This window comes from Prinia subflava, chromosome 22 (genome assembly GCF_021018805.1).
Source record: "Prinia subflava isolate CZ2003 ecotype Zambia chromosome 22, Cam_Psub_1.2, whole genome shotgun sequence".
NCBI lineage: Eukaryota > Metazoa > Chordata > Aves > Passeriformes > Cisticolidae > Prinia > Prinia subflava.
The window spans coordinates 2255137-2534535 of NC_086268.1; the positions used below are offsets into that span (position 1 = coordinate 2255137).

Below are 279399 nucleotides of genomic sequence, written 5' to 3' on the forward strand. Positions count from 1 at the left end.
GGACTGGACCCACCACATCCCCCTGGGATTGTCCAGGGACTCACCACACCCCCTGGGATTGTCCCTGGGACTGATTCCGAGCCACCTTCTGCCCCAGGACCCACCCTGAGACCCTCCTGCCCCCGGGACTGATCCACAGAACAGCCCTGAGCCACCTCCTGTTCCCGGGGTCCGTTCTGGGACTGTCCATGGAGCCACCTCCTGCCCTGGACTGGACCCAGGAATGACCCCAGAGCTGCTGCCTGCCCCTGCGATCCACCCTGGAATTGTCCATGGAGCCACCTCCTGTCCCAGGGCCAGTCCTGGAGCCACCTCCCGTCCCCAGGGCGAGTCCTGGAGCCACCTCCTGTCCCAGGATTGATCCTGGAGCCTCCTCTTGTCCCCAGGATGAGTCCTGGAGCCTCCTCCTGTCCCCAGGTTCCACCCTGGCACTGCCCTGGAGCCACCTCCTGCCCCAGTATCCCAGCCTGGCCGGTGGCCCCCCTGCCCACTGCAGGGTTTGCCATGGGGTCACCTTCAGGCTCCAGCCCAACCCAAACCCTGCTGGTTCCGTGCTCCAGGCCCCACAAGGAGCTGTCACTGCTGCCTTCACTCTGAGCCACCCTGGGGTGTCACTGAGCCCTGTCCTGAGAGCCCCTTGGGGTGTCCCAGTGTCCCCTGCACCCCACATGGGCCAGGGAAACCCATCAGCCTTTTCCTTAGGGAACCATGGGATAATTGGGGTGGGAAGAGACCAAGAAAAGCTCATTTCATCCACCTCCCCGCATTAAAAATGTTAATTAAAATGTTCATTACTGCATTGCAGCCCTGCTCCCTGCTCAGGCCAGGAGCTCCATCCTCATTTCCTGGTGTCACTGAGCTCAGGAGTTCAGGAATTCTCGAAATTCTCTCCTCTCCTGCTCCAGTGGTGGAGCTGAGACGTTCTGCAGCAGTGCCAGGACAGGAAGAAAATTTCTCTTTGATTGCTTTTTAATCACAGTAATAACAGTAATGGAGGAATTGATGGGAAAGAGCTGAGCTCTCTCCTCTGTTAACTCCCTTGTGGGGTAAACAAGAAGGATTTACTGGTTCCTGCAGTGAACTGGGGGGATCCTGGCTCTCCAGGATGAGTGGTGCTGGTGTCTGGGGACAATAGCTGGTATTTAGTGCCTGGGAGCAGAAATATGCCAGGAATGCTCTGGAAATCTTCCCGTGAATAACCCTTGTCCACAGACACAGCACAACTGCTCCTTCAAGCAGCTTTCAGTGCTAAATCTCCTTGGGTTTGGCCTTGAATCTGCATCTTTAGCACCCCACGGGGGTTTGACCTCTCCCTCAGGAGAAGGAGAAGCTGTGATGGACACAGAACCTCCGAGCTGAGCAGAACCAGAGGTCCCCAGAAGGGCTGGGGTGGGTGGAGGGTCCCAGTGGTGCCCAGAACCGACCTCTGGGGAGATCCAGCTCCAGGCTGGGGTAAAATCATCTTATTTTGGCCAGTGGATCCAGGAACAAGCGTTTCCCTCCAGAGGGAACCACTGAGGTTTAACTCTGGCACAGGCTGAGGGGATTTTCAGAGATGCCCTTGCAGGGAGGGACTTTTGTGGCTCCAGTGCTTGGGAGCTGACCTGCCTGGGGATTTTCAGGGTGTCCCAATGCATCCATCAGCTTTTGACCCCCAAGGATGTGGGAATTTTTGACCCTGAAGGATGCAGGAATTTCCTCTGACCTTCAACATCCAAAAAAAAGCAGTGAAACAGCCTCTGAGAGCTGGCAAAAATCAGGCTCTCCAAGCCTGCTGCTGACGAGAAGGACAATTTGGAGAAACTCCAAATCACCGAGAGCACGGAAACGCCACAGACAGAGCTCAGCCCGTTGTTCTTTGGTCAGACACGGAGCTTTCTCCTTTATTTCTGCAGAGTGGTGCACACGGGAGGGGCCTCGTTCACATCACCAGCACAGCCCTGTCCTGCCTGAGGAGGAGGAGGAGGAGGAGGAGGAAGGGTCATGCCCGTATTTTGGAGGTGGTGGAAGGTTTTACTGGACCTGCTCAAGGGTAAAACATTGAGACCTGGAGGGGGCTGCTTTTATCCTTTCTCACACATCCTCAAAGCCCTCGGTGCTTTTTCCCAGGAATTCCATCCCTTTTTTCACATCCCTTTTGTCACATCCTGCCCTGCCACGCCAGCCCCTTCCCCCTCTGGTCTTTATGGGGAAAAAAAAAAAAAGTAAAAAATCATCATAAAGTGACATTTCAAGTGCTCTGGAGTGACCAACATTCAGCCCCAGGAGTTTTGGGTGAGCTGTTGGGTTAAAAAGCCGTGAGTATCTTTGTGAAGGGATGAGCCAGGAAGGAATTTTCAGGTGGGACCTCCCTCAGCAAGGTGCTGCAAGCAGGAAAAAGTGGGGGGAAGCCATTCCAAAACTGCCTGAATAGAGCAAACCGTGAAAAGGAGCTGTTAGGTCTCGGTTTTCACCATTTGAGGGCTCTTTTTTCCAATTTCTCCCCCTGCCTGACATGGTCTGAACCCCTCAGCTTGTCCAGGGAGAGGGAAAATCACCTCAGGGAGATCCTGGATGTGATTCATCTGTCCAGGGGACAAATACAAAAATATTATCCTGAGCAAAAAAGCTGTGGCAGTAATTCTCATTGCCCACTGCAGGGAAAAAATAAAATATAAAACACCTGAACTACAGTACATAAATCAATTTTGGTTTAGGGGAATTAAGAAAAAACCACCACAAACCCTAAAAGCACCCAGCACCTATGGCATCTAATCAATCTTGTGTTACTAGGATGGATTTGCTTTTTATTTCTTAATTTGAAAAGGTGGCTGGAGGGGCACTTTAATGGGCTGGAAAGCCTCCCTGCCCTCCTCCAGCAGCTCTGGAAAAATCCTGCTGGGTTTTTTTTTTGGTGAGGAGCAGAGCTGAGCTGATGGAAGACCCTGGGGACATGTGATGCCACCAGGGGAGCTGGGTGTCCCCAGGGTGGAGAGGCACAGGAGCAGCCCCAGCCTGGCACCTCTTGGTGCTTTGGGGACACCCAGCAGGACTGACCAGCCCTGGGGACAAGGGGACAGCTGCCTAGCAGGGGGTGCCACCCAAGCATCCACCACTCCCAGCAAGGGCAGAGCAGCTGGGGACAGCGAGGGGACAAGGAGGGGACAGCAGAGGGTGTCAAAAGGCCTGTGGAGCTCTGGAGGGCAGCGGGTGATGGGGGAAAAGTCCCGGTTTGCTCAGGGGAAGGCGAGGCCCTCCTGCGCCTCCCTGGCCCTGGCGGAGGGTGGGGCGGGGGGGTTCAGGAGTAGCAGGAGCATCCGTGGAGATCCGCGGCTGTCCCGGCTGCCAGCGCTCCCCACGCCCTCAGCAGCTCAGGGCGCCTCGTTGGAGGTGGCTCCGTTGCCTTTGTTGACGTAGAAGGGGCGGTAGTGTGACTGCAAGGAGAGATTGGGGCACGTCAGTGTGACCCCCCTCTGCCCCTGACCGCCCCCAGCCCGCCCATCCACACCCTGCAGGGAAACCCATCCGGAGGGAATCGTGGAATAACCCTGAGACACCTCCTGTCCCCAGGATCCACCCTGGCACTGCCCACAGAGCCACCTCCTGTCCTTGGGATCCACCCTGGAATTGTCCATGGATCCACCTCCTGTCCTTGGGATCCACCCTGGCGCTGTCCACAGAGCCACCTCCTGTCCTTGGGATCCACCCTGGCGCTGTCCACAGAGCCACCTCCTGCCCCAGGACCAATCCTGGAGCCACCTCCTGCCCCAGGATCCACCCTGGAATTGTCCATGGAGCCACCTCCTGTCCCCAGGACCAGCGTCAGAGCCACCTCCTGTCCTTGGGATCCACCCTGGAACTGTCCACAGAGCCATCTCCTGTCCTTGGGATCCATCCTGGCACTGTCCATGGAGCCACCTCCTGTCCCCAGGACCAGCCTCAGAGCTACCTCCTGTCCCCAGGCTCCACCCTGGCACTGCCCACGGAGCCACCTCCTGCTCCAGGACCAGTCCTGGAGCCACCTCCTGTCCTTGGGATCCATCCTGGCACTGTCCATGGAGCTACCTCCTGTCCCCAGGATCCACCCTGGAATTGTCTATGGAGCCACCTCCTGCCTGAAGAACAGCCTCAGAGCCACCTCCTGCCCCAGGACCAATCCTGGAGCCACCTCCTGTCCCCTGGCTCCACCCTGGCACTGTCCATGGAGACACCTCCTGCCCCAGGACCGGTCCTGGAGACACCTCCTGTCCCAGGATCAATCCTGAAGTCACCTCCTGTCCCCAGGCTCCACCCTGGCACTGCCCTGGAGCCACCTCCTGCCCCACTAACCCAGCCTGGCCGGTGGCCCCCCTGCCCACTGCAGGGTTTGCCATGGGGTCACCTTCAGGCTCCAGCCCAACCCAAACCCTGCTGGTTCCGTGCTCCAGGCCCCACAAGGAGCTGTCACTGCTGCCTTCACTCCGAGCCACCCTGGGGTGTCACTGAGCCCTGTCCTGAGAGCCCCTTGGGGTGTCCCAGTGTCCCCTGCACCCCACATGGGCCAGGGAAACCCATCAGCCTTTTCCTTAGGGAACCATGGGATAATTGGGGTGGGAAGAGACCAAGAAAAGCTCATTTCATCCACCTCCCCGCATTAAAAATGTTAATTATTGCACTGCAGCCCTGCTCCCTGCTCAGGCCAGGAGCTCCATCCTCATTTCCTGGTGTCACTGAGCTCAGGGGGTTCCTGCCTCAACACCTCCAGCTTTTCCAGCTGGCCAGCAGCACTGCCTCCTTCCCCTCCTGGAGGTGCTGGAGACATCAAATGCAAATAACTTGGCTTTTTTTTTAATTTGGTTTTTGATTTACACACGTGCTTTGCATGGCCCTCGCTGCCGAGCCAAATGATGCCTCATGTAAAACCTCAGACTGTGACTCACAGCTTGATGAGAGAGGGGTTTTTTTTAGGGAGAAGGGGAATGTCACCTTTATTTTTATGCCTCTATCAGTGTGTTTTAATTGCTCACTAAGCTGACAGCTCAGGGGAGCTGTCACACTCACGGTTATGCAAGTTTGGGGTTTATTTGTGCTCTCTGGCTGGCAAACCCCAAACTCGTGTGCGTGGGAATCCTCTGCAGCACCCCAGGTTTGTGTAAACAGAAACAGAAGTGGAGAGATGGGGCAGAACCAACAGGAATTGGCATTTTCTGCCTCTCCAGCTGGGTTTGCTGCAGTCCCTGAGTGAATCCCTTCCCACCAGGAGCTGCCCCTGGGATTTCACTCTGATCTGCCCCATTTCATTGCCTGCACAATCCCCAGCCTGGGTGGGAATATCCTCCCCCCCCCGAAGGAATAATCACGGAATTCAGGGGAAAAAAAAATGGACAGTCCAGTCTGTCCTAGGTTTGTTCTCAGAAGTTGGGAGAGACCCCACAGCTCCCTTTTAGTGCAGCCCTGTTTAATTTCAGGAACATGTAATTAATTAATATCAGCAACCCCAGCCCATCTCCCTGCCCAGTGCTCAGCACCTCCTGCTCAATGTTCCCTTTTGTTGAGATTCTTTTCATTTTATGGCTTTCATTTCCAGCAGAATTAAGATATGAAAGAGGGGGGGCTTCATTTAAAACAGCTCCCCGGGCGTGAAAAAGACCTTCCTCCTTAAACAGCACAGTCCTTTGTGAAAATTCATATTTACAGACCTTTTAGAGTGTATATTACTTAAATACACATTTAAGGATGTTTTAAAAGCCAGATTATTGGCCCAATAGACCATAAAAGCTCCTGCAGAGATACTGCAGCCTGGAGTATGTATTTCTATTTTGGTGCTTTTAAAATGCTTATATTTATCAGCTCAATTGTTGGGTTCAGGGCTGTGCGGTGAATATTGGCTATAAAAAGGAAATGGTCATTACAAATGTGTGCACGGGAGAGGAAGAGAGACAGGGAAGGGAGAAATTATCCAGATTTTCTCTGTGGGAATTAAGGAAAAAATCACTCAATGGGTGTGGGTGATGATGTTTGAGGGTCGAACCCAGGGCAGGAGGGATGGCAGAATTTTGCTGGTTTGCTGCAGCACCTTCAAAGGTTCAAGGCTGGATTTCCTGGAATAATCTGCCAAGGAACATCCCTTCCACAGGAATTCTCCTCCTGGGGAGCCTTGAGAACGGAGCAGATCCAGCTGCAGTCCTCAGGCAGCCACTTTCTACCTGTTCCCAGTGTGGGAATGCTCTCAGCTCCTGCCCCTCTGCTCCTCACAAGCCTCATTTCCACGGGACAATAAATCATCTCTCACAAATGTGCGATCAGAAATGACAAAAAAAAATCAAAATATTTCATTTGTGGTGGCAAAAGTCCGACAGCCCTAATTCAGACCTTAATGCAGCACAGTGTGAATAAAACCAGATTAACCTGCTGCTCCTGAGGCGCTGCATTACCTGGTTGTGTATTTGAGACTAAAGCCCCAAAACATCACTGCCCTGTGCTTTTTATCACAATCAGTGTGAGGAGGGTGGCTGGGAGAGGTAATTTCTGCTCCCAGCCTGACCCCTCAGCTTTGATCCTGCAGTGCAAATGCAGGACACGATCAGCCAGGCTCTTTTTTGGGATTGTCTGTGGTGTCACTGACACCTCGGGGATGTCACAGAGTGACACGGAGTGGGTGACACCCCTGCAGGCAGGAAGAGTCCTATCAGCATCACTTCTGAGCATTTGCACTGTTCCTATCTTCTGCATCAAATTTTAGACCAACACCTTTCAAAACATCATTTCTGCAGCGCTGATCAGAGCTGTGGGAGTTGGGGGGTTTAATCTGCATCCTGAACAGGAGCAGCAGGGTTGAAACTTTTATTTCCACATTCCAAAGGACCCATCCTTATCCCTGAACCCTTTCCTGAAACAGCCTGAAGTTCTCCCAAGGAAAAATTGTCATTTTTCTTACCAATACAGACTGCTTGGAGAAAAATTGTCATTTTTCTTACCAGTACAGACTGTCCCAAGAAAAATTTGTCACTTTTCTTACCAATACAGGCTATCCCAAGAAAAAAATTGTCATTTTTCTTACCAATACAGACTGTTCCAAGGTGAGACCTGGAGGGGGCTGGTTTTATCCTTTCACATCCTCAAACCCCTCAGTGCTTTTTCCCAGCAATTCCATCCCTTTTTTTGCATCCCTTTTGTCACATCCTGCCCTGCCACACCAAACCCTTTCCCCTCCGGTCTTTATGAGGGGAAAATAAATAAAAATCATCGTAAAGTGATGATGTAAAGGATAAAACCATAATTTTTCTTACCAATACAGACTGTCCCAAGAAAAACTGTCATTTTTCTTACCAATACAGACTGCTTGGAGAAAAATTGTCATTTTTCTTACCAATACAGACTGTCCCAAGAAAAAATTGTCATTTTTCTTACCAGTACAGACTGTCCCAAGAAAAATTGTCATTTTTCTTACCAATACAGACTGCTTGGAGAAAAATTGTCATTTTTCTTACCAATACAGACTGTCCCAAGAAAAAATTGTCATTTTTCTTACCAGTACAGGCTGTCCCAAGAAAAATTTGTCACTTTTCTTACCAATACAGGCTATCCCAAGAAAAAAATTGTCATTTTTCTTACCAATACAGACTGCTTGGAGGAGGATTTCCACGTCTGTGGCGTCACCTTTGCAGACTGGTGCCTCACTATGGAAGGGTAGGCTGTGACAACACAAAACACAACCGGTCACAGAGCAGCCCCTGCCACTGCCACCCCCGTGTCCCCTCCCTGGCCAGGGGACCAGCAGCAGGACTGGAAGTGCCACCTCGTTAGCATCGCATTGCTCAGCGTGGAAATGCAGCCATGCCCGGGGTGGGACAGGACAGACAGACAGACAGCCGTCAGACAGATGCCTCTTCCACCACCCCACCAGGCAGGAAAAGGCAGCAGAGGAGGCCTGGCTAATTAAAACGTCTGAGGAATGCAATCAGACCAATTAAATTGGGGCCGAGTCCCACAGTCAGCACTCTTGCAGGGAGCGCTGCAGGCTGGTTAATTAGCGCCAGGAGCTGAGCCCAGCGTTCCTGCAGCTCCTCTGGCAGCTTGCTGAGGCCTGACCCCCTCCCAGCACCCAAGGGTGCAGGGGGCACAGCCAGGGCATCACCCCATGGCCCTGCCCCACCGTGCCCAGCTCATCACACCTGGGCACGTCCTGGTGCTCTGGGTTCACCTTGGACAAGAGATGGTGAAGGGGGTTTGGTTCTGCTGGAGGAGGACGGGCAGATCCTGCATATTTTATTTTTTTTAAGGTTGTGCCGTTTGGTTTTTTTAGGGTTGTGCCATTTGGTTTTTTTAGGGTTGTGCCATTTTATTTTTCAGTGATGAAGCTAGAGGGGCAAATGGCCATGGGCGTCTCCCTCAGGAATCTACAGTTCATCCCTACCCGTTACAAACAAAATTTAAACAAAATTTAAGATCCTGTTTCCCTAGATAAAACTTTAATGTTTGTTAACACGTTGCCCTGCTGTGCAGGGGCACTCAGGCCGAGGTGAGGATGCTCCAGGGCAGGGTTGGGGGGTTTTTCAGCTCGGAGGGGCAGGAGGAGGGGAGGGCTCAGTTCCTAGTACCGGTCTTAGTGAAGAGGCTCCCGTCAGACTGTTTGCTGAAGTCACCGGGCGGATTCTGTCCCACCGAGGAGAACTGAAAAGGCAGCTTAGTGCCATTGCCTACTGGAAGACAGAAGAGCTCGTGTTATTCCGGGGGGCATTCCCATTTCAGGACACTGCCTGCAGCTGGCCCTTGGCTCCCTTTTGGGGACAAGAGAGCTGCTGTGTGTGGGTTGAGGCGATGCCAGCACTGCAGGCAGGGCTGAGCCTTTCTCCTGGGAGCCCCCGGTGTGGCAGCTCCAGAGGCAGCAGGGCTGACTCCAGCACTGCCCTCGCCTCCCGGGCTTCACTCAAACCCCGCTGCCATCAAAGCTTCATCCTCCTGGGCTCCCCGGGCTCAGGAGCTGAGTGCCAGAAGGAATCTGAGAGCAGGGAGAGGAGAGGGACACAGCCCTGCCCGTGCCCTGGCAGGCACAAGGGGCTCAGGTGTGGCTGGGAGTCACCAGAGCTCCCGGGCAGGGTGGCCCTGGCTGATTCCAGCAGGAAGGGAAAGGCTGGACCTCGTAGGAATGGAGCAAAGGAGGAAAATGTTGGGAAAGGAAGGCAGGGATCTGGGAAAAAAAAGGCATGAACGTGGGCCAGGCTGTGTCTTTGAGAACTCATTAACAAAAGGCATGATGGAAAAAGCCCCCTGTGCTTCTGAGACTGGCTGAGAGGATTTGGAGTCTCCTCCTGCTTCTGCCACAACCTCCACAGAGTTTTCTGCAAGCTCAGGACCTGGGGGTCTTTGCAAACTGCCTCCTGTGTTTTCCACCTCCTTTCTCCGAGATCAAGGAGAGCCAGGGGTGCCTTTCCCTGCTCGGAGCGCTGGGCCGGGCTGTGTGCACACAGGGCTGACAGGAGCTGGCTCTGGGGTTCTCAGGTGCCAGGGCAGCCAGGAGGGGCAGCAGGAGAGGTGGGTTAGTCAGGCAGGAAGCTGTGGCACGGGGGGTTAGATCCTCTCAAGGTGAAGGCGGAATTACCCGTACCAAGTGTTTCCTCAGTCGCTTGGAAGGAGGAAAATTCCCATGACCGTGGGCTGAAATTGGCTGTAAAACAAGAGCATCCAGTTCAGCAGTCAGCTCCTGACCAGCTGCCTCAGAGGCCTGTGCCTGGCATTGCTCTAGGAAAGGTCCCCACCGAGCTGGGAGCAGCCCCGAGACAGAAATGTGGGCCCAGGGAGCAGAGGAGAGCCCGGGGTTTTTCCTGGTGTTGGGAATGGGAACAGGCTTGTCCTGCAGGGAGCACAGCCCTCAGTGCCACAGAGCTGCCAGCTCAGGTTTGGGTTCTCAGGAGAGCTCTGCAGGCAGAGGTTTGGGTTCAGAGCTCCAAAGGCACCAGGACAGGGACATTCCCTGCCCTGTGCCCCAGGCCTGCACCAGGACACAGCTGGTGCTGCTGCAGCCCTTTTATTGGGCTCCCAGTAAAGCAAAAAGAAGGTGGATTCTTGGAGCTGCTCTGCTGCCATCCTGTGGGCTGCCTCTCTGTTTAAGATGTGTTTCTGTTCACACAATTCTCTCTCTGTGTGCCTGAGTCCCTTCTACTCTCCATTCGAAGGCTTTCAAGATGATTTTCCATCCTCCTCCTGGCTTTGGCCAAACTGTTTGACACATCAGGAGAAAAAAGCTCAGTGGGAGAGGACAGAGAGGAGTGTGGAGCAGTTGAACAGATTGTTCCTGTCTCTGAGGCAGTGTTTGAAATGTTTTATGCTCCTCTGTCATCCCTGCAAGCAAATATTGGATCATAGGATTGTTTGGGTTGGAAGAGACCTTAAAAATCATCTCATTCCAGCCCCTGCCATGGGCAGGGCACCTTCCACTATTTCAGGTTGCTCCAGCCTGGCCTTGGACACTTCCAGGGATCCAGGGACAGCCACAGCTTCTCTGTGCTAGGAAGAATTTCATCCTAATATCCCCTCTAAACCTCCTCTCTGTCCGTTTGAAGCCATTTATTATGAAGCTCAGGAGCAGTGGAAGTCTCCTTGACTTTAAGCAGGGCTTCAAACCAAGAGGCTCAGCTGGAATCCGAGCAGTTCCTCATTTTGGGGCTGCTGTAATTAGCACAGAGCATTCCTCAGTCCAGCAAACAGACTTTCCACTGTGGCCTGGGGCACAATCTGCAGCCTGGCCAGAAACAGGGTGTGTTAAAAAGCTGCCAGGAGCTGCTGAGGGATTACACAATGCAAAGGGTGGTCCTGGTGTTTTTCCTCCCGTTTTTGGGATTCTTTAGCAAGGATGCAATCAGCTGCACTGCTGCACTTTGGTGCCACAGGGCAGGGCACAGAGAGCTGCAGAGAGTGAAATGATGATGGGGATGTTGCATTATTCAGCGGGTAATCCTTGGCTAGCCAGCCTGCAGGCCAAGTGGGTCACTCTCCTGCTTTGCCTGCTGATTCACCCTCAAATCCCTCCCCAGCGTGGCTCCAGCAGCTTCCAGAACCTTCCTGTCACCCCTGAGCCCTGCTGGGGGCTGCTCAGTCCCTCTGTGTGCAGTCGTGGCCTTGCTTGTTTTGGTCACAGTCACTTCACTGAGAGAAAGCTCAGGGTGAGGAGCTGGGCAGGCAGCAGTGGCTGTGTTTCCATAGGGCTGTGGGGTGGAATAAAGCCTGCCCCAGAGCCTGGGCAGCCAGCAGGAAAGAGGGGGATTGCTGTGCAGCCCTCACTCTGCTCTGGGCACAAACCACCCCAGGGATCCGGAGATCCCTCCTGGATCTCCTCAGGCTGGAATGCTGCAGCCCGGGGGAGCCTCCTCTGCCAGCAGCTCCAGAGAGCAGCAGAGGGAAGCTCAGGCACTCCTGACAGCGCTGACCATGCTGTGCCATTGCCAAAATGGCTTTTTCCTTCTTTTTTCCCTTCCTTTTTGCCAGGCTGGGCAGTGTCCCTGTCCCAGACACACATGGGGTGACATTGTGGGGTGACATTGTCCCCCCCTGCCACACTCCTTAAATGCCTTTGGGGCTGTTCCCACCTGAAAGCTCCAGTTTGGGTAGAGATAAGCTCAGCCTGTGCAATGTTAGGGTTGATTTTCAAACTTCCCTCGGGGTAGGAAAGTTTTGGGTGCAGAGTTGAGTATGGTCTCAGCAGAATTTTCCTGGCAGCACAAGGGCATGGAAACCCTGAGGCAGCTGAGCAGGAGAGCAGCAAAACAACCCCAACCCTAAAAAATCTCCCCTGTGCCCCTGAACTTGGGAAGAGCCCTGCTCAAATCCTGCTGGCACTGGAATGGGAATGCTCCAAACAACATCCTCAGGGCTGCCAGGCGAGGGCTGAGGGCAGAGGAGAAGGGCAAAGTGGCAATCCAGACAAAGGGCTCAGTGTTGGGGTCTGGGTTATCCTCAGGAAACCCCTGCACAGGGCAGGAATGTGCCCTCAGGGAGTGTCCCTGCCCCTGTCTCTGTCCCTGTCCCTGCCCCTGCCCCTGCCCCTGTCCCTGTCCCTGTCCCTGCCCCTGTCCCTGCCCCTGTCCCTGCCCACCCTCTGTCTGCACAGCACAGCTGGAAACACCCAGCAAACCCGGGCAGAGCTGAATTTGGTCACTTGTTTGGTGCCACTCTTCCCGTTCTTTTGCTCCTCGCCTTGCCTGGGCTTTCAGCGCTCTCAGCTCCTGGCTCTGGACGCCAGTTTAGCCCTGCCAACTGTGATTTTTGAGCTGGGTGTGTTGGAAACATTGGTTCATTCCAAAAATGCAACAAATGGGACGTAAGCAGATCACCAGGGCTCTTGTCAGAGCTCAGAGAGGAACTCCAGGCTCCTGCCTTATTTTTTTTTTCCTTAGGACACATTCCTCACTTCTTCTGTCCTTTCCCTGTAAGGAACAATTATGTTTGGTGGTGAAAGCAAAATCTTAATGCTTAGTGCAGCTTTCACCTGATAGCACAGAGAGATAAGCTTTGGGTGGAGAAAAACACGGATTTTATCCTGGTAACCCCTGTCTAAACTCCCCTGTATTCACTCTTGGACAGAGTTCAGTCACTCCAGCTCTTCCCCATAAAACTGAGAACCTTTTCTGCCTGGTTTGAGGCAAAACCTTGCAAAGCTCTGTAAGCTGGAGAGAAAAAGTGCAGAGGGACGGACCTGGAACGTGAGGGAGAGCAAATTTTGGGACACAACATCAGTAAAGTTCCTTTCCTGAGCTGGGAGCCTGCCCGCCTCAGGGGTGCCGTACCTTTGGGAGACAGGAACATGGAAAATCTCTTCAGGTTGTCGGGCTGGTTCCACTCGTAGTTGTTCATCATGAACCGGTGGTCCCCTGGAGAGGCAGAGCAGGGCGTGAGCTCAGGGGTCTTTGGTGGGCTTTAATCCCCCTGGGGGATCTTTGCCTGGCAGCTCAAGCAGTTCTGGAGCTGCCCAGAGTCTAAAATAAAAGGTTCTGGAGCATTCAACCTCACAGCAGACACAGGATCTGCTAAAATCCATAGGGAGACCTGAGGGTTGAGGTATTTTTCTTACCAAAATGTTGTTGTGTGGCTGAAAATGACTCCAGGATTTGAGTCTGGCTCTTTGTGTGTTCAACCTGGGCACAGGGCTGGCTGATGCTGTCACTCTTTAAAGCTCCCCAGATCAGTTCTGGGAGGGTTAAATGGGTTGTTTTATTCACTTTTTAGAGACAGAGGCTGAAGCTGAGTTGCAGACAGCTCTGAACTCTTGGACAAGGGTGATTGGTTCAGGCTCCATGGATCAAACCTGCTCCCACACAGCCTGGGTTTGGATTTCTGACACCGACTCACAGGAAATGAGCCTTTATCACTACACTTGCTCATAAAAACATTCTTTGAAGGCCTCTATAAACCCATTGTTCTCTGCAAGGAAGTAAATTCAGTTTTCATGTTTAAATAGCTCAAATCACTGAACTAACTTTTATTCCTCCCATTTATTTCGCTGCTATTTAAGCTCCCTGATTATTTGTCTCCTCTCCACCTTGGTACCTGTTATGACAACTGAAAGGACGTGGATTCCCTTTGGAGTCTGCTATTAAGCAGCTTTCATTCCATTAATATAATATTTCTTCCTGGGAAGTTTTTTTTTTTTTTACAGTAGAAGATCAAGCCAGCTGCAAATGAATTTGTTGCAGTGACTCAGGGGGAGTCCGAGTTAATAACTCCACAGTTCCTTAATGGATTTAATTCCCTCGCAGCCGCTGGATGCAGAGGGAATCTTTCATCTGTAACCATGGCTTGGGGAAGGGAGAGCTCTGAAGCTCCTGGGACTCGCCATAAATAACATTTCCCGCCTGTTCCCAGGTTTTCATTAGGGCAGAATCCAGGCTGTGTCCCTGGTAAAGTCCTGGAAGCACCCAGGTTTCTGCCAGGAGTTAGAAATGGTTTTGGCACTTGAATTCCATGGATTTCAAATAACAACGAGGGCTTCTGGCATCAATGACATGGAGGGGACCCCAATTAAAATAATCAAGAAGTAATCAGGCTTTATCCTGAGCTGCCAGAACAGAGTAGCTGCAGAATCTTGTTGGGTTTTAAAAATGTCCAAGGAAAATGCTCCAGGAGTGGCAAAACCCAGCCCAGCAGATGGAAATTCTGCACAGCTCCAGGTGAACGAAGAAAGAAAAATGCACAGAAGTGATTTTTAGATCTGTCATCTGCTGATATCGAGTTATTGTCAAATTTCCCAGTGATTCTGGAGCGTGTGGAGTGTTGAGAATTTAAACAGGAGTGTTGCAATGCTGAAGGATAAGCAATGTGCAATTCCTGGTGCTCCTTGAAAGGCAGGGAGAGCTTTCCAACCTGCTGTGCATCCTGAGCACTTTGGGACCCCTGACCTTCCTGAAAGGCTGGTCCAGAAGGATCTGGTCCATTTAATTCGTGTCTGATGGAGAATGAGGGCTCTGGACAGAGTCATTATTAATACAGGAGGGGTAAATCCAGTAAATCCAGTGAATCTGAGTGAATTATCAGCCATTTTGCAGAGTTCCTCAGCTGCCTGTGTTGGACGAGTTGGCCTTGAAGTTACTCCTGCCAATTTTGGACTCCCACATCCTCCTGGAAGAGCAGGGTGCCATTTATCCTCCCCTAACCCTGCTGGCCTGGTATCTGGGGTTCCTCAATGACTGAGAGGTTGCATCCAGGTGAGATAACCACTGGTTCCCATCCCTGCTGTTCCTGGAGCAAGAGGTCATTCCCTGGGATTGGGCAACACTCCTGGGGTTACAGAGGCTGCAGACAGCACAGCCCCGTTGTGGTGCCCTGTCCTAACCTGAGGTGTGAGCCTGATGCAAGACAAGTCCTTTATTCACAGCTAATTGTGAGGAAGTGGATTATAAACTCAAAAGATTAATGTTGGTGCTGTGGTGTCAGGCTGTGACCTCTCTGTTCACCTCAAAGATCACCCCAACACCTCTGGAGTGGGGGGAACAGGGCAGGCAGGAAAACTGCCCCGAGTGGGACAGGGAGTGTGGTCAGAGTCATTCCAGCTCAAGTTGGAGCTGAACACACAAACAGAGCCCATTTTACTCGGAAAATTGGATTTTCAAGTATTTCTTTTTCAGTGACAGGTGCTTGCAGGGTATTTCCAGGCAAGCAGAGGCTGAAACCACACACTTGTGATATTTGATGTCACCCAGCACCCTACAAATGCTAACTGAGTGCACAAATAAGATTTGAGGCCCTTTGTGCCACCGCCTCCGCCCTTCACTGAGCTGCCTCATCAGATCTGGGGAGTTTCCCCTCCTGGAAAATGTCCTGCTCAACCTCCAGGGGCTCGCTGGAGCCTGGGGCAGGAGGGAAGGGTGGCTGCTCTCCACACAGGAGGCGGCTGAAACCTTTAAATCCTAAACATGAAACCCTAAAATGAACCAAGAATCAGGAAAGTGGGGCCAGTTTGGTGTCCTACACGAGACACCCTAAATCCCTGGCAGTTCAGCTGATTCCATCCCCACACAGGAGTGGCAGAATATTCCAGAATTCATGTTCTAATAACTCTCACACTCCAGAATCCATTCCAGCTACAGGAGCTGCTCCTCTCCCAGGTCTTTGCTTACTTTCTTCCTCATCAGGACTGCTCATCATCCTCACCACCCCTGACCCTGCACTCCAGGGAGGCAGGGAGGGAGGGCAGGGGGACATTTGGGACATTTTACCGTTCTCCATGTGGTTCCTCTCGATGAAGTTTCGGCCCAGGTCTGCCTTGCAGATCTTCTCCACGTGCCTCATGCAGACGTTGAGGAGGTCGTCCCTGAGCAGCCCCATGGAGGGGCTCATGCTCTCCCCCTCCAGCAGCACGCTGTAGGTTGGGAGGGATGGAGGGGGCACATAATTCCTCATCAGAGCCCCAAATTCCTGCCAAAAATAAAATTAAAGGGGGAGATCACAGTTAATGGGGAGCATAAAGGTGTGGAGGCTGAATCTGAGGGAACTGGTTGATGTCAGACTCCAAAAGTGCAGAGGAAAGCGGTGAAGGTGGGCAGGGAGATGTTCTGTCCATGGTCTGCAGCCATCCAGAAATGTCCAAGTCCATCCCTCCCCTCCCAGAGCACAGACAGCTCCAAATGTCCGGGTGGATCCCTGCAGGGATGTGCAGTGACCCAGGGAGGGCTCACACCTCTCACACCTCTTTGGGATTGTCACTGGGACTGATCCCACCCTCGGGTGCCCAAAGGGAGGGTGAAGGAGAAATGGGCTCTGGCACCTGCAGGAAGAGCACGGAGTCGCTGATCTGGTGGATCTGCTCCCTGTTCTCCTTGTCCTCCCGCAGCAGCTTCGCCCTCTCCTCCAGCTCATCCACGATCTCCTTCACGTTCTCCGAGGCGATCTTCTCCCTCTGGTCCAGGGCAGCCTTCACCTCATCCCTCTGCCTCTCCAGGTCCCGGATCAGCTCCTTGAAGTGCTGGTCCACCGTGGCCTTCTCGTTGGTGGTGTAATTCTGGGTGGGGAAGGGGCAGAGAGAGGAGGCAGCGGGAAAGAGGAGCAAGAAAATGTTAAAATTCCACGGAGTTCTTTGCTAACAGAGGGGGATAAATCCAAATATTCAGCATTTAGACTACGGAAACTCCAGCTATGCAAGTCTCAGCTGCAGGAAAGTTGTGCCAGGAGAAGCAATACCTGTTCCTGCAATAATCACATGGCTGCAACCCAAAAGGGCCACTGCTTTCCCAGGGGAAAGAGCCTGCCTCCTGTTTCAATCCAAGCACTCACAGGTGATGCTGGAAAACATTCTGGAACCTTCTAAATCAGGCTTCTGGCTCCTGGACAATTGGAGGACCCAATTCCCACCATTTCAAAGGATGAAAGGTGCTGAAACACTTTTTACAAGCCTGACCTCGAGGTGCCTCTGAAATATTCCTCAGAAGGACTGGGGATGTAACTATACTGAGAGTCAAAATTTCTAGGTCAGGTTTCCAATAATAATAATAATGCTAATAATAATAATAATAATAGTAATAATAAAGCAGATGAAAAGCAGAGCTGGTGAGCCAATGTGCTTGCACCACATAAAAGGGAGAAGAATGGCTTTGCCTGTTAATATCATGCAAATTTCCTGGGGTGTCTCCAACTTGTGCTTTCACTGCTTTATTCAGTTGGGCTATAAAAGAAAAAAAAAAACAACCCATGACTATTCCAACCTTTACCACGGTGCAAGAATTATAAAGGAGCCCTCTCTCAGCATGGAAATAAGCTGTTCCACCATAAATGAGATGTTTGTTGGGGTAAATTCATCTGCTCCTGCTGTCTTATCTCAGTTTGGGCAACCCAGAGCCCTTTGGCAGGTTATTTGTGGGGTTTGTTTCTAAATCTGCCTGGCTGCTGGTGATGGAAGGGCCATAAAGGACCTAAAAAAGGAGCCAGAGCAGGGAGGTGCCTTGGGTTGGTATCGGGGCTCGATCTCCACGCAGGGAATGTCGCAAGATGACTTCAGTGGGAGTTGTTGTTTCCAAGATTTGGCTTGGAGTTTGGGATAGGGACGGGACAGAGGCCGGGGAAGGGATGGAGTGAGGAAAGGCGAGGGATGTGGGAGAGGGGAGGAGGAGCTGGTGATTCCAGCAGGAAGAGGAGCTGCACATCTCCAACGCACCTTGATGCGGTCCCGCTCCTTCTGCCACTTGTCCACCTCATCCTCCACCTCGATGATCTTCAGCTGCAGCTGCTCCTTCTGCAGCGACAGCTCGGCCTGTGGGGAGGAGAGGAGAGGAGAGGGAGCCTGGTGAGCTGGGGTGGCCCTCTCCAGACATCCCCGAGGCTGCTCTGCTGCAGGGGAGCCCCGGGCACCGTCCCAGCACATTCAGCACCCTCAGCAGAGCTGCAGCACCCACCTCCCAGGCTGCCAGGGCGCTGCTCTTAATCACACGGGAGTCATGAGCTCCAGGGGAAGGGAGCTGTTTCAAAATTCAGCTGTGTGTGCAGAGCAGGGCCCGGCCCAGGGTGTGCCCGTGCAGCAATAACAGTTTTCATGTAATTACGGAATGACGTTTGACGGGTGTTGCAACAGGAGGATGATGCCTCCGGCAGGAATTCTGTTTAGACAGGATTGTGGATTAATTTGCTCTGAATTGAGAGCTTTCATGTAGCGATGGAGCTGGGGAATGCTTGGAAAAAAAAAAATTGAAAGGGAAAGAAAAAAAAAAGCCGCAAAAGGAGGAGGGGAGAGGTGTAGTCAACCTGCTTGGCTGAGATCAGCAACTTCGCTGGGGTTGGTTTGCATTTCGTTGTGCAGTGGCTCCCAGAGAAGCTCAGAGCTCAGGCTGGCACAGGGATTGGTGGCAGTGGAGACCATGCACTGTTTCCCTGGATTGTTTTTTCCCTGGATCGTTTTTTCCCTGGATCGTTTTTTCCCTGGATCAGCCCTGGACCTGGATGTTGGCAAAGCCTTGTCCCGTTAATTCCAGTGACCAAGAGCTCCATCTCTGCCCCACAGACCCAGCCCCAGCCTTTGCTGCTGCATTTCTGCATTTCTGCATTTTGTGTGTGTGCAGGTTGCTGTGGGACACCCAGCCCAGAGCTGCTGAGGAATTCCAGAGCTGGCAGAAATTCCCTGTATTCTGTCATGTCAGGAGAGCCCTGAGAAGCTGCTGCTCATGTGGGATCTCCTGGAAAATCCTTGGATTAACCCAAAACATTTAAATTCAGGCCAACAATTGGAGGCATGGATGGATAAATCCAGCCTCACACTCCAGCTGTCCATCCAAGAACGTAATGGAACGTGGAAATCTGGGTCTTTATCAATCAGAATTTAAAAGTTTTCAGTTCTCCACTGAAAATGAAGAGCAGGGAAGGAGCTGTGCACCAGCCCAGACAGGAGCTCTTGTCCTGATGCCAGTCCAGTGTCTGCACTCCCTCGGGAGCTGGAATCCACCAACCCCAGCTGCTCCCATCCAGAAAATCTCTGTGCATGGAGGGAGAATGATTTGTGCTTTTGTTGCCTTATAAAACACGAGAAAAGTGGGCAGAAAAAAGGGAAGAGTGCTCAGAGGTGTCTCAGTGCCACAAAAGCTGCATCCTCACACGGTTTTTAGGAGCTAGGAGAGCACTGGCTTTCTAAACATTATCCACAGCCCCTCAGGAGTGGCCTGAATGCTGCCAGGAGCTGATTCTCACCCTCTCCAGGGGTTCAGGGCACACAGGAAAGGATTTTGTGCCACAGGGAACCCACACTGGCTTCCAGATGAGAAAATCTGCTCTGCTACTGATGGAAAGAGCAAAGGGAGGAGTTTGATCCTGTAATTTTCCCATTTTCAAGACAGTGGCTTGGAGGGATTCCTGCTGGCTCCCATTCCCACGTGCAGTGGGAGATGTCCTGTGCATCGAGACTCTGCACAGCAGGGAAATGCAATGAGATGAAAATATTCCAGATCCTTTTATCCACTGCATTAACCAGTGTGAGGAATTACACCCAAATTCCAGTTTCCTTGAGCCACAGAGCCGCATCCAGGTGGCATCAATTGTTTGGCAAGTAAAAGCTCATCTCCAGAACATCCATTTCCCTCCTCATCCCCAAAAATCAGGACATCCTCATAAGAATGTGAGTGAAATCCTACAGAGAAAGACTGGAAGGAATTTTTGGGGAAGAGCAGAACTTTCACAGCCACCTAGACACTCCCAAACTCAAGGGATTTGCAGAGAAAATGACAGGGAAAAAAAAAATCAGGTGATGGCTGGAAGGTGATGATAACAATATTATGCTTTTATAGTCCTTTCTAATTAAGATGGGTCTCCAAGGAATTTTGGGAGCTATTATTTGTAAAAGTGATCCAGACTGTCAGCAGTTCAAACATCCCCCAGAAAGGTGGTGTGGGATGGAACAGCCATTTAAGAGCAGAGGCACACAACAATTTGGAGCGAGATTCATGACTTGCAAATGGAAATTACAGAGATGCTCCCCAGAGCCAGGATGCAAATCCCACACTCAGCAAGATTTGGCGAAGGGGAAACGCCAGCACAGACTCCAGCAAGGGCAGGGGAGGTGAAAAGAGGTGTGACTGTGGGCTACTGCAAACAATTAAATAAATACTGCAAAAAAAAACCACCATAAACACAGGAAAAATGGTAAATAGAGGTGCATGGAGACTCTGGAATAATGGAAAAACTGGTGATGTGGGCAGAGGGGTTCAGGGAGGGTGCTCTGGAGGTGGAGCACAATATCAGGGGTCCAGGAGGTGATTTCCTGATGGTTTTAAGGCTTTTTTTTTTGTCTGGAAGGTGCTTTGGCTGCCCATGTGTGTCACAGTTATACAGTCACAGTATGGGGGCCACAGGTATTAGGGACAGGCAGTGCCTCAGCCTCACTCCCTAAGAGAAAACTCCGATCTCTCTTCATAATTCTCAGATTTTACAGGGTCAAAAAATCCTTGATGGATCATCCAGAACAAATCCATTGCAAGATTTGTTGTTCAGAAGACCCTAATGAGAGAAAATACAGCAATGCCCCTATGGTGAAGGCCCCTCCAGAGCAGAAATAACAGGAACAGTGGGGGAAAAAAATCCAGATTTCACCAATTTCTGAGCACAGCAGGCTGAGAAATGAAGGCACTGAGAACCTTCAAGCTAAGATTGGATCCCTTATTAGAGCCTCAGTTAATTCAGTGAAAGTTCAGAGCGTGCATCCAAGCAGGCACAGCCCTGGTGCTGTGCAGGCCCTGCAGAGGGGGATTAGCAGCACTGCAGGGTGATGCAAGAGCAGCAGCACAAGCAGCATCATGCCCTGAACACCCTGGGAACAATCCCCAGCCTGGGAGAGATCTGCTAATTCACCTGCCAGAGCATCCAGAGGAAATCACAGAGCTGGACAAGAGCTGCTCCAACCCCCTGAAAAGTCAGGGAGTTGTTTGGGACAGGGTTTCTGCTGGGTAACAACTGCATTTTCTCATCTCTGGTAAGCACAGCTGGGTGTCAGAGGGATGAAACCTCTGGGGATTCTGCCACATTCCCATAAAATGCCTCTGGAGCAGCTGAGTCTCCCTGCACAGCTTGGAAGAGAATTCCTTGCTTGCACACAAGTGGATTTTCCCTGTATTCTGTACTAAGTGTAGAGGATTCAAACAGAACTTGGACAAATTTACTCTGATTTCCAGCTGGGAAGAGTTCCCTTCCTGCAGGAAACTCCGAGCAAAGAGCGTCTGTTTTGAGCTGTGTCCACAGAGCAACCACAGCTGGTGAAAATAAAATCTCACAGCCACGCTGCAGCACTGGGAAAGGCCCCCAAACCCTTCCAGGCTTTAATTTTATTTGTTCTCTGCTCAGTGAAAGTGATGCAGGGATGGAAATCCCTCTGTAACCATCCCCCGTGGATGGTTTTCTTCAAAGCCTGGCTCAGCTTTTGTGAAATCCCTCCCTTTTCAAAGCTGCTCTGTGGGAAGGAGGAACACCCGGCTCCCCTTCCTGCACAGCAGCTCCCTGCAGCCATGGGGAAACTTTGCTTTAAAAGATAAAGAATTACAGAAAAAAACCCCCAAAACAACAAAACAAAATAAAACAAACAAACAAAAAAAACCCCACAACAACAACAAAAACCAACAACAAAAAACCCCAAACCAAACCAAAAAAAAACCCACAAAAATCCCCAAAAAACCCAACAAAACAAAACAAAAGAAGAAAAAAAGAAGAAAAAAAAAGAAAAAAAAAGAAAAAAAAAAAAAAGAAAAAAAAAGAAAAATATCCAAAAAACCCCACACCACAACCAAAAAGAACCCCAAACCAAAGTGTTTTTCAGCAGAGCTGGCCTGGCCTGCTGAGCACCAAGGCTGGTGCTGGAAGGTGATGCCAGGTTATTTGCAGCTCTGGCACTGGCAGGCAGAGGTGAAGGTGTCTCCTTGGGAGAGCACCCTGTAAAACAGGTTTGGGATGAAGGATCCCTTTTGAGGGTGAAGGATGCTGGCTCCGAGGGGGTTCTGCTGATCAATCAGGGGTTTATTGGACTGTACAAGCTGCTGTGGAGTTCTCACTCTTCAAGTGTGAGTGGTTATTATTACCCAGCCTCTCAGAGCTTTTCCTGCCTGGTTTTTTGTGCTGGTTCTGGTGCAAACTGCTCTTTTTCCTTTAAATCCGCAGCAGGAAACGAATGCAAAGTGGAACTGGGGAGAGCATTAAAGGTTTGCTGGGTAAAATAGGCAAATAGCGCTGGGTGGGAAGTCAGGACAAGTGTCTGAGTCCCTGTGCCTCTCACTGTGGCTGCTCAGCAGGAACAGGGGGTGGGTGACTCTCACCCCAGGCTGTGAGAAGTGGAAGATGCTGCTGTGTTCTCTGTCTGAGACAGAGCTATCACACCTTGCACTAACTACAGGTGTCTGTGTTGTGCCTTGTTTGCATTCCTCTCCTCTGTCTGCAGCAGGAGCTTTCCCAGCTCTGAAGGGCAGCTCCTCTCCTCCCTAACAAAGACAGGCTGAAATCTGAATTAATTCTGCAGAGCTGAGGGGCAGAGGTACCTAAACCAGGCTTATTCTGTGACACTTTGGTGCTGAGCTGCCAGGCTGGCAGAGCAGCAAAACCAACACCGGTTCTGGAGTCACACAACAGCCAGGGACGAGGAAATCCTTGCAGATAAATCCTGCACATCCAGCACTGTGTGAAAGGCTCTGCCAGGACACAGCTTTATTCTTTATTTATTTTATATTTATTTGTTTATATTAATATATTAATATATATGTTATATTTATATATTTATATATTTATACATAAATACTAATATATTAATATATTGATATGTTAATATATTGATATATTGATATATTAATATATTGATATGTTAATATATTGATATGTTAATATATTGATATAATACCATAATGATATTAATATATTTATATTAATATAATTTATTTATTTATTTATTTATTTATTTATTTATTTATTTATATTCTTCTTTATTTATTTTATACCACTCCAGTGGCAGGATGGGTTTGGAGGCTCTAAAGCTTCTCTGGAGCTGCTGGGATTCACCAGGGGGTGACCTGGTGTGAGGTTGTTGCTTATCCCTTCCAAAAGAGCAGCACCAGCCCTCTCTCCCAATTTGTGGCCACATTCCATCCCCTCTGATAAGAGGAGCTGTTGCACACCAGAGCCTTGGAAATATTCATTGCTCCTTGTGGCTCCTGCTGAGGCTCCACCTCTGGTGAATAAATCAGGGGTGGGGACAAACATTTGTAGGCAACAGCGTTCGTGCTAATTGTTTTTGTCTGAGCGAATGCTCGCTCGAGTTCCAACACGATCAGACTCGCTGTGGGGAGAAACTCGCACATGTGCATGATTCATGTTGATAAATCCCAAATCCTTCAGGCTGAGCCAGAGCAGGAGCTAAAGGTGGCACAAGGACTCTGAGAGAGGAACCAAACAGCGTTTAAATCCCAGTTCTGTGCTCACCCGTGGCTGTGGCTTTAAAATCAGGGTGCTGGAGGTGTCTCCAGCCCCAGGAGGAAGGGTCTGAGCAGCTTTGCTTCCTCAGGAAGCAGCTGCTCACCTCGTCCCGGGCAGGACTTGGACAGACACCAGCCACAGCTCTGTGTTAGAGCTCAGGGCTGCCATCAAAACCACGAGGACAGGCAATTATGGAACAAACAGCAGGCTGGCAAGCCCGGCAGCAGTTTGGGAAAGGCTGGTTGAGACATGGAAAAGGCTTTGTCTGGTTTCAGCGAGGCTGCACGTGGAGGTGACACGGCAAGGAAAGGCCAGAGAAACCAGAGATAAGCTCTACACAAGATGCTCCTTCAGCCTGATGAGATAAATCTTCCCAGCTCCTTAGAAAGGGTAAAATTGTTCCTCCCATGAAGGGAACTCAAGGATTTCTCACAGCGGGTGCCTGTGTTTGCCTGGTCACCACATCACAGCACTGGTTTGGGGTTTAGGAGATCTTAGTGCCCTTCCAGGTTCTGACTGTGTGACTCCAGGCACGTTGTTTTGTATAATTATTATTTTACAGGGCTCCTTTTTGGCATCTCTCCTGTCTTAGAAGGTTTCTAGGCCAGCTCCTGCTTTTACCACGGGGATGTGCAGCAACAAGAGTGGCGAGACCCTGATTTTTAGCTAGAACAAGTGAAATCCTCCTCATCCGCCCAGAAAACAAACAACAGGAGGCTTTGAGCAAACAAAGGTGAAAGACATTTCATGAGTGAAATCTCCCTGGATGTCCATCCTCTGAACCTGTGGTAGTAACACCTCAGGGGAAATGATCAGGTTTTGTGCTTGCACCAGGGTTTGGGTTTTTTTCCATCTAAACTTCAAAAGATTTTTTTCATAGGTGTGGCTCAACAGAAAAGGAAAATATCCAAGACCTGATCTCACTGTAAGCAGCTGAGATAGCAATTTGTTCTTAGTCCCCCTGGGTAACTTTAGCAGCCACTGATTTGACAGTTTGTGTTCTGGAGGTGCTGACCCTGAGCAGAGCCTGCCTTTGTGTGGGTAACTCCAAACAAACACTGTCAAAACTCAAGAATATTTTTAAAAACCTTAAATTTAGGCTTAAAAAAACCCCTTAAAAACTAATCTAGAGCTTTGATTCAGCCTCTGCTGGAAGTCAGGTGTGCTGGCAATCAGTTTCTCCATCCCTAAATCCAGCCTGCAGCACAAGTGGGATCTGCAGCTGCTGGGAACAGGAGGAATGAAAGGAGGAATGAAAGGAGGAATGAAAGGAGGAACGAAAGGAGGAATGAAAGGAGGAATGAAAGGAGGAATAAAAGAAGGAATGAAAGGAGGAATGAAAGGAGGAATGAAAGGAGGAATGAAAGGAGGAACGAAAGGAGGAACGAAAGGAGGAATGAAAGGAGGAATGAAAGGAAGAATGAAAGAAGGAATGAAAGGAGGAATGAAAGGAGGAATGAAAGGAGGAATGAAAGGAGGAATACCAGGAGAACACAGTTACCTCTTTGCCCGCCTTCTCGATCTCCACTGTCACGGTGCTGTGGTTCTTGTGCTCCTGGAACATGCAGAGGTAGCAGATGCACATCTGGTCCGTCTGGCAGAACAGCTCCATGGTCTTGCCGTGCACGGGGCATTTCCTGGCCTCGAAGTCCCTGATGGGGTCCAGGAGCTGGTGGTCACGGAAGGCCGCTCCCTCCAGGTGGGGCTTGAGGTGCAGCTCGCAGAAGGACGCCTGGCACACCAGGCAGGACTTGACAGCCTTCTGCTTGTTGTCGATGCAGGAGTCGCAGAGAACGTCCTCGAGCTTCACGCGGGGCCGGGAGCCCGCGGCCCTGTCGGCCTTGTTGAAGGGTCTCCTCAGATCCCCCGTCTCCACCAGAGGCAGGGAAGATTTCTTCAGCTCCCCCATCTGCCCCGCGGAGAACAAGGACTTCCTCCCTTCCCCGTCGGCGGGCAGGAAGCTCTTTTTGGAATCCAAGGAGAACAGGGACTTCCTGAGGTCTCCTTTCTCCGGGAAGTTCAGGGCCGGTCTCCTCATGTCTCCGATCTGACCGCTGGCGAACTGCATCTTCTTGGAGTCTGCCGAGTCCATGCTGAAGTAGGTTGACCTCTTCTCGTCGGATGACTCCACAAACTGAATGATGGGCCTCTTCCAGTCACTCCCAGAGAAGAGGGAGCTCTTGATTTGCCCTGTCTCCAACGCAGCACCGCCCGTGCCTTTTATAGCCTCTTTCTCGCCTCCGCCAGGGCTCGTGGCCTTCTTGGCCTCCTCTTCTTTTTTGGGGCTAGTTGGGCTCTTCACATCCTCGGCCTTGCCGGCGGTGCCGTTGGTCCTGGCTGCGCTGCCCGTCTCCATGGTGGTCGGCGGTGTCTGTGCTGGCTGTCCCTGGCTCTCAGCCCCCTCCAAGGCAGGCAGGCCCTGGTCTCAGCGAGGAGTGGTTTGGAATTCGGGCTGCAGGGAGCCTTTCTGCCCCGGTGACGCACCCCGAGCTCCCCAGGAGCAGCAGCGCGCCCGGATCGCGCCCAGGTGGATGCAAGGGGGAGAGGAAGGAGGAAAGGAAGGAGCAGACGTGGAGGGATCAGAAGCTCCAGCTGTGCACTTAATTATACAAGGCAGTCCACACCCAGGAACATTCTTGTCTAACCAGGTTGGGGAGGAAGGGCTGTTTATATACATAGAAATGTCTCCTTAAAAAAAAAAAAAAAAAAAAAATTAAAACAAAAAATCCATTTTCATTAAGATGTAGCAACCAGTTCCACCGCTTGTTTCAAAAATAATTTGGCCAGCAGCTGAAGTTCCCTCCTTGCAGAGATGGGCAGGGTCGGGGAGACCACGAGATGCCCAGGGTGGGTTTGTTAACTGGGTCATAGCCGTGCACCAAAATAATTGGGGTTGTAATTAAAATGAACGCCTAGAATAAAGCATTCTTCGAGCAGGCTCCCCCCAGGGCTTGCTGCATTCAGGAGGGAGGAGAAATCCACGGTTAATACTGGGTTTAAACGGCCCCATTATCTTTATTTTGATTTTATTTTGGGGTTTGTGCAAGGTCTGTCCACTTAGACCTGGAAATAACCCAGCCACGGATCAGAACAGGTAAAAATTGGCTGGGCCTGCTTTTCCCACAGGCAGTCTCCAAAGGATGAGTGGTGAAATAAAACCCCCATTGTGTGCTCTGAGGTAAAGGTTCAGGTGCATCCTATGTAGCTCTTCCCATAAATGTCCCCGGAACTGGAACACATCTGGAACACACCTGGCAGAGGAACCATTTTGCAGCTTGGGTGCTCAAAATATCTCTTTGCAGAAAAAAGAAGTGAAAAAGGTTTAAAAGCCATCTGTCTCCAGCAGCTGAATTCCTGGGAAATGTTCACTTGTTGGAATCACAGATGATTTCAGGAGGAAAAAAAAGCTCTTTATGAGCACTGGTGGATTCCAGAGACTTCTAAAGGATGAGGTTGATCTTCCTTCCACATCCCTTCAGATTATACTCGGAATTTCAGTGAGGTTTTTCTGAGATGAATGCCCAGGGTGCAAATTAACCACGCCAGAGATTTGTGCTTAATTGAGTTTTCTCAGAGCGCCCTGGTGGCGCTGCTGAAGGTGGTTTTTAACCTGTAAAAAAACCTCCTTAAACACCCACCACGAACCCTCTGTTGGAAGGGATTTGAGTCAAAATCCAGCGTTTTCCAGCTTTTTTTGAGGTGTGGAGGAAACGGAGGAAAAGCAGGAACAGCATAAATTCTGGATCTGATAGGAGAAGGAAAGAACTTGTCTTAAAAATGCATTTTTTAAAGGTCTTGTCTGTGCAAAATGAGAGAAAATGAAAGTGAACTTCTTTTTCTGGGCCCCTGGCTCCTAGATCCAGCCCCTCTGGCTGCCTGCATGTCTTTACAACTCTCTCTTTATGAAAAATGCCTCGGCATTCTGCATTTTTTGGATAATAGTTGTTGGGAAAGGGCATTTCTTTCATTAATAATTTTTTATTAATAGGCCCACAGCCTTCCATGAGTCAGAATTCATTCCCTGGCACAGGAAAGGGCAATGCCATTTTTTAAGACCCGATTTCATAAAGGAAAAATTTGACTGACATCAATGCATTTCTTTCCCCCTGGCTTGCTGGGCTGAGCTGTTCTTTAGAACATCAACAGTCCTGTAAGTCTCCAAGTAATTAAAAATACTGCAGGGTGGAGGCTCCTGTTCTCACGTGTACTGAGGAGACTCAGCAGAGCTGTTCCAGCCAAGGTTAATCCCAAAAAACATCCCAAGGAAGAGCTCTGGCTTGGACAAAGGTGGCCTTGGTTTGTTTTGCTGATGCTGTGATAAGATTTTGGTGCAGGTAAGGCAGATAAAAGGTTAAGAATTGGGATTTTAGATCTTGGTTTTGCTATGTAAATGCAGAATAAATCCCAGAATCACGAGATGGGTTGGGAGGGACCTTAAAGCCCATGGGCAGAGAGCCCTGCCACTGTCCCAGGCTGCTCCAGCCTGGCCTTGGGCACTGCCGGGGATCCAGGGGCAGCCCCAGCTGCTCTGGCACCCTGTGCCAGGGTACAATTCCTTCCTAACAACCAGCCCAAATTTCCCCTCCTGCAGTCTGAACTCATTTCTCCTTTTCCAGTTCCTGATCCAGAGTCCCTCTCCAGCTTCCCTGTAGCCCCTTCAGATCCTGGAGGAGCTGTGAGCTCTGCACAGAACCTGCTCCTCTCCAGCCTGAACATTCCCCACTCTCAGCCTCTCTCCAGCCTCTTCATCAACCTCGTGGACCTGCTCCAAGACTTCCATGTCCTCCTCGTGTTGGGGACCTCATGGTCCAGGTGACAATTTTTGCACACACACGTTTTCCAGGCAATTCAGGAGCCAAAACACAACCCCAGCCTGGACATCTCCTTAACTCTGCCCCTCCCAGAGGCGGCTCCCGCTGCCTCCAGCACGAGTTCATTTTTGTAGGAGCATCCCCTGGGATTGTTGCTGTGGTCCCTGCACAGGACAAGTGTCCTGTCCCAGCACACAGGTCCCTGGCTGTGCCGGTGACTCAGAGCACACACCCACGGGTGGCATCTGCAGGCCCTTTCATCTCCACCACTCGGCAGAGCTTCTCAAAGGTTCGCAAATTAAACCTGACAACACCTTTGCAAAATAGGTCTGGGCTGGTAACCCCACGTAGCAATTAGGGAAACTGAGGCATGCAGTGGGGAACTGGCTTTTTTTTTTAGCAAAATGAAAGTTTCTTTCCCCCCCCTGAAATCGCTGTGCAGCTTTTTTGCTTTCTCCTAATTTTTAACTTCTGCGCTCTCTTATTTTTCATCTTTTGCTTCGTCTTATTTTTTCACAGTTGTGACCCCTCTAAATCCTTGCACTTTTTTAATGAATACATCATGCTGCTGCTGTTGTTGTTTAGAATTTCACTCTTTTATCTTTTATCAGAAAGTTTGGGTGTTTTATTGCTCGCACCGAAACATTTCCACTCTGCAGTATCGCTGCACACGGCTGGCGTTGGAAAACCAACCTCCCCAGGATGAAAAAGTGAAAGAAACTGGGCCCACTTCAAACTAAATAGACCAGAAACAGTTAAGCCAACCCCGGGGCACTCCTTTAGACAGGCTCCAGAGCAGGTTTTCAAACAGCAGCCAGTGATGAAGTCATGGGGAGTCAGGGAGAATTAGCTCAACCAGCCCATGATTCACTGGCCCTGCTTCTCACAACTCCGAGCCAAGCAGGAGCAGGGAACCCGCCTGGTAATTGCCTGCTCCGTGCTCTGCCCACTAATCCACGGTGCCTTGCACATCCTGCATATTTCCAGCCCTTTCTCATTTCTTCCACCTTCACATGAAACGAATCCCCGGCCCAGAGAACGTGACGCCAAGGTGCAGCCGGGGTGTTGCTGCTGCTGCAGAGCTGGGGGAGCAGTGCAGCAGCCCTGAGGGGACATTGGGCAATGGCAGGGCAGCAGAGCAGCTCCCAGGGTGGCAGCAGAGCTGGCAGAACGAGTTCGGGGCTCCGTGCTGCTCCCACGGGTGTCACATCCAGGTGGGTCACTGGGGCTCTCCTGGGAGAGAGGGCAGCTCTGCAGAGACTCCGGGCTGTGGTTTCACGATTTGGGGTGGAAGGGACCTGAAATCCCATCTCATTCCAGCCCTGCCATGTTCAGGGACACCTTCCACCATCCCAGGTCACGCCAGACTGGCCTTGGGCCCTTCCAGAGATGGGGCAGCCACGGCTGCTCTGTGCCAGGGCCTCACCTCCCTCTGAGTAAAGAATTTCTTCCAAACATCTGTTCCAACCCTGCCCTCTTTTCGTGTAAAACCACTGTCCTGTTGTTATCTACCCATCCAAAAAGTCCCTCTCCCCACTTTTTATAAACCTCCCTAATACTGGAAAGCCACGGTGAGCTCTCCCTGGAGCCTCCTCTCCCCCAAAAATGCAGAGTTCATGTGAGATGGACTCAATTTAGGTGAGATGGACTCAGTTTAAGTGAGATGGACTCAATTTAGGTGAGATGGACTCAATTTAAGTGAGATGGACTCAATTTAGGTGAGATGGATTCAATTTAAGTGAGATGGACTCAATTTAGGTGAGATGGACTCAATTTAGATGAGATGGACTCAATTTAGATGAGATGGACTCAATTTAGGTGAGATGGACTCAATTTAGGTGAGATGGACTCAATTTTTAGGGCACAAAGCTGAGCTCAGATGTTTGTGATGCTTTGACCTTCAGCTCTGTGTCTCACATTGGGGGATGAAGGGAAGGAAAGCTGAACCAAGAGGATTTGGTAATTTGGGGGATGAATTTGGTTCAGTTCTGCTCAAGCCCTGCTCAGGATTTGCCTTCCTACACCAAGACTTGGACTTTTAGGGTGCTTGGGGCATCCAAGGAGCTCCTCCACAGGCCCAACACCCTTCCAGGGTTTAAACCAGGCCTGCAGGCTATGAGCAGGACCATGGACAATCCTAATTACTGGCAGAAGTGGCGGGCAGGACTCGAGTGCCCCGTTGTGTAAGAGCGATACCGGGCGAGGCAGCACCAGGGGTGTGACAGCACCCGGGGTTTGTGCAGCCCCGGGGCCAACCCCTTCCCTGGGCTTGTGCTGAGTCTGGAAAGGCCAAAACGACAGCTCAGCATTAAATCAGGGCACGGGCAGAGGGGAGTCTGAGGGAAAGGCCAATGCCAGCTCAAACGGGGTGGATTTACTCATTGAAAATGCAGGCTGGGTGTTGTAATAAATGAGCAGGCAGGGCTCGGTTTTCCCAGGCAGCAAAGCCAGTTCTTCACTCACAGAGCTGATATTTGGAGGAAATATCAGAGGCACTGTGTTAAACCTCACTGGGCAGCAGTACAGTGACACTCAGATCATTGATCAGCAAGGGCTATTTTATATATATATATATATATATATAAATTTTTCTCTCTCTAGATATATTTATATATTTTCTTCATTGATTCTCATGGGACAGATTCATTGTTCATGCAGGTCCAAACTTTTCTCTCTGAGAATAGGTTGTTGTGTTCATTCTTATAATTTTTCTTTATGAGAACTTACAAACTCCTTCCAGCTTAGCTGGAGCAGCAGGGCCTAAACCATATTTTATAAGGCCTTTCTTTTCTGATATCTCTACCTGTCTGCAACAGCTGGGAATTGGGGGAGCACCACAGGGGCAGAGGCCGGGCTTTGGAGCAGCCTGGGGCCCCAGAACCCGGGATTCTGCAGCCATCAACACGTTGCATAACTGCAGAGGATCCTGCATGCCTGCACCGTGCTCACAGGGCTTGTTGCGCCACGTCCGTATTGTTTAGAATTAATTCATTAAGGCTGCGTCCCAAGGCTTCTGCTGGCTGCCTGCTGGGGCCGGGAAGGATCCCCACACACACATTTCGATGTTTAACTTGGTTTCTGTGTCACTGGGTTTGAGTTTTTGTTTTCTTTCCCACCTCCTTTTCACTGGAGATGGGCCCGGTGGAGAGGGAGAGTTGGCTGCACCTCCCAGGTGCCTGCTCAGCCCTCAAACACCAGCCCCAAATCTGGGGTCAGGAAGGGACACTCCTCAGCTGGACTGGAAAAGAAACCACTGGAGATTTCTTGCCCTCTGCCTTGGATTCTTGGTCACTGGCAGTTTTCAGGCTCCGTGGCTCTGGAGTGGGGTTTCATGGATGATTCCCTGTTCGAATTTGGGAGATGGAGATTCTGCTCTGCCCCAGCCTGCTTGAAGTGCTCTGGGATCTCTGGGAATCCAGGGAGAGAGAGATTATTTATGTGAAATTGATAGTTTAGAGAATCTTATGCTTTCAGGGGGCTGTAGAAGTCTTATACAACATTCTGCTCTTTTAATTATTTATTCTTTATTTATCCTGCAGCTGGCAGAACTGACTGTATTGAGATCTGGTGGCTGCAAGAGGTTTTATTTCCACAAGTATGTTTGGTCCTGGGCTGTAGCTGCCATCAAGGGTCTGTGGCCCCCAGATCTCCTTTGAGGATGCTCCTTTGAATCTGAAATCAGAACTTTCGGCACAATTTGCTGCTGCCCCCAGCAGCAGAAATCCCTTTGCTGGTTTAGTTCTCTCTGGATTTGCATCCCAGCAAGAAATTCCCTGCAAAGCTGGGGAATGCCACCTCCATCGTGTGCCTCAGGAAACTGCAGCCTGCCAAGGCTGGGAAACTCCCCAGAAACCCAGAGACTGAAATCCCCAAGCAGAGACCTGTGTGTCCCTGTCCCACAGCTTTAACACTTCATTTTCCCCCTGGAGTTCCTTTTCCTGCCTTGTGGGATGCACTGAAGTCCTGGAGCAGCGTCAGGAGATGGGAAAGGCTCCCAGGGCACACCTGGAGCAGGGCACAGGGAGAGCTTGGCTCCCTCTGAGCTGCTCCAGCTTGTTCTGCTGGGCTCCTAGACTGGGACAGAGGTGCTGTGGGACAGAGCCCAGGCTGGGAAAGGGTTGAGGGCACCACTTTGTGCAGATATCCAGGAGCTGTGTGATGCTGGAGCTGCAAAAAGCTCTAAGATAAAAGCCACTGATAGAAGGAACTTCACCTCTTGCTCCTCCTCAGTCTCTTTCTAAAAGTTCTCCCTCCCCTTCACGGTTCCCTGTGTGCCCCTCCAAGCCTCTCTGCTGCTCCCCAGTTCCTCCCAGTTTCCTCCCCAAGCTCCAGGTGCAGCTCCCTGGCGAGGGCAGGGAGTGCAGCTCCTGCCTGGGGATGGGATTTGTGACCCACAGAGCCCAGCCTGGGGACAAAGTGGGGAAACAGCAGGAGGGGGAGCAGCAGAACAAGGCCTGGCAGGGCAAGAGGCAAAGGGCAGCCAGGTGTTAATGAAGTGAAATGCTGTGAAATCCTCTGGATTTGGCAATCCCAAGCCAAGCATCGCTGCAGGCCGTGGTCCAAGGGAGCTGTGCACGGAGCACTCCCTGCCCTGGCCTGCCCTGGGGACAGAAACTGTGGCTCTGTCCCTCCTGAGCCACCCAGGGCAGCCTGGCAGGGTGCAGGGACAGGTGAGGATGAGGAAGGGGCAGCGCCTCCTCCCCTCCCTGTGCTGGTGAGGAGCTGGGGATGTTGGCAAACTCACGGATTTTGGGGTTTTGGCCGCTGCTCAGAGCACACCTGGTGTCCCTCCAAGTGTTCCCTCCCCTCTTGGAAAAGCCCCCAGTTGGATGGGACTCCTGAGAAGGCTCAGGGGGGTGGGAGGCATCGCCCAGCCAGGGCAGGGCTGAGCAATCCCACCCTGCTCCCGTGGCTGCTGCCCTGCACAGAAACCTCCCCCAGAGGCTTTAGAGCCACCTCAGCACCTGGGGAGCTCCAGCTGCCCTGCAGGGAGGCTTTGGGTGGGCTTTGGGTGGGCTTTGGGTGGGCTTTGGGTTCCTGGAAATCAGGAAAAGGAGGGGGAAATCCTGAGGAGCGAGGCCACCACTCAAAGGAGAGGGAGCTCAGCCCTGGCTGTGCAGAGGAATTCTGGCTCTGAAAAGCCCCTGGGAAGTGAAATGGGAAAACGTGTTGGAACAAGGACACTTATTCACCCTGTGACTGAGCAAGACAAATATCCAGCCCGTGTGTGTGCCTGCACGTGTGGATCTTGATTTACACCCCTCTCCCTTCCCACTGTAAATACAGAATGAAAAAATAGGGCAGCAAGAGAAATAGGAGACAGGGGGAGAGAGCAGGAAGAGGGGAAAACACTGGGGGAAGGATTGAAAAAATCAGAGCAATTCTGGGGGATAAACACAAATATAAACACAAACACAAACACAAGTACAAGTACAAATACAAATACAGATACAGATACAAATAAAAATACAAATACAAGTACAAATACAAATAAAAATACAAATACAAATAAAAACACAAATACAAATACAAATAGAAAATCTAGATAAGAGCATGAACTTGGGGCCCAAAGCTGCCTTACTCATGGCAATAAATTCAGGGTAACGTGGCAGGAGCCGAGGCAGGCGGAGGGTCAGGGCCAGACCTCGGGGAGGGTTTTGCATGCTCCACTCTTACTCAGCAGCAGCAGCACAGAGCTGCCTTGCCTGGGCTTGCAGGCCTGGGTCAGCATTATCCCTCTGCAGCCCAATCCCACCCTCTGGCTTTAGGGTGGTGGCAGCTGCCTGGGAAACAACTCTGCATGTGTGTGTGTGTGTCATGTCATCCCCTTTTCCAGGAACAACCAGCAGGAGCAGCAGGCTGCAGGCCAGGCCAGCTTTTCTGCAGGCAGCAGCACAGAGGGGAGGTTTTGGTGGCTGGAGTTTCGATGGAAATGGGATCGGGTAGTTCTTGACACAGCTCCTCTTCCCAGCTCCCTTATCTGCTCCTGCCAGGGCTGCTCCGTGGTGGAGCTTGGGAAGGGAGCAGGAATTCAGCAGGAGCATGTGGCCACCAGCCCTGGCTTGCAGGGATGGGAGGGAGGTTTGGCACGAGGGAAGCAGCGCTGGATGGAAAATGTCTGATGTTGTCCTTGGAAAGGGGCTGGGGAGGGCTGAGCACAGCGCTGACGTCAGGGCACTGAGCTCAGGGCCTTCCCTCAGCTCCTGTTTGTGTCTGCATGGCAGGGACTCGCCTCTCCCCCGGCTCCTGCCTCTCCCCAGGCTCCGTCCTGGGCAGTTCCCTGCACCCCAAAGTGCCCTCAGCAGCCTCCACCATCCTGCCTGCACTCTGAGCCCTCCTGGCCTCGCTCCTACCTGCTCTGGTGGCAGAAAATGCTCTGGTGGCAGAAAATGAAAACGCTCTGGTGGCAGAAAATGCTCTGGTGGCAGAAAATGCTCTGGTGGCAGAAAATGCTCTGGTGGCAGAAAATGCTCTTCCCAGCCAGCAAAACCAACCTCTGAACGCCCTTCAGAGCAAGGAGCATCCCCAGCAGCACCTGACTCAGAGCCAGGGCAGACAGTGAGGTTCTGGGTGGCACAGCAGTGACCACCTGCTGCACCCCTGTCTGTGCATCCCATCCCAGCCTGTCCATCCCATCCCTGCCTGTCCATCCTATCTCTGTCTGTCCATCCCTGCCTGTCCATCCCTGCCTGTCCATCCCATCCCAGCCTGTCCATCCCATCCCTGCCTGTCCATCCCATCCCTGTCTGTCCATCCCTGTCTGTCCATCCCTGTCTGTCCATCCCATCCCATCCCATCCCTGCCTGTCCATCCCATCCCTGTCTGTCCATCCCTGTCTGTCCATCCCTGTCTGTCCATCCCATCCCATCCCTGTCTGTCCATCCCTGTCTGTCCATCCCATCCCATCCCTGTCTGTCCATCCCATCCCTGTCTGTCCATCCCTGTCTTTCCCATCCCTGTCTTTCCCATCCATGTCTGTCCATCCCATCCCTGTCTGTCCATCCCATCCCTGTCCATCCCATCCCAGCCTGTCCACCCCACCCTGTCCAGCCTCTCCCAGTCCCTCCAGGGCAGGATTTGCCGTGTGCCAGCCCTCTCTGGCCTGGGTGGCAGCTCTGTCCCTGCAGCAGCAGCTCTGTGTGGGGCTGGGGTGCCCAGAGCAGAGTGCAGGGAGCAGCTGGCACTGCCAGCAGCAGCGGGGAGGGCACAGCCCGAATGTGGCACCTCACTGTCACCCTGCGCCCTGCCAGGGGCTGCAGAGCTGCACTGCAGCTGCACGGGAGCTCTGGGAAGTGCCCGCAGGGTGCAGAACTCCTGCATTCCTGCCTCCCCGGCGCGCAGAGCTGCTCCTCCAGCGGGCTCCCACCTCCTCGCAGGTTGTGAAAGAGGGGAAAATCGCGGGCGAGACTGGCAGGAGGGAGCGGGGAAGGGCTGTTGCTGTTGCTGCTGCTGCTGCTGCTGCTGCTGCTGCTGCTGCTGCTGCTGCTGCTGCTGCTGCTGCTGCTGCTGCTGCTGCTGCTGCTGCTGCTGTGCACGGGCAGGGCACACCTGGAGCCTGGGCAAGGAGCCCCGCTCCGCTGGGAGCCCGGCCGGCGCTCCTGCCCGCCCTTCATTACGTTAATTGCATCCACGCTGGAGGCTCCATCGAGTCCCAGCGCAGCCTGGTGTGGCGTCCCGGGGCTGGCTGGCACCCAGGGAGGGGAGCCAAGGGGTGGAGGGAGGTTGGGTGGTTGGGAGAGGAAGCTGCGGCTCCCTCCTGGAGCAGGGAAGGGGCTGGCCCCGCACCCCGGGGCTCCCTGGGCAGTGCCAGGGACAGGCTGGCACCCAGGGGTGGTGGCACTGCTGGAGGGGTCTCACCCCTCTCCCCCGAGGCGTTGGTGCTGGGATGTTCCTGCCCTCGGTGCTCACACCCTGCCCGTGCAGCGAGGGAAAGTCAACCACGAGTGGAGCTGTCCCTCCCAGGGCACTTTTAGTGTTGTTTTCCCTAGAGCAGGACCCTCTGAGCACCCAGCCAGCCCCCCAGGCTGCTTGTGCAGCCCTGCTGACCACCCAAATCCCTCCTGCCCTGCCCCAGGCTCCCCCAGCACCCTCTGGCCCATCCCAGCTCCCCTCATCCTGCCCATCCCCGTGCCCTGCACAGGCTGGGAGCACACGGGAGCTGCCCATCCCTCCCTCTGCCTGCATCCCTATTCCCACCCCAGGGAGCGTCCCAGGGATCCCCCATACATCCAGGGCTGGGCTGGAGAGGTGCTGAGCCCTTCCCCTTTCAGGCAGGGAACAAGGACAGTCATTGTCCCTGCCTGGAGGATTTCCCGGGATCTGGGGTTCTGTGGGAGCATGGGGGGTGGAGAGGGGACATGGGGATGGAAATGGAGAAAGGAGAGAGGAGGAAATGGAAATGGAAATGGAAATGGAAATGGAAATGGAAATGGAAATGGAAACGGAAACGGAAACGGAAATGGAAATGGAAATGGAAATGGAAATGGAAATGGAAATAGAGATGGAGGAGGAGATGGAGATGGAGAAATGGAGAGGGGAGATGAGCATGGAGAGGAAGGAAGGGCACAGAGAGGGGAGGGAGATGGAGAAAGGTCATGGAGAGATGTAGAAGATGAGGATGGAAAAGGGAGATGGGAGATGGGAGATGGGGAGCAGAAAAGACGCAGAGAGAGGAGATGAGGACGATGGGGAGGACGCAGAGGCTGGGGAGCTGTGCCCAGCAGAGGAGGTGCTGCGGGGCAGGACACCCCGCACGGGCTGCCAGCCACTAGGTGTCCTCCGTGGCCCACACACGGGTGTCAGGGGCCCCAAAAATCCGGGCGGGAGATGGGAAGAACCCTCCAGAACACGGCGGGTCAGTCCCTCTCCACCTTGGGATCGGAGCCGTGCCTGGAGCTGAGCCGGGGCAGGGGTGTTATCCCAATTCCATGGGTTTGGGAGGATGCCTGGACCTGGAGGCTCCATCCCTGGTGGATCCTACTGGATATGATCCTCCTGGAGTTCCCATGCTTTGGGAAAGGGGAAAAGCCACCGGGATTGCCATGTGGAGGATCCAGTGCGCTGGACCAGCTTCTCCATGTGCTGCTCCCTGCTCCGTGCCCACCCTGCAGGTCCCGGGCAGGGTCAGCACCCTCGGGATTCCCTTCCAGCAGTACCAGGGCTCCCCGGGGCTTTGGCAGCCCCCTTTCCTCTCCTCCTCCTCCCCGCTGGAATTCCCCGCACGCTGGGAAGCGATCCGTTGGGTTTACAGCGGGGTAAACACCCCAGATTCCATCCCGGGGGAGAAATCCTGGGAATCCCAGCTCTCCTCGTTCCGTTCTTCTGCCCTGCAAGGACCTTGTCCCTAAAGGGCCTGACAGAAGGGGCCGGGAGGGAGCGGTGCTGCCTCTGCAGGGTGCAGGAGGGCATTTCCCAAACACTCTGCAGAGCACACCCGGCAGTGTCCCATGCCCCTGTTCCCATTCCATTTTTCCCGTCCTCATGTTCCCATCCCTGCGTTCCCATCCCTGTGTTCCTTTCCCCTTTTCCCCATTCCCTTTTTCCCATTCCCATTCTCCCATTCCCATTCTCCCATTCCCATTCTCCCATTCCCTTTCTCCCAATCCCTTTTCCCCATTCCCTTTTCCCCGTTCCCTTTTCCCCGTTCCCTTTTTCCCATTCCCATTCTCCCATTCCCATTCTCCCATTCCCATTCTCCCATTCCCATTCTCCCATTCCCTTTTTCCCATTCCCTTTTTCCCATTCCCTTTTCCCATTCCCTTTCTCCCATTCCCTTTTCCCCAATCCCTTTTTCCCAGTCACTTTTCCCCATTCCCTTTTTCCCATCCCGGTGTTCCCATCCCCGTATTCCCATCCCCGTATTCCCATCCCCGTATTCCCATCCCCTTTTTCTCATCCCCTTTTTCTCATCCCCTTTTTCCCATCCCCTTTTTCTCGTCCCCTTTTCCCCAACCCCTTTTTCCCAACCCCTTTTTCCCATCCCGGTGTTCCCATCCCGGCGTTCCCTCCCGGTTGAAATCCCCGCCTGCCGCGTTATCTTATCAGCGCACCCATTCTCCCCTCTGAAGCACCGTGTAAACATCCCGCAGCAAAGCGCTCTGCAGGACAATTTCCTCTCGGAACAAAGCCCTTCCCGGCTCGAGTGATGCTCGAGAGGGAACGATCCCTGTACCTGCTGCTGTTTGAACAAGCCAGGAGCAAACAGAGCTCCCTTTTCTGCACCGTGCACCTGCTCGGCCGAGTTTCATCACAGAAAGGTCTGTGGGAACTGCTCATTAAAATCCTGGCAGCTCCTAACCTGGAATTTGGCTGAGGGAGGGAGATAACGCCGGCAGGAGCTGCCAAGGGAGGTTTTTTTTACACTGCAGGCTGTCAGGCAGTCGGGTTTGATGTCTTATTCCAGAGGATGGCACATGGGTGGCAGGGCTGAGTGGGGAAGGGCTTGATCACAGAATTTTGGAGCTGCTGCTGGGCACCAGTCAGAGAGCAGAGGAGGGATGACAGAACACTCATCATCCTCAGCCAGTTTATGTCATTTTTTCATTCTTTCATTCATTCCCTGCCACCGCTGTGGGATTTGGAGCAGTCCCTGGGCAGGTCCTGCTGGAGACAGCCCAGCCCCTCTTGGGGATTTCAAGGGCTTTTCTTCAGCCTTTCAGCCCAGCCTGAGGAGCCCTTCCAGCCCTCCCTGGTGTTTCCTCCTCCTCTGAGTGCCCCAGCCGGGCTGGAGCAGAGCCCTTGGCCGCCTTCCCCCCTCACTGAGAGACAGAAAGAGGGAGGATGGGGAGAAAGAGGCAAAGAACAGGAACCAAATTAGTCTCCCAGCTGGTGGCAGCGATTCCAGGAGCCTGTCCAAGTCCTCCTCCACCAGTGGTGCAGCCCCTCGCCTCCCTGCTGAGCTCTGTGCTGGCTCCTCCCGAGGGCTGCGCTGTCTGCTCGCAGCCCACCCCGCTCCCCCTGCCCTCCCAGCTCCTGTCTCACATTTTCCCTTCCTTTCCCCGTGTAAAAAACACCAGACCTGGCCCCAGACCGTGCCCCAGCCCGCCAGAGCTCAGCCAGAGCCGAGCCAGCAGCATCCCCCAGCAAAAAGCTTTGCAGCCCAGGGAGAAGCACCGGGAGGAGAAAGGGAAGAGTTTTAAACAGGAATTTAAACACAAAAGGGCAGAAAATCGCCCTGGGTGTCGTGCCCTGAGTGCTCTGGTTCCTCGCAGGGATGTGACGGTGCTGGAGGTGATTTCTGTGCCGCTCCACAAGCCCTGGCACACTTTAAACGAGGTGCTGGTGCACGGGATGCTTTGCACGCTCGCCCTGTGTCCACACCAGCTCTTTGCATTTATCCAGCAGCTGCTGAATGGTGACTGGGAGGAAAATTTAAATACCATCTTGGGGGTTAACTCTGGGGTGGTTTTTTTGGGTTTTTTGTTTGTTTGTTTGTGGGTTTTTTTGGTTTGGTTGGGTTTTTTTGTTTTTTTCTTTTTTGTGGGTGTTATTGTTGTGGTAGGGGTTTTTTGGTGGTTTTTTGTGGGGGTTTCTTTTGGGGTATTTTTTTGGGGGGGCGGTTTGTTTTTTGGTTTTGGTTTGGTGGGGGTTTTTTTTGGTTTTTTGGGGGTTTTTTTTTTGGTTTTTGTTTTTTTTTTTTTTTTTTTTTTTGTTTTTTTTTTGTTTTTTTTGAAGCTGGAGAGATTAGAAGTGAGAGGAAAGGTAAAGCCTTGTCCATTCAGGGCTGAGTCCTGGTTTCAGCAGCTCCCTAGCTCAGGGAAGTGCATTCCCTCTCCATTTGCAGCCTGCCCTGCTTGCAGAGGATGAGTTTCACCTCTCTGGTGGAGAGCAGGAACACTCTGAGGCCAGATCTGAAATAATTCCCATTCCCTGAAGGGATGAGCAATAAAAGGGGCAATACAGAGCTTTAGAGTGAGAATCCTCCAAGTCCTGACATGCTGTAAAAAGAACCTACAAGGCTAAAGATCAGCAGGGAAAGGAAGCTGGGCTGGTCCTGGCACTGTCAGGAGGGTTCTGAGCATCCCCAGGACGTGCAAAGAGAATTCTGCAAAATTATTCACCTGACACAGGCTGAGAAAATGCGTTCTTAGGAAGAGAGTCTCTTACTTATCCTGCAAATCAATGACATTAATAACAGCAGGGAAGCTGTTCTGGCGTGGGATGGAGATGAATTTCCTCGGCAGTGTCCACTGGAGCAGTGCCCTGTCCCGGGGTCAGTCAGACCTCGGCTGCAGGGGGGAGCTGCTGATGCCGTGAAAATGGAATGGAAAGGCAAACAAAGCCTGCAAACCTCCATTTCAGACAGGCAAATCCTCCCTGGTGCAGAGAAATCCACAGGAATGAAAACTGGGCTCAGGAGCTCAGAGGGGCGAGTGCAATTTTTCCTAAAATAAAAAAAAAAAAAAAAAAAAAGGCACCGAAAAATAAAAAGAAAAAACCAGGCAGAGTTCAAAACGTTTGAGAGGACACCTTCCAAAGGAGTTTTGCAGCTCCAGCTGGATGAATAACCACCTCAAAAGGATGCTAAGAGTCATCAGAATGCCTGCAAGGGATGGAGAAACAGGCGGGATCAGCAGGGAGAGCAGAGGTCGGAGCGTGGAGGAATCAGCTGTCAAAAGCCGGGCTGGGCAACCTCGAAAGAGGCGCTAAAATAACCGGCCCCGGGGTCTGTGGGTGCAGAACAAAAAGGGCAACGAGGACGGAGAATGGGCGACGTTTTGCAATCGGAAAAGGGGAGGGATGAGTCTCGGGATTGCCTGAAAAGGGTTTAATCATCAGTGGGAAAAGGGCTGAGAGCGGGGCAAGTGCAGGCAGAGGTCCCAGAGGGAAATTGCCAAGTTCCCGGCAGAGGTAAAACTCAGAGCTCGCTCTCTGGGGAGGAGGATTCAGGGAAAATCCTTCCTCCCTCTGGTTCTGGAGAGCAGGGGAAAACCAGGGGTCCCTCAGCGGGGTTTTCAATGTCTCACAGGGCCACAGCACCTAATTCAGGATCTGCAGCTGAAAGGGGATGGAGCTGGGAAAAATGAGTGCAGATTGACACAGAAATGCTGCTTCACTCCTCAGCAGGATGTCACAGAACCCCAGAGTGGTTTGGGTTGGAAAGGACCTTAAATCCCATCCCAAACCACCCCTGCCATGGGCAGGAACACCTCCCACCATCCCAGGTTGATCCTTGGACACTTCCAGGGATGGGGCAGCCCCAGCTGCTCTGTGCCAGGGCCTGCCCACCCTCCCAACCAGAGCAAATCTTTCGTGGGAGAAGAGCTGAGATTACAGATAAATGGAACACAAATTGAACTGTGGCCGCCCAGGTTCATTCTTCTACCTGGTTGTTTTTGTTTTCTAAAAGAATTCAGCTTGCAGATAGAGCCTGGGGGGAAGGAAAAGCCTCTGTGTTTTGAGGAAGGCAGCTGTGATATGATTTATCCTGAGGTCACTGCAGCAGATCCGAGCCCTGGCTCTGTGTCCTCCTCCCACGAGTGAACTGTGACCCCACTCTGAGAGGACAGAGCAGATTCCAGCGTCCTGCTGCTATTCCCAAACACAGCAAATCCAGGTCTGCTCTGCTTCCCCGCACAAAGCACCCAGAAACCCGAGCCCGTCCTTCCCCTTCTCCTCACTTGCCTCTCCTCCTGCTCGGGCACGTCCCTGAGGAGGCCAAAAGTCAGCGCTGCTCCAGGAGGGAGCCCCTGCAGTGACACGGGGGGAGCGGAGCCAGCTGGCAAGGGGATGGCTCTGGGAGAGGCGGCAGGAAAAGGGCAGAGAAGGCAGAAAAAGGTTGAGGATGGAGAAACCATTTTTTGGTCCAATTTGTGAGAAACCTCCCTGTTGTGCATTAGCAAAAAGTCTCCTTTTTTTTTTTTTTTTTTTTTTAATTTTTAAAATTTTTTTTCTGCAGCAGCTGCAGCCTCGAGCTCCAGCCTGGAAGCTGGGGGGGGATGAAAGCAAAGGAAGAGGTGGGAGAGGGCCCAAGCCTCGCTCAGGCAGCAGGATGCGGGATGCGGGATGTGGGATGTGGGATGTGGGATGCGGGATGCGGGATGTGGGATGTGGGATGTGGGATGCGGGATGCGGGATGTGGGATGCGGGATGCGGGATGCGGGATGCGGGATGTGGGATGTGGGATGTGGGATGCGGGATGTGGGATGTGGGATGTGGGAGCTGCAGCAGGGCCTGGGCTCTCAGCTGCTCCCCAGCACTGCCCTGGCTCCACATCTGAGCCTGCACAGTGGGAAGGGGCTGCAGGGAGGCAGGGATGGGGATGGGAAGGAGGGAGAGGGGGAATGGCAGGAGGGCTGTGCTGCCCAGAGGCTCCTCAGTGGCCACAGAGTGCCCAGGCCTCCCTCAGGGTCACTCTTTGCCTGCCAGGACCTTGTCCAGCGCTGCCTGCTCTGGATAAAAGCTCCTCTCATGCCCTGGCTGGCAGGCAGCAGTTCCACCCAGCACCAGCTCCCCTCCTGGCACTGCAGGAGGAGATGGGAAGATCTCCTCGCTCGGTTGGAAGGGCCTGTCCTGACTGTGGGGTTTTTATTCTTTATTTCAGACCACAGTTCCCGTCTGCAGCGCTGAGCTGTGCTGCTGGAACCCCCCCGATGCTGCTCTGAGCAGGTCTGCTCCTGCTCTGGCTCAGGGAGGGTTCAGAGAGCTCCTGCTCCGGCTCAGGGAGGGTTCAGAGAGCTCCTGCTCTGGCTCAGGGAGGGTTCAGAGAGCTCCTGCTCCGGCTCAGGGAGGGTTCAGAGAGCTCCTGCTCCGGCTCAGGGAGGGTTCAGAGAGCTCCTGCAGGGCAGGGGAGGGTTCAGAGAGCTCCTGCAGGGCAGGGGAGGGTTCAGAGAGCTCCTGCAGGGCAGGGGAGGGTTCAGAGAGCTCCTGCTCCGGCTCAGGGAGGGTTCAGAGAGCTCCTGCAGGGCAGGGAGGGCGTTGGCAGCTTCATCCTCCCTCTCCGAGCTCTGTTGTGACCCTGCAGCTCTGTTCTCCCTCCTGTCCACCCCTGCGTCCCTCCCGGGGGGGTTTGTGGGCAGAGCACCCCTGCCCCTCTCCAGGAGCTCCACTGGAACCTTGTCACCCTGCAGAGATGCCAGATGAGCGCAGGGCAGCGCCACCCATCCTCCGAGGGGCTGGGAACACCCTCCCCCAGCTCCCAGAGGGGAAGCAGCCCCCAAAGGGCACCAGAGAACCCAGCCCAGGACAGCAGCCAGGGTTAATCATGGCAACAAATGCAACAAATGCAACAAATGCAACAAATGCAACAAATGCAACAAATGCACCAAATGCAACAAATGCAACAAACCCGGGGGGCTGCAGGGCCAGGGGAGGGCTGTCCTGCCCTTCTGTGCCCTGCCCTCCTCTGTCCTGCCCTCCTCTGTCCTGCCTGGTGCCTTTAATGCCCACATGGCAGCGCTGCAGGAGCTGTGCAGGGGATGCAGCCTGGCATCCTCTGCTGCTCCTGTGCATGGCAGCACTGCAGGAGCTGTGCAGGGAATGCAGCCTGGCATCCTCTGCTGCTGCTGTGCAGGGGATGCAGCCTGGCACCCTCTGCTGCTGGGGCAGGCTCAGCTCCGAGGGAGCAGCTCCGGGGCTCTTTGGAGCTCGTGTTTGGAGCAGGGGCCTCTCTCTGCCCCCACCTCCTTCCCCCCCTCAGCTGGGAGCAGCGCTCTCCTGCCAGCCTGGCCAGCTTTAGCCGGAACAATTTCCTTTGAACTCGGCTTGAATGAACATCTCCATGGAGATGGGACCAGGGCTGTGTCTCTGCCTCCTGCCCTTGACCTTGGGCACGAGGTGGGCAGGGATGGGCAGGGATGGGCAGGGATGGGCAGGAATGGGCAGGGGTGGGCAGGGATGGCAGGGATGGGCAGGAATGGGCAGGGATGGGGAGGGATAGACAGGGATGGGCAGGGATGGGCAGGAATGGGCAGGGGTGGGCAGGGATGGCAGGGATGGGCAGGGATGGGCAGGGATGGGGAGGGATGGCAGGGATGGGCAGGAATGGGCAGGGATGGGGAGGGTTGGGCAGGGATGGGGAAGGATGGGGAAGGATGGGGAAGGATGGGCAGGGATGGCAGGGATAGGCAGGGATGGGCAGGGATGGGGAGGGATGGGCAGGGATGGGCAGGAATGGGCAGGGATGGGCAGGGATGGGCAGGGATGGGGAAGGATGGGCAGGGATGGCAGGGGTGGGCAGGGATAGGCAGGGATGGGCAGGGATGGGCAGGGATGGGCAGGGATGGCAGGGATGGACAGGGATGGGCAGGGATAGGCAGGAATGGGCAGGGGTGGGCAGGGCAGGGCTCCCGAGGGGGAGCAGGGCAGGTCCCCGCTCAGGCTGGAGGAGCTGAAGGGGTGGCTGTGGAATCCAGGTGGAACCGAAGCCACTGAGGTTGGAAAAGACCTTTGAGATCACCGAGTCCAGCGCTCAGCCTGGCACCACCATGGGCACATTTCCCTCTGCCACGGACAATCCCAAACAGTTTTTCCGTGGCTGGCTCTCTCTGGAGCAGTGAAAGGAAAGCTCCTGCTGTATCCAAACCTGGATTTTCCCCTCCTTTCCCCTCCTTTCCCCTCCTCTCTGCTCCTTCCCCTCAGCCTTGGCAATGTGCTGCTGCCCAAGGAGCTTCTCCCGTGCTCCCAGGGTCCATCTCCCCGTTTCCTGCTCAGATTCTCCTCCCTATTCCCCCTCCAGCTGCCCCAGAAGGAAAATCCCTCTCTTGGGGCTGTTCTGAAACTTGACCTTTCCAGCTCTGCTCCTGTGCATCGCCCCCAGCGCGGGCCAGCCCGGCCAGCACATAAAGAGCCACTTTATTCCCTCGCTGGCCCACTCCTGCTCCCAGCCCTGGCCCACGTGGGTCAGGCTGTTTGGCAGGAGTGGGCTCTCCCCAACAATATGGGTTGTTTTTTTTCCTCTTGTGCTGCTTTTGCAGCCAACTCCGTAGGTGGGGAGAAAAAAAAAGAAAAAAAAGAAGAAAAAAAAGGCCTTTTTCTTGGAATGTCGGGTAAATTCTTTGGGAGCTGCCTCAGGGGGGGTTCACAGTTCGGTTTCTTCTTTTTGGAGGTGATGTAAACAGTGCAGGGCTGCTCCTCTTCATCCTTTCCTCTGCTCCTAAACACCCTGGGCAGGCAGTGCCCTTCCTGCGTCCTGGGTTTCCAAGCCCCGGGTGGGTGTTTGGTGTGCAGAGAGGATTTTCTGGGGGTTCCACTGAAGTCAAGGCCGTTCCAGCTGTGATCCCCCAGGATTTGGGGAGCAGGACGTGCTGGGGCCAGGCTGGGTCCAGCACAGGGACACCAGGGCAAGGCTGAGAGCCCTGAGTGCCAGGCAGTTTCATTTCCTTTTCCACCTCTCTCTTCCCCCTGGGCGCTTTTCCTCCCTCCTCCCAGGGAGCTGCATCCCAGCAGGAACTTTTCATTCCCTGTTAATGAGAAACTCCTGCACTTTGTCCCTTGAAACGGAGCCACGTTCCCCACGTGGGAAGGGCTCTGGCACAGGGGAAGGGATGAAGTGGCTCCAGGTTCCAGGGCTGAGCTGGGGGAATCAGAGCCTGCCTGGAGCCAGGGAACGGGGATCCATCCCCTTCCCAGCTCCTCCCGGCCCCATCCTCGCTGTGATGGGCACGGCAGGCACAGAGCAGCCCCCACTGCCCAAATGCTGACCCAGGCACCGCTGGGTGCTGTCCTGCAGCTGGACAAGGGGCTCATTCCTTCCTCACCTCCTGGGAGGGGCTGCGCTTGGCGGGAGCAGCTTTTGGGAGTCCCAGGTGGTCCCAAAAGCAGATTCAGGAGGGTCCCTGGTAGGAGGGAAGGGCAGATTTCTCTTCCACGAGCCTCAGGAGTGTTTTCCCTCCTGGCTCTGCTCTGGGCAAGCAAAGCCCGGTGCCTCAGGCTCTGCCTCCCTCCCGCTGTGCCCAACACCTCTTATCTCCAGCAAAAAGTCTCTCTCTCCTTGACAGAGTGCCCTGACCCTTCCGTGGCTCCATCCAGCCGGGAATTGGTGCTCTCTGGCACTCCTGGCCCTGTGAAGGGAATTGGATGTGATTTCTCCTGCAGCCTGATTAATCCTGGGCTGCAGCGTTCCTCAGAGCCCGCAGGAAATTCCTCACCCGCCAGCAGCAGGAGGGATTCTCTCCAGCCCGGCACTTCCAGCTCCAAGTCTCCTCGTTTTTCCACACCAGTTTTTTCTCTGCAGCTCTTCCTGCACCCGTGGGGAGCTGCAGGCTGACCCCAGCTCCTGCTGCAGGCTCAGCTGCCCGTGCCCGCTGCAGGTTTGGTGATGCAGCTCCTGCTGCAGGCTCAGCTGCCCCTGCCTGCTGCAGGTTTGGTGATGCAGCTCCTGCTGCTGCCACCTCAGTGGCACGGGCAGCTCCAACTCCTTGGCACGTGAGAGCAGGCAGAGAATTGGGATGGCTTCCTCATCTTTTGGTGTGGAAATCCCTGGTTTTGAGGTGTGGGCAGGGGGAGAGGGTCCCACGTGAGGGACAGAGCCTGGCCTGGAAGCGCCTGGCAGGGCAGGCACAGGCAGGAGCGCCCTGCTCTGTCCTTGATCCATCCCTGAGCTCTGCCACGGTGCTTTGGGCACACAGACCTGGCTCCCACTGGCAGCTCGGTGTGATTCCAGCTCCTGAGCCCCCTCGCTCTCCCCTTTCATTCTTCTTCTGCTTCCCTGAGTCACCAGCTGATGGTGGAGCAGAAAGACACAGCCCAAACTGAGAGGCACAGCTGGAGCCAAACCTCCCCAGCCTCTGGGATATCCGAAATTCAGAGTTCAGGCCTTTCATGAGTGAGCTCTGGGGGTTTGAGTCTCCATTTTTTGGGGTGGCTTCTCAAAAGGTGCTGCTGATTTCTCTCGCCTGGAACAGAAAGGGAAGGCAGAAGCTGGGCTGGAGGGAAGAAAAATATTCCCAGCTCTGGAGGCTTCCCAGGTTTTGCATTCCTGCTTTCCCCACCTCCTGAAAGGGGGGAGGGCGAGTGAGGGGAACAGGAAACTCTCAGCCAGCTGTGATTTTTCACCAGACCCCGACAAAATGCCTGAGCTCGGCAGCTGCGCTTTGAGGTGGGTCATTAAAATGACAGAGCAGCTCTGGCTGGGCTGCAGGGGAGCAGGGAGGGTCTGGAGAGCAGGGCTGGGGGAAGGCTCTGCTCTGGAAGAACTGGGAGAGAGAAAAAAAATACAAAAAAACCCCAAACAAAACAAAACAAAAAACAAACCCAAAAATCAAACAAACAAAAACCCAAAAAAAATCCCCAAAACTTTGATAAGAAAAACATTTCTGTAAATTCTGATGCTGTTCCCAGCTGCAGCTGCTGTGTTTTTCCCCCACTGCTGTGGGAGCAGGGGAAAAGGTCACCTGGAAGAGTTTGGTTTCCTTTGCTGGCCTCGTGCTTCTCCTGCTTTATCAGAGGAGCCGAGGCCGGGCGAGGGAGGGATTTATTAATTTGGTTCAGCTTTGCTCCATCCCCCAAACGCCACATCAGCAGCAAACTGCAGGATGACCTCAATGAGGAACAGATTGTCCCTTGGCCTGCCTCCATCTCCCCGCCCGTGGGGACATCAGCCTTGGGAGATGAGGGAGGCTGGAGCGGCTCCAGGAGCCACGTGCTGGGAGAGTCAGCGGGGAGATGGAGACGGGGCTGGGAGCCCCGGGGGGATTTACAGAGGGGTTTGGGAATTACAGAGGGGTTTGGGAGCTGCAGGAGGGTTTGGGAATTACAGCAGGGTTTGGGAATTGCAGAAGGGTTTGAGAATTACAGAGGGGTTTGGGAATTACAGAGGGGTTTGGGAGGTGCAGGAGGGTTTGGGAATTACAGAGGGGTTTGGGATTTACAGAGAGGTTTGGGAGGTGCAGGAGGGTTTGGGAATTACAGAGAAGTCTGGGATTACAGCAGGGTTTGGGAATTACAGAGGGGTTTGGGAATTACAGAGGGGTTTGGTAGATGCAGGAGGGTTTGGGAATTACAGAGAGGTCTGGGATTACAGCAGGGTTTGGGAGCTGCAGAAGGGTTTGGGATTTACAGAGGGGTTTGGGAGTTAAGGCAGGTTTGGGAACAGCAGAAGGGTTTGGGGAGCTGTGGAAAAGTTTGGGAACAGGAGCAGGGTTTGGGAGCTTCAGCAGGGTTTGGGAACAGGAGCAGGGTTTGGGAGCTTCAGCAGGGTTTGGGAACAGGAGCAGGGTTTGGGAGCTTCAGCAGGGTTTGGGAGCAGCAGCAGAGTCTGGGAGAAGGAGCAGGGTTTGGGAGATGCAGGAGGGTTGGGGAGCTGAGGAAAGGTTTGGGAATGGGAACAGGGTTTGGAAGCTGGAGAGGGATTTGGGAAAAGGAGCAGGGTTTGGGAACAGGAGCAGGGTTTGGGAACAGGAGCAGGGTTTGGGAACAGGAGCAGGGTTTGGGAAAAGGAGCAGGGTTTGGGAATGGGTGCAGGGTTTGGGAATGGGTGCAGGGTTTGAGAATGGGTGCAGGGTTTGGGAATGGGTGCAGGGTTTGTGAGGTGCAGGAGGGTTTGGGAACTGCAGCAGGATTTGGGAATTACAGAAGGGTTTGGGAGTCACAGCAGGTTTGGGGACAGGAATAGGGTTTGGGAGCTGCAGCAGGGACTCCAGGAACAGGCACAGGAGGGATTTTATTCCACCACCTCAAATCTGCTCCCTGGCATCACCAGCCAAGCAGAGGGAGGGATGGGAAGAGCCTGGCTGGGAATTTCTGCCCATTCCCTGGGGTCTGCCCTGTGTGGATGCCCAGAGCCTTGCAGGGGTGGGGGCAGCTTCAGGGGACTTCTTTGGGTGGGTTTTCGTGGCATTCCTGCATTTCTGCAGCGTTTGGGAGCCACAGGGGCCAAGAGCTGAGTCCAGGAAAGGAAAATAAAAAATTATTCCAGAGACACATCCTGTCCCCTGTGCCCACAGGGACACCTGGGCTGAAGAGGTAAAACCTTCCTTTGGTGTAAAATCCAGAAGGACAATCCCAGGAGAATTTATTCCACAAAATCAGAGGCTTTTTGCTGTTCTCACATAACTGAGAGCCCAGGGAAAGCAGGAGGCTCTGCCGTGCCACTGGAACAGCTCAGTCACCTCCCAACTTCCCAATTTCCAGCTCTTTCCCAATTTCCAGCTCTTTCCCAATTTCCAGCTCACTCCTGCATTCCAGCAGTCCCATCTCATTCCTTCCAGCCTGAATCAGGCTGGGGTTTAGGGGATGCTGCTCTGCCACGTCCTCGATTCCAGGAATGGGTTCTGGGAGGTTTGGCTGGAGGAATTTAAATCAGAGATGAGATGCAAAAGTGGTGACTCTGTGCTGGTCATCTCCAGCTGTTTGCTTCAAGCTGATCTCAATGATTTAATGAAAAGAAAAAAAAAATAATTATTATATTATAATATATTACAATATAATATAAATATAATAAATATAATTTACAAAACTATTTCAATTACTTTTAAAACCCCATTGACACAAATGCTGTCCCCAGGTGTTCATCTGTCCATAAATAAATTAAATAGACATTTTGGTTAACTTGGGTGGGGTTTTTTGGGGTTTTTGGGTTGGGTTTTGGGGGTTTTTTGGTTTATTTTTTTAAAGCTATTTGACTCAGTGGCTGCTGAATTCTGCCTTAATGTTTCAGAAAAGCACAGGAAATATTTCCAGCTAAATCTGCCAGAAAAATATTTGCATTTTCCTCCAGGCTGATTTTTGAACATAAATTCTTGGGCTTGGGGGTTTGGGGAGGGGGTTGCTGCTTCCCAGCGAGTTTCCACAAAATAGATCTTTTCCTCTGCTCTGGAAAAAAAAAAAATGAAATTCAGGCCACTGCAGATGCTCAAATGCCAAATGACTTTCATGCACGAGAAAATGTTGGAATTACAAGAATAAAACATATGGCACTTCGGAGGGAGATTGGAAGGGAAAAGCACAATTGTACAGCTGAACTGAGGGTGTTTTATTATTCAGAATGAAAATACTTTCTTTTCGCTAAAGGCAGCCGGAATTTTAAGCAGACCTGGTTATTTTCTGAAATTGATTTTCTTTTTTTTTTCCCTCCCCCAAAGACAAACAGCATTATTGATTACGATTATTTGGATTGTGGCTGGATTAGGTCAATTATTGCATCACTAAAGTGAAAAGAAAAAAAAAAAAAAAAGACTTTTAGGAACTTATTTTATGTGCAAGTGGAGGAAAATGGAAACTACAAATGAGATTTTTTTCCAGTTTAAGGCAAAAATTGTCCCTGTCTGTGTCCGACAGCAGATTTGGGACAGTTCTGCTTTTAAATACAGGAGGTGAGGGCGGAGGAGAAAATCCCCAAATCCTTCATTTTCTTTTTGTTGTTTCACTGTACCCAGGACAGTTTGGGTTGGGAATTTGGGTGGGAAATGTCAGGGCTGTGCTGGCTGAGTTCTCCTGAGCTCCCACAAATTCCTGCTGGGCTGAGCCCCCCCAGAGCTCCTTGGCTGGAATATTCCATGATTCCCTGGCATTATTTCCACTCTTTATCCCACAAAACCATCCCCATTTCGCTGCCTTGCCCTGTGAAACGTGGGCCAGAATAAATTGGGATTCAGAGGAGCTTCCCTGACCCTTTCACAGCTCCTCATTAACCTTGGTTGATTCTTTGTGGTTTTTATTGCTCAAAAACCTCTCCTGGTCCCCCTCTCCAGCTCCTCTCCTCTTCTGTGGGCTGTGATTCTTCTCGAAATGTCCATTTTATAAATCACTTTAATTAGTTTTAGATCATCCTGCTTTATTTATAGCTCTTGATTTAGGGTGCAGATTGCTTCCGTTACATCTCCTATATTGCTTTGATTTTATTTATGGTGTTTCTGGTGCATTTGCATTGCTTTCCTTAGATGGATATCATTTTGGCTGGATTTACAGTGTATTTCTCCTGTTAGATTTATATCACTTTAATGAGATTTATATCCTTTTAGAATTTGAGGGCTTCACTGAGATTTATAATATCTCTCACACCACGCTTGCCTTGCGAAAAAATTCCCATCCTTTTTTATTTTTATTTTAAAGGATATTAACTCCACACTGGCATTGCTTTATCTGTTCTTTGGTCAGCCTCCCAATTAAAAATTCACCAATTCACCACTTGGAGGTGGTTTTTTGTGGGGATTTTTTTGTTGTTGTTTTGGGGGGGGGGGGGGGTGTTTTGGTTTTGGTTTTTTGGTGGGGTTTTTTTTTGTTTGGTTTGGTTTGGTTTGGTTTGGTTTGGTTTGGTTTGGGTTGGGTTAGGTTGGGTTGGGTTGGTTTGGTTTGGTTTGGTTTGGGTTGGGTTGGGTTGGGTTGGTTTGGGTTGGGTTGGGTTGGGCTTTTGGGGTTTTTTGGGGGGTTTTTTGGGGTTTTTTTTTTTGGTTCTTTTTGGGGTCTTGGGGGGGTTTTTGGTTTGTTTTTTTTTTGTGTGTGTGGGTGGGGTTTTTTTTTTTTTTTGCCTTTAATTCCCACAGGAATCATTCCAGCCTAAACTGAGCTGGTTTAAATTAACCTCTCCCAAGCCAGAGGCAGCAGGGGTGTGCTGGGGAGCATCTCCTGCCTGGATCCCTCAGGGGTGCAGGGACCCTCGGAGAGGCCCCGCGTTCATCCCTGGGCTGGTTTGGGTTGGAAGGGACACGAGAGCTCCTTCCCCCCTGGCCCTGGGGCTGTCCCTCCAGATGTTCCCAGCAGGATTTTGGGTTGTTTTCATGGGAACACGAGCTCCAGGGCTCAGGGCAGTTGCTGCTCCCAGCCCTTGCCTGTTTTTGGCTCCAAAAGCTCTGAGGGGCACGAGCTGATGGAGCTGGATTGATGCTGCCCCCCTGGATTGCTGCACTCCCCAGGCACAGCACGGAGCTCTCTGTGTGCCCAGGGAGCTCCCCTCGCCCAGCTGGGCACTGGGGGATGACTCCAGAGCATTCCTCACCCTTTCCATCCCTGGAAATAGCTGGAAGGTTTTCCCTCTGCCCGCTTTCACAGCACCCCAGAACAATTTGGGGATTAAAACTCATTAAAACTCATTTTGTCCCACAAGCAGGGACATTTCCACTGAATCAGGCTGCTCCAAACCCTGGCTTTGAACACTTCCAGGGATGGGGGCAGCTTTGCAAGGTTTGTTTCTGTGGGTTTTGATGGGATTCCTCTATTTCTGCAACATTTGAGAGCCACACAGGCCAAGAGCTGAGTCCAGGAAAGGAAAAGACAAAATAATTCCACCTCCCAACATCTTCATCATGCCCTGTCCTCCTTTTTCTCTCTCTCTGACCTCCCCCTCTTTGTGTTTTTCCCTCTGTGGACGGGACAGAGGCAGCAGGGAGGGGAGGAATGTGCCCAGAGATCCTGCTGGGGTAGTTGGATCCAGATGTTGAGGGAAGGAGCAGGGCTGTGTGAGCAGGACACAAAAGGGCTGCAGCAGGAAAATGAGGAGCACCAAGCCTGACTCAAAGGGAATGGGAATGGGAATTTGACTTTTCAGGTACAACTTCTGCCCTCAGGGACAGAGGACAGGAGCAAAAGGGGCGCCTGCCCCAATCTCCAGTGCCACAGGAGGCACCCACAGAGGAGCTTTCACTCCTGTAAGGGGCAGTGCTGATCATGAGGGAGATCTTTCCCGTAATTTCCTTGTACTTCCCAAATCCACATCACCTCTGGGAGTTTTGTAGTGTTTCCTGACAGGCCAGACCCTTCCACATCCAGTCTTCATGGCCTGCCGAATAAAGGGCAGCCCAGTTTGGCTGGGTGGTCTCCACCAGCTCCCACCACTCAGGATTTCTGTCTCGGGGCTTTGGGAGGGATCCTCACCTGGGTTGCAGAATTCTCATTTTGTGGCTCTCCCCTCTCCCACCTGAAGCAGGTAACACCAGGCTTGTGCTCTCGAGTCCCTTCCCATGAGTGATCCAGGAGAAAAGAGGCAGCACCCCCCCTGCACACCCCCAGAGCCTCCCCCACTGCTGCCCTCCCCCTCCTGCCCTTCCCCTCCCATCCTTCCCCTCCTGCCCTTCCCCTCCCATCCTTCCCCTCCTGCCCTTCCCCTCCCACCCTTCCCCTCCTGCCCTTCCCCTCCTGCCCTTCCCCTCCCGCCCTTCCCCTCCTGCCCTTCCCCTCCTGCCCTTCCCACCCTCCCTGCAGCTGCTGGAATCCCAATTAACGTGTGTCTAATCAGGACAGCATCCCTGGACAAGCATCTGCAGCAGCTTTAAAGCGCTCAACCAACTTCCCAGTGCTCTGCCACGGGGTCCTGCTCATTTAATTGCACCCAGGCTGCTGCACTGCTCAACCCGCTAATTGCCCAGGACAGAGAATGGGGAGGCAGCCAGGTCAGAGCCAGGAGATGCTGGGCATTGTTCTAAGCCACTAAAGCTGTTTTTCACCCCCATTCAGGGGCTGGGTTTATGTAATTGCCAAGGAAAGGAGGGCATTCAGGAGGGGCGGCAGGGAACGCTCCGGAGGGATGCGGAATCGCTTCTAATTAATGAGAAATGACTCCAAGCCCGGCTCCTTTCTGCTGCAGTGAGATCTCCACTGAAACACCACAACACAAATCCTTTCCCAGGGCTTCAGATCAAGCCATAGGTCCTTGGTAGCAATATTCCTGATAATAGCTGGGATTGAGTCTACAAGCTGAGGGACCAGGAGAGTGAAAAAAATATCCAATTAACTCTCCCTGAGCTCGTTTAGTTCTGCAGTGCTGGGAACAATGGCAAATGGCTGGGTTTTGTGTGTTCAGCTCCCCAAAATACTTGCCCTTATTGAATCCTTCTAAAAGCACTGATGGCTCTTTCGAGGAGCTTTAAAAGTGGTTTGGCAGGGAAAAATGAAGGATGGGAGATTAAAGAGCTCAGGGCAGAACGTTTGGGTCCGACCCCTGACCTCAGCTCCAGCAACCCGAGCTGGGATTAGCACCAGAGTAAACAAAACGAGAAACTCGGGCACTGGGCAGGCAGTAAAAGCTTGTTCTTGGTGGGTTTTAATTCGGGAGACTTCAGATCTTTCAGGCTGTCCTGGATGAGCGGGGTTTGCAGAGCACAACCAAAATTCTGGGCTTCCTCCCCATTCCTGCCCTGAACTCCATCCGTGCAGGGTGCTGGAAGGAGCTGAGCGTGCACAGAGCTCTCCTCAGAGCAGGCAGGGAAATAAACCTGCAGGGGACACAAATCCTGCTGATCCACGGGCAAAACCCCTCCGGGCAGCCCCACCCTGCAGGATTCTGCTCTTCCCCGGGTTTGTGGGCACTCCTGGTCTGCTCTGAGCTGGCAGGACCTGCTGTTGGACACCTGGCACTGACAAACCCGGTGGGTGCTGCTCCATCCCTCTCCTCCATGCCCTGGTGCTGTGCACAGCTCATTAGACACAGCCTAATTAATCAGCTGGCAGGGGCAGGGTTGGGGCTGGATGTTGTTGCTGCTCTTAGGGGATGGCACAGAGCTCCTGCCCGGCCGTGCCCCTTCCCTGAGGGCCAGGGGAGTTCCTGCACGGAGTTTCTGCCCACGGTGCCTGGGGCACAGGAGATTTGGGATGGCAAAGAGGCTTTCTGGAAGGGGCAGGGACAGCCTGGAGGACCTGGAGCTTCTCTGGGAAGTGCTGAGGCTGCGGATTCAGCGCTCCGAGGGGAGCCAGAGGGTGCAGCTCTTTCTGCAGCAGCAGAGCTGGGTGGGACTGAGACCAGCTGAGACCTGGCAGAGCTGTGGGGCTGCACCTGCCCCACATCCCCCTGCAGCCACCCCAAAAAAGGCAGGGAAAGGGTTTTTTGCCTTTTTCTTCCCCATTTTTCAGCCTCCCCCCAGCCCAGGGTCACCCAGATTTTTTCTCAGAACAAGCAGCTGGTTCCCAACAAACATCCTCCCTCTTTGATGTGTTGTTGTGGTGCTTGGGATGCTTTGGTTTCATGCTCATAATAAAACAAACTGGCCACAGAGCTTTACTGTAAGCTGTGAGAAAGTGGCCGTAATTATTCCTCTCCTCCTGGGAGGAGAAACTCTGGGTGTTCATGGCCTCTGGAGCATAGGCTGATTACTCACTTCGGGGTGAAACAGCAAAGGGAAAGGGCCTTCACTTTCTTTGCTCTTAGAAGCTCCTGTGCTCACGATGTTGGGCATTCTGACTACATAAAAGATATTTGGATTAAGAGGGGAAAGGATGAATTTATTTTATTTTATTTTATTTTATTTTATTTTATTTTATTTTATTTTATTTTATTTTATTTTATTTTATTTTATTATTTTATTTTATTTTATTTTATTTTTTATTTTATTTCAATTCATTTCAATTCATTTGATTTTATTGCATTGTATTTTATTTTACTGTATTTTATTGTATTGCATTGCATTGTATTGTATTACATTGTATTTTACTTTATTGTATTTTATTTTTTAGCTGTTCTATTCTATTCTATTCTATTCTATTCTATTCTATTCTATTCCATTCCATTCCATTCCATTCCATTCCATTCCATTCCATTTTCTGGAGGGGTACAACACCCCACGGCTCAGGGACATTCCTAGGATGGGTGAAGTCAGGGGTTTTTTTCCTTTTTTTTTCTTTATTTTTCTTTTTTAATTTAATAAATTAATAATTATGTTATTTGTTTAATAAATAATTTTTAATATTATTTTTAAGGTAATAGGAGGTAGAGATAAAGTAAAGGGTTAAACGGTTGGGTGCTTGGTATTTAGTTAAGGGTATACTCTATTATTTTTGGAGGTGTTTTTAAAATACTTTTCTTTTACATTAGCTGGTTGCGATTTTACAGATTATTATGCATATTTATATTTTTCTACAAATCAGTTTACAAATTCCAGGAACTATTTTGTGTGGCCCCTCTTTGGGTCTGATTTTTTAGAGTATGTCTGGTTTTTGGATGTGGTTTTGGTCTTCTTTCATTATCACTTTTAGTTTGGTCTTTGCTTTATATTTTTATAGATGGCAGATGCTGATAACATGTTAGTTAGCAAGGTTTTTATTAAATGTTTACTGGATGTCATCTTAATTAAGTAGACAGTTCAATTACAAGCATAACTGTATATTAGCCATCCTATTACTATTTTTAAGTTTTGTTAATAGCAGAAATAAAAGCTATATTTATATGGCAAAGTAATTCCAACATCCTACATCCAGCATTTATTGTAGTATTTGTGAACAGCCAGTAATAAATTATGTATTTATAATAAAAATCATCTGTCACAGCCCAGGATCCAGGGCTGAGGTAAAACCTGAGTTAGCCCCAGTGCCAGAGGGATGTGGGATGAGAAGATTTGGGATGAGAAGATTTGGGATTTGGGATGAGAAGATTTGGGATTTGGGATGAGAAGAACGCTTGGGACTGGAAAACCTCTGAGGCTTGTTTGACCTCGTGGCGCTCTTCCCTGCAGCCCCTGCTGGGATCCTCCAGGTTTTTAGCATAATCTCCTCTGAATAAATTCTCTGTGTGAGTGGGGCCTTCTCCTTTTGCAGCTTTTGTCCTGAGGATCTTTCTGTGCCTTCCTACCTTGTGGGCCCTCCCTCTCTTTTTGTGCCATTGCTTCCCTCCCCCGTTTGCACCTCTTAACTTTCCCTTTTCTTATTTTTAGCACTGCTATTGTCCTGAAAAACCTTTCAAGGAGCCAATTTTGCTTGAGGCGAGCTGTGAAAATTTAGGGTTAAAGCTTGTGTGAGGTCACACAAAAAGCGCTGTTGGGACAGGGGTGATCTCCCTGCCTGGAGCCGGGTTTTAAACGCTTTTTTCCATTTATTTCTGTGCTTCTTCTCCGAGACCCCGACCCTGCTGCCACAGTGACCTTTGTGTTTGCAGAGAGACCTCTGGAAATCAAAGGGGCCCTTCAGCAGCATCTGCCCATCTGGAAATGATCACAGGGAAGGTGAAGGGCGCATCGGGGGCGTTTGGAGAGCGAGCTCTGAACCGGCCCAGTCCCTCATTTCTGGGAGGGACACCTTGGAGGGGTCCCAGGTCCATCCTCAGGGGCAGGGATGCCTCCAGCGTGGCTCACACCAGGCCTGTGGCACTGTGAGCCTGAGGAATCACACCAATATCGTTTGATTCACTGCAAGAACATGCTCAGAAAATTCTTTGAGTGTATTTTATTGTGGCTGCCCCGTCCCTGGAGGTGTTCAAGGCTGGCTTGGATGGAGCTCTGAGCATCCTGGGCTGGTGGAAGGTGTCCCTGAGATGGGGGTGGAACTTTAGGTGATCTTTAAGGCCCCTCCCGACCCAAACCACTCCATGATTCCATGATCTGAGCTGGGCTTTGCCTGAACGCTGCCCTCCCTTCTCCCTTCCAGCTGCACTTTGCAGCCAGCTGGGGCAAAAACACAGCGGGAACGTGGGAATGCTGAGGAGCGGGCAGGAGCAGGACCTCTGTCCAGGCTGGGACTCAAATGATGGATCCGTGTGTGGGGTGGGGTTCTGGGTGGTGGAGCTGCACTTTGGGGGATTGTGGATGATGGATGTGCAGGGCTGGGGCTCTGGAGGATGGATCTGTGGGGCTGGGGCTGTAGAGGATGGATCCCTGCACACACCCAGAGCTCTGCAGGATGGATCCCTGCACACACCCAGAGCTCTGCAGGATGGATCCCTGCACACACCCAGAGCTCTGCAGGATGGATCCCTGCACACACCTTGGCTCTGGAGGATGGATCCCTGCACACACCCAGGGCCACGGAGGATGGATCTGTGGGATTTGGGCTCTGGAGGATGGATCCCTGCACACACCCTGTCTCTGGAGGATGGATCCGTGGACACCCCCAGGGCTCTGGAGGATGGATCCCTGCACACACCCAGGGCTCTGCAGGATGGATCCCTGGACACCCCCAGGGCTCTGGAGGATGGATCCCTGCACACCCCCAGGGCTCTGGAGGATGGATCCATGGGGCTGGGGCTCTGGATGATGGATCCCTGCACACACCCTGGCTCTGAAGGATGGATCCACGGGGTTGAGGCTCTGCAGGATGGATCCCTGCACACACCCCAGGGCTCTGGAGGGATCCATGGGGTTGGAACTGTGGAGGATGGATCCCTGCACACACCCTGGCTCTGCAGGATGGATCCATGGGGCTGGGGCTGTGGAGGATGGATCCCTGCACACACCCAGGTCTCGCCCGCCGCTCGCCGCTCCCCTGCCCGGCCCGGCGCTGTTCCTTTAACGACGGGGCGGGCGCTGCTCGGCGGGGCCGTCCCGGGTCCAGGGGGGAAGTGACGGGCGGGGGGCGCGGGCAGAGCCGCGCGGGGAGGGAGGGAAGCAGCGGGCGCTGAATGAGCCGGGCGAGCGAGCCACCCCCGCGGGGCGGCGGGGCCGCCTTCCCCGCCAGCGCCCCCCGCCCCGTGCGCGCCCTGCCCTGAGCCCGGGGCCGGGGGGATGCGCGGCCCGCGGCCGCGGCTGCCGGCGCTGCCCGCGCTGCTGTGGCTGGCGCTGGCCCCGCTGCCCGGCCCCGCGGCGCGGGCAGAGCTGCGGGTGCGGGTGCGGCTGCCCGGCGGGCAGGTGACGGAGGAGAGCCTGCAGGCCGACAGCGGCGCCGACTGCGTCAGCCTGGAGCTACGGGCGGCCGACGGCGCGCTCGTCACGCTCACGGCGGATTTCAGACAGGTACGGGGCGAGGGAGGGCATCCCCGGGGGGATCGGGCAGGGACCGAGCTGGGAGAGCGTCCCCGGGGGGATCGGGCAGGGACCGAGCTGGGAGAGCATCCCCGGGGGGATCGGGCAGGTACGGGGCAGAGGAGAGCATCGGCGGGGAGTTCAGATCGGTACGGAGCGGGGAGAGCATCCCCGGGTTTCGGATAAGAACGGATCGGGGAGCGCATCCCCGGGGGGTTCGGATAAGGACGGAGCTGGGAGCGCATCCCCGGTGGGTTCGGATAAGGACGGAACTGAGAGAGAGGGTTCCCGGGGGGTTTGGATAAGGACGGAACTGGGAGAGCATCCCCGGTGGGTTCGGGTAAGGACGGAGCTGGGAGAGAGGGTTCCCGGGGGGTTTGGATAAGGACGGAGCTGGGCGCGCATCCCCGGCTCCCGCGGTGCTTCCCGGCGGGGCTGGAGGGGGGTAAAGGCTGCGGGGTGGGAGCGCTGGCCCTTCGCGGAGGGTCTGGTCAGGGCTTTTTGTGAGCTCCGTGGGCGCTTTCTGTGGGATGAGCCCCGGGCATGGCGATCCTTCCCGTCCTCCCTCCGGATCCCAGCCCATCCCAGCTCGGAAGCTGGAGAATCCTGACTGGGGGTCCAGGAGCCAGAGCTGTTCCAGAGGCGTGGAAGGGCCCTCGGAATGCGCAGGGAAAACTCCATCCATCCTCTCGCAGCGTCGGGGGCTTTGTTTGAGCTCTCCCGCCCAGCTCCAGGACACTTAACCAGGCTCGCTGTCCCCAGCGGTGTCACAGCTGTGCCCGGGGCTGTCCCCACGCTGGGGACAGCTGGTGACAGACCCCAGTGGGGACGGCAGCAGTGTCCCAGCTCTGCTGCTCCTGCCTGAGCTGTGAGCAGCACGGTTTGGCACAGCTCCTCACAGCTTGGCGTGGCAGGCTCGGCACAGCCGGGCTCGGAGCGGGGTCAGGGCAGGAGAGGCCGGGCTGGGGAGATCTGGGGTTCCTGCTCTGCTCTGGGGGTGATGTCTCTCTCCGTGATGCCATGGGGTGCAGTCCATTCCCGAGGTGGGTTCCTGCTGTTTTGGGGGCTGTGTGTGCTGTGTTTGCCTGGCAGCTGGCAGAGGGGCTGGGCACAGCTCGCCCGTGCCCAGGGAAGAGCAGCCTGCCCGGGGTGGCAGGGCTGTGTTATCTCATTCCCACCCTCCCTGTGTTATCTCATTCCCACCCCCCATGCCGGCTGTTTGCCCAGGTGGACTTTGCTTTGCAGCAGGAGGAGCCCAGACCCACGAGAGAGGAAGGTGCTGTGTCCTCCCAGCCTGCTGTGAACCTTGCAGCCTTTTCGCCAGGGATTGTTCAAATGATTTTTCCACTCCTCTGACCTAAACTGGGTTTCACCAAAGTCAGGAGTTTATTTTATTAAATTATTATTGCTATTATTTTTCCTCTGCTGGCAGTTTGTGGTTTCCAGACCAGGGGCTGCCTCTTCCCCTTTCAGTCTCAGTCTCCCTGCAAGCCCCTCAGATGTCCCTTTTCCTCTCTGAGGTGCCAGCAGAAGCCGTGGTGATTTTGGAAGTGGTGGCATGTTTCAAACACTCCATCATGCGTGCAGGGAAGCAGCCCTGTGACTCCTATTAAAGAAAATAGTGAATAATTGCAAGCCATGGCACAGCAGGGAAGTTAGGAAGGGCACTGAAGCCTGTGGGTTGCAAACTTACACATTCCCAGGAGAGAGAAATCCAAACTAACTGCAGATCCTCTAGGCAGGGAATGTCTGGGATGTGACCTGTGTTGATCTGCTGATTTTTTCAGCGTTTTTCACTTGCTCCAGCTCTTCCTGAGAGCTCAGAGCTCACCCACAAACCCGACTGAGTGTGTGTTACGCCTTCTCTCCCTCCCATCCTTATTAGAGCTGAGTTTCTTCTGGGCTGGGGCTCTCTGGAGGTGTTTGGAGTCCATGGGTTAAACCCTGAGCTCCTGCTGGAATTGATGGTCCCCAGAGGGCTTTGCAAGCATCCAACTTGCAGCAGTGCATTCCTGACCCTCAGTTTTAGGACAGCTGGGGCCTGACCCTCTCTGCTCCATGGATTTGCTGGAAAAATAGCTGGGAAAAGCCAGGGAAGCATCAAGGGAGCAGGGAGCTGGCTTTGTGGTGAGGTGAGTAATGTGTGAGCAGGCAGCAGCGTGGCCGGGCTTCCCCCTCTGCCCTGCTCCAGCTGCAGTTCCCTGTTCTGCCCTGGAATTGCACAACTGCTCCCTGCACTGGAGCTCGTGGGGCTCTGCGTGTTCCCAAAAGCAGCTGGGGTTGTTGAGCCACTGCCCCTGAGCCTGATGATGTGGCCAGGATTGCTGGGGTTTTTCCACAAATGGTTTTTCCACTCCTCTGGCTCAAACTGCAGGGGGTTCGTCCAAAATCAGAGGTTTATTTGCTATTTTTTTATTATTTTTTTTCTCCTCTGCTGGCAATTTGTGGTTGCCAGACCCAGGGGCTGGAGAAGAAAGGAGCTAAATGAGATCATTGTTCCTTGCTTTGCTCTGACACTTGGTAGGGACTTGAGCAGTGCCTGGGGCTTCTACGGGGCTGGGATTTTCATCCTTCCCTGGGATTTTCATCCTTCCCTGGGGTTTTCATCCTTCCCTGGGATTTTCATCCTTCCCTGGGATTTTCATCCTTCCCTGGGGTTTTCTTCCATCCCTGCCTGCCCTCCAGGGCTGGAACCTGGGGGAGCTGTATCCTCACAGCACACCAGGTTATTTTCTTTATTTTCTCCGTGGTGCAGCACAAACTGGTCAGTGCCAGTTCAAACTGGGACTCGATGTTTTCTGGGCAGAGCAGGGGTGACCCTTTCTTTTCCTGCAGTTCAAAAGAAGGGACTGAAAACGCTCATTTTTCTGTGGTCAGGCATAAAATGTATTTAAAAAAAAAATGAAATAATGAGGGGGCTCAGGAGCCCTGAATGTGGTGTCTGATTGGAATGGAGTGATGTTGCCAGTTGTTAAACACGGCCTGAGAACAAAGTGGGTGGGTTTATTTCAAGGTCAGCACAAAGATACAGAGAAGTTTCTCCTCCCCTTTGATTGCTGGAAAAGTTGGGGTTGGAAAAACAACGGAGGAAGCCTGGGTAGTGTTTTAACCCTTGCACTGCCAGTCCTTCCAGTGTTGATAAAGCTGTTGTGGTGTGTCGAAGTGGCGGTGGCAGAATTTCCTCGTGCCAGGGGGGGCCACGTGTTAGGTGACAAATCACCAGGTGACACTGGAAAACATCTGACCACAGATTTTATCTGGGTGATTTGGAAAGGAGATTCTTCTCTGAACAGATACCAAAAGCAGGAAATGAGGGACGTTCAGGAGTCTTGAGAGGGTTCATTAAAATAACCTGGTGTTCATTACTCCGTAGAATCCTATTTCTTGCTCAGAAAATGTGCTTTTTATTCCCCCTCTCCCAGCACATCCTTGATTTGCCTCTACAGATACCTGGATATGAAGCAACACACCCAAACTCTCCCTTCCAGCCATTTCCAGAGGCAGAGGGGTTAAAAACCATAATCCCCACGCTCTCAGGGTGGCTCAGCTGGCTGGACCCTGGTGTGGATGCAGCACCGAGTTCCTGAGCTGTGCACACTCAGGGAATTGTGCTGCTTCCCTGGGGCACGGGCTGCTGACAGCGCTGCTGTCACCCCATGTCCCCTGCAGCACATTCCCCTTCGCCAAAAGGGGAATTTTGCCACTGCAAAGGCAAAACTGGGTCCCCACAGCAGCACTGATGCCCTCAGGGGAGAGAAATTTGGCAGCAGAGCTGAATGGGCTGCGGGGAGGGAGGCACTGAAGTGATTTATTTCCCTGGGAACTGGTTTGCTCCACTCCACGTGGGATCCTTGCTGGGCTGGACCACACAGGCTCGTAAATCCCTGCTGGAATAAACCCCAGGCAGGGGGGGCTGAGCTGCTCTCACCCCCCAGATGTGAAATGCAAAGTTTTGTTTCGTGTCAGGGAAATAAAAGGAATCTGTGTAATTGTAATTGTAGAACACGGCCATGGGACAGTTATAAAGATGAGTTCTAATAAACAACCGAGGAAAGCACGGAAGAAGGTTTTTTTTGCAGTTACCTATTATAAATCTCAAGCTATTCTTGAGATTTGTAATAGGTAATAAGAATAACTTTAGAAGCTTGTTTTGTATTAAAGAATTTTAAACTGTAGCTTTAGAATGTAAAAAGGCTTTCTCACAGACTGGTAGAAAAACATCCTGGATACAGAAAAAATACTTCAGCTCGCTGATTTAGGATTCCTGAAAAAGGGAAACTGAACATCACTGTCAAAGACTGATAGACCTGGGAAATGGAAGCTGGAGCCCACCATTCTAACCCAGGGGACAGCCCCTGGCTGAGGAGGAGAGGAGCTGGATGATTTCCCTGCTCCTGCTTGGAAGTGCCTTGGGTAGGGACAGGCAGCCCGGGGATTTTGGGAGCTGGGAGTGCTGCTTTCCGTGCTGCCTTGAGGAGCTGCCGTGGCCTTGCTGCAGGGCTGGCTGTCCCCTGCAGTGTTTGTCACCCAAAGCCAACCCCCAGCTGTCACTGCACCCACGCAGCGCCCAGGATTCCCCACGCCCCGAGTCCATCCGTGCTCTGCCCTGCTGGGGCTTGTTCCCTGCTGGGAAATTCTGCAGGAATCCAGGAAATTCTGCAGGAACCCAGAGCTCCTGGTGCTGTTTGCTGCCTTGGCTGGGTCCCCACCTTGGCGCTGGTTCACTGCTTTTCCTGCCGGGAAAGAGGTGAGGGGCAGGGGAAGGTGCCCTGCGAAAGATTTGGTGGCTCTTTCCCTGTGCAATCTTTTTTTAAGCAGCGTGGTTTGGTTCCTGCTCCACCTGGAGAGCTGGGTCAAAGCCAGGCAAGGATTTGGGACAGAGCAGGGAAAAGAAGAGGCTGGTTTAGCTCAGGACAGAGTGGTCACTGCAAAATCCACTTGGCTTTGCTGGGAGCCAGGTAAAGGTGGGATTTCTCCCCTCAGAACAACTCCAGGATCCAGATCCTTGAGAAAACAGCTTTTTTTAAAAGCTGTTTGAGTTCTGGCAACCCAGCCCATTGCTGCCTGTCCCAGTGCATCTCCCTTGGTGTCAACAAATGCTCTGGAAATCCCTGGCAGCCGGAGTTGGAGTCGTGAATTCCTCGTCTGCATCAGCCCTGAGGAGGAAGGAGCTGGCTGGCTGAAGGCTAATTCTTAAATAGATGGATCAGGAGGATTAATCAGCTGCTCAGCACGTTCTCATTTTACAGAAATTGCCTCCAACCTGGGAAGTGCTGCACTGTTTTTAATCTCCCCCTGCCTGTGGAGGTTTTCGGCCTGAATGCAAAACGTGGCTGTCCCTGCCTGCTTTTCCCAGACTGTTCAAAGGGAATTAGAATTAAATCCACAGCTGAGGAATATGCCAGAGTCAGCTCCTGGCTTTAGCCCGCTCATCCATGGGTCCTGCATGCTGTGGGAGCTCCCAGCTGGAAGCTGGAGGGCAGCTGGGCCAGATGTGGGTGGGGAATGTGGGTCCTTCCAGTGGTGCCAGTGCCTCAGTGGGACATCTCCCCGTTAAATCTCTTGGAAAAAAGTAATGATTCCACAGCAATTTCACAAGGATTTTTGGTATCTCTTGCTTCTCCAGCCTCCTCCATGCGCTGCTCTTTGTTTTGCAGTCAACAATTGCACCAGAAGATGATTTCTCCCATCCTGGGGGTGGGAATGCTGTCCTTGCAGCTGTCCAGATGTGCACTGGATGGCATTCCCCGTGCTCTTGTGGGCATGGAAGAGAGGTCAGGAAATAAACAGTGGGCTCTGTGAGCAGGACAGCTCAGCTGGGAAAGAGAAATGCTCCGTTCTGGGGCAGAGGGAGCTGGGGGAGCCAGGGCAGGGAGCAGAGGGGTTTGAGCAGCTCTGCTCCCCAGGATCTGCCCAGCTCCTGTGCAGGGGTTCTGCTGCAGGAGGTGCCAAAGGCAGGGATTGCTCTGCCAGTCCCAGTCGGGGAGGGATGGGCTGGCACCAAGGGCTGCCACACTCCCACAGGGGGCACCGATGCCCCTGAAGCCAGAGGCAGGGATTGATCCCTGCAGAGAATTCAGGGTTTGGTGCCAGAGCAGGACACAGGGAGGCTCTGCTGTTCACCCAGGAGTTCTGTGGCTCCACATGAAGGATTTCCAAGCGGGTTCTGGAAAGGACTGCAATCCATGTCATATAAAATGACAAAATCAGTGACCTGGGCAGAAAAGGAAGTCAGCTGCAGCTGCTCATAATGGCTCCTTCTGCCTTTAACAATTTCATTTTCACTTCTGTTCCACGCATTCAGGGATGAGTAACTTTTTCTCCAGGATGTCAAGAAGCAAGTGAGGGGAGGCAGCAGAGGAAATTTGGGGCTGTTTTCTCAGTAAGGCATGAAGATAATGGCTCTGTGATATTTGCACAACAAAACCAACCCAAAAGCTCCTTGGAGCTTTGCTTCCCTCCTTGGGAAGGCACAGGAACCCTCAGCTGATGGATGTGGGATGTGATGCCGCAGTGGGATTGTGAGAACCCTTCCTTCTCTGCAGACACCAGGGGTTCTGCTGCAGGCTTTGGGGTGGGACTGGAGCTGCGGGCACACCCCTGTGCTCAGGGCATGAGACCTTTGCCTTTGTTTTTGGGCTGGAGCCTTTCTCTTTGACCCCGACCTCTCAGTTCACCTCGCTGACGCCAAAGATTCGCACCTCTCACTCTTGTTACTCCTCTCTCTGTCAGGAAGTGAAGATTTTCCGTGCCTTAATCCTCGGGGAGCTGGAGAGGGGCCAGAGCCAGTTCCAGGCCCTGTGCTTTGTGACCCGGCTGCACCGCAACGAGATCATCCCCAGCGAGTCCATGGCGAAGCTGCGGCAGGTACGGCTCCAGCTCCCTCCAGCCTGGGATTCCCACAGCTCTCCTGCCTGCCTGCCCTTCCCAGGCCACTCAGCTCCTCCACCCTCCTCTGAGCACCCCTCCTGCCTCAGGGGTTTGGTTTTCTGCTGAGTTTGTCAGCGGGGTTGATGCTGGTCTAGTAAAGCACTTTTGTGATTGAATTGAGCCTCGTTTGTGTCAGGGGTGGGTGAGTGGCTGTGAAAATCCCTGCCTCAGTGAAGCCAGTGCTGATCTGGGACCATTTATTGAGACAAAACACAGAGAAGCCACCATAGGCAGTGGTAAAACTTGGTGGTTTCAGGATCTGCAGGTTATTTTGAAGCTCCTCTCACCCAGGCAGGGTGCAGGTGTTCTCACACTCAGTGCTGGCACCACACAAGGGAAATACAGGTTGGATATCAGGAAAAAGTTTTTCACGGAATGAGCGATAAAGTACTGGAATTGTCTACCTGGGGAGGTGGTGGAGTCAGCATCCCTGGATGTGTTTAAACAAAGATTGGATGTGGCACTGGTGCCATGGTTTAGTTGAGGTTAGGTTGGGTTGGACTCGATGATCCTGAAGGTCTCTTCCAACCTGGTGATACTGTGAGTGAGCTGCACCCAGGGCTGAAGCTCTGCTGCTTCCCCCTGCAGAAAAACCCCCGGACAGTGAGGCAGGCAGAGGAGGTGCGGGGCTTGGAGCACCTCAGCATGGACGTGGCTGTGAACTTCAGCAAGGCAGCGCAGCTGAGCTCCCACATCCACAACGTGTGCGCCGAGGCCAGGGAGGCCATCTACACCCGCGAGGAGGATGTCAAGTTCTGGCTGGAGAAAGGTGAGTTCCCGAGGAGCTGTTCCTGTCAGGGGGCTGGCACGGCGCCCTGGTGGCTCCTGCCAGCTTTCTGGGCATCAGCACGGATTGTTTTGGCTCTGGGGCACGTGTGTCACCCTGCAGCAGCCCGAGTGTTAGCAGATCTCACTCCTCCTGCTGGCGCTCCCCGAGTGAAGCTAATTTGGGATTTTAAAAGTAACCTTCCACCTGCTCCACCACCCGGAGGAAAGATGTTGGTCTGCGGTCTTTTGGCTTGCTGACCCCAGGGTCTTCTGTTCTCCTGTGGTTCCTATTCAGATTTAAGTCCCTGGAGATGCTCTGTCCAACCTCCTCCTGACCTGAGGACTGTGCAGATGCACCACAGCTGCTTTTGGTGGCTGTCTCCTTTGGCTTTATCCCATGGCAGCTCCCTGAGGGGTGTCTGTCCGAAGTGCTGTCATGGAGCTCAGGCCTGCCAGACCTTCCTTTCCTTGGGGTCCTTTGCTCTCCCGTGACTCCCATTCAGATTTAAGTTCCAACAGCCCCTAGAAATGCTCTGTCCAACCTCCTCCTCAGCCTGGGGGCTGTGTGGGCATGGCTTTGGTGGCTCTCCTCTCCACCCTGAGCTCTGTCTGTCCTTGCTCCCACAGGAGTGGGCAGCTCCACATTCCAGGTGCTGCTGCAGAGCTCGGACCTACTGGACCTTTCTTTCCTTGGGGTCTTTTATTTCCCCTGTGTTTCCTATTGAGATTTAAATCCCAACAGCCCCTAGAAACAGCCCCGTCCTCAGCCTGGGGGCCGTGTGAGGATGGCTTTGGTGGCTCTCCCCTCCCTCTTGAGCACTGTCTGTGCTTGCTCCCACAGGGGTGGACGGCTCCATGTTCCAGGTGCTCAGAGCTGCCGGACCTTGCTTTCCTCGGGGTCTTTTACTTCTCCTGTGTTTCCCATTTAGATTTAAATCTCAACAGCCCCCTCCTCAGCCTGGGGGCCGTGTGAGGATGGCTTTGGTGGCTCTCCCCTCCCTCCTGAGCGCTGTCTGTGTTTGCTCCCACAGGGATGGGCAGCTCCACGTTCAAGGTGCTCGGAGCTGCCAGACCTTTCTTTCCTTGGGGTCTTTTATTTCTCCTGTGTTTCCCACTGAGATTTAAATCCCAACTACCCCTTCCTCAGCCTGGGGGCCATGTGGGGATGGCTTTGGTGCCTCTGCCCTTCAGTTCCCCTCCCTCCTGAGCTCTGTCTGTGCTTGCTCCCCAGGCGTGGACGGCTCCATGTTTGAGGCGCTGCCGCTGGACTTGGACCTGCCAGACCTTGCTTTCCTTGGGGTCTTTTATTTCTCCTGTGTTTCCCATTCAGATTTAAATCTCAACAGCCCCGTCCTCAGCCTGGGGGCCGTGCAGGGATGGCTTTGGTGCCTCTCCCCTCTCCCCTGAGCTCTGTCTGTGTTTGCTCCCGCAGGGGTGGATGGCTCCATGTTCAAGGTGCTCGGACCTGCCAGCTCTTTCTTTCCTTGGGGTCTTTTATTTCTCCTGTGGTCCCCCTGAGATTTAAATCCCAACAGCCCTCTCCTCAGCCTGGGGGCTGTGTGAGGATGGCTTTGGTAGCTCTCTCCTCCTTTGGTGCCTCTGCCCTTCAGTTCCCCTCCCTCCTGAGCTCTGTCTGTGCTTGCTCTGCAGGCGTGGATGGCTCCATGTTCGAGGCGCTGCCGCAGAGCTTGGACCTACTGGACCTTTCTTTTCTTGGGGTCTTTTATTTCTCCTGTGGTCCCCTTGAGATTTAAACTCCAACAGCCCCTAGAAACAGCCCCGTCCTCAGCCTGGGGGCTGTGTGGGGATGGCTTTGGTGGCTCTCCCCTCCCTCCTGAGCGCTGTCTGTGCTTGCTCTGGTAGGGATGGGCAGCTCCACGTTCAAGGTGCTACTGCAGAGCTCGGACCTACTGGACCTTTGTTTCCTTGGGCTCTTTTATTTCTTCTGTGTTCCCTGTTCAAATTTAAATCCCAACAGCCCCTAGAAACAGCCCCGTCCTGAGCCTGGGGGCCGTGTGAGGATGGTTTTGGTGCCTCTCCCCTCCCTCCTGAGCTCTGTCTGTGCTTGCTCCCCAGGCGTGGACGGCTCCATGTTCGAGGCGCTGCCGCCGGGCTCGGAGCTGCCGGGGCTGCCGCGCTGCCGGCGCTGCCCGGGCCGCTGGCGGCCGTGCCTGTGCAGTTACTCTCTGAGCATCGAGTGGTACCCGTGCATGCTCAAGTACTGCCGCAGCCGCGACGCCGCGGGCAGGCTGTCCTCCTACAAGTGCGGCATCCGCAGCTGCCAGAAGGGATACACCTTCGACTACTACGTGCCTCAGAAGCAGCTCTGCCTCTGGGATGAGGAGACCTAGAGGCGGGCCGGCCTTCCCCCCGGCGAGGAGCCGGCTGCCCCGAGGGAGGGATGCTGTTCTCAGTGCTCTGGGTGTGCCTTTCCCGTGCCTCCCTCCCCGCCTGATGCTGCCCTGTGCTGTCACCACCAGGCTCGGCTGGCTGGGTGTGATGCTGCGGCTCCCTGGAGCAGGAGATGCAGGTTTTGGGGTGAAGCACGGGGAAAGGGCCGTGCTGCCCTGCTCTGGAGCTCCAAGAGGCAATTCCCAGCCTCCAGCTGATCTTGCTGAGCTGCGTTGCCAAACGTCTGTGCCACTGAAGAACCCCCCTGGCTGCCTTGGCCACCTCCTGGTGACACAGCTGGGTTTGGGACCACACCCTCTGAACAAGGATGCTTTGAAGCCCACCCAAAGCAAGAGCCTGCCTGCAGCTTTTCCCAGTGCCTGACTGGCTGTTACATCCCCCTGAGGATGGAAGAGACACCGGGGGGATGTAGCCCAGCATCTTGTGCCACTAAAGAGCTGGTAATTAGGGCTTTAATTAATCCCTAGCTAAGCTAGTGAAGGCCCAACTTTTTGTGTTGGTCTCGTGGCTGTTCCACTGAGAAAGAAACTTCTAGAGCCTCGTGATAACCCTGTGGTTGCAAGGGGAGAGGAGGGTCCCAGGTGGGTTTTGAAGAAGGCAGGATTCTACATCCACGTCCAGTTTTGTGTCCTGCTCTGCCAGCCATTCACAAGAAGCTCTTAAATAACTGTACTGCTTTGCTGTGCCTTGGTTTCCCCCATATGCTGAACAAGGGTGACACTGAAGTTGTCCTTGGCCCTGGAATGTTCCTGGAGGGATCAGACAAAAAGCACTGCAAGTGCTGCTTGGTTCTGTGTCCTTTCCACTCAAATTAGGACAAGCACAGAGGGGAGAGAAGCTCTTGGGGTCTCTAGGAGCCCCTGTGCCTTCACAATGTGCCTTTTTGCCTCAAATACAGGAATTTTTTGCAAAAGAAGAAGAATTTGGTCACAATTATTTTTGTATCGCTCGCTTAAGGGGGTGGGGGGAGAAGGGAAAGGTATTTTAATATTGGAACATGAAGTAAAACACACTTGAAATGACTTTTTTTAAAAAACAAAATTATTTATCATTTGTAAGGTAAAATAAACAATTTTTTTAAAGCATCTTTGGCCTAAAAGTTTCTCTGTGCATGAAACCCTGTGTGTGAATTCAGATTTGTTCCTTCGTGGGTAAATCTCAGACCTGCACCTGCTGAAGATCCAGGTGCAGAACCACCTGCACCTGGTGAAGAGCCGTGGATTGGGGGAGAACATCCAGGAATTTTTGACTCAGCAGCGTGATGCTGAGCCTCAAACACCTCATCCTTTCAGACCCTCCATGGGGAGGCAGGTTTGGCTCATCCCAAGGAGCTGTGGGAGCTTTTTGAGTTCGATCTGTGCTGGATAAATCCATCAGCACAGGCAGGTCCGGGGGCTGGGGCTGCTCCTCTCGCTCAGGGGTCCCTGAGGCTTCTCTGGGGGAGATTCCTGCTGAATTCCCTGCAGCTCCAGCGGCTGAGGGCGGCGCTTTGGGGCCAGCCCAGAGCCGCCGGTGGCTGCTGGAGGGAGAAACGCGGAGCTCTGATTCCCTCTAGTGTGGGGAATGCGGGGATGGGGCGGGCGCTTCCAGCCTTTCTCCGCCTCGCCCTCCAACAACCCGCCCTGTTCAGGGGAAGGGGGAGCAGGGATTTGTTCCCTGCTGCCTCGGCTCCCGCTCCAGGGGGACACCGGGTGGGTTTTCCCGGTTATTTGGGTTAAACTCAGCTCTGGGGCAGGCGGGCTGCCAGCGGGGTGGGCTTGGACTGCAGCGACCGCAGCGCACGGGGGGTCTGGGACTGGCTTTGGGACGGGCTCTGAGAGCTGCGGACACGTCCCAGGAGGCTCCGTGGGTTTGGGGTTGGAATTCCGAGGCTCTGGAGCGCCCGGCAGCCGCTGCAGTTCCCCGGCCTCCAGCAGTGGGTGCTGGCGGAGCGCGGCTGTGCCCGGCCCCGTCGGGATGTCGGGATGTCGGGACAGGGATGCTCGTGGTCCAGCCGGTCCCCCGGAACCCCCTGGGGATTTTTGTGGCGTCTCCCTGCGGTCTGAGCCCGTCCCAAGTCCGCCTCCCATAAATCAGGTGCTACCCGCAGAGTTTATCTCCCTCCGAGAGGGCAGCGAAGCTCGGCAGCAGGAGGGGAAGAACGCGGTGCCTGCAGTGAGGAGAGCGGGCAGGTTACGACCACAGGGGGAAAAAGAAAAGGAGCAGCCCGTTTGGTGGTGCCTGGGAGTGATTTTAGCAGTGGTCAGAGTAAAACCAATCCTGCCTTGCCCGATAATCTCATTTCCACAGCAGAAAGAATTGGTGATGCAGCGATCCATTCCCATTTTTCATCAGGAGGGTTTGATCTCTCCTGCACATCACCAAAGCTCCGGGTATCCAAGGGGATGGGCTTGGCTGCCGCTGCTAGCTGGGGAGAAAACCACCTAAATATTCAAATTTTCCCGCTGTTTGATTGAGCACAAAGCAACAGCCAGAAAAAAAAAAAGTCATTCCCAGCTGTGTCTGGGGCCAGGAGAGGGCACTGGTGCCCTGCCCGTGGCCGGGACAGCATCCCTGCCCAGAGGATGCCCGGGATTCCTGCCCGGCTGGAGATGCCGCCTTGCTGGTGGGCTCTGGAGTGCGGGAAAAGCGCCAGGAAGAGCAGAGAGAGAAGGGAAATTCCTGCTGGGTGAACAAAAGGTGCTGTGATGCCGGGAGAGGAGAGCTCCCGTGGTCGCCAGCCTTTCAAGCTGGCTGGGAGCCACCAGCAAATAAATTCCTGTTTGACGCAGTGAAGACACCCGATCACGTCAGCCTTCAGGATGGGGAAAACCCAGAGAAAAACACTCGAAAAGAGGGCGGCAGCTGCCCAGGAACGCCGCAGGGCTCAGTGGCCGGACGGGCTGGGGCTCGGTGGCAGGAGTCCAGCCCCGCCAGCAGCTCGGCGGGAGCTGCCCGTGCCAAGGAGCCGGTGCCACCTCGCTGCTTCCTGGAGGCTGAAATCTCCCCTGCCCTGGGAATAACCGGGAACCCCCAGCTCCCCTCGGCTTTTTCCCTGGTAGGGTTTGGTGGAGCTCCTCCGCCTGCCGGGGTGTCCTCTCTGGCCGTGCCGCGGGCCCCGCAGCGGGCTGGGGGTGAGGCTGGAGATCCTGCCCGCCCACCCATCCCTTCGGAGAAACCTGTCTTTCCAGGGAGGGAGGGCGGCATGTGGGAAAGCCGAGAGCCCTGGAACGCGAATTACCCAGCGAGAGATGAATGTGTGATAGCTCGTACCTGGCAGCTACTAATTGAGCGTTAACGCTTTCAGCGGGGCTCGGGGCAGCGCCCAGCTCGGCCCTGTCACACCGGTGTCCCCAGGGGTCACCGGGGTGGCACATGGCAGCGACAGGGAGCAGCTGCCTCGGTCCCTGTCACAGCACGTGGGCTCTGGCCTCTGGCTGCTTTCTGCAGAAGAAGCCAAAGTTCGGGGATTTTTCTTGCCTGGCTTCCCGGGAAGTTGGTGAATGCTGCAGCTGGGAGCAGCAGGGATGAGGAGGAGGAGGCTGGCTGCCACTTCTCAGGGGACAGAGACAGAGCACATGTCAGCAGAGCAGGCTCTCCATGTGCCAGCCCTGAAGCTGCTCTTTAATTCCAGCCCAGCCAGGTTTCTTTGGTGCTTTCACCTTTCTTTTCCGTGCTGGTTCCCTCAGCACCAGACCCGGAGGACACAGCCCCAGTGCCACACGAGCAGCCAGGAGTTACCAGAGTGACCAAAAAGCGCTGTCCCCCCCTCCAACACCTTCCCTGGGGGCGCTGCCCGGCCGGGGGTGCCCAAAGCGGGGCAGGAGGGCTTCGGGGCAGGTGCTGCCGGCCGAGGGCGGGCGGAGCTGAGCGCCCTCCCTTCGTGCCCTCCTTCCCACCCCACCCCGCAGCCTGGCAGCGCTGCAGGGACTCATCCATCCCCCAGTTACTAATATGCAAATGGCAGCGTTTGCATGGGCCTGACGCCAGGCTGCTGGGTGTCAGGGCACCCGAGGGAGCCGGAGGTGGGGCGAGGCGTGGCACCGCATGCTCACCTGGCCCTGCATGGCAACAGGCAATGGAGCTCTAGGTCCCTTCGGCAGCGGACCCACGGCCGGTTCGGGAGGCAGCGGGTGGCAGAGGAGGGAGGGCAAACTGGCAGCCCCTGGCAACCTGGGGCTGACGGCAGGAGGCTGGGCACACCGCGGATTTCCCCCCGCCGGCAGGATGGTGAACCTGGAGTCCGTGCACGCAGGTAAAGGGCCGGGGCTGTGGGCTCGGCTCGCTCTGATCGCCGTGACCTTTCCTCGCCCCTTTCCCTCCTCTTTCCTGCCGCTGGGGCGCCTGGTGAGGTGCCCGCGTTCCTGCCGGGGGATGGAGGCTGCCCTGATCGCTGGTTTGGGGGCTGCCAAGCCGTGCCCGCAGCGTGCGAGCGGCGCTGCCAGCCCCAGCGGGGTCAGGGAGCAGCGCAGGGGGCCCTGGGGTGCCTGGAAAAGGAGAATTGAGTGCCTGAGCCGTGCCTGTCACCGGGACAAAGCTGGGAGGAGGGAGAAGGGATAAACCCGCCGAGGGATGCGGCGAGGGTGGAGGGAGGCGTGTGAGAGGGAGCGGGACACGGGCTGGAAGGAGAAAAGTTCGCGGCAAAGAGGGAAAAGGAGTGAGCAAAAGTTCGTGGCAAAGAGAGAAATGAATGAGGAGTGAGCTGAGGGAGGCTGGGTTGAGCCAGGAATGAATGAACAGCGATAGCCGGGAACTCCTTCCAGGGGTCTGATCCGGAGGTGCAGCTCAGGCGCTCTCACATCCCCTCTGAGCAGCCCTGCAGCGAGCTGGGGACCGCAGCAACCCCTGCCGAGCCCCCCGGAGCTGCGCTGAGCCCCAGCTCGCCCTGCCAGAGCTGCCTCAGCTCGGCCCCGGGGGCAGCACCGCATCCCGGGGGCAGCACCGCATTCCGGGGGCAGCACCGCATTCCCGGGGGGCAGCACCGCATTCCCGGGGGGCAGCACCGCATTCCCGGGGGGCAGCACCGCATTCCGGGGGGCAGCACCGCATCCCCGGGGGGCAGCACCACATCCCCGAGGGCAGCACCGCATTCCGGGGGGCAGCTTCACATCCCGGGGGGCAGCACCGCATCCCCGGGCACACGGAGCTGGAACCAGACCCCGGCAGCCCCGTCCTGGCTGCGGCTGGCAGGGAGATTTTGGGATGCAGGAGCCGCGTGCCCCGTTAGTGCCTTCAGTGCTGGGCTGGGAGCAGCACAAAGCGCTGGGGAGGGGAGGATGCTCCACCAGGGTGTGCCGGGCTCATCCCCTGGCACAGCCCGGTGGGAGCTCTGCTGCTCGGGGCACACCCGGGGGGCTGTGCCCGGGCCTGGCAGCCCCTCCACAAGCCCGTGGGCTCGCAGACAGGCCTGCAGGGCGAGTGCAGCAATGCCACCACCTCAGCCAGGGCCAGTGACCAAAGCCTCTGCTGCACGCCCATGTCCCAACCCCTCCACGGCTCTGGGATGCCTCTGTGGCCATCCTGAGTGGGCTGGGAGCCCTCGCCACGAGCAGAGGCTGCCAGGGAGGGAGGCTCGTGGTCCTTGAGCCCGGCTGGTCGGAGCCCCTGCCCTGAGTGTGCCTGTGCTGGTGTCTCTGGGACCCCCGCAGGCTCCAACCCACCCACCCACCCATCCACCTCCTTGTGGGCGGCTCTTTCTCCACGGGGAGATTCCCAGATCCATTCTGTGCCCTCTGTCACAGCTCCCAGGCTGGATTTGGAGCTGTGGGTGCGTGCGGTGATTCCACCCCCTCCAAATCATCCCCTCCAAATCATTCCCCCATATCATCCCCTCCAAATCATCCCCCAAAGTCATCCCCCAAAATCATCCCCCCCAAAGTCATCCCCCTAAATCACCCCCCCAAATCATCCCCCCCAAATCACCCCCCCAAATCATCCCCTCCAAATCATCCCTCCAAATCCTCACCTCCAAATCCTCACCTCCAAATCATCCCCCCCAAATCATCCCCCCCAAATCATCACCTCCAAATCATCTCCCCCAAATCATCCCCCCCAAATCATCCCCCCAAATCATCCCCTCAAATCATCCCCCCAAATCATCCCCTCCAAATCATCCCCCCCAAATCATCCCCCCCAAACCCTCCCCTCCAAATCATCCCTCCAAATCATCCCCTCCAAATCATCTCCCCCAAATCATCCTCCCAAAATCATCCTCCCAAAATCATCCACCCAAAATCATCCCCCAAATCATCCCCCCGTGCTGTCAGAAAGTGGAGCTTGGAGGAGACTTTTTGCAGGGAAAGGAGCCCAGGGCAGGTGGGAGCGGGTTTTTCACCCCTGTACAAAAGCAGTTCGATTTTTTTTAAGCAGCTTTGAGGCCCCTCTGTAACGAGCTGCTGCAGAGCTGTGCTTGCTTTTAACCCCGATTTTTTTTTTATCTTGGAGGTCTTTTCCAACTTGAATGGTTTTAGGAGAAGACACAGCCCCCAGGGGGCTGCCCGGGCTCCACACGCCCTCCTCTGTGCTGAGACACTGCCCTGGGGGCTGCCACCACCCCCTCCCCGGGCACTGCGGATATTTCACCTCCCTGCAGCCTCCAGAGGGGCTCAGGCACCCAAATCCCAGAAAACTCCGGGAGATGCTCCCAGCCCAGCCCAGCTCCCCCCTCCTCCACGATCGGATTCCACATTTAAACCCATCGGGCTGGCTCAGCCCTCACCCATGCCCCAACAGCTACCGGGAACGAGGGCTTGGGAAAGGCTTTATTTGCTGACACCGTTTGTTTCGGCAAAAATAGAGATGCAGATCCATCCCCGGAGAAGTGTCTGCACTGGCAGAGCTGCTTTGGTCTGGCTGAACCACCCAGGCTGCCCCTGCCCCTGCTCACTTGGGGAGCTGGGGAAGAGCAGCACATTTTTAATATGGCCCAGGCCACAGTGGCGGCTCCTAATAGGGCTGTGGTTAAGAGTCAGGCAGTCCTAAGCTGGCTTATTTTTCCCAGAGAGGTTTTGGGTTTGGTTTATTTATTTCTTTTTTCCAAGCCTGATTATCCTGTGTGTATTGCTAAACTGGCAAAGCTGCATGGAAGAAGCTGGATTCACAGCCCTGTCTGAAAGTGGTTTTTTGGATGGAGAAGGGGTCAAAGATGGGTTTGCCTCACTCTGGTTGTAGTGGAAGGGTCTTGAGTCCCATAAAAATGTGTTGGGTACAATTAAATTAGAAAGGAATTGCTCTGAGTGTTTGCCCCTTGTTCCAAGGATTCTTTGGAAGGTGCTGGTGCTGCTCTGTTGTCCATAGGGATACAAAATCTCTCCTAAACCTCAAACCTCTCTGATCAGCAGAGTTTTCCTTTCCTTCCTGCTCATTTCTCCTTTTTCATTCAAACCCATAACTCGTGCACATTTACAGGGGAGATTGAATCTCACTGAAAATAAAATCCCTGCACACAGGAATCCCAGGGCATGTCCTTATCTCCCGCTGCAGGAGGAGGGGATTTACCTGGTGGATAAATGAGATGTGCAATCGAGTTGCAGCAGCAGCTCCTCCCTCCCTCCCACCCACCCCAGTTTTTAAGGGCAGAGGGGTGTGGGGGTCACTCCTGCAGGAGGGACGGAGCTTTTCACCCTCTGCTTCTGTCTCTGTCCTTCCTCACCTCTGAACTGGTCCAGCTCTCGCTCTCTTAGGAATTAGATATTTTCTTTCCCTGATTTGATTATTTTTTTACAAGTTTTCAAGCTTTCTCACCAAACCAAGCACCAAACTTCTGCAGGCTTTTTAGATTTTTTTTTCTTCCTCTATTTTATGAGAACTTGCCTCCTCTTTTTTTTTTTTTAATACTTTTTGGCAGCCAGCAAAACTTTGTGCTTTGTAGACTGCCTAAGTTAGGGTCCCTTGGCAGTGGTACAAGACAAGAAGATGTTTATAGCTAATGGTAATTACTCTTCCTGCAGTAGAAATGCTTAGAAGCCCCACTAAACGTTCATGTCTTAATTGCAGAGGGTTTATTTGAAGGGAAAAAAAATCCCACAACTCTTTTCTCCCTCCTTTCCCCCCTCCCTCACTCTTTAATATAATTTAAGGAAAGGAAGTTTCTGAAGTATGTGAAAGTTTCTGTGCTCTGATATAAAATCCTGATTTTTTTTTTCCTACCTTTATTCATTTGCTGGAGAAAGTTTCAGACTTTCAACTTGATCAAAGCTCTGAAATCTTGGCCAAAAAAGCAGATTATCTGCTGTTTGCACACGAGGGAAACTTTGAATGTGGGAAAAGAAAACCTGCAGATGCACAAAGCCCTGCCTGTGTGGTGTGAGGGAAACGGGGAGAAAAATCCAACGGGGCTGCTCTCATCCGTTTGGGAATAACAAAAGGTGGATACGGGGAAGAGGAAAAGGTTTGCATGATGCTTTTAGGTGGCTTCCACCTGCCTTCCCTACCCCAAAAAAACCACAGCAAACACCGGCCCGGCTTCCCCGCTGTTGTTATTCCCCGATGCAAATGGGAAGAGTCTGTGGCCGGGATTGGCTGCAGGAAGCACATGCAAATCACTCCAATAATAAAAATTTATCCCGTTTTTTACCTTTTTCTTTGCCTCCCCCCTCCCTCCCCACCGCAGCTAGCCTGGAAATAGTTAAAATTCCCGTGGAAAGGGTGGGAAGGGTGAGGGGTGTCCATCTGAATTTGAATAGATATCCCAAATTCTCCCACCTCGGTGGCCTTGGCCTCTTTTCAGGTGTGAATTTGACCATTCCCACCTTTTCTTGCAGCTGTCCCCGAAGGAGAAAGTGGCCCCGGCTGTGGTGGCAGTCATCACTTCAAGGGTAAATGACAAATTTCTTGGCGTGGGTGAGGGCTTGGGGACAACGCTTTGGGGCAAGGCAGACCTGGGGTGGCTTTTGGGGGCTGTGAACACCTGCAGGTGACAGAAAAGAGGAAAAATCGAGTGCAGGTGGAGGCAGTGGGGGAAAACGAGATGAGTTTGAGGCGTCTTGAAGGCCAGGGATAGGATTTGGGAGAAATCCAAAGGGATTTGGGAGAAATCCTGCAGGGATCCCCCCCTCTGCAGGTGTGGGAGGAGGGTGCCACAGCCAGACCACCACAGCACGTTTGGGAAGCCTGGCCAGGGCTGGGAGCTGAATCCAGCCCTAAATTCATCCGTGGGTGAGGAGGGGATGCCTAAAAAGAGATGTGGCCCTTTGGGAGATCACAGGGCTGGGGCCTTCTATTCAAATCTCACTCCAAAAAACACAAACTGGAATTTTTGGGGGTCTGTTGCACCTCGTGGTGGGCGAGGCTGGCAGAAATCAGTGCCCACAGCACCACGGGCACCTCCAGAGCAGAGTGAAAACCCCACAGCAAACCGGGGAGGGGGACACGAGTGAGGGGAGGGGGCTGCAAAGAGCAACAGGAGGGAAAGTGCATCCTCAGAGCTGATGAATATTCCAGCGCCTGGATGTTGAGGAATCAGAAATTTGAAAGTCTGATGGTTTATTATAATTACACACATTCATTTGTGCTGTTTAGTGGGAGCCACATGTGCCTGTTGCCTGGGACTGTGACCTGTTATTAAAATCAGTTTGTGCCTCCTTTTGCAGAGATCAAGATGAGCGGGGATGCAGCAGATTCCACAGACACCCGGCACGAACCTGACCAGGTGGAGCCAGGTGAGGAGGGTCTGGGGTGGCAGGGGCAGGGCAGGGAGGGGAAAGAAAAGAAAAATTAAAAAAAAAAAAAAAAAAAAAAAAAAAAGGAGCAGAATGTGGGTGCTGGAAGTTTCTCCCCGTGCTTTTATTTTTTTTTTTTTTTTCTGGGCTCCTGTTGCTGCTCTTGCAGCCTGGGAGTTGATCAGGAATGTGCTCCGGGCTAGGATTGCGTTCGGTATCTTGATCAGCGAGGCAGGATCCCTCCTGTGTGACAGCAGCGAGTCCCTGAGCGCCTCCCTGATGTCCTCAGCGGGTTTGACATGGAAATTCGCTCCCGCCTCTCAGCGATAATGGCTTTGGAACAGTCCCGGGGCACTCCTTGGGTTGTGCCAGGAGCTTTTCCTTAGGGAAAACTGCTTTTTTTTGGGTTGTGCGTGTGTGTAAAAATGGGAGGGACTTCGGGAATAATCAAATCCAATCCGGGAGTTCCAGCAAAAAAAAAAAAAAGGATGGAGAGGCAGGATTGGGTTCCCTGGAGGAGCCTCGACATTCCCTGGAGCTGGAAGGGCACGGGGAGAGGCTCTGGAGGTGCCCGCGGTGCTGTGGGCACTGATTTCTGCCAGCCTCGCCCACCACGAGGTGCAACAGGCCCCCCAAAAATCCGGTTTGTGTTTTTAGGAGTGAGATTTGAATAGAAGGCCCCAGCCCTGTGATCTCCCAAAGGGCCGTGGCCACATCTCTTTTTAGGCAAATGAGCAGCAATAAGAAATCGTTTTAGCACCCACTAGGCAGAGCAAATTAAGATTATTAAAAGCTGGGCTGTAGGCTTAGAAATCAACATTTTTAGAATACAAAAACTGGTGCAGGAAATGTAGAAGAATGTAAAATATTCTCTGAGTAATGGAGAGCCGTAAGCTTGGGCCAAGGGGATGTGTAAGAGCAGGTGAAAACTTTGATTTTCCTCTTATAAAATTCGAGATAATTTAGGGGAAAAAATGAGATTTTGGGGTAGCAAGAGAACTCCAGGTTTTAAGGGGACTAACCCCACCCTCGATTTAGAAATCCTCTGTGCTCTTGGCTGTTCAGATGGGTTATTTGACATAAATAGAGATAAAATCCAGTTCTCTTCACATCCATGAACTCTGATGGACTTTGGCCAGCTCAGCTCCTGCTCGGGGCTCTCAAATCACCCCAAGGTGGGGTTTGGGATAAACCAGCACCAAACACACCCCCAACTCCCCAGGTCCCTCCAAAAAACCCCGAGAGCTGTTACAGAGCTTAAATTGGGAACTGGAACCCCCTGAAATATCTGGTGCTCATTGGGCAGCAGGATTAATCAAGATTAAGGAAAATGGGGATTTAATTCCGGTATTGGCTGTTATTAAATGCAGTGGGAGGCTCTGCAGTTGGAGTCAGGAGTGTTAAAGCAGGAGCTGGCAGCACATTTGGTTGGATAAAATACGGGGAGGGTTTTTTTTGCAGTTTAAGCATCCCAGCCAGCCATTAGCGTGAGCTGCAGCGCCTCTTTTTAGTGGTAATCGAGAAAAGAAAGCAGAGCAGCGAAGTCGATTTGTTTGAAAATAACCAAAAAAAAAAAATATTCGGAGCCTTCAAATCAGGCAGGGAAATCAGGACGAGTAAATCGCCTTCATTTGCAAAGAGTGGCGCAAAGAACCTGCTTAAATCTGTTTATATATATATTAAAAAAAATTTAAAAATCTCTTTTTGTATATATATGAGAGATTTATATATATATATATATTTCCTTTTTTTCTTTTTTTTTCTTTTTTTTCCTTTTTTTTTCCTTTTTTTTTCCTTTTTTTTTCCTTTTTTTTTCTTTTTTTTTCCTTTTTTTTTCCTTTTTTTTCTTTTTTTTTTTCTTTTTTTTCCTTTTTTTTTTTTTTTTTTTTTTTCTGAGGTTGTCCCGGTGATTTTTTTTTTGTCTCTTCGGGTTCTTCTGGGAAAGGAGACACTGCAGAGGGTCGGGAGCTTCTTGAGGGGGGTCCCCAGCAGCGAGCAGAGCCCCTCCTGAGGGTGCCACCCTTGGGGACACCTTGCAGGACCCTCGGGGGGTGGCATCACCCCCTCCCTCACCTGCCCAAGGTGCAGCTCCGGGCGCTTCACCCAAACGCTCCCCGCGTTGTTTTCTCGCTTCTTTCAGCCCTTTCTGTTTATAAACAACAAAGCTCTCTTTGTGCCGAGCTTCCCGGGAAGTTTTCGTGCTCCTTTGCTCGCATTGTTAGGGGAATATTTACTGCAGCTCCTAATAGCGGCGTGTTTTGGTTCCCTGCTTCATGTGGGAAAAGGCTCCGCGTGTTTTCTGATGACTCATTAATTGAATTTCCCATTTCCTACGGAATTACGCCAATCCCGGGAACCTCGCTCCCCTCCCCAAAGGAGAGGTCTCGTACCAAATTAACAATATTAGACCTAAAAATCCTCCTTAGGTGCGGGTATCCAAAGGTTTTTCCATCGCCAAAAGATGCGGGCTGGCTCCAAGAACTTGAATTTAAATAAAATAAAAAAAAAAAGAAAAAGAAAAATGGGGGAATTAAGCACCAAAATGCTTTTGTAAACCAAGCCCTTGATCTAAAAGTGATGCCTAAAGATCTGATGGGAAGTGTCAGCAGCAGAAGCAAAATTTCATCCTTTCATATCCCCGCCAATTCCAGGCTTAGAAGGAGGGGAGGGGAGAAAAAGGGGTAATTTGGGGCATTGTTTTACTTTGAAAGTGTTTGAAATAATTGTGGGGGTTTTCTTTTCTGAGAAGATTGTTAAAATCGTTCGCCTTTCGTAGGAGGTTTGGAAGGCTCAGTGCCTTTTTTTTTTTTTTTTTCTTCCAATTTCATAGAAAATGTTTCAGGGCTTTTAAAAAAAGAGATATTCTCTGGAAAAAATGTGGATTTGTGATCCCAAACCTATTGGTGAAAGTGAATTTATGCCATTTTACCAACCATTATTTTAAAAATTATGATTTCCGAGCGTTCTCACTGTGAACACTGATCCTTTCCTTCAGCTCTGAATTGTTTGAACCCTGTGTGTGAGCGGGGACAGGCACCAGGTGTCCCCACGAGGGTGGCTTTGCCTTCCCATCCCCCTGGGGATGCGGGGCAGGGTGATCAGGGATTATCCCTCTGTTTTTTGGGGTCTTTTTCCCCTTTTCCTGCTCAATTCCAAGCCTTGGCATCAGGGCCGGGCTCCCAGGCGTGCCTCCATGGGGGGTAACGAAGAGCAGCGCGTTTTCTTCTTGGCTCGGAGCTCTTTTCATCTTTTTCAAACCCATGAAAGCCCTGCCAGCTGATTTTTTTTTTTCTTTTTTGATGGGAACTGTGGGGGCTTGGCAGTGCCGAGTGTCGCCCCTGGTCCTGCAGCCCCGGGGGCAGAGATCTCCCCCTTCTTGTGGTTTTATCTAAGCCCTCGCTATCTGATGCAACAGAACGCTGAGGTGGGACTTGCCCCTGTCTGTCTGTTTGTTTGTGTCAGACACTTGTTCCCCGCTTATCTCCTCCATCAAAACAGGTTACACCAAGCAGAGCTACTTCCCTTTGATTTCATCTGTTGAGGCTACGGGGGGGAAGCCAAAGCGTTTTACCAAAAAGGCGATAGGGAAGCGCTTCAAACGCAACCACGGGGAACAGAATAGCTGCAGGCACCGCCGGCATCTGCCCTCCCCACCCGGGGAGCCCAGCCCTGCCAGAGCCCGGGGTGGGGTGTGCTGGGCTCTGCGGGGCTCTGCGGGGCTGGGGGGGCCCGGGGGGACAGCCCTGCAGCCCTGCGGGAGGGCTGGGGTGGCTGCTGGGGTGGGGGATTGGATGTGCCGAGGGGAGCTCAGGTTGGATGTTAGGAGAAAGATTTGAGCAGAAAGAATGAAAAATTATTGGAACTGGGGAGGGCTGGGGTGGCTCCTGGCATGGGGGCATTGGTTCTGCCAAGGGGAGCTCAGGTTGGATGTTAGGAGAAAGATTTGAGCACAAAGAGTGAAAAATTCCTGTGATTGAGGAGGGCTGGGGTGGCTGCTGGGGTGGGGGATTGGATATGCCAAGGGGAGCTCAGGTTGGATATAAGGAAGAAGTTTTTTACAAAAAGAATGATAAATTATTGGAATTGAGGAGGGGTGGGGTGGCTGCTGGGGTGGGGGGTTGGATGTGCCAAGGGGAGCTCAGGATATTGGGATATTAGGAAAAAGATTTTAATAGAAAGGGTGATAAATTATTGGAATTGAGGAGGATTTGGGTGGCTGCTGGGGTGTGGGGCATTGGCTGTGCCAAGGGGAGCTCAGGTTGGATATCAGGAAAAAGATTTGAGCAGAAAGAGTGAAAAATTATTGGCATTGGGGAGGGCTGGGGTGGCTCCTGGCATGGGGGCATTGGTTGTGCCAAGGGGAGCTCAGGTTGGATGTTAGGAGAAAGATTTGTGCGGAAAGAGCGAAAAATTATTGTGATTGAGGAAGGGTTGGGTGGCTCCTGGCATGGAGGATTGGATCTGCCAGGGGGAGCTCAGGATACTGGGATATTAGGAAAAAGATTTTAATAGAAAGGGTGATAAATTATTGGAATGGAGGAGGATTTGGGTGGCTTCTGGTGTGGGGGATTGGCTGTGCCAAGGGGAGTTTAGGTTGGATATTGGGAAGAAGTTTTTTACAAAAAGGTTGATAAATTATTGGCATTGGGGAGGGTTTGGGTGGCTGCTGGGGTTGGGGATTGGATCTGCCAAGGGGAGCTCAGGTTGGATGTTAGGAAAAATATTTGTGCAGAAAGAGCGAAAAATTACTGTGATTGAGGAGGGTTTGGGTGGCTGCTGGAGTGGGGGATTGGCTGTGCCAAGGGAAGTTTAGGCTGGATGTTAGGAAGAACTTCTTTACAAAAACAGTGATAAATTATTGGGATTGAGGAGGGTTTGGGTGGCTCCTGGGGTGGGGGCATTGGCTGTGCCAAGGGGAGCTCAGGTCGGATATAAGGAAGAAGGTTTTTTACAAAAAGAATGTTGAAGTATTGGAATTGGGAAGGGTTTGGGTGGCTCCTGGGGTGGGGGGATTGGCTCTGCCGAGGGGAGTTCAGGTTGGATGTTAGGAAAAAGATTTGTGCAGAAAGGGTGATAAATTACTGGAACTGGGGAAGGTTTGGGTGGCTTCTTCGCTGTGTCAAGGGAAGTTCAGGTTGAAAATTAGGAAAATTATTTTTACTGAAAGGGTGATGAAGTATATTGGAATTGAGGAGGGTTTGAGTGGCTTCTGGCATGGAGGATTGGCTGCACCAAGGGAGGTTTAGGTTGGATATGAGGAAAAAGTTTTTCACTGAAGGAGTGATAAAGCACTGGAATGATCTGCTGGGGAGGTGGTGGAGTCACCACCCCTGGATGTGTTTTAGGAAAGCCTGGATGTGGCACTGGTGCCGTGGTTTAGTTGAGGTGTTGGGGCTGGGTTGGACTCGATGATCCTGGAGTTCTCTTCCAACCTGGTCATTCTGTGATTCTGTGATTCTGTGATTCTGTGATTGTGTGGCTGAGCCTGGGGGCTGGAGCTGGAGGGGATGGGAGCAGAAGGGTGGCTGGCACCGCGGAAGGGTGTCTGCCTGGGCTGGTGGAGCTCTGGGCTCCTGGTGGCCGTGGGCCCAGGGTTGTCTCCCCCTCGCAGCTCAGGTAACTGTTCTGAGAGCTTTAGGGCCACAGAGTGTCCTGAGTTGGGAGGGACCCGTGGGATCATCCAGTGCAACCACAGATCATCCTGGCCCTGCTCGGACACCCCAAAATCCCTGGGAGCGCTGTCCAGCCCCTCCTGGAGCTCTGGGGCTGTGCCCATTCCCTGGGGAGCCTGGGCAGTGCCAGCACCTCTGTGGGAAGATCCCTTCCCTGAGATCCACCCAACGCTGCCCTGACCTGGGTCACGGGGAGCAGAGGCTGGAGCTGCCCCTCAGACCCTGTGAGTGCCGCCCTGCAGGGAGCACCAGTGCAGGAATCCTCTCTGGGAGGGCCAAAGACCCTTCCCTCCACCCCTCAGGGCAATCGGGCACTGGGGGTGAGTGTCCCTTAGAGGGGGCCCTGCCGTGCCACCCGTCCTTGCTGTGACATTCACCCGTCCCTGCCGTGCCACCCGTCCCTGCCGTGCCACCCGTCCATCCCTGCTGTGCCACCCATCCATCCCTGCTGTGCCACCCGTCCCTGCAGTGCCACCCATCCGTCCCTGCCGTGCCACCCATCTGTCCCTGCTGTGCCACCCATCCTCTCCATGCCCACTCCAGCCCGTGCCAAGGTGTCAGCCCAGGACGTTCCCCTGCTGTGCCACAGGACACCGGGGCAGCTCTGGAACCGGACACCAGAACCCCCAGGCCAGCCCAGTCCCCTCCCAGGGCATTTTGCATTCAATCCTCGGCTCCTGGTGCCATTCCCATGGGGCAGAGTCCCTTTGGAAGGTGATGGATCATGCTGGGACAAGGTTTGGAGGTTCTGGCCTCTGTGTCAGCCCCTAACTCAGGTGAAAGGACCCAGCAGAGGTTAGGGCTGGCAGATTGGGCTGGGGGCTGCTCAGCCCATGCTGGCTCCCAGCTTATTTTATATTTTATTTTATATTTTATTTTATATTTTATTTTATATTTTATTTTATATTTTATTTTATATTTTATTTTATATTTTATTTTATATTTTATTTTATATTTTATTCTTGTTTTATTTGATTCTTGCTTTTATTTTTTATATTTTATGCTTGTTTTTATTCTTATATTTTATTTTTATATTTTTTTTATATTTTATTTTTATATTTTATTTTTTTTTGTATTTTATTTCTTATATTTTATATTTTATTTTATATTTTTGTTTTTATATATATTTTTTATTTTATATTTTATATTTTATATTTTATATTTTATATTTTATATTTTATATTTTATATTTTATATTTTATATTTTATATTTTATATTTTATATTTTATATTTTATATTTTACTTTATATATTTTTTTAAAAAAATTTTTTTTAATTTTTTATTTTTACTTTATTTTTCTGAGAGTTTTTTTCCTCCTGCCTTTTGTTGCTCCCTCCTCAGCCCGGGCTGGGAGCAGCTTGCCAGGCCAAAGTCTTTTGAGGAAACCTTTGGGCCTCTCCCAGCCCCACGCTGCGCCTTCGCTCCCCAGGGCTGCCTCTCCCCGCTGAAACTTTCCTCAAAGCCTCCAGGATTGCTCCGCTCTCTTCCCCCTGCAGCCACAGCCCCAGGCCAGGGCCCGGGAAATGCAGGCTGCAAACAGCGGGTTGCCATGGCACTGGGGCTGCGGGGATTTGCATAAGGCTGATGATTTTCATAGCACAGCCACATTTAAGGCAAGCAGGAGAAATTTCCATATTCCCAGCTCCGAGTCAGTTGGGGCGTGGGGGAGGCCAGGAGGGGGATATTTGAAATTCAAATGAAGGTGATTAGGGTTTGAGGTTGGGTTATTTTATTTCATTTTTTTTTTTTTTTTCTTAAACATCCCATTATGGAAGAGGATAAAAAAGGCTGGGGAGGGGAAAGGGGAACAAAAGGCTGGTTTGACTTGAATCGGAGGGGCAAAGGAAGAGCTGGTCTGATCTGCCTCTTGCCTCTGGTCTAGCACAAGAGACTTGCCCTCTCCCAGCACCTGCAGGTGAAATGTTTTCCGTGGGAACAACTGCTGCCCTCGGGTTTCCTCCTGGAAGGTGCCCAGGTCTGCCACAGCCCTGCTCTCCCCTCGCCCTGCCCGCAGCGAGGGGCTGCAGGGTTACCCGAGGGTTCCTCGCAGGCACTGCTGACAAGGGAGGGCATTTCTGTAACCCAGGGCTCAGTGAAAGCTTCCCCTGGTCTGGAGCTGTCTGAGTCAGCACAAGATTCACTTTTGCTCACCAGCCTCGGCTTCCCCATGGAGATGTTCCTGATGCTTTGGGGGTCTTTGTGTGTGATGCTTTCTGTGTCTTTGGAGCAAAGAGTTCAGATTAAACCTGCAGCCCTGCCTGGCTGCCTCAAAACCCCCCTAATCCTGCTTACACTTTAAAAAGCACTTTTTAGATGCCTAAAAAAGCACTTTTTAGGTGCTTTGGGAGCATTGAGCATCCCAGCAGGGCACGTGGGAGCCCAGGAAATGGAGCGGTGCCTGCTCAGCCGCAGTTCCTGCTGCCCCCTGTGCTGGTGGGAGCAGCTGGAGGGATCAGGAGTGGCAAATCCATGGGGAAAAGGTGGCTTGAGGGGGCTCCCGGCGTTCAGGGCCTGCTCTGGCTCTGGGGGAGTCGCTGGTTTGGCTGCTGGGAACGGCAGCAGGAAGGCTGTGCCTTGGTTTGTGCCTGAATTTCCAGAGTCAGTGGAAATGCTGAGGAGTACTCTGTGCTGAAATGTGTTATTTTGCTTATTCCTTCAGTGCAGGTGAGCATTTGGCTTCATTTATAGTTACAGAAATTGCCACTCTTTCTTCTAGCAGCACTTGGGCAATCTCTTAACTTCACACCTTGTTTGAGGTGAGGGATTTGAACGGGTGAATTTATCAGAAATGCCCCTTGAAATGCACCCGGCCTGCTCTGCCAGCCTCCTGTGGCACTGTGCTTCATCAGATGGAGTGCAAAAATCTCCGGGATAGGTGAGATTAATCTTAATTTTAGATACTCGATCCTCTGGGGCTGCAGCCTGACCTGCTCACCCCAGGCAGTCCCTGGTGCAAACAGGGATCTGCAGAGGGTGATTCATCCCTGTGCCGGGGGTGAGACAGAGGAATTGCCCTCTGGAAGCTCCTGCTTCCTCTGCATGGCTGCAAAGGGAGCCTGCAGCAATTGGCTCCCAGTGAGGCACCTACAAGTTTGAGACATCCCAGCGCAGGCAGCAGAACCCCCTGCCTGGTGTCTGCCTGGCACCATTCCCCGTTTCCCTCCCAAACTGATTCCCTGCAGGAATTCCCCGACACCTGCTGGGAGCTGGAGTCACCTCCTCGTCCCCCTGCCCCTCCAGAGCGTGGGGGGAGCTCGGGCTGGGGCTGGCTGGGAAGAGCCACCAGCCCTGCTGGTGTGGCCAGGTGAGAATTGTCCCTCCCCGCAGGTGCCACCCGCCCGTGGCTGCCCGTGTGAAGATGAAGGGCCACCCTGATTTGACTTTTCCCCCATTAGGGCTGCTTTTATCCTCCGGGGCTGGACTGGCTCTGCAGCTCTGCTCCCCGTGGATCCCTCGGGTTTTCCAGGGGGGAACAGCAGCGGGTTTGGGGGGAGCTGCCCGGAACTGCTGCGCTGCTCCCATCCCCAGAGAAACCTCCCCAGGCAAACTCGCACCAGATCTGATGCCAGGGCTATGCAAAACAGCTGCCAGGTGAACCCAGGAGAGCAGCACAACCCCGGCCTGCCGGGCTGGGGGAGCCAGCCGGGCTTATCTCTGCTTTTCCCAACGCCCGGGAGGAGCAGGGTGAAGCCTGAGTGATGGCAGAGCTGCTGGGGATTGAGAGCTCTCATTGACGTCCCAGGGCTTCCCCAGCCTCGTGGAATTTCAGGGAGGGGAGGGCTGATCTGGGAGATTCTGGGGGTTCTGGATCCCGTCGTGTCTGGCTCGTGCAGCAAAAATCAAGTTGTTGGCTGGGCTGAAGCTCCATTAAAATGAGCAGAGCTCTGGCAGTTTGCAGCAGCAGAGAGAATCTGCTGCCACTTACACTTTTCTTTTTATCTCCCCGAGCTAGAAAAGATTAAATCTTAAGTGCAGATTGTTTGAACAGCCCGTTCCTTTAAGGAGAGAAATGACTACTGCAGTGTGAGTCCTGATGTTGACAGAAACTGGGAGGAAACTGAGGCTGTTTTTGTAAAGAATTTGTAGGAAAGTTACAGTTCAACTGAAGGAGGAGAGCTGTTATCCCTATCACACCCAAACCTTGGCTCGCAGCTGCAATCACTTGAATTTTACATTTACTGGAAAAAAAAAAAGGGGGCCAGATTTGTTTGCAAATGAATCTGCCCAAACACTCGTTGGTCCTGCAGAGATTTGTGTATCCAGCTCCCATTTACATAACCACTGGGAGCAGGAATCGCCCCTCCCAGTTTTAAATCTCTCCCTCTTGGACATCTGAGGCTGAACTGGTTGCCCCTGGCTCCCTTTGGAGTCAGCGAGGAGGAATAGTCATCTCCAGAGGGCCATTCCTGCAGGAGATGGGCGGCTCAGAGAGGGCAGGAGTGGCCTCTGGAGGTGCCTCTTGCTCCTTCTGTCTGTCCGGGCAGCTCCTCAGACTTGGACACCCCTGTCAGTGTCAGGCTCCAGGAATATTTGCTCAGAATTCCCGGTTTGGGTGCCCCCAATCCCCCCTGTTGATCTGCAGGGATGTGGAGGATGCTGTGTGTGACTCTGCAGGGAGGAGGGGACACAGAGAAGGTCCCAGGTGGGGACAGGAGGGGCAGGGCTGTGCTGGAGGATGTGGGGCCATGCAGGGAAGCTCTGCTCCAGCTGTGCTTGTCGGGTTCCAAGTTTTTGGGGTGAATGGTGGTGACTCAGCCAACCCTCCCCGGGACCCAGGGATTCCCTGCAGCCCTTTGGGTCTTGCCTCATCTCCACGCTGTGCCCAAACACCAGCGCAGCTCCTGTCTCCAGGAAACCAGGAGTTACCTTTTCCTTCCTGTTCTATTTTAGCAGCTGGGAACTTTTCTTTCCTCCTTCCCTCCTGGCTTTGCTTTCCCTTCAGCTGCTGCCTCCAGATGGAATCAAACACCCCCCCCTGCACCCCGTGGGGGTTTCAAAGGCAGAAACTGCGGGCCTTGAAGATGCTCCCGGTCCTGCTCAGGTGTGTGGATGCTGATTGTGATCACCCATTAGCACTATCAGCATTCCCATCGCTGGATGTGCCCTCCTTGGCTTTGGGGGCTGGAAGGCAATGAATGAACCCCATTCCTGGGGAGGGAGCAGCTGGAGGGAGCTGGACAGGGAGCAGAGCGGGTTGGAGCCAGGGAATTACACGGGGGAAAGAGATAAAGGGCTGAGATTGGAGAGGGGAAAAGCTGGGAGAGAGCGGGCTGGGAGGAAGGCAGGAAGAGAAGGGCAGAAATGCAGCCAGGCTGGGGGAGAGGGCTCAGAGCTGGCTGGGAGACAGAGGGTGAGGAGATGGAGATCCCAAACTGGGGGAAAAACTCAGGGCTGGTTGAGGTATAAATGGTGAGGAGATCTCAAATTGAGGGGGAAGCTCGAGCTGGTTGAGGTGCAGGGGGCGAGGAGATGGAAATTTCAAATAGAGGGAAAAACTCAGGGCTGGTTGGGCAGAGGGTGAGGAGATGGAGATCTCAAATTGGGTGGAAAATTCAGGGCTGGTTGGGCTGCAGAGGGTGAGGAGATGGAGATTTTGAATTGAGGGGGAAGCTCGAGCTGGCTGAGGTATAAATGGTGAGGAGATCTCAGATTAGGGGGGAAGCTCAGAGCTGGTTGAGGTGCAGAGGGTGAGGAGATCTCAAATTAGGGTGAGGAGATCTGAGATTAGGGGGGAAGCTCAGAGCTGGTTAAGGTGCAGGGGGTGAGGAGATGTCAAGTTGAGCAGGCAGCAGCTCGTTCTGCCGTGGCCCTGCTCGGCAGCACAGTCCCACAGCTCAGTTTCCACAGTGAGTGCTCTTTAAATGTCACAGATTAAATCTCCAGGGCTGTTTCTAGACAGCAGAGAGCAGCCACACGGAGCTCTGTTATCCCTGACTCTCCAGTGTTTTGCCATCCGTGGATAATTGTACCAAGCACGCTCCCCCTCAGGATCCTGATCCACCTGGGAGCACTGTGTGCATGGAAAAATGGAAAAATCTGTGCTGGGAGAGCTGGATTTGCCCTCCTGCATTGCACAGCCTCTCCCAAGCACTTTCCAGCTCTTTGCAGGAGCCCTGAACTGCTGGAAAACACAATGATGTGTTGGAGCCTGATCAGCTCACAGGGAAAGTTATCCTGGAAAAAACAGCAGGAGCAGAGGCCTGGGGGCTTGTGCCAGTGGGATGTGAGCAATTCCAGGCTCTGGATCACAGAGCTCGGCTGGAGTGGCAGGGAATGGCTGGGGGAAGGTGTTGCAGAGGGATCGGGGTGTCTCGGGGTTGCCTCTGCAGCTCGGGAGCTTCGTGGAATCCCTCAGAGCGCTGGGATGTGCACAGAGCGCAGCCCGGGCTCTGTGATGTTCCTGATGAACTTGGCAGGTGTGATGGTGGAGGGGAGGGGGATGTTTATCATCAAAGGGGAATGAGTGAGGGCCTGTGCGGTACCTTCAGGCTGAAACCTGTCTGATTTCTCCCCCTGCGCCTGCCAATCTCTTTTGGAATCAAGGAGACGCCTCTTGAGCACAACCCCACGGCTCCCGCTGCTCCCCCAGGTACCCGGAATCACCTGAGGTTCCTGGGGGTCCCCAGGGGAGCAGCCCTGGCCCCTCTTGGCTGCCCTTTCCCACAGCCAGCCCTGAATTTCCCTGCAGATTGGTGATGTCCTCCAGCTCGCCCCCGCTGGAATCTCCCACCCTTGGCCAGGTATCTCCCGGCCAGGAACACTTTTATTATCCCTCAGCAAAGGCTGGCACCACCTGAACGCTGCAGGAAGCCTTCATCCTTCCACTTCTGCACCTTCCTCCTCCTCTCCTTGCTCTCCTAAGGCCAATTTATTTTTGGTCATGTGTGTTGCAAGTCCTGGGAAGCTCCCGCCAGTGCTGCCCTCAACACTGAGACGTTTTTCTCTTTGTTTCTTTGTAGGGAATGAGCAGAATGGGCTGGATTTTAACAGGCAGGTAAGATGCTCCCTGGCTTGCCAGGTGTTCTCCTCCTCTCTGGAAATTGCTGTTTTTCACCTGCTCCTCACGTTGCAGCTCCTGTGGAGAGATGAAAGCTGCGAGGTCAGAAGTGCCATTAACCAGACCACAGAACTTCTTCCCCTTGTGGGATGCAGTGACAGATTGCACCTCTGGTTTCCCTCTCCCTAATTCATGGAAGTTCAGCTAATTACAGAGTTCCTTTAAATGACCATTTGCTTGGGGGGGGGGGGGTTCTGGCTTTTATTTTTTATTTTTATTTTTATATCATCATTTATAAACAGAAATCACCTCAGTTCTGGTGGCAAGGGCACCAATGCCTCCCCAAGGGCCCAGTGCTGTGACACTGGCACTGGCAGCTCTGTGGTGTGCAGGGATAAAGGCACGGGGCTGACTCAGGAGTGTCAGCCAGCACTAAAAATGAGGTGGGTTGAGGTCTTGGACAGCTCAAATTCCTGGGAAAGGGACAGTAGGTAAAAATATGGGGCAAGCAAACCCCAGGAGGAGCAGGGCAGCTGAGGGGCCACATCCCTGCTGTGTGTGCTCCTCTCTCCCTGCTTTGTCCAGCTGGAAGCATTCCCTGGCTCGAGGGGTGGCTCTAAAAACCCCTGAGTGGCTCTAAAAACCCCCGAGTGTCACGTCAGGAGGTGACAGCCCCCTGGAGCCCCCGGGTGTGTGCAGACACAGCAGCTCTGCTGGCAGGCTGGGCAGGCACAGGGTGCCCAGAGCAGATCCCTGGCAGTGCCCAAGGCCAGGCTGGGGCACCCTGGGACAGTGGAAGGGGTCCCTGGAAGGTGGAATGGGATGAGCTGTAAGGGTCCAAACCATTCTGAGATTTTAGGAAAATGCTCTCTGAGCGCAGAGCTGAGGGCTCCTGTGGCCAGCAGAGCTGGGCTGAGCCCTGGATGGGAAAAAAGGAGCCTGGAGAGCCAAACCCTGCCCCGGGTGGGAGCTGCAGCCAGCAGTGCAGAGGGGGCTGTAACTCCACGGACAGACCTGAGGCCAGTGCTGGCACAGCAGCCCATCCACTTCCACCGTGCACTCCCCAAATCCAAGGGCTCCAACCCCTTCCAGAGGCTCCCAGTGAGCAGCAGGGGCAGCTGCACCTCCTGCACGTGGCTTTTTGTCCCTCCAGCCTCCCTCGGTGGCTCTCACCGTGACAAATGTCAGCCAGGCTGCTGCTGGGGTGTTTGCTTTGGCTGCTCCAGCTCTGGGTGGGTCTCCCTTGCCTTATCAAAGGTGTCCTGACACGCTCAGCCCTCTTCCAGGCTTCTGGAATCCCCGGCTGCACACAAAAAGCCCCGTGCCTCCAGCCCAGGCAGGGGCTCACTCTCCACAGCCCGGAGAAGGATCCAATCTGCTCACCAGGGGGAGGAAGGGAAATTCCTCGCAGATAGAAATGAGCAGGAGATCCAAACTTCTGCTGTGGCAGCACCACGGGGGTGTTGGAGCTGGGCTGGGGTTAGTGGGGGAGAGGTGGTGGAGCAGTGCTGATTTACACCCCTGCTCTGACCCACCATCCCCTGGACTCCTCTCACTGGTGCTGGGGAAGTTTTGGGGCAGCCAGGGAATAGAAATACCCTCCTCATAAAAAGAATTTTTTTTCCTTTGAGCAGCATTTCCTCTTTTATTTTCCTCCTTCTACCAAAACAGCATCACAAAATCCAATTCATTTATTCCAGCTTGACTGTGTAACTGAATAGCCAACTTAGCTGGGGGATTTAGCAAGGTTTAAAAAGCAAAAGGCTCTGAAGGAGATCGTTTTATTGTTTTATTTTATTTCTAATCTGCTCTGATTCCCCAGAGCCCACCAAAGGGGTTTGAGTGATGCCAGGGATGGGGATGTGAGTGGACACAGGCCTGTGCAAGTGGCTCTTTGTCTCCCTCTCTTGGCCCTCCCAAGGCCACGGGTAGAGTGATTTAAAATCATTATTATTTAAAATAATAATGACTATTTGAAAGTATTGTTATTTTAAATAATAATTATTATTTTCAATTATTCTCTCAAATGAGCAGGAGCCCGAACGCTCCACACTCACATTTAGGGTTGACCTCAGCTGTCGGTGAATTCATCCTCAATTCAGCAAATAAGTTTCAAATGACGAGAAAAAAGGAAGAGGGGAGGGCTGGAAATATCAAAGTGTTTTCATGTAAAATCAGGTGCTGCGCTCTTTCATTAGGGGTGGAGGTTGGTGGGTTTTTTAATTTGGTTTGGGGTTTGAGGTTGGTTTGGGGTGTCTTTTTTTTTTCCCCCCCTTTTTTTTTTTTCGTTAGCTTGCAATTCAAGTTCTCAAACCGAAGCCAGGGCAGGATGGTTTGAAACCCAACTCCAGCCCGACTGCGGGAGCTCTCTTTGCCTTTATTTGGAGCGCTGGGCTCTAATCACTTTGAAGATCATAAATCTCACCCGGTTGAAGCCTCTCCCCCAGCCTTTGTAGATGCCCTACATTTCAGGTCTGCTTCCCTCCCTCCTGTGCTGCGCTCCGGGCGGGCTGGGAAGGGTGGAGTGACCTGGTTAGACCCCTTCCCTGCCTCCCAGCGCCCTGCCGGGGCTGCTCTCACCCTGCAAACGGCGAGGGAGGGAAACTCCTGCGGAGTTTGAGGTTTTCTAGCAGTTTGTGGGTCAGCCCTGCGCTTTATGAGAAAGCTCCCTCTGATCCCTCAGCCTATTTGGCAAAGGTTTCTCCTCTCCCCCCCTTCCCCTCCCCTCTTAAAACTCTCCTCCCACCTGGATGCAGCGCTAATTTGTATGTGAATGAGAGGGAAAAGGGCGTGGATGGAAAAAGCAGCATCTTCAGCCTCACCTATCTGGTTTGGCTTTTTTTATTTAGCCAGTCTAACGCTGGTTGTTTCCTGTTTATGGCGAGGGAAATGCAAAGGCACAGTAATAAACTTTCACCTTCGGTGCTGGCAGACAGCATCAGCTGCCTCCTGATGGCTCGGGAGGGTGACAGGGACAGAGCTGAGTGTCTCTGCCTCTCCCTGGCACAATTCAAGCCCAGTTTTCCCCCAGTGGGAGCAGGAGAAGAGCTGGGAGTGCTGCAGTGGGAGCTTTTCCTGCCTGTTGTGTGCTGATCCTGCCCAGGTGCTGCGGTCTCCCAGCTCTGCTTGGGTTGAACTCCAAGGATCTAAATTTTCCTTTAGGAAATATTGGATTGTTTGTTTTTGTAGCTGCTCTGGAGAGCCAGGTGTCTGGAGCTGAGCCCTGGGATAATGCTGCCTGCTGGAATACACACACAGGGACGGAGGGCTGATGGTTTTGGGAGGTGCCAGGGCTTGTGTGAGCGGTGTGAGGGTTGAGCCCAGCTCACACAGAGGTGCATGCACAGCTGGAGGAGGAGAATGCATGGCTGCTGCAGCCAGGGGTGCTTTTCCAGCAGGGAAGTGATGGCAGGACCTTGCTGGTCCAGGATCAGCTCTCCAGCTTCCACAGCTCCTCTCCAAGCCCTCCCTGCTCTCCAGAGCTGGCAGGGAAATTGTCCCTCCTGAAATAAATCTGACAGGTTTTTGTGTGAGCAGAGCCGGGCAGGATCTGCCTCTGCTCCCTATCCAGATGTGCCCGGCACTTTTCATTCCAGCAAAGGCTGACCCTTGCAGGACAGGCTGTCATTTGTTTATCAGACCTGTCATTATCACCAATCACATCAATGTCAAGGTGATCTGGCTGGGAGATTTGGCAAGGTTTAAGACAGGCAGGCAGGCACTGAGCAGGGCCCAGTTTTACTGTTGGTTCTTTATTCCTGATCTTTGCTTTACACCAGGCAGGGGATGTGGTGAGGACACAGATTTCCCACAGGCTTCCTAGAAAACCTTTTCAGCTGGGTCTGCTGACAAATTCCTCCTTTCTAAAACCAGGTCAAGCATCCTGTGCGTTTGCCCTGCCCTCTTACAGGAGGTGCTGAAGGGGCTCCCTTCCCTCAGGACCTCCTTGTCTAACACCTCTCCTTGTTCATACCTGACAGTCCTTGCCCGGAGAAACTTTAATTTTTGAGCTCTGTGTGGGACTTCCAGCAGTTTCTTTGAGGTGCCAGGGTGAGTGACCTCAGGGCTGCACAGCTGATGTGAGAAATTCAAAGCAGGCAAGCTGCACCTGAGATGTGAAATCCCTGGTGGCTCCTTTTCCGTGCCATTAACCACCACCCTGACCTTGCTGGGCACCTTCCACCCACACGTCTGAGGGCTCTTTGCTGATGGGTTTTAGCATCCCTCGGTGCCCCTGGAAGGTGGGGAGGTGTCCTGCAGACACAGCCCGACTCCCTGGCTGTTCCCAAGGGTGCTGAGCTCTGTGAGTGCAGCTGGGAGCAGGGGATGCTCTGTGGACACTGGGCTGTCCCGAAATGCAGGGGCCTGCTCCCTGCCAGAGCTGGGCTATGGACTCCCATCCTCTGATTCATCGTCTTGTGCTCAACCACAGACGAGTTCTTCCTCCCCTCCGTCCTTTTGAAGGCGCAGAGAAGGGCCCAGCTCGCTGGGTAGTTTGTTATTAATATCTGGGATGCAAAACTCCCTGCACATTTAATTTCGCCCCACCAGGGCTTCCCTCCCCCACGGGGATCTCTCTCAGAGCTTTTCATTCCTGCCCGTGTTCCCACCTCCCCCTGATCTCATGTGCTCCTGGGTGTCATCGCTGTTCCTGCTCGCCTTTTCCCCGTGGGTAGCTCAGGTTTCAGTCTGCCCTCCAGATTTCCATCCCAGTCCTGTTCTGCCCTCCTCTCCAGGGGAGGTTCACATCCTGCTTCCTTCTCCCCTCTGGGGATCAATTCAGATTTCACTCTCTCTTCTCCCCGTTGCCCCAGGGGATCAGCCCGAGTCTTGCATCTGCTTTTCATCTCTTGAGCCTCCCCTGGCTGGAAATCAGGGCTGGCCTTGAACCTGACACTGGATCTAAGCTCAGCTCTGCCCTGGCCTTTCCCTTTTGAAGTCTCCCTGCTCTGTCCTAGGGACAGGCTGATTACATAAATTTGTTTGTGTGCTGGTTCCTCATTGAAATGCAGCCCTTTGGGAAAGCATCAGAGAAAGCCCTGGCTCCAGGGAAAGTCCTCTGTGCCTAAATCTGGCCCTGCTTTGCTTAGGACAGATATGCAGAGGAACCCCTTCTTCAGGCTGGGTTTGTTCTGGCTGAGCTTGCTGGGAATGAACCCCAAAACAGGCCAGGAGAACTTGTGAGGGAAGGGGGGATGCAATTAGGAGCAGGGATTTGGCATTTTTAATTGCTTTTCTTAAGAGGTGGACTGAAACCACTGAATTAATTTGTTGACAACAACCCCGAGTGGATTTTCTCTGTTCCTCAACACCCAGCTGCAGCCCATTCCCAAACTCCTGCTCTCCCTGCTTTTAAAGGGCAAACTTCATTTATAACACGATTCCTACACCTGTTTCCTTGGCAGAACACCTCCTACAGCTGTCTCAGCTCTGTCTGAGAGGGAGAGACAGATCTTTGTGCAAATTCCCTGCTCATCCTTCAGGAAACGTTTTCTGCGCTCGCAAGGGACGAGCTCCAGGTTCACAGACCTGTCTGAAGGGTCACAAAACTTGTTTTCCACCCCAGGAACTCGGCCCAAGGCAGGGCTGTCACTGGCCAGCCACAATCCAGTGGCCCAGCACCTTTTTGGAGGGCTGGGTGGCACGAGCTGCTGTGCCTGGCTGTGACTCTCAGGGAGTCACCACTAATGGGGAGAGGACTCCGAGTCCTTGATGGTTTCTCATGTGCTGAGCCCCAAGGATTCACCCCAAACCTGCATCACCCCGCCAGGGTGGGGCCCTGCACCCGTCCTGCACGAGGGTGAGTCCCAGCACAGGAGGGGAAGGTGATGGGTTTCAAGCAAGGTCTCTAATTTTGGACATCAGAGGGCACTTTCTCCCTCCCCAGAGGTGCTGAGCTGCTCCCTGTGGGTTTCACCCTCCTGCTGCTTCCCCAGCCTGTGGAGTTTGCAGGGGATGGGGCAGAGAGATGGCTCTGAGCTCCCCCAGCCCTTGGATTTCATCCCCCCACCCCAAATGAAACCCCAAATGAAACCCCAAATGTGTGATGCTCTCCAATCTTCCTCACTCTCCCTTTCTCTTTTAATGCTGTGTTCAGTGCAACCCCTCCAGCTGCTCCTCTCCTGTCCCAGCTCCCTGGGCTGGTGCCAGAAGTGCCAGGGACCAACAGGAGAGGCCCATGGAGCCAGCCCTGGTCTGATTCTGAGTCAATTCCTCCTAAAATCGGGATGTGGTGGCAAGTACATCCCTCCAAGGGCTACCTGGGCTGTGTGGACACTGTCCCCGTGGCTGACCAACCCAGGGATACCCAAACTGTGCCAGGTTTGTCACTGCCAGAAGGCACAGAGAGTCCTGAACAAACAGAGATTCCTCCCCAAGGCAAGGGATGCATGGAAAAAACAAACCAAACCAACAAACAAAACAAAAAAAAAAAGGACATTTTTCATGCAGGGCAGATTCTCAGCCCAGAAAATCCCAATAAGGCAACTTTGGAGTGGAACAGGAACGTGCTCGGGCTCCAGGGGACCTGTGTGAGCTTGCAGGAGGGCAGGGGAGAAGCCATGGAGTGGTGTGTGTGAAATCAGGGTGATAAGCAAAGGGGCAGGGATGCAGCCCAGGGTGGGAGCAGCGCAGATAAGCACGGGGGTGTGGGCAGAGGTGGAGTCCTGGAGAGGTTTGGGAGTTGGGCAAGTGAAATGGAGACAGAGAGAGGTGCAGGGAGCAGAGCTGCACCCCACGGCCAGGCTGGGCAGGGGGTGAGGAGGGGGCAGGGGGAGCCCTGGGAGGGAGACAGGGGAGAAATCACAGCCTTGATGGTGGGAAAATCATTTCCCGTGCTTTGAGGGGAGTCTTGGCCACTCTGAGCAAGAAAAGAACATCTCCCCCTGCCTGCTGTTAAACTGCTCCCGGTTTGGGATGCCCACGGGCCTTGGCAGGGAGGGTGCCACGTGCCCGGGTATCACTGGGAAAAGGGAAGGTGCTGCCAGCTGCCTTTTCTGTGTCTTTTCAACCCTTCTGTGCCCCCTAAGCACAGAGCAGCCCCTGGGGACCCTCAGCAGGCTCTGTGCCCCCCAGGCTGTGGGGACAGCCCTGGCAGGACCCTCAGCAGGCTCTGTGCCCCCCCAGGCTGTGGGGGGAGGACCCTCAGCAGGCTCTGTGCCCCCCAGGCTGTGGGGGGACCCTCAGCAGGCTCTGTGCCCCCCAGGCTGTGGGGGGAGCCCTGGCAGGACCCTCAGCAGGCTCTGTGTCCCCCAGGCTGTGGGGGGACCCTCAGCAGGCTCTGTGCCCCCCAGGCTGTGGGGGACCCTCAGCAGGCTCTGTGCCCCCCAGGCTGTGGGGGACCCTCAGCAGGCTCTGTGCCCCCCAGGCTGTGGGGGACCCTCAGCAGGCTCTGTGTCCCCCAGGCTGTGGGGGGAGCCCCTGGGGACCCTCAGCAGGCTCTGTGCCCCCCAGGCTGTGGGGGGACCCTCAGCAGGTTCTGTGCCCCCCAGGCTGTGGGGGGAGGACCCTCAGCAGGCTCTGTGCCCCCCAGGCTGTGGGGGAGCCCTGGCAGGGTCTGTGCCCCCCAGGCTGTGGGGGGACCCTCAGCAGGCTCTGTGCCCCCCAGGCTGTGGGGACAGCCCTGGCAGGACACTCCCCACCTGAGCTCAGGTGTCTCCCTGAGCGTGGCCAGCCAGGGCAGGTGCTCTTCCCACCTCTGCCTTTGCTCTCTTGTACCACAGGTGATCACCTGAGGTTCAGCACAGCAAGGCGGGGGTGACTCCTCTCTCTTCCCTGTTTGTTTAGAAGCAAAAATTCCAGGGAAAGGCTGTGCCAGAGAGCCCACAAAAGCTGCCTGTGGTTCTGGTTGTTTTCTCCTGCTGAGCTCCTGAAGTTTTGACTTCCCAGCCCTGCTTTGACTCCAGCACAAGAATTTACATCCCAAGCTGAAGCTGAGGATAAACCCCACCAGATCAGACCTCAATTAATAAACTCCAGGGCCTCGTGTAGGGTGATGCAGGTGTGCTGAGGTTTGGGATTGCATTTGAATTTTCCAGCGTGCTGCCACGGCTGAGCTTGAGGACAGAGCCTGTTTGGGAGCTAATCCCATGCTGAATGCCCTTCTGTCACGCTGACAGCTTCCAAAAATTCCCAGCCTTCAGTGGGACACAAATGTTACAGGGTGAATCTCGTGGCATTGACTTCAAGGATTTCTGCCTTCTTTCCAGGTGTCTGTTAAGCCCTGCTGCACATGCAGGATGGTACATGTGGAAATAGTAATTGCAGCCCCATTATTATTATTATTATTATTATTGCCATAATTTATTATTAGTGTGTTTTTTATTTTATTGGGCCCGCGTGTGCGGGTAATTCACGGTGTAACACTTACGCCATCGGAAGGTGGGAAGGCTCAGGGAGCTGCAGGAGCCTTGGATCCAGCTTAATGCCTCTTTCCAGCTTAAAACCTCCTCCCCGGGCTCCAGGCAAAGACTTTTGGGGCAGCTTGAGGTGCTGAGGAGCACCCTGGGGTGACTCAGAGTGTTTTGGGGTGACTCAGAGCTGCGTTGTTCCTTTTTACCCTGAGCCAGGTGTCCCAGACCCTCCGTGTGTGCACCTGATCCTCCTCTTCCCTCTGCTGTGCAGGGCTGGGAGTGAGTCAAACCCTTAAACTCGGTGAGATAAGGCAGATGTGGAGGCAGATAAATGCGTTTCAAAGAGGTCACTGGATTAATGGCAGCTTCACAACAAACGGGGTTGTCTCCCATCTCCCACTAATGTGGTTCCTGCCTGATAACCGGGGCTGCAGAGGGCTGGCAGGGCTCGGGTAGGAGAGATCCAGAGCGGGATTTGGAGCCTCTGAATTGGTGGCTGAGTGAGGGGGATGATGGAGCACGGCGTGTGCCACAGCAGAGGATTGTCAGTCCTCCTCTCCAAGGACGATTGACACTGAGATTATCCCCAAATTAACCCCTGCAGGGCTCCAGCCCAGCCACTGGGATCCATCAGCGCACGGAACCCAGTGCTGGTCAAGCTGAGGGGAACAGCAGCAAGCAGAGCTGCTCAGGAGGATCTTCCCAATTTCCCAGTTTTCCACAGCTCTCTGAGATGTCTGCAGGATGTTTTCAGAGCCGAGCGTTTGCCAGAATTTCACAGATCAGTTACAAAACAGATGTACCTTCTTTTTTTTCTTTTTTTTTTTTTTCCCTCTCCCCTTCTTCCTACTGGTAAGGAAGAGTTTGTGCAGTAATTGCAGGCAGGTTGGGAGATGTTTTCTTCATAATTCTCCTTCTTATGAAATGTTTATGAAACACCTTCCACAAATCAGTTACGCAAGCGGGCTCCGGAGCTTTGATCATTTTCCATCACCCTCAGTGTGTTTCTTAGTTTGTTTTGCTTTTTGTTTTCGTGTTTAGGCCAGAGATAGGTAAGAACCCATCCATCCTTGCAGCTGCTCGAGCCAACAGCGGAAGGGACTCTCTCTTTTCCATCCAGTCACCCTTCCTGTGTGTTTTTATTTTTTCCCTCGCCTTGCTCGGGGGCTGACCCTGTTTCGAGGCTGTGAAAACATCCAAACATCCACCTGAGATTTGCAAGTGTGATCGCTGCCCTGGCCCGGAGCAGCTCCCGTGCCTGTTCCCTGCTCCCAGCCCTGCCCTGGGCCTCCCCTGCGGGCCCCAGGTGAGGAAGGTGCTGCAGGTTCACAGCCAAGAGCCCCCACACCTCACCTCAGCCTTGGGGTGTTGCCCAGAACGCAAAATCAACAACACGGGGTCTTCAGTGAAAGCTGCTCCCCACCAAAAAAGGACCCAGCCTGTTTATTTCTTTTCCTTTTATAATTTTGTGGGTTTGGTAGCAGATTGGCTCCTGGGGTTGCCACCCCTTCACCCCACTGGCCAGACCAGCTGTCAACCAACATTATTTTCAGGCTGGAAATATGTAAGCAAAGGACAGTGAACAAAAACAAGAAAGGTTGTTTATGTTCCAAAGTGTGAGAAAGTGAAAAACTGACCCTTAATATTGCACAGTAACTAAAGAACTGACTCCATCTTATAAGCAAGTAGAAGGCTTTAAAAAAAATCTCAGAAAAATCAGGTCAACAGTGGGGGTTTGCAGGTCCTGCTCTTTGCCCTGCTCCTTTTTATTTTTCTCCATGGGATGGTTTGGGTTTGGATGATCATCCCATTCCGTGGGCAGTGAAACTTCCACCAGATTGGGTTGCTTTCCTTAAATATTGATATTTTTCTGACTAAAGTTCGGTGGGAGCAAAGTCTCTCCGTGACTTCTCGTTCCCCTTTCCCCATCCACAATCATCCTATAAAACCAAAATCCTGAGCAATCCCAGTGGGATCTGCTCCTGGTTTTACTCAAATCACTGTTTCTCACTTGCAATATTTCACCAAACATCCCCACGAGGTGATTGATTCTCTGAGGATTTCATCATTTCAACTTTTTGCTGGTGTTTTCTTTTTTTTTTTTTTTTGGTTCCTCAAGGAAAACTCTTCCCATGTTTGCAGGCATTTTCTGCAAATCCGAGGCAAATGCACTGGGAAAGGAGGAGGCAACTCCTCCCCTCGTTTTATTAATTCGAAATTTACATTATTTTAAGGGAGTCTCATGATATTGAACAGCCTCGCCCACAATGTGTGTGGTTTTTTGGGGTTTTTTTGGGTTTGAGGGGTTTTTTTTTATCTTAATGTACACTTGGCAATATTGCCGGTTTAGCCAGGGAAAAAAACACGAGGGAGCAGGATTTGCATAAACCATCCCCAAAGTTTTGGCTAGATCCCGAACTCCTGCTCCCCAACAATTAGCCAGCTGCAGGCCTGTCGGGGAGAGGAAGAGGAGGTAAATTTGAGCCTAAACCCGATGGAAATAGGTGCAAGGGGGGGAGAAGGATTTGTCAAGAGCAAACCCCAGGTTCCCGCCCACTGCGCAGGAGGGAGAATTCCAGGGCCGGGGGAAGGAGCAGTGGGAGATGTTGTTTTTAAATCGGGAACCGGTCCTTTGCCAAACCCACCTCCCGTTCTCACACCGTTCTCACATCGGGCCATGCCGGGATGCGGCTACACACCCCTTTCTCCCTGGAGCGCCGCCAGCTCGTCCCGCTTGGCAGCTGGAAAAATTGATTTCAGTTTGGAAATGGCTCGTGCCTCTTCAACACCCCACTCCCATCGGGATCACGGCTCAGGAGGGATCCAGAGCCCGGCTCTCTGAGACGCCAAAAAAACTTCGATTTCTTGGGACTGCTCAGCCTCGGACGAAGCAGACAAACGTTAATTTTTTTTTTCTTTTTTAATATTTTTTTAATTTTTTTTTTGCCTCTGATGGATTCTTTTTAACGCAAAGAACACCCACAAATCCATGTGCCTGGAGTGACTGGATGGCTCAGGAGTAACGGGCTGTCCTCCTGAGCCTTTTCCCTGACATTTGGTGACTTATCGCTGTCGATAGCGATCGAGAAGATCTTTCCACCCCATTTTTTTTTTTTCTTTTGTGCCCTGCCAGGCTAAGAGGGATGATCATGCCAACCTGAAAGGTAGGAAAGAGCTGGAATTCATAGCATGTCTACCTCTTGTTGCAAGGAGCTGGGATTATTGCAAAACGAGTTTCGGCGGTGTCCAGAGCTCGAGTTGTAATGAACGGGGGTGTTGTAATCGCCTTCCCTCCGAGCTGCACCTTCCAAAATGCAGAGGGGAACATTGCAGCTCCCTGTTCTGGAGCTGTTGAGCCTCTTGTGATCCCATTTTTCCCCTTTTCTCCTCCCATGGAGATCCACCAAAGCTTGCACTCGATGGCTGCAGATGTCTCTCCCAACCGGAATTATTCCGCGCATTTCTTTGCTTCGCTCAAATGGGCAGAAAAGCTCCCTCAGCCCCAAAATACTCACTCGGGGTGGTGTTTGTGGAGCTGGATTTCCTGTCCCCCTCTGCTGGCAGGAGGCTGCAGGGCCCCAAGGCCCCATCAGTGGGGCAAAGCCCCTGCTCATCCCTGGGGCTGTGGGGTTTCGAGGGGTCTGGTGGCACCTGGGGACGTCCAGTCCTGGCAGTCAGGGTGAATCCTCAGGAGTTCCAAGATTCTCCTGGTTTTTCCAGTTTTGGGGAATTAGAGGTTCTTCTTGCTGTGAGGAGGAATAATCTCTGTTCAGGGTGTTCTGAGAAAAAGGTTTGGGTCAATCTTTTCTAAGAGGAGAGTTCTGTATCTTTTAGCTGTCCCCTGTGCATGGACACTCCTCACTCACCTCTCAGGAATGAACCTAAAAACTTCCAAAATCCTCCCCTCCCTCCTGTCCCAGTCAGCACTACCAAAACCTTTCACCTACTACAATAATCTGAACAGATTTTTATTGTTATTATTTCTTAATAAAATAATTTTTAAAAATATGTTAGCAAAGTTAGAAGTGAACATGGAGATTGTGGAATAAACCAGAGGCAAGGATTCAGTTCTGGTCCCTGGGTGCATTTTTTTCTAAGAATGTGGATTTAAGAATCATTATTTCTTTGTGGACAAGATCTTAACTTGAACATTAAAGTAGCTCAAGAAGCCCACTGGACACCTGTGAAGTTTTCCAGTTATTTTTCCACAGCTTGTAACTGAGGAAGGAGATTTTCCTTGCAATTTCTTGTTGCTTTTTGGTAGAAATGGAACAAATTCATTTGGTGCTTACAGTGCTGCATTTTCAAGTGTGGGAGATTGCTCTGCTTTTTTGAGGTCTTTTACTCCATGACCTATCCCTTCCCATCCCCTTGTACCATTCTCTGTTTTGTGCAGGGAAATATGAGAGGTTTTCCATGCCCAGCCCTCCTATCGAGGCTGGAGTTGTGATCTGGAAAGAGGAATTGCTTCTTGTCTTCACTAAAACTCCACCAAAGGCTTTAAACTTCGAAGAGCTGCTTGAGATTGGTTGTTTCCTGTTTTAACTGAGCAATGTGCCACTTTTTGGGTTTGGCAGAGCAGGAAATCCATGGGATAGAGCAGAGAGCAGGAGCGTGGAATGACCCTGATCTTCAGCGATGGAAACAGCTGAAAATTCCCTGAGAGGAACCTCCTGGAGCCTCTTGGATCCCAGCTGCCCACTCCTCCTGCTCTCTCTGCTCCCTGATTCCACAATTCTTTTGCTTTTTTGCAGATCAAGACCGAGGACCTCAGCGACTCCTTGCAATCCGCCATCCCCCCTCGCTCGGGGCACCTGGTGCAGGGATCATCCATGATGCCAGGGAGCCAAATCGCAGGGGTGAGTGACCCTGGCTGCCAGGGAGCCAAATCGCAGGGGTGAGTGACCCTGGCTGCCAGGGAGCCAAATCGCAGGGGTGAGTGACCCTGGCTGCCAGGGAGCCAAATCGCAGGGGTGAGTGACCCTGGCTGCCCCCAGAGCCCAGGGAAAGGGGCTGCCCCTGACCCCCTCCCCAAATCCCTTTGGCAAAATGAGCCTGAGAGGGTGAGGACACACTGAGTGGGAAAAGCGAATCCTCCTCTTCCTCCTCGGCTTTTCCTCGTGGTTCAAGGGTAGGCTGGACACGTGCTGGGATGAGATCTCCTCCGAGGGTTTGCCAAGCAGGGAAACCACCCCTGGTCAGGAAATCCTGGGATTGGAAACAATCGGAGGCTGAGGCAGCACTGTGGGGAAGGGTTTGACAATGTTTGCCCTGCTCTTCCTCATTCATGAATGCCTGGTTAATGCCATTGTTGGAGATTCTAGACCAGATTAACTCCTAATCTGAGCCTGCTGTTGCCTCAGATTGATTAACACCAGGGAAGAAATTAATTCCTCAAGGGAATTTCTTTTTTTTTCCTAAGGTGTTCAAAAATGTGGAGTTCAGCACTTAACTCTTATTAAATTCTAGTGGGATTTGGATGCCAGGCAGCCACACAGAGGTTCAGGCATCCCTTCCCTTGTTCTTTCACAGGATATTCTGATCTATTCTACAATTTAGGGGTTTTTCAATTTCCCCCAATCTTTAAAACAGTCCTATGAGAAGCAGTGTTCATAGTTCAGGCAGTTCACTCTGGAAATTCTTTATCTGAATAACCTGAAATCCGAGAGGTTTCGCTGTTCTAACAACCAGAGTTTGATTGCCTCAAAAATGTCTTTATCAAGAGGTAACTTTTCCAGGGAAAAGCAGACAGCTCTCCACATGGATATCTCTGCATGACCCAAATCCTGATTCTATACTTGAAGCTTTTGGACCTGCAGCTCTCCAGCCCCAAAATTCCCCAAATTCAATGAGAATTCTTCTCCTACACCCAAAACCTTTGGATGTGCAGCTCAAAAATGTCATCAAGCATTAACTTTCCCAGGGAAAAGCAGACAGCTCTCCAATGGATGTCTCTGTATGCACAGAACCTTCTCCCACCCCTGAAACTTTTGCACCTCCAGCCCCCAAATTACACAAATTCAGCGTGGATTTGTGAGGAGCATAAATCCTTGAGTTTTACTGTTGCCTTTGCTCTTTTTTCTGTAGGACATGAGCTCTCTGCACACCCTGCAGCAGCTGGTGTTGCTCCCTGGGCACATGCAGTCAGTCCCCCAGTTCCTTCTGTCCCAGTCTCAGGCAGGACAACAAGGTAAGAGAAAGAAAATTTGAGGTGACGCCTTTTTCAGGCGTGACTAAAAACAGAGGTCAGGATTAAGACAAAATGAAGAGAATAAAAAGCAGTTCTGTTTATTGAAGGGCCTTCAGGTACATTTAGGACAGATAAAGCCCATCCAGGGGCTGCTTAGAACAGGTCATGAGTTTCACACTTTGATCAGTTTGGTCCATTTCTATATTGGGGGTTCATCTTCCAATTACAGCTTCTGGTAATGAAGTCATTGACCCCAAGTTTGCTGCCTCAACTCACTTTTGTTTCCATCTCTCAGGCCTGGGGCAGTGAGGTGTCCTTGACTGCCAGGCCTGGAGAGGAATTGTTGTGTCTGCCCAAAATGGGGAGGCAGCAGCAGCTCACACTGTGTGTGGAGTTTGGAGTCGCACATTAAACAATTGCAGGGCTATAAACAGATGAAAAATAGCAAAGCTAAAATCCCAAGGCATCCGAGATGGGTGAATATTCAGGGGAAGCCTCCCTTCTGGTGGCTGTGGTGTTCCCACCCCGCTGTTCCCACCCGATTATCCCGGGTCCGTGCGCGGGGGAGGCGCTGCCGGCGCCGTGCGCGCTCCTCCAGTGCCACCTTGGGGCCAGCGCGGATCCCAGCCCGGAATTCGGGACACAAACAGCCCAAAGCCAAGGGGCTGCTCCTGGGGACCTCCCTCCCGCTGCTCAATAACCCACAAAGCTCAGCAGAGCTCGGGCTGGCGGTTTGGAGTGAGGGTAAACGCAGGGAAGGAGCAGGGCAGGTCCGGCTCAGCCAGGAGCGGCTCCGGGATGAGAGCGGGAGGTTTGGATGTTCCAAAGGGCAGGAAAGGCCTCTCTGCTCCTGGAACACGGAGAAAGCAGCTGCAGGAAAAAGCTGAGAAAACCTCTGGAATTCTGGGTTTACCCCCAGTATTTTTCCAGCATTTCTCCCACCCCGGGGATGAGGGCGGGATGGAGGATGGATGAGGATGGATGAGGATGGACGAGGATGGATGAGGATGGATGAGGATGGATGAGGGTGGATGGAGGAAGGATGGAGGATGTATGAGGATGGATGAGGATGGATGAGGATGGATGAGGATGGATTGAGGATATTTCAGGCTTTAATTCACAACCTGGCAGATCCAAGGGGATCTTTTGGATCCTTTGCCTGTGCTCTTGATTGATCCCAGCACAGAGCTCCCTCCACACGAACTAAAACTCAGCATTATAACCTTAGATCTCTGCAGCTTGAACCCGCTGGTTCACACACTCCAAAGGCCAGCGGGGAATTTATTCCTTCCTGACAATTTATAAATTCTCCTCCCTGCCAAATGGTGCTGAGTGATGGATAAAGACCCTTGAGGTATATTTACAAATAATTTTGAATTTGTTTGTTTGAAATACGTTCAGAACAATCTATCCCTTGCTGCCTGCTTTTATTCATGAAAAATAAACATCTTCTACTGCAAAGCAGAACTTGCTGCCTTTGATAAATCAGCATGTATCTGTTCAGTGAATTTTTTTGGCTGCTGTATTTGGTTGTCTCCCCTTCCAGTTCCAGGCTTGACCAGGACTGGATATTCTGGCCAGGAGCTGGATTTTTGTGCAGGAAATTTCCACTTCCATGGGTGATTGCCAGGTTTTATGGATCCTTTTGCCACGTGCATGCACAGCCAGTGGGGAGTGGAAGTGAAGGCTCAGGTTGTCTTTGTGGAGTTTGGTTAAAGTGGAGTTTTCTTCCTCCTGAAGGAAATATTCCAGAATTGTCCCTGGGGCCATCAGGGAATGCCCTGAGTGCCTCCTGATTTTGGACTGTGGGTCCATAAATGGATTTTGTGGCCAAAGGGGCTTGGCTGGGGGCTGAACCTTCCCAGCAGGGGTGTGAATTTTAGTTTGGTTGTGTTTTGAAGCTGTCAGATGAATTCCCAGGTCTTATTCCTCACTCCCTGTGCAGCCCAACTCCTGACACACCTGAGCCAGGGGTGGGAGAGGTGTGTAAATTTGGGAGTGAACAGCCACGGAGATTTTGGGAATCCTGTCAGCCTAAAGATTGCTGCTGAAATCTTCATCTCAGCTGTCAGACCAGTGATTCCTGAACCCAGCCCTTCATTTCCCTCAGAGCTGAGGTGTTCAATCATGATTTTAGAGACTCTAAATGACAGAGCATCTGCCATGTCCCAAGGCAAAGCCACGGCAGTGATTAATTACCTGCACTGGTAAAAATGTGCACCTCATTACCAGGATTTGAAATTCTGAGTTGTTCCAGCGTTAGGGAAGGCTTATTGCAACCCCAGCCTTAGTAAATAAATGGGATTGTTCACATCAGATCTAAATTAAATAAGAAAAGGCGGAGAGAGCGGGGGTAGTGATTGATTCTGGAGATTATCTGTTTTCCCTTTTATTAGCAGAAGTCCATAAATTTCTATGGATTTCCCCGTAATTGTCAGTTATAATCAATTAAATATATTGACTGCTCTGAGCAAGGTTATAAATCCTCACTAAATTCTATAGGTTTCACTCACAATGGACTTGATACCAACTAAATTTCCAGGGAACTACACAACCTAATCCTGTAGGACATTCCCTCCAGGAGCTATAGGCTTGTACTTGGCAGTTTGTCAACTAAACAATCACACAGTCTCCATAAATCCCAGGTTTTGTTGGCTTTATGGATTTCCCTTCTTTTTTCCTTTCAGCATTTCGTGTCAGCTCCGACGTTCTGAAAGAAATTCAATTTATTTGAAATACAGTAGGGTAGGAAAGAAAGGGTCAGAAGGGCTTCCAAGTGACATTTGAAAATGAAATGTAGAATTGAGAGCAGAGTGGGAGGGCTCACGAGATTAACTGGAGGATCGGGGGTTTTTTTAACAAGATCAAGTGGCTGAAAGTTGGAGTCACAAGGGCTCATATTGGAAATAAGAGGTCCATTTTCCTAAGAGCTACAATGATTAAGCATTGAGAGAGATCCCCGTGAAGGATGTAGGAATTTCTCTGCTGCTTGGCACCTCAAATCAAGATTAGAGGTCTCTAAAATGCCTGAGCCTGATGAGTGACACGCAGGGATCAGCAAATGAGATATTTCACTTCTATCATTATTTTAATAATCCCTTGCAGGCTAAAAAGCCACGGGAAGAACCTTTTCTTTCTCATAATCCAGCTCCAAGCCAGACACGTTCCTAACACTGAAATTTTTATATTTTGGGTAAGAAATAACAAATGGAGCTTCCCACTCCGAGCGTTCCTGGAGGTGTTCACTGACCAGATTCTCTTTTTATTTTTCCCCTCAGCTTTGCAGCCAAACCTCCTCTCCTTCCCTCAGCAACAGGGCAGCCTCCTCCTCTCCCAGCCCGGGCCCAGCCTGGCCTCCCAGGTGAGCACACACAGGTGAATGGCACAGAAAATGAGTTTGTTTTTCTGTTTTCGTGGCTCTGAGCGTCTTTTTGGGGTGTTCTGGACAGGCTGTGGGGCGCTCTGGCCTCCCTGGCTCCTCGGTTGAACCTCACCTGGACGTCCCCCAGCACCTGCAGGTGGCCAAGCACCTGACCCCCGCGGGGGCTTCCGAGGAGCCCAGCGACCTGGAGGAGCTGGAGAAGTTCGCCAAGACCTTCAAACAAAGGAGGATCAAGCTGGGCTTCACACAGGTGAGAGCTTGGGGCAGAGGTGTGGATGAAGGAAAGGCTGGATTAGGTAAATTTGGGTTATTTTGCACCGCTCCCTTCCAAATACACGAAGAGACGAACCCTTGCTAACACCTCACTGCCACAGCCTCGATATCTGCACCTCCTCCAGCGTTCCTGGGGGGAAAAAATTCCCTTTCCCCGGCAGGCAGGTCATGGAAACAAAACTGAAGCTCTCCTGCAAGCAGCCTGAGGGGAAGTTTAGGAATAAATTCTTCACTGAAAGAGTGATTGGGCACTGGAATCGTCTGCCCAGGGAGGTGCTGGAGTCACTGTTTAAAAAAAACCCCTGGATTTGGCACTCAGTTGATGAGGAGGTGTTGGGTCTTAGGCTGGGCTTGATGACCTTAAAGGTCTTTTCCAGGCTGGTTAACTCTGGATTAAATACTCCAGAGATGGAGTTCGTGTTTGGAGTCAGATATTTATTAATTCTTATCCATAGCACAGTCTCACAAGCTGTGAGCTGTAGCTAACAAAGTGAAAATGGCTCTGTCTCTCTCTATCTACAAAGCCTTTAAGGATAAACTCTCCAGTTAAGAAATGACACCTAAATTATTTTTACGTTTAACCCAATAATCAACAACTCATGGCCCTCAATGTGGATTTTTCTATTCAGTTACAAAACACCACCCAGACCCATGAAGAAGAAGGTGAAAAAGAAGGAGTCAACCTATGCCCTAAATCTTCCATTTTGCTTTATTTATATTATTATATACTAAAGCCTGAAAATCTAAGTTTTTCCACTGTGAGATCACACACTTCTATTTAACTCCACACCCACAATCCCAGTGCTGTCACTCAATTTTGGAGCCTGTTCCACGGCCTCAGGTCAATGCAGTGTTTGCTTGGGGGTCAGCACAGAAAATCTGAATTTCTCAGTGCTCCAGCAGCGGCTCTGCCGGGGCTGTGACAGCTGGGAGGGGTCTCCCTGTGCCCACCCTGGCTTTGGGTGTCCCTGCAGGGGGACGTTGGCCTGGCCATGGGGAAGCTCTACGGGAATGACTTCAGCCAGACCACGATCTCGCGCTTCGAGGCGCTCAACCTCAGCTTCAAGAACATGTGCAAGCTCAAGCCCCTGCTGGAGAAGTGGCTCAGTGACGCAGGTAGGTGACACTCAGGCAGAAGTGCCACCAGCAGGAGAGTGTAATGTTTTGTCTTCTTTTATGCCAGGGTAAGGATTAAACCTGTGAGTTGGTATTTTGTGTTCAAACTCGGATGTTTATTAATTCTTATCCATAGTAAAGTCTCACAAACTGTGAGTTCTACAGCACTGCTAGCTAGCAAACTAAAAATTTAATAAAAATTTAATAAAAATTTAATAAAAATTTAATAAAAATTTAATAAAAATTAATAAAAAATTAATAAAAATTAATAAAAAATTAATAAAAAATTAATTAAAATTAATTAAATTAATTAAAAATTAATAAAATGTAATAAAAATGGCCCCCATCTCTCTCTCTACAAGGCCTTTTAAGGATAAACTGTCCAGTTAAGAAATGACACCTAAATTATTTTTACTTTTAACCCCATAACCATCTACCCATGGCCTGCAATGAGGACTTTTCTATCCAACACAAAACACCACCCAGACCCATGGAGAAGGTGAAAAAGAAGGACTGGCCTCTGCCCTAAAACCTCCATCTTCCTTTATATATATATTACTGTATTCTAAACCCTTAAACTGTGAGTTTTGCACCCTGTGATGTCACACACTTCTATTTAACTCCACACCCACAATCCCAGTGCTGTCACTCAATTTTTGGAGCTTGTTCCACAGTCTCAGGTCAATGCAGAGTTTGCTTGGGGGTCAGTGCCTGTGAGCACAGAAAATCTGGAATTTTCAGTGCCCAGGGCTCCAGCAGGAGAGAATCCATCCAGGAACCTCAAATCTGTTCCTGTGAGAGCTGGAAAAGAAGGGGAGGAGCTGCTGAGGTGCTCAGGGATCAGCCCAGGAGGTGCAGCTGGAACAGGAAGGGTTTCACTGAGAGGGGAATTCCCAGGGAATTTGGGGTGGTGTCCTGTGCTGACCTCACGTCAGCCTCGTGCTTCACCCAGCCCTGCAGGATGTCTGAGGCACGGGTCACATCCCAGCCACCCCGAGCTGAATGGTTTGGTCAACATCCTTTTCTGTGTGAAATGAAATTATTGGAACGATCCTGGGCTCTGTCAGAGCCTGGAAATCAGGAAAGGAAAACAAAGGGAAAACGGTGTGTGGGTTAAAACATTTTTCTTCTTTGATTTGGACAAGCTTGATGGGTTTGGAGCAATTTTAATCATGATCAGAGGCAGGATCCACAATGTAGGGACAATTTATCTATTTTAGAAGGCACCTTTGTTTCACAGAAATTGTCTGGGAATGAAAATAACTCATTCTCTCCTTGGATATCTCTTCCTCCCCTCCCTCCTCTCCCAGAATCTGCTCCTTTGGATTCCTCCATGAGCACCCCCAACTCCTACCCCTCAGTGAACGAGATGTTTGGACGGAAAAGGAAGAAGAGGACCAGCATCGAGACCAACATCCGCTCCACGCTGGAGAAGAGATTCCAAGATGTGAGGGGAAAATCTTTCCATTTTGGGGAACCCTCCCTGAGCCTGGCATTTCCCAGCCTGTAGCACTGAGTCCTCTCAAGAAAAGAGGATTTTTTGGGGAGGGGTATTTATTTGGCAGCAGGTTAGAAAACGCTTGAAGAAGCAACAGGAAAAGCGTTAAACCCAAAGAAATTCCCCACTATTTGACAGTAGGTTAAAAAGTGCTTGGAGGAGTTAACAGGTAAAGTGTTAAACCCAGAGGAATTCCCAGTTATTTCCTTGTTGAATGTTGATCTAAGGGAATTACGATTTTAGCACCACATTTCCCCATTATCACCCAATGGGCCAAAGCCATCTCTGCCCTCAGCTCTTTTCATTTTGAGTTGCAGATGTGGTCACAATACCCCATTCAGCAGCTCTTGTGAGACCCCAGAATTTGCTGCTCCAAAGATTTTTCCTGAACCCATTTAGAAGTGGAGCCCTTCTACATTTTAAGCTCCAAGAATTTCAAGAAAAATCACTGCAGACATCAAAGGGAGCTTTAATCAATGGGACTAAACCGTGCTTTGGAAATTGCTCAAATCAAAACTGTTCCTGAGCTTGTTTTTTCTTGGTTTCTCCCTCATATCAAAACTTGCTCAGTCATCATCAGATCATTTTAGCAGCTGCTTTTTAGCAGGTAGAAGGCATTGTCTGTAATGGGAATATTCTCTTGGCAGCTCTGTGCCAGGTATCTTTGACATTTCTGAGCTCCAACTCTGAGCACAGAGCTAAGAGGAATGAAAATAAATTACTCAAGGGGCAGGGTGGGCTCTGTTATTTCCCTTTCTAAATGAGGGCTGGATGAAAAGAGAGGATTTTCTGAGACCAGCACCCAGAGCTCCTTTCCCCTGGAGGTTTAGGTGACCCCAGCACTGATTTTGGTGCTGTTGAGGCCAAAGGGGTGTGATAAACGCCAATCACTCGCTTTTTGAAATTCATGAAAATTTAAAAAGAATAAAAATTGGTTACAAAAAAATTAATACAATAATAAAAGTTTAAAAAGTTTTCAGAGACAGGACAAATAATGAGACAAATAAGAGCAAAGAAGGTAGCCCGGGACTACCGTCCCCCCTCCCTCCCAGACAAAGGCTAGAGGGAGAAGGGCCCAGAACAAAGAGAATTTTTCCTTTTTAAGCCTTCGGTTTATGACTATTCATATCTTATGTAAAACAAGTAATTTTCAGCCATTTCTTGTCACAAAAGCTTTCTGTTAATTAAAAAAAACACATCAGAGTATACGTCTTTGAGAAAGTTCGGTTCTGTGGATAAGAGGCCATAAATTCTTCTTCACTAGAAGGTTTAAGGGCCTCTGTGAATGTTATCTCTGTGCTGAGGAATTTTTCTTCTTGATCAAAAAAAGTATCACACACATACACAGCTTCTATTGTACCACAACTTATTGTTAATTACAAAACTATTTTCACTACATCATTCTAATGTTAATACAGTATAACTTTTCTACTTAGCATATTACATATGGCAAATATCTGCGTAGAGCCACACAATATGACTTTTTCACAGGGGGAAGTGATTTTGTGCAGTGGCAGGGGCAGGAGCTGTGACTCATCCCCGCTGCCTCCGGGAGAGCTGATGTGGAACCAGAGGCACTCTGTGGTTCACAGAATTTAATCTCTCACCCAAATATTTACCCTCCACCTAAAACGGAGCTTTGGGCCCCTCCCCAGCTCGCAGCCAGCCCCACCCTTGTCCTCCCAGCAGCCCCCGATGCTCTTTGGGGCTTTTTAATCTCCTGCTTCTCTCAGCAGAACCCCAAGCCCAGTTCAGAGATCTCCTTGTGCTTTTGGGGGCTTTTTCAACCTCCAGCCTCTCTCAGCAAAACCCCAAGCCTGGAGGTCTCAGTTCAGAGATCCCAGTTCAGAGATCTCCTTGTGCTTTTTGGGGTTTTTTAACCTCCTGCCTCTGAGCAGAACCCCAAGCCAAGTTCAGGGATTCTTTTGGGCTTTTGGGGGCTTTTTAACCTCCTCTCTCTCTCTCTGCAGAACCCCAAGCCCAGAGATCTCTGTTGAGTGATCTCTGTTCAGAGATTTCAGTTCAGAGATCTCCTTGTGCTTTTTGGGGCTTTTTAACCTCCTGCCTCTTTCAGCAAAATCCCAAGCGAGTTCAGAGATTTCCTTTTGCTTTTTGGGGCTTTTAAACCTTCTACCTCTCTCTGCAGAATCCCAAGCCCAGAGGTCTCAGTTCAGAGATCTTCTTGTGCTTTTTAGGGCTTTTTTAAACCCGTTGCCTTTCTCAGCAGAACCCCAAGCCCAGAGATCTCTGTTCAGAGATCCCAGTTGAGATCTCCTTGTGCTCTTTGGGAAAGAGTTCTCTTTTCTTTGGGAAAAAAGTTCTACCTCTCTCACCAGAACCCCAAGCCCAGTTTAGAGATCTCCTTGTGCTTTTTAGGGCTTTTTAACCTCCTGACTCTCTCAGCAATACCCCAAGTCCAGAGATCTTTGTTCAGAGATCTCCTTGTGCTTTTTAGGGCTTTTTTAACCTCCTGTCTCTCTCTCTGCAGAACCCCAAGCCCAGAGATCTCTGTTGAGTGATCTCTGTTCAGAGATTTCAGTTCAGAGATCTCCTTGTGCTTTTTAGGGCTTTTTTAACCTCCTGCCTCTGAGCAGAACCCCAAGCCCAGTTCAGAAATTTCCTTGTGCTCTTTGGGTTTTTTTTAACCTCCTGCCTCTCTCTGCAGAACCCCAAGCCCAGTTCAGGGATTCTTTTGTGCCCTTTGGGGCTTTTTAACCTCCTGCCTCTCTCAGCAGAACCCCAAGCCCAGCTCAGAGGAGATCTCCTTGATAGCAGAGCAGCTCTCCATGGAGAAGGAGGTGGTTCGGGTCTGGTTCTGCAACCGGCGCCAGAAGGAGAAGCGGATCAGCTGCCCGATGCCATCCCCCATCAAATCTCCCATCTACAACTCCAGACTGGTGAGGGGCCTGAGCTTCACCCACCCCAGTGGAATCTGGTCCAGAACATTTATTATTATTCTATCCATTGAAAACTATCAGCTAAATTATAACAATTAATGAAGCGATGATTCTGTTTGTTGAAAATGATAGAAAGAAAAGACAAATTTCCTAGGAGGAATTGATTAGTTGGATTAGTTTAATTGTAGGATAATTTATTCAAATCACGGTGCTACCCCAAAGCTTTTCCCCTTGAGACTGATAAAGAAAATCTTTCCAGAATTAATGGGGTGTGGGGATTACATACCCTGATATCAACTTAGCTGCATTTCTGCTGCTTCATTTAAGAGTTGCTTGGTGACTCTGCCATTTAAAACTGCAGCACAGGAGTGGGGGGCAGAGTCTGAATTTTATCTTGAAATATCACAGTTTTAGGAATTATCCATCAGAAAGCAGGAAAACATCATGGGAAGTTTGGTTGCCCAACCTGACTGGTCCCCAGAATAAACATTTTGTTTCCCACAGCAGGAGCTGGGGTGAATAATTCCCCTGTGACTGCTGTCCAAAGTGCTCATCCGCCTCCCTGGACAAAGTGCTGCCTTCAGGAATAATTGCTCATTTGGATGGCAGCTCCCAAATTGCCAATTGTCACCTGAGAATTCGGCTCCCAGAAGGAGATTGGGATTTTTTTGTGCCCAAAACCAGAGGGAGCTGGGAAGTTTCAGGCTGGGAATGCCCAGTCTGACACATCCAAATCTTGATCATCAATCATAAGCTCCCTAAAGAAGATTGGGATTTTTTTGTGCCCAAACCCAGGGAAAGCTGAGAAGTTTCAGGCTAAAAATGCTGTCTGACACATCCATCTGTACCTTGAGACCTCCAGAAAATGTGACCATTTCACAGCTGATTTCGATGGATGTGGAGAGTGTCAGGCACGTGCAATATTAATTCTGATTTCTTCCCATGCCCTTGCATATGGGAATGGTGTTTCCACCCTGGAATATGAATGGAAATACCCCTGAGAGCCCCAGCTGTGGGTGAGGTGTCCTGGGAGCCAGCACAGGGCTGGGAAAGGAGTGGCAGGATGTGATTTATCCTCTCTCAGTGCCAAGTGCTCAGTGCCTGCCTCTGTTCCTGCCCAGGTCTCTACCTCAGGCTCCTTGGGGCCCCTCTCCGTCAATCCAGTGCACAGCACCATGCCTGGGACTGGTGAGCCTTGCCAAACCTCCCTTCCCTCCTTGCTCTGCCCCTTTGTCCCCAAATCCTCCATTTCTGGGTCACATTTGCAGCATGATCCTCACCAGATCCTTGGCTCTGGGATGAGAGCAGCCCCGTCTTGCTGTTGGGTGGGATAAAAACCATGGAAAACACTGGGAAAAAATAACATTTCCAGTGTAATCCTGGGCTGGGCTGTTCGGGTTTGGGAGCCAGATAAAAGGGTGGGTTAGGGTCAGACCTCTGTGGGGACCTGAGTATGGGAACAGGGGACATTCCTGGGGTCCCCCACCTTCCCCAGGGCAGGGAATCAGAGGGGGCTGGGATGGGCGCAGGGGCAGGGTGGGGATGTCTGGGCAGGAGGAGACCCCAGTCCCACTGTGCTCTGTCCCACAGTGACATCCCCGTGCTCCCCAGGGAACTCCAGCAGGCTTTGGAACCTCCTGCCTCTCTCAACAGAACCCCAAGCCCAGAAATCCCAGTTTAGAGTTTTCCTTGTGCTTTTTTGGGGCTTTTTGAACCTCCTGCCTCTCTCAGCACAGCCCCAAGCCCAATTTAGAGATCTCCTTGTGCTCTTTGGGGCTTTTTTTAAACTCCTGCCTCTCTCAGCAGAGCCCCAAGCCCAATTTAGAGATCTCCTTGTGCTCTTTGGGGCTTTTTGAACCTCCTGCCTCTCTCAGCAGAACCCCAAGCCCATAAATCCCAGTTTAGAGTTTTCCTTGTGCTTTTTGGGGGGCTTTTTGAACCTCCTGCCTCTCTCAGCAGAACCCCCAGGAATCAGAGGGGGCTGGGATGGGCACAGGGGCAGGGTGGGGATGTCTGGGCAGGAGGAGACCCCAGTCCCACTGTGCTCTGTCCCACAGTGACATCCCCGTGCTCCCCAGGGAACTCCAGCAGGCCCTCGTCCCCTGGCAGTGCCCTCCATGCCAGCAGCCCTGGCACAGCCCAGAGCAACTCCAAAGCTGCCATGAACTCTTCTGGCTTCAACTCTTCAGGGTAAGGCACAACTCATTAAAAAAAAACCCCAAAAAACACCCCAAACCAGCCCCTCAGGGGCTGGGGGAAAACACTGGGATCTCCAGGAAGGACAGGAAAGTTCTCAGAGATTCCCAGCACTGTGGAATGTTCCTGTGTGGAGCTTCGTGTGCTCTCAGGGGCAGGGTGGGATTGTTGGGGTCACAGAATTCGGATTGGGTGATCCTGGTGGGTCCCTTCCAGCTCAGGATATTCTGTGATTCTTGGGATGTGGCTCTTTTTCTGCTTGAAAATCAAAGTTTTGCTTGAACAACTGTGCTGGTTAAAAAAGAAAAATAAATTTAAAAAGGCCCAGAGTGATTAGAAACACTGTCCTCACCTGCCTGCTGTGTGAAGGAAGCAGAGGAAGGTTTATTTTGCTGTTCCTGCTTGGATAACTCCCTCCACTGCCAATTTTCTCTCCTGCAGTGCCACCCACAGAGCTCTGCTGTGAGCAGCTCTTCCGCAGTGGCAAAACAAAAGATTATTTTTTACCTCTGCCCTACCTTTAGAGGCTGCAAAAGCTTTAAACCAGGGCAGAGGGCTCAGAGCACTGCTGGTTATTTCCCTGGGGGCTCTCTGCCCTTGGGATTTCTGCTGCATCACCTCGAGGATGCTGAGTTAGGAGGGGTGACCCACCCTGTGCCACAAATCCCCCTCCCCTTATTTTGTCCCTGAAATAAAGAATTTGTTGCTTGGAGTGAGGTTTTGTTATAGAAGCAGGGACTGAAAAAGATCAAGGAACATTTCCTTTTTTTCTAATAGTAAAATAAGTTTTTTTCAAAATGTTATAACACCAAAAAATGGGGAGAAACGATTTCTGCTTTCTGGATTCCCCTACTCATCATTTACCTCTAACTGAAATGCTTTTATTATATTTGTTTTCGTGGAAACATTAAAATGAAATGAAACTTTTTTCCAACAAAATCTCTTGTGATTAAAAAAAAGAAAAAAAAAGCCCAGAAAAAAAAAAAGAAAAAAGAATAAAAAAGCCCAGGTAGAAGATTCTGTTTTGAAACAAGGGGAGTTGCTGTGACGCTACAATAATTCTGATTTCTTCCCGTGGCCATGTATATGGGAACGGTGCTTTTACACTGGAATATGAGTGGGAATACCCAGGAGAGCCCCCAGATGTGGCTGAGGTGTCCCTGGGAGCCCCAGGGGCTGTGATTGTTCCACTCCCAGTGCCAAACGCCCGGAGCAGCCTGCGGGATGAGCCAAAGCCGTGCTGAGATGGAAATCAGGACGGTTTTTGCTCTGTGGTGAAACTTTTGCTGTTCCCTGTCGCCAACAGCTCCTGGTACCGATGGAACCAACCCACCTACCTCCACTGAGACGTCCTGGCAGCGAGGGCGAGAGCAGCTCTGCCTCCAGGCCGTGCACCAGCCACGGTGCTCGGGGCCTTCCAGTGCCTTCCACCGCCGCCGGCGCAGCCCGGAGCCCCGGCAGCGGGGCTGTGCAGGGACTCAAACTGCAGCCCAGCCCTTCCCCGAGCCCCCACGGTGACAATCCCCCTGTCCCCCCAGCCCCACAGTGACATTGTCCCCTTCCCCGAGCCCCCACGGTGCCGCTGTTCCTCCGGCTGTCCTCGCATGGCTCCTCCGCTCGCAGCTCCGCATCCTCCCGGGCAGGGCTCCTGTGCCAGGACTCTCCTCTCTCCCTCTCTTTTTCTCTTTTTTTCTCTCTTCCCAAAGGGAAGGAGGGTCCCTCCTGCTGCTCCTGTCACGCACAGCCCCCAAACTGAGCCGAGGTTTGAGTTCATTTCACCGCAGCCCCGAGGCTGGGTGGGAGCCTTGGTTGTCCCCAGGCTCCCCATCCACCTGCTTTGCGCCTCCTGCTCCCTTTCTAAAGGTGCTTTATGTTGGTTTTTTTGTTGTTTTCTTCCTTTTTTTTTTTTAATTAAGTATTTTAGAGCCTTCTTATTTTTTCCTTTAAAAAAAACGACAAACAAACAACCAAAAAAAAAAATTGTCTTTTGCAAAACTTGTGTCCAGGTCTTGTTATTGCTGAAAACCTCGGGGGAAATTGTGATTTGTGTTGGTTTAGTGGGGTAAGGATGAGCCTTGACCTTCTCTTTTTTATATCTTTTCCTCTTTTTTGGGTTTTACCTGATACCAAATAATAACAAGCGATTATTGAGGTGCCTTCTGGTCTTTGAGCTGTAAGGAATTTATTTTCCATTTTCTGTTTATCTGTTCACGTAGTATTGCTTGAGATTTGTGTGTGCAAGTGTTTGGGAATTCCACGAGAGTCCAAAGGAAAAGTCAGTTTTCACAGCCCATCACCAGGAAAATTGTGGTTACAATTCCACTCTTACTTCTCCTTTATTTTTAATTCATTTTGGCTGCTGTGGATGTTTAAAGATTAGCAGATAAGAAGGACAAATTTCAACACCAATCTTTGGGCCACTCTGTCTTTATTTCCTGCATGACCTTGGAGAAAGGACTTGGTCCCTGCTAGGCAATTCTGGTGAAAATCCCATTTCCTTCTCCCAGTGCTCAATTTGTGCCAAACACCAGAATTTAGGGAATGATGAACATCAAGGCTGATTCTCCTGCCACCACCACCGAGGACCTTTATTAACCCAAACCTCAGCACAGCTGTAGTTCCCAGTTTGTTTCTACTGGGAAAATCTCAAATTATTTCACAGATTATCAGAAATTATTTCAACAGTGAGCACTGATTATCTCCATAATCTCGCCCTGCATGTTCTACCCAGGAGTTCCTGAATTAACTCCTGGGAGCTGAGCTGTAATTTGTATTTTGCCTTCAAAGTCAAATGACACTTGCTTGAGACTTCCAGAGGCTTTTGAGCCTCTTGGTCAAAAGGGACCAAAAATGAAATAAAATCAGCTATTTCCAGTAATCTATTTACAATTTACTGCACATCCATATGCTCTTAGAGCCTTGAGAAGATACATTGAGATCCAAATCTGGCTTCTAGTCCAAACTATTCCATTTAGTTCTCGGGAATTCCTCCAAGTGATTTGCTCCCACCTGCATGAATTTCGGAATAATGTTTCTAAAAACCGAGAGGGAAATCACCACGGTATTAAAAGCTGGATAAGGGCACCTGCACGAGGATATTTCTGCTGAGATGGAGGCCAGGCTGTGCCAGGTGTTGTGCAAATAAATCCTGAGGGTTCATCTCCCCCACAAAGTTTATAAACACTACGACAAATCCCTGGGATTTATTGATAACAAACAGCAAAAAGCTGCAGGTGGAAGGGAAAGGCCTTGGTTCCCCTGGCACCCAGGAACGCTTCCAGCCTGGAAGGAGAGCATCCGAGGGATTTCAAATCACCAGGGCAGGAAATTCCAGCTCTCCAGGAGCAGGAGTCACCTCCCACAGCCACGGGGACAATGCAGGCAGCGATTGCTCCCTGTGAGAACTCGGTGACCTCCTGAGCTGTCCCCTGAGCACCTCCTGTGCCCGAGCCCTCCCTGTGCCTGCCCTTCTCCCAGGAGAGCTGCTGTGGCAATTCCAGCAGCTGGGGTGCCTCAAAAATTGAAATTTAGCAGTGCCCGAGTTCAAGCAAGGCTGGGGAGGGATGGAAAATTAACGGATTGTTGCTGGTCTTTAATTTCTTTTATTGTTTATTCATTTCTTTCCTTCCACCTCGGAGGAGAGGGAGTGCAAACTGGGAGAATATTCCTTGTCCTTCCCAGGTTTCCCCGTGGCCTGCAGAGAGATTTTGAACATTTTTCAGTGTCCAAATGATGTTACCAAGTTCCCTCATCGTTCCTGATGTTCACAGCCTTGGGATTTCCAGCTCCCAATTAGCTGGAATGGGTAGAATTAGAATTAGCATGGATCCTAACAGTCCAATAAAACACTTTAGCTTAAATTTAGGCTCAGCTTTACAGATGCCAGCAGGGTTTAATACCCAAACTGCAGTGGGACCCCCTTGCTCTTTGCTGGGGGTCCCTGCCTGTTTCAAAATGCTAAGAAAGGAGACAAAAATCAGCAAGCTTTAGCTCAAATATAAGAGCAACCTATAATCTATGATCCAATTAAAAGAATATTTGAATGTATAACTCACAGGAGCATCCTGTGCAGTGCAGCACACACAGATCTCCCCGAGAAGGGCTCTTGTGCTCTCAGGGGCTTCACTTGCAGTGTAGAGCTCTGCCTGAAGAGGAAATTTGGGTTGTTTGGGGAACACAATCCCAGATTTTTCAAGTAAACTGAGTCAGGAATGAGGCGGTGCTGACACTGGGCTGGCTGGCAGGGCTGGAGGAAGCACAGCCCTGTGCTGGTTACTCACTCCCAGCCCTGAACTTGGCCCCAGCTCAGCCCGGGGCTCACCCATCCTGTTCTGCACCTTGTGTGTCACATCTCCCTGAGCACCCCGAGTCCAGCCCAGGCTGTCCCCAGCTCTCTGCATCCTGCCTCAGCCTCCCCTCCCTGAAATCATCCACCTGTACCCCCACCAGGGAGAAAGACTGAAAAAAGACTCCCGGATACTCAGCAAAACATTAGAAAATAAATTTAAAAAATAAATTATAAAAAGGAAAAAAATAAAAGGGAAGAAAGGACACCAGCACCTCCCCTTTTGCCCGATCCACCTTTACTCTCCATCACCAGAGAGGAAAACGCCCAACCAAAATAAAGCCCGGGCGCGCTCCGGGCCGGCTCCAGCCGGGCGAGCCGAGGCTGGGCGGGGGTTCCACACTCCTGCCCCGCTTCCCCCGGCCCGCTCCCCCTTCCCTGCCCCGGCCCCGGCCCTGCCCCGGGCTCGCAGCTCCGCTCCGCGCATCCCTGCGCTTCCCCGGGGCAGCCAAAGCGGGGCTGAGCGAGCGGGGATGCAGCGGAGCATCCTCGGGGGATGCCGCGGGGGCCGGGCCGGGCTGGGCAGGGCCGGGCCGGGCTGGGCAGGGCAGGGCCGGGCAGGGAAGGGCAGGGAAGGGACGATAAAAGGCTCCGGGAGCGGCGGCACCGCCTCCCCGCCCGGGCAGCCCCAGCCGGGCGCAGGTGCCGGGCGCGCAGAGCCGCAGCGGGGTGAGGATTTGGGGTCTCGGGCTCTCGGGTCCCGCCACCCCCGTGCCGAGCTGGGGATGGGCTCTGGTCCCCCCGGGCTGTCCCGGTCCCCGGGGGAGGAGGCGCTTTGGCAGCAGGGTTGGGGTTGTGGTTTCCCGTTCGGGTTTGTGCGCTGGACACGGCGCTGAGCGGGCTCGGGAGGGCGCGGTGCTCACGGCAGGGGGACAGCGTTTGGTTTGCTCCTTTCCAGTGTTTTGGGGGTTTTTATTTTTTTCTGTTTTGCTCCTTTCCGTTGTTTGTGGGGGGTTTATTTTTTTCTGTTTTGCTCGTTTCGGTTGTTCGTGGGGTTTTCCCCCGCCCTGTTCGGGATTTCCATGGATTTCCATGGATGTGCCGGGGTGGATAAGGGAGGATGGCCGGGATGAACGCGGCGCTCCGAGGGGCTGCTGCCCTCGTCACGCTGTCCCTGTGCGCCCAGCAGGATGGTTCCCATCGTCCTGGAGGTGACCTGCAGCTTTGTCACCTGGCTGTGCCTCTACGGCTGCCTCTGCCGCTGGAACAGGCAGCGCTCCTGCAAGTGGAGCTGTCGCCTGGTCACCCTCGTGCACGGGCTCATTGTCACCTGCCTCTCCGGCTATGTCGTGTTCGTGGATGGCCCCTGGCCTCTGACCCACGCAGGTATGTTTGGAATCTCACCTGGGCTCACCTGGCTCTGTCACAGTTGGAGGAAGGGGTTGAGTTCCTCTCCTCTCACAGGTGTGTGTTAGGGGCCAAATTTTGTTTAATTCTGCTGCTTTTCTTTCCATCACCTCTCACGTTCATCCTTTTGTTCTTTCAATATTTTATTTTTATTTATTTATATTTATTTTTATTTATTTATTTTATTTTTATTTTATTTTTATTTTATTTTTATTTTATTTTTATTTTTATTTTATTTATTATTTATTTAATTTTACTTTTATTTATTTTATTTATTATTTATTTTATTTTTACTTTTATTTATTTAATTTATTATTTATTTTATTTTTACTTTTATTTATTTTATTTTAATTTCTTTTAATTTATTTTGGCTTGCCCATGTGCAAACTGGAGGTTTTCAGGTTGGCAGCTCGAGTTTATAGCAGCATCAGCTGCAGCAACGTGTGGAGAACAAAGTGCTTCCACGTCTTGAAGGGTGCAATAACTCCTGACATTCGGCTGCAGGGTTTTGCTGGCTGATTTCTGTTGTTAAATCTCAGCCAGTGCTGCTGGTGGAGGTCTGGCTTGTCCAAAAGGCTGGAAGGAGAAGGGAGACAGGATGGGATGGGTCTGCTGGGCAGGGTGGGGTGTGAAGGAGAAGAAAACCCAAATATCCCTAATTCCTGGCACTCGGATAAGGCTGGAAATTCAGGAGGAGAGAACCACACAGGAGCTCTAATGGTCTGTAAAGCAAAAAAATACCTTAAACAAGAGCCCAGGCTTATGCTCCCCTTCATTCCAGGCTCACCAAACACCCCTCTGCAGATCCACGTGCTGTCCCTGACCTTGGGCTACTTCCTCTTCGACCTGGGCTGGTGCCTGTACTTCCAGACAGAGGGGGACCTGATGCTGCTGCACCACACCCTGAGCATCTGCGGCATGCTCCTGGTGCTGGGGCTGGGCAAATCCGGCACGGAGGTGAACGCCGTGGTGTTCGTCAGCGAAATCACCAACCCCCTGCTGCAGGCCCGCTGGTTCCTGAGGGAAACGGGCTCCTACCACACGGCCCTGGGAGCAGCCGTGGATTTTCTCTTCGTGCTCCTTTTCCTGGCGCTGCGCATCGGGGCGGGAGCGTGGATCATGTACGGCGTGGTGACGTCCCCCAAACCCAACTGGCTGCTCAAGGCTGGGGGTGTGGCCATGTATGTGGTGTCTTTGGGGTTCATGGTGGAAATTTGTCGCTTTGTGAAGAGGAAAATGTGGAAAAAAGGCCGTTCCCTGGACAAATAGTCTTTCCAGGAGTGCACCCGTGGAAATTTTGTGGCTGCTCGGTAATGGGTTGTAGAGGACGATCCTCTGGGTTTGGGCCTGGCTGCTGGAGCTTGTTCCTGTGAAAAGAACTCCTAAAATGACACGGAATTGACTTTCTGCTGCCCCTGGAGGAGATGGATCGGTGCTAGGAACGTGGAAAAGCTGGGAGAAGAGGGATTTGGGTGGAAACCTGAGGAGCCTGCCACTGATTCCCTGACTTCTCCAGCAGTGCTACAGTCCCAAGGAACCAGAAATGATCAGTCTGCAACCAGTATTTGCACAGTCCCTGTGTTCTGTCCTCATTTCCAACACAGAATTATTTAACAGTGTAGAGAAAATCAAATATGAAAAATCCCATTTTCCTGCCAGTGGGACTGGGTAAGGGGCGTGACCTGGCAAAGATTTCCTGAGCCTCACCCTCCTTAATAATCCTGGATTTGGACAACGTGCTTGGCTAAACACTCGAGTGAAAGACTCTGAACAAGACTGAAGTGCTTGCAGGGGTGTAGTGGAGTTGTCCTGTGGGAGTGTGAAGTGATGGCACTCAAGGTGAGGCGATGTTTTACCTCGTTGTTTTTAATGACACATTTCCTTCTCTGTTTTTTTAACACTTCCATTGGGGCAGGTGCTGATCTCAGAGCAGAGTGATGTCCCTGGGACTGACTCGGGCAAGCAAGAGGCAGGGATTAGATTTGTGCCAATAAACTCCATGAGCAGGTGTTGGCCTAGGCTAGGATTGCTTAAAAAGAATAATCAGTTTTTTTGTGGGAGAGGGAGGACAGTGAAGAACCCCGGGATGTTCTTTCTGTTCTGGGGTTGGCTCATTTGCAAGCCAGTTCAGCTGAATTCGTGGCTAATGAGTCAGAGATGTGAATTTTTCCAGGGGTGACAGTAAAGTTTAGGCAGATCTCAGTGTGACATCTGCTCCACACCAGCAGCCCTCAGCATGGAACAGTTCTCTCGTCTTCTTTACCTCTCAGAATGGTGTTCTGACATTTTCCCTGGGGTTTTAATGTGAATTTCCCCCTGTCCAAGGCCGCAGTTCAGATTTAGTCTCCTCTAAAAGCCTCACTGAGAGCTGAGAAGCAAAGGCAGAAGTGAGGAGGGGAGCAGCAGGGGTGCAGCTCCTCCACTGCTTTTATCTCGCTGAATTTGGCTCTGCTCAGGGCAGATATCAGCCTTTGGCTGGGGCTCCTCAAGCTGTCTGGAGAGATTAAAAATAACCTGAAATAACCTCACTTTGGACACGTCCACTGGAAGCATTGCAGCTGTGAACCCGGGAAAGCTCCTGGGCCAGTATTTTTAGCAAAGCAGGAGCCAGAGTGGCCTCCTGAGGTGTGGGCACCTGCCAGGCTCTCTGTGCTCTTCCAAAACCTCCTCTGAGTACTGGGACTTCCAATAAAATCATGTTCTCTTTTGAAAAAGAACCGGGTGCTGTGATCTTGTTTTGTTCTGGGTTTTGAGGAGGCAGCTGGAGCCAGGGCTGAGGCAGAGGGGTTTGAGGGAAGGCTGAGGATGCAGAGTCACTGTTCATGGCCTTTGTGCACTTCAGGAAGGAGAGAGGTGATCAGGAAAGGAGCCCAGGCTGAGCTCTGGAGCTCTCAGCCAGCTCCACTATCCCACTGCCTTTCTTATTTCAAAGAATGTGATTTTTCATGGCTGTGCCTGCTTTTTATCTGTCAAACATCCTTGAGGGCTTTTACAGCCACAAAATCTGAGTTTTAGTTGAACTCTCAGGCTGGAGCTGTGAAGGGCAGGTGAGGCTCAGCTGAAGCTCAGGTTTCTGAGCAATGCACCCACAATTTTAATTAATCAGTGCTGCAGAGAGCTCCAGAGCCACCAAACCGAGGGCTTTGCTCTTGCTGGACACAAGAATAACTTAAATTCTGGCCGTGGCCTCCTGCATCCCAGGGTGCTTTTGTTTTTCCTCGGCCTGGTGCTGGGTTTCACTGGGGCAATGCCCAGCTCAGGAGGGTTGCAGGTAACTTGTCTGTGGTTTTTTGGAGAGGCAATCAAAGCATGAGAACATCCCAGGGGTTATCAAATGTCCTAAGGCACCACTGAGTGGCTGTTTCTGGTTGGGAACCTGCTCCTGCTGGGCCAGGACTGCTGTCTGGAGTGCAGGAGAGCCTGGATTGGATTCCAGTGTGGAAAAACCTCTTCCTGCAGCTGAGGGACAGCACTGGGACAGTGTCCCAGGGCACCCAGATCGCTGTGTGCAGCCAGAGACACCTGGGGAGGTTTGATGCAAAGTGCCCTCAGGTTCTCATCTGCCAAATCTCACCCAAGGATAATTTTAGTGCTAAAGCCTTTATTGTGATGCTAGAAAATCAGCCAGCTCCACTATCCCGCTGCCTTTCTTATTTCAAAAAATATGATTTTTCATGGCTGTGCCTGCTTTTTATCTGTCAAACATCCTTGAGGGCTTTTACAGCCACAAAAACTGAATTTTAGTGATGGCCTGTTGAACTCCCAGGTTTCCAGTTCTTGCTTATTCCTGGTTTAATTGTAGACAAAGAAGTTTCCCAGCATGGGTAAGATAATAAACACATTCTGTGATGCTTTTCAGTGCTGTGAGCTCAGGTTAGAGCAGGTCCAGGAGGGCAGAGGAGAGGATGTGCAGCTGGGGGAGGCTGTGGCTGTACTAAATGAGGCAGCAGTGTGCAAACAACTCTTTGCAGAGGTTCCTGCCTGAGCTGTTTTGCTGAATTCTGAACGCTGGCCAAACGGGGCAGTGCAACGCAGCCCATTGAAATGGCTGACTGTGCACAAAGCAAACAGGAAAATTGGTGTACAAAGCTGCACCTCACTTCTGGTACAGTCCACGGGGAGATGATTTGGCTCGTTACCTCGCACCTCACCGTGCAAAGTTTGTGCTAGAAACAAAAAAACAACTCACCAATTCTCTGTGTCCCACCTGCTGCGTTAAATGATCTGTGCCTTGTTAGGATTCTGAGAGCTCTTGTGTGAACATCTCTGTTTTTCTTCCTGGCTGCTCACAGAAGCCCAGAATGGTTTGGGTTGAAAGGGACCTTAAAGATTATCTCACCTTATTCCAAAAATTCCCTGCTTCTATCCCAGGTTGCTCCAAGCCCTGTCCAACCTGACCTTGGACACTTCCAGGACAGGCACAGCTTCCCTGGGAATTCCATCCCAGCTCCTCCTCACCCTCATAGTCAAGAATTTTTTCCTAATATTCCATCTAACCACGCTCCTAATGTGAAAGCATCAGCCCTGTAATCCCTGTCTGTCCATGCTTTTCTTCATCCTAAGCTAAAAATCAACCCAGCTCCATCTCAGGCGTTCCTGAGGGCCAGCAGAGGTGGGGGGAAAGCAAGAGGAGACCTCAGATTTGTCAGAGGAGTAAATGCACTCTTAATGCTCAGGAGGATGTGCTGAAATAGCAGCAGGATGAGCATTTTATAGCAGTAGGAACCTGTCCCTGGCCTGAACTGGAAAAGTAGGATCTGTATCTGGTTGAAAACACTTATTAGGAGCGCTGTAAGAGGCAGGATGAGCCACTCCCACCGTCTGCATTCCAAAAGAGAAGGATGAAGGAAAAAACCGATCCCACGATTTTGGGTGTGAGAGGTTGCTTTGACTGTAACTTATGAAAGGTGGAGGAATTTTTGTGGCTGCTTTAGGCGACCTGTTTGAACCCTGAATTTGGGATGTGGAAGGCAGGAGAGAGGATGGGCAGTGCTGAATGCAGTGAGAAGAAATTGCTGAATTTTTGAGCTTCAGCACAGGCAGGGGCTGGATGGGATGTCCAGGGCAGGGCGGGAGCTCTCCCAGCCCGCTGCAGCCGCACCGCTCCGGTCCGGGTGACAAAACCCCTCGGGGGATGTCACCTTGGCCGCGCTGCTGCTCTGCCACAGCCCCGGAGCTCTGCAGAGGGCTCTGCTCTCCCCAGGGGTGAGGAGAGCGAGGCTGGGCGTGCTCCGTGCCCGGGATCGCTGCGGTACCCTCGGGGTGATTGCAGCGGGCGTGGGGCTCATTTCTGTGTCCCCGGGCCACTGCGGTGCCCTGCGGGGACAGGAGCTGGTCGCGATCGGGGTGAGGGGGCTGCAGGGGCCACACGGGCACTGGAGGGGGCACTTGGGCTCCTCAGAGGGGCAGCTCTGATCTCTGTGACCAGCAGCAGGACCCAGGGAAGGGCTGGAGCTGTGCCAGGGGAGGTTTAGGCTGGATATTAGGAAAAGAGGGTGCTGGGCACTGCCCAGGCTCCCCCGGGGAATTGGGGACCCGAGGAGCTTTGTGACAGCGCTCCGAGGCACAGGGTGGGACTGTCGGGGGGTCTGTGCAGGAACACGAGCCGGGCTCACGGTGCCGGTGGATCCCCTCCAGCTCAGAGCATCCCCCGGCGCAGCAGCGGGAGAGGGGCGGACTCCCAGGGTCGCCTTCCCGGCCACGCTGCCGCCCCTGTCCCCTCCTCCCGTCCCTCCTCCTCCTCCTCCTCCCCATCCCCATCGCTGCCGTCCCTCCTCCCGGCCGCCAGGTGCCCCTCGGCCGCCGCCGCTCGCTCCGTGATCCGGGGCGGCTCCGGCAGCGCGGCCCGGCAGGTGGGTGCTGGGGAAGGCTCCTGTCCCTGCCCCTGTCCTGTCCCTGTCCTGTCCTGTCCCCAGGGCTGCGGGAGGCTCGGAGGGACGCGGTCGGGGCCGCTGCATCCCGCGGGTGCGGAGGATGCGCTCCCGGTACGGAGCTCCTCCCGCCAGCTCCTCCATCTTCCGCTCGGACTGGGAAAAAACCGGGATAACGGGATAGCGGTGCTTTGCTGCAGGTGCCCGGATGGGGTTTTTTGATCGTTTTCGGGCTGTTCTGCACCGGGTTTTTAGGCTCGTGTGTTTGTTGTAGAGGCTGCTTTCGTCGCTACAAATCGATACAAATTATAATATCTATTATGTATAATAGATACATAATATATTCGATAATATAGAGAGAAATACCTAATTTTATATATGGTGACGTGTTACTTGTTTATTTATTGTTTATATCTATATTATATAGAGTTATTTGTTATTTATTGTTCTGTAATTGTTGCTGCTTTTTAAATTATATTGGCCTTTCCAGCGTGCAGATGCTAAAGGCAAATCAGAGGATGGTTTGGGCTGGAAGAGATTTAAAGATCATCTCATTCCACCTCCTGCTACAGACAGGGGTGCCTTCCACTAATTTAGGGTGCTCCAAGCTCCATCCAAGCTGGCCTTGGGCACTTCCAAGGATCCAGGGGCAGCCACAGCAGCTCTGGGCACCCTGTGCCAGGGCCTGCCCACCCTCACAGGGCAGAATTCCTTCCCAATATCTAATTCATATTTACTGTGTTTGAGTTAAAGCCACTGAGGGCTGATTTTTGATGTGCAGTTGGAAGAAAGCCCCTGCTTTCTTCCCAAGGGAGCGGCTGGAGCTGGGCCAGGGCAGGTCCAGGTTGGGGATCAGGGAAAGGTTCTTCCCCCAGAGGTGCTGGCACTGCCCCAGGGCTGCCAGAGCCCCAGGAGGGGTTGGACACTGCCCTGAGGCACAGGGGGGGATTTTTGGGGTGTCTGTGCAGGGCCAGGAGCTGCACTGGATGGTTCTTGTGGGTCCCAGCTCAGGATATTCTGTGTTTTTTTCCAGGGGATGGAGACATGTCTTTTTCACGAGTAGGTGTGGAAAAGACCTCAGGATTTTTACAACTCCTTCTTCTTTTCCCCAGCCTTCCCCAGCTGGCCAATCCCTTTTGTCACATCAGAATTCTCCCTCCCTGATCTGCTCCGAGGCTGGACCTCGAGCACCAGGGATGTGAATGGAAACGCCTGCTCAGTGCAGTCAATCCCATCCCTATTTCATCTCCCCGTGTTCCCAAGGCCCATTAAAACATAATGGTTTTGTTTACCCGGCCTCCAGTCATTCCTGGGAATGCTCCAACAGGCCAAACAGGAAGGTTGGGCTCTGCAGCTCTGACTCCTCGTCTCGTGAAGTCCCTCTGGTGCTCCCAGCCCTGGGAGTGAGGCCAGAGTTGGGCAGCAGGTACCAGTGGTGCTGTGCCTGTTGCACAACTGGGAACTCCTGTAGCCCAAAGCCTGACTCAGCTTCTTTTGCTGCACTTCCCTGAATGCTCAGGAGCAGTGAGACACTCATTTCCTGGGAAGGCACGAGGTGTAGAATAGACTAATGTGTATTTGGAGGGTTTCAGCAACATCCACAAGTGTTTATGTGCTTTAATTTTGTTCTGGCAATTTGTCTTTTGCTTGCTTGAGAGATTATTGCACAGTGTGTGAGGGAAGATATATAAAAGAAATACTGCTGAAAAAAAAATCTTAACGGACATAGATCCTTATATATTTTTGCATCCAAAAGATTTGGAGGTTTTAGTGCCAGTAAGGATGAAATGAAGTCTGCAGTGAGGAGAACAAAGTGATTTTCACACAGAAAACCTGTCAGGAGCAAGCAGCCCTGGGATGGTCGCAGAGCAAAGCCGTGCTGGGCTGTGCTGACCCTGCCACAGGCTCGGCCTCCTCCTGCTCACTTTGTCCTTCTGCTCCCTTGTCCCCAGGACAGGATGCTGTTCCTGCTGCCCCTGCGGGCAGCCTGCAGCCTGCTGGCCTGGTTCTGCCTCTACAAATGGTTCTGCCACCGCTACCGGCACCGCGGCATCGAGTGGAGCTGCCGGCTGGTCACCCTGACCCACGGCGTGCTGGCCACCTGCCTGTCCGCCTACATCGGCTTCATCGACGGCCCCTGGCCCCTCAGCCACCCGGGTGAGTGAGAAATCCCTGACCCCACCTTCCCCAGGGCTTCCCCCACCACTGAAGCCTCCAGCCAGCCTGAGAAATTATGACTGCAGTGACATCTCAGCCGCTTTGTGGTGGAGAGCCCCAGGGGAATGGGGAGCCTGGCACTGGGTTTTGCTGGTGTGACGCCCTCCCCAGCTGCACTTTTGGCAGAGCGTGTGACCTCCTGTGTGGCCGTGATGTGTGTGCAGCTGCTGGGCTAACAACTGTGGCATTGTGGCTCGGGGGACTTCTGTGGCCAGGCTGTCACCAGTGCGAGCCAGAGGTGGATACCCCGATGTCGTGGACAGGTAGAAGAATTATAAAAGAAAAACCTCATAAAATCATCATCCTGCTCTATTAAATTAATAGCTGGTCTGTCATCTAAGTGTAGTTAAGCAATTTTCAGTTCCCATGTGAAAGCAATCTCGGTATGAAAGGTTTGTTAACACAACAACCTATTCTGGGGTGACAAATAAATGCATGTGTGTAAACAATAAGATCTGTTCCATGAGAACCCATAAAGGAAAAATGTAAACAACCTGAATCTTAGCACACACACACAAATCACCTTTTGACCAATAAATGAAATAGGAAGAAAACTAGCAGGCAACAGGTGCTGCACACGAGGTGTGTGAAAACTGCATAAAATAAGGGATGTTGATGACTTAAGTTTTAGCTTAAGGTCAGGCTCTTGTCCTGCCCAAGGTGTATCCTAAAGGCCTTTCAATAAATACCTATTTTACTCTCTAGCTCTGTCCAGTCTCTGTTCCAGCTCAGCCTTCCTAAGGCATCAGTGTGAAATTGGCTTTTCCTGCATGAAGATGACGGAGTCAGGGCTGACTTATTACAACCCCCCTTCCCTCTCTCACATCCCGCCTGCTGCCTCTGTCACCCTGGTTTTGGAGACTTTTCTAAGCCTTCTGTAATCTTCTTCATATTAGAGTCAAAAATTTTAATTTATCACACTTTCTACTATAAACAATGGCCATGTTTTGCTGTCTTTCATTGTTTACATATTTCTAAGTGAGAAGAGAAAGTTAATTCACAGTTAACTTGACCAATGTGGATTGAGAGGTGGAATTCCATCCTCCAATCCACAAGCCCCATAGGAAATGTATAAAACTAAGTTTTGTAAATAAAAAAAACCCCTTTTTTTCACTAGCATGTCCTCGTGTAGTTCTTTCCGTGTCCTCTGTGACATGCCTCTGTTAGCATAGGAAAACATATAACCACACGAAGGTGATCACATGCGGTTCTTTATTGAAGTGTGCGGGGACACAGGGGCATACAGTGTCCAAATCTTGTGCCCCAGAATATAGAGTCAATTTGTGATTTTTATAGTTTCAAATTATACATGTGTTAACTAACTTCCACCCCTGGATACTGGCTATCCTATTTCTTGGTTACTATCTTAAATCACACCTATGCTCTACCCTGTGTTGTACTTGATTTGGTTAAAACAATGCTTCTCAATTATCTCCTGGGCTGGAGTCATACTTAAACAATAGAATGAGGCTGGTTGCAGAAGCTGACGCTTGTTCCAAAGCCAGCTGCGTAAAATTCAGGTCGTGCATCTTCTACCTTCCCCCAACTACCCACAGTTAGCTTAAACAGAAATTATTTTAACTCCCCACTATCACCTCTACGCAGTTAGCTTAAACAGAAATTATTTTAACTCTCCACTATCACCTCTACGCAGTTAGCTTAAACAGAAATTATTTTAACTCTCCACTATCACCTCTACGCAGTTAGCTTAAACAGAAATTATTTTAACTCTCCACTATCACCTCTACGCAGTTAGCTTAAACAGAAATTATTTTAACTCTCCACTATCACCTCTACACAGTTAGCTTAAATAGAAATTATTTTAACTCTCCACTATCACCTCCACGCCTTAAATCTCTTTTTTTTTTTTTATTTTAATGCTTCAGGCTCACCCAACACAACCCTCCAGGTGCACGGGCTGTGCCTTAGCTTGGGCTACTTCATCTTCGACCTGTGCTGGTGCGTGTACTTCCAGACGGAGGGTGCCCTGATGCTGGCCCACCACCTGGTGAGCATCGTGGGCATCTCCACCTCGCTGGCCCTGGGCGAGTCGGGCGCCGACGTCAACGCCGTCATCTTCGGCAGCGAGATCACCAACCCGCTGCTGCAGGCCCGCTGGTTCCTCAAGGAGCTGGGCCGCTACCACAGCTTCACGGGCGACCTGGTGGATTTTCTCTTCGTGGTGCTGTTCACCGGCGTGCGCATCGGCGTGGGCGCCTGGCTGATGTACTGCGAGCTGGCGTCGCCGCGGCCGCGCTGGTACATCAAGCTGGGAGGGGTGGTCATGTACGTGGTGTCCTGGGTGTTCATGGTCAGCATCTGCCGCTTCGCCCGCAGGAAGAGCATGAGGAAGTACCAGGCGTGGAGGAGCCGCAGGAGCCGCGAGCTGGGCTTGAAAACCAACGGGCATCTCAAAAGTCATTGAAGGGATGCCCAGCAGAGGGTTCCTGGAGCTTGCAGGCTGGAAAGGAGGGGGACTGGAATGCCACTGTCAGTTCTGGAGTTCTGAGCCAGGTTTATCCCTGGCGTATCTCCACCAAAATCCACGGAGCTGTGCCTGGCACAGGCTGGCTCGGTGTAGGCACAGCCTGAGCCACGAGTGAAAGAAGGGCTAATTCTACAGACTAAACATGACTAGTGCAGCAGTGCAGGTGTACATAGTGGTGTCCGTAGCCAACTCCTTCAGGATGTGGGAAGAGAGGAGGAGGCAGCGCCAGGTCTCCACGTGCAGTGTCCTGTGCAGTGTAGGCAGCTAGAGCGACTCTTCATGCTGCTAGGAAGAAGCATGTCCTAGAGTCACACCCAAGCTGGGATTCCTGGCTCTTCCACCACCTCGTTGTGTGACCTTGGGCAAGTCACACAACTCCAACTCTGTGCCTAATTCCCCCTCTGTGACTTGGGGGTGATGGAGCTGCTCCATCTGTTATGCACTTTTGGATTTTCACTTGAGAGGTGCTATATAAATGCAAAGTGATGGTTGTTATCTGCACTTGGTTCATTATGCTTCTGTTTCCCTTGGGAGAAACGAGTTTGGTGGTCGAGCTAGAGCGAGACTCTAGAAAAATCAGTATTTTAGGTAGGTTGTTGTTTCCTACTCTTTCTAACTCCTTTTAATAACTTATTTATTAACATATTGATAACTTATTTTCTGTAGTGTCCAGAAGCTCTAATCAGCACTGGCGCCGTACAGGACTAGGTGCTCTGTGAATACACCCAAAGACACAGGCCCAGAAGGGAAAATTCTTCCTGATTTTTCCCTTTTCTTCCCTGACTGTTAAAACTCCCCTACAAACACTGCTTTTCGCTCCTTGGGTAACCATTTTGAGAAGCCTCATCAGGATTCGCCAGTCAGGGGTTTTCTTGCTGATGAGCCAAGCCCTGATTTTCTCTCCAGAACACCAAAATTCCCTCTGCTGTGCCCCAAACCCAAATTAGGATTTCTGGTTGCCCAGAATTTGCCCTGTGGAAGCCACAGTCTGACCTTGGCTCTCTTTCATCTGAACTGATGCCTTCACCCCTGGGCTTTGATTTCCCTCTCACTGGCTCTGAGTCACCTTACAAAAGTGAACATTTAGAGGGTCAGAGAGATTTATTTTACAGCTTAGTAATTAAAGAAGTGAGAGGTCCAGAATCTGGTCTTTTTTAAGCAAAAACAAAAACCTGACTGGGAGAAAAATAAGCATTATTTATCTGGTCCCATTTGCAGGGAAAAGCCATGCCCAGTTGGCAGCTTCTGGAGTTTATTTTCACTGCATGTTCTTAAGCTGTTCATTCATTGCTGCTGTGATTTTGGGCATTTCCTTTGAGCCCCCAGTGCAGCTCAGGTGCCCCCTTTGCTTGAGCCTTGCCTGCTGCAGCCAAAGACCTGAAGAAAAAACCCCTTCAGATGAGCAGAGCTGACTGATGAGCTGGTCCTGGAAAGGAAACTTATCTCATTCAAGCCTTGAAATGACACCAGAAGGGCTGGTTGGGGCTTGCTGGTTCTTTTTCCCAGCTCTGCTGCTCTCCTGAGCACATCCAGGAGCCTTTTTGCCTCAACCTCACCCACTTTGGGGAGTGGGTCCAGTCTTACCTACCTCGTGGGGTGTTTCCATTTAGCACCACGCCACCTTTGATGAGTTCTCGGTGGTTTGTGTCACGCTGTGCTGTACAAAAGTTGCTTTGAGTGAAGCATTTCCTGCCGTGAGCCATCAGCAGCGCTTTGTCACCTGAACGTGGGCACGTCCCAGCATCCCAAAGCAGGAGTGAGGTGTTTTCCAAAGGGAATTAAGAGCAGGAGTCCCAGGGAGTGAGCTGGACGTGCACACAGAGGTCAGCTGTCTTCACAGGGAACCCCATGCTGAGGAAAAGGTGCCTGGTGGGTTCTCCCTGGTCAGGATCGCAGGAATCTGGAGCCAAAAGAGTCCCAGCCACCAGCCTGAGCAGGGAATGAGGGAATGAGGGAATGAGGGAATGAGGGAATGAGGGCTTTCAGCAGCAGCTCCTGGGGAAATGGGGAAGACAGGTCCTGCAGGTGAAAACAGGCAGGTCATTCCTGCTGGGCTGCTCACCTTGAAGAGTTTCCAGAGCAGCCCTGGTGGTCTGGGCTCTGACCTTTGCTGGGTGCAGATTTCTGGGGTTCCAGCCCTTCCCTGCCCGGGGAATGAGGATGGCAGTACCTGTGAATCGCCTCTTTGAAGATATTTTGAAATACAGTGGTTGAGTGATCCCCTTTTCTGAGCAGGGGGGACTTGGTTGGAAGAAGGAGAGCCCTGCTCCACTCTGAGGCTTTAGAAGGCAAACAAGAAAACAAAAAGACAATTAGGAACAGCTTTATGAGGCAGAGCAAGGCCTCACAGCCCATTTAGTGGGCTCCAGCCATCAATAGAATCCATAGAATCACAGACTAGAAGTACAAATTCCAAGGTGTGGAGCACAGGGTGGGACCTGTCCTCAGGCTAGTCCGTAGTGGCTTGAGCAAACTGTGAGAGGAAACTGCAGAACTAGTGTGAAATAATAACTCGTGTCTGAATTACTGTGTAATAGCAACTAATGTTGCACCAGTGAATGGTGTAGATGCTTTGTATTACGTTTTATAAAAATAAAGATTATTTAATTATATGAGGAATGGGTTTTCTCTGTTTGGGTGCTGCTCTTAAGTCACAGGCTGCACTTGATGGTTTCGGAGGGCTTCTCCAACCTCAAAGATTCAGCAGGATGGAGCAAAAGTTTGTTTTCCATGCCCTGGATACCACAGGAGAAGATTCTCCTGTGTTTCCACACGTGAACTCTTCTCAATCATAAATTAATAATATTATTATTAATTAATTTATTATTAATTATTAGGAAAGCCCTGCTGTGTTGGTAAGCAGCCACTCTGCTTGCTGATGGCCACAGCCAGAGATCCAGCATGCCAAAAGTTCTATAAATAGTTAAGCCAATTTAGTTGTTTGCATGTAACCCTTAAGTCCAGCTTAAAATCCTCCAGTGCCAGGGAGCAGCTGCTGAGCAGCCCTGAGCCCTCTGGAGAGGTTTTTCTGTTTACAGAGCCCAGCCTGGGGCTGGAGGGGTCTCAGGGCCTGCAGAAATTTGTTCTGGAATTTTGTTGAACTTCTGAGCCAGTTCCAGAAGCAGAGGAGAAAGAACAGCGGAGTTCTGAAGCTTTGCTTTGGAGCTGCAAGTGTCTCGTGTCTTCAGAAGTGACAAAATCTGGCATTGTCAGTGGTCAGATGGGCTTTGTCTGTCAAAAGTGAAATCTGCCCCTCTACACCCAATCAATTTCATTTTTTATCATTCTGTAATTTCTTTATAGGTGACCCCACGGCCTGCCTTTTGCTTCTCCTGCTGGCCCTGCAGTTGAGCTTTGTAAAATTATCCTCCTCCTTCAGTCCTCTGCCCTCTCTTTGTAGTTGAACTCCTTGTTTGTACTTGAAAAAAATTGCAATTTTTTGATATTCATGGCTTTATTCCCTTGCAGCAGTAGTCCAGGCACTGACGTAAAAGCAGCATTTTAAGTCTTTGAAATCTGCTATTACATTAATACCACGGGCTCTGCCATGTCCAAAGAAATCAGTGCCCTGTTTGCCTCAAGTTCCAAGGGCAATTTGGCAGCTGGTGAGTTGACAATGTAAAAGATCCTAAGAAAATTACTAAAAGAAGGAATAGAACAGATTAAGGCACATGGAAAAGCTTCTGTAAAGTAATAAATGTTCACAGGTAGATAATTTTTATGGGAAGAAGAAAGTTTCCTCTTCTGCAGCTCCTCAAATGTTACAAACCACAGGTTTTCAGTAGTGCTTGTGTTGTTTGCATTGTGTCTGTGCCAGAAGATGGAGATCTGTCCAGTGCCACAATCCTCAAACGTGAAGGGAAATTATAATCTCAATTTCTTTAGATTTTACCTCTTTCTTTTTAATGCCCCGAAGAGAAGGAAACTCAGGGCACAACGTGCAGCAGTTTCCTTACAGAGGTTGCTGCTTTCCTCATGCTGATATGGAAGGAAAGCTCAGTGCTCTAAAAATGCTGAGTGCCCCGTGGATTATCCAGGTTTAGGAACTGTAAGAAGCTGTCACTGCAGAAGCTCTGCTAGATTAGGCTCTCTGTGTCTCAAAATCAGTAAAATGCACCCCAAAACCAGCCCTGGGTGCATTTCCAGAGTGCAGGACAAGCTGCAGGGAGCAAATCTGGTGCCCATTTTAAGGTGGGAGATGAAAAAAGGCTTGGGGGTTGCACAGAAATTTATTTGTGTGTTCTGGGATTAGGGCCTCTGTTGTTTAGCAGTCACAAATTTCTAGGCACGTTTGGGAAATGAACTCAGGAATTGTTTCCTCTGTGCTTTTCTCCTCTGAGGTGTAAAGGTTTGGCAATTGCTTCCAAAAGCAGCAGAAAAACAGGAGCTGGCTGAGCAATTTGTGGTGAGTGTAAATAACAGTTCAAAATACCTGAGCGTTCTCTCGCAGGCTTTAAATTGATTTCTTGTCAGAAGCAAAAGAGTCTGTGCACTTGATTTTTGTGGTGGAGCTTGGTGAAATTCAGCTGATTATCCCATCTCAAGCACAAATTGAATTTTTTCTGAAAGAAAAATGCATCCAGGCACTGTTTATCCACACTGAAAATCTCAAAGCACCACTTTTTGCTGGGTTTTATCTCTGTTTATGCTGAGCTCACAGCGGTGCAAACACCCTCTGGAGCATTCCAGAGCTCCATGATCCCAAAGAGCCTGGAAATTCTCCTTTTCCCAAATTCCTCACCTTTCACCTGCCCGGGAGCTCAGGTTAGAGGAGCCATTCGAGGTTTTCCCAGCAGATGGCAACAGCTCCTCGGTGCGAGGCAGGAAAAGAGGATTTGGCCACAGGATCCCCGCTCAACACTTTCTCTATAAATTTGCTTTTACAGGAGCACCTATAAAGCACCTCCAAGGATCTGATCTTTGCTTTAAGGCAAAATAAGGAGTTTTACTCCATAGGAATTAAACTCTTCCACTTCAGGGTCCTACTTAGCTCTGCTCTGGACTAAAAACCAGTTTGAGGAGGTTAATTAGAGATTCACAAAATGGTTTTGTGTTGGAAGGGACCTCAAAGATCATCTTGATCCAACCCTCCTGCCATGGGATGGTTCTGTGTGTAAATTCAGGTCAGGTGACAACTTCAGAGCTACCAAAAAAAAAAAAATCTATTTTAATGGGCACAGTGTAATTGCTTATTGATTTCCCCACCCCATATTTCAGGATGGAAAACAGAATTATCATAAATAAGCATCTATCTTAATCTAAGTATGCAGCCAGCTCCCACCAAAAAAAAAATTAGCATTTGCAAAGAAGAGAAGCAGTTAGAGTTTCAGAATCTATGTCTTAGGATTTCCTCCAGCTAATTGTTCTCGTTACGTTGTCATGAACAATAAAATATAATTAAAGTAATAAAAAAGCATCGAGGCCTAATATGCAAATGCTGGGCCTGCCATGAATCAGCTCTCCCAGGAGCTTTCCCCTCTCCAGGCACAGTACTCGATGTTCCCAAAGTTAAAACAGGGAGGGATTTATTGCAGAGAAGATGCAATAAAGAGATATATAATAAATAAATACAGATATATGGAGGCATTCAGTCACTTCATCACCATCGATGACTGTATTGCACACAGCTGCAGAAGGAGAGGCAGACGTGGCCGCTTGTCTCGCACTCCCACACTTTTTTTTTCTTATTTTCCCTGAAAGGAAACCAAAAAAGGAAGTATAAACGTCCTGCATATATATGTGAAGTATCATGTAGAAAATGATTTCATCCCACGCTTCCCCTCTTTGCCCTGAACTTCACCAAAACAACAAATCCTCCAGGCTCTCAGACACTCTGCTGCCTTCCCGATCCGCGCTCCGAGCAGGACAAAGCTCCGAGTCCCAGAGCGGCAGCGGCCTGGATTTAACTTCGGGCAAGGTATGGTCCTGTGTGCCCAGCCAGGGATCTGCTCCCGACCTTCCAGAGCCTGTTTTCCAGCCTTTTTCCAAGCCCAGTGTCCCGGCTTTGAAGTCTATCCCGGCAAGATTAATTAAAGGGAAGAAGCGTGGTGTCCTAGATGATTGGGATTAGCTAATAAGGTTATTTTAGTCTGCTGGCGTTTGCTGGGGGAGACTGATGTTCCACAAGTTCCTTTGTGCAGAGGGGGCAGGAATTACTGGCAGTGGAGACATCCTGCTTTTCATTCCACATCTGTGATGCTCGCGAGCTTTAATTTCTGGAGGAGTAGCACGGAAGTTTCCTGAAGTTCTCAGGCATAGATGTGATTTCCAGGTGTTTGAGAACAAGCAGCTTGTAGGACCAGGACAAGGGGGAATGGCTTCACACCGACAGGGAGGAGGTTTAGGTGGGGTATTAGGAAAAAATAATTCCTTGTGAGGGTGGTGAGGTTGCCCAGAGGAGCTGTGGCTGCCCCTGGATCCCTGGAAGTGTCCAAGGTGTCCCTGCCCATGGCAGGGGTTGGAACAAAATCTTTAGGGTCCCTTTCAACCCAAACCATTCTGGGATCCTGTGTAGGTTCGAGATGCATTTCTCTCTCAGATTGTTGTGCATGGCACAAAGAGGGAGTTACAGCAAGGACGTGTCTGTGTTCAGGCTGGGGTTTTTTAAACCCCAAAAACCCTGCGTGGCTCATCTTTTCCTACTGGAGGTTTTGACAGGGAGCAGGGACAGGCCCTTGGCCGCCGTGTTTCTGGAATTTACATGAAGGGAGGGATCAATTCTCGGATTTATGTTGACCTTAACCTGTGAGAATTCCTGGTGAAATGTGCGTGGGAAATGCAGGGAATGAGGGACAACAGAGCACGAAAGGCCTGGGAGCAAACAGCACAGCCGGGTCTGCCCGAGGCTCTGCGCTGCTCAGGTCCTGGCACTTCTGCTCTTTTAATTCGCTATATTTGTTTTCTTTCTGCTCTAAGTTTCGCCGGTGTCATATTTTCCATGGAGATGGAGGCGCTCCCTGCTCTAAGGGCTGGTGACACAGCACAGCCGGGCACCGGGCGGGGAATGCGAAACAGGGGAAAGGGGAAGAGGGGAAAAGGGAAAACTCCTCGGGTTAGGGATCCAGGGGAGGGAAAGCTCCTCGGCAGGGACACAGGGGAAGCGAGGAGCGGCTGCGACCCAGCGGGGACGGGAAGAGAAGGAAACACCCCGCGGCTCTGGAAAAGGCTTCCCGAAGGGAAAAGGCCTCGGCAGGGACCGGGGGAAGGGCGGCGAGGGAGGAGGGAGGGGGAAGAGAAGGAGGAGGAGGAGAAGGAGGGGAAAGAGGAGAAGGAAAAGAGAGGGAGGAGGAAAAGAGAGGGAGGAGGAAAAGAGAGGGAGGAGGAAAAGAGGAGGAAGAGGAGGGCGCCCGGCGGAGGGATCCGGCGGCGGGGCGGGGCGGCCGGAGGTACGAGCCCCCCGGAGGCGCCGGGGAGGGGCGAGCCCGGCCCGGCTCGGCTCGGCGCAGGCTCCCCGGGACGCGCCGCTCCCGCCTCTCCGAGCAGCGCAGCGGGGCCGCACCGGGCCGGGAGAGCAGCGCGGCGGGGCCGGCACCGGGCCGGGAGAGCAGCGCGGCGGGGCCGGCACCGGGCCGGGAGAGCAGCGCGGCGGGGCCGGCAGCGGCAGCAGCAGCAGCAGCGGCGGGAGCGGCGGGGCTCGGCCCGCAGCGGAGCGCCCAGAGCGGAGCGCGGAGCGCAGGCAGCCCGCAGCGCCCCGCTGGGTCCCGGGCCGGAGCGAGAGGCGGAGCGGCGGCGGGGGATGGAGCCCCGGGCCTAGAGGCGGCCGCCCTGCCCGACCCCTGCGGGCGCAGCACGGGCGGGGGTCGGGGCGGGCGGGCAGCGGGGATGGGCCCGGCCGCGGGCGGGGAGCGCCGCCCGCCCCCCGAGCGCCCCTGAGCCCCGGCGGGACGGGCACGGCCCCGCTCTGCCCGCGCCGGGAGCATCCGCCGCGCCGGGAAAGGGTCTCTTTTTTTCCCTCCGAGCCCACCGAGGTTGTTTTTTGCTGTTTCTTTTTTTGTTGTTGTTGGAGGTTTTTTTTCTTGCTGGAGTTTTTTTCTTTATCCCCCACGCCCCACTTCCGTGGTTTGGATATTCCGGGTGACTGCAAGAAGAGTTTTGGAGTTGTTTTGGATTGGGTTTGGTTTTGTTGGTTTTTTTTCTTTTTTTTTTCTTTTTTGTTCGCTTCTCCTGCCCTTGAACTGAGTTTGTCCTCTGTGCATGCCTCTTCTGGAGCAAGGCTGGATCCTGAACCTCGGTGCATGTGAGGGGCAAAGCCTCGTTCATATTCCTGCAATAAGAGTAAAATGTAAATTGGATAATACGACTTCTTGCCAAAGGCTCCAATGAGTGGCACACAGTCCACAATCACGGACAGGTCAGTATGAAATGAGGTTCCTTCTTTTTTTTTTTTTCTTTTTTTGGAGTGTGAATATTCACAGAGCTCTTGTACTTTGTGTCCTGGCTTCAGTGACAGGCAGGATCAGAAAAGCAAGATTAAATCAGAGGTTCTGGGAACCAAGGGTGTCTTGCCTGTCAAAGTTAGCTGGGTTAACTTTGAAACCGGAGTATTTCAAGTCCAACAGCTTTCAGGCCTGCCAGGCTGACTTTGTAGGAACCAGGGGTGGTAATTCAGCTCCCAGCATGCGGGGAACACCGAAAGCAAATGTTCCTGCAAGGAGAAGCAGCAGAATTTAGGATGCAGCTCAAACCTGAGCCCAGAGACCGCGCTGAGGATGCCCCTGGGTGTGCTTGGGTCAGGCAGTGCAGGGAGGTCACTCCAGGTGAGGGCTGACAGGCAGGAATGTGCTGTGTCTCCCCTGGCAGGACCTGCCTTTACAGACCTGCTCGGGCCTCTGCGCTGCTCTGCAGGTGCCTCTGGTCGTGTTTGGAGTTCTCTGGTTTGTGCTGGGATGTTTCAGAGCAAGGCAAAAAAAAAAGACAAAAAAAGTCAAGTAGGAAACATCTTCCCATGCTTTTGAGGCGAGTGGAATTAGCATCTTCAGATTTTTTTTTTTGATGGAAAGATTCCTATTTTGACTCTCTAAGCTTCAAAAATCATTTAAAATGTATCTTATTATATCTTTATCGTGTCTGTTGGGTGGTTGAGGTGTGAGTGTGTGTGGCCAAGGCCTGGCTTTGGCCTTTCATGACCAAGCAGTTCTGGCACAGCGGCGGGGCTGGGGCTGGGACAGGGCAGTGATGCTCTGGGGTGCTTGAGCTCACCAATTTTAGGCTCCAGGTGTGGGCAGGAAAGATTCTGAGCTGCTCTCACTTAAACCCAGGCATTTCTGTGACTCCACAGATCCTCACGGACAGCTCAAACTTGTGTACAATCTGTGTTTACAACTGTTCACAGAGTATTAAATCTTGGCAATTAATTTTGTCCTTTGTACTGGCAGAATTTTCTCTTTTGCAGTGTGTGAATGATTCTGGAGTTGCAGGATGTTTTTCTCTGTACCAGGCAAGGCAATGACAGTAAAAAGGCATTTCAGTGGATTTGTGAGGATTTTGTTACGTACTTCAGGCCATATGTCTTGTGGCAGTTGCATGATATCAAAAAAGCACGACAGGATTTTCATACCAAGAAGCAGCTGAGTGATGCATGGAAAAGGAAAAGCACGAGAACAGGGAATTTAATTTACTTGTTAGTACAACAAAATACTTTCCATTATTGAATTGGAGCAGCCAAATTGAAAATGCAGCGGAGACAAAAAAAAAAAAGTCTCATTTCCTTTTGCTCTCAGTCATGTCAGGAGGATGTTTCTGTTTGGTGTTCCATTAAGGTTTTGGATCAAAAGGCTTTTAATGTCAGGTGAGGAGCTGTCTGCACAACCCTCGGGTTTCTGGGAATGTGGGGAAACTGGATCTGTTCTTGTCACTGTTTTTCACCTCTGGCCTGAAGCAGCCCCAGCTCTGGGGTACAAAGTCATGGTCATGGTTCTGCCACGAGAACTTTGGGGTGATCTAATTGTGGCCTGCCAGGACCTGAAGGAGCCTACAAGGATGATGGAGAGAGACTATTTTAGAAGGCCTGGAGTGACAGGGCAAGGGGGAATGGTTTCAAACTCCAGAGTAGGGTTGGATTGGTTATTAGGGCACAATTGTTCCCTGTGAGGGTGGTGACAGCGGGTCCAGAGAAGCCGTGGCTGTCCCTGGAAGTGTCCAAGGCCAGGCTGGAGCCCCCTGGGATGGTGGAAGGTGTCCCTGAGGGATGGAAATGAGCTGATTTTTAAGATCCCTCCCAGCCCAAACCCTTCTGAGATTCTCTGACGATTCTCTGATTTATTCCCTGGCTGAACCTTTCAGCAGAGCCCCGGACACGGTGGTGGTGTTTGTTCCATCATGTGGATTTCTGCCATTCCTCTTCATCCCCAGCGCTGTGCAGGGTTTGGAGGGGATGGGTTTGACCTCTCCTGTCCCTTCAGAACATTCCCCTTTCCCTCCAGGCCCGCGGAGTCTCTGTGGTGCCTCCTTCAATCTTGGAATGTAAAGCAGGTGCAATATAAATAATATTGATGCTCCCACTGTCATTAGATGTACTTGGTATAAATCATCTGACGTGTTCTATTCTCTTTGTGTTTGTCAATCACCTTCCTTGGTGGGACTGAGATGGGAATTGCCTTAAACCAGGAAAACCCAGCTTGCATCTGTGCCAGATGGTATTAGGAATATAATAGGGTAGCTTGGGCCTGGATTTTTCTCCATATTAGCTTTACATATTTGCATTTTGCATATATAGAGCTACCTAAATCCACATTACAGACAGCAGATATTTCCTTTGGTATCCCTTCAGTTTAAGGTGATTTGACAGCTGTCACATTTCCCTTGTCCAGGCTGCACTTGTCTCATCCGTGACATATTTTATATCTCTTGTTTTTGTTGCTGATGTCATGATTACCATTAAATATATAAATTAGGAGTGTATGAATGGCCATTTCTAGTGCTGCTCTGGAGCCAGGATGATAAATGATGTTTTTATTAAGACCCCTCCATTTTTTTCCTCCCTTCTTTTATTTTTGTTCTCTTTCCCAGGAAAGTTGAATGGATTTTGGTGTCTGGCACTGCTGAAACACAGTCAGGCCAGCTCATATCTGAGTGTGTCTGGGCTCATTCTCTCTGTGCACTAAACCTTACCCCAGTTAATTTTGGTAGTGGTTATGCTCAGATTCTGTTATCAGAATTCCCAAAGCAGCATCGTTTTCTGGTGTCTTTTTCTTAAGTGCCTTCAGTCTGGAGGGCAGTGAGTGCCTGGGGGAGTGGGGGAATACCAGGCATGAAACATAAAAAAAAGGCAGAGCAGATTTCAAGGCTCCTGAGAGTGTAATTTCTGTTCAGAGTTGGTGGAGGAGCTCCTGACACTCACTGCATTTGGGGGAGCACCTAAAGGGTGCAGGCAGACAGAAAATTATCTCCTGACATAGCACTTGAGGCTTAAAATCACATCAGCAAAACGCTCTCCAGGACAGCCGTGGTGCCTTGCACGGCTGCTGATGATTTGAGAGAGTCAAACACTGATTTAACTTCCCTTTCTTTCCCTCAGGATGTTCTTTTTACTTTGTCAGCTGCTTTTTTTTTTCATAATCCTGGTGCCCATTGGATCGTATCAAGCTCTTCATCTCCAGCCTTATTGCCCTGCTCCTTTATGTTTGTAAACATTTACACCCTCTTAATTTAATCCTCTCTTAGCTATGCTGTATTTGTTCAGAGGCCTCCTAAGGTGGCATTTATCTTGCTGAGCTCAGTAAGTCTTTGAGGTAGACATCCCTGAGCTGCTCATCTGGCTCGACTTGATCATTAGTGGAAGGAAATCTGCACATCCAGGGGACCTTTCTTATCCTAAAGGTATCTAAAATCAGTCAGGTGGCTGAGCTTCACCCAGCTCTGCATTTAGGTGAGATTTCCCCTATCTTAACCTGAAAAATAGTCTATTTTTCTAGCGCTGGCTTGGATTTTTCTTGCTGGATGCTGTTTGTGGTGGGGGGATAGCAGACCTGGAGGCCCATCAGACCAGCGGAGGGGTGCAGGGTTTATCAGAGGAGTTTCCCTGTTCCTGCTGGAGTGTGCCCACATTTTCTGCCTCTGGAGCTCTCCTGGCCAGCCCTGGGCGTTGCTGTGAGCTGTGCACGGCTGGCCACACATGGCCAGCTGAGATAAGGCCTTTATTCTTCCCAAGGCCACGCTGAAATCCTGAAATTCGGCCATTTCCAGCCTCTGCTTGGCCACCGAAGGCCGGCCCGAGCTCGGCTGTATCCTGTTATGACACTAAAGGAACATTTGTGTGCCATTAATTTTTTTTTTTTCTCGGAGTTAACTGTATTTTTCTTCCTGTCACCGTTCCAAACGCACTCCAGGGTTGAGCAACTGCACGGCTGCAGGATTTGCTTTATGTTTCTTTCTGTTTATTAAAGGCCAATAAAAGAAAAGGAGGCTCTTGCTTTCGCAGGACCTCGCTGAGGAACTGGTGACTCCTCTCTTGCAAATGAGTTTTATTTATAACCGTGCTGTAGTTTCTGTTGCTATGATTGGAAAACAGCAGAGGTAGAATTTACACATAATTACCCTTGAGAAGTTTTAATTGGTGATTTGCTCCTGACTTGGTATTAAAATAGACTCTAATTGTTTCTTATCTGCTTTAGATGCACTTTCCCTGTCTTTGGCTCTTTGGAAGTCCCTGTAGTAATTGGGAATTCTTTGACTGTATGGTGGGGAAAAAGGGTTTCATTTCTTCCAGCAGGGTAAGAACTGCACAGAAAGTCACACCTTAGTGTTACTGACTATTTAAATGTCATCATCATACATTTTTTTTCATTAGTAGAGTTTGTAAAATCCAATATTTATGGAAAATGGGCTTCAGCATGACATCTAAGGATTAAAAAGAATAGTAGTCTTCGAGTGGGGCCTTTCATCCTTGTGCCTTCACTATGTTTGGAAATGAGCAGTTGACAGAGTCTGTGCATAAATTCAGGTTTTATTTTGCTGTTCTTGGGGCGAGCAGAAGAGAGAACTGTCTGGGGTGTTTGCTGCTGGCTGGGACACAAATGCTGCCACTTCACGTTGCATAGTTTATTAGGGCTTTTACTGGAGACAGGAGCTGAGGTGAGCTTGATTTTCTAGTTTTGAGTTAGAGCTGTGGGCGTTGTGATTATTTGGGTGGAGGCAGGAATGATATTTCATCTGTGAGCCCAATTGTATAATTCTCCCTGCGCACAGAACTCCTGTTAATGGCATTTTAACATTTCAAATGGCTGGATTAGGGAAGGTACTGGCATGTTGGCTCCTTCAATTTTAGGTTTTCAAAATTCTGGTCCACATCTACAGGAGTTTAGCAGCAAAAGAATTGCTCAGTGCTGTCCTAGCTGGAGATGCTTGAGGAGGAAAGTGCAGCTTGGCCTTGGAGCAGGAGTTTGCTGAGGTCCTGGTGGGATTTGTGGGTGTTCCCTGGTGTCCTTTGACTTCCATGACCTGTGTGGGAGGAGAGTTCCTTGGTCCTGGAGGTGACAGCAGTGACCACAGTCCTGCTGGAAATCAAAGAATCCTCTGTTCACTCTCACAACTGCTCTGGACCTTGTTGTAAAAGTGCTGATTTTGTAGAAGGAACGATGGGTGTAGAAGTGATGTTCTGTTGTAGGAGCAGTGATTTAGGCACTGGAGATTTTGGCAGTTCATCCCGAGGCTGTACAGGGCATTGATGAATTTGCCTGGGGAAGGTGGTGCAGACACCTGTACCAGTTATTTTCCATATTTCATGGCTAGACACCAGGATTATTTGGTTATTTCCTGCGGTGAGGTCTCCCTGAATTTGTGTTTAAAGAATTCGAGTAGCTTCAGACTACTCAAGTAGTCTGAAGAATTTCAAATTAAAGAATTTGACTGCTTCTGTTTTCCCAAGAAGCTTTGGAGTATAACCATCAGGATTTTTGACATTAACTCTTTTTTTCCCATAGTATTTTGAGCAGCATCCTTTACCCTTCATGGTTTTAATTCTCACCCTGTGCTGTAGTTTGGAGTTCTGCAGAGGGTATTGGAATTCTCCACTCCACCCCAAGGTGGTCCTTTGGGATAAGCTCAGCCTCTTGCCTTGAGCCTTTTTATCTTCCACCTTTCTCCTGGAATACCTCTTCCTTCCCTCCGAAAATTAGCAGTTGGAGATTTATCAATGAATCCCATTTGTATTATCCTGGAGTTTCTAGTGGATGAGTTGCTGTAAAAATGCTTCTTGTAGCATTCCAGATATTCCTCTGCCTAAGCACTCCCCCTGATATTTTATCTGCTTTGAGATAAGCAGATCTTCCTGTGTAAGAGATGTCAATAGCACTAAGAAAAAATAGACTTAAATGCTTATTTTCAGGTAGGTGATGCCGTGTTCTGTGTCCCTGCTCTGGATAATTATTAGGTTTAAAGAATAAAAGTCTTAGTTCATGTCTCAGCTTGATTAAACTCAGGGTCAGGAGCCTGGATGTTGGTAATATCTCAACATCAGAAGAGAGGACTTAAAATAAGGACAGGAGAAGCAGCAGCAAGGGAATTAGTAATATGAAAAGGGATGTAAAAAGTGCAGTGTTTGATTTAGAATGCAAAAGGGATAAAATACAAGGCAGGATACATACAAAATAGTAACAGCAGACTTAGAAAAAGACAGGAAGAAGCAACGTTTACTCATTTTTCTTTGAAAAGAAAACACGTAAAAATAAATACATTAAAATGACAGGAAAAAACAGCGTCCTTATGTTTCAAATGTAAGCATAAGTATAAATAGTAAAAGCCAAACAAACTGTTCAGCCTGTGACATTCACAAATGGTCTGGATGTTTTGTTATCACCCTGCATCCTTTCCTTGAGGATTTTCAGTGTTGTGTCTGTTTGACTTCTGAGGCCCACGGGCAGGAACCCTTTCTTGCAGAGCCCGATGGTAAATAAGAAACATTGCTGTTTACATTTGTTGGCAAACACTTAAATGTGATCCTGTGGGGTTATTTTAAGCTCTGTTTTGACAAGGCTGAAAGGTCTGGGCAGGGATGTTCGGTGGCAAAAGCGTTTCATGGGATTGCTGTGGCACTGGGGAAGCAGATGAGAGGAGCCCTCTCCGAGGTGGAGATCACAGCACAGGTTTGTGTGCGTGGAATAATTCTGGTGTGACGTGGATCATTGTCCTGGCAGTCCCTGGGATGCTGTCAGAGGGTCACAAATGTGTGCTGGCCTGGACGTGGCACTCAGGGCTTGATTCTGTCAAAATATAAACCTTTTATGGGCAGGGAGCAGGGTTGGGTAAAAGTTGTGTGAATTAAGCAGCAGGGCCTCTCTTGGTGGCACAAAGAAATTGAAATGTCGATGCTAAAATACCCAAGAGAGAATCTCCATATTCTGGCAGCTCTTGGTTGCTCTCAGCTGGCACAAGAACTGTGGCTGGGGCAAAACTCAAACTGGTTTTCCTCCTGAGCTCTTGAAACATGTTTTGGAAATTTTCAGGGATATTGGTGGGAATCTGAATTTTATTCAGGTGCTGTTCTGTATTGAATCTGTGAGTAGCAGCACAATTTACTCTTGTTTGTATGAGAAGCTGGTCCTGAATTTATTTGCAGGCTGTGAATCCTGGTTTGTGGCATCACACGCAGTCCTGGGTGACTTCCCAAGAGCAATCAGTAACCTAAGAAGAGTTAAACACTTCTTTTCTAGAATCCTGAGTGAGCTGCAGTGCTGGAGAGGGGCTGGAAAACTTAGGTGGGACCTGGCTTGACCTGAGCAAGCATTTCCCAGTGTGGAGGAAAAGCCCCGTGTGTTTAATAAAGCACCAGACTGATGTGAGACAGGCAAAGGACTGCGAGTCCACCACTCCCATAAACATACAAGCTTCAACCTGCAGGCTCACCTGGAGCATCTGATGGCTGCTTGAAAGTCTTTTTTAGCCTGTTATGATAGTGGCTGTTGGTGCAGCTTCTTGGCAGCACTTCTGACAAGGCTTCTCCTCTCAGTGCTCCGTGCCACAGAGGCACCGCTGCCTCTCTGCTGTGCCCAGATGCAAAAGAGGCACCAAAGAGATCAAAGCTGCCAGAAAAGTGATGGAAAACGTGGAAGGGGAGAGAATGAAAGGAGGGAAGCCACAACGAGCGAGCAGAGAAAGGAAATAGGAAAAAGCTGCAGTGCAAGACAGGAGAGATCAATAGGAAGTGAGGGAGAGGGAGAGAAATGGGAGAGCTGGTGGCAGCTGCCAGATAGGAGAGAGGTTTCCTGCCTGCCCCGTGCTCTGGAGGCACATGGCAGCCTGCGGGGCCAGCAGGGCCCTGGCAGGGCAGGGCTGCAGCTCAGCAGCACTGCAGGAACACCTTGGGTGTCTGGGAGTGCTGCCCTGGGTGACAGCAGCTCCCATGTGACAGTGTTGGGGCTGTGTCGTGAGAATTCCTGTTCTTCTGCTAAGTGCCTTTTGGAGCACAGCGTTGTTTTCTGCTCTGCGTTGATAGGATTTTTTTTTTTTTCTTCCCTGCTTTTCAAAAATTATAATTATGTGATGTCCTAAATGAGGCAGTGACCTCAGCCAAAAGCGAGCTGCTGTTGTGGGGATTTAAAGGAGGGATTTTCCCTGCTGCTGCAGACTCTCTGCTGACTGAGGCGGCAACATCAGCTCTGGCAAACATCCAGGGGGAACTGCAGTAGAGGGCAGCGAATTTATATCATGTGGGCTTCCTAAATGTAAGATGGGAGGGAATCCTGTGTGCCAGGGATAAGAGGGATCTCCTGGTGCTGCAGTTTGCTCCTGCAGCCTGTCAGGAGGCACCGAGCCCTGGGCTGTGGTTTGCCCTGCGCAGGCCCTGCGGTTTGGGGAGCGGAAGCGGTTCCTGCGGGCACAGATCTGATCTCAGCAAACCCAACACCCTCTCCTGCTCTGGGGATCCTGCACTCAGCCCTCTGCAGCTGCTGTGTCTTGGAGTCTAGAACATCCCTCTGGCCTCCCTGGAGGATTTGGGACCTGTCCAGGGGGGTCTGGGGTCTGTCCAGGGGGGTCTGGGATCTGTCCAGGGGGGTCTGGGATCTGTCCAGGGGGCTCAGTCAGACCCACACAGATCCCAGGAGGACACTGACTCTGATCCCTGCCATGGCAGTGAACACTCACATGCAGGAAGAATCACAAATACTAAGAATTTAAAATAAGTAGTGGATGGTTTATTATAGAATATAAATATAGAAATTAGCATTCTTAGCATATGGGGCTGAAGAGACAGGATGGAGGAATTGGGGAGTGGTCCCTGTGCTCCTTGTTCTTGCTCTCGTCCCCCATCTTGTGCTGAGTTGGGTTTTAGAGATTGGTTTAGAGTAGAACTGACATGTTAGCATAGGCAGTAGGCATTGGTACAATTTTGTAAATAAAAAGTTCCTTGTGGACAGTGGTTGGGTCAGGGGTACTGTACATAAGGTGTGGGGCTCTCTGAGCCGCCCAGTCCCCCGCGTGTCCTGCTCTGCTGGGGACGCCCTGCAGAGCTGGACAAGAACTGAGGGATAATTAAGAATAAACAGCCTTGATAACACGAACTGCTGGACTCAACTTGTCATCTCTGGCTTTGGTGTGAAACACCCAGGGCAGAGAGAAGACTGGAAACCTGATTAACTCTGGGAACAGCAACCCAGGGGAAACTCCCAGGGAACAGCAACCCTGGGGGAACCCTGAGCACCTTGGGGAACAGCAACCCCAAGGAGAATCTCAGGGAATCAACAACCTTGAGAGCTGTGGGCTTGGCTGGGAGGGTGTTCCAAAGGCTGTGGAGCACCTGTGCAGGTGCTGCTCTGCCCTGAACCAGCAGCAGTAAAGGCAAAGGCCCTGCAGTAATTTGGAAATAATGATCTGAAAGAGCAGAGCTCTCTACATCATTATTCCCCAATCATATCTGGATTATCCTTCTAGATATCTCTGGAGCACAGGTTTAGATGCTTCAGTGCTGGGTGATTTGCTGTAGGAGTTTGATACTACCTGGAATTGGTAAATATTGTTTGCCCAGCACAGCAGCCCCTGTGAGTACAGCCAAAAGCTCCAAGTTTTACACTCAGGTCGCTCACAGTATGGAAATTGCTGTGAGAGTGAAATAGTGAGGGGAAAAAAGGGAAAAAAAAAGAGGCAAGCACATGGTTCTTGCAGTCTGGAAAGCTGTAGGAATGTTGGTGCTGGCTGTTGTTTATTTTGGATGTGAACCAGTGCAACTTCAGCTGGATGGGTGGCACAGCCAACCCTGACCTGCTCTCCCTTTCCCTTCTGGCTCATTTGCAGCTCCCACACTCACCAGCGACTCCAGCAGTGTTTTTTGGTGTCTGCACTGCTCTCCCCACGCCTTGGCCTCCCTTCTGTCACCAGGATAATTTAATTAAAATTTAATTTTTTTTTTAATTTAAAATTGGGCACAAGCCCCAGGACAGCCCTGGTGTCCTGGCAGGGTGGTGGCACTAAAGGGTGTCCGGGAGGAGGGGACAGTCCCTGGGTGCTGCTCAGGCATTCTGGAGGGGGCTCTTCCCTCTCCCACAGCCAGAGAATTAAACTTATTAAACTCAGAATAAAAAAGCTGGGAGGGGGAGAGGAAACAGCTGAGTTTTGAGCTGCCTGCAAAACTCAAAATCCTTTCCCTGGAATTCAGCCAGATGAAAAGGATCTGTCCCTTCCCACTCCCTCCTATTTTTTTTAATTTTTTTAAATTAATATCTGTTTTTCTGCTCCTGGGAGGTAGCTGTGCTGAGCCTCCTCACTGGCTGCAATGACAGGAATATCACAGCAATCAAAATGTGCTGAAAATTTTGCTCCATCTGTCGCTCTCCATCTCCAGAGAAAATGGCTCCTTCAGATTTCCAAACTGATTCCTGGAATACTGATGGCATTTGATCAGCAAAGGTCTCAAGAAACTTGAATTTTACTCTTGAAATAAGTTGGTTTCTCAATTGGTTTTTTTTTTTTAATTGGGGAATCTGGCTGTCTTCTGGTCCTGGTAATCCAGGCACAATCCCTGGGAATATATATATATAATTATATAATTTCAAGGAATATATTCCCCCCAAATAAATGTTGCTAAAGAGTGTATATAGGGATTTAGGATTTTCCTTCTTTTTTTTTTTTTTTTTTTTTTTAATTAAATGCCTTTTAGATCAAAAAGCTTTGCCCCAACAGAACATTTCAAAGAGAGAGAAAAATAACAAAGAACATGCAAATAACGAGGTGGGGTTTGTTTTGTTTTTGGTTTTCTTTTCTTTTTGTTAAATAAAAAAAGCTAGTTTGTAATTGGTTGTGGGGATGAGCACAAAGGGACTCTGGACACTTCAAACAAGGACTGTGAATAGTTTATTTAAACTGTAAATTTAAATGTGAAACCTCTTCATCTTCTCCTCCAAGTTGTATTTGGATCATTTTGCCATGGCGGTAAATGGATAAATAAATGAATATATTAATAGAATAAATGTGAAATACAACAATGAGCTGTATGGCAGTGAGGAGCCCTCTCAAATACCCGGGCAGCTCATTCCCTGTGGGATTTTAGGGAATATTCCCCCAGTTGTGCTGAGGTTGGTGGCAGCATTAAAAAAAAGTTAAATAAAAAAGGAAGTTTGTAATTGGTTGAGGGGATGAACACAAAGGAACTCTGGACACTTCAAACAAGGACTGTGAATAGTTTATTTAAACTGTAAATTTAAATGTGAAACCTCTTCATCTTCTCCTCCAAGCAGTATTTGTATCACTTTCTGTGGCACTTTCCGTGGCATATCCATAAATGGATAAATAAATGAATATATTAATAGAATAAATGAATATATTAATAGAATAAATGCAAAATACAACAATGAGCTGTATGTGAGGAGCCCTCTCAAACACCCTGGAAGCTCGTTCCCTGTGGATTTTAGGGAATATTCCCCAGTTGTGCTGAGGTTGGTGGCAGTTCTGGGTCTGTCTCCCAGTGCCCAATTCCATGAAAATGTGCAGGAAAAAATTCCCAGTAGCAAATGAGTTCTGTCCTGGAGGATCAGGGCTCTCCCCCTCTCCCTCTTTTCCATCACGTGGAGTTGTTTGCTTTAGATTAAAGCACTTCTCTGGCATCCTGGTGCTCTCCCTGCTGCACAAAATACCTGGGGAGGAGCTGCCTTACAGAACTGGGAGAAAACTGAATTTCCCTTTGCTCCAGTGCACTCAGCACTGACATTCTGCTGCTTCATTTTTACATTTCCAGGTTTGGTAGCTTGGACCATCTCAATTCCTTTACCTCAGCTGTTGGTTGTGGTGATAACACAACATTTTGTTAGCCCTGTGAGGTGTCTGACTGATGAATGCTGATACAGAGGGAATTGGAAAGGAAATTTTGGCATTTAAATTTTGCCAGGACAGCAGGGAGAGAGCTGTGGTTTCTTTCAGGCACGGGTGACTCTGATCTAGCTGATAACAGCATATTCCAATTTCTGTAGGTAAGCTGCATGCTCTGCTCAAACAGAAGAATAATATTTAATTTATTAAATTATTAAATAATAATATTTAATAACACTTCATGTTGTGATGTTGTCATCTGTTTGATGGTTCAATGTTACCTGGAAAGCAGTCACTGGGTTAAAATATTTGATTTCTGCCCTGCTGCCCCTCCAGAGGAGCAGGAAGTGACTGATATATCCAGCACAGTACAAATATATTATGAGTAAATAATAAAAAATTCAGGTGAATCAGCCGAGGAGGTGCAATGAGCTGTGTGAATGTTCCTGCTGTGGAATCTCAAAGCAGAGGCAGATGGATTTGAGTTAAACAATAAAACACCCTGGCAGGGTTTGAAACCTTCCTTTCCTCCCCCTGTGTGCTGGGCTTTAGGGGAAGGGGAGATGGAGAGGCCTGGAAAAGGCTGTGGGTTACCCATTGGAGGACAGAGGCAGAAATAAATGGAATTCTGGGGGGGATAAACTGATATTTGACACCTTAACAGTACCTGGAAACACCGGGAACTCGAAATTTGTGTGTTCTTTGTTGGGCTGAAGGAGTGGGAAAATGAAAGTGTGTTTTAATGCATTAAAAAATGTTTTAATGCATTAAAAAAATGTTTTAAATGGATTAAAAAATGGATTTCTGCCTTTTCAGAGTACAGGTATTGCTACCTTGCCTTTTTAATTGGGAATTTGGGGCTGTAAGGCTGCAGGTGTGGGGTAGAATAATGATGAAGCCAGTCCTGACTTGCTTCTGGGGTCAACATTTTGATGTTGATCCTGTCCTTGAGTCCGTTTACGTTTTGCACTGTAAAACTGGGCTGGGATGAAGTTTATGGTGAAATAAAAAAGGACCTGCAAAATTCTTTGGAAAGAATAAATGAAGTTCTGCCCCTCCCTCCGTGGTTCTTGACGAATAGTGAGCAGTTCATAGAGTTTTATAGGCCTGGAAGTATTTATTGCTGACAATTCCCAGCCCTGGAGTGAAGCAGAACAAGGTATTGAGTGCTAAATCCATGGAATCGGGCTTGGGTTTTTTATCTCTCTCTGAATTACGACACAGTTTGAACAACTGTGCTCAGTTTGCTGTGAATGAAATAGATTTTGTCTTAGCAAATGGAGTTCCCCAGCTCTCCCTGCTCTCTTTTCAAATTGGCAGCTATAGAATAATTACTTTTCTCTCATTTATGCTGTTTTGGCAAGGACTCAAGTTTGCATTTAGTGGCTGGCATAAATATTATATTTTGGAGCTGCTTTTGGGGGGGGGGCTTTTTTTTTTGTCAGACTTACTGGAATTGGTTGAACTTAATTCAATGACAGGATAAGCAAAAAATTGTTTAGATAGGCTGTTCTGAAACGTTTAATGCCTTCTAAAATTGTTCATGGTAAAAGATCAAGGAAGGAAACTCCGTGACCTTTTAATGCAGCTCCATAGAACCCATTTTCCTATGCCAGAAGTCAGCCCAGACAATGAAACTGAAAGAGGGTTCCCTTTCATAAAGGATCTTTCATGTTTGGCTTTTGCAGATTTATTTTTTTTTATCACAGATTCAGCAGACTTTACAGCTGTCTTTTAATCAGTTTCCATATTTGTACCAGAACTTTCTTATTTTAATTACTGTCTGTAGAAACCATTCAGCTGCTTGTTGTGTGACACAGTAGAAAACGATAATTTTCTGTAATTCTTTTCTTGGCTTAGATCACTCCAGTAATATCTATTAGCAGCAAATGCGCAGAATTTAATTTTTTGTGCTGAAAGTTTTAATGATTCAGTGTTCTCTGGTTTTTTGGTTTTTTTGAGGGCTGATTTTTACAGCCCTTTGCTGAGGGTTAATGCAGCCGTGCATTAAGAGCAGACAGCTGCAGTTCAGCCTTGTAATGATTGACTCTAAACTGGGTTGCCAGTCTAATCCTAACTTGTGCTGATCTGGGCTTTCTGCTCAGCTGCCTCAGCCCAGGTTTTGTCCAGAGCACAGGATTTGGGTGGTGAATCACCCTAAATAATAAATTAATCGAGTTCTATCTCCACAATAAAGTTGATTTTCCCACCCACTCACTTGATCGGTTTCTCCCCTGTCTAAATCACTTTTACTTTTTCCTTTGTGGGTAGTACTTCTGCATGTGATTTAATCTTTAATTTCTTCTGTGCCAGCTTTAATTTGAGTTTTCCCTGGCATGGTGCAGGTGCTGTCCTCAGGTTTCTCTCAGTGGGTGCTACAGCCCATGACAGTACTTGAAATATTGAGGGTTTTTCTTAAGGCATTCTCGTCTCCATCCTAAAAACATCTGCCTAACTCTTATTTAGCAAAATGCTCTTCTTAAAAATACTGAGGGTTTTTCTTAAGGCGTTCTCATCTCCATCCTAAAAACATCTGCTTAACTCTTATTTAGCAAAATGCTGTGAAAATCGAAAGTTTGCAGGAATTGCTTTCCCAAGAAGCTGAATGTGCCAAATATCTCTGATATTTTCTGTGCATCACAAGGTGCCACAGAGTTCTGCCTCTTATTTTTTAAAACAGGAATTCTGGTGCTGATGTAAGGTAGAATGGCTGATCTGGACAGCATTCCCACTTCAATTGTTGTTCTCCTTTTTCACTGCAAAAACAATTTCCTGTTTCTGTGCCTCGCTTTGCTGTTTTCCCAGCTAAGTTCCAGTAATTGAAGGAGCTGAAGTAATGAAGGGTTTGTCTGGGTGAAGCAGTGGCTTTGGAAAATGATTATTTTATCTGCTCTAAGCTGTCCTTGAGTCGTCTCCTCTGACTTGCAGAAATTGCTGAGAGGAACCTGCTGTGTCTCCTTTACCTTCCTCTGCCTCTTATGTAACCCAGCATAGCTGGGATGCTCAAAATGAAATATTAACTCATTTATTCATCAGGTTGTTTCCTGCTTTCCATAAGGCATATCCAGAGCAGCCTGAGAGAAAATTTCTTAGTCCTTTGCTGCTTGTGAGTGGCTGAGAGTAAGAAAAGATTTTGAGACAACACACAGGCTCTTTTTTCTTTTTCTTTTTTCTTTTTTTTTTCTTTTTTTATTTTCTTTTTTTTTTTTGACAGAGAAAAGAAAATATAAAATCCCCCACACTTGATTAAAGTGCAGTTCTGTGCCTCTAACGCCTTTGTGAGTTTTTGTGGGATGTCCTGACAGAGCAGGCTGTGATTTTCGTGTTGAAAACACTCAGGTGTTTCTCAGATGTGTCTAAAAGGTGTAGGGCATCGAGTGGACTCTGGTCCTTGCTGAAATATGTCAGATTTCTCACATTTCTTCTTGTCTGTACTTTTATATTTATATATTCTCTCAAAAAAAGAAAAAAAACCCACAGCAGTCTTCTGCTAGTTCCTGTTTATTCAGGATGTTTGGGATGGGTTTTGTTCCTTGACATAAAATAGGAGAAATGAACATTCTGAGCCCAAAGAAAAGGGAGAGGATGAGAGTCAGTGCTAATTTGAAGCTCTGTGGAGTATTTGGATATTCCAGTGAGGGAACTGGGCAGCCATTCCCTCTCTGATAATTTTTGGGGCTAATAAAATGTGCGAGCAAGCTTTTTATTCATTAAAAAAAAAGTTATTTATTTTATTTGTTTATTATTATTTATTACTTATTAATTATGTGATCATTATATGTTTATTATTTATGGATACAATACTTATTCAGGAAATATTTATTGATAAAATATTGATGTGTTACAATGTTAGGGATTCATTAAAGCACATTTTCGTGCTTAAAAATGCACGTGTCCATCCATTCCATATCCTGGTGGTGCCTGTATGGAATTCTTTGTCAGTAATGGATTTTTTCATTCATGTCTGTGTGAACTTCCCAAAAATTGGGAATTCTGCTGTGAATATCCCATCATGGAATCCCTGGGTTGGGTTTGGAAGGACCTAAAGGTGATTTTGTCCCATGGGCAGGGACAGCTGCCACTCTCCAGCCTTGGACACTTGCAGGGATGCAGGGAATGCAGGAATGCAGGGTATTCCTGCATCCCAGCCCCTGAGAGCTTGCTGGGCTGCAGGCTGAGGGTTCCCAGCAGGGTGGGATGGGATGGGATGGGATGGGATGGGATGGGATGCTGAGCTCTGAGGATTCCCAGCAGGATGGGATGGGATGGGATGCTGAGCTCTGAGGATTCCCAGCAGGATGGGATGGGATGCTGAGCTCTGAGGATTCCCAGCAGGATGGGATGGGATGCTGAGCTCTGAGGATTCCCAGCAGGATGGGATGCTGAGCTCTGAGTTATCCCAGCAGGATGGGATGGGATGCTGAGCTCTGAGTTATCCCAGCAGGATGGGATGGGATGCTGAGCTCTGAGGATTCCCAGCAGGATGGGATGGGATGCTGAGCTCTGAGGATTCCCCAGGATGGGATGGGATGCTGAGCTCTGAGGATTCCCCAGGATGGGATGCTGAGCTCTGAGGATTCCCAGCAGGATGGGATGGGATGCTGAGCTCTGAGGATTCCCAGCAGGATGGGATGGGATGCTGAGCTCTGAGGATTCCCAGCAGTGACGGGATGGGATGGGATGCTGAGCTCTGAGGATTCCCAGCAGGATGGGATGGGATGCTGAGCTCTGAGGATTCCCAGCAGGATGGGATGGGATGCTGAGCTCTGAGGATTCCCAGCAGTGACGGGATGGGATGGGATGCTGAGCTCTGAGGATTCCCCAGGATGGGATGGGATGCTGAGCTCTGAGGATTCCCCAGGATGGGTTGCTGAGCTCTGAGGATTCCCAGCAGGATGGGATGGGATGCTGAGCTCTGAGGATTCCCAGCAGGATGGGATGGGATGGGATGGGATGCTGAGCTCTGAGGTTCCCCAGCAGTGACAGGATGGGATGCTGAGCTCTGAGGATTCCCAGCAGGATGGGATGGGATGCTGAGCTCTGAGGATTCCCAGCAGGATGGGATGCTGAGCTCTGAGGATTCCCAGCAGGATGGGATGCTGAGCTCTGAGGATTCCCGATGGGATGGGATGGGATGGGATGGGATGGGATGGGATGGGATGGGATGGGATGGGATGCTGAGCTCTGAGGATTCCCAGCAGGATGGGATGGGATGCTGAGCTCTGAGGATTCCCAGCAGGATGGGATGGGATGCTGAGCTCTGAGGATTCCCAGCAGGATGGGATGGGATGCTGAGCTCTGAGGTTTTCCCCTGATCTCCCCTGGATTCCTCCCCCAGCCCCGTGGGCTCCGTCCCCTCCCGCCCTCCGGAGCTCTGGGAAGCTCTGCTGTTCCCAGGCCTGGCTCCTTGCTGGGGTAAAGGTCTGGAAATTCTCTGTAAATATTTACCACAGCCCAGCCTGACCGGCACAGAGCTGGGAATTGAACCAGGAGAGGAGCTCTGCAAGGAGGAAAGAATTCCTGGATCAATACAAATATTGGGACCAATGTTGCTGTTCCTTGCAAAGAGGGATGGAGCGCAGAGATTTCAAAATTCTGGAATGTGAAACCTGGGATATTCAGGCTTGGGACTTGTGGGATGTTTTAGAAGCACTTGTTGAACTTAATTTCCATGCATTTTATTATTCTTTATTCTAAATAGGCAACGACAACACTTTAAATGAGTTTTTCACTACTTATTCCTACCCCGTCTTTCCCATGTTCGTAGGAGACATTTCTTTTTTAATTATGTATTTTTCCAGACTTTTTCCTTATCCTCCTTTCCTGCTGTTGTCCAGGACTGTGGAAATCCCCGTGGATTTAAAACAGCGATATTCCATTTCCAGTCCTCTCCATTTCTTGGCTATCTCTAATTTCTCCTAAAAACCTGATTGCATCAGACTTTCTTGCTTTTTATGGTCATTTTTTTTCCCCTCCTCCAAACTGTTTTCTTATTATGTCCTGTGACTGAGTGTACTGGGGGAAGGAAATGTGGGAAATCAGAGTAGGAAGCAAGATAGAAGCTTCCATTCCTGAATCTTTCTTGTTTTTACACTGTTTCCTGGCAGCTGCGTTGGTTTGCACTTGAAAGGGGATGTATTGTGTTGCTTTCTCCCAAAAACTGCAGATAAAATAGAAAGAAAAATTAATTCTGTAGGGTTTTTAAGTTAATTATTTCCATAAGCAAAAAAAAAAAAAGTGCAGACAACATTTAAGTCTTACATGACTGCCCTAAAGTCCTTTTTTTTTAATACTAAATATTTTTCCTGATAGACTGAAATTTCATTTGGATTCTTCAAAGTCTGTTTGACTTTTTTATAACAAAGAGAAGCTGCAATATCCATTTCTGACCCTTTTAAGCTTGTTTTATGGTACAAATGCATTTCTTTTCCCAAGTGCTCACGCCAGTACCAGAATTGTTGTCCCAGGGAATTGAAAATGTCCTTTCTGAGTTAAAAGCCTTGAAGCATCTTCCTTTTGTATCCCTGGCTCCTCCTCACTGACTTTAATGACTTCAAGTTAAATATTTTGCGTGAAAATTTAAAATGGATGAATTTGAGGAGTTTTTTGTAAAGATATTTAATATATACATAAATACATATATATTTAAATATGTAAATATATATACGACACAAATACATATATATGTAAATATATATATGTCACAAATATAAAAGATATAAGTGAAATATATAAATATATATAATACCAAATATATAGAAAAATACATAATACTCTATAATGTTTTATGTATTTTTATGATTGTCAAGCAACCTTAAATTGGTGGTAAGGGGAGACCGAGGCAGGCAGCTGGGAAATGTGAATTTGCTGTGTACAGTGAAGGAAATGGGAAATATCAACGTTCTAACCAAAATATCATTTAGCAAATTAAGGTTTATTGGTCTGTCAGATTGTCCCATCTGTGTTTCACTTGATGATGAAGAGCATTAGGGAGAAAAATGTGCAAATGCTTGACTGGAGAACGTAACCCAAGTTTAAAAATATCTGTGTTTTGACACCCTCAGCAGAGGCTGTTTGGTGCATGTGATCCTCACTGAGATGTGAATAAAGTGGATTTACAGCCCCTTTTCCTCAACTTCCTTAACTCTGGGATTCCACATTGCTTAAAAAACCCAATATTGATCATTTTTTCCCTTTTTGCTCCCCGAGGATTGACAGGAAGGGCTGTTCTTGCCTTTCCCTCTGGTTACCATTTTCTTCTGGAAAATCTTCTGACATCTCCTGATTTGTGAAATTCCTAGAAAATTGAGGAGCTGGGCAAACGTTTCAAAATAGGAACCAATGAGACGGAGCCCTCTGCTATTTGGAAAATGATAATGCATGCCACTGGAAAAGGGAGAAGCATGGAAAATACAAGTTTTGGCTGGGAAATGATTGCATGGAGCAGGGAGATGGAAGGGTAGGAGTTGATTTTTTTGGCTTCCTGTCTTCTGGGTAATTGCAGCCTTTGCTGCAGTTGTGGCTTGGAGATGATGTTTGGTACCAGGCTGCAAAATTTCCTCATGAGAACTGAGGAAATGCAGAAAGAAAATAACTCTTATTAATATATTAAAGTGCTTTGCTGCAGTTTCATTTTTTAATAGGCCTCGTGATTTGGGAATGGGGGGGAAAGGAAGCAGAATTTAATGAGGAGTAGAGTAATTGAAGTCGAATCACCAGAAATGAGTTTGGTGGAGCTCTCTGGGGTTTATGGCAAGGACTAAAATAGAGATGTGGGTTTTTCCCTGCTCTGTCTGTACGTGGCACTTTGGCCGCTTGTTAATGGAGAGCCGGAGCCCGGGGCGCGCCGGGAGCCCCGGCAAGATTTACATTAATCAAACACAAACAGACAGTGTAGCGTGAAGAAATTTCTATCCCGCCAGCACCGCTCCCAAACTTCATTAGGTTATTGGGGCAGAAAAAGAAAACAGCCCCTTCACCCTGAAATCCTTCCCCGGGGCTTGACCACTCGGGAAGGCTGGAAAACCTCGCAGCCCCCCTGGTTTGAGCTGGGATTTTGATGGCAGAGAGGGGCAGTGCCTCGTTCTCCTTTATTCCCTGTCTCCCCACCAGCCCCTGGTTGTGTTTTGCTGCTGCTTTTCCAGGTGCAAAAGGCCCGGAAAGCCCAAGCGTGGCACAGCGTGACCCTGGCAAAGGCTGCCAGTGGATTGAGGGGAAAATCTCGGTGCCCTCTGCCAAGGCTTTGTTGCTGTGCCTCGTGATCCTTGGGTCAGTGTTGGGATTTCATGGTGGGAATGCACACAAATCCATATTATTTATATATATATATATTTTAATATCTTTTTATATATCTTTCTATATATAATTTTATATAATTTTTATATTTTTAATAAATTTTAATATATTTTTAATATATTTATATTTATTTATTTATATCTATATATATCTATATAGATATTTATATATATCTAGATATTTATATATATCTATATATTTATATATATCTCTATATATATCTATATATATCTATATATATCTATATATCTATATGTTTTTATATATTTCTATATAATTTTATATATATTCTCTATATAATTTATATATATTTTATACATATATTTATGCATATTTTTATATATCCATATATTTTTATATATTTATATATATTTATATATTTAGATATTTGTATATAATTATATTTATATTTTTTATATTTTTTATATTTTTATTTTTATATATTTTTATATATTTACATATATAGTTATATATTTTATATATATAAATATATTTTATATATTCATATATATTATATATTTAATTTTTTATATTTTTATATTTATTTATATATTTAGATATTTTAAATATATATACATGCATATAGATGCACACAGAACAAACATATCCATCCACCACATATACATATATATATATATATATATATGCATGCATATAGATGCACACAGAACAAACATATCCATCCACCACATATACATAAATATATATATATATATAAAACAATATATAAATATAGATACACATTTTTCTGCCCCCTCCAGGCCAGCTGGAAATGCTGAATTTTAAATTCCCAGCTCTCTCTCCCTGTTGCTGTGGGCTGGCTGTGGATGCTCTCCCCGTGCCCATGAGCAGCCCTGGCTGATGCTGCTCGGGAGGAGGTGGGAGAGAAGAGGTGGAGTTTCTCCCCTCGCTGAGTGGTCAGCGAACAATCGGGCACATTCCTCCCAAGGAGAAGGCAGAAAACCCCGGGAAGGTTGCAGGGAGAGCAGCTCAGGCTCCTTGGGGAGGATTTGGGATCCGAGCGCTCCCCTGGGATGGGCACTGGGATGTCCCTGCTCAGCTGACTCTGGCGTGTGGAACAGGTAACACTGAGCCTTTGTTCCTATTCCCTCAGCCTTCCTTGGATGCACAGCAGAGAAAAAGGATTTTGCCTTTAATATCTACTGGAAAAAAGGGTGGGAGGGGAGGTTTGGCTCCTTTTTTTTCCCCTTTTCCTCTTTTGTGTGAACCTGAGTTACTCCTTTGTATTTTCATTGCAAAAATGGCCATTTGAACGTGTTTGCTGTGAAAATCTGTGAATTGGTGTCTGAGCTCAAGAACAAAGGTTTTGACAGGCTGGAAAGATGCTTTAGATGTAGATGCTGGCAGCACTCCCTTCTTTCCATTTCCCAGTAATTCCATACCAGACCTTCCTCACCAGCCACAGGGAATGTGATTTTTGATAAGCTGATATTTTATGCATGTTGATGTTAAATTAGCTGTTGGTACTCAGGCAACCATCTCTGAGGATGTTTTGGGTGGGGTTTATTTTTCTGAATACATTTTTCAATTTGCTTTTATTATTTTATTTTATATTTATTTTAAAGTGTTGTATAATTTAAACAAATTGTAGCAGTCACAGTGATGGTATGGACAGATTGGAGGCAGCGTTGATAAAGTGACAGCCATCAGCATTGAGGGAAAATGCAGTGTTTTGCACTAATATGTGAGGCTGTGATGTAGAAAGGCTGTGAGATGCTGGGGGGATTTGTTGTTGTTTGTTTTTAATATAAATATCAATACAGCCAGCGAGGGCTGGCAGTTCTCATCATCCTCTGGTGAGGGGGAGGCACCAAGAGCTGAAGGTGTCACTGAACCCAGTAGGAAAACAGCTCCAATCTGGCATTGCTGTTTCTGCTTGGTTATTTCTATACCCCTTCCACATATCTTGAGGAATTTGCTGCAGTTTCAGCAGCTGGGAGCTTTCCTGAGTAAATTTTTTTTTTCTCCTTTTTCTTGTATTTTTATTTATTTTACAAGACCCAAGAGGCAAATACTAATACAAACACATCCAGAGGCCTATTAATAGCTCTGGGTTTGACTCACAGGCTGTTCTCAGGATCCTGAGCCATTTTACAAGGAGCTTCACTCCTGGGTTTTTATCTTCCATTTTACAGTCGGAGAAACAGGGCTTGATGTTGCTGAGAAATCCTGATCCTGTGTTCTGCTCCAGTCCTTCCCATTCCTCTTTCTGGATTTTTGTTGTAGTTTAGATGGAGGGAGATGAAATGGGAAGGAGCAGAGCATGCCACAGATGCCTGTGTACATTTTTTCCCTCCTCATGCAATGTGTGCTATGTGCATCTCTCCTCTTGTGTTTTATGGGCCAGAGCTGCTTTTCAGGGGAGAAATAATAGGTTTGCATATCCCAAAAACCTCTTTCTTTTTTCTTAGGCCATTTAAACAACTGAGATAGCTTCAACTCCAATATACAGCACTGCTGATCTCTTTATAGCTCAGCTGACATCACATTTTCTTTTTTTGGAAAACTGCAATGTATGGTGGAGAAACTTTCCGTGGATAATTCTCAAATCTGAGCGAGTGCTGGGACAGAAACCCTGCTGGGAGGTGTGGAAGGCAGCAAGGTGAAATGCTCATTTAGTTGCATACTTGGAATTTAGGCTCCAATGGTTTGGTTGCCCTTGGAGTTTGTATCTACAGGAGGAAAACTTCAGCAGAATTAGCTGTGAAGGACTAAGAGCTAAAAATACACGGGACAGGTTAAGCAACACTGTGGTAATGATTTCTTGATTCTCTCCGTGCTGCAGCTTCCATTTGTAAAATTGTGGATCCAATTTTTCCCTTGGTGTAAATTAAGCCACTGGGAGCACTTTGCCTTTGGGTGGTTTTAGACATATTAACTGTAAATTAGTTTATGGCAGCTGGGAAATATTTGGAAGCTTTGCAGAGGTCAGAGGGGTGGATGTTGTCTGCACATCCCATGCAGAATGGGTGTGATTTGGCCAAAGGTTCCTCGCTGAGTGGGAGAAGGGAAGGCAGGGCTGGAAGTGCTTTTGGGTTGAGTGTCTGCTTAGCTTTGAACTCATAAACTTCTATTTCTGATGAGCAGGCAAGTCTTGGCTTACATTTCCAGAGCACTAAATGAACCTTTAAACCAACCTGAGGAGGGCTGAAGGAAAATTTAAATTTAGACAAGGTGCCTGCTGACCTCGTTTGTCACAGGAGTACCTCAGTGAACCTTTTGGGTTGTGCAGTAGGTCAGACAAGCTGATAATGCCTTTGGAATGTGTAAATCCACAAGGGAAGGTGCTGCTGGGCTCTTGTGCTGCTGCTGCTGTTGTCAGGTCGTGGTGACATCTGTGTCAGGGGGAATCACAGGATTTCGGGATGTTTGGGTTGGAAGGGACCCTAAAGATGATCCAGTCCCATGGGCAGGGACACCTCTCACTGTCCCAGGGTGTTCCATCCTGGCCTTGGGCACTGCCAGGGATCCAGGGACAGCCCCAGCTGCTCTGGGCACCCTCCCAGGGAACAATTCCTGCCCAATATCCAATCTAGCCCTGCTCTCTGGCAGTTTGAAGCCATTCCCCCTCGCCCTGTCACCCCAGCCCTTGTAAAGAGTCTCTGTCCCTCTTCCCTGCAGCTCCTTCATCTCCTGGAGGACCACACTGAGCTCACCCCAAAAGGGTGGTTTGAGGTCACCCCAAAGCCTTTTCTTCTCCAGAACAATCCCAACTCTCCCATCCTTTCCTCTGCTCGCCTTAGTGGCCAGTGACACCTCAAACCAGGCAGAGCTGGTGATGCTGAGGAGCACAACAACAGCTCGGCCCTGTCAGCTCTTTAAAACATCTTTTGGAAGAGGATAGGAGGAATTGCAGGTTCTTATTGCAGGTTCCTAATGCAGGTTCCTAATGCAGGTTCCTGTTGTGGGTTCTTCTTGCAGGTTCTTATTGCAGGTTCTTAATGCAGGTTCCTAATGCAGGTTCTTAATGCAGGTTCCTGTTGTGGGTTCTTCTTGCAGGTTCTTACTGCAGGTTCTTATTTCAGGTTCTTAATGCAGGTTCTTATTTCAGGTTCTTATTGCAGGTTCTTGTTGCAGGTTCTTGTTGCAGGTTCTTGTTGCAGGTTCTTGTTGCAGGTTCTGGTTGCAGGTTCTTGTTGCAGGTTCTGGTTGCAGGTTCTGGTTGCAGGTTCTTGTTGCAGGTTCTTATTGCAGGTTCTTGTTGCAGGTTCTTATTGCAGGTTCTTATTTCAGGTTCTTGTTGCAGGTTCTTGTTGCAGGTTCTTAATGCAGGTTCTTGTTGCAGGTTCTTATTGCAGGTTCTTATTTCAGGTTCTTGTTGCAGGTTCTTGTTGCAGGTTCTTGTTGCAGGTTCTTATTGCAGGTTCTTGTTGCAGGTTCTTGTTGCAGGTTCTTGTTGCGGGTTCTTGTTGCAGGTTCTTGTTGCAGGTTCTTGTTGCAGGTTCTTGTTGCAGGTTCTTGTTGCAGGTTCCTTAGCACACTCTCACTAGTTCCAGGCCGTGGAGGTGTGGTGCTCCTGTGCCAGGCAGCTTTGCTCACTCCCCAGAAATGTGAACTCTGGGCCAAATACTCCTCAGTGCCTCTGAACCTTGTACATATATTTGCAAAACTTAAAGCTGCCTAATTGGAGGCAGCGTTAGGCTATTTTCAAAGCTACATTTCCAGTTGTATTACGTGCGTTGAGTGTTGGGGTTGTTTTTTTTTTATTCTGTTTTTTTCCTCTCCTCCCTTTCTAATTGCTGTCTTTTGCTGTTTTTAAGGACTGTTTCCACACCAGGCTCGTTGCTGGTTCATAACAACCACAAGCTGGGTATGGCATTAATAAGGAACTAGGCTTGGTGCCTAATGAAATGCAAAAACTGCTCCCCATGCTGGGGCAGCACGAGTGATCCCAGCCCTGGGGGTGTGTGTGTGTGTGTCAGGTGAAAGCAAATCCTGTGCCATCCACATCTTTGGGTCTCTCTGGAAATAAAATTATCTTATTCCTTTGATTTTTGGGGAAATTTTCACTGCAAAGCTGTTGCAGACGCCGTGGAGGAGGAGCAGTGCTGCTGCCACCGAGCCAGCTCGGCGTTGCAATTATTGGCAAGCAAAGCAAACATTTCATTTCCCTGTAATTAGCTGCAGTTTAGGGAGGGCAGGTTAATTTGGACTCCACGCCCTGTCTGCGCAAGAAACCCCTGTGCTTGGTTTGATTCTTTCGGGCTGTGGGCAAAGGGGTTTAAAAGGATTTTTCAGAAGTGAAAGCTGGAGGAGTGAATCACAACAAATGTGTTCTACCCCTCTTCCTTCCCTTCTTCCAAATGGCAAAGGCTCAGGATGCAAAGATGATGTGAAAATATGGAGAAAATTGGATATTTTGGGGCTCTTCTAGTATGGCCAAACTGTATATTTCAGTTTTTTCTTGCTTCAGGGAAGCTTGAGCTCTCTAGGTCTGGGAATATTTGTCTGTGGCCTACTTCAAAATAAATAAATGAGTGAGAAAACTGGGTTATAACTTCTGAAATCACGAGCTTGACCTTTCTCCTGTACCTGGTCACTTGTGTAAAATGGGTCATGCAGTAAAAGCAGGAAAAGGAACAAATCCTGAATGTTTCTGCTGTGCGCTCATTTTTAATGAATTTTTGTGATGATAACATTTTCTGGAAGTCTTTTTAGAAAAACACTTGACCTCTTTCAGCATTTGTGGTGTTTAATTTTTTCCGTTTCGAAGCTGTGAATTTTTTTCTTTCCCAGAGGTGAAAACTGAGAGATTCAGTAATTTGTAACCAGTAGGAAATTGCCCGGGATTTGGCAACCTCTGTTCCCCACCACTTTCAGAGCAGGGTTTGTGCTTGCTCTGAGCTACATTCAGTGGCCAAACCTTATCCCTATTACTCAAATCTTGCTTTTGGGCTGAATTTAAAGGCAGCATTATGAGCAACCTGGTTTATTTATGTTCCCTCCCGTGCCCCTTCCCCAGTTTTCATTTTATTTGGTTACTTCCAGGGATATCAAACAATAACTGGCCTTGTGTGACGACTTCAGGGCCTGCAGAGGGAAAGCTGCTCCTGCTCTGAGCCTTGGAAGTCAGTCAGGAGTGGAAGAACAGCACTGAAAATGTCTCAGTGCCCTCCCCTTTGCAGAGTTTCTGCGGGGACTCAAAGTTCTTGCAGGGTCCTGGCCCGAGCAGCAGAGCAGCACAAAGGCCACATTGAGAGTGGCTGCTGGGGAAGCCCTCCTTCCTTGCCTGCCCAGTAAATGCAGCTCTTTCTCCATGAAAAGCCCTGACATCAGCTCTTGGAAAAATCCAAGTGCTTGTGTCATGGAAAAAGGGCTGAGGCACTCGCTTGGGCCGGGACTGAATGACTGAACTGTGGGTGAAACTTCTCTGGAGATGCTTTTCTTCTTCCTTTTCCGAGGCTGAAACCCTTCCCCTCTCAGGGTTTGACAGGGAAGGACGCTGAGGAAAGAGCTGCAGCTGGCTGTAGTAAACTCAGAGTAGCCTGCTTGTCATTTTTACAGGACACAGTGTGGTGATGCATTCCTGTATCATCAGGAAATTCCATGTGTGGAGGCAAATCTCCAGATTCTTGCTGTTTGTTTTATGGAGAAGATTTATCTTTGCATTCTGTTTTTCTTTCATCATTTTAAGCTGGTTTCTTTTTCCTCTTTCCTTGCTCCCTTCTCATGCTGCCACCTTCTCTTCACCGCTCTTGATGAAGCCCTCACCCAGAGCCAACCACAAGAATGAAAGAGAAATCTCTACATAGATATTTAATGTTTTAAAGCTCAAAAAGGAAGCATCCTGTGAAGGCAAGGCAGCAGTAGAATTCTCCTTCCCTGTAGAAATTCCTCCCTCTTGGAGCCCTGACCCTCCCCATCCTACAGATGGAACTTGCCAGCCTTCCAGACTTTGATTTTTATCAAATTCATCTTAACCCAGTTGAAGTGTTTTGCTCAGCACGTTGGTTGCCATAGCACCAGTCCCTTGCATCGATCCATCCCCTGATCCATCAGGAAATATGCTGATGGGCTGGATTGGCTACTCTGCATTTTCTCTCCTGAAAGGAAAATTGAGTGGTGTACTCTGGTTATGGGTAGAGACATTAGTGGCCTGAAAAATGGTGTAATATTGAGTGGGAGGCATTTGCTGATGCTTTAGGAAGGCAAATGAGAGAAAATTTCTTAGTCCTGTGCTGCTTGTGAGTGGTGAGAGCAAGAAAAGGTTTTGAGACAACACCCAGGCTCCTTTTTGCCCCAGCACTGAGGCTGCTGGGGATGTTTAGAAGGTTTTGACACTGAATTTCTCATGTTCCTGCTCTGAAGGCAGCGACTGCTGTCCACAGAGCTGTCAGCAGTGCAGGGTTGATAATGCCAGGGAGGATTCCTCTGTGAGTCACTGCGTCAGCTGTGCTGCCTGCCTCGGACTCCCACAAAAATAACACTGAGCTGCAGTGCCTCCCTCCCTCCTGCTCCCTGCAAGCCCCTAAAATCCACCCCTAAAATCCACCCCTAAAATCCACCCCTAAAATCCACCCCTAAAATCCACCCCTAAAATCCACCCCTAAAATCCATCCCTAAAATCCACCCCTAAAATCCATCCCTAAAATCCACCCCTAAAATCCACCCCTAAAATCCATCCCTAAAATCCACCCCTAAAATCCACCCCTAAAATCCATCCCTAAAATCCGTCCCTAAAATCCGTCCCTAAAATCCATCCCTAAAATCCATCCCCAAAATCCATCCCCAAAACCCATCCCTAAAATCCATCCCTAAATTCCATCCCCAAAACCCATCCCCAAAACCCATCCCCAAAACCCACCCCTAAAATCCACCCCTAAAATCCATCCCTAAAATCCGTCCCTAAAATCCGTCCCTAAAATCCATCCCTAAAATCCATCCCCAAAATCCATCCCTAAAATCCACCCCTAAAATCCATCCCTAAAATCCACCCCTAAAATCCATCCCCAAAACCCATCCCCAAAATCCATCCCCAAAATCCATCCCTAGGCTCTGCCAGCTCCCAGGAATCCTCCCCATTTGGATCCCTGTTTCCCTGCTCCGTGTGTCCAGTCCGTATGCAGTGGGGTTTGGGGTTTTTTAGTTTTTATTTAGGGGAAAACCTCAGTGGTTTCCTGAGCTTCTGTGCTTTGATCCGTGGAAAAGATGATCCAGCAGAAAGCTGCTCTTGCCGTGGGTTGATGCCGAGGTGAATGGAGTGGATGTGTTGGATCAGTCCCAGCCTGGCTGCTGTGGTTCCTGCAGTTTTCTCCTGTTTGTCAAGAATTCCCTGCTTGCTGCATCCGTGTTTTCCCTGGATCTGCCTGTCAGTTCTTATCTGCTCAGCCCCTTTGGCTCTCCACTGCCCCGTGCCCTTTTCCTGGGGACACAAAAGTGCCTTCAGCTCCATGCAAAGGTCACGTTGGTGCTGCTTGGTGTCAGCACTCTCCCCTGAAACCTTTGTCAGGGCTTTTAAAAACCTGCTCTGGTGGATCTGTGCCTCTGCAACCCCGGAAAACAGATTGCCTTCCTTGTTTTTCTTTCATTCTGGCTCTTCCAAGATGAAATTCCGGGAGTTATTTTGCAGAATAGCGTTTATGTCAATGCTTACTGTGCTTTCAGGGCACTTAAAACCTCCTGGATTCAGACAGAAAATGCATCATTTTTGCAAGTGCTGTCAGTGAGGTCCAATCAGGGTGTTGAAAATGGAGTTTAATAGGTATTAAAGGAGCTGGATGCACCAGGAATAGTCCTGGAATTGTTCAGTGATTTTTGCCTGTCACCCAGGAACAGACTTTGATTTTTCCAGGGTCTGTTTGGGGATGTATGAACAAGAGGAGAGAACAAACCCGCTCAGCATTCCCAAAATCTTTGAACACCCATCCCTGGTGGTGTCCAGGGCCGGGTTGGATGGGGCTTGGAGCAGCCTGGGATAGTGGAAGGTGTCCCTGCCATGGTGGGATTAGACCCAAGGTCCTTCCAGCCCAAAGCATTCTGGAATTCTAAGTGAGTTAAAATCATTTTTCACCAAAATCCGTGGAGCTGATGGCAGCCAAAGGCTTCTCATTGACTCATGACTTGGTGGAAACGTCCTGAATTAGGATGAGATTTTAAAAATCCAGAGTTTGGGGTTTTTATTGGGGGTAATTTCAGATAACCTTTGGCTTTCCTCTTCTTCTAAATGTGTCCAAAAGACCAATGATCAACCCTGGACTGCTGCTCCTCCTGAACTTGGCATGATCAGTTGTGTTGGCTGCTTTTCTTTGAAATCCACAATTCATTCAGAGGGTTTTTCTGCAACAAGCAACATCTTATTTAAATGAACCTAATAAAGCACTGAAGCAGCTTCTATTGCAAGTGTTCATCTCCTAATTAAAGATTAGTTCTGTCAAGCAAGCAGTTTTTGGCTGTTCTCTTCTGCACGGGTTTCACAACATTTCTTACTCATCTGGGCACAAGTTGGAGTAATTTCTCCTTGCACGGTGCAAACACACACAAACTTCATTTCAGGCATGTGAGCAGCTCTGGAACTAAAGTTAGGCACATGAATAAATATTTCCAAGGTTGAGGCCCTTGTCTGAATCTAAATATTTTTCTCTTTGATCAGCTTTGGAGATAGCAGATACTTGAATTCTGGTAATATTTTAGTAAGGGAGGGAGAAAAAAAAACCCACCATGGTTATCTGGATGCTGTGCTATTTATGGTCAGCTATATTTTCAACCTCCCGGGCTGGAATGGAATGCTTTGTACTGCTGGAAGCTGGGAATCCTCCCTGCTCTCATGTTTTTGGACACATTAAATCTTCAAATTACCTTTTTCTGCTCGGCTTCAAGGTGGTTATTAGGCACTGGGGGTGCATATGTGTGAGCTAACCTGAAATACAATGTTTAATCCACAGTGTTAGTGCTTGTAGGTGTATTTTCCTCACTTAAATAGATTTTCCTAATGCAGCATGACTAAGAACACACACTTTCAGTCATTTGATGCATTTAAACGACTCAAATTATTCGGACCCAGCATTTTAAAAAAAACAAAATCTGACTTGGCTTTTAATTGGTGCTGGTATTTGGGAGAGTGGAACAACTCGTTTGAAAATGTGCTGATGTTCATCAGTTATCAGACAAAATGTCTACAGGGTTTTTATCGTGGAGCCTAAACTTGCCAGCTCCATTTGGAATTAAGGCTCCAGCTGTTCACCACACCCTGCTCTTGCTGCTGTTTACAGTAGGAGGTGAAATATATTTTAATTTGAATTATGTTGTGCTGGCTGCTGTAACACGGCGAGGGGATTTTCAGGGCTGCTTTTAAATTTAATGTTATTTCCAAGTGAAGATCAGCTGCACTGAAACACAGATAAACTCAGGGAGCTCCTCTGTGATATTTGATTGGGTTTTACCCGTTTTTACTCTGCTCCCTGCTGCAGTGACACAGTGTTTGGGAAATGAGGAATGTCCTCCAGGGGCTATTCGGGCAGGGAGATGGGAAAAGGGAGGAATGTGGTGCTGGATGCTCCCAGCAGGGATCAGTGCTGCAGCCTCAGCTCAGCTCACTCTTCCACCTAAAATTTCTGTGATTTCATAACTCGGTGCCCAGGAATGATTTCAGATCCAGGAGGGGAGGTTTGGGGAGGGCTGCAGAGCTTCACCTTCAGCCTGGCTGGACAAAGCCCATCCCTTCCCTACTCTGTCGATTTTTAGGGAATACTGTGAAGCAAGGGAAAGGCAGGAGAGGGTGTGGAGTGCTGCTTGTGCAGCACCCAGAGACTTTGCTGGGATGATCTGCTGCCTCCATTCCTGCTCCCCAGCCTGTCCCTGCCTCCATCCCTGCTCCCGTGGTGTCCCTGCTCCCGTGTGTTCCTGCTCCCGTGGTGTCCCTGCCTCCATCCCTGTCCCCATCCCTGCTCCCCAGCCTGTCCCTGCCTCCATCCCTGCTCCCGTGGTGTCCCTGCTCCCGTGTGTTCCTGCTCCCGTGGTGTCCCTGCCTCCATCCCTGTCCCCATCCCTGCTCCCCAGCCTGTCCCTGCCTCCATCCCTGCTCCCGTGGTGTCCCTGCCTCCATCCCTGTCCCCATCCGTGCTCCCCAACCTGTCCCTGCTCCTATGGTGTCCCTGCTCCCCAACTTTTCCCTGCTCCCCAACCTGTCACTGCCTCCTTCTCTGCTCCCATGGTGTCCCTGCCTCCATCCCTGTCCCCATCCCTGTCCCCATCCTGTCCCTGCCTCCATCCCTGTCCCCATCCCTGCTCCCCAGCCTGTCCCTGCCTCCTTCCCTGCTCCTATGGTGTCCCTTCTCCCCAGCCTGTCCCTGCTCCCCAACCTGTCCCTGCTCCTATGGTGTCCCTGCCTCCATCCCTGTCCCCATTCCTGCTCCCCAGCCTGTCCCTGCCTCCTTCTCTGCTCCCGTGGTGTCCCTGTCCCCATCCCTGTCCCCATCCCTGCTCCCCAGCCTGTCCCTGCCTCCTCCTTCTCCCCATCTCTTCTCCCAATCCTGTCCCTGCCTCCTTCCTTTCTCCCCAGCCTTTCCCTTCTCCCCAACCTTTCCCTTCTCCCCAACCTTTCCCTGCTCCCCAACCTTTCCCTGCTCCCCAGCCTTTCCCTGCTCCCCAACCTTTCCCTGTTCCCCACCTTTTCCTGCTCCCCAACCTTTCCCCTCTCCCCAACCTTTCCCTTCTCCCCAACCTTTCCCTGCTCCCCGACCTTTCCCTGCTCCCCTTCCCTGCTCCCCAACCTTTCCCTGCCTCCATCCCACCTTCCCTGGGCCAAGAAGGAGCCTCAGAAGCTGGTGGGTGGCCAAGGGGCTCCAGCGCTTCTGGATCTGCCCGGGATGGGGGACACAGCCCTGGGCTGGGGTCTCTTCCCAGGGAGAGAATTCCCCAGAGCCATTCTCAGATGCATTCTGCATCCTGACCCTTTGGAGCATCCAGCTGGGAGCATTAGGAACAGGGGATTTTTGGCTCCCACCCCACAGGAATTTCATACTCGCCAGCAGCGTCAAAGCACAGAAAAAATTCCAGCGTTTTCAGCGCTGCTTTATTTACAAAACCTTTAAAGTTCCTTCCTAAATAATTAATCACCAGCCTAGGTAGAATAAGCAGAAAGGTCTTACACAACTTCTGGACCTGGAAAATAGGACAAATTTGTGTTTGACAGGTAATAAAGAGCTCTGATCAGCCCCAGAGGTACAGCACTGAACTCGCTTGGTGTTGTCCACAGACTCCGCCTGTTGCTGCAGGAGCAGGGCCTGCAGTTGTGGGTGCTGCTAAGAACCTCTGTAGGATAAAGTTTGTCACTAAAATGCTTCATTAAAACACTTACCAGTGGTGGTAGGCTTTTTTATGCAGCTCAAAAGTTCAAATGCAGCAGATAAAAAAATGGGGTGTAATTCATCCTAAGCATCTTTTCCTGTCTCTCCCTGGATTCCTTTTTTTTTCCTCTTTTCTGCTTTTCAGTGAAACACTTGATTGCTGCTGCATCTGTTGGCTGCTCATGGTTAGATTGGCCTGAGATGACTTTGCTTTCCTTTGGGATTCAAGCTGTCTGTCTTGCCCTTCCTTCACTGGCTGGAATTTATAAATGAGAGGATGGGATGTTAAAGAGATGTGGCTTTGCAGGTAGAGCAGAACGAGGAGAGGATGTTTCTTATTTGAATCAGAGTGGATTTCCCGGACTTTTCAGATTAAAATAGAGCTTTTGGGGACAGGAGGAAGGAGGACTACCACCTCTTGCCTTCAATTAATTAACTTTTTGCTGTTCATGCAATCACAGGCCCCATCTACCCCGTTAATTTGGAAGCTGCTGTTGTAGTTCAGCTAAATCCGACGCTGTTATCTGAAAGATGGCAAAGTGTCTTGCTGTGGGTAATTATTTTCAGGAACAGGCAGACAACATTTTAATTTCCCTTGCCCAATGTGTCATCAGCTGCTGGCTCTGGAGTTCCATATTTGTGCATGTTGGCACAGGGGTGTGGGAGCTGCCCAGTTTGGGGTGGATCCACACTTGGTGGCACAGCAGGGTTAGGCTTGGCTCTGTGGGGTTTGGGACCGGGCTTTTCCTGCCTGGGCCACTCCAGGGGGAGTCATCGAGGAAAGGAGAGGGGAGGAGGTGACAACAGCAGCATCTGGGGCAGTTCTGTGCTGCCACTCTGGTTGTCACAGTCTGGAAAGCTCTGGGAGAATGGTTTGGAACAGCTCTGGGATGGAGCTCAGGATCCCAGAAATGGCACATCCTGCAGGGATGGGCACCCCAAACGTCCCTGGGCAGCTCCTCGAGGGTCTGACAGCCCTTCCCGTGGGGAAATCCTGCTGCTGCCCACCCTGAGCCTCCCCTGGCACTGCCTGAGCCTCCCCTGGCACAGCCTGAGCCTTCCCTTGCATCTTCCACTCCTCTGGGAGGAGATTCCTGTTGGAGTCCAGGATATCCCTCTGGCCACCCTGGAGGGTTTGAAGACTGTACAGGAGGGTCTGGGATCTGTACAGGAGGGTCTGGGATCTGTCCAGGGGGGTCTGGGATCTGTCCAGGGGGGTCTGGGATCTGTACAGGAGGGTCTGGGATCTGTCCAGGGGGCTCAGTCAGACCCACACAGATCCCAGGAGGACACTGACTCTGATCCCTGTCCATGGCAGTGAACACTCACACGCAGGAAGAATCACAAATCCTAAGAATTTAAAATAAGTAGTGGATGGTTTATTATAGAATATAAATATAGAAATTAGGATTCTTAGCATATGGGGCTGAAGAGACAGGATGGAGGAATTGGGGAGGGGCCCCTGTGCTCCTTGTTCTTGCTCTCGTCCCCCATCTTGTGCTGAGTTGGGTTTTAGAGATTGGTTTAGAGTAGAACTGACATGTTAGCATAGGTAGTAGGCATTGGTACAATTTTGTAAATAAAAAGTTCATTGTGGACAGTGGTTGGGTCAGGGGTACTGTACATAAGGTGTGGGGCTCTCTGAGCCGCCCAGTCCCCCGCGTGTCCTGCTCTGCTGGGGACGCCTCACAGAGCTGGGACAGAACTGAGATCAGGTTCCCTGCCAGGGAGGCCTGGCAGAGCTGGGACAGAACTGAGATAATGAAGAATAAACAACCTTGGAAATGTGCACTGGGGACTCAGCTTGTCGTCTCTGGCTCTGGTGTGAAACACCCAGGGCAGAGAGAAGCCTGAAAACCTGATTAACTCTGGGAACAGCAACCCAGGGGAAACTCCCAGGGAACAGCAACCCTGGGGGAACCCTGAGCACCTTGGGGAACACCAACCCCAAGGAGAATCTCAGGGAATCAACAACCCTGAGAGATTCCAACCTCCTTTCACCCTTGTCCCTCTCCTCTCGTCCTTTTCTAATCCAAATTTAACCATGGGAATTTTGGTCGTTACCAAACTGGTCTGTTTCGACTAAAAATGTAAAATAAAATGAAAAAATAAGTGGTAATTTGTTGGCCTGGTAAACCTCTGTGGTGATCAAATTCTTCCCTCTAGTCCCTCACCCCAGCCCTTCTTGAAAAATGTATATAAATAGGAAAAAATGCATTAAGAATAATTATTTTATATATAGGGGGAAATGATCTGCTCTGAACCATCTGCAGAGTCTTCATTTAGAACAAAAAAGTGATTTAAGTTACCTGTTCTTGCCTTGCACAGCTCTAAATGTGTGTTTTGCCTTCCTGAAGGATGTAAAACATAAATTGAGTAGGAACGGAGCTGAACTTGTAAGTCTGAGAGGGAAATAGTTTTTTATTTGAGAGTAGAAGTTTTGGCGCCTCGAGCTGGATGGCACCCACCTTGTTCTGTCAGGAATTCAAGGGAAAAAAGTCCTGGATTCATAAATCCCACGTTTTCCTCAGTTAAAAATACAGAGATACTTTTTTCTCCCTTCAACTTTGGATTTGTTGCTTTTGTTATCTATGTATAGTTCCACTTGGAATATGTAATTTAATTTCAATTTTGTTGCACTTCTCTCAAAGATGGCAAGTTCATGGAGTTCCATGAAAATACAGACTGGTTTTTTGTGGAGGTACCACAGAAGTGGAAAATAACTGTTTATATTTAAACACTAATGTTGATATCAAACCTAACATTGAAAAATAAAAGTTCATTAAACCTCTTTTTTCTTTTTTTTTTCAGGTTTCCTCTCAAAAAACCTTCGAGGTGAGTTCCTGAAATTTGCTTTTTTTATCTGTATGTAAATTACGCTGCTGCATTTTTGCAGGGGAATGCCTTAAAAAATTTAATATATATATATATATGAACACAGCTTGTCGTACCCATTACAGATGTGAGGAAATCAATGTCCAGATGGGGATAAGGTGCCAGAAATAGATTTATTGGTGCTTGGGGTGACCATTTGCATTTTGTGACACGCTGGGGGCTCACCTTACCTGAGATTGGAGATGCTCAGGGAAGGAAGGGGACACTTGGTACAGGATGTGCAGGTGCTTCCCTTCTGGGCATATTCTAAATCTTTAATTTTGGCATGCTGAGATATTTAAAGTTTGCTGGGAGAGTTCAGATTTCAGGAGGGTGGTTTGTTTTTTTTTTTTCCGTTAAATTTATTTGGCTTTTAAGATAAAATATGAGCTGATGCTGAGTGATAAAGAGAATGCACTTGCTGTTACCAATTCTGGAATTACCAAGACTGTTCCTGGAGCCTTGGATCCTCTCCCAGAGATTGCAAGGGAGATCATTTTCCCCTCTGAATTCAGCCTGGGAATAAATTTTTTAAGCAAACTCGATGCCTGCGTTTTAATCTGAATTTCTGGTGAGCAGGCAGAGCTGGGTGAGGGTTTTGTGAGCGCTCAGGGAGCTCCTGGGGGCTCTGGTGTGAGGATTTTTTATTTTCTGTGCCCCAGACACGGCAGCATTCTGAGCAGAGAGTCTCCAGCAGACAAGAAGCAGAAGGTTGAACGCTGCAGCAGCACCCACGACTTCGATCCCACAGGTAAAATCCTAAAATTCAAGCAAAAAACCAAAAAAAAAAAGCACTGAGAGGCAGAATAAAAATGATTTTAATGTGGTTTTTCAGAGCTGTGTTGTTCTGCAAAGGCACTGTGGGCATTGAAATGAATGTGGGCTTGATTTTAAACACCCTCATAATCAACCTGGATTAGTGTATCAGTAAATAATTACGACAACTTCCACTTGCAGCAAAGTCAGGAGGCAGAGGCTGTAATTAGGAGTTCTTTAGTGCACTCTGAAATTGTAGATGTGGTTGGCTCAGCCAGGGCTGGCTTTCCCTGCTGGGGTTTTAATTTTGGGGGGTTTGTTTTGCTCTTTAGCACATTTTGATCCCTCTCTGCCGCTTGCAAAGTGAATTTGTGCTTCCCAATTGAAGATAAACACCTCATTTTGAAGGATTTGCCATCCTTTTATTTTTAGCCTGCGTTTATTTTGGTTAAACTGGGGAAATGAGGGTGCACACAGGATTCTTGTTCTGAGCCTCCCGGCCCCATGCAAGGTGAATTTTTCCTGTCTGTGCATTCAGGCCTTTCCCTGGGGCTCGGGGAACACAGGGGAGGTGAATGGAAGGGGGGCACAACTTGTAGGATGTGGGGGTTTTTTTGTGCACAAAAAAATGTTTATAAACCACCCTGGTGATGGTTTCTGCCACTGCCTGCAGGAGTCCTTCTAGTGCACACAAAATGAAGGAAAATGGGCTTTAAATGCCAGTTAAAAACATCCTGTAAGGGAAAAAAAATGATTTAGTGCTCATCCTCTTTTCCTTTGTCCTTTGGGATAGGGAATGGAGAAGGATTTCAGGCTGGGGGAGGTCTCAGGCTGTGAACTCATTTTGTAGAAGGAATTTAATTTCTCCAGAAACAAGCTTCAGGAATCCTGTAATCTTAATTTGCAGAAAGTCACTCCAGTGTTGAGAGCTTGTGCTGTGATAGGGGAGCCCTGCAGAAAACCCTTTTCTTTGGAAGGGGTGAATTCAGGATGCTGAACTGCTGTGCCTGTGCTGATTATTGACTCTGGGGACAAACATTGCCAGAGTCTGCGTGCTTGGACTGGATTTGAGCTGCAGCTCCTGCAGGGAACTCCTCTGGTTGTGTCCTAGCCCCTGTAACAGATTCTGTGTGCTGTTACCTGTGTCTTGTGTATTATTCACCTTTATTCCAATGTTCCACCTGTGTTTTGTTCACATCTTATTTGTGTTTTGCACGATTTAACCCGATAAATCCGAGTCTGTGTTGTTTTTTTTTTTTCCATGAAGTTTTTTTTTTTTATTTTTTTCCTCATGTTTGGTCTCCACATTTTCTATATCTCTCTCTCCTTTTCTCCTGCTCTCGTGCAGATAGCTCCTCCAAGAAGACAAAGTCTAGTTCTGAGGAGAGTAAATCCGAGACGTATGGTAAGCCAAGGCTGCAGCCTCCCCCTGGGCAGCTCCTGCTTTTCCTGTCTGTGAATCCTCCCAGGCTTTTCCCCTGCCCTGGTCTGCATGGTTGGCTCTGCAGCAGGGGCTGCCCTTCCATCCTGCTTCAGCTCTCAGCTTGTAGCGTGCTCGTGGCTGGGAAATGTTGATTAACCTGGCACCTCTGGGTGCTGCTGGCAGGGAGGACACGGCTCCCAGAGGGGGAAGGCTGTGCCACGTCCTCACCGTGCAGGCTGGAGCAGGGAGTTCATCTTTTCATTATTTGTAGGTGTTCTCTGGTGGTGCCTTTGGACAGAGATGGAAAAATAATTTAAATTTAAATTAGTGTAAGGATGTGAGCTTCCCATTCTCTGTCTCAGACAGAGGGAGTGACTCTGCTCTCCTGGGCTTCTTGGCTGAATAAATGACACACAAATAACGAGTTTGGGATGGGAATATCCCCACACATCCTGCTGTCCTTACACCCTGTGGGGCTGTTTGCTCCCTCAGCTTTCCCAGCTGGGTCAGTCCTGGGCTGTGACACTCCCCCTGCTCTAATCTCTTATTCCACTTCCAGTCTCTGGGGTATTTGCATTCAGACCTTAGAATCTGGAAGGCAATAAGTATTCGCAAGTTGTTTTTTGAATCCTATCAGGATCTTCAGCCCTTTGGACTTGAGCTGCATTTCTTATTTCCAAGTGTGCATGTCTCGACTCCAGCCATGAGTTGCCTTTCTTTTCCTTTACTGTTTTGGGGTTTTTTTAATCCATGTTTAAAACAGTCTGTGACACTTTCTGATTTTAATCTGTTCAGAAAATCGCTGCTGCTAAATCTGCTGTGGTATTTGGGATGCAGTGACTCTTCCAGAATCATCAGCTTTATCATTCCACTGCAACAAAACTGCCAGGTGTGCATGGCTGTGCTCCAGCTTCTTAAGCCACCTCTGGGGTACAAAGTGATGCTGTCAGAGCAAGGAGCACTAAAAAATAACCAAACAACACCAGCCCTGAAGAGTTTAAACCAACACAGGCATGTTAGGAAAAGCTGGTGCAGTCTGGGGAGGTGTGTCCTGTTCTCTCTGTGAGATCTCTTCACTTCCCCTGGAATTCTGAATCACACACTTCTTTAAAAAAAAAATAAAGAAAGCCAAGTAATATGATAGTCACGTTCCTCAGGGTGTGAGAGTGTTCCTGCAGGAGCTGTAAACAGCTTTGGAGGGTGCCCTGATGCAAAGCTGTCTGTGGCTTGCTGCAGCTTGTCACTGCTGCTGCCACCCTGGCAGGGACGGGGCTGATCTGGAGGCAGCTCAGGCAGGAGAACAGAGCCTGTGCTGGTGTCCCAAACAGGAAACGTTTGCTGGGACATCTCTGTGTCTGTCCCTGTGGCCTGGCTTTGCCAGGACCAAACACAACTTCCCAACGTGGGCTGGGGCTTCCTGCAGGTGTCCAGGATCCCTGTGAGCAGCTCCCTCATCCTTTCCATGGCCTTGCCCTGCCTGTTGTCTGCTTTTCCCAGGTTTTTTCTGGAATGTGTGCGGAGCTGTTTGCTTTGGAAGGGACTGAGCTATTCCAAAGCCTCCAAGTAGAAATGTTGTATTGATATTTTCTTCCCTGCTGGCTGGATGGGGCTGGCCACTGGGAAGGGATAGTGCTGGAATGACAGCAGGAAAGGGAGGTGTGCCCTTGGTGGGTTCTCACCTCTTGAAATTTTTAATTTGTGAGCCAGAATTTCCTGAAGTGTGTGAGTGGCTTGGGGGAGCAGAATGAGATTGTTCTAATGCACAGAAATCATGAAGCTCTCAGATATTTTCATTCATAAACCCAACCATCTCATGTTCATCTTCAACAAAATTCAGATTAGCAGGAGAGAGAATGAGTGCAATTTATTATGCTGTAATTTGCTAATTAGTGCCGTGATCTCCCATGATATTTAATATTTTTTTCTCGAAGTAGCATTTTCATCTCTTAAATGAACTTACCTTCTGAATTAACTGAATTCACTGAGTTAACTGAACTAACTGAATTAACTGAAATTACCATCCAGGGTGGTAGGTGAGGTATGAGTTTCTCTTTCCTTTTCCTCACAACTTGGTTGCTCTCCAAAAATATCTTCCTTTAGATTTAGCAATCATCAATTTCTGGCCTAAATATTAATCTGGACTTGACAGGTTTTTCACATATTTTCTCCAGCTCTGTGGTAAGTTTTTGGGTTTCATTTTGGAACCCCAGATTTGGGATGTTTTTAAATTGAAATTTACTCTCCCTGGGGTTTTCTGCAGTCTTTACCAGCTTTGTGTCTTTATGTTGTGGGCATCATTTTTCCAGAGAAATTTGCCTTTATAGAAGTTCTGATTATCTTTGTGGAGCATTTCTGACAGTATTTTATAGACAGAAAGCTTCCCAAATGAAGTGAAACATTTGGCCACTCTCAGAACCCCAAGGAGGTTTTGTTATTATTTTTCCTTTATGGAATGATTCATTTCAAACCCCTCTATTAAACTGCATTTTCCTATGGTGGCCTCATGCCCCCAGGGGAGGTTTTAATTCCCAAATCTCAGCTCTTGGGCCGTGTCCTGCAGACTTGGGAGATGGAATTATTCACATCCCATGGGATCCCAGGCTGCTCTGGGTTGGAAGAAATCTTAAAAATTATTTTATTCCAGCCATTCCATGGGCAGGGACACCTTGGACAGCCCCCAGCCCTGTCCATCCCAGTCTCCCCATTCCCTCAGTCAGGATTTTAGAGTGAATCCCTGCTCTGTTTGTTGCCAAAGAAATTCCCTCTTTTGTTAAATAACTTCCAAATAGGATGTGGAGAAGAGAAAACTCAAAATGAGCTTCTCAGAGGAGCTGTTGGACAGCCCAGCTGGGTCTGCCCAGGCTGCTGGTGACAATTTTTTGGCCGTGGGGTGACAGTGACCTTGAGAAGTGCAGGCTTTGCCCTTCCACCGTCCCAAAGACGCTCTTGGAGCAGGGAGAGGGACGAGTGCCACCTACTGAAGCTCCTCTCAGCCTTCCTTGCAGATTTTCCCTCTGCTTTCACTTGTAATTTTAACCTCTTCAGCTCCAGCACACCTTTGGCTGCTTTGTTGTACTCCTGGCTTGAGGCTGCACCAGTGAGTTTGGGGGAGTTTTTATCTCCATGAAGACAAAAAAACACAAAAATGGATTATTTTTCCTCCAGAATTTTAGGAATCCACTCAAGACAAACAGAGACTCTGATTTTAAAGTATAGTTAAGTGATGTCTCCTCACTTCCAAGTATAATTAAATGATGTCTCCTCACTGCATGATATAAAGATACTGTTCAGGAAAGCAAAAATGGGAATATCATGATTACTGATTTAATTTTGAGTACTGTCAGTGATGAATTCAGTTGATTTTGTAATACTCACTGAGTTTCAGCTGGAAAAAGTGAAATATCGTGGTGAGATATTTCAGAATGAGCAGAGTAAAAGCACTTGAAGGGTGGTTCAGGCAGGGAGTGCTATCAGAGCTGATCTAGTTCTGCAGGTCACAGTGTTATCTCCAGGAAATTTCCAGATAACTTCATTAAAATCACTATAAAGTGTCTCACTCAAGCATGGTAACTCCTCTACCTCATTCCAGCCTTTTATATTGGATTAGGAGGAGGGTTAAGTGTCCCTTATCTGAAGGAAGCAAGTACAGGAAAAAGCAATTATGGACTAATTTCAGGTCAAGTTCTCCTAATTCCAGTTGTTTCTCCATTCTAGATTTATAAGGTGGTCTTGGGTGAAATTGAAGCTTGTGGAGTGAAAGAGTTTAACCTGAATTAACTTGAATTAAATTCAGTTATACTCTGCCAGCTCAGTTCATGTTGTGTGGGCACTGCTTTGGCTCATCCAAGGAGGGGCTCAGCAGCAGATCCAAGGATTTGGGGAATCAGGAATGCAGTGGCAGAGCAGACTGGGGGCTCTGGCTTTAAACAAGGCCAGTCCTGGTGAGCCCAGAGCTGCCTTTGGTGGGGCTGGCAGGGACTGCAGAGGAGCTGCTCCTCTGAGATGGCCCCAGCTCCCACACCCCAGCCCCGGGCATCATTCTTGGGAAGTGAGACTTGGAGAAGCTTGGTCATATAAAAGGAGGGGAGGTGCAGGAGGGAGAGGCTTTTCCCTCCCTCCTCCCTGTGCACAGGGGGTGAAAGGTGGGGGATTTTCCTCTCCATCCCCTCCCCAGCCCTGCAGGTGCCAGGTATCCCGTGCTTTGCTCCTGCTTTGTTGGCAGGAGGGGAATTCCTAGGATGTGATAGTGCTGCAGAAGTCCTGGAATGCTTTTTCTGCTGTTCCCACGGCTGTTTTCATGTGTGCCACGCTGGAGGAGAGCAGGGCTGGCTGGGCAGGCAGCGTTGGCTCTCCAGGCTCCTCATTTCCATGGGGAGTGAAAGGAGCCGTGGTGGTTTGGGAGCAGAGGGAGACAGGGGATGACTCCCTGCTCTGTTACCATCCATACCTTAATTCTCATTCCAGAAGAGCCAGTCTGGCTGGGACAGCATCTTCCCAATTCCCCGGGTTCCCTCCACACCAAACCAAACTGCTGCAGGTTTGGAATCAGATTTGGGAGCGCTCTGGTTGCTTCCTCAAGGTGACAGTGTAGGAATTTTGCCTGCTGTGCCTTCAGAAATGGAAAAGCAAAGCAAGCTGTTGGAAATAAAAGAACATTTGAGGGAGCATTTGCAGAGTTCCTGAAGTCACTTTTCAGGATGAGGGCTCTGTTATGGGAGGGTTTTTGCAGCTGCTCCTAGGAAAGTGCTTGGCAAGGAATATGCCAGGGCTGCTGCTTGCCTGTGCTTTGTCTTTCCCTGGTTTCATTTCCAGGTGAACAAAAGACATCCCCAGCATTCCACCTGGTCCAAATGCTGCACCTACGAAATGAAATTATCCCTGCAACAGCATTTGTGTTCACATTGTACTGAGTACACCAGGAAACAAAACAAGCTGCCTTTGATGTCTCACAGAAAATTAAAGGAGGGGCACATTCAAACCCATCTGGGATTTTGGCCCTGGACTGGTCTTTATTTCAGACCTTTTATTTCAGGTCTTTATTTAACTGTCCAGGACAGTTAAATGTGGCTTGTACTTCTTCACCTCTGCTGTTCTGGCTCTGCAGTATTTCACCTGGAGCAGAAGGTGCCCCAGGAGGAGATTCTGGCTGAGAATTGGGGCAACTTTTCCTGATCAATAAATCTGTTTTAGCCCACTCCCCTCCTATTACTCTGAGGGATTTAGAGCAGCTTGTAGAAGCTGTGAGGTCGTTTTGGTGGTGCAGCAGCACCTGACAGCTCTGTGAACTATTAATGCAGGCAGAGGGAAACCTTGCTCATTGGTGTGGGTGCTGCTGCTCTTCTTTAAAAGCTGCTTTTCCCTCAGGTTGTGTCTGATATGCCAGAGCTGTCTGCATCTCTGTTTTGTGTAGCTGGAGCAAGAAGCTTGACCTGTCTTGACACCCCTCTCCATTTCTGGACTGCTGCCCTGTTCCTGTCTCTCCTATATTTCCCCTGTGTTTTCCCCGTTCCTTTGTGATTCTCTGGGAGGACAAGGTTTTGGACTGATGCCTGGCTCGTGTCTCTTTGTGTCCCCTCGTGTGTGTGCTGCCTGTCCCCTGTGTCCCCAGGCCTGGTGCAGAGGTGCGTGGTGATCCAGCGGGATGAGAACGGCTTCGGGCTGACGGTCAGCGGGGACAACCCCGTCTTCGTGCAGTCTGTCAAGGAAGGTGAGAGCATCCCCCATCTCAGGGTTGTTGTTTCCCTGAGATTCTCCTTGGGGTTGGTGTTCCCCAAGGTGCTCAGGGTTCCCCCAGGGTTGCTGTTCCCTGGGAGTTTCCCCTGGGTTGCTGTTCCCAGAGTTAATCAGGTTTTCAGGCTTCTCTTTGCCCTGGGTGTTTCACACCAGAGGTAGAGACGACAAGCTGAGTCCCCAGTGCACATTTCCAAGGTTGTTTATTCTTCATTATCTCAGTTCTGTCCCAGCTCTGCCAGGCCTCCCTGGCAGGGAACCTGATCTCAGTTGTGTCCCAGCTCTGTGAGGCGTCCCCAGCAGAGCAGGACACGCGGGGGACTGGGCGGCTCAGAGAGCCCCACACCTTATGTACAGTACCCCTGACCCAACCACTGTCCACAAGGAACTTTTTATTTACAAAATTGTACCAATGCCTACTGCCTATGCTAACATGTCAGTTCTACTCTAAACCAATCTCTAAAACCCAACTCAGCACAAGATGGGGGACGAGAGCAAGAACAAGGAGCACAGGGGCCACTCCCCAATTCCTCCATCCTGTCTCTTCAGCCCCATATGCTGAGAATCCTAATTTCTATATTTATATTCTATAATAAACCATCCACTACTTATTTTAAATTCTTAGGATTTGTGATTCTTCCTGCGTGTGAGTGTTCACTGCCATGGACAGGGATCAGAGTCAGTGTCCTCCTGGGATCTGTGTGGGTCTAACTGAGCCCCCTGGACAGATCCCAGACCCCCCTGGACAGATCCCAGACCCCCCTGGACAGATCCCAGACCCCCCTGGACAGATCCCAGACCCCCTGGACAGATCCCAGACCCCCCTGAACAGACCCCAGACCCCCTGTCCGGTCTCCAAACCCTCCAGGGTGGCCACAGGGATGTTCTAGACTCCAACACCCCCAGACCTCCCACTCTCCGTGGGGATCCTGGGAATGTGTGTGAGCTGGAGCAGAAAACCCCCCAGCTCCTCCCAGGCAGGGTGGGGGCAGCTTGGGAAGGGATGTGCAAGGTCAGGGTTGAGCAGTGAATTTATTCCTCAGAATTTTCTGCCAGGCAGCCACTGACAGAAGGAGAGGGCACAGCCTGAAGCTGTGCCAGGGGAAGTTTAGGTTGGACATCAGGGAAGGATTCTTCACTGGAAGAGTGACTGGGCACTGGAATTGTCTGCCCAGGGAGGGGATGGAGTCACAATCCCTGGATGTGTTTAAAACAAGCCTGGACGTGGCACTGGTGCCGTGGTTTAATTGATGAGGAGATGTTGGGTCAAGGTTGGGCTTGATAATCTCAAAGGGCTTTTCCAGCCTGGAAATCCTGTGGTTCTGTGGTTCTGTGGGTTTGGAGCTGACCTCTTGCATCCCAAGGGGAGGAAAGGACTCCTGGGATGTGCTGGGATCATGTCCTGGTGTATCCAGTGCCAGGTGAAAGCAAAACTGCTCTGGACTCGAAACTCAGAGGTTTCACTGGCAGGGGAAGCTTGGCTGAGGGCAGGAGTATTTTGCATTTTTTACAGAAGTCTAAAAGCCATTTTTGCTATAAATGATAGCATTGAAACGGGAACTGAGTGATTTCTTGTCTCTGCAGATGGAGCAGCCATGCGGGCTGGAGTGCAGACAGGTGATAGAATTATCAAGGTAAGGCACTGAAATGGTGAGAGAAATGGGTTCTTTGTATTAAATTAGCTCTTCCTCTGAAAAAACGTCAAAAAATGTGTCTGCTGTAGTGTTTGCATTGGGAATGGTCTCAGCTCCAGTGTCCTGGGGATGACTCTGCTCCAAATCCTCATTTTAGAATTTTATGGACAAGTTCAGCGTCATGCCAGGTTCAAGTACCACAACTACAATAAAACCCGAAATAGCAGGGAAGAGAAGGAGAGCAGAGTTGTTAATAATGACCTGTAAATAAAAAGCCTGCCTGAATTGTTGTTTTTCCCCTAACTGCTCCCACATCCCTGTTCTTTCTTAGTCCCAAGCAAGTAAGAAATCAAGCCAGTAACTTAAAAGACTCTATAAACTATTGCTGCAAAATGCTGCAGCAGCTCCTGACACAGATGGAGCTGGGATTTCACCCAGGCATTGAAATTAATGAATTAAATTAGCTACCCTGTTGTTTTTCTGCCCAGGCAGAGATGGATTGCCTTTTTTTTTTGTTTGTCTGCCTGCTTGAGTTCTTTTGGTGCGTGCATGGTTTTCTTTCTGCAGAGCTCTGCTCACTGAGATAAACTGTTAGAAGGATAAATAATTTATCTGGTAATGGCTTGCAAGAGGCAGTAATGGAGATGGGGGAGAAGAAAACGCTGCTGTTCTTGTGCATTTTGTGGAATGTGTGGGATTGCTTGGAAATCAGGAGCCAAACACTGAATTTTCCCCCCTCCCTGCCCAGGTGAATGGGACTCTGGTGACACACTCGAACCATTTGGAAGTGGTCAAGCTGATCAAGTGTAAGTAAAGGCTCCTCTGTCACCTCTGAAGTGTGGCAGGGATCATTTCCAGGGCCCTGTCAAGTGACAAGGGTGAGGTCAGTGCTGAGAGATCAAGGGAGTGTGTGAAACAGGGAAGCGAAATTGAAATTATTTTGACGTCCTGACTTTAAGCTGATACATTCCCCTGTAGCTTCTCCTTAACTCAATGTTTGAGTTACCACCAAGCCTTGCCAATCTTTTGTTTTTACCTTAAATACCACAGCTGGGCAGGCACTTAATGTGCATTTCTGTGCACAACGCTGCAGGAAATTCATTCCTGGTGGCTTTTCTTGTATGAGGAAGGAGGTGGTGGTGGTTCCTTCCAGCCTGGTTTATTCTGTGTATGGAAATGGAACCTGCTGGGCTGGAAATTGCATTGCTTGCTTTTCTAAGGGCTGATCCCCCTGAATGTTTTTGGAATATGTGAAATTCTAAACAGATCTCTAAAGCAGGCAGCACTCTCAGGTTCATTGGAGGAGGGATGGGGTGAGCTCTGTCTCCAGGGAAATGAGGGCAGCGTGGCAGTGTCCCCGTGTGTCACCTGTGCCTGTCCTTGTGTCCCCACAGCGGGTTCCTATGTAGCTCTCACTGTCCAGGGGCGCCCTCCAGGGTCGCCCCAGATTCCCCTGGCGGATTCCGACGTGGATCTGGCAGCTTTTGGGCATATGTCTCCCATCATGGCATCCCCCCACTCGCCTGGCACGTCAGGGAGCGCCGAGAGGATCACCAGCCCAGTGCTCATGGGGGTAAGGCTCTCCTTTCCAAAAGCACAAATGCACTCAGGTGCTTTGGGCCTGATTTTTCTGATTTTTTTTATTATTATTTATGATTTTTTCATATTGGCATTGGGATATTTATCCTGTCAGTGGGTATTTATTCTTAAAAAAATATATTCTTATAAAAAATATCCAGTCCTATCTGAGGTAACAGAAATACAGGTTTTTATACTGTTGATAGCTGTTCAAAATTAAGACAGAATACGTAGGATGGGGTTGGAAATTTGAATTACCTCCCATAGGGCTTTTCAGAGCCTGTTTTTAGGAAGTAAAAACAGTAAGCAGTAAAAATTTTAGGAAGTGGGTGAAAAATGTGCCTTATCTGCGCAGCTCCCCCAACAAACCCAACCTTAATCTCTCTGTATTTCCTAGGAGGAGAATAACATTGTCCACAACCAGAAGGTGGAGATTCTGAGGAAGATGCTCCAGAAGGAGCAGGAGAGGCTGCAGGTACAGCAAAGAGGGGGAGTGATGCAAAGAGGGGCTGCTAAATCCCAATTTATGACCAGAGCTGTGCAAATCAGACTTTGTGCAGCAGCTCAGGTGTTCATTTAAAAGGGACAAACAATTCTTTTGCAGATCCTGCAGGAGGACTACAGCCGAACCCCCTCCACCCGCCTGCTCAAGGAGATCCAGGAGGCAAAGAAACACATTCCTCAGCTGCAGGAGCAGCTGTGCAAGGCCACGGGCTGCGCTCAGGTAACAGGGCTCCGTTTGCTCTGGTCCTGGGCGTTGTTGGTGTTCTGGGCAGGCTGCAGTTGTTGCACCCCCTACAGCTGAGATTTGGAGTTGGCTCTGTCATCCTCATCGGGATGTGGAGTTGATTTTCCAGTGGGCTCTCAGCTCAGCTTTGAAAATCCTGCTTTTAAGAACAATCATCTGTTTATTATCTGTCAGTGCAGCTTAAAATACACCCATGAAGTCATTCTTGGAAGCTTTAAACAATTTTGTTTTCACTTTCAGAAAAAAAAAAAAAGTAGGCTGTGTCATTTTTCTCTTTTCCCTGGTGTTAAAAGTGCTGAAAACTTGGTGTGGTTTTTCTTGTTTTCTCTTAGAAAGTCATTGCAGCCTTTTCTAGATAAATTAAGGTTTTGTGAATAATGTGAGCTAGCTGGCTTGGGAAAAATTGATGTTTAAGGATGGTCTCTTGTTTTCTCTTAGAAAGTCATTGCAGCCTTTTCTAGATAAATTAAGGTTTTGTGAGTAATGTGAGCTAGCTGGCTTGGGAAAGAGTTAATGTTTAAGGATGGTCTCTTGTTTCTTGCTGTCTCCCAACTCCCTTTGTCCTTGCAGGATGGAGTCCTGTCCTCCAGGGCAGTGTCGGAGGCGCTGCAGATCAGCGAGGGGGAGGCAGAGAGTGGGGACAGTGGCAGCAAACTGGACTTCAGTGGTGACAGCCCCTCCAGACCCAACAGTGACATTGCTGATGTGAGTGTGGGGCAGCCCCAGGGCTTTGCTTCTCTCCCGTTTGGCTTTCCCTGGCAGATTCTGTCCTGTGTAATTCTCTGTATTCCTGCAACAGGCTCCTCAATGCCCACCAAAACCTTTCCCCTGTGAGAACCTGTCCTGTTGGACTGATGTTAGAGGCTGGGAGGGAATAAATTGTGGGGTTTATCCAGGAAAAAGCCAGGCTGGACAGCAACAGCCTGGCTGGAAAAACCTTTGGATACACTGAAGATGAGCATTTGGCACGTGCCACGTGCTTGGTGTGCTCCTGGCTGCAGGTGATGCAGCTGCTTGTGATCCACCTGCTTTGATGTTTGGGAATGTTTGCATCCAACAGTGACATTTTTATCCAACAGTGACATTTTTATCCAACAGTGACATTGCTGATGTGAGTCTGGGGCAGCCCCAGGGCTTTGCTGCTCTCCCGTTTGGCTTTCCCTGGCAGATTTCGTCCTGGGTAATTCTCTGTATTCCTGCAACAGGCTCCTCAGTGCCCACCAAAACCTTTCCCCTGTGAGAACCTGTCCTGTTGGACTGGTGTTAGAGGCTGGGAGAGAATAAATTGTGGGGTTTTATCCAGGATTAGATTGTCCTGGCATTAATCCCTGTAACCAAAGATGGATGCCAGCATCCTGCTCCAAACTCGTTCTCCAATTAGAGCATCTTTGAAGGGAATATTCCAACTGCAGCACCGTGACTCAGATCCAGGCAGCTTGCCCTGAGAATGGGAAAGAGCCTCCCTTCTACCAAATCAGCTTCAATTCCTGCCACCAGCAAATTCTCTCAGTGTGTTCACTCATTAGTGATCAATCTGTGTGCTCCTGTGCTCTCCCTTGGTGCCTAATCCTTAATTAAGTCACTGTCTGATTAGTGCAGGGGAATTGAGACTCTCTGCTTGGATTTGGCCTCAGTTTGTTGATTAACTTAAGGATGTGGGAGCTAAATTTGTCCCAGCAGTTGGAAGTGAAAGGGAGGTGGGTGAGATGGGAGCATCCACGACTCTGTTTTCAAACATTCCAACTCCAAATCTGACCAGATCCCACTTGGTGTTTGTGTTTAATAAATGCACAACAAAATTCGTAGTTATCTTCCCAATAAAATCATCATCCTTGCATTGTTGGAGATGGTATTTGATCAGTGCACCAAACATTCCAGCTTCTCACTCCAGCTCTGAGAAAATTAAGGATCAGAGGTGAAAGGAACCTTTGGAAGTGGAAAGATTTCTGCAGCTGGGAAAAAGCCAGGCTGGAAAGCAGCAGCCTGGCTGGAAAAACCTTTGGACACACTGAAGATGAGCCAGCAGCACGTGGTTTTTGCAAATAAGGCTCTTCCTGAGCAAGGGGATTGCTGGGAGGTGGGAGCAGAGAGCTGAGCTGTGAGAAAAGGTGGAGAGAGCAAGGAGAAAGCCAAGGGCTGGGGATTTTCCAGCTCTGCTGTTGCTCACTGCCACCAGATTTCTGACCAAAACTTCTGCATTCTCTTGAGTTTTTGGGGTTTTTTTTGTTTAACTGTGCATGTAGGACACAGATTTTACTCTGGTTTTTCACACCTCCTTTTCCTGTGAGAAAGGAGAAGTTTTTGGCTGTTGTGGCTGACAAAGTGCACTGTGCAGTTCTCCCTTTCCTGGATTTGCTGGTTCTTACCAGAACTGAACTTCCCTCGTTCCCAGAGTCCTCGCAGTGGCCTGAAGGAGAGGATTTATCCAGATGAGAGCCCAGAAAAGGCTGAGCTTCAAGATACTGTGAGTACAAAAAACATCAAGTGTCACAACAGCATCCCCCTAACGAGCCCATTAAAATCTTGCTGCTTTCCCCCACTTTCCAAATGGAGCATGCCTGAACTTTGCTTTAGAAGATAAAACGCAATTAAAGTGGTGCAGGGAAAGTTAATTAGCTGAGTAAATGTTTATGGAGCTTAAGAGCAGGGCCATTTAGAGGCGAGAAGTGCCTAATCTGCAGTAAAACAGCTGGGCCTGGGATAAGGAGAGCAGTTTTATTCAGTGTTTTATTCCTGGAGTCCAGCCTTTTCTTAGGATGCTCACTCATTTGGGGGCTGGCATTTCCATGATCTGCCTGAGCACATCATCATCATCATCATCATCATCATCATCATCATCATCATCATCATCATCATCATCATCATCATCATCATCATCATCATCATCATCATCCTCGGGATGACCCCTGGATTCTCCTTCCCCTCATTTCCTCCCAAAGCCACATTTCCCCCTCTGTGCAGAGCTGGTGCTCTGTGTGCTCCTGGCTGCTCTTGGTCCCTCTGATTTGATATTTGGGAATGTTTGGATGCTGGGAGAAGCTTCTGGGATGGGGAGCTCCAAGGTGGAGTTGTTGAAGAATTAAAATAATCCGAATATCTGCAGGTTTTACTGGGAGGGGCAGTCACAGCGTTGTGCTTCTCCTCCTTCTCCTCCCCAGGATTCCCAGTCCAGTGTGGGCAGTCCCCTGTCCCGGGTGGGGACTCAGATCATTGGAGCAGAGGATGATGATTTTGACACCGAGCAGGAGCAGGTGGGAATGACTTTTTAGCCTTTTTTTTCCCCCCACCAAGCAGAATTCTCTTCCCCTCTCCCTCAACTGCCTTGTTTCTGCTCGGTGCTTCTTGTGTGGCGCAATAAAAATTTGGGAATGGGATTCCTGTTGTTGCTGATCTTTCCAAATAGAAACATTTGGGGAGTTTCTGACAATATCCATCTTTGACTCTGTTATTTTTCTTCCTTCTCCAAACTCCAAGCTTTCTAGGAATCAATTCATTTATTTCATTTTCTTTCATTTTTGTTAAATCCTGAATTCTGTGTCACACATATTTACTCTGCATTATTTTAGCTGTTCTTTTCTGTTATTCCTGAATAATTGAGATGCAATTCCCTGTGTCCCTGCAGATTAATGGGCAGTGCAGCTGCTTCCAGAACATCGAGCTCCTGAAATCCCGCCCGGCTCACCTGGCTGTCCTCCTGCACCACGTCGTGTCCCAGTTTGATCCTGCAGCACTGGTGAGAACCTCTGGAATTGTTTCCCTGCCTCACATTTGGGAATCTTCACCGGGATTTACCAGATCTTGTGTAGCACTCACTGCCAGGACCTGGCAAGGAGGGAAGTGCAGACCCTGAGGGTGGTAAATCCTCATTTATCTCCTCGGATAAATGGAGAAACACAAAAAGAATTGTTTCCTTTACGTTTGGCTGCTTACAAATAATTATTTATCTCCTGGAAGCCTCTCATTCCACCCCAAGGTGTGGGATTTATTTGTCTGCAGGGAAGGTTTGAGCTCTCTGTGCTCCTCTTCCAGCCCCTTTCCTCTTCCCCAGGGCACCTCCCTGAGGAGCTGGGAACGATTTCAACCCAGCACTGCTGAATTCTTTGAAATATTGGAAAGAAAACTTGGCATTTTCCTGGTTTTCACCTCATTTCTTGCCCTCCTGTTCCCCACAGCTGTGCTACCTTTACACAGACCTGTACAAACAGACCAATTCCAAAGAGACCCGCCGTGTTTTCCTGGAGTTTTACCAGTTTTTCCTGGACAGAGCTGCAGTAGGTTCCTCTTGTTTTCCTCATTTTCACACACACCCAGCAAGTTGACTTGAACCTTTCTCCACTCACCTGAACTGTGAAAAACTAAGGGGGTTAAAGACCTCCTAAAGAAATAGTTTTAAAAATCAAAATCAGAAGAATGTTTAATAAATAACTTCATAAAACGTAATAATGTAATAATAAAAGTTTTAAGTATTTTTGTGGAAATGTTAGCAGGGAAGTGAATGGCCTCAGATGCCTGGGTACAGAGTAAATAAATAAAAAAGGGGATTTGTTATTGATAGGAGAAATAATTTAGTGGTAGGTAGGCAGGTTCTGGCTCTTCTATATTATTTTGTGGTTAATAATTGCTGTGGGTATTGATGTGGATTGGGAAATTGTATTGTATGTTGGAAAACTGAGAAAATTCTTTGCTCTCACGAATTAAACTCCCAGAAACTGCAGCAGAGGTTTTTGTACCACAGACCTGAAATAATCTCTGTGAATTGTAATATATTCACAGGAATCTCCCCTTTCCAAATCAGCTCAGATTGGATGATTTTGGCTTTTGGGGGAATTTGCTGTGATTTGTGTAGGTTTTTTTGGGTGCTGCTTTCTCTGTTGGTTCTCCCAGCTTTTCTTTCCTTTTGCAGAACCTGAAAGTGCCAGTTCCAGATGAAATCTCCTTGGAATTAGGTAGGGTGCCGTGTTTGTGGCAGTGAAAGGCAGAGGGTGGGTTCATTCAGGGAAATGACTTTATTGGAGTCATTATTGAAGGTGGGGACTGTTCCCAGAGGAATAATTGATGATTTTTCTGCCTCACAGACAGGAGAAGGCCCGAGCTCCTCCCTGAAGAGCTCCACCGCCAGTTCATCCAAACCATGCAGGATAAAGTCTGTCCAGAGGTCCAGAGGAACCTGGAAGATTTCAGGTACCAAAAGCTCTTTTCATCATTTATTTTTCTTCATAATCTATTTCAATCAGTGTTCCAGCACAGGGAAACCTGAGGGGCACAAAATTCCCCTTGGATAGGAATATACCAGGAATATACCCTGTGACCAATCCCTAAATCATCAATTGCAGTCCTAGAGCTTGGATCCTTCATTCTGTGTGAGGAAATGTCTGTTTGCTTAGGTGTTGTTATATAAATCTCTCTTACTGATTGTGTTTATAATCAGCTTATATATATTTTTTTTTTCCTTTCTCTATTTTCCTCCCATTCCCCTTTGGGCAGGGAATAATCCCCTTTATGGAGCTGTCACAGGCGTGGAGTAGAAGTTGATAATTAATTTGCTTTTTCATGTGGAGTCCTAAGAGCTCCGTGCCAAGCTCAGTAATGAAGTATTCCACACTAAAAACTGCTCCCTTTTAGCAGCTGCTTTAAACACCCCCAAAGCCTCTCTGTGACTTCTGTGGGACACCCTGAGGTATCCAGCTGCAGGATATCCCTGTGCCCTTTTCTTTTGTACTAAGTTAGCTGAGATTCCGTTTTCTTCATGCAGAAAAAGCCAATTCTTTATTCACATCCCTTATTTTATACAGTTTTCACACACCTCATGTGCAGCACCTGTTGGCTGCTCGTTTCCCTCATATTTCATTTATTGGTCAGAAGGTGATTTGTGTGTATATGCTAAGATTCAGGTTATTTACATTTTTCCTTTAGAGGTTCTCATGGAACAGATCTTATTGTTTACACACATGCATTTATTTGTCACCCCAGAATAGATTTGTTGTGTTAACAAACCTTTCATACCGAGATTGCTTTCACATGGGAACTGAAAATTGCTTAACTACACTTAGATGACAGGCCAGCTATGAATTCAACAGAGCAGGATGATGATTTTATGAGGTTTTTCTTTTATAATTCTTCTACCTGTCCTGACCCTTTTGCAGGCAGAAGAGGAGCATGGGGCTGACCCTGGCCGAGGGGGAGCTGAGCAGGTTGGACGCGGAGCGGCTCCGCGACCGCAACGCCGTGGAGAGGGAGAGGAGCTGTGCAGAGCAGATCCTGGCCAAGATCGAGGAGGTTCTGTAAGTTACAGCAAAGGGAAAGATGGGATAAAATAATAATAATTATTATTATTATTATAATAATAAATGCCACAGAGGAGAGGAGCTGTGCAGAGCAGATCCTGGCCAAAATCGAGGAGGTTCTGTAAGTTACAGCAAAGGGAAAGATGGGATAAAATAATAATATAATAATAATAATAAAAATAAATGCTGTGGAGAGGAGCTGTGCAGAGCAGATCCTGGCCAAGATCGAGGAGGTTCTGTAAGTGACTGCAGAGAGAAAGATGGGGTAAAATAATAATATAATAATAATAATAAAAATAAATGCCACAGAGGAGAGGAGCTGTGCAGAACAGATCCTGGCCAAAATTGAGGAAATCCTGTAAGTGACAGCAAATAGAAAAGTGAGGTTAAAAAAATTTATAAATATATATATATATAAATAAATAAATAAATAATAATTATATATATATATATATATATATATATATATATATACTAAAGGTGCTGCCTCAGACAATGGGAAAGGCAGGCTGAAGGAATTGGGGAGTGGAGTTTGTGCCAAATCCCTGTGGGCTCCCCCATCCCTGTGGCTGTGCTCCCTCCTCTCGCACAGCGTGGGGGTCTCTGGTCACAGGAGCTGCTCGTTTCCATCAGCATTTCAGCTCCCTTTGAAATGTTCAGAGAGTTTCAAGCAGTTCTGCACTAACCATGGAGAGGTGAACGTGTGAAACCTTTCTGAAGGTTTGTGTCCTCTCCCCTGTGCAGCTTTAGAGGGAAATATTTATATTTCTGCCCTGAGTGTTTGTTGGACTGAGGCAGCAGGGGAGGGAAGGCTGTGTTGTCCAGGAGGCTGCTGTGAAATAGGGAATGTGCATTATTAGATCAGAGCCCTTTTCCTGCAGAAACAACAGCCTCACAACCCATTTTCTCCTTTTTAATGTGGGCTGAATCCAATTTCCACAGCTGAACCTTCAGTTTTGATTCTTGGTTTTGTTGTTTCCCCCTGCTGGGTCTGCTGCACATTCTAAAGGACACTTCAACAGCACTGCTGCTGCTCTGGGTGGATGGGACCGGGTGTTAATTGGGTTTTGAGCTTCATTTTAAAAGCCTTTCTTGTTTTTAGGATGACATCTCAGCCTCTGGAAGAAGACAAGAGGTAATGGGCGTTGTGGAGCCTGGGCTGTGCGGTGCTGATGGAACACGACAGCCCTCTCCCGGCTGTTCCCTGGCACTCCTCTCCTGACTCCCCTGGCGTTAATCACTGCAATTCAGAGCATCAACCCCTTCTTCACTGATCTTTGTCGCCCGTGTTTCACATCTTCAGAATTACTGTCACTGACAGTCGGTGTTTATTTTTGTTTTGTGTTGTAACTGCTTCAATCTGCTCCAACATTTATTTTCTGTGTGTGCCTTGTCCTGTTCAGTTTTTGTCTGAGCAGCTTTTCCTCCGCTTTTCGCAGTAACCTTTTACTGCTGCTTATTTTTGCCATCACTCAAAGCTATAATGTGACATCAAATATGGTTTTGGTGTAGAATTTTAGGACCTTCTGTGTAATTCTCAAAATTGTATTTTCACCTCCTGAGCTTCTGTGCTATTTATCATGGAATGATTTCGTTTGGAAGGGACTTTAGAGATGATTTAATTCCAACTCCTGCCACAGGCAGGGACACCTCCCACTGTCCCAGGTTGCTCCAAGCCTGGCCTGGGCCATTTCCAGGGATCCAGGGGCAGCCACAGCTTCTCTGGGCACCCTGTGCCAGAGCCTCCCCATCCATATATTCCATCTTTATTTACTCCATCATTTACAAAGGGATAAATTCTGATGTTGGCTGAGCCTTCCCATTGTCTGTGGGAATTTATTTCCCTTCATTTCATCACTTACATTAATTTAAAAACCAACTTCTCAACAGAACCTTGGCACTTGACCTTAATTTTACTGACTCAATTTATATTTACTGACTCAAATATATTTTCCCAATATATTTCTGTTAAAACCTCCCTGTTTTTCGTGTGTTTGGCAGCTCCACGATGCAATATGTGATCCTCACCTACATGAAACACCTGGGAGTCAAAGTGAAGGAGCCTCGGAACCTGGAGCAGAAGCGGGGCCGCATCGGTTTCCTGCCAAAGATCAAGGTAGTGCTGCCGTGGCCACAGGGGATTTGTGTGCAATTCAAACCCTGATTTCGCAGGAAAAAATTAAAAAATAGCTGTGATTTTTCCATGGTTGTGGGATTCCTGAGCTGCCCAGCAAACCTGAGAGCTGAGACTGGGTTCTGCATCTCTTGGCAGATGCGTGAATTGGAAATAATTGGGATTACTTCCCTTATCTCCACCCCTGAATTCAGCTTGCTTTTTCTCAGTTATTAAAACTCTGGGTGAGGAATATTTCACAGAACACAACCTTGAACCACAGGAGGGTCTCACTGAAGCTGTTGCCTTGTTTACATCAGTTTTTTCTGGACAAACTTGCCCAAACCCTCCTGGTTTGCCACGCAGGAGAGCTCTTCTCCCTGCCACCCCCACTCCTCCCGTTACATAATGAATATTTCCACCAAAACTTCATCCCTGTGGGTGTGATCCTTTGTCTCCCACAGCATGGGGGTGTATCTGGTCACAGTAGCTATTTATTTCCATCAGCATTTCAGCTTCCTTTGAAATATAAGGGAATTTCAAGCAGTTCTGCACTAACCATGGAGAGGTGAAAGTGTGAAACCTTTCTGAAGGTTTGTGTCCTCTCCCTTTCTGCAGTTTTAAAGAGTTCATTAAAATCTCAGTTAACAGCTGGATTTGAAGCAGTGAGCAATGATTTTGCTTTTCTTTACCTGCAGCAAAGCATCAAGAAAGAGAAAGAAGGAGAGGAGAAAGGGAAGAGGAGAGGATTCCCCAACATCCTGGGCCCCCCGAGGAGACCGAGCCGACACGACAGCAGTGCCAGTATGTCAGCCCAGGAGAGCCCTGCTGCCCTGAAAGCCACAGAAAATCCCTGCTGCCTTCAAAAATTCCTGCAGGAAGCCCTGTTCCCCCATCCCACCCCCCTCCAAACCTCATCCCACCCATCCTGCCTCACCCAGTCCTCCCAGTCTGGAATTCCCCCACTTCTCCCAGTTCCCTTCCCACTCTGTCTCACCCTGAGGGGCCATGAAATCAAATTTTGGGCTGGGATTGAGGCATTTTGGGGTGGGATTGAGTGTTTTTCAGCAGGATTGAGTGATTTTCAGCAAAATTGAGTGATTTTCAGCAGGATTGAATGATTTTCAGCAGGATTGAGTGATTTTCAGCAGGATTGAATGATTTTTATCAGGACTGAATGATTTTCATCAGGATTGAATGATTTTCATGAGATTGAATGATTTTCAGCAGGACTGAGTGATTTTCAGCAGGACTGAGTGATTTTTCAGCAGGACTGAGTGATTCTGACCGTTTTGTTAATAAAATCCCTTTTCAAAGACTCACACACCTCTTTTGTCCCCGAAGTGCTGCTCCTCTGGCCCCGTTCCAGCAGCGTGATTTTCTCCTGGTTCAGTTGGCAGGGCCATGGAGATGCAGAAGCCCAGGCACCCCAAGCACTCGCCCACAGCCTCCTCTGTGAGCCCAGAGCCCCCCGAGGCCACCAAGATGCGCCAGAGCGGCTCCTCCAGCGATGGCACAGATGTCCCCTACCCCCCTGCCAACCCCATGTCCCCCCTGGCCATGGGGCCCTTTGCCTCCCCGGAGGGCAGCAAGGACAGTGACACAGGTAGGGTGGAATGAGGGGTGGTTAAAGGTTGTGCTGTGAACAGGATGTGCTGATGCAACGAGCCGGGCCAATTAGGAAATGCTTTGATGTCATTAGAGCTGCTCTTGATGTCATTAGAGCTGCTCTTGCTCATGTTAATCAGCTTTCCTCAATTAGGGAATCTTGCCACGAGCAGCAGGGGTTGTTAGTGGGCTCTGCCACTGGATCATCCAAAACCCAACAGCCTGTGTCACCTGAAGCTTTTGTCACTGAGATTTGTTCTTACCAGCCTGGCAATCGAGTTCCTCCAGCTCTGGAATCAGGAGGCTCTGGAGAGGCTGGGAAGTTCTCTCATGTCCTCTAATTTGGTTCCTCACCTTTCCCATTTGTTCTTTGTGCAGGTTTGAAGCAGCCTGGGGAGGCCCCCCCTGCCAGTGACTCCATGGATGGCACCCCCCGCACGCCCAACAACACCTTTGAGTTCCCATCTCCTCTGGAAAACCTGCAGGAGGAGGAGGGAGAGTCAGAGAGGTAACTCTGGGAGCTGGAGGGAGACTCAGGAAATCTTGGAATGGGTTGGAAAAGGTCATTGTAGAGACTCCTTTGTCAACGTGACAGTGGTTCTGAAATTTAGATAAAATTATAGTGACAAATATTGTTGGTAGGATTAGGAAACTTTGGTCTGTGTCGCTGCTGTGATAGAAAATTGTCAGGAGAGGGGACAAAATCCTCTGGTTTGGAGCTCAGGCCACCATGCTGAGTGTCTGAGCAGGGAGAAATTCAGGCACAAGCCTCCCTGATGATTTCTTTCCTTCCTTGCAGGATGGTTGACATGGGAACACCAAAGCCTTTTCGCAAGTGAGTGTGCTCAGAAGTGTTTGAACTTGACTGAATTTGTTTGGATTTTAAGATTTATGAAGCAGAATGCAGCAGTGCTCATTGTTCTGAGCCAGCACAGTTGGCTGCATGCTCCTTTTTTCTTTAAGAACACTGAAATCAGACACTGGCAGCCATTTGTAGGGCAGGTGGGGTGAGTCAGATGCAAAAATACCCCTTTGATCTGTGAGTGAATGGAATGATTGCTGTATGCACTGATTTGAATGGATGGGAGTTGGGTTAGGGAGTACAGATATCCCTATTTTCCTTTTCAACCTGTGTTGCTGTTGGTTCTGTACCTGCAGATAGACGGAGGCAAGAAACTGTAACCTGCCCTTTTCACTGCCTTGATGTGTGACTGTAATTATTTGATCTGTGTCATTAAAAGGGGGTGATGAAAACACTGTCAGAACAGGCAGTCAGCCTGGAAAGGGCACAATCAGAGAATGTGCCCAGGTTCAGGCACCCAGCAGCCTCCAGCTGGCAGGGACAGTGTGTTCATAAAGCTGATTTCTGCCCTCAGCTTTCCCCTGGCATGGGAATATCTCACATTTTTTCTCCTCCTGTCAGGATGGACAGTGTTGGCTTTGCAGATGTGCAGAGTGAGGATGAGCTCTACGACTTTGACATGGACATGGACCCTCCCAACTGGCAGCAGCTCGTGAGCAGGGAGGTGCTGATGGGGCTCAAACCCTACGAAATCAAGCGTCAGGAGGTGATCAATGGTGAGATGGAGCTTCTGTCCTACCTGGCCAAGCTCAGAGTTGAAACCTTCCCCTGGAGCTTGGAAGTTCTTAAAATTGACAATTAGGCTTTTTTCTGAACTGGTTTTGTGAAGTAGTGGCTGGAGAATTGTAGAACTTTTGGTTTGATGAGTTCTTAGATGTGAATCCTTTGTTTGTTACTGGGAAATAACCTAAGGTGAGATTGAGTTCTTACAGGAGAAACAAACAATATCAAGTGGTTATTGAACAATATTAAGGCACTGAAAGGCCAGTTTTTCATATGTTCTCTGAAAGAAAACAAGAAAAGCTTGGTTTTTTTGAAAGCTACTCCCAAACTTGAGCAGCTTTGAGTTGCAGCTCCTGCAGAAGTCTCTGTGTGGATTTGTGAGCTCAGAGCTCGCTGTTGGTTTGGGGTGAACAATGGAACTTCACAAACAATTCCCACATGGAATTACAGCAGAGGACCAGGGAGGGAAATGCTGCTGAGGGCTCTGTCCTGAGCTCCCCTGTGGCTCCAGAGCTGCAATCCTGCTCTCCCTGTCCCCCCAGAGCTGTTCTACACGGAGCGAGCCCACGTGCGCACGCTGAAGGTCCTGCACAACGTCTTCTACCAGAGGGTCACCAGGGAGGGCATCCTCAGCTCCAGTGACAAGAGGAAAATCTTCTCCAACCTGGAGGACATCCTCGGCCTGCACGGTAGGAGCAGCTGGATGCTGCAGTTCTGGCTGAAAAATTGAATTAAAGGGACACAAGGCAGCTTCACCCAGCGCTTGAGATAGAGCAGAATTCTTCAGGACACTGCCCTGGGCCTGCTTTTGCTCACACTTGCTCCGTTTGTGACTCACAAAGATCTTTTGATAATTAATCACGTGTCCAGTGTTCCCTTTCCTTATCTCTGTTGATTCATGCTTGATAAAAGGAGCAGTGAGCTTTATGGGCCAGCAGTTGAGGTGGTACAGCTGTTCTTGAAGAGAGCAGAAAACAGATTTATAAAGATTAATGTATTTTTTGTTATGAAGGGTGGCCCTTCCTAATTCTTTAGGGAAAGGACTGCTCACAGTAGGAATTTCAGCCACTGAATAATCAGTTGTGTGGTTTTATGGCTTCTGCATTACTCCTGTTTATAGAAAAATGAGATTGAGCCTCAAAAAAGATAAATTTGGAATGTTTCTTAGGGGTCATTTGGAGACAGGTGAGACACAAGTGCAAAGCAGTTACATCACATTTAATGAGTTATTCTGAATTTATTAAGTTGCAGGATATTGTTTATTAGCTAATTAAAATAATTTCAAATCTAATCTTCTCCTAGAATAGCTTTTATGTTAAATGCTCAAAATTAAGCCAGCAATTTGACCACTATTAACAAAATTTACCTTTTTTTTTCTTCCTTGTTTTCAAGTTGCACTGAACGATCAGATGAAATCTGTCCGAAAAAGGAACGAGACTTCTGTCATTGGCCAGATTGGGGAAGATTTGCTCTCCTGGGTAAAATTCTTTTAATATTTCTTAGGCAGAGGTTGGGGGAGATAATTCCCAGCAATGGGAACTGGAGGTCTGGGAGTTCTGGAACCAAAACAGAGCTGGAGGGTGAGGGGGAAGGAAAGCAGGAGGAACTCTGAGGATTTTCATCTGACTGGAATTAAGAGTCATCTAAGGCACAGGAATAATTTCTTTGGGATGTGTGGGTAGGATAGAAAGGTACTTTTGGGTACATGAAGGTGAGAGTGGGATTTTGAAAAATATAGTGGCACGATTTATTTCAGTAACACTGAAATGTGAGCCTGGTGGTGCCTGTGGTGCAGTTAAAAGATGGGTAAAAATACTGATTTCTAATCTTAGAATGTATAAATTTGGAGTTTATAGTGCTGTTGTAGGCTTCACTTTTGAGCTCTTTGTGGAAAGATTTGGCTGCCCCATCCCTGGAAGTGTTCAAGGATGTTTTGGGATAGTGGAAGATGTCCCTGCCCGTGATGGGGATGAGCTTTAAAATCCCTTTCAACCCACACCAGTCTGGGATTCTGTGATGTGGGAGGGCTGGATTCAGGAGAACTGAAGAGTTTGAGATACAAAGGTCCCCTCTGGGAAGGCAAAGCCTTAAACCAGGGCAGAAATGACTCCTCATTCTTGCCAAGAATTCCTTTCTTCCCCGGTGAGCCCGGTGTGGCTCTGCCTGCTGAGCGTGGCTCGTGCTGAACTCCAACCTGTCTAAACTCATTTATTTTGGCTTTCTGGCACAGTTTAGTGGAGCAGCAGAGGAGAAGCTGAAACTTGCCACTGCCACCTTCTGCAGCAACCAGCCCTTTGCCCTGGAGGTCATCAAGTCCCGCCAGAAGAAGGACTCGCGCTTCCAGACCTTTGTGCAGGTGAGGTTCTGCCCCAGGCTCTGATTTTTCTGCCCCAGGCTCTGATTTTTCTGCCCCAGGCTCTGATTTTTCTGCCCCAGGCTCTGATTTTTCTCCCCCAGCCTTTTGAGTTTTCTCCCCCAGCCTTTTGAGTTTTCTCCCCCAGCCTTTTGAGTTTTCTCCCCCAGCCTTTTGAGTTTTCTCCCCCAGCCTTTTGAGGTTTTTTTTCCCACCAGGCTCTGAGTTCCACCAGCTTTTTGAGAATTCTCCACCAGGGTTTGAGTTGCCCCAGCACAGCCCAGTGAATCCTCCTAGATAAACCCCTGATAATTAATGACATGAATTAATGGCATCATGCCTAAGGCTGCTTTCAACTGGGGATCATTTCCAGCGCTGGATTTATCTCTCCTGATGGTTCCTGGAGGGAGGAGCCTTCAGTTCTGGGGAGCACAGGGTGTCCTGCTGGAATGCAGGACAGGCAGGAGATGCCACCTTGTTGGAGTCCAGGACATCCCTCTGGCCACCTTGGAGGGTCTGGGATCTGTCCAGGGGGGTCTGGGATCTGTCCAGGGGGGTCTGGGATCTGTCCAGGAGGGTCTGGGATCTGTCCAGGGGGCTCAGTTAGACCCACACAGATCCCAGGAGGACACTGACTCTGATCCCTGCCATGGCAGTGAACACTCACATGCAGGAAGAATCACAAACCCTAAGAATTTAAAATAAGTAGTGGATGGTTTATTATAGAATATAAATATAGAAATTAGGATTCTTAGCATATGGGGCTGAAGAGACAGGATGGAGGAATTGGGGAGTGGCCCCTGCGCTCCTTGTTCTTGCTCTCGTCCCCCATCTTGTGCTGAGTTGGGTTTTAGAGATTGGTTTAGAGTAGAACTGACATGTTAGCATAGGCAGTAGGCATTGGTACAATTTTGTAAATAAAAAGTTCATTGTGGACAGTGGTTGGGTCAGGGGTACTGTACATAAGGTGTGGGGCTCTCTGAGCCGCCCAGTCCCCCGCGTGTCCTGCTCTGCTGGGGACGCCTCACAGAGCTGGGACAGAACTGAGATCAGGTTCCCTGCCAGGGAGGCCTGGCAGAGCTGGGACAGAACTGAGATAATGAAGAATAAACAACCTTGGAAATGTGCACTGGGGACTCAGCTTGTCGTCTCTGCCTCTGGTGTGAAACACCCAGGGCAAAGAGAAGCCTGAAAACCTGATTAACTCTGGGAACAGCAACCCAGGGGAAACTCCCAGGGAACAGCAACCCTGGGGGAACCCTGAGCACCTTGGGGCCAGCAACCCCAAGGAGAATCTCAGGGAATCAACAACCCTGAGACCACCTCCCTCGAGGTGGCTGCTGCCCAAGGATGCCAAATTCTGTGGGGCAGAGAGCTCCGAGTGCCAGGGGCAGGGCACAGATGCTGCACAGCTGCTGTGCCTGCAGGAGCGGGGTTTGGGTCCACGTGGCTTTACAGGAGAACTTTATCTGCACCAGCACAGGCTGGGAGGAGCTCTGGGAGTGCAGGGGAGATTATCTTGACAAATATCCCGTGTTTGGTGCAGTGTGACAGCCCAGACTGATGCATTCCCTGACTGAGATGGATTGGGGATGGGCCCGTGCCCGTGGGGAGTAATGAGGGGAGGAAGGCACTGCTGCTGTGACGAGCATTTCCTCTGGGAATTGCAGATGGAGAGGGGATGTGTTGTCTGGGTGATAGATCTTGGCATCTCTTGTCTTGTATTTAATTACTGGAAAGTGAAGTAATAGATGTTTAAGTGATGAATAGATGTTGTGCATTCAGGTAATTATGGCCTTAATAAAAATGACAAATGCAGATCTTGTGCTGTTGAAATTTAGGATGCTGAGAGCAATCCCCTGTGCCGGCGGCTGCAGCTGAAGGATATCATCCCCACCGAGATGCAGAGGTTGACTAAATACCCCCTTCTGCTGGATAACATTGCTAAATACACAGGTAAAGCCTTCCCACTGGGCTTTGGGCACCCACCTCTGCAGGGTTTTTTAGGTAAATGTGTTAAATAACACTTTAATTTTATGTGCCTCTCTCTGTTTTCATTGCGACCTCGCTGCTGCCTTCTGCGCAGGAGGTGTAAATAATAATAATAATAATAAAAAGGAAAATCCAGTGTTTGCTGCTCCTCAGGAAAATAAAAAGGAAATTCAGTGTGAAATAAGTGAATCTGTCAAACCTCTAAAGCAGCACAGAACGTCCTCATGCTCTTGCAGAGGGTGGGGTTTAATTAGGATGTATTACACTGGAATATTCTTTCAGCACAACAGGTAAAAACGTGATAAATAATAGCACAAAACGCCTTCCCAGCTTTACTATCTGATACCTGCTGCAGAGCAATTCCATTACTCATAAAAATAGACTGCAGCTACAAGTTCCCTCTAATCCTAATTAGGAAAGCATGTGATACTCCATTATCTTTGATGTACTGGTTTATGTTCCTGTTAACTGAATTCTCAGTGTGGCTGCTGCTGCTGCTGAGGATTGATGGGTTCACCTGTGCTCTCAGTAAGGATTTGAGGTTTCTCAGATTATTGTGAATAGTTGTCACAAGGCCCTAAAAAAGGGAGAGTAACAACTGTATTATGTGTAATGATCTGCGGGTCGCAGTGAATTCTCTCCTGGCACAAATCTCATTTTGATCAATGTTGTGCTTTTGGTGATAGAATTTCCTGTGAGTTTAGCCCCTCTTTGTCCAGTTTGAGGTCAGCAGAGTGCCCTGGAGGGGTGAAAGCTTTGCTGGGAAGCCCTGTCCCACTTGGTTTTGTGCTTGCAGAGCTGCCTGAGGAGAAGGAGAAAGTCAAGAAAGCAGCAGATCACTGCCGCCAGATCCTCAACCACGTGAACCAGGCTGTGAAGGAGTCAGAGAACAAGCAGGTGGGGAGGCAGAGTGAACACTCAGGGCTGGGCACAGCAATAAACCTGCACTCTGGGGAGCTGTGCTGCTCCAAGTGACCATTCCCTTGCATTTCCTGCAGCATTTGGAGGATTATCAGCGGAGACTCGACCTCTCCTACCTGAAGCAGTCAGAGGATCCCATGATGGATGAGTTCAGGGTGAGTGGCAGCTTTAAAACCAGCCCTGTGTGAGTTGAGTTTGCAGCCCTGTCGTCCACTTGGTGCTTCTTCTGATGCACAGTCGAGTGGTCTTTGGAGATAAATATTTCTGTATGAAAATGAAAACAATTAGTCTCAGAAATGTGAGTTTTGCCACCCTCCTGAAGATTTCTGTGGCTCTAACAGCCCAGTTCTGCACATCGTGGTGCTGATGGAGCTTGTCAGCTCTGTGCAGCAAACCTTTATGGCCTGCAAGCTCAAGCACTGTGTCCCAGCAGAGATATCTGATGGATAATGAGATTATTGTGGATATTTATCTCATGTGAGTGCGTGTCTTAGTGATGCTGTTGGAACTGGAGAGGCCTTGGAGAGCCCTGAGGTGTAACAGTGGGCTTGGCTTTAAAAGGAGAACTTGTACAAAAACGTGGGAGAACCTCACAGCCAAATAAATAACACTGAAGTCCAGAATTAAAAACACTCTGTCTCAAGCTCCTGTAAATCCCTGCAGTTTCATTAGAAGCTGGTTACCTGCTGGTTGCTTCCCCATCTCCCTCAAAATCAGTGTGAATCAAAAAAAAGAAAATCTCTTCTATAAAAGTGTGTTGTGTATCCTTCCCCAAATCAACTTGCAAGGAAAGGAAGAACTTCCTGGCAGCTCTGAAATCTCTCTGTCATTGATTGCAGACTCTGAGACTTGGAAGGGATGAATTGTGAAAATTGTCACTTCTGCTTGCCTGCAGATCTAAATGTCACAAGCACTGAAGTGCCTGAAGATTCCATTGACATTACAAATCCTGTCAGATCGTCGGGATGATTTGTAAATAATTTGTAGGCACACTTGACTTGCAAATGGAGTGCTGCAGCATTAATCAGTTGTAATGCTGGAGCTGAATGTGGGGTGTTGGAAAAGCTCCTCCTAGGGAAACAGTGACATCCTAATGCCCCAGGAGCGTGATTTGGTGCGAGAATTCCCCACCCTGTGGCACTTGCATGTGGGAAAGAGCAGTGGAAAAGTGATGAACAGCACCTCTGACGAGATTTTGGGTTCCCTGCCCTGTTTCTTTTAGGGTTTAGCTGCTTTGCTTCAAGCTGGAGTCCCTCTGGCATTCCTGTGTTTTGTCATGACTTGCTCCCATAGAAATTTCATTTTTGTTTTCTTTCCCCTGGTGACAGAACCTGGATCTAACAAAGAGAAAAATGCTCCACGAAGGGCCCCTGACCTGGAAAGTGAATCGTGACAAAACCATCGGTGAGTCTGGGCCATCCCCTGGCTCTGGGTGAGTCTGCTGGGAAGGAGAGGAGGGAAAAGCTCTGCTGCAGCTCCCAATTATGTTCTCACTGCCACCTCTAATAACGCCTGTGTGCTCCTCTGAGCTGATTAAATTATTCCTGTCAATTCTGAGATGTGCTGGAGTATCATTAGGGCCACGCAGGGACACAGCAGTCAGTCAGGAGCTGATCCAGTTCCATCTGTAGCTTTCTGCTGGAGTTTTCACGAGGAAGATTTGCCTGGAATGGCACGGCTCTGATTGCTGCCTCTGCATGAGTAATCAGAAATGCAGCTTTCTGCTTTCTGCTGGGAATCTTTAACTCGTTCTGGGCTTTTTTTTTTTGCACTCTGGCAGATCTGTACACTCTGCTGCTGGAGGACATCCTGGTGCTGCTGCAGAAACAAGATGACAAACTGGTGCTGAAGTGCCACAGCAAGATCCTGGCATCCACGGCTGACAGCAAACACACCTTCAGCCCCATCATCAAACTCAACACCGTGCTGGTTCGCCAGGTGGCCACAGGTCAGTGCAGCCCACTGAGAAAGCAAAAAAGAGAAGCCAAAAATAAAGATTAGCTCAGTTGAGGAAGATGATTTTGTGTAGATTTGCAGAGCAGAACACGGAAAACTGCGTAGGCTTAATTCTTGGTTGTCCAACATCGTGCTTAGTATGGATGAGCTGTTTAACTTCTTTGCATCAGTAATAGGCATTGCTGGAGTTTTAAATAGACTTCTAAATGAAAGTACTCTGATTGTGTTAGAGGAAAAGCGCTCTGCAAATTATTAGAAGGGAAAAGAGGAGAAATGAAGCTTTTTCCAAATGGCTTGGAATGGGTTTTGTTCCTTTGAGGACACATTCCTTTGACAGGACAAGGTCAGTGTTTCTGTATTAGTGTTAGAGAGTTCTCTCCTGCACTTTCTCCTTGCTTTGGCCCGGGGTTGTGGCTCGCTGTAGGAATTTTTGGGAGGCTGTGAGGGGCCTGGCAGCTGTTTCAGTGCTCCCTTCCTGTGTTGGTGCAGATAACAAAGCTTTCTTCGTCATCTCCATGTCCGCGACGGGGGCTCACATCTACGAGCTGGTGGCACAGACTGTCTCCGAGAAGAATGTGTAAGTCCTGGGGGAAATTCCAGCTGGTTTGTTGGACCTGAGAGGTTCTTACCCCATGAATCCCCTGAGTTCCTTCTCCAAACTTAGCTGGAAACCTGCTGCTCTCTGTAGGAAGCGTCCACAGAGAGTCCCTCCCACCTGGCTCACTCCAGACCCTTTCCTGGCCTCCAAAATGCTTTTTTATTTACCCTGAAAATTCAGGATTTTTGGGCCTGACTGCCAGATCAGACAGAGAAATAATCCTGCATCTTCATGCAGCACCAGAGATCTTTGCAGATTTACATTCTGGCATCATAAACACCCCACTGCAGGAATTGGATTCCGTGGCTTTATTGAGAAAAACTCTTTTTTCCTAAAGATTCCACAGGGGTAGATGTGTTTATGGGATCCATGACTGCTGTTGCATTTGTTACACTTCAGTGAGGTGTGAAATAATGCTTTTTTAATGTATTTATATATAAATTAACTGCTTGATGTGACAAGTGCTGAGGTCCTGTCTATCATTTCTGTCTGCTGAAGAGAATCCAGGTGAGCTGAGCTTTATGCTGTGGTGACTTCAGGGTGTTCCTGGGGGGGACTGAATGTAACAGAACTTAAAAAAAAAGACATTTCATTTGGTAAGAAAAGCAGTAATAATATCAACTGGATTTAAGAGGATTAAACAGAGAAATGCTCATTCTGTTCCACTTGCTGCATGGTTTTATTTGCTGTTTCTGGCAAATAAAATGGTTTTATTTGCTGTTTCTGCTGCAGCTGGCAGGACCTTATAGCTCAGATGGCAGGGACTGTGAAGATGGGGAGCAGCAGGAGAGTGATCCCACTGCCTCAGTCAGGCCCTGGAGAGTAAGTCAAAGCTGCTGGAAGAAGAAAAGCTGATTTTTCTTTCTCCAGCACCCCTTTTCCTGCTCAAAAACTGCCCTCCAAAGCACGGATTCTCCTGCAGATCAGCGTGACTGAAAGGATGTGTTTGTTCTTCCCTCCCTGCAGAGAGGAGCGTGAGGAAGAGGAGCAGCAGAAGCTGAAGGAGCAGCATGACATTCCTGCCAGCAGCCTGCAAAGTCCAGGTCAGACTGGGGTTCAGGGAAATGGGAGCAGGAGGTTTCTGCACAGAGTGCAGATGTGCCCAGCCACATTCCCGGGGCCTTGGGGATCCTAGGGCAGCCTGGAGATAGAAAGGAATAATTTCTTTACCAGTCTTTCAGAGAAGTGATGCTGAACCTCTCGGAAATGCACTTTTTTACTATTTCCATCTGATTTATAAACTGCTGGGAGAGTCTTTTTTTAACCCTGGAAAAAACTGGCCTTTTACTAGAGCCACGCTCAAGAATTTTCCTGTTCCAGAGCAGAATTTTCTGCAGTTTCATCATCATTATTTCACCTGAATTTTTACTTTTCTGTCCTCTAGATAAAGACTTGGGCCTGGAGTCTCCGTTAATCCTGAACCCTCAGTCCTCCTCACCCATCCTGTCAGAGAAGGCTAAGGTGGAGGGGCTGCTGGGGGCCGAGGCGCAGTTTGAGAAGGTGCAGCAGGCAGAGCTGGCTCTGAAGGACTCCTGTGCCAGCAGCTCAGCCCCGGTGCCAGAGGGGCAGTGGGCACGGGATGCCCTGAGGAACTGTGAGTACCACGGGCAGGGCCCTGGGCTGGCATCTGCACGGGGAATTTCTTCTTTCTTTCCATTCATCACCCTCTGCCCTGGGCTGGATCTCACACAGAAATCATCTGACAGCGAGTTCTGAACCCAGGAACTGCCCCTTCCCTGGGCTTTGGGCATCTCCTGGTTTTTTGGGGGTTTGATGTAGCAGATGAGGGTGATAATGAATTTTTATTGTCCGTGGAGTGCTTTGATGGCAAAATTCTATTGCAGAACTTAGTGCACAGAGCCATTGCTGGTCAGCAGATTTTAAAGGCAAGGCAGTCAGGCCTGGACTTATTTCTGTGGCACTGGAGCAGAACTGGAGAGCTTGCTTGTGTTTGCAGAATACAACTTTCCTCCTTTTTTTTTCTTTTTTTTTCTTTTTTTTTTTCTTTTTTTTTCTTTTTTTTCTTTTTTTTCTCTTTTTTTCCCTATTTTTTTCTATTTTTTTTCTTTTTTTTCTTTTTTTTTCTTTTTTTTTCTTTTTTTTTCTTTTTTTTTCTTTTCTTTTTTTCTTTTTTTTCCCTTTTTTTTTTTTTTTTCTTTTCTTTTTTTTCTTTTTTTTTGGTAAAATCCTGCGCATTGTTAAGCTCACTTATATCCAAAACCAGGCTCAGATTTCCTGAGTATTTGGGAGATGGGTCTAATTAGATGAACACTTGTGTGTGTTGAGAGGTTTTCCTGATGGACAGATCATTGTTGGAAATTGTTTTTAAGGTTTTTAAGGTTTTTTAGTCACTTCCTCTGCTCTCCTTTCAGAGGAGGGATGCAGGGCTCTGCAACCTGCTGGATCAGCTCTGCCAGTGCAACTCCTAAATATAACTCCCTGAAATTTGAATGAATTCATTAATCCACAGATCCGTCCTTGGCAACTTTGGAAGGGACACAAAGTCCCTCAGTTGTACTTGGAGGGAAGAGCCTGTGGAATATTTGCTTTTTCCAAAATGCAGAACTCTCACATCCTTGGCCCCAATTGCCTCTTCCATCTCTCTGTCCAAGCAATGACAGTTCTCTGCAGTTATCTCAGGGCTTTAAATCCATTTATTCAACTTCTTAGAGGATTTAAAGTTCTTTTCTAGTCTGAATATTGGACAGATACTCTTGGTACTTGTTTTAAGAGAAACCATGGCTAAAATAAGCTTAGTCTGGGGGTGTGTAGGGACAGTTTTAGTGACCCCACAGCATCTCCTGAGTGTTGAGAGTTAAAAGAGCAGCTCTCCAACGTTGTGACAAGAGCCTGAGCTGAGTGACAGCTCTGCTGTTTGACATCACAGCTTTTTTTGGGGTGTTGCAAGAGCATTTTGTGGTGAGGAGGAACAATCTGAGGCTCTTGACAGCAGCACGTTTTTGTTTGGAACAATATGTCCCTATTATGAAGTGTTTGGTTGGGATAATTTGGGAACTCGAGGAATGTGGGTTGAAGTTCAACCAGGCATAAATTTACATCGAATTTTAGGGAAAAGCATTCCACAGATTTTTTTTTTCCTTTTTTTTTTTTTTTTCTGCTCTGTCATTTGAAACCTGAGTGGAATATTCCCAATTTCCTTGAGGTGGGAATCCCCTGCCATAACCACAGCTGTGAGCTCCTTTGCAGGGTAAAACCCAGGATAATTTCTGGAGACAATTTCCCTGTTTTTCTCCAAGGAGATGCAACTTGTCCTGACATACCGTGAGGTAAAACAGAGCAGTGAGGCCACAGCCTTTAATACATTTATTTTTATCCCTGTTCTTCCAACCAAGAGCAAGGAGAGGAGTCACACCTCTGTCAGAGGGTGACCTTTGTGTCTGCTTTAATCCCTGCCGTGCTCTGTGAGCGTTGCCTGGATTTGTCAGGTGCCATTAGAGCAGGATTTCCATTCCAACAGGATTGGGCGTAGAAACTGAGATTTTGGGCAAGCAGGAGGGGAGGTGACGAGCTCAGAGGATACCCTGAGCTGGAGAGGAGCCAGCAGCATTCACTGAGTGCCAGTCCCGGAGCTGTGGCTGACCCTTGCCTGTCCTTGCAGTGGGCCTGCTGAGGCAGCTCCTGGTGCAGCAGCTGGGCCTGGCCGAGAAGGGGCCCCTGGAGGAGCGACAGCGCCCGCCCAGGCTCAGGACCGTGTCCCAGGAGGCGCAGGCAGAGAGCAGGAAGGAGCTGCAGCCCCCTGGCAGCGCCCTGCAGCCGCCCGGGGAGCGCGGCAGCCTCGGCAGAACTGGAGAAGGGCACGGCCCCCGGACTGCAGCGCCGTGCCCGGCCCCGGGGGACGCCCCGGGGGACACCAGGGCCACCCTGCCCACGGACAGCATGAACCTGGAGGGCTCCAGCGAGGGGCTGGAGGGGCTGGGGGCTGAGGAGAGCGGGGAGCATTTCTTCGACGCTCGGGAGGCGCACAGCGACGAGAACCCCGGCGAGGGCGAGCTGCTGGGCACCAAGGACGAGGAGGAGGAGGAGGAGGAGGAGGAGGAGGTGCAGATTCGGATCTCAGGTGAGAACCTGGCCAGGTGCATCCCACACCTCACCTCCTGCTTGGCTGGGGTGGCACAGTCAGCTCCCAGCTCACAAGAATTCATTTTAACCCTGTGCAAACAAAGACCTGATTAATTCTTTGTGTGGTGGAGGAGAAGCTGGGCTGCTGGAATTGCAGAGGCACAAGCCAAGCCCTCCATTGTGCCTGTCCTGGACCACTTCATCTCCACTGCCCATAGGGACCTGGAGGGAAAAAGTGCTGCACCTCCTTTCCCTGGAGGCAAAGCACTTTTTAAAGCCCTTTTCCTGATCAAGCTTCAGGAAAGAAACTCAAGACTTTTAATTTTAGTGTCCTGTAACCTTACCATACTCTCAACCTCTTAGAAGTTTATTATTTCATTATTTTTATTGTTACTGCTGCACTAATTGACTATCTGACAGCTACCTGAGCACACCAAACGTAGCACAGAAGCTGAGGTTTATCTCCTGTGCATTTTGAAGCAGAAGCAGCTGCTCTCAGGTGGATTCAACACCCAACAGCCACACAGAAGTCTCTTATCCATAAATATGCTTTTATTTCAAAATTGGATTATATCCACGTGGATAAGCCAATTTGTGACTGCCCCAATGCTCCTTTCCAACTACATATTGCAAATAATTTTTCTCACTGAGACAGTCTAAATTATTAAAACTGAGCCAACAACTTGAGGCATCTAATTTATTTGTCACTCCTTCCACTGTTTACTTTTTTAACTGTATTGGGACATCAGAATGAGATTGATCTGTTTTTAGTCACTTCTGAGTCCCCTGTGCTGTCTTTGCTGTGGTATTATAGAGAAATTCATTAAATAGGCTCCTTTTGCTGGGTGCAGGGTGTGAAAGTATTTTCTGTCTGTAATTAATTTATCTTTTAGCATATCTGCAAGCTCTGTTTTAAACCTCACCCATCTAAAAGCATCCCCAGTGCCAGGGCTGGGAGTGGGGTTTGGGAATGCAGCAGCTTTGGATTTGTCAGGTGCCATTAGTGCCAGAGGATTTTCAGATATTATCACAGAAACAGAGATTTTGGGCAAGCAGGAAGGGAGCTGATGAGCTCAGAGAATATCCTGAGCTGGAGAGGAGCCAGAAGGATCAGAGTCCAGCTCCTGTCCATTTAATTATGTTTTTTTTTAATGTACAGCATAAAAACCATCCCTGATCTCTGAACCAGCTGGGTCTGATATCACCCCTAATTTTGGAGTTTTCAAATGATTTTTAATGATGACTTTTTTAATGATTTTTCTCATGAGATGTGCTGTGAGACACCCCCACTTCTGTCCCTGAAACTCTTCTCAAACCCCCCTGAGCCCCGAGGCTCCCTCGAGTGAACCCGCCTTGTCTCCTCAGGAAATTATTTGATCCTCGATGGATACGGAGCAGTGCAGGAGAGCTCCACGGACGAGGAGGTGTCAGCCCTGGTCCTGCAGTGCACCTCGCACAGCCAGCCCCCCCTGGACTGTCCCCAGCAGCAGCAGCAGCCCCTGTCCCCAAGGGACACCCGGTCGGACGGGGACAGCTCCCCGTTCCCCGAGGAGCTGCTGGGCTCGCGCTGGGCAGGGCTGGAGGAGCCCTGCCCCTTCCTGGGCAGCCCCCAGCTCCCTCTGGAGACCCGAGTGCAGCTCGTGCAGTACATCCAGAACATCCAGGATGCCCTGGAGAAGCTAAAGGTGCGTTGCTTTTCATGTTTTTAATTTTATTATCACTGCACGTACAAGGTTTGAGCGTCACCTGAGCGAGTGTTTGACCATTTCCAGACCCGTTAAGTTTCGGGTTAGGAAAAAGCTTTAAAACAATCTGGATGGGCAAGAACACAGCCACATTTCTCTTTATCTCAGGCTCTTACTCCTGGAAGCCTTTAATGCAGAATCTTTGCTTTTTTTTGCTGTTTTGTGTGCACTGAGTCACAACTCACCCGGAATATCGACAGGCCAATAGCTCTGCTGGAGTTGGAGGCTTTTTATTGCTTTGATTTTGATCTGGGGATGTTTCTGAGGGATGGGACAAGGCTGCACAAGGGGAATTTGCAGCAGGACACTGGCCTGAGGAATTCCTGACATAAAGATTAGGGAGAAGCTCTTCACAGAGAGCTGGGAGGGGCTGCCCAGGGCGGGCTGGAGTCCCCATCCCTGGAGGTGTTCAGGCACAGTCTGGATGTGGCACTTGGGGACAAGGTGGTTTAAGTCAGACTCAAAGGTCTTTTCCAGCCTTGGTAGATCTCTGAAATCTCTGTGTGCTGCTGCTCAGGGTGTCAGATGAAGATGCTGAGCTGCACCAAGGATGTCAGACCAATAATGAGGTTTTCAGGCTCTGTATATTCCAAATTATTTCTGCATGAGAAAATTTTTCTCTTTGTGGAATAACTATGGAAGGTTTGATGTGTGAAACATCCGTGGCCAGCCTTTAATTTCACTGACATCAGAATATTGCATGCAGATAAAGGAGCTGAGGGGGCTCGCTCCAACCTGGGTGTTTGCAGCACTGAAACTTCTCTTTTTCTGTTTGAACCCCTCTTTGTTTGCTTGGTAAATGGAGATCCAGCTGAGTTTTGGGGCTGTTGTTGCTGTTTTGCAGGAGGTGGAGGAGGATTACAGCGTTCTGCGACGCCAGGGGCTGGCTGGCTCAGCCTCCACAGGAGAGCACTCAGGTGAGCAGCACCAAACCCAGAGCACAGAGGGGAGTGTTTGAGTGATGCCTTTGGGGCTGCCTAAAAACAGAGCCCAGACAGAATTAAGAGAATAAAAAGCAGTTCTGTTTATGGAAGGGCCTTCAGGTTCATTTAGGGCAGACAAAGCTCCCCAGGGGCTGCACCCAAAAATTGACCACAGGTCATGAGTTTCACACTTGGATAAATTTGGTCCATTTGCAGATTGGGGGTTCATCTCCCAGTTACAGCTTCGGGTAATGAACTCACTTACCCCAAGTTTGCTGCCCCAACTCACTTTTGTTCCCATCTCTCAGGCCTGGGGCAGTGAGGTGTCCTTGACTGCCAGGCCTGGAGAGGAATTGCTGTGTCTGCCCAAAATGGGGAGGCAGCAGCAGCTCACACTGTGTGTGGAGTTTGGAGTTCCACACTAAAGAACTGCAGGGTCACAAACAGATGAAAAACAGAAAAGCTGAAATCCTAAAGCATCCGAGGTCCAAGTGGCCTTTGTCACATGCCCAGCAAAGGTTTCACCCCCCTGAGCAGCTCTGGCAGTGCTGCCTGCAGGAAGGGGCAGCTCCATCCCTGGAAAGTTCTGTTCCAGCTCATCCCCCTGCAGAGGGATGGGGATTCCCACAGGGACATTCCTGACAGGCTGGGCCTGGCTCTGCTGGCCCTGGGCCTGGCTCTGCTGGCCCTGGGGTGGCTCTGCTGGCCCTGGGACGGCTCTGCTGGCCCTGGGCCTGGCTCTGCTGGCCCTGGGACGGCTCTGCTGGCCCTGGGATGGCTCTGCTGGCCCTGGGATGGCTCTGCTGGCCCTGGGCCTGGCTCTGCTGGCCCTGGGATGGCTCTGCTGGCCCTGGGCCTGGCTCTGCTGGCCCTGGCACGGCTCTGCTGGCCCTGGGGTGGCTCTGCTGGCCCTGGGATGGCTCTGCTGGCCCTGGGATGGCTCTGCTGGCCCTAGGATGGCTCTGCTGGCCCTAGGATGGCTCTGCTGCCCCTGGGACGGCTCTGCTGGCCCTGGGGCGGCTCTGCTGCCCCTGGGGTGGCTCTGCTGGCCCTGGGACGGCTCTGCTGGCCCTGGGGTGGCTCTGCTGGCCCTGGCACGGCTCTGCTGGCCCTGGGACGGCTCTGCTGGCCCTGGGACGGCTCTGCTGCCCCTGGGACAGCTCTGCTGCCCCTGGGACAGCTCTGCTGGCCCCGGGATGGCTCTGCTGGCCCTGGGGTGGCTCTGCTGGCCCCGGGATGGCTCTGCTGGCCCTGGGGTGGCTCTGCTGGCCCCGGGATGGCTCTGCTGGCCCCGGGATGGCTCTGCTGGCCCTGGGATGGCTCTGGGTGCCTCAGGCAGCCTCCAGCTGGAATTGCTGAGCCCCTGCCAAGGTTTGGAGGTGAAATGGGTGTGGAGCTCTCATGTAGGATGGTCAGAAATGCCACACACCCATCTCTCAGTGCATCCCTCTCTCTCACCACCTTTTCCCTTTGTTTTTTCCCCTTTTTCCCCTCCCTCAGACAAAAGCTAGTCGTGTTTCCAGGAGTGGCTGAAGATTGGATGGAGAGAATCAGGACACAGCACCCGCTGTCTCCCCTCTGGACTCTGGGATGAGGGTTTGGAGCATCCAAACAGGAACCATTCTCTAGCAAAGTGGGCATGGGGTGCTTTTCCTGTGGGGCATCTGCACTATCTTGTCAGTGAGGGAGTCTATTCTATTCTGCTCCTCTCCTTGCTACCAGAAATTCTTTTTTTTTTTTTTTTGTTTTCAGAACAGGAAAAAAAAAAAACCAAACCAAATGTACAGAGCTTTGGGTGTAGGATATAAAAAAAAATGTATTTAGACATTTAAAAGAAAAAGAATCAATGTATTTATTTGACTTCATTCCGTGTATCAAAAGCACATTTTAATTTTTTAATCTGCCTTTTTTTTTTTGGTTCTATTTTTTGGGTAGTGACAGTTCTGGGCCCCTGCATGTGGCCCACCCTGCCTGGTGAGGGGACAGGGGGGACCCGTGTGCAGGAGTTTCCTCACTGGACTGGACTCTGCACTCCCTGCTGGCACTCAGACTACCAAGAGCTACTCATGAAGGTGTTAGGATGGAATTTATGGCTGGAATTTGTCTGTATCCAACCAGCTGCATGGGGATTGCTCATGTCACCACGTGTGGAACGGGAATTTTCCATGCACTAAACAGCCAGGCACTTGAGATGGGCAAATTTTCCTTTTCCCCTTTCCCATTCCTTCGCTGGGAGAGGAGAAAGAGGTTTAATTTTGGGTTTTTTTCTTGACTTTGTTGGCTTTGATCATTGTCTCCTTTGTAAAGTGATAAAAATACTTGGACCTGCAGCACTTTTGTAACTCTTCTCTGGATCAAAAAGAAAAAAAAAAAAAGAAAAAAAAGAGAAAAAATGCAAACCCAGAAGTGTTTCAAAGATGTGGGGCAGCTCTGCCCCTGATTCACTACTGAATGAAAAAGGGCTGCCGTGGAGTTAGCCACAGGTACTGCTGATTATAGGGCCAGTAAGTTTTAGTACCTGGAGTATGTCTTGCTGAGGGCTCGGGGTGGGCTTTGGGGTTGTTTTTTTGGGGGGTGGGGCTTGGTTTTGGTTGAATTTTTCTTTATTTTTGTTTTATTTTGTTTGGAAATCATTCGTGCCAACGTGTTCTTACCCAGAGATGGGCGAGCCGAGAGGGCTGAGGCAGCTCTTGGGCACTTCCTCAGGCCTGTCCTGCTGGGGTTTGCAGCTGGAATTCCTGCCAGGATGGGAACAGGGTGGGGATCAGGATGGGAACAGGGTGGGCATCAGGATGGGAACAGGGTGGGCATCAGGATGTCACCAGGCTGTCACCAGGCTGTCACCAGGCTGTCACAGGGCAGCCTGAGCTGTGCCTCTGCCCTCAGCCCATTCCCCTTCGTTATCCATTCCCCCCGTGCTGGATTTCTCACAAGGATCTGCCAGCAAGGAGCTCTGGATTCATGCACTGCCCCTTCCCTGGGCTTCAGGCACCTCCTTGTTTTTTGAGTTTTGTGTATCAGGTGAGGGTGGTGATGGATTTTTCGTGTCCTGCTGGGCACAGGGTGGCTCGGGCTGTCCCCAGTGTCACTGGGCTGGGCTGCTCCAGCCTCTTGCTGAGTTTTAAGCTCCTTAAGGCAGCCAAACTGAGCATCCTGCACATCCCATGGGTTGTCAAATCTGCCTTTGCTCAGCACCAGAGTCCTCCTGCTCCAAACGTTTTCCCTTGAGCTGCTGGCAAGGAGTCACCTCTGTCCCTTGTCAGGAAAATCCCAGCTCTTCTTCCTGTGGGGGATGAGCTCAGGTGACAGGAGGGGAGCAGAGGTGATTTTGGCCTGGGAGTTGGAGCCAGGAGCCCTTGGAGGGGAGGGAGGAATTCTCTTTGTTTGAAGAGCATCAGCACTGCCAGCACCAGCCAGAGCCTCCTGCAGGCTGCCAGGAGCTCCCTGGGTTTTTTGGGATGCCCCAAGGGCTGTCCTGTTGTGTGGGATCACTGTCAGTATTAACCCAGCACTCCCTCCTCACCCCAGCCTCACAATTCCCCGGCTTATAAAGATCCAAATTTCCTCTGAGAACCCCCAGCCTGCAGTGCTGCCAGCAGAACTGGCCAACAGCCAGACCTGGTTTAGGACCCCTTTTTCCCCCTCCCACTCCAGAACAGGAGCAGTTTTTGTGACCTCAGTGATCTAAAATCGTCCACGGTTGATGGGAGCTCATCCCTGATCTCCAGAGCAGAGGGAGCCCAGCCTGGCTTTAGGGGATGTGCTGGGGGAGCAGCAGAGCTGGGGCTTGTGGAGCCCTGGCTGCTTCCTGCCCTCTGCTCGTGGCTGAACACAAAACCCTCGCTTGGTTTTTTCAGGCTGGCAGAATTCCAGGGTCTGTGGTGGCTCCTGGTGTCACCTCTGGTGGTTGTGGCAGCAGTGGGAAGCTGGGAACGCAGCGGGTTTGGGAATTCACCTTTTTGCCTGCCTGATTTTCCCCCAAATCCCCGAATTCTGCCCTGGGGTAACGCCCAGGGGTGAGGGCAGCTGTGTCCCTGTCACCTCCAGGGTGGAGAAAGGGACAATCCCCTCTCAGTGCCGGGCTGAGGATGGCACAGCAGCCTCTGGAGCAGCTGGCAGGGCACGGCAGAGATTTGGGAGTGTTGGAGAAGCCCAGCTCGTCTGAGCCTGATTTTATGGGAGATAAATCCTGCTCTGGGCCTGTCCTGGCTGTGCTTCCAGCCCTGGATCAGCCTCACCAACACAAACCTCTCAGTTTGGGGCAGGGATCCTTCCCCTGCAGGGACAGGGAATTCCTTCCCCCCACAGACCTCGGGCTGGAGGGAGGAGCTGCAGCTCACATGCTTTATTCAGGAGTCCCACGGTTTTTTCCTCCTTTAAGCCATAAGATTCCCCTTATTTTAAAGTGAAATTCTCATTTTCGTTTACCCCTGGTTGGTGATGAGTTGGGCATTCCCTTATCCAAACAGTTCTCTGGAGTTTTTTTGTCCCAGCCCTTCATCCCAAAAATATTTTTTCCCCTTTCCCAAATAGAAGAACAAGGATTTCTTGTTTTGGGAACAAGGATGGGATATAAGAACATCTTCTGAGGGTCATTTCCCTTCTGCTGTCACACAAGCCAAAAGCTCAGGTGGAATTTTCTGGAATGGGAATTCCCTTTTCCTGCAGAAGGATGAGGAGTGCAAACCTCAGGAGCTCCGAGCTCTCAGGCAGCACTTGCCCTGTCCCGGTGTCCTCTTAAAATTGAATATTCTGATTTCTATCTCCTTCTCCTTCCAGCATTTTCTCCCTGTTCCCAGAGAAATCCCTGGATTCCCTCCCCTTCCCCCAAGGTGCCAACTGACAAGCAGATGTACTGCAAAAGGGATACTGCAGCCAAAACACTGCTGTTTTCTTTGGAATTAAGTCTTGTGGAGCTCTCTTCATACTAGAATATTTTTATTTTCTTTGTACAACATACAATCATGTACTCTTAACAGAGATTTACTTTAAAGAGAAGAAAAAAAATCTGGAAGTATTCTTTAAAAAAAAAAATACACAAAAATCTTTATTAATAATCCTGTATTTTTACTGATCATGTTTGAATGTCTAAAAAGACTTTATTGTTCTAATTATCCAGATGTATGTTTGTAAAATAGCTCTTTTATGACTTAGCTGATCGGGTTGTATGTTTCTGGAATTAAATATTGGTCACTTAAAAAAAAGAAAAAAAAAGAAATCTGTTTTCAGGACCTGGGAAATAGAAAATTTAAGCGTTTCAAATATCATTAAATAAGCTTAAAGGAAAATGAGCTTTGTCTGGTGGATTTTTTGGGGTGGTTTGGCCGTACCTGCCCGGAGTGTTTGAAGGACAAATGATGGCAAAGGGAATTTTCCGTGGGGCTGATGAGTTTTTGCAGAGATTGAAGGACCTTGGTCGTGTTTTTGCTGCTCCAGGTTAATGAATTATGACTTAATTAATGAATTGACAGGCACTAAGTGAGCTGATCCTTCAGGACATTCCCTGCAGGAGCTGAGTCCTGCACACCCAGGGCCCTCCTGGGCGCTTCTGCAGCTGCCAGGTGAGATTAGAAAGGGAATTTTTATTAAAAATAAAATTTTTAAGGAAAAATTCTTCCCTTTTTAAGGAATTTCTGCTTGCCCTGGTCACAGGCACCAACTTAATGAATTCTGGGAGAAGTTCAGAGGAGCTTGTTGCTCTGAGCACGTTGAATTTCAATCCCAAATCATTTTTGCTGCCTTTGTCCTTTTAAATCCAACCAGAACCATTATTCAGTTAAATTAATTAATTGATCCTATTAATTTATGGTTATTTTTAAAAGAGAATTAATTTTGAAGGTTGGGAGCTGTTACTGGTACAACCCTTCCATGTGATATTTCACCTCAGCATCTCGCAAATATTTCTTTGCATTCCCATTTTTCTGCTGGATCTTTTTCCCCTCCGCTGGGACAGACCCAGAAATGTAAAAATGTAGAAAAAGAGAAGTGAAATTAAAACTCAGCTGTGGAAGGAACCTGCGAATTCTTGCCCAGGGAACATCTGTGCTGAGAGCTTGGTGATTTCTGCTCTCCCTGGATCCCTGGCATTGGTGACATTCCTGTCTTTATCTTCCCTGGAAGGTGATGCTTCCTGACAGCCAAGCTGGCAAAAATAAATAAACCAAAAACAACACCAAAATACAAAACAAATCAGGTTTATTCCTGAAAAATTGGGAGTTTTTCCTTTTTTTTTCTTTTTTTTCCTTCCCTGTCTGCATTATGTACATGAAGCTCCTTGAGAGATTTCTTTATTACTTTATTATAATTGGTAATCTGAGCTCTATTACGCTTTCCTAATGATGCTCTTCGTGTTTTGCCTATTTAAATGTTATTTTATATATTCCCTCTACTGCCTTGCTGTAAATAAATGTTTCAAAAACTCAGCAGCTCCGAGAAATCCGAGCTCTGTGGCCCTGGAATCCCAGCTGGGGAGGGGGGAGGGCTGTGCTGCACTTTTGGAATTCAAAATCCAAAATCCTGGAATTTCACATCCACAATCCTGGAATTCATCTCTCCACAGGCAGGGAAGACACGAGGGGGGTTCAAGGAGTTATTGCAGGTGGGGTTTGGGTCATTTTGGGTCATTTTGAGTCATTTTTTTTCCTAATTTTGAAATATTTTTGGGTTCTAGGAGCTTTAAAGTCCCAACCCAAACTATTCCAGGGATTTCTGAGCAATTAGGGTGACATTCTATCCATCCACGTCCCTAAATGACAAAAACCAACTGTTTAATCCATTTATTTTCTCAGGAAAGATCCCTTTGCTATTTGCTGGAAAATATCCATAATTTCCCCCTCCCCTTTTTATTTTTGTCAACTCCTCAATGGATTTAACGTTTTTTTCAAAATATTGATGGGAGGTTGGTGTAGGATGGAAGTTGTCCAGTCCCTGGCAGGAATTCTTTGCCAGTTGGGCTGAAAAATTTGGGGGGAAATGTTTCCCATCAGAGCTGGGTCCAGCACTCCAGAATGGAAAAAAAAAACCAAAAAAACCTAAACTTGGATGTGTTTCCTTCAAATTCATCCCAAATGGAGCTGGAAGGAGCCTGGGGTTAACACTCAGCATATGCCTGGGTTAAAATGTTTGATTTAACAAATCTTCCAAAATTTTTAGACACCTGTTACTTAAAAAAGAGGCTCAGGGGAGTTTTTGGAAGGAGCCAAAATTTTGATGCCACTTTCAGCTCCACCCTGGCGAGGTCAGGCAGGGGCAGCAAAGCAGGAAAATGAAGCTTTGATTTGGGAGGGGGTTCAGAACCTTTCTGGTTTCCAGCCCTATTTACTGATTCCATCCCTCCCTGGAAAATAATCCTGGGAGAAGGGGATTGGGAATGAAATGGCCTTGAGTTATTCCAGGTGAGATTTAGGTTGGATATTTTGGTATTTCTCCATGGAAAGGGTGGCCAGGCATCGGGACAGGGAGTCAGCATCCCTGGAAATGTCCAAAAATCCGTGGATGTGGCACTTGGGGCAGTGCTTTGGTGATGACATTGTGGGTGATGGGTTAATATTATCATTTAATGATCTTAAAGGGCTTTTCCAGCCTTAGAAATTCCATCAATCCAAGTGCATTTCCTGCTTGAACCCTCCTGCATTTCTCCATATCCCAAACCAAAATTCCACCAGCATTTCCTTCAGTCAAGAAGCTGATTTTTGCTTTTTTTTTCCCTTTTTCCTCAGCAGCTGGGCGTTTACAGCTGCAAATCATCGAGTTGGGCTGTTGGCAGAATAAAACCCCCAAAATATCCCAGCCTCTTCCTTTTCTTGCAGCAGTTTGTTTGTTTCCAGATGTCTGCAGCTTATTCAGCATGGAGCATCTCCCCTGATCAATATTTTAACCTTCTTGTTGATATTTACTCAGTGCTGCTGAATAAACTCGCTGGAGTGGAGCTGCAGAGTGAATCTCCATTTCCCTCAGCTCTCCGGAGCTTTGGCAATAATTCACATTATCCGGGGTTATTGTTGTGCTGGGATATTAATGAGCACATCTCCCTTCCTTCTGTCTCTCCAAAATTCATTTCAGAGCCCACTTCTGGTGCTGGAACAACTTCTCAGCTCTGAATTAGCACAGAGAGGAGAGAGCTTTGTGCTTTTCTTTTGTCAGCTCGCTTTGAAAAAAAAACCCTTTTCTCTCGAGTTCTACAAAGATGGGTTTGATGCAACTCCAGCTGCTTGGGCCTTGTGATGAGGGGGAGATTAAACCCTTCTTGGTGGCGTTTTTAAATCCTTCTACCATCTTTGAAAACTCTGAAGTTTAATCTCATTTCTCTGGCAGTTCTGCTGTTTGCTCCAGAACTGTCCCACGTTCCTCTGTGCCTGCCCTTAACCTGTTCTTTCACCTCCAAATACTGATTTTTTTTTTTTTCACTTGTTTGGTTTTTTTGGGAACTTCTCTCCCGGATTAAATGGGTTCAGAACATTTCAGAAGGCCCCCTGAGCGATTCATCACCATCATTTTGGGGCGTGCATGCAGCACAAGTCAAATAGCCTCGATTGCAGCTTCTATTGAACTCATCTTTTCTCCTCTGCAATTTCTTTATTGTGCCATAATAAAGCTGCCCCTGTCACTGCTGAGCTCTGCCTCATCCGTCTCCCTCTGCGAGATGGGAGCTGAGAGAAAATGCTCTGCTGAAGCTGGACTGGATCAGGCCACCTCAGAAACTGGAAAAAATTCTCCCCAGGGTCATTTTTTCCTGCTGGGAATGCTGTGGCAGCCGTGGATGTCCCTGCTCAGGAGCAGCAAAGGAGCAGGGAATGACTCCAGTCTTGGCTTCTCCTTCTCAGCAAACCCAGTTCTCTGATTTAGGCCCAAATTCCTGCCCCAAAATCCACGTCAGCAGCGTGGTCTCTGCTCCAGCTGCTCCTCCAGGGCTCCGTGCTTGGGATTTCCTTACAAAACTCGAGGTTTGGGCTCTCAGCAGATCCAGATCTCCCTGTCCCTGCTCATTCCCCCAGGACTCCCCTTCACTGCCTTCCTTTCCTACTCTCCATGGAATTCCGAGAGCTTGAACTCTCCATGGAGTTATGAGAACTGGAATCACGAGAATTATGGAATTGTGAATTCTCCATGGATTTATGAGAGCTCCTCCAGGGCTCCATGCTTGGAATTTCCTTACAAAACTCAGGGTTTGGGCTCTCAGCACACCCAGATCTCCCTGTTCAGCTGCTCACCCCCCTAGGACTGAGTCTATCCTCCTTTTTCTTTTCCTTTTCCTTTTCCTTTTCCTTTTCCTTTTCCTTTTCCTTTTCCTTTTTGTCTTTCCTTTCCTTTCCTTTCCTTTCCTTTCCTTTCCTTTCCTTTCCTTTCCTTTCCTTTCCTTTCCTTTCCTTTCCTTTCCTTTCCTTTCCTTTCCTTTCCTTTCCTTTCCTTTCCTTCCCTTCCCTTCCCTTCCCTTCCCTTCCCTTCCCTTCCCTTCCCTTCCCTTCCCTTCCCTTCCCTTCCCTTCCCTTCCCTTCCCTTCCCTTCCCTTCCCTTCCCTTCCCTTCCCTTCCCTTCCCTTCCCTTCCCTTCCCTTCCCTTCCCTTCCCTTCCCTTCCCTTCCCTTCCCTTCCCTTCCCTTCCCTTCCCTTCCCTTCCCTTCCCTTCCCTTCCCTTCCCTTCCCTTCCCTTCCCTTCCCTTCCCTTCCCTTCCCTTCCCTTCCCTTCCCTTCCCTTCCCTTCCCTTCCCTTCCCTTCCCTTTTTCCCTCTTTTCCTCTTTTCCTCTTTTCCTCTTTTCCTCTTTTCCTCTCCTCTCCATGGATTTATGAGAGCTGGAAAATTCCCTGCACGGTGCTGATGGGGAAAGTCAGACCTGGAGTTCTGCAGGTCCTTGGGAGATTAAAAGCGTCTCTACACCTCTGACCTCTCTTTGCCTGCAGAAGGAAGGGTTTAAAACTGGTGAAATTGCCCCAAAATCACAGCCAGGGCTGGAATTCCCTGAACCTGTTCTGAAAATGAGAGGTCTCCTCCTGAGTCCTTGGCCCAACCTGCCCATGACTCATTTCATTCTCCCTTTTCCTCCCTTTTCTTAATCATTCCTCACTTTTGAAAGTCTCTTCATCTTTTGTCTCTTCATCTTTTGTTTTCCCCGCATTTCAAAGAGAGGCTGGGTTTTGGTTGGATTTTTTTTTTCTGCCTCTCTTAAATGACTGCTTTCCTCTCTCTTTGGGGTGTGAATGGGATGCACAGAGGAGAAAACATCCTTTGATGGCAGTAATTACGAGGAGGAGGAAATAAAAAAAACAATGAAAGGAGCAAGGAAAAGTGTGATGGAAGGAAAGAGAGGCTGGAAATGATCAGTCCAATATTTATGATATTGAGGGGATGGATCCTGTGACAGCTGAGATGTTCTGGTGACTTCCCTGAGATCTGTCACTGCTCCCACCCTCTGTTCCCCACCTAAAGTGGCAAAAATCCCCAAATCCTTAAATTTTGCACTTTCTTTAAGTGCTCTGATCCCCCAGGATTCTCTCCCTGCACCTGAGAGGGGGTGGGATCCATTTCTGGGAAGCTTCAGGCACTCAAATCCCCAATCCCAGGTGTATTTCTGGGATTAGATGGCATTTAAAGGCTTCCCAAATGGGGAATCGGGGTGTGGAGCAGCCTCTCCAGCTGGGACCAGGAATATCCTCCCAAATCCTGCATCAGGATTTGGCAGATGCCGCTCCCGACTCTCCAGCTCCTTGAAATTCACACACATTTTCCTTTTTGCATGGAAAAGAAGGCAAACAAACTGTTCCACAAAATGTTCCTTATTTATCTAACTCATCCTACCAACTTCTTGGAGCTATCTAAATATATATTTATAATTAGCTGGGCTTTTTTATATAACTACCACAGGCTACTTGCTCCTCTCACTGCTTCCTCCAGAGCAGCTCTTATCTATAAAATTATCTCATTTGGATGTCTTCTATTACCAATAAAAGCTTGTTATGAACCTGGGTGAAAAAAAATCACACCCATAATAGATTTATTCATTGTGTCTCAGTCAGATCTTGACTTTCAATGCCTTTTATCCCCTGAAATCTCTCAGCTCTGCCTGAATTTGACTCCTTTGTTTTTGCAGCGGGGCTGTTATTTACTGTTCTGCTGAAATACAGCCACCTATGAAGATAAATGTAGCAGTTTTTTGAAATGATTCACTGCTCACCTCCACGTCAGTTTGAGATCAGAGCCCCTCTCCGTGCAGCTGAGAGGGAAAAGGGAATTTAATTCCTTGGATAAAGAACCTGCTGGGGAGAGGGTCTGGGGCTGGACTGAGGCACCAAAAGGTGTTTGGGGCTGGATTGAGGCCCTGGGGCTGGACTGAGACTCTGAAGTGTATTCAGGTCTGGATTAAGCCCCCAAATTGTGTTTGGATCTGGACTGTGGCCTCAAAATGTGTTTGTGACTGATGGAGACCCCATAAAGTGTTTGGGTCTGGACTGAGACCCTTAAAAAGTGTTTGGGTCTATACTGAGGCCCCAAAACATTTTTAGGTCTGGGCTGAGACCCCATAAAGTGTATTTTGGTCTGGGTTGAGGCCCTGGGTCTGCATTGAGACCCTGAAGTGTATTTGGGTCTGGTTTGTGACCCCAAAAACTTTTTGAGTCTGGATTGACACCTCAAAACTTGTTTGGATCTGGATTGAGACCCATAAAGTTTTTGGATCTGGACTGACACCTCAAAACTTGTTTGGATCTGGATTGCGACCCCAGAAGTGTTTGGATCTGGATTAAGACCCCAAACAGGTTTGGATCTGGATTGAGACCCTTCCAAACAGGTTTGGATCTGGATTGGGACCCCAGAAGTGTTTGGGTCTGCCCTGAGCTGGACCTGCTCTGGCTCCACGGCTCCTGCTGCTGTTTGGGACAGTGACCTCCACTCCCAAGCCCTGCTGCTGTCCCCTGTGCCGTGGTGACCTCAGGGCACACCCAGGGCTGGCTGCTGGGGGCCGTGCCCTGCCCTGAGTGTCCCCAGGGCTTTTGGCAGCCTCAGCGTCCCCTCCCTGTGTCCCTGCCCCGATCCCAGGGGATCCCACCCACCCCTCCGTAACACTTGGAGCTGCAGCCTCGCACCGGCAGCAGCTCCTTCCCCAAACAGCCTTTTCTAGGTCAGCAAACCCTCCAGCTTTGGCAGGGAGCTGTGGCACATCACCTCATTCATAAAATGACCAAACTCTATTTAAATCCTCGCTGGGTGCCTTCCCTCCCCCTCCTCTCCCCACGTAACACTTCCCAGCAGAAGGCTCTTTGCAAACCTCTCTCTCGTGCTAGGAATCCTGGTTTTTTTCTCCCCCAAACCAAACCAGATTCCTTTGCAGGCAGTTCCTGGAGCTGTCTCCTCTGGATTCCTGCTTTCAGCTCGCCCTGTTGGCTGCCAGGCTGCTTCCACTTGTGATCCTGCTCTGCTTTATGCCGTGCAGATTTTGGAGAAATCTTGGTTCTCCCGGTCTTGAGTTGCCTTCTAAGTGTACAACAGCAGGGCTGAGGCTCCAAAAATTGCATGAAGGACTCAGGGCACAGCAGAGATGGATCTGAACCACACAAAAATCATCTAAAAGAGAGAGGGGTGCTGGCACGAGGCAGGAGCCGTGAGGAGGATGCAGAATCCACCTGGATCAAGCAGGATGGGGAGCCCTGCCTGGCCCAGGTGAGCTCAGAGCTGAGAGGTGGGATCTGTCCACCTCCCCCTCCTGGAGCTGGCACAGAGGCTGCTCTGGGTCCTGGAGGAATCCCAGCTCTGCCAGCCAAACCTCAGCTCACCCAGGCAGGGCTGAACCCGGACCTGCAGGGCCACAAGCGTTAATTAGAAGCAGATGCAGCCCAGATGAGGGGAATGCTCATCAATTCCAGGAATAATAAATGCTGGGCAGGGACACTGGGACAGAGGCCCAGGGATCTGTCACAAAGCCACTGCCTTGTAGCTGTTGTCCTGAGGGAAATGATGTGTAAAAGGGATGAGCTCAAACACCTCATGCCTCTTACCTGTGTATCTCATGAGTAATTTGTCTCTGAGGCAGAGGCGTTTTATTTTTCTCCTCTGAAGCTGATTCTTTTCCTCCAGCTTATTTCTTCTCAGCAGGAGGGGAAGATGAATTTCTGTCAAATAATAGTTCATTGCTCTTAATGCAAGAGTCCAATTAATTGATGGTTTAAAAGCTTTGCTTTCCTCGCCGTTACAAACAAACAAGAAGAGGAGGACACAACTGCAGCACTGCAGGCAAGGCTGGAGCATCTCAGGGACCAGGATCCCGCCTGGCATTTCCCAGCCTCACTCCGTGGGATGGCTCTGTCCCACCCCTGCTTCCCAGGGCTAGGTGATGCCTTTTCCCAGCCTGGGCACCAGGAGGAGATCAACCTTTCACATGAAGGTTTTAGCAGCAAAAATCTCTCACCTCCAGTCCTTCTCAGGGAGGGGAGGAGATGGGGGGAGACTCGGGGTGCTGGCAGGGAGTCCCAAAGCCGCTGAGGATTTGGGATTGGTGGGGAGCAAGCACAGCTTTCCCAAACCCAACTGCCCCAATCAGAGGCGTTTAGTCTGAGCTTAGGAAAGCTGGTCACTGCTGGAAGCAATAGTTCCAGTGCCACCCTGCTCCTTGTCCTCCCTCCTCAGTGCTTCTGCATCCTTAGAATCATCGAACCATAGAACAGGCTGAGCTGGAAGGAGCCCACCAGGAACATCCAGCCCAGCTCCTGTCCCTGCACAGACACCCCCAAACCCCACCCTGTGCACCCCTGGGAGAGCTGTCCAACCCCTCCTGGATCTCTGGCAGCCTCGGGGCTGTGCCCATTCCCTGGGGAGCCTGGGCAGTGCCAGCACCTCTGGGGGAAGAACCTTTCCCTGAGATCCAGCCCAAACCTCCCCTGACACAGCTTAGTGCCCTGCCCCGTCCTCTCTGCATCCCTCCAACCTGCCTGGTCCTCCTGCCATCCTCAGCCTCCTCTTCTCCCTGCATCCCCCGATCACCCCACTCCCCTGTTCTCCCCTCATCCCTCCCTCCATCCATCCCGGGTCCTCTGCTCTCCCTGCATCCCTCCATCCTTCCTGGTCCTTTTTCCATCCTTGTAGCCCCTTGTTCTCCTCTCATCCCTCCATCCATCCCGGGTCCTCTTTTCATCCTTGTAGCCCCTTCTCTCATCCCTCCATCCCTCCTGTTCCCCGTTCTCCCCTCATCCCTCCCTCCATCCATCCCGGCTCCTCTGCTCTCCCTGCATCTCCCCATCCTTCCTGGTCCTCTTTCCATCCCGCTCCCTCGCTCTCCTCTCACCCTCCATCCCTCCTGTTCCCCGTTCTCCCCGCACCCCCCGACCCACCCCTGTCCCCCGCTCTCCTCTCAGCCCCGATCCCCCCTCTCTGCCCGCCCCATCCCCGGTCTGCCCGTGCCCCCCCGGCGGTGGCGGTGCCCCCGCCGCCCCCCGCCCCCTGCAGTTCCCCCCGCCGCCGCCGGGGACCCGCGGCCGCCGCTGCCGGAGCGGGGCCGGAGCAGCCGCGGGCAGAGCCCAGCCCAGGTACGAGCCGCGGGCAGCCGTGGGGCGATGCGGGGCGCAGGGGGGATGGCGGCGGGGGCGGGGGGCGGGCGCGGCTCCCCCGGGACCCCCGCGGGACCCTCGGCAGAGCCGCCGGCCGCCGCCGCGGAGCCGCGGGGCCGGGAGCGCTCGGAGCCGCAGCCGCCGCCGCTCGCTGGCTGCCGGCGGTGCCCCTGGCTGGCACTCGGTGCCCCCTCCCCGGCCACATCCAGCCCTCCTCGGTCACATCCCGCCCTCCCCGGACACATCCAGCCCCCTCCCCGGACACAGCCGGAGCCCCCCGACCGCCTCCCGCACTCGCTGAAGGACTTTGGGACCAGCCCTTTGCGGTGTTTTAGCGCACCAAGAGTTGAAAAACGCCACGCTCGGGCTCTTAGCAGAGCTGAAGTTCAGCGAGCGCGGGGAGGGGAGCACCCGGGGCGGCTACAACTGGTGCGGATCCCCCGGGAGCGGTACCGGGGAGCGGGAGCGTGCGGCGGGCAGGGATGCTCCCCGCGGGGCCGGGGCTTGCCGTGCTCGCAGCCTGCTCGGCCAGGAAAACGCTCTTTAGCTCGCATTTGGCGCAGGCTTTGGATGGGGATGAGAAGGTTCATTGTTCTGGAGGGCGTTTTGCGGAGTTGTGCTGGCAATAATCGGCGTTAGGATCGCTGAGGCGCTCGCTGCGTGCGCAGACGTGCGGGGCTGATGCTGACGGACTCCTCTGCTGAACCGGCGGTGTGCGGGGAAAACTCCATGCAGAAACCTCGTCCTAGGCCCAACTTTATTCCGGCTGATTTATGCCCAAACTCCGGCTTAGCTGCGGCTCGGGCCGGGGCTCTGCGTAGGTGCGAGATGCTGCGAGCGCTGCTCGGCTCTCGCCATGCACCGGGCTGGATTCCTCCGCTCGATGGCATCGAGCCCCCGAGGCTGTGGCCCTGGGGGGGTTAATTGGAGCCCCGCGGCTCTGGCTTTGTCTCCACACGCGTGTCCTTCGTGGGGAGGAGCTGCCGGCCGGAGCATCCGTGCCCGCCTCCCCGGGGACCCGGACTAGCGAGGGATGCTGAGGGACAGCTCAGCTCGCTCTGCCGCCGCATCCCGGCCGCTCTGACGGGGCTCCGGCAGCCCCCGGAGCGCGGGAGATCCCCCCAGGAGGAGCCAGCCCCTTTGTCTCAGCCTTTCCTCCTCGGCAGCCACATCCCGGCTGGATGTGAGCGCTGCAGGCAGCGGGAGCAGAGCCCTTCCCGCCTCCCGGGCAGCGGCTCGGGAGCATCGGAGAGAGCCGGGAGCATCCCCCGGGAGCGGCTGAGCTGACAGAACGCGCAGCTCCGGGGTGCGGAGCCGTGTGGCGCAGGTAGGAGCGGGATGTGGCCGTGCCGGGGCTGCCCCGCCGCGCTCTGCTCGAGTCTCGTTCCACCGAGGGGGAGGAAGGATCCGCAGTGAGCTCCCACCGCGCCAAGGCGCGCTCAAAGTGTCTCGGTGCGAGCCGGCTTCGGTATCGATGTGTCTGAAGCCGGGGATGTGGAGGGAACCATCCGCGCCGGGAAATCGATGGTGAGAGGCAGAACCTTCCTTCCCCTCTCGGTTTCCATGTCAGGGCGGGCCTGGTGAGCAGGGACAGAAGTTGGGAAAGTTGCTGTGGCTCTCTGTGGTTCGCAGGTGGTGCTTTCCACTGCACCTGGCAGGAATTTACACCTCGGCAAGAGACACCTGGAATTTTGGGGAGGAGGGAGCTGCTGACAGGCTGTGCTGAGCAGAGTGGCAGCGCAGGGAAGGAGGATGCTCTTTTTTAAGTAAAAAATCCTTTAAATGGCCATTTCTCTTGGGCCTCTTGTGATGTGGCTCCTGTGTGGTGGGAACAGGCTGCCTGAGGAAGGTGAACCACAAAAGGAAGGGCTTTATCCCAAAATCTTGGGATAAAGACATGAACATCTCCTTGGAAAGATCGGTTCTAAGTGGCTGGAGAAGCTGCCTGCAGCTTCCAGAGGCACAGAGATTCTGCTGCTGCTGCTGCTGCGAGTTTCTTGCTGGAGGTTTCTTTTGCAAGCTGTGCAAGGAAAATCAGCCAAGGAATCATGTGGGCTGGAAAGGTCTGGGTACCTCGGTGCCAAAGGAGCTCTCAGCGATCTGGGGGTGAGTGGGGCAGGATTTGAGGGGCCTGGGCTTGTGAGAGCTCAAGGTAGGGGCAGTGCTGCCTCCAAACCATCCTGAAAGCTTCAGTGTGCCAGGAAAAATCATCTCCTGTGTGTGTGTGTGCTCACATCGATGTCTCAGCTTGATGGAAATGCTGAGAACAAACTTCAGACTCAGCCAGGAGCTGGGAGGATCCTCAGCCAAATCCTGGCTGATGGCACGGGAAATTCTGGAGGGAGAGTGCCTGGCTGTGGTGTGGGGTCGCTGTGTGGGATCAGATTCCTGCTCCTCCTGGGGGAACCTGCTGGTTTTCCACGAGGAACGGGGCCAGAGGAAGGGCTGGGCTGGAGGAGAGGCTGGGTGTTTTCACTGGGTGGGTGGGTGGAAGGGAAATCGGCTTTGGAGGCAGCAGAGGAAGGAGGAGGAGAAAAGGTGAAGGAGCAGACATCCCTAGGGTCAGACAGGCAGAGGAGAACGCTCTCCTCCAAGAAACTTCCTTTTTTTGACGGCAATTTAAGCTTTATTCTGGTTTTGCTCAGCACTCAGCGTGTGCAGACAGTCGATGTCCTGCCCTTTTGAAAAGCTTGCTGATGTTCCTGAGGTGTGGATATTGATTTTCAGTGACTTTGAGGAGAGATCTTCGTGGGCAGCGCTTGTTGGGGTCAGATTTTATTTATTTTTCATGTTTCTAGGCAGGCAGAAGGCAAGACAGAAGTTTTGCAATCCTCCTCAGAAATGCTTTTTGTTCTGGGGCAAGAGGTTTCTGAGGCAGCACATGAAAGGGGAGGAATCTGTTAAAACAAGGCACCTCTTGCTGTGTGTGAACAGGAGGAACAGCGAAATTGTGGCTGAGCAGGATGAGAACAGCTTGGAGGGTGTTGCTTAGACCTGAGGGAGGAATCAGTGGGGTATCAGCAGCTCCATGAGGAAAAATTTGTCCAGAAAGGAGATTGTGGGATCGCCGGTGCACAGGAGGCTGTAAACTCCACTTTATCACCTCTGGATAGACACTGACGCTGTCCTGGGGTCCCTGACAGGAAAAATGGGGAGTTGGAGAGATAAAAGAGGGTGTAAAACCTGTGAGGAGGTAATGGAGCAGTTTTAAGGATCCCCATCACAACTCCATTTACGGGGTGGGGTTTGCAAGGACAGGTTGTGCTGGTAACACGCGGGAATTTTTGTGTTTGCCTCTGCAAGATTTGGTTTGCTGCTGGATGTGGGACTTGGCCGTGATGGAGGAGGAGGAAAATGCAGTGAGGAGCAGATTGGAGAGCCCCAGAGTGGTGTGGGTTGGAAAGGAACCCTCCTCCCTGGCCATTCCCAGGGCAGGAGCCCCCAGAGGGACCTGAGGGATGCAGCAGGAATTTTTGCCGCGCTCTGCCTGCACAGAAACCAAACCTGAGGAAGAGCTGGGATATCAGGCAAGTGAGGTTTTTCTCCTGTGCCTGCTGGGAGGGCCTAATTATCCTTCAAATACTTGGATGCCTATTCCTGGCGGTCAAATCACCACAGTTTATCTGCAGACGATGGCTGCCCAGTAGGGAAGACTTCCCTCCTAAGGCTGAGGAAATAAGAGTTCAACATCTTCCAACGGGCCTAATTTATTTGGATATTTCATTAAATCCACCCAAAAGAGACTATTTTAGGAAATAAATAGCAGAATGTGGGCAATAAATAGCTGTGGGATAAGGGGCAGAGTTCAGTGCTGGCTTTCCTAGTTAAGCTGCAGAAAATAGAAGTGTAATGGCCGAGCGCTGATGGGAGCACAGATACGTGATTATGTGAGGGTTCCTCACACTGAGGCTGGGCTTATTTATGATCTTTAATGATTTGGAGGTGGAAACGGATCAGAGCTGGGTTAGGGAGAGTGAACATGCTAACGGGAAGGGGCTGCCTCTGCAAGAATGAAGAGGGAAAGCGTGCAGCAGTTCGGGCACTGCAGCAGCACTTGGTGTAACTCAGACTTGAGCATGGAAAAGAAGGGAAAACCTGAGTGAATCCTTCCCTAATAACAAATCCTGGGTGGTTCTGTGGGTTCAGGAGAACGTGCAGTGTTCTGAAGAGTTGGTGTGGTTTGTGTGCAGCTGAGGATGTCCTGGGCGAGCTGCAGGAGCTGGGCAGCCCCAGGAGATGCTGTGCTGGGGCAAACAGGGCTCTCTCCACCTCTGTGTGGCTCAGAGAGGGCTCTGCTCTCCCCAGAGCTCCCAGCTCGGGATTTGCTGCTGCTGGAGCAGGGGCTCTGGACAGTGCCAGCATCCCGCTGCATTTGCTGCCTTGGAATGGATCAAGGGGGGCTTTGCTGAGCCCTGAGCTCCTGGTGAGGCCATCCCAGGACTGTCCGAGGAGGATGATGATGTGTCAGGGATGAAGGAGCTGAGATGAGCTGTCCATCTCCAGGGGTGATTCCCCCCGGTCTGTGGTGCCTCCATCCCGGAGCCTTGGGGATGTTCTGTGTTTGAAGCGCAGCCTTTGAAGAGTCCGTGGTGTCAGGGCTGGGATTGGGATTGGAGAGCCCAGAGGGTTCTGCTGCTGCTGGATTTCCCCTCCCTGAGCCAGCTCTCATCCCCATAACAATATTTATTCCTGTACCAGCTGCACGTGAGCTGCTCTGTAACAAAATACCCACGCAGAGCCTCACCTGCTGAGCCAGCCAGCACTGGGGGATTTTCATCTCTGCTGAGACCTCCTGGCTTCAAAGTCTGCAGAATTTATTTGCATCCTTCATGAGGGAGACAGCCAGGCACAGCATTTATATGTATATATATATATATATATTATTTTTTTGCTGTTCCTCCTCCCCTCTTCCCCACTGGCTTTTCAGTTTGTTCATTTGGTGAGCTCAGCATCAGCACAATGATGTGGAAATAAAGCAAAGGAGCTTCCTCTTGGCCTCCCTGCGTATGCAAAAACGGGAGACATGGATCGTGCTGGCAATCCCCAGCCAGGCTGGGATTCATGGAAATTCTCCTGTGACCTTACAAACCCCTCCTTGCCAGGGTTTATAATGAGTCTGCAAAACTCCGTGCAGGGCACAAACAAGTCAGCTGAGGTCTCAGACCCCGTGAGCACAAAGCTGTAATAATAACACTCATTTCCCGCCCACTCAGGCGTGTGCTCGGCTCCTTAAAGAGTTTCCTGTTTTTAAAAAAGCAGTTTTTTCACCTTCTTGGGGACTGTTGCGATGGGGAACAGCTGTCCCTGGGCTGTGTGACACCACATCCCCCTGGGAGCATCCCTGGCTCCTGCTGGAGCAGTTTCACCCCGTGAACCTCGCAGCCTGGTGAGCTGCAGCTGCTGAAAATCAGCTTTTTTTCCCTTGCCTCTGCTCCCTCTGCCCCCTTCCCACAGCTGATTCTGATACCAGAGATCCTCCGTGCCCCTCTGGAGGGGCTGGATTCCCAAAACCCCCTCGTTCAGCCCTGACCTTTGTGTAAATTTGCTGCTCACAGTGCGGAGTTTTCGGCTCGGTGACAGGAGGTGATGTTTTTCTGAAGGAACGCGCGGTGCTGTGATGTTTGGAGGTTTGTTTGATGGCTCTCTGTCCCTGCTCAGAGCCACGGGGACTGCAGGGCTCCCTGGCACTGCTGCTGGAGGCTGTGGTGGAGCAGAGAATTGCTGGGAGAGTGCTCCAAACACGCCTTGCTTGGGGTGAAGTGGCTGAGCCAGGGGCTGCAAACTCAGTTCACTGCAACCCCTGCTGATCTGCCAACCCTTACATGCGCCAAAACTGCTTTTTTTCCACCCTAAAAAAGAGGTTAATCAAAGAATCTGTCCCTCTACCACAGAATCACCAGGCTGGAAGAGACCTCCAGGATCATCGAGTCCAACCCACCCCAACACCTCAACTAAACCACGGCACCAGTGCCACATCCAGGCTTTCCTTAAACACATCCAGGGATGGTGACTCCACCACCTCCCCAGCAGATCATTCCAGTGCTTTATCACTCTCTCTGTGAAAAACTTTTTCCTGATATCCAACCTGAATTTCCCTTGGTGCAGCTTGAGGCTGTGTCCTCTCCTGTCAGTGCTGCCTGGAGAAAGAGCCCAACCCCACCTGATAAAACCACCTTTCAGGGAGCTGTACAGAGTGATAAAATCACCCCTGAGTCTCCTTTTCTCCAGGCTGAACACCCCCAGCCATTCCTCACAGGGTTTGTGCTCTCAGCCCCTCTTCAGCCTCGCTGCCTCCTCAAGGTCCTTCCTAAACCGAGGGGCCAGAGCTGGACACACTCTCTGTTTGCCCTCGCTGTTTTCCTCGCTGTTTTCCTGTTTTCTCCCTGCTTATTTCCCATTTCTGCTGCCCCTCCTGCCCGCTGCTGAGCGCTGTGGTGCAGCTCTGGCTCTCACATCTCTCTCCAGCCCGAGAAGAGCCTGAGCTGCCGATGCTCCCCGAGCAGCTGGTCCTGCCCAGCTCCCATTCATCACTGTCTCGCACTTTGCATTATTGTTCACACCGAGGGAAAGCGGGTGTGAAGCTGGAATAACAAATGTTTCACACTTGCTTTGCGGTGGGTTTGATGCCCGACAGAATTTGGACCGACCACAAAAGGCCCCGGGCAGTGGAGGGGTTGGGAGCTGGAAGCTGACAAATAATGAGTTAATTATCTTCAGGGAGGAAATGTGCTCTGTGTTACATTTGGGATAAACTGGAAATCAAGATGGGATTTTTAAATTCTGGCTTAACAGGTTTGAAGGAACCTGCAGGTGAGGGCAGAGCTCGGTGTGATGGTTCCCCCAACCTCAACCTCCTTCTTTCAAATGGAATTCCAGCATGGATGGGCAGCAGGGAGATTTCCCTGAATCTGTAGAGCTCTGAAAAATTTCTCTTTAGTCCAACATGCCCTGCTCATTTCCAAGAGTTTGGGGGGTTAAATGATGGATATTGATGCAGTTGTTTTAATGACATAAACATGGAAAGAATTTAATGCTCCATGGAATATCAGGAGTTTGGAAATTGGAGTCTTTTGGCAGTTTTGGTGTTTGGGAATCAGGGTCTTTTGGCAGTTTTGGTGTTTGGGAATCGGGGTCTTTTGGCACCTCCCAAGGGTCTCTCAGTGGCTTTCAGTGATTTGGACTGACGTGCCTTTCGTTGTGTTCCTGCTGGGTGTTAAATAAGATTTAAGTCTCCTCAGTCACTATTCAGTTATTGAAGAACATCGCAGCCACCACCAGCGCAAACAGAACAGTCTGGATGTTTGTTTATGCAACAGATCATTAGAAAGTCTGTAGGAAAAAAATATTCTTGTCTGTTAGATAATTAATCTGCATTTTAAGAATTGTCTAAAGACATATTTGCAAGCCAGTCCATTGAGCTGCTGCTCATCTAGTCAATAATCCCATATTTAATAGTCCCTGAGAATGTATTTCCATAATGTGCTGTGAACAGTTGAGAAATCTGCATCTTTTTTTGTCTTAAGATGTCAGTGCTCACACATTTTCTATGACAATTTTCTTTTTATTTTTTATTTTTTTTTCTGACTGTGGGTGAGACAATCCAGACATGTGAACTCCCAGCTGGTGGGGCTGGGGGAGAGGGGAGGACGTTGGGATCGAGCTCCGGGTGCGGATCCTGGATGAGTTTGCGGTTTCCAGCTGGCATCTGTGAGCCTGCAACGTGCTGGCAGCGCTGCCCAAAACGCACCCCGGGGCTGGGGGAGTGGGGCTTGAGGCTTTCCCAGCTCCCCAAATCCCGCTGGGAGTCAGGGAAGTGGGGGATGGCTTGGGAAGGAGGGTCTGGCACTCACGGGAGATGCTCTGCTGTGGTCCTGGTGGGGTAGGATTGATCCTGGCAGGAGCAGGGATGTCCTGGCAGTGCTGGGATGGGGATGCTGGAGCTGCTTTGGATCCAGGATGGGGCTGTGCTGCAGGGGCACAGAGCCACGGGGACCCGTGGCTGTGTCTGGGCAATGCCTCCCCTCTTCCAGCCTGGAATTCGGATGGCAGCCCTTGGATTTCGGAAAGCCGGGTGTTTCCACGTTCCCACACGGCTGGATGTGAGGGTTTGGGGTTCAGCCAGCTCCCTGGGTTTGCAGAGGGAAAGGCTGAGCGCTGGGGCAGCCCCTGTGATAATTTACTAATCCACACTAATGAGAGCGGGGAGTAAAACCCACACCTGGCGAGAGGAACCCCCTGGAGCCGCCACATCAAGGTGAGAAGCAGGAGCTTAATTTCATTATCTTATCAATAACTGGCTGGGCTTGTGCTGTGCTGCAAATCCTCAGGAGTGCTAATGCTATCTCGGGCTGTCTAAGCAGAGAAATAATGAATACAAGCAGGAAGAGCATTGTGTGCAGCCCTGGTATCTATACCTTAAAAATGATGTTGGCAAACTGGAGGGAGATAAGGGCAGAGCCACGGGGATGATGTGAGGGCTGTAAAACAGGCTGGAGAGAGAGAGAGAGAGACTGAAGCCCAATCTTCTTCTCCTCACAGAAGGAAATGATTTGATTATTGTCCAGGAGTACTTAAGCAGGGGAAGAGACTTGTGCTAGGCAAAGGTTGGGAGGCAGGCCATGGTTCTGTGGCTGGGTGCTCAAGCTGGATAAATCCAGACAAGAAAAAGTCGTGTTTTATTTTTGTACAGCTTTATATTTAAGCACAGGAGCAAATTACCCAGGACTTGGTACATTTGCTGTTCTTTAAATTGAAATGATACATCTTGCCAGCGTTCTTTTAGGTCAACTGCAGGTTTGGAGTGGGAAAAACTCAGCATGAGTCAGTCACAACTCAAAACAAGATTTTCAAAACGGTCATTATTGCCCTTCAAATATTTCAGTTATGTTACGATTTTTTATTTTTTTTCTGATGTGGGGGAGAGCAGGGATGTAAAACCCAGCAGGGCTTTGGGCCGTGGTGTGGAAGGGATTGGGTTGCTGACAGCTGAGCCTGTGTGTAGGGCTTACCCAGCTAAAAAATCCCCTTTCCCTACAGCTTTTAGGACTGGACCAAGCCTGTTTGGATGTGTTCAGGGTGTCTGAAGGGTTCTGCTTCCCTCAGTCCCACTTTCCTCCTGCTGTCCCGTGAGATTCACCGACCCCCGAGCCTCCCGCACAGACACAGAGGATGCTGCAGCCACCAATCCCCCCTGGCACCTCCCGGAGGTGCTCAGCACACCCAGAACGAGAGATTAAGAGGCATCATTACCGCTCGGTGGGTGGCTGGCATGTTAATTAGGGCACGGGGCCGCTCGGGAAGGTTACTGTCACCTCTTACCTCACCAACCTTAAAGCTGCAGAGTGGGAAGGGAGCAGAGGCAGGAAAATGAAGCTGGAAACAAACCCAGCTCCACCAGGGATGGGGACGGGGAGGTTCGGCCAGTGCTGCCTCCCCTTTTCCACACGGAAAGTGATTCCAGGTGGGAATCCCACAGCTCTGCCCCGTCTCCATCCCCACTTTGACTCATCTCTTAGAAGAATTGAAGGATATTCCCTTTCTGAGGGTGGCTCCTCGTTCTTTTTCTTCCCATGCTTGATGCTGATGCGCTGAAGAAAATTAAATTAGGGCTGTATCGGTACAAGGGAGAGATTACCATTTGCAAAAACACGTTTTGCTTAAGTTAGTGATATTGTAAGTGTTAATTGAGTGTTCATTGATTGCCTGTCACCACCCTGATGTAATTCTGCTCTTCTCGGCCCTACCCCTGATTAAACAGAGCTGCTCTTGCACCAGGAACGGGCTCGGCTGTTCATTTCTTCCCCCCAGTGATTCCATTTTACCAGCTGGATAATTAGCATCATCTCCTCCTCTTCGGAGCCAGCTCAGCCTGCGCACCGTCCTTGTTCTCTCCCAAGTACCTTTAATGCTTGAATACTTCAGGGTTTTTAAGTGGCCCTAGACAAGAATTTAAGCAGGGGATGTGTTTGAACTCGGTCCAGGAGCTGTTGTCTGCCTGGATTTAGGGTCTGGGTTGCCCCAGCTATTGCTCTGTTCATTAGAGGTCTCTTTGTTGCTGGAGGTTCATTATGGGAGTGAACAGTGTTTTATGGGAATAGAGGGGGGAAGGGGAAGCCAAAAGCTCTCGGTGCTAATGGTGTCTGTTATGGAAATGGCTCTGTAATCAGGTAATCGTGCTGGTGACGGCACCGGTGTGATGCTTCCACCCGAGCCTTGGCAGAGCCTTTTTGTGCTCCGGGGGAGCTGCGGGGCTCCCTGCGGGCCGGGAGCGCTCAGGTGTGGGAGGTTCCCGTGCAGGACACACCAAGGAGAGCCGGAGCAGCGGGGCTGGACACAGCGTGGGATCCTTGGCTCCTCCAAATCCCCTCGGAGCCAGCCAGGAGCTGGCAGCACATCCCAGTGACCCCCAGCACCAAAGGAGGCTCCTCTCCCCCATCCCCGTGATCCAACGGCTTGGGGTTCAGCCATCCCCATGATCCAAAAATTTGGGGTTCAGCCATCCCTATGATCCAAGGGTTTGGGGTTCAGCCATCCCCCATGATCCAAGGGTTTGGGGTTCAGCCATCCCTATGATCCACGAATTTGGGGTTCAGCCATCCCTATGATCCAAGAATTTGGGGCTTAGCCACCCCCATGATCCAAAGGTTTGGGGCTTAGCCACCCCCATGATCCAAAGGTTTGGGGCTTAGCCACCCCCATGATCCAAAGGTTTGGGGTTCAGCCATCCCCATGATCCAAGAATTTGGGGTTCAGCCATCCCTATGATCCAAGGGTTTGGGGTTCAGCCATCCCTATGATCCAAGAGTTTGGGGTTCAGCCATCCCCCACGATCCAAAGATTTGGGGCTTAGCCACCCCCATGATCCAAAGGTTTGGGGTTCAGCCATCCCCTGTGATCCAAGGGTTTGGGGTTCAGCCATCCCTATGATCCAAGGGTTTGGGGTTCAGCCATCCCTATGATCCAAAGGTTTGGGGTTCAGCCATCCTCTGTGATCCAAGGGTTTGGGGTTCAGCCATCCCCCATGATCTAAGAGTCTGGGGTTCAGCCATCCCCCATGATCCAAGAGTTTGGGGTTCAGCCACCCCCATGATCCAAGGGTTTGGGGTTCAGCCATCCCTATGATCCAAGGGTTTGGGGTTCAGCTATCCCCTGTGATCCAAAGGTTTGGGGTTCAGCCATCCCTATGATCCAAGAGTTTGGGGTTCAGCCATCCTCTGTGATCCAAGGGTTTGGGGTTTAGCCACCCTCATGATCCAAGGGTTTGGGGTTCAGCCATTCCCCATGATCCAAGACTTTGGGGTTCAGCCATCCTCTGTGATCCAAGAGTTTGGGGTTCAGCCATCCCCCATGATCCAAGGGTTTGGGGTTCAGCCATCTCTATGATCCAAAGGTTTGGGGTTTAGCCACCCCCATAATCCAAGAGTTTGGGGTTCAGCCATCTCTATGATCCAAGGGTTTGGGGTTCAGCCATCCCCTGTGATCCAAGGTGTCCAGAATAATTGAGTTTTCCCTCCAAAGCACGAGGCTCGTGGTGCAGTTCTGCACATTCAATTATTCCTTCCCTGCCAGATCCTGCAGCAGAGCTCTGAGATTCGTGGTGGGGCTTTGCTGGTGTGAAGGATCTTCCTGGTGTGTTTGGTGGGCTGGAGCACCTTTGGAAAGATTAATTAACCTTAGGTGAGAAACTGTGACTTAACATTTATACGGGGGGAGGAGGGAAATTAATATTCCTTCTGCCATGCAGAATCTGTTTAAACTCCTGCCTTCAGCTTGTCTGACTGGGAATCTCCTCTAACTTGTACAAATGAAAGAACAATTTGTTTTAGATGATGAGTTATGAGAATATTGCTCATAGACCCAGAACACGACATTTTCAATCACATCTTTATTGCACTGGTAAGGAAAAAGAATGATTTTTAGGATCCTGACATGCTTATCCTTCAGAGACCAAGTCAATTATCATATTATGTAAGAATTTACTCCACTCTGGTCTCTGGGAATATCATCAAGTCAAGAGGAAAGTCCTGCAGGGTTTGTTGCAGCTGTTACAGATTTGAAAGGATTGCCCAAGTTTCTATCAACAGGTGGCCTTCAGGAATAGGAAAAATGGCTTAAGAAATGTGTGGTGGTAAATATATAAGTTCAAGTTGTTCTTGGCATTCATTTTTTGGCAAAGTGCAGCTTTAACCTTGTCTTGAGGGCCACAAGAACCAGGAACTCATTTTCCATCAGCCTGGGAAGGTGGAGGTGGAGATTTTCTTGCTGGGGACTTCGAGCAACAGGTCAGAAATCCTGTTTGAAGGACCAAATACTGAACTGAATGATCAAATCCTTCTTTACAGCCCTTAGCTGAGGCTGAGGATGGGGTTTGTGTGTTTTTAGCTGTGTGTTTGTGTGTTCATGCTGGGAATTACAGTGGTTGGAGTTGTTCTCCTCTCCAGGCTGGGTTTTTTGGTGAGGGACACTCTCACTCCTCATTTTCTCTGCCTGTAAAGCAGGGACAAGCCAGCGCTGCTGGAATGTGGCAGATTAGCACAGAATGATGCTCCAGGAGCTGGAAATGCTGCTCTGAAGGCAGAACTCGGAGCACTTTTCTCCTTGAGCAGATTTCCAGTCACAAAAATACCCGATTCCCATTTGCAGGCCCCGGTGTTAATGCAGTGCAGCTGCTCTGCTCCATTTGCTTGCATAAATGCAGCTTTTAGAGCTGTCACATATGCTTGATGGAGCCACTACCCCTCACCTGCTCCTTCCTGGAGTGGCAATTCCTGGCAGGGATTGCCAAGACGAGGGAGATGATGGTTGTCTCCGTGCATCAGTGCATATGCCAGGGCTAGGATCCCACCATTTCCAAGCTGCTCTGGATGGCTGGAATGCTCCAAACGCTCTTGTGCAGATGGAATTGCTGGGCTGTATTACCTTGGCTCGAGCCCTCCCTGGTTCTGTAGCTTTGTTTTCGTGGAGGTTTCGAGCTGGGTTTTGATCCTGCTGTTATTGAAGCTGTTATATTTTTATAGTGGTGCATTTCTCATTGGTGCCTTTTACTCCTTTCAAGTTCGCCAGCCGTGACTAATGAAGAGTTTCGCTGCAGTCTCTCGTGGAGTGGACACCCAAGATGCTTTAAAGGGATTTTTTAGTGTTTTATTTTTCCTTTCCCACAGTTTGATACTGCAGGGTCGGTGCTTTCAGTGGGAAGCTGGGAAGTTGTGCCTCCTTTTCTCTCCCAGCCCTGGAGGGGGTGATTTAAGAGCTTCAGGAGTTAAAGGAACGATTCAAAGTTTAAAGCTGGGGTGGTGTCTGCAGTTTGGAGGTGCCTCAAGGCCAGGCTGGATGTGCTTGGAGCTCACAGAACATATCCCAGCCTATGGGATGAGTTTGAAATCCCTTCCACCCCAAATCTTTTTTTTTTTCAGTGATCTTCTAATTAGTGCATCCTCTGTTGAAGTGCATCCCCCTGTTGTATCCTGGGAATCCTTGGCTGAGTGAGTCAAGGATTTTATGGGACCCCAAGTGTTTTTTGGGACCACCAGGACTCCTCAGGGACGAGCAGGGTGGGAGGAAACACGTTCCCTTTTCCTGGAGACGTGGCAGGAAGGTTTCCAGCTCCTTTCATTTCCATTTCTGGGCTGTTTGTGCTTTAATAAGCAGCTCCAGTGTGGTGAAGAAGTGAATCCTTTCTGGGGAAGGGATGAACTTTTGCTCAAGGGAAACTCTGAAGCCTTGAACTTGTCAGGGTCTGGGCTGGTGCCACAGTGGGAGGGTCATTGTCCCTTGGTGTCCCTGCTGTCCCTGCTCCCAGCAGGATGGGATGATCCCTGTCTGGGATAATTTCTATTTTCACTTTAGCCCTGAGTGTTTTCCCAAGGTCATGGGCAGGACCCACACCTGTGCTGGGGACACTCGAGTTATTTCTGGTGGCTTTTGTGTCTCTGCCTCTTGCACAAAGCTTTGTCTTCCACGCCGAGGAGCTCAGCAGTGAGCCAGGTCTGCTGTGCCATCTGTTTGGGCACACCCTGTGCCCCCAGTCCTGCCTGCCAGAGCTGGTTCTTCCCTGGCACTGAGGATTTCAGAAATCAGGCAACCCTGGGAACGCTCCTGGAGCGGGCAACAAAAGAACAAACCAGGATAGAAGCTAAGAATATTTAAAATAAATAATTCTCCCTGGCTCCCGAAACACAGCTGTGCAGCTTGCTGAGCTAAATTCAGCTTAAAAAACATCCGAGAAATTCAGGTTTAGAGTGGTGGACAAGCTGAGTTCACTGGGATATCCTTTGGGCTCTAGAGAGCGTTGGGAAGAGCAGGTGGATGTTTGACTCCCTTTTCCCTCCACTCCGCCCTCCAGGAACAGGGATCTGTGTATTCAGAAAGGTTGGGTGAGAATTTCGGTTCCTATGACTCTGTTTTTTGCCCTTTTTAACTGTGAAGAATTGGAGGTGTGGAAACAGGTAGTTTTGGACGAGCAGCTGTGAATTTCTATCAGAAATTTCAAATACCTTTCCTAAAAAGAAGAAAAAATAAAAAGACTGTGGAAACCAGATTGAGATGAATCTTTTTTTAATTAAAGGAAGCTGTTGTCTTGTGTACTTGGGTGTTCCCACGGAGATGATGAGCTGCTGAATTTTAATTCACTGCACATTTTTTTTGTTCACTTTCCTCCAGCTTCTCCTCCTGAACTTTGCCCCGTGGGTGGGACCGGTGCTCGCCTTGTTAGAGCATCTAAAACCTCTAATTATCAGGGAAAAGACTGAGAATTATCAAACCAGCTGCTGTGCACGTGCTGGGTTTTTGTTTTGTTACTCTTTTTCCTAGGTGTGGATGAAGCTCCTTAATTTAAACAACAGGGAGATGTGATTGGTGTCGTTTTGGTCTGGCAGAATGAGCTGCGCTGGGGTTTGTGTGTTTTCCTGTCATGTTTCTACTCCTGTCCAGGAGAATTGTTCTGTGTTTGGGGTATTGTTATTTTGCAACTGGAATCAAGTTACATGGATTTTATTTTTTTTTAATGTGGAGCCGCTGGGAGCAGTTACTCAGCGAATACAAAAAGGCACCAGCCCTAATGATGACAGGGAAAAGTTCTTTATGGGATCTGGGAGCAAAAGGCAGGGAACAAATGGGAACAGCCTGCAGAGGCTCAGCACAGAATCCATCAGGGGAGCAGGGCTTCCAAATAATTGCATCTGCTTTTGTTAATGTCTCGGGTGATTAGTTGGGAGCTGCTGCCCCATCCTTCCTGGGAAAAGCGCCTGCAAGGAGGGAAAAAAAGAGTTGAGTGGAGTAAAGAGAGATAAAGGAGAGACACCGGGGATGTGGAGGGGTCTGGAAGGATGAAAAAGGGGAGGGGGGGGTTCTGAGGGAGGCAATCCCTGGATCTCTGCAGCCCATGGCACTGGCAGGGAGCTCTGGGTGTGGGGAGGCACCTCTGGCACAGAGCAGGGAGGAGAAATCTCTGCACTGCTTCCTTCCCCACCTTCTGTGAGGGTGAGGAGCTCCTGAGTCCTGCGGTCCTCGTGGTGCTGGGCGTGGGGAATGAGGCAGGGCTGGCTGCTTTAGGGGCGGTGGGGGTGTCCCTGTCCCCAGGGGTGGCCCTGGGAGGCTGCAGGACAGGCAGGCAAGGGTAGAAATGTCATTAAGCAGGAGAAGGATGTAAGAGCTGAGGGCAGGGCACACAGCAAATCCAGGAGCAGGGCTTGGAGCAGAGCTGTCCCTCCCCACTCTGCAGGTGTGAGGCTGTGCCTCTCACTGGTCATGGTTACTGGGAGAGTTTTGCTCTTTTTCCATTTGCTTCCCAGCACGTTCCCAGTTTTTTCCCCATCCATTCCTCTGTTGAACAACTCATCTGTGTGGCCTTGGCCCTGGCTGGTGGTTGCCAGGTCCCAGCAGAGCTCTGCCAGGGCACTGCTTCCCTCTCCTCTCCTTTCCCAAGGCCACAAGCCAACGTTTCAAAGGTGGGAGCTCTCATCTGCAGTTTGGGCACAAAAATCACCTCTGAGCTATTGAACATCTGAAGGTAATTAACGTGTCTGAGACAGAAACTGCTGCTTTGGGTGCCCAGATCTGGGTGCTCTGTGTAGGGGAAAACCAGGGCTCCAGAGATTTGGCTTTTCCTGTCTAGTTTTGGTTGCCAGTTTGGGATTCTGACCCACAGAACTCCCGTCTGTGCTGGGCCATATGCAAAGGTCTGCCTGGCAATCCAGCAACAGCAAATTCCTGAGCTGGGCTTGCAGAGGGCAGCTCAGATAAGCTGGGCCATCAATTCTCTGCTGTAATGTTTGATTTATTAAGGCCTGGAAACCTGAACACAAGCCCCCAGGAATCAAAGAGAAACAATCTCCAAAGAAAAAGAGGGAATGAACTCTTCTCAACAGCAGAAATTGCAGCAAGAAAAATTGAGGCTGGACATCGGGAAACGTTGTTGAACAGTAAAAATAGTGAAGAGCTAAAATAGATTGCTAAGGGAGTTTGCAGAGGATCTGTCACTGGAGATTCTAAAGAACAGATTAGAGAAATGGCTTGGAAGGATTGAGTTTGTTGGATGGACGGGAGGACTAACAGAGCTCTTCATTTACTGCCTGCTTCCCACGGCTCCTCCGTCAGTGTCACAGCCTGCCCAGCCTCTGTCCCCACACAGAGAGCCCTCAACTCCTCCTCTGCCTGGTCCTGGGGCAGGCACAGCCCTGGGGACAGGGAATTTGGGGCGTCCTGGCTCTCTCTTGGTGCTCTGTCTCAGCCTTGTGGCCGCTGAGCCGCCTGTGCTGATATTGCCAATAATGCACAGATTTAGGTTTCATTCAGAACTCTGCCACCTGACCTCAGGAAAATCATCTGAACCTCCTGAACACAGGCCAGACTTCCAGCAACAAGGAGATGTGTCCTTGTTAGGGACTGAGATGAATCCTTTGGCCTTTTTCAGTCCGTGGTTGATTAGAGATCGTGGTAATTATTGAATAACAACAGGTTGGAAGGACCTCAGAGCTCAGTGCCACATGCAGGGACCCCTTCCACTACCCCAGGGTGCTCCAAGCCCTGTCCAGCCTGGCCTTGGACGCTTCCAGGGATGGGGCAGCCACAGCTTCTCTGGGAAATCCATTCCAGGCCCTCCCCAGCCTCACAGGGAAGGATTTTTTGAGCGTGGCTGTGCTCCCTGTGATGTGCAGTCCATCCATCCCGAGCAGATGTATGTAAATTGAGATGGGTGTTATGTGAAAACGTCATTATCTCAAGGCTTTCAGTGCTCTGGAAGGCAAAAAAAAAAAAAAGAGAGGGAGAAGAATTTTGGAAAATTAAATATTTCTGACTAGGGTATGCTAAATCTTTTTTCTGTTTAGGAAGGTGAGAAATTAAAATTGCAAAGCAGGCGGCGAGGGAGCGAGTCGCTGTGCGTGGCAGGGTTGGCTGGGTCTCCTGACTTCACAGAGGCTGTGAGAGGGAATCAGCAGAGAGACAGAGCTCCTTCATATGCAGAGAAGGCTCCAAACCCTGTGTGTGACAGGGCTGTGCCTTCGTTTGCGTGTGCAGGGGAACAGCAGCTCTCCCCACGCAGCGCTGAGCCTGTGTCTGGAGCTGTCTGGCTTGGCAGTGTTTTTCCCTGCCCTCTGTGATAGGAGAGTGCTGAGAAGTCGGGGGGGAGCCCCATATTTGTGTCTGTTTTTATCTGCAAAAACCTCTCCAAAAACGGGCTGGGGAGTGAGCTGAGTGGTGGATTACAGATGAAAACACCAATTTATAAATCTAGAAATGTGGGGAGAGGGAAAGGAGGGAGAAGCAGGGGTGGCCTGCAGAGCTCGGGGCTCAGCTGCAATGGGCAAACCTCAGCCTTGAAGCAGGAAAATCACTGAGGGTTTGATCTGACGTGCAGAGACTGCATTCTCTGTCTGACAGGGCTGGGTGTACAAAGCACAAATTATGTTCTCCCTGCAGAAGAAAACCACTTCTGTTCAGCCTCTGCTGGCTGCCCCGGGCCAGGTTTGGCCACTCCAGGCAGGAGGCACGGCTGGGGCTCGTGTCACACCACAGGGTGACACGGGGACCTGCCAAACCTCCCTGCTGTCCTCTCGCACATCCAGGGCCCTCAAATATGGGAAAACCTGTGGAAAAACCCTGGGTGACAGGCTGGGTGTGAGGCACAGACCCGTCAAAGGCTGGGCAGAGATGGGTCCAGAGGCTTGGGGCAAGGTGGCAAATTGGGATCCCAGTTTCACAAGGGATGCAGTGGCCAGCTCACAGCTGTTTGAGGCACCTCCAGAGGATGCCAGGGGTGATTCCACCTCTCCCTTTTCCCATTTGGAGCTCTGTGGGCCGGGCTGGCCCTGCAGGAGGACGCGGGGACCCTCCTGCGCGGTGCCCAGGGCGATGGCAGCGAGTGCCAGGCAGCAAGCCCTGCCCTCCCCTGAAGCACGGCCCTGGCAGCTCCAGTGCCTCGGTTACTCTGGCAACAAACTGCAGGCAGACAGCACCAAGCAGCTGAATTCAGCCCCTTGTTCCTGCAAAAAAAATGCTCTCATTGAAGGCGAGCCCCAGCAAAACCCTGCTGCTGAAGGGCCCTGACACCCACAGGAGCTGGGGAGTGTGGGACACCCCCAGAGCTGTGTCCCCGTCAGGGCCACCAGGGCACGTCCCTGGAGGTGTCTGAGCCCCAGGGATGTGGGGAAGAGAGGAAGATTTGGGGAGGTGACAGCTCAGGAGAGGCTGGGGATGGGTAGAGGGGGAGCTGCTGGCAGGGGTAGGGCAGGGAGAGCCACCAGCAGTGTGACGGTGACAGGGCCACACGTCACCGCGAGCTGGGAATTCTGCCCTCAGCCCAGCAGCAAAAAGCAGAGCTCCCCTCCCTCTCTGCTTGTTTGTCAGCTCACAAGGGTAACAAAAGCATCCGTGGCACCGGGGATGTGCTGCTTCCCCGGGATCCAGCGAGCTGCCCAGAATGATAATTGGCTGCTTTTTCTTTTTTTTTTTTTTTTTAAGGAGCTAACAGGCTACTGCACAAAGTAATTAACTGGACAGATGGATCCAGCAGAATTTGTAAACGTCGACAGCAACAATAAGGCTTTTTTTTTTTTTTTTTTTAAAGGCCTTGTGTCAGCAGAAGGGCTCCAGGTTGGGGTTGGGAAGCAGCTAAAATAAATGAGACTTGAAAAAATTAATAATCATCGTGGCTGCAGATGATGCAGGTGTCTGGTGGTGGCAGTGAGGACAGCCAAGAGATGGGGGAGCAAAAAGGCTGGGATTTTTGTGTAGCTGCTTGTGTATATATATTCATTTTGCCCATGCAGAACATCCCCTCTTTGTGCATATAAAGGGGAATTTACTCACCAAGAGTGTGAGAGGACTGAAATAAAAATTAGGTTGTTGCAGCAGCAAATCCAATCCAGGTGGTTTTTAGATTGTTACCTGCGTTCTGGGACTGTCAGATTTATTTCAACTTGTCTGCAATGGGTGATTCAAATGCTCCTTTTGCTGCAGCCTGACAGTGTTGGGTTCAAGATGTGTGGGGTTTTTTTTCTCACATTTTCTCACCGGTCCTTTCAAATGCCAGGTCTGTGCTGTGTAACCCATCAGCCTTTTCAGTCCTCTTTGCTGGTTTAATTGGGCAGGCTGTTCCTCCCTCTGCGTGCAGGGAGTGCTGCTCACTCCTCGCTGCAGTGCCCTGCCATGGACGGCCTCTCCACGAGGAGCCAAAGGCAGAGAAAATGCACAGCAGAGGGCAAGGGAAGCTGCTCACACAGAATTATGGAATAGTTTGGGTTGGAGGGACATTAAAATGACCCAGTGTCACCCCTGCCATGGGCAGGGACATCTGCCACCATCCCAGGCTGCTCCAGCCTGGCCTTGGGCGCTCCCAGGTATGGGGCAGCCCCAGCTCCTCTGGGAAATCCATCCCAAGGCCTCCCCACCCTCCCAGAGAACAGCTTTTTTCCTGGTATTTCATCTAAACCTCCCCTCTGCCAGCTTACAGCTGACATTTGTCCCCCTGTCCTGTCACCAGGTGCCCTTGTAAATACTTTCTCCCCCAGCCTGACTTGCCTGGGCCCCTCTGGGCCGTGCTGCATGGTGTAATTAGTGTGACTTCAGCAGGAGTGAAGTGCTGGTGTTGATTTATCTCGGTTTATTGGCTCGGGGCTGATATTGGTGTGCTCAGCAAGGCTTGGAGGATGTTGTCCTCCAGCATCAGCCTCCCAGGAGACATCTCCGGAGCGAGGCGAGCAGCCCGTTCTGCCTGTCAGCTCCAGTAAATCACCCCGACACCCATCCCTCACGGCAGCGCTGCACACACGGACAAGGACACTTGTTGCAGCCATGTCCCTGGGAGTGCAACAGGTTTCTGGGGCTGGTGGCAGCTCCAGCTCTGCTCCCACTCACCACCGCTGGTGGCTTGGTGCCATCCCAGGGATGGAGCATCCCGGTGCCAGAGGGGTCTTGCTTTAGACCCAGAGGAAATGGTTTGGTTTTCTGGGTGTTGTTTGCGTGTTTGTTTGGTTTTGGCAGCACATTTGTGCCCTCGTTAGGGCTGGGATGTGTTGGTTTGTGTCCCGGGGGCTCGGGAACATCACAGAGCGGCTGGGAGGGTTTTGAAGCTGCACCCAAGGAGAGCTTCCCTCTCATCGTCTCCAGGCTCTTGCTTTAATTAGCAGGCAGGAATTGGGACGAGCTGTACCGACTGCAGGAGTGGGGGCACACGGGCACGGGAGCTGCAGAAGAATTGGTGCTGTGTGTGTGTGGCAGAGTTGATTAGGGAGAGAGGGACAGGGGAAAGCGAGCGGCACCCCCGGAATCTGAAACGACCCTGCCTGGCTGGAGCAGCCTCCCCCTGGCACAGCCTCTGACAGATCCAGCCCTGTCAGGAAAACAGTGGGGGAACCATGCCTAAATCATGCTTGGCTTAATCAAGTTAACTGTTTTATGGGATTGTGATTAGGGCTTTCAATACATCGATGGCAGAGGCGCCTCCGCTGCGCTTTGCGCTTCTGGTTCCCTTCCCCTTCTCCTCGTGGCACTGCCCTGCTTTCCCTGCCCTGAGAGTGAATTTTTATTCATTCTTTTTGAGGTGTTGCAAGGGGAAAGGTTTGGGGTTCAATATTTTTAATAGGAGGAAAAAAAAATCTTTAAGAGAACAAGAGCAGCCTCATGATTTCCTTTGGATGCAGCAGTTTGAATTATTGGTGAAGCTTTGTTTTTTCCTCTGCCTTGCTGAGAACAGGAGAACCTTGCTCTGCTCTGAAATTGTGCTGTCTGCACTGGTTTTGGGGATGAATTGAGAGTTTTGCTTACTTTCCACTTTGCTTAGCTCGAGCTGCTGCTTGCAATGAGGGCTCCCAGGCTGATGTGGCAGGGATCACATCCCTGGAGCACTGCTAGGATTCCCCCTGGCCCTGCCACGGGCTTTTGGATGGGATTTCCTGGATGAGGGAATCCCTGCTGGGATCTCCTGGATGAGGGAATCTCTGTTGGGATCTCCTGGATGAGGGGGATCTCCTGGATTGAGGGAGTGTCTGCTGGGATCTCCTGGATGAGAGAATCTCTGCTGGGAACTCCTGGATGAGGGAATGTCTGTTGGGATCTCTGGATGAAGGGAATCTCTACTGGGATCTCCTGTATGAGAGAATCCCTGCTGGAATATCCTGGATGAGGGAATCTCTGTTGGGATCTCCTGGATGAAAGGAATCTGCTGGGACCTCCTGGATGAAGGAAATCTGTTGGGATCTCCCGGATAAGGAGGATCTCCTGGGTGAGGGAATGTCTTTTGGGATCTCCTGGGTGAGGGAATCTCTGCTGGGACCTCCTGGATGAAGGGAATCTCTGCTGGGATCTCCTGGAGGAAGAAAATCCCTGCTGGGATCTCCTAGATGAGGGAATCTCTGCTGGGACCTCCTGGATGAAGGAAATCTGTTGGGATCTCTTGGGTGAGGGAATGTCTGTGGGGATCTCTGGATGAAGGGAATCTCTGCTGGGATCTCCTGGCCCTCTGCTCTGCAGCTGAGCCTCCACGTGAGCCATGAATTCATCTTTTTTCCACGTAATGCAGCCTCTGCCTGCAGACCTGGCTGCTCCAAGATATCCTTGAGTTAAAAGTCATTCAGATTGGGCATTCTCAGGGACAATGGGAGAATCAAAACTGAGAAGTGAAATCATTATGCAGTCAGGATATTTTAAATTATTTTATTCTAGAGGACAGGAATGTTTCTGGTGCTGGAGATGGCAAAGGCATCACTCTCCCTCAAGGGAAGTTAATCTGTTTTTCCTTGCAACTCAGTCCAAATTTTTTGGTTTAGGACATCAGATCTAGGACAGACCACACCAGAATTTAATCTCGTGGAGCAATTATGGCCCACCAGAAGCAGGGAAGAGAAAGATCTTGAAATCTTTTGGTGGCTCTAAAACCAGCTTTAGAGCAGACTGTGTGCCTGGGTGAATTGCCTCCAATCAGACCAGCTGCTTGTTCTTTACAGGAAAAGCCTCCAGGCAATTTTTGGGGTGGTTTTGCTGGGAAACAAGCAAGATGTTGTGGCCAGATGAAGTCCTGTTTATCCATAGGCAGAGGGAGTGCTGGGAGCACAAACCCAGCGCTGGATCCCTGGGATTTGTCAGCTCCGTGGCGGAATGTTCAGGTCACTGGTTCGCCAGATAAAAGACTCCTGACTGGAGCAGAACAAGCTCTGCTACAAATCTCTTCAGTTCATTATGCTTGGGTAATTAACAGACGCTCTCCCAACCCTCCTGGAGCTGCGAGCTGCCAGGCAGGGGGAGCAGGGACAGGGTGGGAGCCTGTTTGCTGCCCACAGGAGACAAAGCCAGCACAGGGGGCTGCAGGCTCTGCCTCGCTCCTGGCACTGCCAGCCTGAGCTGAAACTGCTCCTGGAGCTGCAGGGAAGGAGCACCAGCCTGAGCTGTGCTCCTGGAGCAGGGAAAGGGCGACTGGCAGGGCAATATTTGGGCTGGAGGGGGGAAGCAGAGGTCAGGGACACACACACACCTCCCTCACTGCAAGGACAGGGCTTGTCCCTGCTGCTCTGTTCACTGCAGATAATGAAGGAATAGAAATATCCCACGGACTGATGCAGAAATCAGTGGGATAAACCTCTCTCTGAGTCCACTGACTCCTTTTTTTGGGTGTAAACGTGTCAGGGGTGCAGCCCAGCAGCCAGGAAGGGGCATCCAGGCAAGGAGGGAGGCCCCCAGCTGCTGTTACAGGAAACTCCTCTGGAGCACTGAAGTGGAAGGGAGAGCGGGGATGTTTTCCGTGTAAAAAGACATGAATGGCACAATCAGCTGGAGCATTTGCCTGTGCCAGCAGGGTGGGAGCACTGCTGAGCCCCTGAATCCTGGCACTTGCCTTGGAGGCCACGGCAACACCCGCCCTGGGGAGAGGAGGCAAAGGCAGAGATGTTCCTGCTGTTCCCTCCCTCACCTGGGCTCCTGACCCAGCCACAGCAACCTGGCTCATTCCCTCTGCCTCGGCCTCTCTGCAGGCTTAAATAAACCTGTGGGAGTTGGAGGAAGCTCCAAAATAGCAAAAATACACACATGGAGAAATAGTTGTGATTTTGGAGGTGAAAAAGCAAAACTCTCATTATTTCTTCGCACGGTCTCCTTTCCCTTCTGCTCTTTTTTTCTCCTTTCTTTTTTATTTTTTTTTCTTTGCCTTTGGTGAGAGCTGTTTTCTCCAGTAACCCTTAATAAAAGAGACAAGAAATTGAGTGCGTTACTTGAGGGGTTTGTGGGAAAAAATTGGAAACCTCTTGGTGAGGGGGCTGAATTGCAAAAATTACCAATTTTTGGAAGAGGGCCATTCGTTTGACAAAAACTATTTGAGAAATTCTCCCCAGCTCTCGCTCTAATGTGTTTTGGCCACCATCCTGTGCAATCACTGCTCATTATTTCTGAAGCACGGATGCTGTCTCATCTGAAATGCCCCTCATGTGAGGAATGATGATGCCTCAGGCAGCAGCACGGACCTGCTCCCTTCTGACCCTGCTGGCAGGGGAGCTGGGGACAATCCCATGGATGACACATGGCTTTTCCTCCTGGAGAGGCTTTGCAAGGTTCCAGGGTCACAGGAATGCTTCCAAACGCCCTTGGCCATGTCTGAGATTTGGTGTGGCAGGGCATGGGATGGCCAGAGCAGCTTCTGTGCCCTCCCCCTGTACCCCAGTCCCAGCTGGAAGTGTGGATTCCACCCCTGAGCAGGGCCAGAGCACGGGGAAAACGTAATTTCCTTTAACTCTGAGTGCTGGGTTGATTCTGCAGCTTAAACCTCCTGCTGTTCCTTCTCCTTGGAGGGGACAGGAGCATTTTGCAAATGTTCTGAGGTGCCAGTGAGAGCAGCATGATCCCAGCACGGCTCTGTTTGGTTCCTTACCTCTCCTGCCTCCCCCCTCCCCTCAGCCTCCTCTCCTCCCTGAGCACCTGCCTTTTATCCAATTTAATTTTCACACCTCCTCCTGCCGCTGCTGTCCTTGCCAGTTATCTCCGTGCTTCTGCAGTGGGAGTCTGTCCTTTATTGGAGTGAATATTGTCCTTTATTGCCTTGAAGGTTCCCATCCCAAACTGGCTTCCATCATCCTGGTGGATCTGGTCCCAGCTGGGGGAAAACACCTCAGATTCCCGCCAGGACAGGGCTGGAGCACAAGGTCAGCTGTGGATTTTGTTGGTTTGGATATGAATCAGTCCTTGGCTGTCTGTGTGGTATCACCACCCCAGCAGGGTGGAGAAGGTGCACTGCTCCTGCTCTGGGGTTTTCCTCAGGGCTGTCCTGTGATGTCTTGGGGAGGCTGAGCTGGAACAGAGACTGGACAGAGCCAGAGAATAAAGCAGGGATTTATTGAAAGGCCTTTAAGGGCACACCTTGGGCAGGACAAGAGTCTGGCCAGGGCTACACCCAAGGTGGACCCAAAATGGTCACAAAATGGACCCAAAATGGATAAACCATCACGAGGTCTCACACTTTGATAAGTTTTGGTCCATTTGCACATTGGGGTTGAATTGTCCAATTGCAGCTCCAGGCTGTGAGGTCCCATCCTTCCTGTTCCTCCCTCCAGCCACCCTTGTTTGTGCTTTTGGGCTGAAAGTTGTCCTTGGTGTGCAGCAGGAGAAGGATTTGTTTTGTGTCCCTGTGCAGAGCTGAGTGAGCCTGAGTGTGAGCTCAGAGCTGCACCCTGGGCAGCACAGAGTCTGAAATACATGAAAATAAAATTTAAGGCATCAGCTGGACGTGAGCATCTCCCCTTGGTGTCAGCTCCTGCCTCCCCTTTAGTGCCTAATTCTGCTTTTAGTCCTCCTGGCTCCTGCCAGCCCTGCAGAGCCGAAGCAGCAGCTGCAGGACAAAGTCGTCAGCAGCTCTGGCTCTGCCAGCACCACAGTGACCAAGTCTCAGCTGAAGGCTCAGGAAGTTGCAGCTCTCTGTCCCCAAATCCAGAGCCAGGATCTCCTGGGCTCGGTGCTCTCTGTGATGTTTGTGGCTCGTGGTGGCCCAGCAGAGCAGGGCCCAGCTGCCACCTGAGCCTGCAGGGTGGGCAGGACAGGAGGGACAGAGGGACAGAGGGACAGAGGGATGTGCTCCTGGTGAGAAATTGGGGCTCACAGGACACTTGTGCCACCCTGCTGGAAGTGCCCAGAAAAGCCTGAGGGGCTTTTGTTCAAAACTGCCACGAGCTTCCGAGGCCAAGCCTCCAGCAGAGGTGGGAGCACCTCTGGATAACAGAGAAAAAAAGCACCAGGGTGGAAAAAGGAAGAAGCTGGCAAAGCTGTTCTAATATTTGGGTTTATTTCTCACGATCTGGTTTGATTGGTATTAATTTCCTGAAGCTGAGCTTGTTTTGCCCATCCAGGAGCTGCTGAGTGTCTTGGGTTGAAAATGTAACCAAAAATGTGTATTCTACTTTCATCTGTTGAAGCTGGTAGGGAGATATTGTTCTTTATCTCTTGTAACTCTAGGGGTGGAAAGAGGGCGGAAAGAGGGGGATAATGGGACCCCTGATAACACCAGATAAGGCAGGGCCTCCTTATCTCTTCCTCCCCCCATCCTCCTCCGAGGGACATCCCCTGTGAATGGGCCATTGAAGGCTCTCACAGGACTGATAACATCACCTCATCCCACTGGGAGATGCTGCACCCAGCGGGAGGAGCCAAAGCCTTTCCACCGGGATAAAACAGCAATCCCAAACACCAAGGGAGCCGTTCCCACTGGATTCCCAGAGGATGACTGGGCCCTTTCTTGAGGATCATCTCTACTCCAATGGAGCCACATCTGTCACTCCAGGGGGACTTTGAACTGCTTCCAACACCCTGCCCAACAGGGTGTCAGGTTTGCATCCTGACTCTGCCAGTGCTCCTTTGTACTATTGCATTTACCTTATTTTATTTTATTTTTACCTTTCTTGTTGTTTGTTCCTCTCTCTCTATTAAATTGTATTTCTGACTTGGACTCTCACTGGTTTTGCTCTCAAACCAGTACACCCAGTTTTTATCCCGAGCCACCTCAGGAAGGCTCAGCTGCAGGCTGGCAGTGCCCAGGGCTCTCCCCACTGGATCTGGGATCTGTTCCCTTCTAATTGAGTGCTCAGTGCCACCCTAGATATGACCTAATAACGTGTACAGGGCTCTGCCTTGACTCCACAGAGGGTTTTTTCCAGCTCAGCTGGAATTGGAAGTGTTGGCACTGCAATGCAAAGTGCAGAGGCCTCATAACCACTGACCTCGAGTGTCAGATGTAGCATAGAGGAAGGCAAGACCCAAAATATGGGAATTATGGCCGGATATCATCATTTAAAACAAGTAACTGTGTTCCCCGGGTATTTATCTAATATCATTCTTGCTCTGTAGACAATATTTCGCTTTTACATGAGATAATGAGATCTGGCCATGAGCAGTAACACCAGGACAGGTCCCTGCTCAGCCCCAGCCTGTGTGTGAGTGTGTCTGCAGCCCTGTGCTGATTTATTCAAATCTGAGGTGATTATGAGGGACCTTCATCAAAAAGACAGAGATTTTCCTAACTGGGAGGAAGGAAAGATGTTCCCTGCACAGCTGGGCCTGCACTGGGAGCTGGCAATGCCCTTTCCAGCTGAGGAAGCTGGGAAAGGAGAAAATTGCCATCTTTGCTCTTTTTTTTTTCTTTTCATTTTTTTTTCTAGGATGAAAAGACAACAAAGTATGAATGGTCATAATTTAGTGGGCTCCTGGGTAAATTTGTATTTCATTCCGATTATTGAGTGCATTCCCTAATTGCAGCAATAAAAAGGAATAGTCCATCTTCTAAATGCAAGTGGTAGCGCTGATTGTTATTTAATTACTTGATTCCAGTGGTCGAGGGGTGAGCCTGGAATTACAATTGCAGCTTGTATTATTTCACTGAGATTGCCGAATTAATTAGGAGAACAATGGGATTCTTCGTTGTTGACATCTTAAGGACTCGTGACAATAACTTTAAAACCCAGCGAATAATAAAAAGCCACCGTGGGGTTTTCTCCTGGAGAAAAGAGAAATAAGGGAGCTGGAGTCCCCCCTCACCCCCTCTTTACTCCTCCACTGCCCTTCCCTGTCCTAAAATGTTTTCATTCGGGAAAGAAAAGGTAATTTCAAGTCAAACTCCAGTTGCTGATATGTGGGTTAATTCTTGAGTATTGTGGAAAAATTGCCTGTGGTGTTCATCGTCACCCCCTGAGCTGATATTTATGGGGCTTATCAGACTTTTTAGGGACTTGGGGGAGTGTAAGAGCATAAATGAATAGAAAGTTGAAAGTTCTTGTGCTTTAGACACGACCTAAGCTCTGCTTAATGAGACTGAGCAGAGATTTAAGCCCAGCATGAGCTCTCTCTTTTGCTTTTGCATTTCCCTCTCAAAAACTCGGTGCTGGCTGAGCCCGATGGAAAATCCCAGGGGAGCTTTGGGATGGGTTGTGCTCACCTCAGTGATCTCCTGGCCCTGCAAAGGAGGTGCTGCTTTTCCAGGCACCTCACTGGATGGTTTTGTACAAAGCTCAGGGAATTTCCATGCCCTGTTCTCGTTGCTCAAGGTGGTTTAATCCATGTGGGAGTGCAGGGCGAGAAAATGAGGTCCTGCCCTCTCCTGCCACCATCCAGACACTGGGAATGAAGGATGATGGAAAGGGCATTTTCTGTAGGGCTGAAAATGCCCCCTAAAATTGTTCCTGAGGGGAACAACACAAACATTTAAGAGCTGAAGGAGTTGTGGGTGGGTGATGCTGAGCAGAGGTGGAAAAAGGAAAATATTCAGATATTCAGGGTGGACATTTGTCTTGATCTCCTTAAAAACAAGCAGAAATCCATCTCCAGCACGCCTGAAAGTGGTGGGCAAGAGGCACTGATTGAGGTTTTGCTCTGAAAATGTTGGCTTTATTGTTTTTCTCTCTCTCTCTTTTTAAGTTTTATTGAAAATGTGTTCCATATAATGGCCTTTGTTGTGATGTGGCTTTTACTGTAGCTGACTGAGTGTTTGTGGGGTTATTACAGCCTTGCAGTGGAGGAAAGCACAAAACAGGTTCTCTCAAAAGCCTTGGGGGGAGGCATGATTATGTTAAAATAATCATCTTCCCTGACCAAGCTTGGCTTTCTCTTTCCTGGGTGCTCTGCAGAGAGTTGTTCCTTTTTTTGTCTACGTCTTTGTATTGTCAGGATTAATTTTTCAGAGGGAGAAATCTCCATAAGCTGAGTGGTGCCCACTCCTTCCTTTTTAGGAGCAGGAGGTTGGAAATTTTTTCCCCCCTCTTCTCTGCAGAAATTCTCTGGCTTGAATCTACTCCACTGCTCACTTTCCTCCCTTTCAACCTCTCATTTCCTCTCTTTTTGTGTGAGTTTTCTGAGCTGATTGGAAGCGCTTTGAGGTGCTTTTGAGGTTTTCCTCCCGGATTTGTGGGATCAGGTACATTTTGAGTCTTTTTCCCCCCAGATTTGTGGGATCAGGTACATTTTGAGGTTTTTTTCCTCCCAGATTTGTGGGATCAGGTACATTTTGAGGTTTTTTTCCTCCCAGATTTGTGGGATCAGGTACATTTGAGGTTTTTTCCCTCCCAGATTTGTGGGATCAGGTACATTTTGAGGCTTTTTTCCTCCCGGATTTGTGGGATCAGGTACATTTTGAGGTTTTTTTCCTCCCAGATTTGTGGGATCAGGTACATTTTGAGGTTTTTTTCCTCCCAGATTTGTGGGATCAGGTACATTTTGAGGTTTTTTTCCTCCCAGATTTGTGGGATCAGGTACATTTGAGGTTTTTTCCTCCCGGATTTGTGGGATCAGGTACATTTGAGGTTTTTTTCCTCCCAGATTTGTGGGATCAGGGACATTTTGAGGTATTTTCCTCCCAGATTTGTGGGATCAGGTACATTTGAGGTTTTTTTCCTCCCAGATTTGTGGGATCAGGGACATTTTGATGTATTTTCCTCCCAGATTTGTGGGATCAGGTACATTTGAGGTTTTTTTCCTCTCAGATTTGTGGGATCAGGTACATTTTGAGTCTTTTTCCCCCCAGATTTGTGGGATCAGGTACATTTTGAGGTTTTTTTCCTCCCAGATTTGTGGGATCAGGGACATTTTGAGGTTTTTTTCCTCCCAGATTTGTGGGATCAGGTACATTTTGAGGTATTTTCCTCCCAGATTTGTGGGATCAGGTACATTTGAGGTTTTTTTCCTCCCGGATTTGTGGGATCAGGTACATTTTGAGGTTTTTTTCCTCCCAGATTTGTGGGATCAGGTACATTTGAGGTTTTTTTCCTCCCGGATTTGTGGGATCAGGTACATTTGAGGTTTTTTTCCTCCCAGATTTGTGGGATCAGGTACATTTGAGGTTTTTTTCCTCCCGGATTTGTGGGATCAGGTACATTTTGAGGTCCTTTCGTCCTGGATTTGTGGGAATTTGCAGGGCTATCGTGGATGGAGGGGGGCTCATGAGAGGAGCTCAGGCAGAAATGCATCCCCCGCTTTCCCAACTCCCTCTCTCCATCTCCTGCATCCCTCCCTCCTCTCCTTAGGTCTGGCTTAGCTCTCCTGCTCCCAAATCATCCCAGGGGCTGTATTTCACCTGCCTGCAAAGACCTTTTGAGTCTGGCTGGGCTTCAGCTGAGCTTTTAGCCAGGCATGAGTAACTGCCTGTGCCTCAGCACAGCCAGGAGCTTAATGAGGGAGAGCTGTGCCAGGGCCTGAGCCCCGGGAATGGGGCAGAATCTGCAGGATTTGGGGGCTGGGGGGGTGAATCTGAGGCTGGGGAGGAGGGGATGATGTTGGAGGGTAGAAATCCACGGGTGGGTTTCTTGGGAGAGGGCTGAGGGTGAGACTTTGGAAGGGTGGGATGGAGAGGAGCTGGCTCCAGAGCCAGGGGTGGGTTGGGGCAGGTTTGGATGTTCAAATGCTCCCAGCTCTGTTTGCTGCAGCTGAAGGAAGAAGTTTTTGGCATCGATTTCTTCTCTTCACCCCAAATCAGCTGAGGTGCAGGGCAGGGGGGTTTGCAGGATCTGCTCTTTGCAGTCTGCCCTCCCCCTTCACTTCTCAACTCATTTTATTCCCTTTGCTTCCACTTGTGCCTGACAAGCAAATACTCCTGTCCCTCTCTGCGAGAACCTTTTCTTCCTCCCCTGCCTGATTTTTCCCTTCTCCAGAACATCTCTAATCTCTCCTCCCGCACTGATAACTGAAATGAGTTCTGTTCCCCAGCCAGCAGCAGCTCTGCTTGGACAGGCTGAAGGGCAGGCTCTGATTGACGGGAATCTCTGGGATTTTGTGGGCTCTGGTGATTTATTTCCCCTCTTTTCCTCTTTCCCTTCCCACTGGGAATTTGCCACCTGTAGGAGAAAGGGCAACCAGGCTCCGTTGCCAGAGTGCAGAGGGTGAGGAGGAGGAGGAGACAGGGAGCTGATGAAGGTGAGGGTGAGATCAGCCTGGCTGGGCTCTGGTGCTGGAGCTGTGCAGAGCAGGAAACCCCAGGGGAGAGCCAGGAGAACCAGAGAGGTGAAGGAAAGAGAGCACCAAGGAGGAAGGAAACAAAAAAAAAAAAAAGAAATAAAGAATGGCACCCTGGAGATCTGGAAAAGGGCCAGAAAGAACAGGGTACAAAATACCAGGGAACTGACAGTTAATTTACAGTCTCCAGGGAGAGAAAGGGAAAAGAAGAGGGGAAAAAATGTCTTTGTTGAGAAGAAGCAAATCGTAGGGAAGAGAGTGGATGGTGGTGTGGAAATCCTCCTGGCTCCTGGGGTTCCTGCTGCAGCACTCCTGAGTCAGTGCAAATTCCATCTTCTGGAGGATCTGAAGGAAAGCCTTGTCCTGGAGCTCTCCCCTGGCACCACGGGGAGGTTCTGAGTTAGACAAAGGCAATGGCAGAAATGCCAGAGCTGAGCAATGCTGCTCTCAGGGTCACATTTGGGGAATTTGGTTTTGTCACAGATGGGGTTTGAAGGACTCACATCCCCCCAGAGGTCACCTGGGAGCCAGACATGTCCAGGTGGGCAGTGGTCTCCTCTTTCTGCTTTTGCCCCAGGACAGGCAGCGCTGTGTCCTCTGCTCTGGCCTAAATTTGGTCCAGCAGAGCCCCTGGATTTGCTGAGCATCCCCAAAAGTCCCCCAGGCCCTGCTCCTCAAGGAAACACTGCTGGGTGTGCTTGATCCCTTCAGAGCTAAGCCTGGCTTTTTACCTGGGCATTGAGTGAGCTCGGGTTTGGAGGGATAAAGTGGATTTTTGTACCCAGGAATGGAAAACCTCATGTTCTTCCTGAAGGTGACACATCCTGAGGAGCAAGGAGTTTAAAGAAGGGGAAGAGGAGAGCAGCTATAAAAATTCCTGGAGGAAAGGATCTCAAAATGTTCCTCATTCCCACAAATCCAGGAGGAAAGGACCTCAAAATGTTCCTCATTCCCAGAAATCTGTGAGGAAAGGACCTCAAAATGTTCCTCATTCCCACAAATCCAGCCCCCAGCCCTTTGGGACCACCCCTGCTCTCCTGATGCCAACACCCAGGACCCTCCCAGGCCATCCTGTCCCCTTCCCTGTAATTGCCACCTGCTGAATAATTCACATTCCGTGTTCTTTTGGCTGAGCTGCAGAGTCCTTTCCTGGCAGAATCCTCATTTATTTAATGGGATGCTTGAAACTGGCTGAGGGAAGGAGCTGGAGGAAGGCTGGGGTGCAGCTCCAGCCTGCTCAGAGCTGAGATTTGGGGTTTGGGGAGCACAGGGGATGTGTCCAGAGTCTCCTCTGACAGCCATACAGATGCAATGGTTCTTTTTCACTCTGTCTGGAGTAGCTTTGTAATAACAGTAGCACTCGGAGAGGCATTTTTATTGATTAAACAATTGAGGCTATTTGTCTTTACCAAAGCAAAAATATTGAGGTGTCTCTCTCTTCCTACATACACATTATAAACATTTATTATGTGCAGCAGGCTCTGTAATCAAGCTGCTGTTTATGATGGGCTGGATTGAGATGGTGCAAAGGGAGCTGGAGTGCAAACCTGGTGTCAATATTCTGAATAAGCAGGGCTGGGGCAGAGGGGAGGGAGGCCAGGGACTGGATTTTTGCAGGAGGAGTGATGTGAACAAAGGATTTCTCTGGAATGCTGCTGCTATGCTCCCTCCCAGTCATTCCTAAGGCACTGCTTTGATCAGACTCCATCCCAGCTATTGGAAAATTTGTAATTTGAGGATCTGCAGCTGCACCTCTCTCTTTCCTGTGCTCCCTGAGGCTGGCAGAGCCCTCCATGTGCTGTGGCACGGGGACATCTCTGAGTCCCCCTGCTTGGGGGCTTCCCCTGCCCTCCCCAGGTTGCTTTTCTCCGTTTCCAGGTCCCAAAGATCTCCCCTCTTGGTTTGTGTGTTTGTACCAGCTGAAACTGAGCGCTCAGGGATTATCCCTCATTTTACTCTCACAGATTCCCTCCTCATTTCTTTTTTTCCCCTTTCTCCACGGGAGAGTTTCTCTGCAGACAGGAGCACACGTGTGGTGTGAGAGCTTTGGGCACGTGTGGGCTGTGAGAGGTCAGGCACTGAACGAGCTTTGTGTGACCTTTCCCAGCTGATAAATGAGAGCTCTCTCTGCCTCAGCCCAGGCTTCAGGCTGCCAAAAGGGGTTTATTTTTGCTGGTGTCCTCCAGGAGCTGAGTTTCCCCTCCATTTCCCATTTGCAAGCCCCCAAACTGCCTTCCCAAGACTCAGGAAGGAACCTGAGCCTTCCCAGGAGCCTTTCTGCAGGTGGAAGTGGAGCAGAATTATTAATTATTATTTGAATTTCAGCGCTGGGCTCTGCTGTTTGTTCTGGTTCTTTAGGAAGCTGGGGAGAACCCAGCTGAGCACAGGGAGCCTCTGTAGGTGTGTTTGTTGATGCAATTTCTTAGGTGCACAATATGTCTGTGGATGGCACAGCCACCTTCTCCTGGAAGGAGGGGAGGGCTTGGCTGGAAACGCTGCCTGTGGCACAGATGGACACGTTGCTCTGTTCCCCCCGTGTGATGTGTTGAAGGAATTTTGGATGTGAGCCTAGACAGGGGCCTCGGGAGGCCCTGCAGTCGCAGGTACCTGTCTTGGGAAGGCTCCACAAGCACCCACCTCCAGCCTGCTTTGGGGTTTTTTTCCCTTTTATTAATTTTTGGGAAGGCATTTCCAGCTCCTCGCTGCTCTAATGGCAGCCAGAATTAATTCCAGGGCTTGCTTAGCCCCACTGATTTTTGTTAAATCATCATCATCATCATCATTACTATTATTATAATCTCAATAAATATATATATAAATACTTTTTTTCTTGGGCAGTATTTTTTCCTCGGATCAATAATCACAGAGAGGAGGTGTCCACTGGATTTATCTCAGATTGGAATTGTACATCCCAGCGGGATGGATTGGGCTCCTTGAGTTGGGGGGTTTGCTTTAAAAGTCCCCTTCAGAACAGAATTAAAATGTGCCCTTGTCACTGCAGCTCTGTGGGGGGTGATTTACATTTCCTCCTTCAGATGAACTTGTCAAACTTGGTGATAATGAAGCAAAAAAAAAAAAAAAAAAAAAAGAAGATAAAAATTACAATGGGTAAGAATGAGGTGCCTTGTGAAAAACCTTCCTTAATGGAAAATGTCTTTTTTGATGCGAAAATCTCCCGTGTGTGAGAAGTGGTGTAGCACAGCTTTGATTTCTCCATGATTTAAAACCAATCAGCTTTGTCATGTCCTGGAAGGGAGGAAAGGAAACGAAGCCAGCAGAAATAAAGTGGAATATTCAGATGGAAGTTGCCTGACCTCTCAGAGGGGCTAAACACAGCCAGAAATGGACTTTTCCCTCGTTTTCTTCTGAGCTGAGCCACTCCTGGCACTGTTGTCCCACCTTTTGTGTGGTTTGGGTGGAGCACAGGAAAATGAGGATTCTTTAAGTGGCATCTGCGTGCTCAGGGCTCACTGAGTTGTCTCCATCCCGCCCCGGTGTTCCCTCCATTCCCTGCCTGCCTTAACTGGGTGCTGCAACACTTCTATACATTAAAATAAATGAACTTTTCACTACAAAAGAGGAAAAGAAGAGAGACAGATGATCCCTCAGCAACAGCTGTTTGGAGAAAGAATCCCACAGAAGCCGCTTTCTTGGCTAATTAGAAATCTGCTTTCCTTTAGGAAGGATAACGTTTACGTTCCTGACTCCTGTTCTTGCTTCTAATTACTTTTTGGAGAAATGAATAAAGACACTTTGGTATGTTTTACTCAGAGTTGCTGAGGCAGAGAGTGCTGGGTGGGAAATGGCTCCTGGAGATGGCAGAGGAGGCGAGGGGAGGAAATGGAGATGTGAGTTTGCACTTTGAGGGGAGGGGGTTCGTCCCAGCAGCAGAGGAGCTTCAGGTGGGATCTCCTGGGGTTTGGGGGAGGTCATTTATCCCTGAAAATTTCCCTTTTCCTGCTATTTCTCTGGTTAATTTATTGAAAAAGAGCAGGGGTTGTGTGCAGCAGGGATTGTGTCCACCCAGGGAAGCAGCAAAAGCAAAGCACAGCTCCCCCAAATCCTTCCAGCCCCACAAAAAAACCAGAGGACAGCCCAAATCCCTTCCCTCAGGGCCAGGCAGGATGCAAGTCAAGCTCACTCCTCACTGGAGAATTTCCATTTTCTCTGCCTGGGGCACTCAGAGCCTGAAGGAAAGCCCAGCATAGGAAGGGATGGAGGAGCAGCAACCAAATGCCCACCCTGTGCTGGGAGGGGGCTTTGGGCTCCCAGGGGTGTCCCTGGATCTGCAGGAGGGTGGGAGGAGGGAGGTGAGGCACAGACGGTGCCTTGGGAAGGCTGAGCTGGAACAGGGACTGGACAGAGCTGGAGAATAAAGTAGGGATTTATTGAAAGGGCTTTAAGGTACATCTTGGGCAGGACAAGAGCCTGGCCAGGGCTGCACCCAAGGTGGACCCAAAATGGGCACAAAATGGACCCAAAAATGGGCACAAAATGGACACAAAATGGATAAACCATCACGAGGTCTCACACTTTGATAAGTTTTGGTCCATTTGCACATTGGGGTTTAATTGTCCAATTCCAGCTCCAGGCTGTGAGGTCCCATCCTTCTTGTTCCTCCCTCCAGCCACCCTTGTTTGTGCTTTTGGGCTGAAAGTTGTCCTTGGTGTGCAGCAGGAGAAGGATTTGTTTTGTGTCCCTGTGCAGAGCTGAGTGACCCTGAGTGTGAGCTCAGAGCTGCACCCTGGGCAGCACAGAGTCTGAAATACATGAAAATAAAACTTCAGGCATCACAAAGGTACCCCAGCTTCTGCTGGGAAGGGTTCCCTGCTCCAGCTGGGGCTCAGCCTCCCCCATGGGGCACAGGGGATTTTGTCCAAGGAAGGAAAATCGTGGGGATAAGCCCGGCCAGCTCCATCCCCGTTCTCACTGCGTGCAGAGGGAATTGAAACCACTTTGGGGTTCTGTCCTGGGGATTACAAGACAGAGGGGATCCACTCGAGCTGTTTGATACCTGGGGAACCGAGCAGATTCTGTCAGGGGCTTTGGGTAAATTCATCACAAAACAAATGCACGGGAAAATGAAATGTTCAAGCTAAAATTGTAGAAAACAGCAAACGTGCTCGTTTGGCATCTGCTGAGAAACAAGCTTTGATTGTGTGCCATGAAGGGAGAATTTAGTTTTGAAATGTGTTTCATCTTTTTATTAAGGTTATAAATATTGAAATTGGAACAAAGCCTTTTACTCAGCCTGAAACAAAGAATTCTTTCTCTTTTTTTTTTCCTCCCAGTAGCCCCCTGGGAGTTCAGAGTGTCTCCTCCAGCTGGAAACTCCTCCTGCTGGGTTTTATTTTTTGGTGTGCAAGAGGTGGTGATTTAAACAAAACCTTTCTGTGCCTCTGCTGAACTTTTTAAAGCCTTGAGCAGGTGTTAGTTTGCAATCCAGCAATTCAATTACTGTGGGCAATAAATTTCAAGGTAAACGTTGGAAGCTCCATCACTTGAAGTACCAATGTTTTCCTTTTTTTCCTCCCAGTCTTCAGGGTAGTATCACCAGCAGTGGAAGTAATGAAGCCTGGGTTCCTATGGATTGCTTTCTCATGGTTGGATTCTTTGATAACTAAATAATTTCAGGCTTTGACTGAGTGCCCCAGCCACAGGAAAAGCTGGATGCTGTGTAAATTCTCTAATAAGGAGTGAGCTCTCCCTGCACCCTGCCTGTCCCTGAGGATGCTGAGAGCCCGGGCATTGCCTGGCCTCGATTTTTTGTGGAATTGGGAGGATTTGGGGGAGCTGCAGGTGGGTTTGTTTGTGGGTGGCTTTGCCTGTTTCCATAGGAAAGCAGGTTGGGAGGATAGGTGGGTAAAGGATATTTTTGGCAGCGGACCCGGTGGAGTCAGTGCCACCATTTGTGGACTCTGAGAGGAGGGAGGAGGATGTTTTTTCCGGGGAATGTGTGAATAAACACGTCCATTAACACGGTGACAAACAGGACTTGACATGCAGGGTGGTGCTTAAATTAAAACCGCTCGTTTACCATGACCAGGGGATGGGATTTCAATGCTTTGGCTCCTGTGCTTGGTACCAGAGCTGCTCTTACCACAGGGCTACTTCCATTGCATGCAGTATTAAAAAAAAAATAAAATAAAATTCCATTTTTCCCCTGGAGACGCAATTTTCCTAAATTCCCTTTACCTTGTTTTTTTTTTTTAATTTTATTTGTTTTTAGGAGTGTGATTAAACAAAAGCAGCGATGCAAAGTGCGAGTGGCTGGGCAGTAAGGAGGGAACGGAGTGAAAGGATTTTTTTGGGAAGAGTTCATTTCTCCTGTCCCTCAGCCTGGATCCATCCCCTTACCTTCCCTGAGGTGTTTCATCCCTTTCCTGGGAGCTCCACAGACTGAACTCCCTCACTCCTGGTGGGATGAGGATGCTGCCCTCCACCTCCAATTAAAAAAAAATCCAATAAAGAAGTCCAGGGACAAAATCAGTAGGGGACAGTGACAAATCTTTCTGTACTGATAATAATGATAAGCTGATAAGTGGTACCCCAGACAGGCAATTAACACAAGGGGTTAATGAAGTGAGAGCAGAGCTCTCCCCTGGGCTGGGTCTTGCAGCCCTTTCTGGAGGGAACAGCCCTGCAGGGATGGATGGACAGCTCCAGGAATCAGCAGTGACTCCGGAGCTGATTAATGAGGATTTATTTTGTTTATTTATCACCCAGCTGATGGACAAACCGAGCAGCTCTGCTGTTCCTGGGAGTGGTGCTCAGCTTTCCTCCCGCTCAAACTTTTCTAGGAACAATCAGAGGGAAGGAGAGGAGGGAAGAAGTGGCCCCCTCTCGCCTTGATTTATGACCCAGCCCTTTTGTAACAAGATTTCCAGTGTTGTAAAATATTAAATACATCCTTATATTCAATATCACATTTTGATACATTTCATGCCTCATTTGCTTCTGGAGTCAAGGACAACTTCACATTTTTCATGGCACCGGGCCCAGATTTGTCTATTTATTTATTTTTATTTATTTTTAATCACTGCATTTTTCTCTTTTTTATACCTGTATCGTTCTGGATTAGATCTTGGGAACCATAGCAACCTATTCCACTGGGTGGATTCGGGTCTCCAGCACGTGGCAACTTTTTTGGCTTGTCTGATTCCCCCCGGGGCTGCTGTGCAGGTGCCATCCGCGGGGGAATTGTGGTTTTTAGGAAATTTTGGGCTGGATTTGAGGCTGAGGCAGCAGCTCTGTCCCCAGTGGTGTCACTTTTACACAAAAGGCAGTTTGATGGAACAGCTCACGTGCTGGGATGAGGGGCAGTGAGTGGGATTGAAGGGGGATGCACACAGCTCTCGGGAGTTAGGGAGGGGCTGGGATTTGTCGGTGTGGGAGGTTTTTGTTTATTTTTTCTCTCACTTTGGGGAAGAGGAGCTGATTCCTGGTGAGTAGAGTCAGCAGCACAGGGACAGGTGGAGGTGTTTATGCTGAGTTTTTGTGACCAGAGCAGGGCTCTGTCCTATCTCAGCTCTGGAACCTTGGCTGAATCCTTTTAAATCCCATTTTTGACCAAGGGCTGCTGTGGAGGCAGTGGGGATGTGTTTTCCTTGGCTGGAGGTTGGGTTTTTTTGGGAAGAGCTCATTTCTCCTGTCCCTCAGCCTGGATCCATCCCCTTTACCTTCACTGTCTCATCTCTTTAAGCCAACAGAGAGCGACTGGCCTGTGTTCCCTCCGAGGTGACGTCTCAGATGTGACTCATCCTCTGGGCTCAGGATGTCTTTCCCTTTTTACAAAATCCCTTTTTTTTTCCTACTGCCAAGGTGACTGCATTTATTTTATTTTATTTTATTTTATTTTATTTTATTTTATTTTATTTTATTTTATTTTATTTTATTTTATTTTATTTTATTTTAATTTTATTTTTTATTTTAATTTAATTTAATTTAATTTAAATTTTATTTTATTTTCATTTTTTATTTTATTTATTTATTTTATTTTATTAATTTTAATTGTATTTAATTTTAATTTTATTTTTTAATTTATGGTATGATTTTATGATTTTATGATTTTACGATTTTATGATTTTATTATCCTATTTTATTATTTTGTTTTATTATTTCATTTTATTTTATTTTTTAAAAATAATAATTTTATTTATTTATTTTTATTTTATATATTTATTTTATATACTGTATAATTTGTAATTTATATTTTATCAAAGAAAGTTTAGCAAGAACCACTTGCAAGAAGCAGGAGCTGCAGAAGCTCTGCCTTAGAACCAAGACAGACGGTCCTGAGGAGTGAGAGTAATTAAAAACTGTAATACCTCCCCTAAGGCTTGTGGTCAATTATCCATGAATGGCAACTTCAGCTGGTGCCTGGATGCTTTTCCTGGAGGATAAAGCTGGAATGAGCTCAGGAGGGCCCAGGGCTGGGTGTTTTGGAAGGGGGCCTGGACAGCCACAGGAGGCCTGACTGATCCGTCTGAGGGAGCTGCTTTAGAGAAGTGTGATAAACGCCAATCACTCGCTTTTTGAAATTTATGAAAATTTAATAAAGAATAAAAATTGGTTACAAAAAAATGAATACAATAATAAAAGTTCAAAAAGTTTTCAGAGACAGGACAAATAATGAGACAATAAGAGCAAAGAAGGTAGCCCGGGACTACCGTCCCCTCTCCTCTCCAGACAAAGGCTGCGAAGGAGAAGGGCCCCGTTAGGGAGAAACCTCTCTATTTTTGAGGACAAACTTTAATGATTATGCATACTTTATCTAAGAAAAACCCATTTGCCAAGAGCCTTCTGCTAAACCCTTGGTGTCATGGAGTCTGGCTTGACCAGGGTGGTTTCTGTGGATTCAAGGAGATCTGCATCTTTCCCTCTGAAAAATCCAAGAGGGGTTTTAGTCTGGCTTGTTGTAATTGTTCTCTCTGTGCAGAAACCTCCGGGTTATCTTCTCTTTTCTCTTGAGCTAAGGAAAAATACCTTACACACAATTTTTACTTAGATTCAATGTTAAAAACTACATTTACTATATTATTAAAATGTTAATGCTACATAACTTTTCTACTTAGCGTATTACATATAGTAAATATCTGCGTAGAGCCACACACACACAATATGCCTTTTTCACAGAAGGAACCCAGCTTTTTTTCCAGATTTCTTTTCCGACTCTTTTGAGCTTCTCTGGCTTTGTCACCAAAGCCAAATTCCTGTGAGAGTGGCCACAGGACTTGGAGGAGTTTGGCTGCAGGGAAAAGCTCCCAGCTCATCTCTTGGTGGTGCTGCCCTTTGAGCCCTTAAGATCTCCCAGAAGTGGTCAGCACCCAGAAACGGAATAATTTCAGTGATAACATCTCTGAAAACAGCACTGAGCTGCTTTTGGGGACAGGTCAAGTGTCCTAACAAGTGACTTTGAACCCTTTGGCAAAGGAGCCCGTGAAAGATGAGTCTCAAACGAGAAACAAACAGCTTTTCTCTGTAGGAGAGCTCGTAGCTAACTGGAAAACTTCTGAGACTTGGGATCAAAAAACCCTTCAAAGCCTTTTCTTATAAATGAAAGTATCAACAGGAGTCAGGGGCCGTGGTTGAGGGGCTCTCACAAATCCCACGAGGTGCTTCTCTGCCTGTTTTGGTGGCTGATAGCCTTTGAAAATCTGTCCCAACACACTTGAATCACTCCTGGAAATGGAATTTACACTTCTAAATTACCTGCCTGCCTGCGAGCACAGCCGGAGCCCTGCCTCTTCCTAATTGCCACATCAATTAAAATGGATGCATTTTAAAATCCCTGCGTCCTGCTGCCCCTGGTGGATGCTGGGAAGTGCAGGAGCTTCACCCAGGCTGCTCTTTATGGTCCCCACTCTTTGGGAAACGCAGCAGAATTTAGTGAGGGAACCCGTCTTGGTTCCCTCCTTCCCATCCAGCAAACTAATTGAAAACAACATGAATGTTAATGATGCATTTCGCGTTTGGAAGTTGGAGGGGTGATTAATACGTTGTACATTGTATATTAACACCTTCTCAGGGGCATAATGAAGACAAAATATATGCTCTGAGACGAGGCTGTTTATTTCTCCATGTGTTCCCTGTGTTCCACCAGCCCTGCCCACGGTGAAATACAAGCTTTCCTAGCCAGAGGGTTTTGTTTCAGAGCATAATTTTAAATCAATCGATAAACTTTTATGTCTTAATCCTTTTTTTTTTTTTTTTTTTTTTTAATTTCACCCCCCCTCTATTGATGGGGTGGCTGGAGCAAAAGGCACAAAGGGAGTGGGATTTGAGGAGGGCAGGGTCAGTGATGTGCCAGGTTCCTGGAGATGCCCCTCGTGGTGCTGGCGGGAATGATCTCTTGGTAGGAGGAAAGCTGGAAAAAAAAAATCCAGGGAAAGCTTTTTTCCCCTCTTTTCTGCTCCTTGACTGATGGCTCCAGAATCCTTGTAGTGCTGCCTTTTTAAAATTTTTTTTTCTTTAATTATTGTGATAAATGGCTGCTGTGGCTGGGGCTTGGCTGGAGGCCGGGGCTTTGATTAATCTGTGAGGCTGTGAGTGCATCCCTGTGACAGGCACAGATCAGTCTGCTCTGTCCCTGCCTGGGGCTGGGCCAGCAGGGGCTGCCTTAACTGGGCTGCTGTGGCCTCAAACTGGGCCACCTCTGCCTCTGTGACCCCAGCCTGGGCCACCTCTGTGACCCCAAACTGGGCCACCTCTGTGACCCCAACCTGGGCCACCTCTGCCTCTGTGACCCCAGCCTGGGCCACCTGTGTGACCCCAGCCTGGGTCACCTCTGTGACCCCAACCTGGGCCACCTCTGTGACCCCAACCTGGGTCACCTCTGCCTCTGTGACCCCAGCCTGGGCCACCTCTGCCTCTGTGACCCCAAACTGGGCCACCCCTGCCTCTTCTTCCTTGGGGATGCTCCTCACCCTCCCAAGGGTTGTCACCCTCTGGATTTGGGCGCTGCTCTGGCCCCAGCCTCGCTGTTGGTTTATCCCAGTTCTTGTCTGTGCCACATTCCCAGAGCTCTGCTTCCAGGAGGGGTTTGGGCAGGGATCACATCCAGGCAGGGCTTTGGGGAGCAGCGACATCCTAATCAATGCCAAAAGGGTTAATTCTGCATCTTTGCACTCCAGAAGAGGTCAAAAATCACCCAGAAATTGGTTTTGTTGCAGATGTTTGAACGGGCTCATGGTTTTCCAAGGAATTCGCAGCTCCTGCTGCCCTGCATCTCCCCTGTACCTTCTGCTGTCCCTCTCTTAACCAGGTCCAGTCTCTCGTTTGCCAAACAAACCTTTGGCCCAGCAAACGTGGTCAGAACCGGGGAGGAAATGAACAATTCCACTGAATTAGTTGGATTAATAATTCCAGTTAATTCCAGCACGTCGTGACGGGAGAAGGGGAAATGATTTCGAACTGAGGGTGGGGTTAGATGGGATATTAGTTAAAAATTCTTTCCTATTAGGGCCTGGCACAGTTTTCCCAGAGCAGCTGTGGCTGCCCCTGGAGGTGTCCAAGGGCAGGCTGGAGCAGCCTGGGACAGTGGGAGGTGAGGATGGGATGGGATGGGATGGGATGGGATGGGATGGGATGGGATGGGATGGGATGGGATGGGATGGGATGGGATGGGATGGGATGGGATGGGATGGGATGGGATGGGATGGGATGGGATGGGATGGGATGGGATGGGATGGGATGGGATGGGATGGGATGGGATGCGATGGGATGGGATGCGATGGGATGGGATGGGATGGGATGGGATGGGATGGGATGGGATGGGATGGGATGGGATGGGATGGGATGGGATGGGATGGGATGGGATGGGATGGGATGGGATGGGATGGGATGGGATGGGATGGGATGGGATGGGATGGGATGGGATGGGATGGGGTGGGATGGGATCAGTGGGATGGGATGGAATCAGTGGCATGGGATGGGATCACTGGGATGGGATCAATGGGATGGGATCAGTGGGATGCGATGGGATCAGTGGGATGGGATCAATGGGATGGGATGGGATGGGATGGGATGGGATGACCTTTAAGCTCCATTCCAGCCCATTCAGTGATTCCACACCATTGGTATTCACCCGGTGCTCTGTGTGTGTTGGAGATTTATTATTTTCAGTGTGACTTTGCGTGGTGACATTGGAATTGTTCCCTCAGCTTGGGATTTTGGCTGTTTATGATGGACAGTGTGTGATTTTTTCTTTTTTTTTTTTTTTTTTTGTAATGAAGAATATCTGGTTCAATGCCTAGATGTGCTCATGGGGGAGCGTGGGATCTGTCAAAATTCTCATAAATCCCATAAATCACCAGGGACAGTGAAGCTGTAACCTGGAAAAGCCCTTCAGGTGGGAAGGCAGGACAGTGATGCTCCAAACCTTGAGCCTCAGCTGTTCCAGGAGGAGGGAGCAGACCCACAACCACGTGGATAAAACCTCAGCACAGGGCTGGAAATTTGGTTTATTCCCAGCTGTGACAGAAACCTCTGAGCCTTTCTGGCCACCCCAGCTCACCCCAGCCCCTCTCCACGGGCAGCGAGGCTGATGAGCATCCTCAGTTTTGCCTCTCTGAGTAGAAAACTCCGGGAAACGACTCCTTGGGAATGTTGTGGTGGGTGGGAGCTGTGCTGATTATGTAACTGCAGGAAGGGGAGGGCGGGCACGGGAGCTGCAACACGTCTATAATTAAGCACAACAAACAGCCACAAAACAACAAACACTTCTTAAACCCCCTCCTTGGCCACAGCTGAATGATTATTCCCCTTCTTTGGCAAACTCATTAGAGGGGAAAGCGGCAGGCGGAGAAGCATCTACTTGTTAATTCATTAAGTGTGTTTGAAACCTTTTTCTGGCGGGGGGGTGGGGTTTTTTGGGGGGTTTTGTGTCTTTAATGAATGAAAATTAAATCTGAGAATGGGTAGAGAGCACTGGTGAGAGGGGCAGAGCTCCCTCAGGCTGTAGGCAGCTCCTATTAATAGCACCTGGCACTGCTGTTCCCACCAGTTGGGTGGAAAAGAGCCCCAGTTCTGGAGTGTTTTTCCAAACAGGGAGGGGAGGATCCAACCTGGAGTAATTCCTGCTCTGCAGGCTGAGTGTTTATCCACTTTCTGAATGAGTGGCGATGTGCTTTATTTATTAAAACGAGCAAAATGCCTTTTTCCTTCAGGACTTGGCATATTTTCGCTGTCCTCCTCTCCCTTTTTATCTGCCTTTAAGCCATGTATTTGCATGAAATCAGCACAAAACTCTGTTTTATCTGGATGATAGTGGGCTCGAATGAAGGCTCTTGGGTTTTTTGGCTGTGTCCCTGCCCTCAGAGCAGAATCCTGTGTCTGTGGACAAGATCTTACCCTGCTGCATCTCAGCCTCCTTCCTTGCTTGCCTCTAATTAATCTCCCGTTAATAACCCAGCCCAAAAGAGCTCCAGATCGGAGGAGTCACAGGCAGAAAGAGCTGAGATTTAGAGCGATGTCACCAGGGAATCTTTCAGGTTGGTGGAGCAGGATTTTCTCCTTCTCCTGCCGTTCCCAGCCGTGGTGGTGGGCAGGATTTACTGCTGCTCTTCCCTGACCTCCTGCTCCACCAGGAATTCCAGCCTGGCCATAAATCCGGGGGCTGCTGCTCCCCCCAGCCCTGCTGGTGAGCTCAGAGCAGCCTCGTGCTCGCTGTTCCATGTCTGTCTGTCTGTCTGTCTGTCTGCTGCCTCTCCCGGGCTCACATCCTGAATTTTTGGGGGTCACCAGGCTGTGTCCTTGCTTATCCACAGCTTGCCTGGTGCTGGAGAGAGGTGGGTGAGGATTGTCCTCTCCCAGTTTGGGCAGCTCAAACTCGAGCAAAACTCACTGGGTGTGGGGATGTGGGTGAGGAAGGACAGGCTGGAAAACGGGGATGGCTCAGGGAATTCCAGGAGCTCTCAAGGCTTGGGTACCACCCATGGGTTTGATTATTTACTATAAAGGAAACCTCCTTTACCTCCTTTAAATGGAGGGGTTGGAAGGTCCTTTTTCCTCATGGATAAGGATTTTAAAGGAGGGGTTGGAAGGTCCTTTTTCTTCATGGATAAGGATTTTAAGGGAGGGGTTGGAAGGTCCTTTTTGCCCATGGAGAAAGATTTTAAATTGAGGGGTTGGAAGGTCCTTTTTGTTCATGGATAAGGAGTTTAAAGGAGGGGTTGGAAGGTCCTTTTTGCTCATGGATAAGGAGTTTAAAGGAGGGGTTGGAAGGTCCTTTTTCCTCATGGATAAGGATCTCCCAATCCTCCAGAGATCCTTCTGTGCTCTGGAATTCTCAGGGTTGTGCCCCTGGAGATCTGAAGGGGTGATCCCAGGGGTGTTCAGCAATTCCACTGCCCTGGAATGGTTCAGGCAGGATCCAGAGGTGGCTGCCCTTAGCACCATTCCCACCATTCCCACCGGGAATTTTCCCTTTCACACCTCGAGGCAGAGTAAATCCAAACCATCCCCATCCATCAGCGTGAGCCCTGCTGCACAGGGCTCCAGCAGATTGCAGGAGCTGCTTCCAGGAGAATAATTCAGGGGATAAGGAGTCCCCAGGCCTGAGTTAGGAACGGCTTGTAATGACTCCCAGGGAGCAATTCCAGCATCCATAATCCTGGGATTCCTGGGAGGAGCCACCCCTGTGGTGGTGGAGGGGAGCAAAGGCTCAAACCTGGCGCAGTCTGTGGGGTTTTTCCGTGGAGTTGGAGTGTGGGGAGCAGCACTGGGGCAAGGAGGAGTAAAGGAGCTGCTTAAAAAGATAAAGGCACAGACCCGAATGTCATTTTAGAAACCTTGATCAGGGAAAAAAACCCGAAAAAATCCAACTCGGAGGCTGTTAAGAGCAGAATGAAGGCTCAGATCAATAGGCTTTGAATGAATTCCTATAAAAAGGAAGAATTTGGGTTTGACTTTGTAGGCACACTGCAGGAGAATGGAATGCATTGTCCCCAGAGGAGCTGTTCCAGCCCTCCTCTCGTCGAGATACTCGGGGATTTTAACACCTGCCAGCTTTTAGTGGTGTTGGGGAAGGAAAAAAGAAAAAAAAAAAAAAGGTAGAGGAGAGGTGGAAATTAAACCACAAATGTTCACAATAAAATAGTGATAGAAATGGGGGTGGACAGGGAAGAAGAGAGGATCTGGATTCAGTGGCAGGGGAGCAGTAACTCAGCCTGGTGTTTGGGCTGCTCTCAGGTACTGCTGCACAGGCTGAAATCAACCCACAGTTGGCGTTTTTGTGCATTTTGGTGTCAAAAATGTGATTCCCATCCATGAAACTGCTTGGGTGCCCCCCACCTTTTGAAATAAGCCCAAAATCTGGGCACAGAAGTGTTTCCCAAGCACACACCTGAATGTCTGTGCCTGGCCTCTCGTCAAATCCCCAAACTTGTGCTCTGCACACAGATTTTCCACCTTAAATCTGAGTTCTCCTTGTGGGTATATGGCAAACTCACATTTTATTCGGGCACGGATTTTTGGAGAAGGCCACTCCAGCTCCTCTCCAAAGCCCATCAGGAGCGTGTGGGGCCAGCAGGCAGCTCCAGAGGCTCCGCTGGCAGCTTTGATTCTCCCTTTGCCCATGACAGCTTCGTTACCGCGTCGTTAATTACCTTCATCCCCACGCTGCTCTGAGGCTCAGCGCTGACCTGATGCTGCCAGAGCTGTGTTGCTTGTCCTGAGCTGTCAGGGGGAGAATGATGAGGATTCTGGTGAATCACTGCTCTGGTCTGGGGTGAGGGAAGGGATTTTGAGAGGGAGTTCACCTCGCATGACCCGCCGGGTTTGTGTCTGCAGGCAGCTCCTGGAGTGGCTTTTCAATGCCCTGGCTCGCTGTGGGGATGAGCTGCTGCACCCCAGGGCTAAAATCCCTGCGGGAATGTTGTTAAAAGCCATCATTTCCCCATTTTGCTGAATATTAGGCTTTTCTGCCACTGCTGTGACTTCGGGTGTGAAATAATGGCAGCATCTTCCAGTTCTGTTTTGGGATTTTGGGGCATGGGGTGGAATTGTTGGGGATGTGCTGTGCAGGGACTCAGATGATCCTTGTGGGTCCCTTCCAGCTGAGGATAGTCCATGATTCTTTGGGGGTTTTTTTTGGTTTTTTGAGTTTTTTTGCTGTGCAGAGCAGCACTTGATTTGACTGACATTCTTGACATCATTTTTGGGGACGAGGAGCCGTGATTATTTCATTTGGGCTGCTTCTGTGGTGCAAATAAATGGCAGCTAGACAGAAGGAGAAGGGCTGGAAGGAGGAAAACACATTCCAAGTGCAGCTGGAAAAACGCTGCTCCGGGTTCCCAGCGCCTGGGTTATTCCTGGCCAGAGCTAATGATGATGTATGAGCCTTGCAGAACACTCTTCATCCTGACACCTCTGCTGGAGAGGTCTGGGGCATTATTCTCACTAGGTACAGGTGGTAAAATTAATGCACGGGGAGAGAAAGTTTGGCCAAGCAGCAGAGCTGGGGAGGAAATCTTGGTGTCCTGCAGCAGTGCCAGGATTTGCCCCACAGGAGCCTTTCCCTCCTCCTGGAATTTTGTTTTTCTCCCGGTTTGCTGTGATTACTAAATCAAGCCCTGCTGTTTTGGAAGGTCAGCAAGCTTTATTCCCATTGTTCCTGATTTATTCCTTTTCTGGTGGCTTCCATGGGGTGGCACAAAGGGCTCTGAACCCCATGTCCCAGCGTCTGCCAGCGAGAAAATCAAACTCCAGTTTATCATCATCATCACCACCTCCCTTCTGCCAAGCAGCTGCTGGCAGTGCCACATGCCAGTGCTTTGACTCTCACAGGCTGCTCACACAGCTTGTTGCAGCATTTTTCAGGGTTTTTTGGGAGATGTCAGAGCTTCCACAGCTCCCTAAAATGCCTTGGGAAAGAGCGAGGCCCGTGGCTGGTTTGGGGTGTTGCCCATGGATGGGGTCAGACCCGTGTGTGCGGGGCTGCCCAGTCCCAGGGACACTGGCACCCCTTTTCTGATCCTGGTTTGGGGGCAGAATCCTCATTTCAGCATGGACAAACTAATTTTAAGCACTGAATTACACCAGGACACATTACCTGGTCCCGAAATGCATCCTTATCCCCTTGTCCTGCTCTGGTTTCTCTCTCAGGGTGCAGAACTCTGCATCCCTCTGTCTTGTCCCTGTTTCCTGCCCTGTGGCTCTGTTATTAGCAGCTAAAACGTTTCTTGCACTTTTGAGCTTTTTTTCCTTATTTTTCCTTGCACGGATCCATCGGAGCCATTCTGCAGCAACCCAGGGATCTGCCAAGACCTGACCCTCATTTCTTTTTTATCTCCTTTATATAACACCACTTCTCCTACCCTTGCTCCAGGGAAAATGTGCTGGCCAGGAGACACCCAACGAGGAAGAGTGGGTCACACCAGTGGGAGCAGGGATAAATCCGTGAAAAGCCTCAAAAATCAGGGAAATCCTCTGTTGGACAGGAGCATGTGCCTTCCCTGCTGCTCTGCTCTTTTCCTTGGCTTCCCCTTGGTTCCAAGCTCAGCTTCTCCATCACCCTGGAAGAGCTGGATCAGGACAAGGTGGGGAGAAGAGGGCCCTGCATGCCCTCCCTGCCCTCCCTGTTTGCAGTGCTGCTGAGCAGCCTGGGGAGCAGATTCTCTTAATTTGTGTAAAGCCAAACAGGCTTTGGAAGTGCCTGAACTGCTACAACAAGAGTGATGGGGAAAATCGGGGGTTTTTTGGGAGTTTTTATCAGGTTTGGTTCCTACAGCTGCAGCCAGAGGTGGTGGCACACCCAGGGGGATTCTCTGCCCTGGGGACATCCTGAGCTGTGGCCTGTGGCACAGACCTGCCCAGCATCTCCCAGCTAGCACTGGGGAGCTGATGTTGGCTCTCTTTTTGGGAAACTTCTCCCTCATTAAGGGGTTTATCCCCTGGAGGAGTCACCGGGGTGGAAAGAGCCATTTCTGCCTGATGGAAATCCCTGGGGAAAGGGAAAACCCATAAAAGTCAGGCTGGCAATCTCCCCTGCTTAGATAAAATAAAAATAAAATCTCCTTTCTCTGCTGCCAGGACTTGCTGGAACACTTTTTGTTACCCCAGCATTCCTGTGGGAGGGAGCAATGGTCTGGGGAGATTCTGGTGCTGGTTCCTTGCTCACTCAGAGGCTTCACTCACGTCCCCACCCCACGCTCAGAAATTGCTGCTGCCCACCAGGAGCTGATTAAAAGTTAAGGAGAGCTCGAGGTTCCCACTGCAGCTGTGCAGGATGTGGCACAGCCCGAGATTCCAGTCAGGCTAAAATCAAATTAAAGTTTCCCAGCGTGATGTTTTAGGAGGTGGAGTAGGGAAAAAATAATAATAATAAAAAAAAGAGATGGGATAAAAGAAAAAACCCCAAACAAAAAGAGCCCCCTGCAGAGTTCATCTGGTGGATGGAGTTACATTAAGTGAATGGAAATTAAAGGCTTTTCATAGAGATCTTCAGTATAATTTGATGGAAGACTTTAATTATTTCAAAGTGCCTAAGAAAAGGAGCTTGGAATGATTTCGGGAAGGTGGTGGGGGGGGAGCTTTCATAAAAATATCTCTCTTCAGCAGCATTTCGAGCCGCTGTTGGGCTGAAAGGCTGCTGTCAGCTCCAAGGGAGGGATCTGAAAATCCTGTGCCCCCCATCCCTCCCCAGAGAGCAATTCCTGCCTGAGTGGCAGCAGCCTGGGGAGAGAGGGACAGGGAGGCTGCAGGAGGGGCAGAGGCTGCAGGGCTGCTCCTTTATCAGCCCTTCCCAAGGCTCCTGGCTGGGAGCGGGAGGAGGGCGGGATGCGGGAATTGGGATCTCTCCTGGAGCCTCAGACAGAGCCAGCATCCTCCCCTGGGCACCCCGGGGACGTGGGGTGTTGTAGGCTTTGTGCTCAAGTTGTCACTCATCCAATTCTTGCTTGGACAGCTCAGGAATTAATGGCTCCTGGTCTAGTCTGCAGGTT

At 50.0% G+C, this 279399-nt stretch overlaps 6 protein-coding genes across 15 annotated transcripts; 5 read left to right on the top strand and 1 right to left on the bottom strand.

Moving 5' to 3' along the window:
- Positions 1-1396: 1396 nt before the first annotated feature.
- TRIM29 (tripartite motif containing 29) lies at positions 1397-26537 on the bottom strand. Of its 5 annotated transcripts, none has more exons than XM_063417965.1 (9): positions 24869-26530; positions 17597-17692; positions 16214-16447; positions 15666-15864; positions 12741-12824; positions 9566-9625; positions 8559-8657; positions 7573-7652; positions 1402-3413 (listed from the first exon to the last, which is right to left on the bottom strand). In XM_063417965.1, the coding sequence occupies exons 1-9, from the start codon at positions 25721-25723 to the stop codon at positions 3351-3353; spliced, it is 1770 nt and encodes a 589-aa protein (XP_063274035.1). In that variant the 5' UTR covers positions 25724-26530; the 3' UTR covers positions 1402-3350. The 5 variants fall into 5 exon arrangements, with proteins under 5 accessions (XP_063274038.1, XP_063274037.1, XP_063274036.1 ...); XM_063417964.1 differs by having other exon boundaries at positions 1403-3413; positions 8559-8660; positions 24869-26528; XM_063417968.1 differs by lacking the exon at positions 8559-8657 and having other exon boundaries at positions 1397-3413; positions 24869-26537.
- Positions 26538-58323: 31786 nt separating this feature from the next.
- On the top strand, positions 58324-69740 carry OAF (out at first homolog). Of its 2 annotated transcripts, none has more exons than XM_063417752.1 (4): positions 58324-58699; positions 65441-65575; positions 66227-66407; positions 67638-68072. In XM_063417752.1, exons 1-4 carry the CDS (start codon positions 58472-58474, stop codon positions 67811-67813), a joined length of 720 nt encoding a protein of 239 aa, XP_063273822.1. In that variant the 5' UTR covers positions 58324-58471; the 3' UTR covers positions 67814-68072. The 2 variants fall into 2 exon arrangements, with proteins under 2 accessions (XP_063273822.1, XP_063273821.1); XM_063417751.1 differs by lacking the exon at positions 67638-68072 and adding an exon at positions 68483-69740 and having other exon boundaries at positions 58329-58699.
- A 3031-nt stretch (positions 69741-72771) lies between these two features.
- On the top strand, positions 72772-118721 carry POU2F3 (POU class 2 homeobox 3). Its single transcript, XM_063417992.1, is given in 15 exon segments — positions 72772-72842; positions 72844-73052; positions 77560-77613; positions 78388-78456; positions 91089-91123; positions 104232-104336; positions 105565-105667; positions 108946-109028; positions 109117-109299; positions 110297-110438; positions 111749-111885; positions 114672-114833; positions 115955-116021; positions 116891-117023; positions 118336-118721. Coding segments are annotated over 15 exon segments (1593 nt in total). The 3' UTR covers positions 118376-118721.
- Positions 118722-121127: 2406 nt separating this feature from the next.
- LOC134561188 (TLC domain-containing protein 5-like) lies at positions 121128-123994 on the top strand. The gene is made up of 3 exons (XM_063417953.1): positions 121128-122043; positions 122504-122700; positions 123503-123994. Exons 1-3 carry the CDS (start codon positions 121871-121873, stop codon positions 123988-123990), a joined length of 858 nt encoding a protein of 285 aa, XP_063274023.1. The 5' UTR covers positions 121128-121870; the 3' UTR covers positions 123991-123994.
- Positions 123995-124422: 428 nt separating this feature from the next.
- LOC134561189 (TLC domain-containing protein 5-like) lies at positions 124423-135907 on the top strand. Of its 4 annotated transcripts, none has more exons than XM_063417955.1 (3): positions 124423-124560; positions 130544-130748; positions 132695-135907. In XM_063417955.1, exons 1-3 carry the CDS (start codon positions 124549-124551, stop codon positions 133231-133233), a joined length of 756 nt encoding a protein of 251 aa, XP_063274025.1. In that variant the 5' UTR covers positions 124423-124548; the 3' UTR covers positions 133234-135907. The 4 variants fall into 4 exon arrangements, with proteins under 4 accessions (XP_063274025.1, XP_063274028.1, XP_063274027.1 ...); XM_063417958.1 differs by lacking the exon at positions 124423-124560 and adding an exon at positions 128458-128573; XM_063417957.1 differs by lacking the exon at positions 124423-124560 and adding an exon at positions 128586-128791.
- A 4799-nt stretch (positions 135908-140706) lies between these two features.
- On the top strand, positions 140707-220317 carry ARHGEF12 (Rho guanine nucleotide exchange factor 12). Of its 2 annotated transcripts, XM_063417986.1 has the most exons (41): positions 140707-141646; positions 176940-176963; positions 177665-177753; positions 179107-179163; positions 184790-184888; positions 186496-186545; positions 187294-187351; positions 187940-188118; positions 188521-188598; positions 188728-188847; positions 189442-189576; positions 191264-191335; positions 192030-192122; positions 192494-192604; positions 193044-193142; positions 193775-193817; positions 193947-194052; positions 195015-195152; positions 196258-196290; positions 197157-197271; positions 197967-198072; positions 198662-198874; positions 199255-199384; positions 199676-199711; positions 200300-200454; positions 201004-201150; positions 201854-201939; positions 202692-202817; positions 204656-204770; positions 205603-205703; positions 205805-205882; positions 207056-207131; positions 207508-207675; positions 208173-208260; positions 209014-209103; positions 209248-209324; positions 209666-209875; positions 211901-212359; positions 213727-214046; positions 214951-215023; positions 216530-220317. In XM_063417986.1, the coding sequence occupies exons 1-41, from the start codon at positions 141615-141617 to the stop codon at positions 216538-216540; spliced, it is 4596 nt and encodes a 1531-aa protein (XP_063274056.1). In that variant the 5' UTR covers positions 140707-141614; the 3' UTR covers positions 216541-220317. The 2 variants fall into 2 exon arrangements, with proteins under 2 accessions (XP_063274056.1, XP_063274058.1); XM_063417988.1 differs by lacking the exon at positions 179107-179163.
- The last annotated feature ends 59082 nt before the right edge of the window (positions 220318-279399 follow it).

Coding starts and splice junctions, on each gene's coding strand:
- OAF (XM_063417751.1), top strand. CDS start 58,472: ATGCGCGGCCCGCGGCCGCGGCTGCCGGCGCTGCCCGCGCTGCTGTGG. Junction 65,576..66,226: donor CCATGGCGAAGCTGCGGCAG/GTACGGCTCCAG, acceptor TTCCCCCTGCAG/AAAAACCCCCGGACAGTGAG. Junction 66,408..68,482: donor CAAGTTCTGGCTGGAGAAAG/GTGAGTTCCCGA, acceptor CTTGCTCCCCAG/GCGTGGACGGCTCCATGTTC.
- ARHGEF12 (XM_063417986.1), top strand. CDS start 141,615: ATGAGTGGCACACAGTCCACAATCACGGACAG. Junction 189,577..191,263: donor CCAACAGTGACATTGCTGAT/GTGAGTGTGGGG, acceptor CCTCGTTCCCAG/AGTCCTCGCAGTGGCCTGAA. Junction 196,291..197,156: donor CCTCTGGAAGAAGACAAGAG/GTAATGGGCGTT, acceptor TGTGTTTGGCAG/CTCCACGATGCAATATGTGA.
- TRIM29 (XM_063417964.1), bottom strand. CDS start 25,723: ATGGAGACGGGCAGCGCAGCCAGGACCAACGGCACCGCCGGCAAGGCC. Junction 16,448..17,596: donor AGGAGCGGGACCGCATCAAG/GTGCGTTGGAGA, acceptor TTCCCCACCCAG/AATTACACCACCAACGAGAA. Junction 7,653..8,558: donor GAGCCTCTTCACTAAGACCG/GTACTAGGAACT, acceptor GTGTTGTCACAG/CCTACCCTTCCATAGTGAGG.
- LOC134561188 (XM_063417953.1), top strand. CDS start 121,871: ATGCCGCGGGGGCCGGGCCGGGCTGGGCAGGGCCGGGCCGGGCTGGGC. Junction 122,044..122,503: donor GCGCGCAGAGCCGCAGCGGG/GTGAGGATTTGG, acceptor TGCGCCCAGCAG/GATGGTTCCCATCGTCCTGG. Junction 122,701..123,502: donor CTGGCCTCTGACCCACGCAG/GTATGTTTGGAA, acceptor CCTTCATTCCAG/GCTCACCAAACACCCCTCTG.
- LOC134561189 (XM_063417955.1), top strand. Junction 130,749..132,694: donor CTGGCCCCTCAGCCACCCGG/GTGAGTGAGAAA, acceptor TTAATGCTTCAG/GCTCACCCAACACAACCCTC.